The 288,358-nt window shown below is 45.3% G+C and overlaps 5 protein-coding genes, 1 long non-coding RNA gene and 2 pseudogenes across 17 annotated transcripts in view; 5 read left to right on the top strand and 3 right to left on the bottom strand.

Moving 5' to 3' along the window:
• Nucleotides 1–113,727, bottom strand: part of KCNQ3 (potassium voltage-gated channel subfamily Q member 3) — a 165,156-nt gene extending 51,429 nt beyond the window's left edge. The window contains exon 1 of one of the 2 annotated variants that reach the window (XM_028736133.2): nt 112,751–113,727. In XM_028736133.2, the coding sequence (XP_028591966.2) occupies nt 112,751–113,127 (377 nt within the window). In that variant the 5' untranslated portion in view covers nt 113,128–113,727. The remainder of the gene's footprint in view (nt 1–112,750) is intronic. The other variant, XM_028736134.2, reaches the window with a different exon arrangement.
• LOC144328664 (uncharacterized) lies at nt 24,669–30,475 on the top strand. 2 transcript variants are annotated; one of them, XR_013393850.1, is made up of 3 exons: nt 24,669–25,432; nt 26,871–26,969; nt 30,039–30,475. It is a non-coding gene; the product is annotated as an uncharacterized LOC144328664 (long non-coding RNA). The 2 variants fall into 2 exon arrangements; XR_013393849.1 differs by having other exon boundaries at nt 30,024–30,475.
• Nucleotides 113,728–145,712: 31,985 nt separating the features above from the next.
• DNAAF11 (dynein axonemal assembly factor 11) lies at nt 145,713–188,119 on the bottom strand. 5 transcript variants are annotated; one of them, XM_028736132.2, is made up of 12 exons: nt 187,967–188,119; nt 179,167–179,334; nt 178,267–178,344; nt 174,099–174,271; nt 172,660–172,898; nt 172,028–172,216; nt 169,668–169,745; nt 167,800–167,865; nt 166,966–167,035; nt 165,570–165,665; nt 156,808–156,893; nt 145,713–146,029 (listed from the first exon to the last, which is right to left on the bottom strand). In XM_028736132.2, exons 1-12 carry the CDS (start codon nt 187,974–187,976, stop codon nt 145,849–145,851), a joined length of 1,434 nt encoding a protein of 477 aa, XP_028591965.2. In that variant the 5' UTR covers nt 187,977–188,119; the 3' UTR covers nt 145,713–145,848. The 5 variants fall into 5 exon arrangements, with proteins under 5 accessions (XP_028591965.2, XP_028591962.2, XP_028591964.2 ...); XM_028736129.2 differs by lacking the exon at nt 187,967–188,119 and adding an exon at nt 187,533–187,686; XM_028736131.2 differs by lacking the exons at nt 165,570–165,665; nt 187,967–188,119 and adding an exon at nt 187,533–187,686.
• Nucleotides 188,120–191,803: 3,684 nt separating this feature from the next.
• Nucleotides 191,804–218,229, bottom strand: TMEM71 (transmembrane protein 71). 3 transcript variants are annotated; one of them, XM_028736125.2, is made up of 8 exons: nt 218,078–218,229; nt 203,246–203,309; nt 200,778–200,990; nt 198,921–199,084; nt 198,605–198,793; nt 196,730–196,805; nt 193,750–193,814; nt 191,804–192,976 (listed from the first exon to the last, which is right to left on the bottom strand). In XM_028736125.2, exons 1-8 carry the CDS (start codon nt 218,088–218,090, stop codon nt 192,954–192,956), a joined length of 807 nt encoding a protein of 268 aa, XP_028591958.2. In that variant the 5' UTR covers nt 218,091–218,229; the 3' UTR covers nt 191,804–192,953. The 3 variants fall into 3 exon arrangements, with proteins under 3 accessions (XP_028591958.2, XP_028591959.2, XP_077788854.1); XM_028736126.2 differs by having other exon boundaries at nt 203,246–203,306; XM_077932728.1 differs by lacking the exon at nt 218,078–218,229 and having other exon boundaries at nt 203,246–203,427.
• Nucleotides 205,237–206,107, top strand: LOC114600239 (phospholipid scramblase 1-like). The gene has a single exon (XM_028736127.2). The coding sequence runs from the start codon at nt 205,375–205,377 to the stop codon at nt 206,077–206,079; it is 705 nt and encodes a 234-aa protein (XP_028591960.2). The 5' UTR covers nt 205,237–205,374; the 3' UTR covers nt 206,080–206,107.
• LOC114600238 (phospholipid scramblase 1 pseudogene) lies at nt 208,487–209,277 on the top strand (annotated as a pseudogene).
• Nucleotides 211,677–212,720, top strand: LOC144328772 (phospholipid scramblase 1 pseudogene; annotated as a pseudogene).
• A 3,589-nt stretch (nt 218,230–221,818) lies between the features above and the next one.
• On the top strand, nt 221,819–287,537 carry PHF20L1 (PHD finger protein 20 like 1). Of its 4 annotated transcripts, XM_028736124.2 has the most exons (21): nt 221,819–221,998; nt 224,591–224,704; nt 237,263–237,434; nt 237,635–237,719; nt 238,794–238,882; nt 242,730–242,792; nt 249,101–249,308; nt 249,624–249,749; nt 257,110–257,192; nt 263,473–263,725; nt 266,995–267,180; nt 267,378–267,584; nt 270,223–270,279; nt 271,414–271,518; nt 273,726–273,890; nt 274,921–275,102; nt 276,462–276,561; nt 278,654–278,849; nt 280,212–280,578; nt 285,135–285,300; nt 286,619–287,537. In XM_028736124.2, exons 2-21 carry the CDS (start codon nt 224,622–224,624, stop codon nt 286,759–286,761), a joined length of 3,036 nt encoding a protein of 1,011 aa, XP_028591957.2. In that variant the 5' UTR covers nt 221,819–221,998; nt 224,591–224,621; the 3' UTR covers nt 286,762–287,537. The 4 variants fall into 4 exon arrangements, with proteins under 4 accessions (XP_028591957.2, XP_028591952.2, XP_028591954.2 ...); XM_028736119.2 differs by lacking the exon at nt 266,995–267,180 and having other exon boundaries at nt 221,821–221,998; XM_028736121.2 differs by lacking the exons at nt 242,730–242,792; nt 266,995–267,180 and having other exon boundaries at nt 221,821–221,998.
• The last annotated feature ends 821 nt before the right edge of the window (nt 287,538–288,358 follow it).

The following is a 288,358-nucleotide window of genomic DNA, read 5'->3' as shown; positions in this document are numbered from 1 at the left end:
ACGTCCAATTATGCTAAAAGAGAGGTTTTCCTTTTTTTCTAATGAAGCTGAAAGAATAACCCAGCTGAATGCATCTGAACATAACACATTGTAGCGTTAGAACTCTTCTGAGTTCTAACCTGAGGCCGCTGCCGCCAAGTCTTTGTCCCACTTTTCATTTCAAAGCCACTTCTTTGTACCAGAAATCTGTGCTATTTATCTTCACGCTCTTTCCCCCCACCCCTTATCTAGGCAGCCATCCTTTAATAACAAGGGGCGGCAAAACATGAGAGAGGGTGGAGTGTCTAATGGACTGCAGGGGTCTAATGGACTGCAGAAAGGAGGGTAAACAACTTTGCAGATGACACATGGCTCCCATTACAATTTGGACAGTCTAATCACATTTACTAATTGCCCTATTGGACTGCATGTAATTCGCTAGGTAAGAAAGGAGGGATTCATAAAAAGATACACTTTTTAAAAGAAGAAGAAGAAGAAGAAGAAGAAGAAGAAGAAGAAGAAGAAGAAGAAGAAGAAGAAGAAGAAGAAGACTTCCACAAACCACTACTGTAATGAATGTTGGATACATCATGTTCTGTTAGGTCTGTTCCCCCAAATTGCATGCTTTCCCAAAAGGATGAACACATGGAAACAAATATTGGATTCAAGAACTATCAATGGATAACAAATTCAGTTCTCGCTCTGTAGGAAAGGATGATGGTCTCGAATCCACTTTGGCATTGTCCAGGAAAATCTATGAAATGGCAATCAATAGTGCTCGCCTATAAAAAAGTCAAAATCGAAACAGATGGTGCTAAATCTGAATCACAAGGCTTCAGAGCAGAACTACTGGGAAATGGGCTCCTTGTTGCTTTGAGCTATGTAGCTTCTCTTTTTAATCTTTCTGTACCAGATTATTCTGGGAAACCCACAGCCAGGGCACAAGAGGGACAGGCCAGTCCTGTGCACGCTTTCCTTCAAAGTAAGACCCCCTGAAGTTCAACAGAACTGCAGCCATGAACGCAACTATACTTTGACCTAGGGACATGGGTGGCGCTGTGGTCTAAACGACTGAGCCTCTTGGTCTTGCCGATCAGAAAGTTGGCGGTTCGAATCCCTGTGGCGGGGTGAGCTCCTGTTGCTCTGTCCCAGCTCCTGCCAACCTAGCAATTTGAAAGCATGCCAGTGCAAGTAGATAAATAGGTACCGCTGTGGTGGGAAGGTAAACAGCATTTCCATGCGCTCTGGTTTCCGTCACAGTGTTCCGTTGTGCCAGAAGTGGTTTAGTCATTCTGGCCACATGACCCAGAAAGCTGTCCGTGGACAAACGCCGGCTCCCTCGGCCTGAAAGCGAGGTGACTGGACTTAACCATCCAGGGGTCTTTTACCTTTACCTTTTTATACCTTGACCTAAAAAAACCCCAACCTCACAATTGCTTACACACAACAGTCCAAAGGCTGTTATCTACTGATTTGCACTTGATCCACTGAAATTTATTGTTAAATCACTCCTGGAGGATGCAGTTGGATAATGCTACATGGGGAGTGTAAGACGTAAAAACTGGGTCAAGAGGAATAGGTTAGGATCTGCTAAGTGATATCTGAATGGGGTGGGGAATGTTTTAGATAAGAACATGAGAAGAACCCTGTTGGATCCAGCCAAAGGCTCATCTAGTTCTAGCTTTCTGTTCTCACCTTGGAATAGATCGCTTTAACTTCAATTATTACTCTTCTGTAATAATTCTCTGATTCTGAACTTTCTTGGTCTCTCACCTAGCTACTAAATCTCCCTGGTACAACTTTATATCTCACCCCATCATATGCCATGATAACTCTGAGTTATAAAGCCCCGACATATATTCTGTTTATATGTGTGCATTTGTTCGGTATGTGTAGACAAGGACACACACTAAAAGTGCACCAGTGTGGGAGAAAGAATGTATTAGTGCAATTATTGTGTGGGCATTAAAACAATTGAGGGGGTGGCGGCTATGAAGTGCTTGCAACAAAACAAGATAAAATGCAAAATAATAAAGGAGAATAATAAAATCAGAGACAAACGGCGAGATAAAACAACAGCACAAAGCATGAAAACAGTCAGTTGTAGTAAAATTGGTCATAAAAAAATTTCCTTAGGAAGAAATGGCACTATTCCAAAGCCAGTGAGAGGGCATTTCAGCCCCTTAGGGCACTCAGTAAATGACCTCAGAGTGGCCTTTCTGGAGCTGAAGAACCTCAAAGGGGGTCTGTGAATGTGAGACAGCCTATATGTTACTCTACAGCAAGGGATCCAATGTTATAAATTGTGGGCTGGACTGAGGCAACGGGTTTTTATCACTTTACATATGTCAATCAGTTTACCCCTGCCAGGGCATCAATGTTACCATCAGCTGTTTTATTATCATTCATCATTTTCATCATTTTTAATTTGTATATCGCCTTTCTATCTTACAATACTCAAGGCGGTTTAGAAGCTGAAGAAGCAAAAATTGTACATCTTACAACAATCTAATGCAATACAAAAATGTGATAATAAAACATAACTTTAAAATAGGCAGCCACCATCAAAAAAGTAACATTCAACAATCATTAGAATAGTATAAAATAATAACATATAAAAGTTAAACAGAAATCCACTCAACAGTCACAATAATATCTAAACTATAATCAATAAAACAACGGCAAGCCACAGTACATAAAACAATACAATACACATTGAGAAGCAGAGGGTAGAGCAAGGCAGGTGGAAGGAGGCCTTGCCTAATGGAGTCTCTCCCCTCACAGTCAATGGTTAATTATGTACCGTATTTTCCCATGCATAAGACGCCCCCATGTATAAGACGGCCCCTATTTTTTTAAACCCAAAATTAAGAAATTAAGTTGTTTAGCTTTGGGGTGGGGGTGGGGGAGGTCACTTCCGCCAATTGCTCACCTGCCTGCCCACCACTGCCGATTGCTTGCCACAGCCACTGCCAAACGCACACCTCGCCACAGCTGCCAATTGTCTGCCTGCTCGCCGCCACCAACAGCCGACCCGCCCACTTGTTGCAGCCCCAATCGCCTGCCTGCCTTGCCACAGCCACCAATCACCCGCCCAATCGCCGCTGCCAATCTCCTGCTTGCTGCTGCCATTATTCGCACCTCCCCCCTCTGCATTCACTAGCCGTGTATAAGACGAGACCCAATTTTTGCCTGCAAAAAGCATCGTCTTATACATGGAAAAATACGGTAATTATCTTTGCCTGCATTTCACCTGGAGTACTGTGTCCAGTTCTGGGCACCACAGTTCAAGAAGGACACTGACAAACTGGAACGTGTACAGAGGAGGGCAACCAAAATGGTCAAAGGCCTGGAAAGGATGCCTTATGAGGAACGGCTAAGGGAGCTGGGCATGTTTAGCCAGGAGAAGAGGAGGTTAAGGGGTGATATGATAGCCATGTTCAAATATATAAAAGGATGTCCCATAGAGGAGGGAGAAAGGTTGTTTTCTGCTGCTCCAGAGAAGCGGACACGGAGCAATGGATCCAAACTACAAGAAAGAAGATTCCACCTAAACATTAGGAAGAACTTCCTGACAGTAAGAGCTGTTCGACAGTGGAATTTGCTGCCAAGGAGTGTGGTGGAGTCTCCTTCTTTGGAGGTCTTTAAGCAGAGGCTTGACAACCATACGTCAGGAGTGCTCTGATGGTGTTTCCTGCTTGGCAGGGGGTTGGACTCGATGGCCCTTGTGGTCTATTCCAACTCTATGATTCTATGATTCTATGATTCTGTGTTCCATTTCCCTCTGACCTCGTAGTTTACAACCCCTCTTCTCCCACCACCAAAAAACCAAAAAAACAACAACCCATGCACACCTGTAACTCAGCATAACACCAACGCTGATAAACTGAACTGCCAAAAGCTTACGGCACAATAAATTTGGCCGTCTTTAAAATGCCACAAGGTCCTGCTGTTGTTGCTCTTTGCTGCAAAAGGCTACCAGAGCTACCCATCAAGAAATTTCTTTAAAAGGAAGGTTCTGATCAGCCTCCCAAATGCCTGGAAGTAAGTCCTTTCAAACTCAATAGGACTTCCTTCAGAGTAGACATGCATGTCCAGAATGTTGCCCTGAAGGACTAGCTTTTTGGCCGAACTATACTGAATTCGAGCACAAAAAAACCCCCCACATGAGATTAAAGGCTGGCGTTCCACCAGCTCAACTCATGCCACCAATTTGGCTAATCAGAGCTGTTAGTGTACTTACTCTAGAGAAGCCTTATATTCTCCAGTGGAATTGTAGAGAGGCATCCTGAGAATAACTTACCCTGTAGTAGGCCTGCTTAGCGTGGCTGTCTTATTTTAATTTCTGCTTCACGAACCACAGTATGATCTTATACATGCCTGCTCAGAAATAAGACCCACCGCCAGCAATGGGAGTTACTAATGTACAGGACATGTATTTGGGTCATATGTGTGCAATTTAATGGAGAAATATATTGGAGAAAGCACCTGATCCCAAAGGAAAGGGCAGTAATGTGCAAAAGAGAAAAGCGTTCTGAACGTCTCCAGCCAAGAACAATATGTGAGAAAGGAATTTTCCTCGGGGGAAAATGAAACCCTATGACATGTTAATTGCTACTTTGACTGCCTTCCAATTTGGAAAGCAGCCTCAAGAACAATCCAATGGTGGAAGGAGATGAGAGAAACGATGGACCAATACAGGACAGTGGAGATGCATCTTCATAAAAGTCAAGTTCACATAGTTGCTAAATTGACTTTGTGGAAACTCAATTTTAATTTAATATAATTTATTTTAAAAAGATGGTACTATGGAAATGGTACTATGGTACTATGGTTTACCCAGTAGTGATGTATGGAAGTGAGAGCTGGACCATAAAGAAGGCTGATCACCGAAAAATTGATGCTTTTGAAGCTGAGGCTCCAATACTTTGGCCACCTCATGAGAAGAGAAGACTCCCTGGAAAAGACCCTGATGCTGGGAAAGATGGAGGGCACAAGGAGAAGGGGACGACAGAGGACGAGACGGTTGGACAGTGTTCTCGAAGCTACCAGCATGAGTTTGACCAAACTGCGGGAGGCAGTGGAAGAAAGGAGTGCCTGGCGTGTTCTGGTCCATAGGGGTCACGAAGATTCGGACAGGACCTAACGACTAAACAACAACAACTATGGAAAAACTGGATGGAAGCAGGTATACTGACTTTGAACCAACTGGTAGGTGAGGCAGATGAATTTTGCATGTACAGTCATACCTCGGATCCCGAACGCCTTGTGTTTTGGTTCCTGAACACCGCAAACCCAGAAGTAAGTGTTCCAGTTTGCGAACGTTCTTTGGAGCTTCCTGCAGCCAATCTGAAGACATACCTTGGTTTCCGAAAATTTTGGAAGTAGAATGGACTTCTGGAAAGGATTCTGTTTGACGTCCGAGGTACGACTGTACATTGCCTTAAGAGATAAATATCATCTCTCGAATGCAGCCCGATTTGCAGTTGCAACATTTACTTTGTTTGGACTGGCAGTTTTTACAGCTTCTGAGATATCAGAGATATTGGAACAATGGGTGAAATCTTTTGAAACTAAAAAACCTATGATTGCTTGTTTTAGATATTTGGTATCAACGAATCAATTCAATTTGCAGATTTTAAGAAATGAGTGGAACAAAGAATTGGAGGTTCCTTTGTCAACTAGACAGTGGGAAAGTGTTTTAGCTTCTGTAACAAAGGCATCTTAAATTATGACCTCTACAACAGAAAATAATATTTAGAATTTACTGGATTCCATTATGTTTATATAGAAAAGGACTGTCTAAGGCAGCATATGGTTGGAGATATAATGAGGATAATGCTTCTTTGAAAGTTCTTTGAAATACACATTTTTACAATGTCCTTCACTTACTAAGTTTTGGGAGAAAGTATTGGATTCTGTTAAAACGACTGTGCAGAAAAAGTTAAACATTTCAGAGGGAAATATCCTTTTGAATTACATACATACAATATAGAATCTGACAAATGGATAATATAAATGGATCCTTCATGCCTTTACTATGGTCAAAAGACTATATTGATGCACTAGAAAGATAAATCTGTGGTCCTCTTCAATCAATGGATTGAGGTTATGACAACACTTGAAGCTTATGAACGGATTGCTTATGGATGTAGACTTTGTACAGACAAGTTAAGCGATACTTGGAATGCATTTATAAAAAATATAGTAGGTTATAAATAATCATATATGTATTTTGATAATAATGTTTTATATACCTATATACAGTGGTACCTCTGGTTGCGAACGGGATCCATTCCGGAGGCCCGTTCGCAACATGAAAAGAGCGCAACCCGCAATGGCACATCTGCACACACGCGGGTTGTGATTCGCCGCTTCTGCGCATGTGCGTGACATCATTTTGAGCTTCTGCACATGTGCTAGCGGCAAAACCCAGAAATAACCCTCTCTGGTACTTCCAGGTCGCCGCAGGACATAACCTGAAAGAACGTTGTAGCAGGAAACCCACCCACCCCCATCATTCAGTTTGTACAAACTTCACACACACTCACACACTACATACACTACACTTCTGTTATAAATTCATAGAAAATCAACCATACATTGGATTTGCACTGTTCCACTTTTATTTTACTCCATGAAGGAAGGACTACAAAATGGGGAAGGTTTGATACAGGGCACCCATAATCCCTTCAGCATACCAGCACATCCACAGGAGCCCTGCCCAGTTGCTATGCCAACCCTGATGGTCCTAGACAGAAGACCATCAAGATCACAAAGAACTTGCATATAGGAGTGGATTCAGTACGGACTGGAACAAAGGACAATAATCAGCTCTTCCCTCTGGGGGCAGGAAACTGCAAACTCCCCTCTGTCACCTGGAAAGTACTCATGGGGAGGGGGGAGGAGGAACCAGCCAGGTGACAGGACACTCAGGTTACCACCACAACTCCTCCCTCAACCCCTCCTTTCTGTGATGTATGCATGATGTTTCTGGGGGTGGGTTTGATCTACAGGATGGGAATTTCAAAAGTCTTTATAAGACCTTGCACACCATTTTTTTTCTGTGTCCCTCCTGTGTATCCTGGTTGGTGTCTTTGTTTTTGTCCAAGGGAGCCCTCGGATTTTTCCGTTAACAACGTAACATGAAGCAAATGTAACATGAGGTATGACTGTACTAGACAAGCACATATGGAATTTTGCATATATAGTGATATACTTTTTTACTTCATTATATTTTATTGGTTATTCACTTTTTATTTCCATTTTATTTTGTTCAATTGAAATATTCTCTCTCTCTCTCTCTCTCTCTCTCTCTCTCTATATATATATATATATATATATATATATATATATATTTGCTTTCGTAGATTTTCACGGGTACAGGAATGCAGGTTTTGGTGTCCTCGGGTATCTTCCCGTGTAAAAGTTGGGGTGTCTAGGCGACGTTTCGACGAGGTCTCACTCGTCATCTTCAGGCTGGTGCTTTCGGCTTCTTGTTACTGGAACAGAGCAGGATCTCAGTGTTTGAGTTCCTATAAATACTGTAGAGGAGGTATGGTGTATAGCCTCCAATGTTCTGGGCAGAGAGGAAGTTCCCAGGCTAGTGTGCCTTTTCTTCTTTTGTTCCTTAATTGCTTGAGGGATATCTTGAGTGATTTCTTGAGTGATATCCTGAGTACCACTTAGGTGGGTCATTAGGTGTGGATTAGTTGCTAAAGCCTTTGTGTCTTGACCTCTTGAACTTTGTGAAGAGTTTTTCTGAGAAGATGGGTGTACTACATTTAGTTGTGCTCTGGCTTGGCTTCGTGTATAGGGGCGAGCTGTGGTTTTGTGGCCTGTGCCAGCCAGATCTGTGTAGGGATTGCAGGGGGGTGCAGCATCCGGAGGTGCCACCATGGTTTGGCTACTGGATGGTGTCTGTAATTTATCTGTGGAGAGGGTCTGGGTTTGGGTCTGGTGTGGTTGATTGGTGATGGCGTTCTGTGTGCCTCTGGATCTGGTGTCAGTTTTTGTGGGGAGGGCTAATTTCCAGATGTCTGGCAAGCGGGATGTGTCGTCACGCTTGTTCATGTTGTGAGGGTGTTTCTCTATCTCGATGGCTTCCATGATTATTCTCTTGTGGTGATGTTCCATGTTAGAGAGCAATTTGGAATCTGCAAAATTAATTTCGTGTCCTGTTTCTTTCATGTGTTGGAAGAGAGAGGAAGTTTTTTCTTCTTTTTTGACGGCATTCTTGTGTTCTGCGATACGTGCATTTATTCGTCTGTTTGTTTGTCCAATGTACGTGGCTGGGCAGACTTTGCAGGGTATTTCATAGACCCCTTGGTTTTCCAACTGGATTTTATCCTTGGGGTTTCTGAGGATATTGGCTATTTTTTGGTTGGCGCAAAAGGCTGTTTTGATATTGTGTTTATGGAGGATTTTGCTAATTTTATCTGTAGTGCCCTTGATATAAGGAAGGAGGGCCATGCCATTGTTTTCTTCTGTGTCTTGGTTTTTGGGGGTGTTTCTTTTTGGATTAGCTTCGTAACCCTGTTTTGCTGGTATCCATTGGCAATTAACACATTTGAGAGATTCTGTAACTCAGTTGTCAAGTGGTCTTTGTCAGCCAGGCGTTTGGTTCTGGAGATGAGAGTCTTGGCTACGGAGTTTATTTGTGCAGGGTGGTGGTGTGATTGTGCATGTAAGTAGCGGTTGGTGTGTGTTTTTTTCCGGTAGATAGTGTGTCCTAGGGAGCCATCAGGTTTTTTGTAGATTAGGACGTCAAGAAAGGGAAGTTGGTTGTTGGCTTCTATTTCCATAGTGAATTGTATTTTGGGGTGTAGGCTGTTGAGATGTGTGAGGAAGCTGTCCAGTTTTTCCTTCCCGTGTGGCCAAATTACAAAGGTGTCGTCAACATATCTGAGCCAAAGTTTGGGTTTGTGTTCTGACTTGTCTAAAGCATTGGTTTCAAAGTGTTCCATGTACAGGTTTGCGATGACCGGTGAGAGGGGTGATCCCATAGGTGCTCCTTCTATCTGTTTGTATCTTTGTCCATTGTGGATGAAGTACGTGTTGGTTAGGCAGTGGTTGGTCAGGTCCAAGATGTATTCGGGGGGATTGTATTTGTTTTGAATGGCTGTCAAGGCTTCATTAATGGGCACTTGTGTGAAGAGAGATACAACATCGAAGCTCACAAGTAGGTCATTGGGATGTAGGTTTTGCTTCTTTATTGTTTCTATGAACTGGAAGGAGTTTGGAACGTGTGAAGAGATGGATTCTGCATAGGGCTGGAGTTGCTTGGCGAGAAATTTAGCGAGATTTTGTAGAGGTGAGCCTATGGAGCTGACTATTGGTCTGAGTGGTGTTCCTTCTTTGTGTATCTTGGGGAGGCCGTAGAGTTTGGGGCATCTGGATGATTTTTCTCTGGGGATGATTCTTAGCTGGATTTCTTCACTGATAGGAGAGGCTTTTATTTTGGATTTGGTGGTTTTTTCCAGGTAGGTGGTGGGATCTGTTTTTATAGGTTGGTAGGTAGGGTCTTGGAGTAGATTTGATAGTTTTGCTTGGTAGTCCGATGTGTTCATCACAACAGTGGCATTACCTTTGTCTGCTGGGAGAATGATTATGTTGTTGTCTTTCCTCAGGTTGGTGAGTGCTTTCTGTTCTTCTTTGTGTAAATTGCTTCTGGGTGGTTTGCTGGAGCAGAGGATGTTGGTGACTTCAAGTCTGATTTTATTGGCTTCATCTGGGTTGATTTTGGTTAGGCTAGCTTCGACTCCGCATATGATGTTTTCCATGGGGATGCGTCTCGGGGCGACTGCAAAGTTGAAACCTTTGGAGAGTACTTTGGTTTCAGTTGAGGTGAGGATCCTGTCTGATATGTTATGTACTGTTTGTTTCATGGGTTGTTGTGGAGGGTGGCTGGGCTTCTGGCGTTTCTCTAGTTTGTGGAGTTTGTTGGTATGTGTGTCTGTCTTATGTGAGGTCTCCGTTTCAGCTCTCCAGACGGCTAGTTGTTTGCATTTGTCCCAGAGTGCAGGGTGGATTTTGTTACAGAGTTTGAGGTGAAGAGTGAGCAGATCTTTGTTGGTTTGGTTTAGTAGGTATCTTTTCTTGTGTAGTTTACTTTCTTGTGTAGTAAATGTAGTACACCCATCTTCTCAGAAAAACTCTTCACAAAGTTCAAGAGGTCAAGACACAAAGGCTTTAGCAACTAATCCACACCTAATGACCCACCTAAGTGGTACTCAGGATATCACTCAAGAAATCACTCAAGATATCCCTCAAGCAATTAAGGAACAAAAGAAGAAAAGGCACACTAGCCTGGGAACTTCCTCTCTGCCCAGAACATTGGAGGCTATACACCATACCTCCTCTACAGTATTTATAGGAACTCAAACACTGAGATCCTGCTCTGTTCCAGTAACAAGAAGCCGAAAGCACCAGCCTGAAGATGACGAGTGAGACCTCGTCAAAACGTCGCCTAGACACCCCAACTTTTACACGGGAAGATACCCGAGGACACCAAAACCTGCATATATATATATATATACACAGTGGTACCTCTGGTTATGAACTTAATTCATTCCGGAGGTCCGTTCTTAACCTGAAACCATTCTTAACCTGAGGTACCACTTTAGCTAATGGGGCCTCCCGTTGCTGCTGCACGATTTCTGTTCTCATCCTGAGGTAAAGTTCTTAACCCGAGGTACTACTTCCAGGTTAGTGGAGTCTGTAACCCGAAGTGTTTGTAACCCGAGGTACCACTGTACACAATTCACTTAGATATTGAGGACTGAGGGACCAATATCCCTAGACCAGGGCTGGGAAATTTGTGGTCCACTCTGGTCATGCTGTCTGCAATATGGCATTTAGCTGGAGGGCCATCTTGGCCCCAGGACCGTGAGTGCCCGAGGCCATGGGTGCCATGCAGCATGCATAGCCCTGGCATCAAAATTTGTGGGTGCCCGGCCCCTTCATAGGGAATTTTGTGGGTGCTCAATCACCCAGGGCCCCAGGTTGGCACCTATGGCATCTAGCCACAATGATGTTCTTCTACCCATGCTGTTCTCAGGCAATGTGCGCCTCCGAATGCCAGTTGCTGGAAATCATGTGGATCTAAGCAGTGTCAGAACCTGCGTTCGACCGAGCGACTCCTCCGGTCCAGCCTTCGTTCTCTCCTCCAAAAATAATTAACGACCTGAGCCTCTGATAAGGCTCCAAGCACGTTCCCATTCAGCAGAGTTTCAAAGCAGCAAAAGTGATGAGATTCATGAGCTACATCGCTAAGAGTTTTATTTCTAGCTACGCAGACAGAAAAGAAATATCCTCTCTCTGTGAAAGCAGAGAGCAACTGAACAACAAAGGAACAGGAAACCAGTAACGTCACATCCGTCTCCCGTCTTCCGTGAGACTTCCAACAGTCTGGAATGTCTCTTGAATGCAAAAAGGAGTCTTGTGACTCCAAGGGCGCTGCACAGTGGCAAACAGAAACTAACAATCAGGACTAGGACTGAACAGCACCCAATTATTATCCCCCTCCCCAATGCATTGTGGGTGGGCAAGGAGGCACAATGTCACCTTCCTTGCATGCGCTAGAACGCCAACCGAACCGCTAAATGAGCAAAAAGAACTGTGATGTTGCAGTGCTCAAGATGCAAGTATGAATCAGCCTAGAGAGCCTCCCCTCCCCTCGTCCTGCAAAAGAAAAACAGTCTCCCTGAAGTATTGTCCGGATGCAAATACAGCATCAGATCATCTTCTTGGATCTGATTGCTGGAGATAACAGCAGGAGCTAGAAAATAATAAGTACAGTCACACAGGCAAGGAAAAGACAACCAGTTCATCTTTGGGGCTGTTGTTGTTGTTTTAATTAAGGAAGCCCAACTCTGTAGAAGAATCACATTAACCCCCTGCTGATATCCTCAGAAGAGACGGAAGACAAACAAAAATTCAGAACATAAGAAATGAAAGTCGGAAGATGCAACAGAGGCGAGACAATTGGCTTTTATGGGCTTGGAGCGTGCAGTATCTTTATGGAATATCATGGAGCTCATTCGTCCGCTGAAGACTTCTGCCAAACTCAAAGCTTGTGCATGCAGCAAAAGATTCAACTATGGAACTCGCTTCTGCAGGAGGCCACCAACTTGGAAGACTTAAAAAGAGGACTGAAAAAATTTATGTAGGATAAAGATAACAATGGCTACTAGTCAGGATGGCTCTGCTCAGTCTGAGACAGCAATGCTTCTGAATATCAGTTGCTGGAAACAGCAGAAGGGGAGAGTGATTCTGTGTTCGAGTCCTGCTTCTGGTTTCCCACAGGCATCTGGTTGGCCACTGTGAGGAAAGGAGGCTGGAGTAGATGGGCCATGGGTCTGATCCTGCAGGCTCCCTATATGTCTTTGCACATGCCCTGTAAGAGATGCTCTATTACTAACTTTTTTCCCCTGATACTATGGTTAATGGGACACGGGTGGCGCTGTGGGTTAAACCACAGAGCCTGGGACTTGCCGATCAGAAGGTCGGCGGTTCAAATCCCCACGATGGGGTGAGCTCCCATTGCTCTGTCCCAGCTCCTGCCAACCTAGCAGTTCGAAAGCACATCAAAGTGCAAGTAGATAAATAGGTACCACTCTGGCAGGAAGGTAAATGACATTTCCGTGCACTGCTCTGGTTTGCCAGAAGCAGCTTAGTCATGCTGGCCACATGACCCAGAAAAACTGTCTGCGGACAAACGCCGGCTCCCTCGGCCAGTAAAGAGAGATGAGCGCCGCAACCCCAGAGTCATTCGCGACTGGACTTAATGGTCAGGGGTCCCTTTACCTTTTTACTATGGTTAATCTTAACTGATTTCACGATGCATGCTGTATCCCTATTGTACGCAGCTTAGAAACTACAGCATTAAGCAAGAAATAAATTCAAAGAAATGAATACACTCCCAATCAGGTTGAGATGAGAAAGTGGATTGCTCCACTTCTGATACAGGTGACAGAATACCATTTTTGAATTCTCCCTGGGTTGTTGTTTCTTAAAATAACCCCCCCCCAACTCCCGACAGGCATAAAGGTAGCACATCAGTGGGGAAAACAGAAACTTGCTCCCTCCTCTTCTACTTGCCAGGAGCTACTGTTTTTTGGGGATTGTTTTTTCAAATCAGAGGAGCGTTCAAAAACATAATTCCCCCACCTGCAGTCTGAAGTGGAACTGTCCATCCTACTGTTTGTTTATTTACCATCATTTTCAGCCTAATTTAGAGGGGAAATTGGGGAAAGGAGTGAATAGTTTCATGTTGCCAAATGCCGTAGGCTACTAAGTCTCCAGCACTGAAGTTGGTTGAATAATATTTGTTAGATTTGGAAGGGCTAACAAAGGGCAGTTCAGGGATCTCTGGGGAGACTGATATGAGCCCTGGGCAATATTACTCGACAGCTCTGGCTTATAACTTTCCCTTGTGAAAGCAGCCCATGAAATTGAAGTGCTCACTGCACTGGAAAACCTCTTATTGCTTTTTTCCACCTGTGTGAAGGTCCCTAATTGAGGGCCTGCTTTGCCAGGCCAATGCCCGGAAATAGAATCTATTTTCAATGCTAGATGCAGCATTCCGTAGAACAAGGCTTCTGACAATGGCGGGATACTGGAGTGCGAAAAGGCTGCGCCTCTTATAACAATAGGGATGCGGGTGGCACTGTGGGTTAAACCACAGAGGCTAGGACTTGCCGATCAGAAGTTCGTGGTTCAAATCCCCACGACGTGGTGAGCTCCCGTTGCTCGGTCCCTGCTCCTGCCAACGTAGCAGTTCAAAAGCACGTTAAAGTGCAAGTAGATAAATAGGTACCACTCCAGCGGAAAGGTAAACGGCATTTCCGTGCGCTGCTCTGGTTTGCCAGAAGCGGCTTAGTCATGCTGGCCACATGACCCGGAAGCTGTACGCCGGCTCCCTTGATCAATAAAGCGAGATAAGCGCCGCAACCCCAGAGTCGGCCACAACTGGACCTAATGGTCAGGGGTCCAAGATGAGCGCTGCAACCCCAGAGTCAGCCACGACTGGACCTAATGGTCAGGGGTCCCTTTACCTTTACCTTATAACAATGCAAGATGGCTGCTGATCTGTTGTAACTCAGAACTGCTTTTGAAATTTGTGATGCAATAATATGACAAAGGACCCCTGGACGGTTAAGTCCAGTCAGAGGCAAATATGTGGTTGTGGTGCTCACCTCGCTTTTCAGGCCGAGGGAGCCGGTGTTCGTCCACAGACAGCTTTCTGGGTCATGTGGCCAGCAGGACTAAACTACTTCTGGTGCAACAGGAAACCGTGACGAGTGCCAGAGCGCACAGAAACGCCATTTACCTTCCCATCACAGTGATATCTATTTATCTACTTGCACTGGTGTGCTATCAAATTGCTAGGTTGGTAGGAGCTGGGATGGAGCAACAGGAGCTTACTCTATCGTGTATCAATAATTAATAATAATAATATATATATATTTATCGAGAAATGCCCAACAACATTTCAAAACTCTTGCTGTAGCATGGAAAAGTTTGGGGGGGAAAGATACAAAAAATAATCCAGAGGTCTAAGCAACTGGGAAATTATTTGACTGGCTGCAGCACTGGAGCAGAGGCTTGCTGAGTCCTTGACTGAAAGATCAATAAATCCAAGCCAGCTCAACTCTGATGGCAGTAATGCTCCTGCGACAAATCAGGCATATCAGGGAATCTCTCCAACAACGTAACTTGCCACAAAGGGCTGCCTCAAACCAACAGTAGCAGAGAGACTGGGAAAGCCAGCTGATTGGCCAGCAGCCAGCCAGCAGGAGCTCAACTGATATGTCAATGCCAATAATAATTTGGCTTTCCAGATACTTTGATGCTCTTAGATTACAGCCAATGTATCATCTTCTAAGAACATAAGATGAGAAGAGCTTGGCCAGGCCACCCCCAAAGGTCCTCCTGGTATATACTGTTTCCAAGAGTGGTCTGAAGCTCAACATCAAAAAAACTAAGATCATGGCCACTGGTCCCATCACCTCCTGGCAAATAGAAGGGGAAGAAATGGAGGCAGTGAGAGATTTTACTTTCTTGGGCTCCATGATCACTGCAGATGATGACAGCAGTCACAAAATTAAAAGACGCCTGCTTCTTGGGAGAAAAGCAATGACAAACCTAGACAGCATCTTAAAAAGTAGAGACATCACCTTGCCAACAAAGGTCAGTATAGTTAAAGCTATGGTTTTCCCAGTAGTGATGTATGGAAGTGAGAGCTGGACCATAAAGAAGGCTGATCACCGAAAAATTGATGCTTTTGAATTCTGGTGCTGGAGGAGACTCTTGAGAGTCCCATGGACTGCAAGAAGATCAAACCGATCCATTCTTAAGGAAATCAGCCCTGAGTGCTCACTAGAAGGACAGATCCTGAGGCTGAGGCTCCAAGACTTTGGCTACCTCATGAGAAGAGAAGACTCCCTGGAAAAGACCCTGATGTTGGGAAAGATGGAGGGCACAAGGAGAAGGGGACGACAGAGGATGAGATGGTTGGACAGTGTTCTCGAAGCTACCAGCATGAGTTTGACCAAACTGTGGGAGGCAGTGGAAGACAGGAGTGCCTGGCGTGCTCTGGTCATCATGGATCACTGCCTTGCCATGGCGAAGGGGCTTGAATAACTCAGAGAAGCTATGAACTATGCCGAGCAGGGCACCCAAGATGGACAGGTCATAGTGGAGAGTTTTGACCGAACGTGATCCACCTGGAGCAGGAACTAGCAAGCCACTCCAGTATCCCTGCCAAGAAAATTCCATGGACAAAGACTTCACCAGCATACTGGAGTCTAACTTTCACACAACAACGGCACACGGTCCTGGAAAGATGGTTGAAGGTGAAGGGGTGGCAGGTTGCAAAAAATGTGTTTGCTGGTCAAGAAGGAGAGGGGGAGAACCCATTAAATATAATTGTGCCACTGGTTATAGCAACTGGCCTCCGCAGAAGCAAGGAGAAGAAAATTAAAACCAGGAAATTGCAGGCTGCGCATCACGAACTAGATAGGTCATGGATGGTCTCTATCATTAGAAAGTTTTTTAAAAGAAAAATAAGTTAGACTAAGACTTTTCAGAAGGAAGAACAGGAAGGAACCATCAAGCCTAGATGACAAGATGTAATTAAGAGCGCATTGCTGTCTTTCTCCCCAGTTCCTGCGGTGACGTCATCCCTCTCCTCAGAGCTTGCAGGGCAGCAGCTGAAGAAGGTGCAAAAAAGGGTTTTCTTGTGTGTGTTACTTGTGGCTGATTAGCTGCTCTCCCTGTGCAAAGGTCAGAGGGGGCAGGGTTTCTGTTGAGGTAGGTGATTAGCTGTGGGAGGAGCTTATCATAGCTTGCAGGGCAGCGGCGCACGCCTAGCGGCGCGCGCAGTTTGATCCATCTTTTAGATTTAGGGGAGCTAGTCTCACACGTTTGTTGGCGGAGACCTAGGTTTTTTTTGGGGGGGGAGTTATTTGTCCTGTCTTCACGCTTTTTATGATGGAGGACCGCTGTAGTCACCCCCAACGACATGTTCTCAAGATGGAGGGTGAGGGAACAGCTGCAGTCGCCTGCGATTCCTGCGCAATGTTTGCCATCTTGCCAAAGGTTGCAGGCAGCTTTACTTGCAGCAATTGCATGTTGATTGCCCTCTTACAAGACAAAGTCCAGCAACTGGAGGAACGTGTAGCTACGCTCCAAAGAATTAGAGAGCTGGAGCTCTTCTTGGAAGCAACAGAGCACACCGTCTCCACCAAGGAGGAGACAGGGGACTCCCCTGAGAAGGAGGCTAGTTCACCAACACAGGAGCCAGATATATGGAGAAACGTGACTCAAAGAAGTAGGAGGCCCAGGGTTCGCTCTGATTGTTTAGAAATACACAATCGCTTTGAGGTCCTCTCCCCTAGCATGGAAGACAAAGAGCAGACTCCATTTGAGGATCTCTCCCTCATTACAGTCGATCAGGTATATGAAGACGAGCAGCAAAGTCAGTCCTCAGGGAATGTGCAGGCGACCTTGGAACGGACAGCTCACGGAAGAACCCCGACCAGACCTAAGAGGAGGCGTGTAGTGGTGATAGGGGATTCCCTACTGAGGGGAACAGAAGCAGTGATCTGTGGGCCTGACAAGATGTCTCGGGAAGTGTGCTGTCTCCCCGGGGCTAAGATCCAAGATGTAACTGAACGACTGCAAGGAATCATAAAACCCACTGACAAATACCCCTTCCTCTTGGTTCATGTGGGAACCAATGACACTGCAAGCAATAGCCTCCAGAGGATCAAAAGAGACTACGAGGCTCTGGGCAGGAAATTGAAGCAATTAAATGCACAAATTGTCATCTCATCTGTCCTCCCAGTTGAACGACGTGGCCCAGGGAGAGAGGGAAAAATAGTGGAAGTGAACAACTGGCTTCGCAAATGGTGTAAACAGGAACGGTTTGGAATTTTAAATCACGGACTGCAGTTTCTTAAAGATGGACTTCTGGCAAGCGATGGGCTGCACCTCACAACGGTTGGGAGGAATGTTTTTGCCAAAAATCTCAGAAACCTCATCAGGAGGGCTTTAAACTGACTAATGTGGGGGAGGGAGACAGTGCACCTGAAGGTAGGAGTCTATCAATTGATGAAGATGATCATCCAAATGTCATAGACCAAATGGAGCAAACAGCATATAGACCTAGTGGTGGGAGGAAAAAATCCTTAAATAAGAGACACGGGGGAATGATTAATGGACTTCAATGTCTGTACACTAATGCGCAAAGCATGGGAAATAAACAAGATGAGCTTGAGCTCTTGGTACAGCAAACTAAATATGACATAATAGGAATCACTGAAACCTGGTGGGATAAATCCCACGATTGGAATGTAATAATGGAGGGATACAATCTATTTCAAAGAAACAGACCAGACAAGAAAGGAGGAGGAGTGGCGTTATATGTCAGGGATGTGTATACCTGTGAAGAGATCCAAGATTTAGAACCTCAAAGCCAAAGTGAGAGCATTTGGGTCAAAATTAAGGGAGAGAAGAATAACAGAGACCTCATTGTGGGAGTTTACTATAGATCCCCAAGCCAAACGGAGGACATAGATGATGCCTTCCTGGAACAGATGGCCAAGCATGCAAAAGGAAGGGAGATAGTAGTAATGGGGGACTTCAATTACCCGGATATTTGTTGGATGTCAAACTCAGCCAAGAGCATAAGGTCAAACAGATTCCTCACTGGACTTGCAGACAACTTCATTGTCCAGAAAGTGGGAGAAGCAACAAGAGGAACAGCCATTTTAGATCTGGTCCTAACCAATGTTGATGACCTGGTTAGTGGGGTAGAAGTGGAAGGATCATTAGGCGCGAGTGATCATGCTCTTCTGCAGCGGATCATACAGCGGAAAGGAGCAGCCAAGCATACTAGGACTCAATTTCTTGACTTTAAGAAAGCCGACTTCATAAAACTTAGGGAAGTGCTGGGTGAGATCCCATGGACAGTAATACTAAAAGGAAAGGGAGTTCATGATGGCTGGGAGTTTGTTAAGAGGGAGATAGTAAAAGCACAACTTCAGGCAATACCAATGAGACGGAAACATGGAAGGTGCCTAAAGAAGCCAGGGTGGCTATCTAAAGAACTTTTAACTGAGTTAAGATTAAAAAAGGATGTGTACAAAAAATGGAAAAGGGGGGAAACCACCAAAGAGGAATTCAAACAAATAGCCAGCACGTGTAGACACAAAGTCAGAAAAGCTAAAGCACAGAATGAACTCAGGCTTGCTAGAGAGGTTAAAAGCAACAAAAAAGGCTTTTATGGGTATGTTCGTAGCAAAAGGAAGAACAAAGAAACAGTGGGGTCACTCAGAGGAGAAGATGGTGAAATGCAAACAGGGGACACAGAAAGGGCTGAACTCCTCAATGCCTTCTTTGCCTCAGTCTTCTCCGATAAAGAAAACAATGCCCGACCTGAAGAATTTGGAGCAAATGATTCAGCAGAGGAAACACAGCCCAGAATAACTAAGGAGATAGTACAAGAATACTTGGCTAGTTTAGATGTATTCAAGTCTCCAGGGCCAGATGAACTGCATCCAAGAGTATTAAAAGAACTGGCAGATGTGATCTCAGAACCACTGGCAGTCATCTTTGAGAATTCCTGGAGAACAGGCGAAGTCCCGGCAGACTGGAGGAGGGCAAATGTTGTCCCTATTTTCAAAAAGGGGGAAAGAGAGGACCCAAATAATTACCGCCCAGTCAGTCTGACATCAATACCAAGGAAGATTCTGGAGCAGATCATTAAGCAAACAGTCTGTGAGCACCTAGAAAGGAATGCTGTGATCACCAATAGTCAGCATGGATTTCTGAAAAATAAGTCATGTCAGACTAACCTGATCTCGTTTTTTGACAGAATTACAACCCTGGTAGATGAAGGGAACGCAGTGGATGTAGCCTACCTTGATTTCAGCAAGGCATTTGACAAGGTGCCCCATGATATTCTTGTAAAGAAGCTGGTAAAATGCGGACTTGACTATGCTACCACTCAGTGGATTTGTAACTGGCTGGCTGACCGAACCCAAAGGGTGCTCATCAATGGTTCCTCTTCATCCTGGAGAAGAGTGACTAGTGGGGTGCCACAGGGTTCTGTCTTGGGCCCAGTCTTATTCAACATCTTTATCAACGACTTGGATGATGGACTCAAGGGCATCCTGATCAAATTTGCAGATGACACCAAACTGGGAGGGGTGGCTAACACCCCAGAGGACAGGATCACACTTCAAAACGACCTTGACAGATTAGAGAACTGGGCCAAAACAAACAAAATGAATTTTAACAGGGAGAAATGTAAAGTATTGCACTTGGGCAAAAAAAATGAGAGGCACAAATACAAGATGGGTGACACCTGGCTTGAGAGCAGTACATGTGAAAAGGATCTAGGAGTCTTGGTTGACCACAAACTTGACATGAGCCAACAGTGTGACACGGCAGCTAAAAAAGCCAATGCAATTCTGGGCTGCATCAATAGGAGTATAGCATCTAGATCAAGGGAAGTAATAGTGCCACTGTATTCTGCTCTGGTCAGACCTCACCTGGAGTACTGTGTCCAGTTCTGGGCACCACAGTTCAAGAAGGACACTGACAAACTGGAACGTGTCCAGAGGAGGGCAACCAAAATGGTCAAAGGCCTGGAAACGATGCCTTATGAGGAACGGCTAAGGGAGCTGGGCATGTTTAGCCTGGAGAAGAGGAGGTTAAGGGGTGATATGATAGCCATGTTCAAATATATAAAAGGAAGTCACATAGAGGAGGGAGAAAGGTTGTTTTCTGCTGCTCCAGAGAAGCGGACACGGAGCAATGGATCCAAACTACAAGAAAGAAGATTCCACCTAAACATTAGGAAGAACTTCCTGACAGTAAGAGCTGTTCGACAGTGGAATTTGCTGCCAAGGAGTGGGGTGGAGTCTCCTTCTTTGGAGGTCTTTAAGCAGAGGCTTGACAACCATATGTCAGGAGTGCTCTGATGGTGTTTCCTGCTTGGCAGGGGGTTGGACTCGATGGCCCTTGTGGTCGCTTCCAACTCTATGATTCTATGAATAACTCTTCTCCAACCTGGTGCTCTCAAGATGTTTTGAACTGCAACTCCCATTACTGCTAGCCGGCAGAGCTGTGCAGCCACCAGAACATCTGGAAGGCATCAGGTTGGGGAATCCCCTGCATAAGCTCATGCAATAGTCGGTTCCTGTATTGCCTGCACATTGTGGATGCTGCTGATAATTGCCCCTGTGTCCCTCTAGTAATGTTCACAACAGGAAACATGGACAGGCCTGCAACTGAGAAGGGTCCAATATGCAGACAGGGACACAGGCATGCACAGAGTGCTCCCCTACCTGTGTGGGAATCCTGGACAATCAGGGATCCTGACTGGCAGAGCAGTGGTTTCTCCTCAATGCTGAACATGCACATTGTGAGCACATCTTGAGAGTATAAGAAGATCAGGCCAGTGGCCCATCTAGTCCAGCACCTTGTTCTCGCAGTGGTCAACCAGATGGGAAGCCTGAAAGCACAAGGGCACTATCCTCTCCTGTGGCTTCTAGCAGCTGGTCTTCAGAAGCATTAGTGTCTCCCTCTGTGCAGGCAGCCCTCATGGTTAGTAGTCATTGGGAGCCTTGTCCTCCACTGGTTTCATCATCTTCCAAAGCAGGCATGTCCAACAAGTTGGTTGTGATCTACTAGTCGATTGTGGGGTGTCCCTGGTCGATCTTGGTTGATCGTGTGATCCTGGTTGATGTCCACACAGTTTCCGGACTTCTAGGTGCAGTTCCCATACACCGGCTTTTGTTGCGCTATAGGGCAAAAGATCCCCTCCAGAGGGCAATAACCAGGGCCTTTTTTTAGCCGGAATTCACCGAAACTCAGTTCCAGCACCTCTCAGGTGGATGCCATTGCCATTATAAGAAAACATGGGAGGCGTTCATGGTGAGTTCCGACATCTCTTTTTCTCGAAAAATCACTGGCAATAATACAACAGCACTGGGAAGCATCACGGAATGACTAATGAAGCAGGATGATCCAGTATAAACCCACCACTCAAGCACTATTATTGCATCAATTCATAGAATCATAGAACTCTAGGGCTGGAAGGGACCACGAGGGTCATCTAGTCCAACCCCCTGAATGTTTGACATTTTTTTACGTTTTTATATCAGCCAGAAGCCTCACAAAGTGGCCCGGAGATGGGCGGGCTATAAATAATAAAATTATTATTGTTATTAATGAATGAATCTTTTGCCCTATGTGGGGCTCGAACCCATGACAAGGACAAAAAAAATTCCTTGCAGTAGCACCTTAAAGACCAACTAAGTTAGTTCTTGGTATGAGCTTTCGTGTGCATGCACACGAAAGCTCATACCAAGAACTAACTTAGTTGGTCTTTAAGGTGCTACTGCAAGGAATTTTTTTTGTTTTGACTATGGCAGACCAACACGGCTACCCATCTGTAACCATGACAAGGAGATTAAGAATCTCATGCTCTACCAAGCTGAGCTGCTACAATATTCAGTTATTGCAGAACACACACACACACACACACACACACACAACAGGAAGTGTCTGGTGGGGCCCTAAATGTTTCCAGGGTTCACAGATTGCTGACTGCTGTGACGAAGACATAAAACTGGGGAGGAGGGATGGAGCAGAGCCCCTGGAACCCTGAACTGCAGGGCTCCACACTGCAACAAAATGTTGCAAGTTTTATACCCCAAAAAACTCCAGTGACAGCACAGCACTCAGCTATCATATGCCTGACTGCCAAGTCCCCAGGAGCAGATTAGGTAATCACCCTCCTCAATATTTCATTAGCTGTAAATTTCTACTATTCCCTCTTGGTGTATTGAAATGTGCTGGGAATTGCAGTTTCGATATTATACCAGGGAAGGAAAAAAAGGTTGACCCGTTAAGTAAGCCATTTAGAGTATTTTATTACAAATCCCATAAAATGGGCTGGCAGGGGGGGGGAGAGAGAGAGAGAGAGAAATGTCCGCCCAGAAAAGACTCTCAGAGACTTTAAATCTCCGACATGGAACCATCTTTGAAATGCGCCCCTTTAAGAGACAAAGAGGTAAAACAAGAGTTATAATCAGATGCTGATATGTATCTGCGGGTTCAAAATGTAGCAATGTAACGGCCACAAGGAATCATTGGAGAACTGGGTAACCCTCTAATACCACAGTAGTGAGATGCACCCTCAGTTGCCCCCAGCATTCTGTGAAGCCCTGAGGCCATCAGGCATGGTTAGCCCGTTCAGTTGCATATCTTCCCTTTTTTAACGGGGCATACATGTTCTTGGTCTTGTCCCTTCAATCCGCCGGAGCCTGTCTTGCATTTAGGGGAAGAGTCCCTAACTCACCGAGGGTTTGAGACCCATCGGCTACCCTCACCTGGTGCCAGGCTTCGGGGAATCAAATCCCTCCCTTGGTGGCAGTAAATAAGCAGATCAAAAGAAAGGAACATTCTTACCAGTTAAAGGTAAAGGTACCCCTGACCATTAGGCCCAGTTGCAGACGGCTCTGGGGTTGCAGCGCTCATCTTGCTCTATAGGCCAAGGGAGCCGGTGTTTGTCAGCAGATAGCTTCCGGGTCATGTGGCCAGCATGACTAAGCCACTTCTGGCGAACCAGAGCAGTACACAGAAACAGCGTTTACCTTCCCGCCAGAGTGGTACCTATTTATCTACTTGCACTTTGACGTGCTTTCGAACTGCTAGGTTGGCAGGAGCTGGGACCAAGCAACGGGGGCTCACCCTGTCGCGGGGATTTGAACTGCCAACCTTCTGATCAGCAAGCCCTAGGCTCTGTGGTTTAGACCACAGCGCCACCCGCGTCCCTTACCAGTTAGTTTCTTTAATAATCACAGCCACAGATAAAGGAATGCATATCTCTCTAGAAATGGCATTGCTCCCAGTACATGTTCACCCCCTGCGTCCCCAATTAATCTATGTCACTCCTACGTTGGGTAATCTGATCTTGTTGCTACTGCACTTTCTGTTCTATCACTCTCAAATTCCGTCTAGTCCAGGGACGTCCAACTCTCAAGAGGCTGCGATCTACTCACAGTGTAAAAAAACTAGCAGTGATCTACCCATTGTCAGATGGATCAAAGTTGTTGGACTTTTTCTGGGAAGTCAAAGTTGTTCAGTGTTGTTGTTTTTTAGGAAGCAAATGAATGAAGGAAATGGAATATATGAATGAATGAAACTGAATGAGCATTGTGATATATACAGAACATAATCAAAAGTCGATTATATAAAACACAGTTTAGGGTCCTGAATCCACAATCAAATAGTGGACCTTAATCTGATGGTCAACTTTTTGGCTAGGAACCAAAAGTTGCTGAGCTTATTTGGGAAAGGCAAAGTTGTTCAGCTTTTCTTAGGAAGCCAGAGTGGTTGAACTTTTTTTTACGAAACCATAGTTGTTGAGCTTTTTTTTGCTTTTATTATTTTTGGTGGGGAGAGATCCCTGAGAGACCAGAGATCTACCAGGAACACTCTGAGATATACGAGTAGATTGTGATCTACCTGTTGGATGTGCCTGATCTAGTCTTGGGTGAAGGGGGGTCAGGAATGCTGTCCAAGAACACTGAATCTACCAGCTGTCCCTCTTCTGGTATTCCCTCTTCTAGCTGTTCTCACCCAGTATTTCCCAGCTTTTGCCCTCTAGACTATGCCCCTCTGCAAACCACTGTTCTAAATCAATACTGTCCTCCTGCACTTGGGAAGGTTCAGGAAAAGGAGGGGTGGCTCCCACCATTCCTCCTCAGTCCAGCCCCTGACACCTGGTTTAGCCAGCCAGTCAGAGCTGTTTCCTGGGTGTAGCCACTGCCACATGCTGACAGCATCTAGGAGCCACAGGTGAGAGCCGAGTGCAGGGTGGGGACCAAAGGTTGCAATTAAGATGATCAAGTACGTGGAGTTGGCAATGCTGACAGGGAAGATCCGGAATCGGTGTGATGAACTGTATCAAAAGGACTGGAGCAAATTTTTATTCTATTTGAAAGAAAATTGTAAACAGTTAAAAATGTTTGTAGGTTTGAGTTGAAATGTTTGGTTGAAAATAAGGAGCTGATACAAGAAGGTGAATGCTAAAAGATAGATATAAGGTAAAAAAGTGGTAATAGAAATGTGAAGAGACTGGTAAAGTTGTGTGGAAGCCAGTTAGAGGGAGGGAAGGAGGTCGATGCTTTATGTAAGCAATGTCTTAAGTTTTGGATTTATGATATGAAAATGTAATGAAATATAGAAAACCTAATAAAAATCATTTTTTAAAAAAACAACATAAGAACATAAGAAGAACCATTTGATTCAACACCCTGTTGTTGCTGCGGCCAACCAGACACCCAAGGGAAGCCTACAGGCAAGACCTGAGAGCAACGAGACTCTCGTCTCCTGGGATTCCTAACAACCAGTAATTTGGAAACATAATGCCTCAAAGAGTGGCAGCAGAACATTTTGTGGTGGTCGTACGGGAGCCCCCGGTCATCTCACAGACTATTGACCCGTCCACCACTAATCCACTGCCACCACCCAGGTCCTCCCCGGTAAATCATTTAGTCTCAGTCAGGTTCTCAAGTTAACAAAGACGAGTGTAGTTTATTGCAGACACAAACAAACTTTAACCGCATTCCAAACCATAGCTGTCAACTTTTCCCTTTTCTTGCGAGGAATCCTATTTGGAATAAGGGAATTTCCCTTTTAAAAAAAGGGAAAGGTTGACAGCTATGTTCCAAACATTGTTACTCTTTACCTTCTTAGTCTTATTTTATCCTGACTCTATCTCTTCTACCTCCCCTCACACTCGAACCCACTGCACCAACTGTCTCTCTATTTCCAACTGCCTGCCAACTGCTTTTCCAACTGCCTTTTCGCAACCAACCAACCAACCAACTACCCACAACCCAAACCTCGAGCTAAGCCCTTTTATAAACAGGTAGGCTCCGCCTCCCGCTTTCCTATTGGCCTACATTTTAACCCTTTCTCTCTCCCCTGTAGAGACATTTTCAAACGAATGGGCAAACGCCACAATAGCCATCATGGCAAGCAGGCACTGTTCACCTTATCTTCCACAAATGTATCTAATCCCCTTTCAATGCCATTGAAGTTGGTAGCCATCATCATTATTCTTGCATTGCAGGGGGTTGGACTAGATGACCCACGGGGTCCCTTCCAACTCTATGATTCTGTGATCTTTTGCGGGAAAGAATTCCACCACTTACAAAATGCTGTGTGAAAAAGCACTTTCTTTTCTCTGCCCTCAATCTTCCAGCATTCAGTTCCGCAGGATGCTCCACAGTTTTAGTGTCGTGAGAGAGAGAGAGAAAAGCAAATTTTTTGTACACTTCTGCTGCCTCTTGCTCAGATTCCAAACATACTTACTAGAAAGCAGCCTCCCTCAGCTTCCATGCAATTTGCTTCTGAGTAAAATATGCTCAGGATTGCATCCCTTTTTTAAAAAAAATATCTTTATTTAAACATTAAAAATTGCACATACTAAAACACATTGCTGTGTTATGGAAGAAAAAGATTACACAAAAAGAAAATAGAAAAGAAGAAAAGGAAAAGTCGAAAAGAGGAGAAAAATAGGAAAAATAGAAAGTTAAAAGAAAAATCTTATAAAATACAGTTTTTTAAGAAATATGAACCATCATTATAAACATATATTTCCAGTAAGAAGTCCTTTTATCTTCACCTTATCGATTTCTGCTCACTACTCTTACTTGCTTATCTATGCCTAATCTCTGGTTTTACTCCCTGACTTATTTAATGACTTCCTTCTACCTCTATGTGGTTCCTAATTTCTCATATCTTAAAATTTCGGCATCCAAATGCAGAAATTTGTATTGCGTTCTAAGTTACCAGCACGTGTGCAGAACTGAAACTCACTCTTCAAAGTTCAGCCGTCACGGCAAGGCTGAGTGTGCCTGTCCTTATCTGGAGTTGCCAGCTGGCAACTAGGACTAGGACTGGATCCAGGCCATCATTTTTCCTGTACAACCCAAGTGCTTGACATTGTGCCAAGTGTCTGATATCCAAAGGTCAGCAAGAAGCATCTGTTCCTACAGAGGCACCAATCTCTTCTTCGCCCCCCAAAAAGTGTAAGTTGCAGAAACCGCTAGAAATCTCTTCCCCAGACAGGAACATTCCTCCTCCTTCTCTTCTTCTTCTTCTTTGCTTGTTCCTGAGCCAAGACATTCTGCCTGTGTGACATTGTGTCTAGCACCTGGGACAGCCAGGGAGCGCTTGCCTGTGTTGCTGAATTCATTTGCCACCTGAACGGCAAAGTACCCTTGCGAGCACAAAGGAAGCTTGCCAAAAACCTCCCATCTGTCAGGGCACCGGTTAGAAATAAAATGTTCTGCTTTTTCCAGCTTCACCTGAACCAGTAGGATTGTGCTGGCATCACTTATACATCTTTGGATTTTCCCCAGGGCAGTTTATATCTCATGCGGCTTTTGGGATCACATTGCGTAAGTATAATGGAGAATATCAGCTTTAATTTAGAGCAAAAACAAAACCCAGACAAGGGTGGAATCTAGCCAAGGCAAGGGGTTGCCATATTTCAAAAAGGGAAAATCCGGACACAAATGTTGCTGGGCTTTTTGTGTGTGCAAAATCTCAAAGAAAATATTAGTTTTTGAGCTATTTCTAATGAAATTCATCAAAATCTACATTTTCCTGGACATTTCAGCAATTTCCCCTGGTCACTGCTTAAGAGGGCCAAATACTGGCTATGTCCAGGAAGTTCCGAACGTATAGCAACCCTAATTAAGTCTCTTGTTCCATCACTGCAAGTATTCCCCTTCTGCAATGAAACATTCTCCCGCTCTCATCCCCTGGATGCAGATCCTTGCTCTGATGGGGCATGGTAGTTGAATACTACCTTCAGCTTCTAAACCCTTATCGGCAGTGCTTTTCCCCCCTAGAAAAATAGGGGCCAGTACTCACCATGAAGTTGATACAGTAAGTGTCACACTTTTTAACAACAACAAAAAGAGGTGCCACTACTGCGTACCCTTGAGTAAAAGGTAAAGGTAAAGGGACCCCTGACAATTAAGTCCAGTCGCGAACGACTCTGGGGTTGAGGCGCTCATCTCACTTCACAGGCCGAGGGAGCTGGCGTACAGCTTCTGGGTCATGTGGCCAGCATGACTAAGCTGCTTTTGGCAAAACCAGAGCAATGCATGGAAACACCGTTTACCTTCCAGAGCGGTACCTATTTATCTACTTGCACTTTGATGTGCTTTCAAACTGCTAGGTTGGCAGGAGCTGGGATGGAGCAACGGGAGCTCACCCCGTCGTGGGGATTTGAACTGCCAACCTTTCGATCGGCAAGTCCAAGCAGCACAGTGGTTTAACCCACGGTGCCACCCACGTAAAAAAAAAGAAAGCACTGCTTGTTGGGCAATGCCTAGTTAAACAGTAATGCAGAAATGATGGTTACAGCAACAGGACTGTTTCATTTCTCTGTGCAATTCCCTACACCTAGACCAAAGGAGGAACAAGGCTGTATTGCTATGGGCACTTACTCGGAAGTAAGCAAAATTGAACACTGGTGGGTAGATTATAAATTAACACAGTTCGGATCATGCCGCAGATTGTGCAAAACAAGCAAACTAGCATAAACATGCTTGCTTTGCATGCCCTGGGCTGAGTCCACTTGCCAGTTCCTGGCTCAAATGTGTTGTTTTAAAACAGGGTTTTAGGCTATGTGTTCTTTGCAGTATATGCTACAATGAGTTATGCAGCAGTTTGTTTAACAAACAAGAGTTTCCTTTAAACCACACCGTGTTCTTCTGCACCCACAGAGCATGGGGTCAGTCCTCACTGAGATTTGGGGAAGGGTCTTCTCCTTAGGAGTTTTCTTCCTCTAACTTTTTTTTTTTAAAAAAAACCCACTCCTGCAAAACCTGAGTTACCTGCACATATGAATGGTGCTGTTTTGACTACATGAAGATCTACGAATAGAGATTAAGGACGCAATTCAAGGCACAAGAAGCTGGCATAAAGCATGCCTCTGTAAATTAAGCTGGCATAAAGCCACACCAGATCCAAAACCCATTCAGTAGTGGGGTGGCTGCTCTGCCTAAGCCCATGGCTGGATTGTTCAGCCAGCTGAGCCCCAGCTGTACAAATTACCCTGGCATATATTCGACTAAGCCAGGGTTGGAGAGCCAACGGCATCCTAAACTGCCAACAACTGTTGCCGTAGGATTGCCCATTTAGGCAGCTGTTTGCACGTATGATAAATATGGCTAGTTCCTTTTACTGTTTGCCTCCAAAACGATGCACTGGGCTTCTAGAGACGAGTTTGTTTGCCCAGATCAAACTTGCAGATCAAGAAAAACAGAAACTGGGCTTCTGGTTGTACATTTGCACACATATACCTTTGCTAATCCTTGAAAGAGAGAGAGAGAGAGAGAGAGAGAGAGAGAGAGAGAGAGAGAGAGATTCCTTTCAAGCCAGCCAAAGCTTCATAATGCTCCATCAGGTCACTGTGTGAGCCAGTCTGGACAAAGCCTCCAAGAACATCTGCTCCCCAAGAGAGAGAGAGATGATTCACTGCTCTATAATGACTTGGCATTTTATGCCTCTCAGATTTATGTGGTCAATAGATCTAAAAAGTGTTAGCCATGTTCCCATAAAATCCTTGACTTATCTCTTACAAGGCTCCCCACTGCCATCCCAACGCCCTTCCGCAGGTCAGCATATTGCTTTGATTCCCTGGTTTTGGCAACACAGGAAAGACGAGCCCTAAAAACTGATTTGCAGGTGGCAAACTGGGGGCTTCTCTCTTTTACAGAATGGGTGGGTGTTTCTCAAAGTTAGACAAAGGCAGGCACTTATCAATTGGCAAACACAACTTTTTAAGTTGAAAAATGAATCCTCTTCTCCCCTCTCATTTTTTGTGCCCACCGTGACTGTACGAGAGCACAGAATATGGGACATTGTGCTCAACTTTGCTTCCTCCCTGACAAGCTAAGCCTTCTTTTTTTAAAAGGAGAGAGAGCAGGTTTCTAGTCCTTATGGATACAAAGCTAGGATTAAAGTTTCCAAAGTAAGAATCAGTAGAGCTCAGTCTGCAAAATTCAGAATTCGTTTGTTCTTGGCAGAGAATTTCAATTTTGAGAGGGGGGGTGAGATACACACAGTACCATATTTTTAGTTTAGTTTAGCACTCCGTACTGCATGAAATCTAGAACATGCTGTTCAATTACACTCTCCACTAAAATAAAGATGGATTCAGTCAGAAGGTATTAGGAAGGTATAGGCCGATAAAGAAACTAAAGTTAAGATACTGACAGGAATATTATCTAAGAAACCATAAACTTGTTAATGGTTATAAAATAAACTTGTTTATTTGGTTCACTTTTAACAACTGTCTGGACTCAGTGTTTTACCCAAGAGTAACGGGTTGGTGGCAGCGGGGAAGCGAGCACAGTGGTGGCACAGGAATCAATAGACTGTTAAACGTCCGGGGACCCTGTGTGATCGCCACAAAGGCTTTCATAACTCCCTCCCAGTTTCTTCTCTTCCAGGCTAAACATACTCAGCTCCCTCAATCGTTCCTCGTACGGCTTGGTTTCCAGACCCTTGATCACCTTGGTCCTGAATCATTAATGGGAAGACATGTACACACCCCTCAAGCAAATCAGGATGAATGCTCATTGTCATATATAACAAATCAGAATAGATGCTTAGTAAAGACCAGACCTCTGTGTGAGCAAGCAAATGAGGACAAATGCTCAAGAAAAGGTCATCTGGAGGGAGCGATGTCGAAAGGAAGCGATTTCCATTCTGACCTCCATTAATCACAACCAGCATTGTTTCTTGGTTTCCACCTTATACTAAGTCCGCTAATTAAAATAAGTTACGTAATTTACATAACTTGCGTTCATTTCAATGTAAAACAAATGTCAAAACAGTGCAAAACAGACTGTCATTAATTACATATCGTTTGCAGAACAGCAATGAAGCAAATGAATACTCATCGTGTTGATTTGACCAATTTCCATTACAGGGAGGAGAGTTTTCCTGGATTACATCCATGAGCTTTTGATGGTGTACCCTAGATGCTAAAAACTGGATTAAAACTGTGATTCTTTGTGAATTTACACACAAGTAAACATGTATTGGCTCACACCTTTGCTGTACAATTTACTGAAACCAAAGAAATGCAAAAGGTAGGTCATAAACAATAAACTGAAAAAAGGATCCCCGCACAGCCTATTAACACATCCTTGTAATAATCAAGTTTGCCTGATAAAAATCTGTGAGGAAAGATTTTCAGCCTACGCTGGACAGAAATTGACTTTGAATGCCTTTCGGAAAAATCATTTACCAGGTTAGTATGTAAGGTTAACAGTCACACGAGAGGTTCCATTTTCACAAGCGCAGCAAAAAGCATAATTACGGACAGATCTGACCTATTTCAGTCAATAATCCATTAATGTACAAGCGAAACCGCAATGAATGTATGGCTCTTTATCAGATTTTGTGTTCCCCCCTCTCCCCGTTCAGTGCTATGGGATTATTAAATTTCCTGAGAAGTCAAACAAAACCCGCTGAAGAAAGTAGTTACCACCAGCCAGGACATCCGAAAGGTCATGAGCTTTAAGCGAAATAGCAACTTAGGTGCCAGGAAAGAACTTGGTTAAGAACCACAGGGGGAGAAAACAAAGCCAGCTGCTCTGGTGATGGTTTGGAAGCCAGGCCATTTCCCAGCAAAACATTTCACTCCCTACTGCAATGGCAAATAGGTTGCATTTGAGCCATGTAAGGGCCAGAGGTTTTTAGACATGCACGGTCAAGAAGACATACGCATGCACACCTTTCCACAATCCATCCAAGAGAGGAAGAAACATTATCACAGTTCAAAGAGGCTGCGCTGTAAGAATTCTAAGGTGTCCTAAATAAAATGCGCGTTCACAGGTGCACAAGGTGAACACCCATAGGTAAAGGTAAAGGGACCCCTGACCATTAGGTCCAGTCGTGGCCGACTCGGGGGTTGCGGCGCTCATCTTGCTTTATTGGCCGAGGGAGCCGGTATACAGCTTCCGGGTCATGTGGCCAGAATGACTAAGCTGCTTCTAGAGAACCAGAGCAGCACACGGAAACACCGTTTACCTTCCCACCAGAGCGGTACCTATTCATCTACCTGCACTTTGACGTGCTTTTGAACTGCTAGGTTGGCAGGAGCAGGGACCGAGAAACGGGAGCTCACCCCGTCAACGGGGATTCGAACCGCTGACCTTCTGATCGGCAAGTCCTAGGCTCTGTGGTTTAACCCACAGCGCCACCCACGTCCCATAAGTGCATAAACCATGTGTCTGAAATAGTACAGAGAACAGTACAGCAGCCAGGTTTAGCCCCTAGTCAACCTCCGAGACACCCTCAAGTCATGAAGCAGGAAATTCCTGATAGTGTTGGCATGCACCCAAGGAAACGGGGGCAATTGGCAGGCCCCCAGCTGGCCCCAGCCCACCGGCCAGTGTGCCGGGCGAACTCTGGTCCTTGGTGCAGCATTAAACTGTGACCCAGGCTTTAGAAGACTGAGCACACTATCCAGCAGAGAAAATACTGTGCAGACAGCAGTGGCACGAGAGGCTGTGTGAGCATATTTACAAGCAGGTTCTATTAAGAGTAGATCAGGATAAAAGGAAACATGTCTGATCTCCTTCGTGTCCAAAGCAAAACAGAAAGCTATACACAAAGTTCCCAGCATACTGTGCTGGAATGTAAACAGACATGTGACATGCAACAATTCCACATGTCTGTTCCTTAAGGTGGAAAGGAATTCTCAACAGATAGGTCCCTCACACTCTGCAAACCAGATTACAAGTATCTGTTGAATGCCCATGGTGAACTGTGAAAAGAGCAGGTATCTGTGTATGAATGAAACAAGTTATTGACAATGGATTCTAGAGTCAAGGCATTCACCAATTCAGAAGGATGCTTCTGACAAGCCACGAAGGACAATTAGCAAGAATTATCAGGCATCTTGACTGACAGGCTTGTAAATATGTTGGAGAAACATGAACTCTGATTTACATGTACAACGCATGCTGTGGTGCGTCTGTGACATTTTGGGGGAGGTCTTTCTGTGACAAGGCAGGGTTTAAAAATTCTAACATGCTTTTGTTCTGGGCTCCTGTTCATCTCTTTGCACAGGGAGGTGGACTCTATTGCAACAGACCAATAATGATCAACAGCTTGCCATGCTTCCTTGATAGCCTCCTTTTGCATCTCTGACTGATAGCGCACCTCAAGGGAAGGGGGGTTGGGCTGTAAATGCCAACCTCAATTTCCCTACAACAGCTGGTAAGGGGTATGGTCTGGGAAGAGGTCCAAGGGCCAGACAGAGATGCCTAAAGGACGGCACTCAGCTCCTGGACTTTTGAAGTTCCTCACCTCTGGTTTAACACTTTTTTCCAAGGGGGAACTCACAGGTGGGTTCCAGCACCTCTCAGGTGGGTACCACTGCCATTTTAAGAGAAAGAGGGAGGTGTTCGTGGTGAGTTCCAGAACCTCTTTTTCTAGAAAAAATAGCACTGATTAACACCTAGTCCCTTCCTGGCTCTTCCTGGCCTTCTGGCTGTTCCCTCACTGTGAGAAGTGAGGTTACAGGGAACCAGGCAGAGGGCCTTCTCGGTAGTGGCACCCGCCCTGTGGAACACCCTCCCGTCAGATGTCAAGGAAATTAACAACTATCTGACTTTTAGAAGACATCTGAAGGCAGCCCTCTTTAGGGAAGTTTTTAATGTTTGATGTTTTAGTGTGTTTTTTATATTCTGTTGGGAGCCACCCAGTGGACGGGGTATAAATTATTATTATTATTATTATTATTATTATTATTATTATTATTATTATTATTATTATTATCCTCTGGCCTTCCTGTAAAGAGTAGAAGCTTTCACTCCCCTTTTTCAATTAACCATGGTTTGTCATGCTTTTAAAATCCATCAAACTGTGGTTAGCTTTAACTATGACTTATGAAACAAACCATAGTCAAGACTACCAGAGTTTAAGGGACAGACGCAATGCTAAACTGAAATTAGAAGTGAAGCTTTCAAACTCCACACAACCACACTGGAGGCAGGGAGAGGAGGAGGAGGCTTGTGAGTCTGGGTAGAGGTTAGGTTCATCTCCTTATAACAAACCACAGCTTATCATGGCACCCAAATGCAACCCGTAACGTGATCTGGAAAAGCCAACATTTCCCACTCGTTTCTTTGTCCCTCTCCCCTTTCCAATCAAAAGGTTCTCATGCGTTTCTGAAGATCCATGGGGAGAAAACTCAACAAATGTTGTCAGCAGAAATGATGGTGAGATAAGCATTCACAACACACCGTGTGCCAGCAATGCTTTTTTTCCACACTGCCTTCAATTTTGAGAAAATACACAGCCCATTGTCCACCTCCAGGCTTTGAATCTCAGCCAAGCACAGCAAAGGTCCTTTCCAATATAAGTTTGAAATGCAAGCCTACCTCTGGTATTTTGCAGCAAAGAGACAGAACACTTTAGAGTGGAAGGATGCATTTTGCAAAAGTGAAGGGCAACGCTTACCATCAAACAATGCTTAATTTATTGCATGGATCTATCTTGCATTATAAGGGACGCGGGTGGCGCTGTGGGTTAAAGCCTCAGCACCTAGGACTTGCCGATCGAAAGGTCGGCGGTTCGAATCCCCGCGGCGGGGTGCGCTCCCGTTGCTCGGTCCCAGCGCCTGCCAACCTAGCAGTTCGAAAGCACCCCCGGGTGCAAGTAGATAAATAGGGACCGCTTACTAACGGGAAGGTAAACGGCGTTCCGTGTGCGGCTCTGGCTCGCCAGATACAGCTTTGTCACGCTGGCCACGTGACCCAGAAGTGTCTGCGGACAGCGCTGGCCCCCGGCCTATAGAGTGAGATGGGCGCACAACCCTAGAGTCTGTCAAGACTGGCCCGTATGGGCAGGGGTACCTTTACCTTTACCTTTTATCTTGCATTATAAGTACGCAGGTGGCGCTGTGGGTTAAACCACAGAGCCTAGGACTTGCCAATCAGAAGGTCGGCTGTTCGAATCCCCATGACGGGGTGAGCTCCCATTGCTCAGCCCCAGCTCCTGCCAACCTAGCAGTTTGAAAGCACATCAAAGTGCAAGTAGATAAATAGGTACCACTCCGGCGGGAAGGTAAACAGCATTTCCGTGCGCTGCTCTGGTTCGCCAGAAGCAGCTTAGTCATGCTGGCCACATGACCCGGAAGCTGTACGCCGGCTCCCTCGGCCAGTAAAGTGAGATGAGCGCCGGAACCCCAGAGTTGTCCGTGACTGGACCTAACAGTCAGGGGTCCCTTTAACTTTATCTTCCATTATAATGTAGCAGGGGTGGGGGGGTAGGGAAAAAAGAAATGCCTGAAGTTTCACCATTTATCTCTCATTCTTTAAATGTCGACTATTAACTTGGCAAAGGACACATCCTCTTTTTAAAAATGAGAGTCATCATAGCGATCCCAGTTAAAAGTAGAAGTCGGAAAATGTGTCCTCCTTTTTGCTCCTCGAAATATGGCAGCCCTACCCATACCTTGTTACTGCAGGCTGAATAAATCCTCTCTTTTCCCACCCTGGTGTGATTATTGACTTGTCATCCCAGCATTGGACTTTTGCCCTCTCAGTGTGGCAGCGCCTGCCTTTTGGACCTTCCTTCCATTATATATCAGACAAGCACATATTTTAAAGACCTTCCTTTTCCAGCAAGGCTTTTAAGTGGAGACATTTGTCTCAGTCAGCAATAATCCCTGTATTGGATTTGAACAGAATTGTGGTGTTGGGGTTGGTTTTTTTTGTTGAATCGCTTCAGGATGTTTCGTGGAAAGCGATTCATAAAAGAAATGAAATGTGTAAAATCATTTGCTTGGGTTTGCAAAACTTGGATTGATTAATAAAAATAATAACAATAGTGATAATAATAGTAATAAAGGTAAAGGTAAAGGTAAAGGTACCCCTGCCTGTATGGGCCAGTCTTGCCATACTCTGGGGTTGTGCGCCCATCTCACTCAAGAGGCCGGGGGCCAGCGCTGTCTGGAGACACTTCCGGGTCACGTGGCTAGCGTGACATCGCTGCTCTGGCGAGCCAGAGCCGCACACGGAACACCGTTTACCTTCCCGCTAGTAAGTGGTCCCTATTTATCTACTTGCACCCGGGGGTGCTTTCGAACTGCTAGGTTGGCAGGCGCTGGGACCGAGCAACGGGAGCACACCCCGCCGCGGGGATTCGAACCGCCGACCTTTCGATCGGCAAGCCCTAGGCGCTGAGGCTTTTACCCACAGCGCCACCCGTGTCCCAATAATAGTAATAGCAGGAATCAAATAATGGGACTTCATTCAATAAAGATACAGCGCATGATCATCCAATCACAGAGCAAACCGCAGTGTTGAAATCTTCAGATAATTACTTTAAAGCGTTAGTCTAATCTGCTTAATAGAGACTAGTCAAATAACTACTCTCCAGGCATGCAGATGACAAGGGGGAGAAAGCAGACAAGGCTATCTTTCTTGTGCTGCTATTTCTACCGTTGCACAGACTGGCATTACAAGAACAGGAGAATTTGCCTGAAAAAGCAGATATGTAGGGTTTTTTGCCAAAGACAGCCGAACCAAAGCGGTGAATGCATGCATGTTTATCTGCAATCACATATCATGAGTCCTCATCCAGAAGCAGTATAGCTATGGATCCCTGCTAAGATAAGACCACTGGTAACAGTTGGCCCTGGAGAATATTGTTGTCGTTTAGTCATGTCCAACTCTTCGTGACCCCATGGGCCAGAGCACTCTCAATTTTACCCATGGACTGCCATCTGTCCATATTTTAATTTGCTCTGAACTAATTTTCAGAGTTGTATTTTAATTAATTTATTGCCTGTTTTTGTGTTCTTTGTATACAGTGGTATCTCGGGATAAGAACTTAATTCGTTCTGGAGGTCCGTTCTTAACCTGAAACTGTTCTTAACCTGAGGTACCACTTTAGCTAATGGGGCCTCCCGCTTCCGCCGCTGTGCGATTTCTGTTCTCATCCTGAAGAAAAGTTCTTAACCTGAGGTACTATTTCTGGGTTAACGGAGTCTATAACCTGAAGCGTATGTAACCCGAGGTACCACTGTACTGTGTTAGTTTTATGATGTTAGTCGCCCTAAGCCGGGCTCCATCTGGGGAGGGCAGGGTACAAATAAAATTTTATTTATTTATTTATTTATTCACTCATTTATTTATTCATTTCAAGAGATGAATTTCCCCAGCCATACCTGGAGATGCCAGGAATCAAACTTCATGTTCTGTACCACAAAGCAACTGCCCTTCCCCAGAAATGCCATCAGGGGTATTTTCCTTCTCCCTGATGGGGCTCGAAACCCCACTGGAAGAAGATTTTGGATTTGATATCCCGCTTTATCACTACCCGAAGGAGTCTCAAAGCGGCTAACATTCTCCTTTCCCTTCCTCTCCCACAACAAACACTCTGTGAGGTGAGTGGGGCTGAGAGACTTCAGAGAAGTGTGACTAGCCCAAGGTCACCCAGCAGCTGCATGTGGAGGAGCGGGGAAGCGAACCCAGTTCCCCAGATTACGAGACCACCGCTCTTAACCACTACACCACACTGGCTCTCCACTGGAGGCTGCAGCAATAGCAGAGATGGAACAGAATTCAAAACAGGTCTTATTAAGCGGGATGTTGCTCATGGGATTGGCTCGCCATCTACACAGCTTCATTTCCTCGATGCTTTTCAGAGGCAGAACCCCCAAACACAGGAGACTTCATTTGCATGATGCGAAACCCTGTGTGTCTGTGTGTGTGTGTGTGTGTGTGTGTGTGTGTGTGTGTGTGTGTGTCCGTGTGTCTGTATATTCACAACCGAGCCGCGTGGCGTGTCTTCGCACTGAATAGTTCTCGCATTTCTAATCAAAATATGCAAATGCTTCTGACGAAGCAGACTGTGGCTTATAAATCTGTTCGTCCCAAAGGTGCAATGGGACACTTCGCACATTTGCTGTTTCTTATTTAGCAGATTAGCAACAGAGAAACATCACGCTGAAGGTATCTCATGTATTGCGTGCAGATAGGCTGGCACTGATAGTCATTTCCGGTGGGGAGGGCCTCTGGGAGACATTGCATGTCACTCCCCTCCTTCTTGCTGTTGCAGGAAAGGGAGGGAATGGAGAAATGCCGAACACATACCTGCCTCATGTTCGAGCGACAAAATGCAAGTTTGACACACAGGATCTGACTCAGAAGGTTGGCAAGTCCCACGCATAAGTACTTCCTTGCTGGTTTAGATCCAAGGCTCATCTAGTTCCCCAGTCTAGGAGCTGCCTCATATCGAGTTCAACGATATGCAGTAGTCTAGTTATCTTCTGCTTGGACTACTGCAATGTGCTCTACGTGAGGCTACCTTTGAAGGTGACTCGGAAACTGCAATTAATCCAGAATGTGGCAGCTAGACTGGTGACTGGGAGTGGCCGCCGAGACCATATAACACCGGTCCTGAAAGATCTTCATTGGCTCCCAGTACGTTTCCGAGCACGATGCAAAGTGTTGGTGCTGACCTTTAAAGCCCTAAACGGCCTTGGTCCTGTATACACTCCCATCATCCAGTCCGGACACTGAGGTCCAGCGCTGAGGGCCTTCTGGAGGTTCCCTCACTACGAGAAGTGAGGTTACAGGGAACCAGGCAGAGGGACTTCTCAGCAGTGGCGCCTGCCCTGTGGAACGCCCTCCAAGCAGATGTCAAGGAAATAAACAACTATTTTACTTTTAAAAGACAACTGAAGACAACTGGCACGGGGTCCGACTGCCTTTTATCTTTGTCAGGGTAGCGGCTGGTCCTGATCCCCCGGCGCCTCACCTCCCTGCCTCACCCAAAGGCGAGCACTCCTCCTGCAAGTACTCAGGTCTCTCCTTCTCTCAGACCTCAGTCTTTGCAGCTCAGGAGACGTCAGTGGGTTACTAGACCCAGGGTCCGCCTCAGCCTCCCCAGACCAAACCGGTAGTGGAGCAGCTGTAAGTGATGGCCCAGCTGAAGGCAATGAGGTAATCCCCACATCTGGAGCCAGGGCAGGCTCAGGCCCCTGACTCGGCCCAGCTGGTGTTTGTTGCAGGGGAACCTGTGCAGACTGGGGCTCTTCAGGATCAGGCCCCAGACTCGGTTCAGATGCCGCCCGAGGCAGAGGATCAGGTGCAGACTGCGACTCCTCTGGTTCCGAGTCTGAGCCCGAGTCCCAGGCCATCACACCCCAGTTGCCCTCATGAAGATGAAGACACAAGCAGGAAACAGAGGGAATGAGAGAATGCTAAACATAAGCTGACCTGCACCCTGAGATCAAAATCTGAGGCCCTTCTTCATGTGAAGTGGGTGTCAACATGATAACAGACCATTTTTGTACTGGTTCCCCACTTGTGGAATGCTTTCCCCAAGGAAACTCTCCTGGCACCTTCATTACATATCTCTAGTCACCAGGAAAGACTTTCTTCTATAACCAGTACTTTGGTCTTTAACTACCTGCACCCTTTTAGAAATGGGTGGGATGCTTTTAATGTATTTTCCCCCCCCCCTCGGATTTAATGTCTCAGGGCGGGGTGTAGTTTGTTTTGGTTGCTTGGTTGTAAGACACTTTGGGTTGCCTTGGGCCAAATAAAGCAACAGACAAATTTTATAAACAAAATAAACCAATCTGCTTTAAAACAAAAACCCCACCAGAATTTTGGCACTTAGGAAGTAGACATGGAAATGCACTCAAAAGTAGGGGAGGAAAAAATAATCCATGGGAAGGCGTATAAACACCATGCAAGTAATTCAGGAGGCATAAAAGGTAAAGGTAAAGGACCCCTGACAGTTAGGTCCAGTCGCGAACAACTCTGGGGTTGCAGTGCTCATCTTGCTTTACTGGCCGAGGGAGCTGATGTTTGTCCACAGACAGTTTTTCCAGGTCATGTGGCCAGCATGACTAAGCCGCTTCTGGGGAAACCAGAGCAGTGCACGGAAACACCATTTACCTTCCCGCCGGAGTGGTACCTATTTATCTACTTGCACTTTGACGTGCTTTCAAACTGCTAGGTTGGCAGGAGCTGATACTGAACAACGGGAGCTCACCCCATCGTGGGATTCAAACCGCCGACCTTCTGATCGGCAAGCCCAAGAGGCTCAGTGGTTTAGACCACAGCGCCACCCGTGTCCCTACTCATTGCCATATAACCTTCCTGCAAACAAATGATCTATTGAGCCACAGTCTAACCTCCGTGTAAGCAAATGAAGATGGATACGCGATAAACAGGAGGAGCCCTCAATACCTAACAACTCAAACCTGGCACTTTCTCCTTTCTGTATGATAACCACTAAATTAGTGGGGGGTTTTAAGCAACTGAGGAGCCTCCACAGTTTCAGGCTTGCTGAGGCAATGAAGCATTTTAGCGCTGATGTCAAAGTATGACTAAGCCTGTGTTCTCCAACGGGGTGGGTGCAAAGAATACATTATTTAAAGCACTTTGTGCCATCCAGAGCTTTCAGGATGAACAAGGGGGGCAGGAACGAATGCAAATGAAAGGCAGTGATTTATCACCATTGTCCAGAAGCTACATAAAAATAGGAGTCTTGTTCCACCATATGTTACAAATGGCTACTAAAAGGACAAGTTTCTCTGCATTTGCTGTTAAACAAGGAAAGTTAGAAAGATCACTCTTTCTGTCTCATTTGCTAGGCTACTTTCCCCCTCAATCTAGTAAGAATAATGCCTGAAATTAATGTAGGGAGGGTAGAATGAGAAAAGCAAATCTACATTTATCCAGCCACATTAACCCTATAAATTTTATCGCATAAAGGCACATTATACTAGATTAGAGGTTTCATTTGCTCTTTGTTTGCTCTGACAAGAAGGTTCCCCGAAGGAACGGGAGAATCTGTCAATTTTGGTTTCTCATTTCCCCCACTCTTCAATTCAGATGTCCAGGTTTCCACACCAGTTTGCAAATTCCATTTTTCTTCTTAAAGGCCCCATGGAAGTTCATTCACACTTTACCTAGCATATGCATTCTGAACGTATTACTTGTCTGGAGAACTACTTTGCAAAATTCAGAGAAGTGCAAATTTAGGAGAGTGGCTGCATTTTTGTCTGTGCGTTGCAGTGGTGGGGAACTTGCAGGTTATGAGGCTGTTTTGAGGAGGACACACCCTACACCTGAAGTCATGCAAATATGGGCTTCCTAGTAAGAGAGTTTGGATTTGATATCCCGCCTTTCACTCCCTTTAAGGAGTCTCAAAGCGGCTAACATTCTCCTTTCCCTTCCTCCCCCACAACAAACACTCTGTGAGGTGAGTGGGGCTGAGAGACTTCAGAGAAGTGTGACTAGTCCAAGGTCACCCAGCAGCTGCATGTGGAGGAGCGGAGACGCGAACCCGGTTCCCCAGATTACGAGACTACGTCTCTTAACCACTACACCACACTGGCTCTCTTCTGGTGGAGCAAGACGTTCTCCCAACAGCAGATCAGCTGATGGGCTGCAGGAATGTGCCTTGCTCAAAGCAGTTTTCATTCAGTTGAAACGACTTCTCACTCCCAGCACTGCTCTGTGAAGCAGCCCCAACACAAACTGCTTTTTGCTGCTCCCTGTAACCTCCAGAACGGAAAGTTGAAGGGAGAAGCACAGGGCGGCTTGCAAAGGGCTTTGTGCTGTTTCTTTGAAACTGGAGGTTCAAGGGAGCAGCATGAACCAGCTTGCAAAGAATAGGCCTGGCACTGCCCCTTGCACTGTGTTTCCCAATTTCGGGAACCCCAAGAAAAAGGATTTTGACAGGTGGGTGGGAAACGCCACCTGTCAATCATGTGATGCCATAATGACATCATGAGGGCAACAGGTAGGTTGCCCCACCTAACTATCAGAGTTGGCCTGTGGAGTGGGACAGATAAAGATCTGGGCGAATAAGGTTCCCCGCCCTTGCTGTAATGTTTCAGGAAGTGCAAATTAGGTAATTTGCCTTACAATGCAAACGGAATCAGATTTCTCCCCCATCTCGAGTTCCCTGCAGACAAAGGCAAATGAATACAGGTGGCAATGGGATGAGAGCTTTCAGCTGCATACACATCAGATGTTTAAAGAACATTTAAAACACACACATACCAAGAATCCAGGTAGCAGCAATTTCTTAAATGGAAATTACAGCTCTGTGATAGGTATACTACAGTTCGCAGGATTCTTTCAGGGTGTGTACTTTGTGTATTGTTATTTTTTGATATTTTTCATGTTGTTGTTGTGTGGAAATTACTAATAAAAATTATAATAAAAGTAGTTTTTTTAAAAAAATAAATAAATCATAGAGTTGAAAGGGACCCTGAGGATCGTCTAGTCCAACCCAGCAACAGAGCATATGCCCATGCTGTCCAGGGTGGGCACACTCCCGAGGGAGGCATGGCACGGAAGGTGCCCTCCCAGGTGTGGGATAGCCGCTCAGGTACCTGGAGTGGCGCGCGCGCCCTGCAGCTGCCCATGGGGGCAGAGCAAGTCGCCCATGGGGGCAAAGCGAGCTGCCCATGGCAGACATTCAGCACGCCACCTGCCCGCGACTCCCAAGCCTCCCCCAAGCTGTCAAAATGAAGGGGGAAGGGGGGAATGCTGCCAGCAATGTGGTGCAGCTCCCCCCTTACCCCAACAGCTCGGGGTAGGCTTAGGCAGCACACCGAATGTCACCCCCCTCAGTGAGGGTACCCAGGGGTAGTCCGCCCCACTGCCCCCTTTCCTACGCCCCTGGTCCAATTCCCTGCAATGCAGGAGTATGCAGCTGTCCTGAATGGGGATTGTGTGGGATGTGAAACACAAGAGCAGTCAAGTACAACATTCCTAGAGTGAACATGTTTACACATGGGGAGGAATGTCCAGTCAGCAGGTAAACTTCCTGTTTCCTTCTGGGCTGGGACAGACTTCCTCTGCATGTGATTAGAGGTGGGTGTGGCCTCACCTGTGCAGGTAATGACAAAAGCACAGGGCAGGGCAGCACTCTCTCTCTCTTTGACTACATGCACCGAAGAAGCAACATCTGCTTAGCCAAAGATGCCCTCTTGGCTTCCAGCCAAGAGAGGACAAAGAGACTGTCTTCTTATGAGATAGTTCCAGGTATATGTTACTTTTCTAAGCTAAGTCTGCCTTCTGGGATCCTATTGTGAACAGAATGATGTGTGAGTAAACCTTTTTATACTTTTATAGAAGACTGTGTCATGTCTTATCTTTTATGAGGGAATAAAGGGAAAATACCAGAACAGTTATTATAGAGGCTTTAGCAAGCCTGAGCAAACACATCCGCTGCAAGTTTAAAAGGGGAATGTTACTCTGCTAAATTGTGAACTTGTTAACACAAGTTGGAAAGGGTATTATCAGACAATATATCCTCTCCTGCATCCCTGAACATTCCCACAGATTGAACCTGCAACCTTGATGTTATCAGCACAGCAGTCTAACCAACTGAGTTATCCAGCGGTAACTAAGCTCTCCTTCTGCAGTGCCCTCCACATTCAGGCTGGGATAAGCAATCGAAGGCTAAATCCTAAGCACACTTGGGAGTACGCTGAACCAAGTCAGCCTGACTTCCAAGCAAAATCCCCTCTCTCACTGCAAGTAGACATGGCTGATGCAGATGTGTAAGTGGCTGTTCACAAAGAGTAAGTAGTCCAATAACCCACTTGGGTCCATTGTCCTTCATCAAGGACCAAGCCATGCCAAACTTGGGGCAACTGCATCTTTCCCCTTTGTCCAATGCAATGGCATGGCCCCCAATGACATAAAGCAGAGTTTACGTCAAGGTGAAATATTGTACTTGTGTGCACAGTACATTAAAGGCAATTTGCCCCTTCATCCATGGACTGCAACTTGGAGGGGAAATCTGTCACTCCATGATACATGGGCTTGAACATCTCTCAATCCATCTCTCCAAGATGCTTATTCAATAGCTACACAGCTGGAATTCATCTTGTCAGACTTAATGACTAAAAATTGAATTAAAAACATTTTGCAACAGAACTTGGATATGGATTCTCCTGTGTTTTCTCAAACCTAATCATGTCCTTTTACAGTGGCAAGGCTGTGTGTGTGTGTGTGTGTGTGTGTGTGCAGTTGCAATCGAAATTATTCAACCCCCATTCCAAATCAGGTTTATTATTATCAAAATTTACAGACCTTCGGCTGTTTGCAATGAGCAAATCAAACAAAAGCAATTGAAATAGCTCAACACAAGGGATGCTTCAGGTGATTTCCCCAAAATTCAGCTGGAAGAGCAGCCTTTTGCCCATTGCTCAGGAACACTGCCGGAAAAAGCTGTCTGGCTATGCATCTCATTTGCAGCAGGTCACACTGCACCAGTGTGGTGTAGTGGTTAAGAGCGGTAGACTCGTAATCTGGGGAACCGGGTTCGCGTCTCCGCTCCTCCACATGCAGCTGCTGGGTGACCTTGGGCCAGTCACACTTCATTGAAGTCTCTCAGCCCCTCACCTCACAGAGTGTTTGTTGTGGGGGAGGAAGGGAAAGGAGAATGTTAGCCACTTTGAGACTCCTTAAAGGGAGTGAAAGGCGGGATATCAAATCCAAACTCCTCCTCCTCCTCCTCCTCCTCTTCTTCTTCTTCTTCTTCTTCTTCTTCTTCTTCTTCTTCTTCGTCATAGCAGCAGAAGGCTGCTCTACTAAGTATGAAAGATGCTTGTCATAAGGGGTTGAATACTAGCGAGACTGGAAAAGCCAATGTAAGTTGCATTTCCAGCTGAATTTGTGGGAACCACTTGAAGCATCCGTTGTGTTGAGCTACTTCAATTGCTGAATGATTTCGAATGCAACAGTATACTCTTCTGATTTCTCATCAAAGTAGGTCTACGCCAGAAGTGGGGAGAAAGAAAAGCTCGAGGAAGAAGCACTTGGGGAAGCTTGGGAAAGAATGTTCCACCCATTTCCCCAGTTCTGCTGTTTCCCCATGTATAGGTGACATTCTTATTCAGTAGGATGTTTGGCTGGTTATGGAATGCAGAGATTGCTATAGCCATTTCCTTCAATGATGGTTTGCCTCTCCTCTTCATCCTGTTCCTTAATCCTTGGATTCTAGATTCAGGTAGGTAGCCGTGTTGGTCTGACGCAGTCGAAATAAAAATGAAAAAAATAAAAAATTGTCCAGTAGCACTTTATAGACCAACTAAGTTTGTTCTGGTATAAACTTTTGTGTATCTGAAGAAGTGTGCATGCACACAAAAGCTTATACCAGAACAAACTTAGTTGGTCTATAAGGTGCTACTGGACATTGATTAAGGTGCTTATATATAAGGTGCTACTGGACAGTGATTCAAGAACTCTATATACAGTGGTACCTCGGGTTACATACGCTTCAGGTTACAGACGCTTCAGGTTACAGACTCCGCTAACCCAGAAATAGTACTTCGGGTTAAGAACTTTGCTTCAGGATGAGAACAGAAATCGTGCTCTGGCGGTGAGGCAGCAGCAGGAGACCCTATTAGCTAAAGTGGTGCTTCAGGTCAAGAACAGTTTCAGGTTAAGAACGGACCTCCAGAACGAATTAAGTTCTTAACCCGAGGTGTGTGTGTATATATATATATATATATATATATATATATATATATATATATGGACCACACAACCCCCCTCATTGGAAATCAACTAATTGGTACAATTGACATAATTTGGTGCCAATTAACCCTTGTTAACTATGAAAAACCTTTAATAAAAACTGAAAAATTATGAGCACATGTGTATTGTTTAGGAGAAAGTTACCCTAGAACTTGGTGGGGAACTCTGTACTCATATTCAATGTGAACTTAATACAACCATCAACCCATTTCCAGCTATGTCCCGCTAACTCAGCAATTACAGGATTTCCCCCCCTTTAAACTCTGAGTACATTCACTCACAGCCGAGAAACAGAGTCTGACATTCTGTTAGATCAAAGCTAATGTTCTGCTGCAGAACAGCATTCAGGCTTCCGGAATCTGGTCCTTGCTTTTTCAGGCTTCACGATTAGAGCCACGTGATGTTTGTTGACACAACCTAATATTGACTTTGACGTTAATCATAATAAAAAAAAGCTGAACGATCTCGCTGAGCTTCCTTCAGAAAGAGTAGAAATGACATAATTTGTGTGGACACTGCAAAGCATTAAACGGCGTAAGAATATCACCCATGGAGAGTCACATTTGTCTGTGATAGCCATGACGATATTTCTAAATCTATTGCTTCAGACCAGAGGTTTACAAACTTTCTACTGTCAAGGAAGCTTTCCTACAATGATTCCACAGCAGTCGAACGTCTCTGTGTTGCAGGCAATTCTGGAGAGTGCATTAAGATGAACAATGAGGAATTATCCAGCACTCTTGGGTCACACCAGCACATACCATGTGAGCTGAGAGCCGCTAGAGGTGATGAGGGCTGTCTGGTATAGTGGTTAGAGTGCCCAACCAGGACCAGGGAGGTCCAAGTTCAAATCCCCACTCAGCTATGGAACCAGAGTTCCCTGTGAAGAAGTTATTAAACCATTCTGAGCATTGTAGCTCTATGAGGTGGGGAAAGAAGGGCTCTTAAGACATACCCTCAAAGTGTCCCAATTTTCCCTGGACGGACTTGGAATTACAGAAGTTATCCCAGCTTCTTTGATTTGATCCAGGAATATCCTGATTTCCCCTACTAGCAGCGCCAGTGCCAAGCTCTGGGAGGAGGGTGAGCAGGCATTTGTCCCGAGTAACAACAATGAAGGCGGTTGCGACTGCAAGGGAGCTTCTTGTTGCCTCTCCATGGCCACTGCCAACCTCCTCTCTTGGGCAGCTGCAGGAGAGCAGGCCCTTCCTCTCCCTGTCTCTCCTCTTAAAGATGTTGTACATGATCTCTTCCCTCATACATTTTCCCTTTACAACAATCCTGCGAGGTAGGTTGAGAGGTTGTAATTGGCTCAAGGTGACAGATCAGAAATTGAAATACTTTATTGTCACTTATACAACTTGTATACAGTCAGATTACATGAGCACCCCCCACTCAGCTCTCTTAGTCTTAATTCCCCTTGTTTACTGACGCACACCCACCAAACCCGAAAGTCAGTTGCCCTGTTGTTATCTTTTCATTCAGCAGCCTAACAGCCCAAGGATAGAAGCTGTTCTTTACCCTGTTGGAGCGACTAATCATGCTTCTATATCTTCTGGCCGAGGGCAGGAGATCAAGAAAGTGCCGGCCAGGGTATGAATGATCCCTGAGAATTTTCCTCACTCTCCTGAGGCAACATTCTTCCACTATTTCATCCAGCGGTTTCACGGGACAGCCCATAATATCTTGTGCTGTATTCACCATCCTCTGTAGGCACTTCCTATCAGATGATGTCAAACTAGTGTACCACACCGTGATGCAGTAGGAAAGGACACTTTCTATTGTTGACCAGTAGAAGGAGATCATCAAATGTTTCTGAAGCTTCCTGGTGTACAATAGAATGTCCCTATTTTCATCTGAGAAATGTTGGCAGGTGTGTTAACAACTCTGACAACTCTAAACAAACTACAGCTCCCACAATTTGGTGGTGGGGTTCGGGTAATTCACCATGAACACTTGTTCTCTTATAATGGCAACGGTGCCTACCTAAGATGTGCCGGAGCTGTGTTCTGTTGAGCTCAGAAAAAGCCCTGGAAGCTTCCAGCGTGTATAAAAACATAATTAAACATTAAGTATTAAACAACTTCCTGATACAGGGCTGCCTTCAGATGTCTTCTAAAGGATGTATCTTATCTCCTTGGCTCAGAGGTCACATAACTCCAGACCCTCCAACATTTCTTGTGGAAATAGGTATGTCCTAAGGAAATAGGTATGTCCTAAGGAAAAAGGTAGACATACCTATTTCCAGTGGAAATAGGTATGTCCTAAGGAAAAGTGGGACATTCTGGGATCAAATTATATTTATTGTATAATAATAATAATAATAATAATAATAATAATAATAATAATAATAATAATAATTTATTATTTATACCCCAGCTACACTGGGAGGCTTCCAACAGAATATTAAAATGCCGTAATGCATCAAACATTAAAAGCTTCCCTAAAGAGGGCTGCCTTCAGATGTCTTCTAAATGTCAGGTAGTTGTTTATCTCTTTGACTTCTGGTGGGAGGGCGTTCCACAGGGCGGGTGCCACTACCAAGAAGGCCCTCTGCCTGGTTCCCTGTAACTTGGCTTCTCGCAGTGAGGGAACCGCCAGAAGGCCCTCGGCGCTGGACCTCAGTGTCCGGACAGAACGATGGGGGTGGAGACGCTCCTTCAGGAATACAGGACTGAGACCGTTTAGGGCTTTAAAGGTCAGCACCAACACTTTGAATTGTGCTCATAAATGTACTGGGAGCCAATGTAGGTCTTTCAAGACCGGTGTTATGTGGTCTCAGCAGCCACTCCCAGTCACCAGTCTAGCTGCCGCATTCCGGATTAGTTGTAGTTTCCGGGTCACCTTCAAAGGTAGCCCCACGTAGAGTGCATTGCAGTAGTCCAAGCGGGAGATAACCAGAGCATGCACTACTCTGGTGAGGCAGTCCGCAGGCAGGGAGGGTCTCAGCCTGCATACCAGATAGAGTTGGTGAACAGCTGCCCTGGACACAGAATTGACCTGTGCCTCCATGGAGGCAGAACCCAAGACAGCTTCTGCAAAACTGGGACTGTCCCTGGAAAACAGGAACACATAGAGGACTAGGCCTTTGTCTTCTGCACAGCTGGGCTCTAGCTGGTACATCTCAGAGTTATAGTAAAATGCAAATTAGATCCCGCAAGCTTGAAGCCTTCCCTCTTCTGCCTTGTGAGAATCACACTATGGAAATGGAGGTATGATCAGCAGTGATACCTATGATTTGCTCCAAGCCCTGTTTATGAAATGTTGCGCTTATATATTAGATTCCCTGAAGGTAAAAATGGCTCCTTGTGAAACACACCCATAATAATAGCATTATGAGGTCTTTTGTTTTTTACAGATCAAGGGAAGAAAGTATTGCAATCTGGCATACTCTGGCCAACAGAGACACAAGGGCGTCTGTTCAGTTTCACCACTCAGCACTCCTGCGATGAGGCCACATGCCCCAGAGGCCTGGCTGAGTATTTCACTCAGGTACAAAAATTCCCCCTACCAAATCGTCAGCTCCATTTATGCACAGAGCCAGGTGGGAATGATCCCTGTGGGCCTCTGTACCAAAAACTGCCTGGGCCTAGCTCCAGAGAGATGTGATGATGTTACAGCAAGAAACGAATACCTCTTGGTTCTGCATGCTCTAATTCAGCAGTTCCAAGTTAGACATAAGCAGCAGTAATTTACTTAGCTGACTCGGTAACTTTGGGCTGAAGCATGCCTGACAGGAAAGCTGTAGGCAAATTACTATTGCAGTGGTACCTCAGGTTAAGAACTTAATTCGTTCCAGAGGTCCGTTCTTAACCTGAAACTGTTCTTAACCTGAGGTACCACATTAGCTAATGAGGCCTCCCGCTGCCGCCGCACCGCCGCCCCACGATTTCTGTTCTCATCCTGAAGCAAGCCATTCAGGTACAGTGGTACCTCGGGTTACATACGCTTCAGGTAACATACGCTTCAGGTTACAGACTCCGCTAACCCAGAAATAGTGCTTCAGGTTAAGAACTTTGCTTCCAGATAAGAACAGAAATCGTGCTCTGGCGGCGCGGCGGCAGCAGGAAGCCCCATTAGCTAAAATGGTGCTTCAGGTTAAGAACAGTTTTAGGTTAAGAACGGACCTCCGGAACAAATTAAGTACTTAACGTGAAGTACCACTGTATTCATGTCCCAGATCAGCGGCAGACCTGGAGGTCTCAAATTTCAGCAACACCAAAATTCTGCCACCTCTGCCTTTTGCCTTCTGTTCTATATCATACTTGCTCCATGCCCAAACTGGTCACACTCCCCTAAATCTGGTCAGAAATTGGTCACACTCCCCTAAATCTGCCTCTGCCCAGATCCATGCCCCTGCTAGTTGCTGGAAGGAGCATCTAGAATGATACAATGGCATTCAACTAAGTTTTACTCAGAGTAGACTCACTGAAATGAATGGACCTAACTTGGGGCTTACTCACCCTTATATTTTGCCCTGCTGTTTCCAGGCACAGTCCACATTTTAAACTTCTGTGTCCGAACGACCTTTTTTGGGGGGCTCTGGATCTTCCCCCGCGAAAACAGCGGGGCAAACGGCCGTTCGCCTTTCCCTTTGTGTTTACAAGCAAATAGGCTCTGTCGGACTTTAGTAATAGACTAGACGTTATCTCTGCTACGTGCAGTCAGCTGGCTAGCAACTTGTCAGATAAGATGCCTTACACAAGCAGCCAATAAGAAAATGAAATAGCGGGGGACGGGACTTTTTCAAGGGAACTCTAGCCAAGTGCGAAAATTCATTTTCAAAGAAGGACAGGCATGCAAGAATCTGAAATACCGTGCAGGTGGCAGGGGGAGCAGCGAAGCGAGAGCAGAATAACATTGCTAGGAATGGAGGAGAACACAAGGACATAGGAAGGTGCCTTTTCCTGAGTCAGACCCATGCATCCATTTAGATCTGTACTCTCTACACCATGGGTTGGCAAACTAAGGCCCAGGGGCCGGATCAGGCCCAATTGCCTTCTGGATCCGGCCTGCGGACGGTCCGGGAATCGCCACATGGATCACCAGTGCGCATGTTCTTTCTCTCTCCCTCACACGGCAGCGCCGCCTCCTCCCTCCCTCCTCCTGGCGGGTGCAGAATGCTGCAGCGAGGCTCCTCACGGGGTCCCTGCCATGGGAGCATATTCACCCAGTGCTTTACCAGTTGCACTGGCTCCCGGTGGGGTATAGGGTCAGGTTCAAGGTGCTGGTCTTGACTTTTAAAGCCCTTTGTGGCTTAGGGCCCTTGTATCTACGGGACCGCCTCTCCTGGCATGCCCTGCAGAGGACCTTAAGGTCCATGAATAACCATAGTTTAGAGGTCCGGGGCCCTAAGGAAGTCAGACTATCCTCCACCAGGGCCAGGGCCTTCTCAGTGATGGCTCCGACCTGGTGGAATGCTCTGCCCCATGAGACTAGGGCTCTTACTTCCGTTGGACAGACCAGGGCACTGCAGGATTTAACCTCCTTTAGCTGGGCCTGTAAGACAGAGCTATTCCGCCTGGCCTTTAATTTGAATTCAGCCTGATCTTTTATTTCCCTTCTCTTCCCTTCCCCTCCCCTTTTATGAAGATCACCTGCTCTGAGACCCCACAGCTAATTCTCCCCTGGCCTCCTCTCTGGCCCAAGTAGGACCAATTCAGCCAGCTAGCCCTGGGGATTATCTAATGCTTATTTCCCCTAAATTGATTTTTGAATTTTATTGTTACTCATGTTTTTATACTGTATTTTATGCCGCTTTTACAATTAAGTGTTTTAAATTTGTTGTTAGCCGCCCTGAGCCCGGTTTTTGAACTGGGAAGGGCGGGGTATAAATAAAAATTATTATTAGTATTTTTATTAATAATAATAATAATAATTATACCCGCCCTGCCCAGTGAGCTATGACCCTTCCCTGTTCTTTTTGCTTGTGCATTTTGCATTTCAGTGTGAACCCGCCTAATTCGCACTTCCTGAAGGAATACACACCCCGAAATGCAGCTATCCTTTGAAATTCGTGCTTCGCTCCGACAACAAACAGAAAAGTGTCCAGAAAATACGCACAGCAGTCGAAAAATTGCATATATTAGTGAAATGCCAAATATTAGTGAAAATAGGAAAATGCATTTTTTGAGGGGGGGAATTGCTTCCAAAAGCATATGTGTCAGCCACAAATATGTGTTGCGTTAGGAGAAATGCGTGCTAAAATGCTGGTGAATTTTCGTGAGAAATATGGCAATGTTGCATGGAATTGGATGGAAGAATGTCTTTAAGCGTTTTAACGGTAATTGGTTTTTTAGAACATTTCAATCTGTTTTAGAAGGTTTTTGCTTTGGTCTTAAATCAGGGGTAGGCAACCTGGACCCATGGGCCGGATCCAGCCCAATCGCCTTCTCAGTCCAGCCCGCAGTCGGTCCAGGAATCAGCCTGTTTTTACATGAGTAGAATGTGTCCTTTTATTTAAAATGCATCTCTGGGTTATTTGTGGGGCATGGGAATTCATTCATTTCCCCCCAAAAAATATAGTCTCGCCCCCCACATGGTCTGAGGGATGGTGGACGGGCCCATGGCTGAAAAAGGTTGCTGACCCCTGTCTTAAATTGTCTCTCTCCTTGCCACCCTGGGATCCTTGGGAGAAAGGGGCGAGATATAAATTCAAAAATCGATAGTAAGAATAGTTCAAGGACAAAGAGATATCTGGCCCTTTGCATAAGGAAACGCAATGGGGTGAGAGTGTTTTGGGGTGGGAACACAAGCCCAGAGGGCTTCAAATCCTGCTGCTTCTTCACTCAAATGACTGCGCACACTAGAGTATAGTATGCACAGTATCATCAGAGGGTAGAGAACTGTGCAGAGCACAAATGAGTGGAGGAATAAATGCCCAGAATGTGTAATTTCTGCAAAATTAACTCATTGCATTCAAGCGGCAGACGGGAAGACAGAAAAATAACACCTTTCGTAGAAAATGGCAACCTTTCAGAAACTATTGGGAGAGGCGGCATCTGTCGTTTAGAAACAAGCTTCGTGCTTGACCTACTGCCGCTCCAATTCTTCTCACTTGTTTTCCTCCTTTTCTGCATCTCCTTTTGCAACTTAAAAATAATAATTAACTGAGGTATTTATAAGATCTGCAGTACACATCACCTTAAAGGGGCACCTCCTCCCCCCCTTTAACTCTCACACAGGAATGTGAATTTTCTCAAATGCTTCCTGCTAGGACACATGTGTGTGTGGGAGGGGTTGTTTTCCATTTGGTTTGCAACTTTGCGGAAAATTGTTCAATTAATGACTCAGTTCATTGACTAACACCCTGGTGATCCGCTGACACTGAACAGCGCACTCCTATACGGAGATACTCCAAAGCAAATCCTGCTGAACTCAGTGGGGCTTACTTCTGAGTAGGTATGTACAGGACAAGCGAATTGCAACCAGGTGGTTGCCTTATGAGTTTGGATTTGATATCCCACTTTATCACTACCCAAAGGAGTCTCAAAGCGGCTATCATTCTCCTTTCCCTTCCTCCCCCACAACAAACACTCTATGAGGTGAGTGGGACTGAGAGACTTCAGAGAAGTGTGACTAGCCCAAGGTCACCCAGCAGCTGCATGTGGAGGAGCGGGGAATCGAACCCAGTTCACCAGATTACAAGTCTATCGCTCTTAACCACTACACCACACTGGCTGATGAGTGAAACCGTAGACAACCTTGTTCCCACGCTGTGATTAAAATTTGGCAGAGCTACCGAGAAAGCAGGTAAAATGATTCCGTGAACACAGCCAATCATTCCCAGATTAAGGCATAAGGGGATGGAGACAGAGGCAGTTGTTAATATCTTTATAGTTTTTCCTCAGCCACACAGTTACTTCTGGAAGGCCAGGGCTTGGTTTGCGGGTGTTCAGTCGCCGCTTTCTTGCTATATTTTCTACCTCCTTGAAAACCACCTAGAGAAGAGGATCTGTTCTGCAAGTCAGCAGTTACTCACCCGAGCCTTAATTGAGTTCCCCTGCCTTTCTCACTGCACTAAATATAGCCTTATTTACAGCCAGATGTCAAAGATTAATTGCATTTGCAAGATAGCAGGGAACCTGCAAACAACTTCAAAGGCCAGGTGGAAGAAAAGGAACTTCAGAGTTTCCCTTCTGTACATGTCATCGCTCAAGACAGTCATTTGCAATTCCCCAGAGCGGCACCAATTACAGGGAGATTTTTTTAAAAAAAGAAAGAAAGAAAAAGAAAACAAAGCGTGATAGGTTCAGCAGCATAGCTGAAGGAAATTCTCCCTCCGTGAGCTGCAACAAAGATGACGTAAGAGACTGAGACTGGATCTCCCCAGTATTATTATTACTCTTCGCTTAAGCAGAGCTGAGAAAAGCAAGGGCCACATTCCCTGCTAGGCATTCTCATGGTGGCCGCATGCAAGCAGCAAACACAGCCAGAAGCAAAAAGTGAGTGGAACAATTGCTGCACATGTTAGCTTTGGACAGCAAGCTAGTTTCTCCACCTTATGCAGGCAAGCAAGAGTCGTTGCCAGAGTCCAAGGACATATTTATTGAAATACTTTATTGTCACTTGTACAACTTGTATACAGTGAGATTACATGAGCACCCCCCACTCAGCTCTCTTAGTCTTAATTCCCCTCATTTACTGACACACACACACCAAACCCAAAAGTCAGTTGTCCTGTTGTTATCTTTTCATTCAGCAGCCTAACAGCCCACGGATAGAAGCTGTTCTTTACCCTGTTGGTGCGACTAATCATGCTTCTATATCTTCTGCCTGAGGGCAGGAGATCAAAAAGTGCCGGCCAGGGTTTTTCCCCCTGAGAATTTTCCTCACTCTCCTGAGGCAACGTTCTTCCGCTATTTCATCCAGTGGATTCACGGGATAGCCCATAATATCTTGTCCTGTGTTCTCCACACTCTGTAGGCACTTCCTATCAGATGATGTCAAACCAGCATACCACACCGTGATGCAGTATGAAAGGACACTTTCTATTATTGACCAGTAGAAGGAGATCATCAAATGTTGATTGACATCATTCTTCCGCAATAATCTGAGGAGATGGAGTCTCTGCTGGGCTTTCTTAACCACCTGGGTTGTATTTATTTTCCTAGTAAGGTCTTCACTGAGATAAACTCCTAGGAAACTCCACACAACCCTCCCCGATGTACAGCAGGGCTAGTTCTCCTCTCTTCCTCCGAAAGTCCATCACCATCTCCTTTGTCTTGCTGATATTAAGGTGCAAGTTGTTCCCTAGGCACCATGTAGATATTTTTTGGATATTATTTCATACAGGCAGAAGCACACCAAGAGGGTGCAAAGGAGATCTGGTGATGGGGGTGGTCTGGGGAGAGGGGGTGGCTGGGGACAGTCCCAAGGGCCAGATAGAGAGGCCTTAAGGGCCACATTCAGCCCCCAGACCTGAGGTTCCCCACGCCTGATTTAAAGCATAGGAACATCATTTGAAGCATCGGAAGCCGCCTTCTGCTGAGTAGGATCCCTAGTCCATCTCACTCAGCATTTCCAACACTGACTGGCAGCTGTTCTTATGGGTTTCATACAATGGCCTCTTCTGGCCCTACTTCTGGACTGGTTGGATGCAGAGGAACAGTGGGGTGAACCATCTGGGGAACTGACAAGGGAAGAAGGCTCAGAGCAGGGTCCTAGAGCCCTCATGCCTCCTTCCCCAAGGTGAGCACGTGCTAACTAGGCTTCAGGAAAGGGGCTAGAACCCTGTCAGAGCCCTCATGCCTTCTTCCCAAAGGCCAGCACTTACTAGACTTTGGGAAGGAGGTAGAAAAGGTGCCCACCTTGGCCCTTGGACCCTGTGCAGGCGAACCAGCCATGGTGCTCTAAATCTGCCTCTAAAGTACATTTCTATTCCACCAAGGATCCTTATTATTTATCATCATCACATTCTGTAGACCACTCAGAGACTGGAGCAAGCTGAAATTAATCATGATATTTTTGGGGAGAGGGATATTTCTGTAGGCTTTGGAGAATTATTTGATTTAGAGTCAGGATAAGGAGCCCATGACCCTCCTGATGTTGTGGGACCACAACTCCCATCTTCCCTGACCATTGGCCATGCCGGTTGCAACTGATGGGAGCTGGAGTTCCCAAGAACATCTGGACACCTCTATTCCTGTTCCTGATTTAAAGAACAGCAGCCGAGGTAGAGAAATATTAGGATACATTGCAATTTGGCTTCACTTATTTTGTGCTTTGGTTGTTGATTACAGTCATACCTCATGTTACGTCCGCTTCATGTTACGTTCTTTCAGGTTACCTCCTGCGGCGACCCGGAAGTACTGCAAAGGGTTACTTCCGGGTTTCGCCACTTGTGCATGTGCAGAAGCACAAAATGATGTCACACGCATGCGCAGAAGCGGCGAATCGCAACCCGCGCGTGCGCAGATGTGCCGCTGTGGGTTGCGCTCTTTTCATGTTGTGAACAGGCTTCCGGAACGGATCCCGTTCGCAACCAGAGGTACCACTGTATTTCATTTAAAAAAACAACCAAACCCAGGCTAAAGATTTGAGAAAGTGCACTTCCTTAATTCTGCTCCAGCAGTGACGTCAGAATGACAATTGAATTAAGAGCAGGGCTGGTTGGATGAAACACTGAATGACTGTGATGCAAAATCTGCGCCTGCAGTAATGCAAGAACAGCTGTAGAGACATTGAGAAGGTGGGTTGCCTGTTTCTGAGGCTGATTTATATCCTTGCCAGACATTTCCCTCCCCCCTACCCTAGTTCCTCCATTCTGAGGTTTTCTTCTGTTTACTCTCTGCACGTTACTGCAGGCATGAGCTATATATAGCTCCGTACGGCGGGGATACCCTCGCCATTACTCCCGGATTTATGATCAGCCATGAAAAGTTAATTCATCTCCAACTCTGCTTATGGAGCTGGAAAGGCAACCTCTGAATAATTCATCTTTATACACTCCTCTGAGCCTTTCTGGAGGCTGAGCAGGCCGGGAACAACATCATGCCATTAGCAGCAGGAGGTCCTGCTCAATACTAAGGCCACTTCAAGGTTACACGACGCATATGCTTCACGACGCCTTCCAGGGCTGTCAACCTGGCAGACTTTCATAATCGAAAGAAAAAGGAAGGCAGCTCTCGGAATGAATAGGAAAGATTATGGTTCTTATTTATTAAAATTATACGGTGCACTTCATCCAAGGATCACAGGGTGGTTTATGGTATAGGAACACAAAACTACATAACACAGAAACACACAAAACAGTAACGCCCGCCCCCCCCAACACAGTTTAAAAGGCCATAGATTGTTTAATTAGCCAAAGAGGAAAGTTTGGGAGAAGAGGAACATTTTTGCCTGGTGCTTAAAAATGTGTAATGAAGGCGCCAGGTGAGTCTCCCTGGAGAGAGGATTTTCACAAATGGGAAGCCACTTGTTCTCCTGTTGCCATCCTCTGGACCTCTCAGGGAAGGGACACAGATGATGATTGCAAGGACCAGGTTGGTTCATATGGGGAAAGGCAGTCCTTGAGGTATTGCAGTCCTGTTCCATTTAAGGGCCCAGAAACTAAATGAAAGCCATTGAAAAACGGCCTCGGTCTCGTATACTTGAAGGAGCGTCTCCACCTCCATTGTTCTGCCTGGACACTGAGGTCCAGCTCCAAGGGCCTTCTGGCGGTTCCCTCACTGTGAGAAACCAAGTTACAGGGAACCAGGCTTCTCGGCAGTGGCACCCGCCCTGTGGAACGCCCTCCCACCAGATGTCAAAAAGAAAAATAACTACCAAACTTTTAGAAGACATCTGAAGGCAGCCCTGTTTAGGGAAGCTTTTAATGTTTAATGGGTTATTGTATTTTAGTGTTTTGTTGGAAGCCACCCAGAGTGGCTGGGGAAACCTAGCCAGATGGGTGGGGTATAAATAAATTGTTGTTGTTGTTGTTGTTGTTGTTGTTGTTGTTGTTGTTGTTGTTGTTCTTCTTCTTCTTCTTCTTCTTCTTCTTCTTCTTCTTCTTCTTCTTCTTGTTGTTGTTGCTGCTGCTGCTGTTGTTGTTGCTGTTGTTGTTGTTGTTGTTGCTGGCTTTTATAAAATGGGGAACACCTGACTTATCTGCACATGTGAAAAGCTATTGTACATGTGAAAAGGTTCCAGGGGTCTTAGTGGATCACAAACTTAACACGAGTCAACCGTGTGATGCAGCAGCAAAGAAAGCAAGCTAATGCTATTCTAGACTGCATCAATGAAAGTATAGTGTCCGATTCAAGGGAAGTAATAGTATCACTCTATTCTGCTTTGCTCAGACCACACCTGAAATATTGTGTCCAGCTCTGGGCACCGCAATTTAAGAAGCAGATTGACGAGCTAGAACGTGTGCAGAGGTGGGTGACCAAGATGATCAGGGGTCTGGAAACCAAGACTTATGAGGAAAGGTTGAAGGAGCTGGGTGTGTTTAGCCTGGAGAAGAGGAGACTGAGAGGAGATACGATAGCCATCTTCAAATATCTAAAGGGCTGTCAGATGGGAACAAGCTAGTTTTCTCTTGCTCTGGAGGGTAGGACCCGAAACAATGGCTTCAAGTTACAAGAAAGGAGATTCCGACAAAACATCAGGAATAACTTTCTGATAGTATGAGCTGTTTGCCAGTGGAGCCGACTCCCTCGGTTTTTAAAAAACCAAACCTCCGGAACTTGTGTGTTGCCAAGGAAAAGATGCACAGCACAGAAATGATCAGTCCCTTGCTTTATTTACTATGAATTTTGAAATGTTTCTGCACATGTGATTAATGATTGTAATGAACTGGGCTGCTGTTCTTAGCATTAACTCTATTCTGCCTTCCTTGGCACGGACAGCCGCCCTCAAACAAGGCGAATTTGCCAAACTGCACTGGGCACTTGTCACCTATAAAAAGTCTCTATCTGGCGCCAGCTTCGAGGCTTGCCTTGCGAAAACCCACTATGTCGCAAAGACGCCATTAGAATTTGATGAGCTTTTGTCAGATTATCTCGCGTGTTTCCACGCCTCCAGCGTCTCGGCCCCCTCCCATCCCTTGCCGTTTCGAAAACGCCTTGTTATTTGCTCGGAGGGAAAGGGAGTAAGAGCAGCCGAGAGGGAGAGCGAGGGAGAAGGGAATCCCAACTCGTTCGATACATTGGAATCGATATTCTGCTTGGCAGGCTGCTGTGCGGGGGTGGAACCCGAGCCAAAATCAAAGGGCAGGCGAGACAGCGCGAGACCGCACGCTTGTTAGCAGGCATCTGGGCTGACACACAGCAAGCGCAGAGATAAGCAGGGAGGGAGTGGGAGCAACGTTCACAATCCAGAGAAACTGGGGCACTTTTTTCCCCAAGCCTCAGCATCTGCTGAAGAAGCTAAAACGAGAGCTTAAAATGGCCAAATATGTATCCGGTGCTGTCTATTTATAAATGCATACTGGTGTTTATTATTTATTCATTTCGTGTACATTTATATCTCCCCTTTCTCCAAGGAGCACAAAGTGGTTCATGTGATTCTCTTCCTCCACCTTTTAACAACAACCCTGTGAGGTAGGTTAGGCGGAGAGGCAGCGAGCGGCCCAAGCAATGGCTGAGCAGGGATTCGAACCCTCGTCTCCCAGCCCATAGCTTTAACCTCTACACTACACCGAGGTTTATTTGTTTACTGGAGCCCACCCTTTTCTGAAAGGAGCTCAAGGTGGAGTACATGGTTTTCACCCCACCTCACCCCACAACGACCCTGCAAGGTATGTTTGACTGAGAGGCGCTGATAATAATAACAATAATTTATTATTTATTATTTATACCCTGCCCATCTGGCTGGGCTTCCCCAGCCACTCTGGGGAAGCCCAGCCAGATTTATTACAATATATATTTAACCAGAGAGTTTTCTGACAGTAAGAATTGTTTGACAGTGGAATGGACTCCCTTGGGAGGTTGCGGACTCTTGTACCTTGGAGGTTTTTAAGAGAGGTTGCATGGCCATCTCTCATAGATGCTTTAGCTGAGATTCCTGCATTGCAGTGGGTTGGACTACATGACCCTCAGGGTCCCTTCCAGCTCTATGATTCTGTGATATAATAATAATAATAATAATAATAATAATAATAATAATAATAATAATAATAATATTTATACCCCACCCATCTGGCTGGGTTTCCCCAGTCACATTGGGCGGCTCCCAAGAGAACACCAAAAGCACAATAAAACATCAAACATTAAAAACTGCTGCCTTCAGATGTCTTCTAAAAGTCAGGCAGTTATTCATTTCCTTGACATCTGATAGGAGGACATTCCACAAGGCAGGTGCCACTGCCGAGAAGGCCCTCTGCCTGGTTCCCTGTAACCTCACTTCTCACAGTGAGGGAGCTGCCAGAAGGCCCTTGGAGTTGGACCTCAGTGTCCGGGCAGAACGATGGGGGTGGAGACGCTCCTTCAGGTATACTGGGCTGAGGCCATTTAGGGCTTTAAGGGTCAGCACCAACACTCTGAATTGTGCTTGGAAACATACTGGGAAGCAATGTAGGTGTTTCAGGACCGGTGTTATGTGATCTTGGTTTGACTGAGAGGCAGTGACTGGGCCCAAGGTCACCCAGCGAGTTTCAGGGCTGAGTGGGGATTCGAACTCCAGCCTCCCAGGTCCTCGTCCATCACTCTAAGCACTACACCACACTGAGGCTAGAAACATAATTTTCCACATAGGAAACCCATTGCTCTGCATTGTCTACTCTGGTAGCAGGATTTCCAGCAGGGCTATTGATACCAGAGTGGTTTCACAGCCAAGCTCTGTGAGGGGAATGGGGTTCTCCTAACAGCTCTCAGTACCCATAACAAATGACAGCCCCCAGAATTCTTTGTGGGGAGACATGACAGTTACTTTGTCGCCATAGGGTTTTAACAGCCTGGTGTGGGTGTTGTTCGCCTCGGCCAGGGGATTCCAGGTCATGTCTGAAGAGGATTCCAACAGTGGGAGCATGACAACTCTCAGACAATATAATATCAGTGGTTGCTTGTGCAATATGTTGCACAAGCACAAGGTACCCATCGGATTTGGCTACTGCACAGCACTAAGAACCACGCTTCCACTAGCAGGATGGTTATTTCACAACCAGGCAGCCCACAACTGGATATCAGCCCTAAATGGCTTTAGACAGTGGTACCTCGGGTTACAGCGCTTCAGGTTACATACACTTCAGGTTACAGACTCCGCTAACCCAGAAATAGTACCTCGGGTTAAGAACTTTGCTTCAGGATGAGAACAGAAATCGTGCTCCAGTGGTGCGGTGGCAGCAGGAGGCCCCATTAGCTAAATTGGTGCTTCAGGTTAAGAACAGTTTCAGGTTAAGAACAGACCTCCAGAACGAATTAAGTTCTTAACCCGAGGTACCACTGTACTTGACTTTGTTGTTCGTTTTACTGTTTTATAAGTTTACACTTGCTGACAGTGTTTTACTCAGATATTTAAATATATATTAGGTACACCACGCTGTGAACCTGCTTTAGAAGGCAATTGGATAAATACTGTAAATATGCCTCACGGGGCGAGGATTAAAATACGGTCTGTTAGCAACTAGAACCTTAATCAAGCCAAGAAGAAGAGGAAGGAGGAGGAGGAGGAGGAGGAGGAGGGGGGGAGGAGGAGGAACCTACAGTTTGACAACAGGAAAAACAAAATATAGGCAGCACACAGCAGCTTGAAATTGGTGTGTATTGTTCCATTACAGACAATGAGAAATCAAATGGAAGGAAATAATGCAGGCCGTCAAAAATAACCCACCAGATTACTGGGAAAGAACAACAAGCTGGTATTCCAAAGCATTACAACTGTGGAGGCAGAGCAGAACCGTTGTGGCTAGTAGCCATTAATAACCCTCTGGTTACCCTCCAAAACATCTGGGAGGCACCGGGCTGGAGACGGCTGCCTTCGAGCATCTTAGCTCCCTTCTCAGCCAGCTGCATTTCGCTCCAGCAAAGGCTGTTGTAACAGGAACCTCTCCTCTGCCCCGCGGCTCAGAATGTTGCCAGCTAAGCAGCTTACATAATTGTACTAGAAGACTGTGGACTTCATTTGGCCCAGCCAGAACCTAAGAGCCTCTTGTTGTTCTGAACCTTGCAGAGCCTGGTCGATAGATAGAACGCTGGCAAGTGACACGCACACACACACACACACACACACACACACACACACAACCCTGTCTAGTGCTGGAAAAGGTTTGAAAGGGGAGACAAAGAAAGTTCTCACAGTTCAGCAAGCTCAGCAACAAAGTACTTTCTAGGCCAAATCGTTTCCTTTCTTCTCTTTAGGCAGTTTGTGATGTTGAGGCAGAATGTGAACACTTTCCCAAAGTTTTCCGAGTTTTTATTCCTGATATAGTAACACACACACACACGGATTTGGGCAGAAGCAGGTGGGTCAGTGGAGGAGCCTATGGGGAGCCGAACAAATAAAATGAAAACAGCTTTGTTGCACCAACTCTTACGTTTACTGGAGACGACCATGAACTCAAGTACATTTGCAGCCAGATGAATCACTTCCCAAACTCTTGTAGACAATTCATAGCAGCCACACAGTGAGCTGTCCATGGTGCTGACTACCTGCAATTTAGCCTGACTTCTTCCTTCGTATACAGCAGTGGGTCCCAAATTTTAGTTCCTCAGTGACCCCTACCCTATAAAAAGCACTATTCAGAATAGCGGTTTCACAGCCCACTACGGAAGATGACAACACAACACAACTCAAAACAGTAGCAATTAATTGCACATTTGTTCAGAATCCAATGAAAACTCTTTGGTTTAATTAATTCAACAAAACTGAAAAATTTGGTCTGACTGGATCAAGTTCATCTGAGTCTGATAGCCATCTGCACAGGCCCTGTCTCCCCCTTGCCTCTTAGCACACCCCCCCCCCAGTAATCCCCCAGGGGTCAGTACCACCCACTTCAGAACCACTGACACACAGCTATTGCGTTGTATGGAATTTTCACCCGTAGCCCAGTGGGGCAGAGCCATCCTCCCAGCCCCAGTGTTTCTGCATCTTACCAGGAAGGCAGTGGCAAGCTTGGGGCTGACTGGTGGTTATCCTTGTAGAGACCTTTGTACTCAGACAGGCCTTTGGAAACTGAGGAGCAGATAATACTGATCACTGGACCGCTGTCAGGGCAGACTGGGTTTTACTTGCTGGCTCTCAATGTGTTCTGACGTGTTTTCGTTATTGCTTTTAACTATATCCGTTTGTATCTTATAATGATTTTAAATCTCATGCTGTTTTTAAATATTGTAAGCCAGTGTGGAAGAAAGGCAGAAAGTACTGTAAATATATTCAATAATAAATTATCATCATCATAATCATCATCATCATTTCTCCCCCCTAACATCCAACCTTATTATCCAATGTGATAGCTGGACTCAAGTGTGTGGGGTGGCTCAATGTAGAGTTCCACAACTGAACGCTTGACTTTCTAGCTGATCTCTGTTTCTATTTGCCCTAAGTCCTCGGACATGCACTGGGGAGTTCAGTAAGAGGCAGAGGCTTATTGCCATAGAAGCCAACTCCTAGGGGCCAAGGTCCCTTCAGCCCCCCCCCCCCATAAAATATTTGAGGTGGCCAGGGGCCCCCAAAGTTCATGGGTAAAGGTAAAGGGACCCCTGACCATTAGGTCCAGTCATGACCGACTCTGGGGTTGCAGCGCTCATCTCACTTTATTGGCCGAGGGAGCCAGCGTACAGCTTCTGAGTCATGTGGCCAGCATAACTAAGCCGCTTCTGGCGAACCAGCGCAGCGCACGGAAACGCCGTTTACCTTCCTGCCAGAGCAGTACCTATTGATCTACTTGCACTTTGACGTGCTTTCAAACTGCTAGGTTGGCAGGAGCTGGGACAGAGCAACAGGAGCTCACCCCATTGCGGGGATTCAAACCACCGACCTTCTGATTGGCAAGTCCTAGGCTCTGTGGTTTAACCCACAGCGCCACCCGCATCCCAAGTTCATGGGTACTGCCATTCAAATGGGGTGTGTGTGCCATGTCATGTGATTATGTGGGGCAGAACTTACCTGGCCCCCTCCCCCCAATATTTTATTCAAGTTGGCTCCCCTGCTTCCTGCAGTTGCACTGGCCAATGGGGAAAGGACATGTGTCTGTTCTTTCTTCTGTTCCCATATTAGTGTGTCAGGGCAGTGTTTTGCATGCTACCTGCTATTCTCCTCGCCTGCCAGCCAAGACAATCACACTTGGGGACAGGATCTCTGAACTCCAGGCTAGATGTACACTGGCCTCTTATCAGGTACAATTGTCAGCAGACAGTGCTCTGTGCACACTTCTATTGGCTGTGCTGAGAGACACCAAACCAGGGCCACAGCTCAGTGGTGGACCACATGTTGTTGACGGTCCCAGGATCAGTCCCCTGGACTCTCCAGGTGGTTCTGGGAGTGTTCCCTGTCTGAAACCCTGAGGAGCTACTTTCAGTCAATGCAGACAAATGCTGTGCGAGTTCAAGCAAAGGTCTGACTAAGGCAGGTTCATAGGAGTCCCGCACAGGCGCTTCTCAATCGAGTATGTGTGCAAATGTTCCCAGATGTCAGGTCAGCAATAAATCACACAGTCCCATTGAAGTTAACTTTTTATTCCAGGAAAGAAGGTCGGCTCAGGAAGCCAGGCCTAGTGAGCACAGCAACTCATCCCAGTAGATCTGGCCCCTATGAGGCAGACTTGGGGACTGAAGGTCCCCACCTTCTCACAGTTCCCTAAGTCTCCTCCTCCCCTAGGTCCTTCCCAATGAATCTGAGACTATGTCACTGAAATATACTCAGAGTTGAGAGTGGATTTCATGCTCTTTATTCAGCTCATAGTAGTGAGGAGGAACGGAAGTTCCCCCAGAATGTCTGCTTTATATACATTATTTACACAATGGGCCCCACGTGATTGGCTAATCCCGGGATTCGCCTGTAGGCCAATCAGGTTGCGGATTCACTTCCAGCTGGAGCTGGATTGGGTGGCTCCTGTGGACCAATCAGACTGCTGCATTCTGGACCCTATTGTTCTAGGACCAATCAGACTGCTGCCTTTTGGATCCTATTCAACTCAGTACATAACAGTCACCATGCCTGTCTCTGCTCCTCTCTCTTCAAACCTCTTCTGGTTCTGGGAGACCAGGAGCAAGGAATGCTAGTCCCAGCAGGAGAGGGAAACACCCTTGCTTCTTCACCAGCCTGCCTCATCTGTGTCTTCTGGCCTCCTTCCTCCCCTGCTTCAGCTTCTGCCTCTGATTCTGGACTGCTCTCTGACCCAGCTTCTCCCTGCTCACTAAACTCTGTTGCCTCTTCAGCTTCCATCATCTCCCCCCTCCATCTGCTCCTTCTTCTCCCTCTGACCACACATTGTCTTCCCACCACCAATTCCCAGCCTCTGGGCCTTCTTCCCTTGGGGGTTCCCCAGCTGCTGCCTCCCACCATTCCTCTGCATCCAGCCAGTCCCTGACACCAGAGGTGGGTGACTGGATCATGCCCCTATATTGTACTGTACTCAAAGGAGTAGCCCACAAAGAAAACAGCATGCCCATGGACTGTGTTTTGTTGTCAGCTCACATCTGATCTTGAAGGACAGGCCTTTGGTTAGGCTGAAACAGAGAGAAAAGTATGCTGGGTAGAGTGATTATTGTTGTTAATGGGAAACTAAGGAAGCCACATCATTTACTATCCTGGGCGTTATGTAAATAGTTATCTCACGATCGGCTAAATACAGGATGCAATCAAGAATATTTATAAGCACATGATCTCCTCAGCTGAATTCAGATCTAGGCATGGCAGAAAGGCAGAGGCAATTCCGTGCAGCCAGTATGTTCTTCGGAGCTGCAGGTCTAATTAATCATGAGGCGAAATTAAGAAGTTGCGTTCACATTCCGCATACACAAATCCTCCAGCATCTGCTGTGCCAATCTCTTCCAAACACTTGTCATGCCCTTGGCAGATGCAAATTCTTTCAGCCAAACTTGAGAGATGGTTGGATGAGAGATGTTGGGGTGATGGGGTGTCGGAAGATGGTTGGGCAGAGGATGAAATAGCCAAGATGAGGTGTTGTTCCTATATAGTCTGTTCTATGGGAGAGCCAGTGTGGTGTAGTGGTTAAGAGCGGTAGACTCGTAATCTGGTGAACCGGGTTAGTGTCTCCGCTTCTCCTCATGCAGCTGCTGGGTGACTTTGGGCTAGTCACACTTCTTTGAAGTCTCTCAGCCCCACTCACCTCACAGAGTGTTTGTTGTGGGGGAGGAAGGGAAAGGAGATTGTTAGCCGCTTTGAGACTCCTTCGGGTAGTAATAAAGCGGGATATCAAATCCAAACTCCTCCTCTTCTTCTTCTTCTTCTTCTTCTTCTTCTTCTTCTTCTTCTTCTTCTTCTTCTTCTTCTTCTTCTTCTGGATATGCTTTCACAGGCTTTCTGGACTGAATAAAGTCTGAGCCTCAACATTGAACCCCCAAAGGGAATACACACACACACACACACACACACACACACACACACACACACTTTCCCTGGTGGTTTGTTTCTCCTTCTGAAATCTTTTGGGTGTCCCAGTCAACCTCCTCTTGCAAGACTTCCAAGCTCAGCACTTCGGCTTGGTGTCTGCCATTGATTCCCCACCGCAGCCTTGACGGGCCACACAACACACACAGAAAGGTGTCAGCTGACAAATCATTCTCTAAATCAATGTTTACCTGGGCTGTTGTTAATCATGCATGGTGTAATTGACTCTCCCCAAGCATCCAGCAGGAACTGTCCCTGTTCTCCTTCTCAAGTACCTGCAGGTGGCTGCAATTTAGTGCTGTGTTTGCACTTGAGTGGGGGGGGGGAGGGAGGGGAGAAAACAAAGCACCCCCAACACCGAAACATATAATGAACTGCTCAGGTAATTGGAAGAGAAGTCCTGGGAGGCAGGAAATGCCACTGTAGGCAGGCTGGGAGCTCAGGGAGGGCGGCGATGCGATGCCAGCTGCTGTGAAAAATTGCCTCGAATCCTTAGCACGAGCCACGCAGGGCCTGATTTCAGTGAGTGGCAGAACCGACAGCTAAATTAAGACCCTGCAGCTAGACGAGATGGATGGCGTCCTTTGCGCAAGGGATGGAGTGAAGGGCAGCGGTGATTCTCCTCCCGCAGAGTAGAATAAGGGAGTCGCTGTGCTTCCTTCCAGTTCAGCGAGTCAATCATGAGAGTATTAAGGCAGTAGGGGCAACTACGCTAAGAGTGAGGGATGGATAAAAGTTGTGGCTGGGTGCCAAAGCTCAGCCACACAGCACGAGCTGTCCCACATTATAAGAAGAGATTAAGAGGACGCTGGATCAGGCCAGGGGCCCATCTAGCCCATGCACACAGCAGCCACCCAGATGCCTGCTGGAAACTTTCCGAAATGGGATACTATCAAAAAAAAGAAAAGAAAATTGGCCACACTCACTGTTACACTTCAGTTGTACCCACTTAGACATCCCATCCCGATATACTGTAGATTTCCTAAGCATCCTTTACTCTCTCCACCCCTGAAAATCTTACTGGTTTTGGAAATGGAGAGAGGCTCAAATTGTGCCATGGCTCTAACCGACTAAAAGATGCTCTCTGAAAATAAAGTTTAATGGAAGCATCTGAGAAAGTGAGTAGTCAAGGGTCCACTTCTACAGAGACGGGAGTCAGGCAGGCGCACTAGAAAAGCCGAGCTCCTCATAAGCTTTTATGGCTGTTTGAATGCATATAGCCCTACAGAGGATATTGGATGGCCTCATTCTAATTGCCCATCTACCTTTTGGCCAGCTTTGTATATGCCAGCCGTCCAACTGCCACATCAGAGAACTGTGCAATCGCTCAACATGTGTTCCTGCGCCTATTTGGCAAGACGGCCCAAGACGTGATTCATGCTCCAGCCAGCTCGCTCGCTCTCTTGCACATCGTGTCGCAATAGCCCCACAGACTGCGGTGGTGATGATTCAACAGAACTCAAGGCGTCCAAGAAGGCTTGATGATGCCTGAACTGCGAGGGGAGCTGGGAGCAGGAGAAAAGCAACAGCCCAAGCAAAGAGTGGGTGGTGCATGAGGTCATAGCTCGGGGTGCTAATACCCTGTCACCTGTCATGCCCTCTCCCCATCACCCACACGCAAATGTGGAGAAGGCACAGGGAAAGAAATGCTCTTGAACTCCAGATTTCGATGAGGACTTAACAGATTTCATCCTCCCTCCTCACAATATTCTGGGAACAGAGAGTGTGAGAAAGAAGGTTGGTGAATCAATTTGACACTCAGAAACTGTCCATCTTGCAGGTCTTAAGATAGTTTTGGATTGTGTCCTAGTTAAGGAGCCAGGAACCTTTGTCAGCTCAAAGTCGGCCCCATTCCCTTCTGGGCAACACTTTGAGGGTCATAGAGTCATAGAACTATAGAGTTGGAAGGGACCAAGAGGGTCATCTAGTCCAGTGTTTCCCAACCTTGGGTCTCCAACTGTTTTTGGACTACAACTCCCATCATCCCTAGCTAGCAAGACCAGTGTTCAAGGATGATGGGAACTGTAGTCTGGGGGGGGACGGCTGGAGACCCAAGGATGGGAAACACTGATCTAGTCTAACCCCCTGCAATATGCCAGGGGTGGGCAGTGCTGGCATGCAACCAAGGAAACAGGGGCAATTGGCAAGCCCCCAGCTGGCTCCAGCCCACTGGCCGGTGTGCCGGGCGATCTCCAGTCCTTGGCATGAATCTACAACCCGAGCTTCAGAAGCTAGGGCAGCTACTCAGCAGAGTAAACACTACGCAACAGAAGGAAACATGTCTGATCTCCTTTGTGCCCAAAGCAAGACAGCCTAAGCAAAAGCTATACACAAACGGAAGTTCCCAGCAAGCTGTGCTGGAGTGTACACAGACATGTGACATGCAACAATTCCACACGTCTGTTCTTAAGATGGAACGGAATATCCCAACAGGCAGAACCTGAGACAAAAGTATGCGAAGAAACAAATGTCAACTGCATCTTTGTGCAGTAGGCCAGTATCATTCTACAGAGCCTTCTCTCTATTCTCCTTCCAGACTAACAAGAGGAAGGACCAGAGTTTAAGGACACAGCCAGGCAAAAACACGGGATACAAAGCAAGGAGAAGTGAGGGTTTGGGTCACTCAGAGAGGCTTGGGGAAAGCACTTAGCTCCTGGGCCTGATGTTCGCCACACCTGGCCAAATTAGAATTACTGTATTAATAATATTGATTAAATTTGTATACAACTCTTCATCTGAAGATCACAGGACAGTTCACAACATAAAAATACAAAACGAGTGCACAAAATACATAATAAAGCATAAACGGAAACCAATAACACCCGACTCACAAACACATTTAAAAGGCCATGGAATGTTAATCCAACCATGAAAGCAGAGCACAGCTGACATGACTAGAAGCGATTCATAAATGTATCTTCTATGATTTGTCTAAACCTCTATGAATTTGTCTAATCCGCTTGTGGGAGTGAGTTTCATAGAACGATGATAGGTTAATGAGAAAGGACTTGTCCTTACAGCAGCCATGCTGACGTTGCTTCAGCAGGGCTTGTTCTATATGTGTGGTTGTTTTATCTTTAACTAGACTTTCAACCAGCTTTCCCAGGATGGATTTTACACTCACTGTAATTTCCAGCATCTCCCCTGGATCCCCTTTTGAAAACTGGCATTACAACGGCTACTTTCCGGTCCTCAGGTACGGAGGCTGGTCTGAGAGGCAAGTTACATGTTTTTGTTAGAAGATAAGCATTTTCACATGTGAGTTTTTTGAGAACTCTCAGGTGGAGGCCATTAGGACCTGGCAATTTCTCCATTTTTCTTTTATCTATTAGGCCTAGAAGAGGCATAGATAAAGTCGGCCCTCCAGATGTTTTGGGGCTACAACTCCCATCATCCCTAGTTAACATGACCAGGGGTCAGGGATGATGGGAGTTGTAGTCCCAAAACATCTGGAGGGCCGAGTTTGCCTGTGCCTGGCCTAGAACTTCATCTTTCATCACTACTATCTGCCTCAGTTGCTGATGCTGCCCTTTAGTAAATGGGATGCCCAGAACGGCAAGCAGTCACATTTCCAAGAGTGGCTGTCCCAGGGATTTGTACAGAAAGCCTTGCAAAAACAGCCTGTCTTATTTTCAATCAAGGTTAAGGGGAGGGGCTCCAGTCCCTGTAGCACTTTGTTCCTCAGCCACGACCAACAAAGTAAACCTATTCACACTTACTGGCAGCATGGGCCATTGCATTTAATGAGAAATGGCTCAAAGTAAACATGCATAGGGTTGGCCGGCATATTATGCCAAATAAGCACACCTCTGCTGATCGGATTAATTTGCAGCAAATACAATTAGCTGCATCGTTTATACAGATTACATAAATCAGCTGCCCTTGGAACAGAAACTGGGTTTTCCTTTTGCTGGATTTAAATTTCTCTCTCTCTTTCTTTAAATGCGAGGTATATATGGTTCTGGTGCTGGAGGAGACTCTAGAGAGTCCCATGGACTGCAAGAAGATCAAACCTATCCATTCTGAAGGAAATCAGCCCTGAGTGCTCACTGGAAGGACAGATTGTGAAGCTGAGGCTCCAATACTTTGGCCACCTCATGAGAAGAGAAGACTCCCTGGAAAAGACCCTGATGTTGGGAAAGATGGAGGGCACAAGGAGAAGGGGACGACAGAGGATGAGATGGTTGGACAGTATTCTCGAAGCTACCAGCATGAGTTTGACCAAACTGCGGGAGGCAGTGAAAGACAGGAGTGCCTGGCGTGCTCTGGTCCATGGGGTCACGAAGAGTCGGACACGACTAAACGACTAAACAACAACAACAAACAAAATATATGGTTCTAGCAGAAACAGGACCAGCCCTGCCATTAGGCGGAATGAGACAACTGCCTCAGGTGGCAAATACCGATGAGCAGGAACGGCAGCCCCCAGCCGCTCCTGCTGAGCTCCCCAAAGCCATCCTCCTCTGTTGCCAACACTGCCTCTTCTGCAGTAAACTGGGGTTGAAGGAAGATTAAACTGCCAGTCCAGATGGCTTCCATTTGTGAATGACAGAGGCCTCTTGTCCTTCATTTCAGGTAGGAAATTGTCTTGGGCTGGCCCCGAGCAGCCATATTTTAAGACTCCCTGAAGAGGGTGCAAGAAAAAAATTACCAGTGAGTGGCAAGGTGAGATGCACACACACACACACACACACACACACGAACCCTGCGAAGATGCACTTCAGAAGCAATGGGATGTTCGTAAAAGCGTCGCAGGAGATCTTGCTGTGATTGGATTAGTGAGGCATGCTGGTGGTGAGGAAATAACAGGGTGAGAGAACAGGATGCTGTCTGTTGAAGTGTTTTGCACTTGGAAAAGCGCTACCGACTTGAACAACAACATTGCAGCCCCAGCTAAGGGCAACGCTTAGCAGCTCCCTGCCAGTACCTTGAAAAAGCTGTAGGAGGAAAACGCACACTGCCGCACCATAAGGAGCTTAAATAAAACATCACCAAAGACTGGGGATGTGATTAAAAATAAATAAATAATTGGGGAAATATACACGAGGAACTGAAAAAAAAGTGTTTAAAACAACAATTGGTAAGAAGCCGGAAACGTTCCTTTTAGGAATTATAACAAATGACATCCCTAAAGATACGAAGAGAATCTTTTTATATGCAACAGCCGCCACAAGGTTATTGATTGCAAAAAATTGGAAATCAGAAGAAGTACCAACATTGAAAGATGGGCAACATAAATTTTTTTGAAATGATTGAATTAGCAAAAACGACGGCAACAATTAGAATGCAATCTAATCAAAATCTCAAAGAGGAATGGAAATGTGTAGAAGAATACATGACCAAAAGATGCTCCGACAAGAATTTATTGATATGTATAGACGGATTTCACAAAGCTAAGCTAAGCTAAGCAGATATATAAGATTGAATGTTTAATTATTAAGTTACAGAATTACAATCTCAATAATAAAGTTACAAAATGATAACAAGGAAGTCACGTGCGGGTGGAGGGAAGACGCAGGGCGAGAAATAAGAAATGAATAAATGTTGGTACATAATGAAATGTGAAAATGTGAATTTACGAATATCATGTATATGTATCATTATGTAAAGATTTCATATATGTGTTGCAACATTATAAATAAATAAATAAGGGGGAAACAACATCACCAAAGACTCGCAAGATAGCAGCTTGGGTAGAGGGGTGCTGAAATGGCAAACAGCATGACCAGATAGATGGAATGACTGAGCAGTCACCGGCTCCACTGAATATTCAGTTGGGCTGATCTGTGCTTTGAAAGGGTAAGAAAACAAAAACACCTCCACATTCCCCCAAGCTTCTCTGTCTTCTCTGCTCTCACTCTTTTCCAGAGATATCCTTTTCATGGAGAAAGGTTTGCCAGGTGTTGGAGGGTCTATAAGGCTTTAGGAACTCCCTTTAGCAGGCAATGATCCACGTCACACATTAGTCCTGTAGAGCAGGAGGGAAAAACCCTTTTCAACCTGAGAGCTACATTTCCCTTCTGGGAAACCTTAGAAAGGCTGCATGCTCTCATAACAGGAGAAGCCCCATCAGTACTGGCACTCTGCCAGCTCTTGAAAATACACCTGTCTAGCCAAACGTTCGGCTGAATTGGTGACTGGGAGCGGCCGCCAAGACCATATAGGTCTTGAAAGACCTACACTGGCTCCCAGTACGTTTCCGAGCACAATTCAAAGTGTTGGTGCTGACCTTTAAAGCCCTAAACAGCCTCGGTCCAGTATACTTGAAGGAGCGTCTCCACCCCCATCGTTCTGCCCGGACACTGAGGTCCAGCGCCGAGGGCCTTCTGACGGTTCCCTCACTGCGAGGAGCAAAGCTACAGGGAACCTGGCAGAGGGCCTTCTCGGTAGTGGCACCTGCCCTGTGGAATGCCCTCCCACCAGATGTCAAAGGAAAAAACAACTACAGTGCTACCTCGGGTTACAGACGCTTCAGGTTACAGACTCCGCTAACCCAGAAATAGTGCTTCAGGTTAAGAACTTTGCTTCAGGTTGAGAACAGAAATTGTGCTCCGGCGGCGCGGTGGCAGCAGGAGGCCCCATTAGCTAAAGTGGTGCTTCAGGTTAAGAACAGTTTCAGGTTAAGAACAGACCTCCAGAATGAATTAAGTACTTAACCCAGGGTACCACTGTATTTTAATATTCTGTTGGAAGCCACCCAGAGTGGCTGGGGAAACCCAGCCAGATGGGCAGCGTATAAATAAATTATTATTATTATTATTATTATTATTATTATTATTATTATTATTACTATTACTACTACTACTACTTGTGGTTTTATTGTGTTAACTTAACTGTTTCTTAAACATTTTAACCATTATGTATTTGAACTGTTTGCTTCATTATATCTTTTAATTGGGGGTATTTTAATGTCAAGGGACGCGGCTGGCGCTGTGGGTAAAACCTCAGCACCTAGGACTTGCTGATCGTCAGGTCGGCGGTTCAAATCCCCGCGGCGGGGTGAGCTCCCGTTGCTCGGTCCCAGCGCCTGCCAACCTAGCAGTTCGAAAGCACCCCCGGGTGCAAGTAGATAAATAAGGGACCGCTTACTGCAGGAAGGTAAACGGCGTTTCCGTGTGCTGCACTGGCTCGCCAGATGCAGCTTGTCACGCTGGCCACGTGACCCGGAAGTGTCTCCAGACAGCGCTGGCCCCCGGCCTCTTAAGTGAGATGGGCGCACAACCCTAGAGTCGGACACGACTGGCCCGTACGGGCAGGGGTACTTTTACCTTTACTTTACCTATTTTAATGTCACTGCATATTTTAATTGAGAACCGACTTTTGAGCTGTAAACCTGCGCAGGGCCAGAGGCAAAAGTGGGTGGAACGATTAATGTGATTTTTGCATTTCTTTGGAAATCAGGCTAGTCGCTACAGTCTCTTACACACCAATAGCTCTACCCTCTTTCCAGGTATGCAAGAGACACTGTCACAGCTCAAGCCATGCAATCAATGGGGATGCAAAGCAGAGGGAGTGGGGAAGTGGTTTGGGAGGATCCCAAGGGCCAGTTAGGGAGAATCAGAGGGCCGCATTTGGACTCTGGGTCCAAGGTTTCCCCCTCCTTCTTTGAAAGATTATTTACTAGGAAAATAGGTGTCTACCTAACAACTATCCCTGCATGCTCATTTCTGTACTCCCAGCTGTCTTAAAACTGTTGAAATAATCTCTGTCTTGGTTTTAAAGGGGATGGGGAGATGAGGAGGAGGAGGAAAGCTGTATCGCTATCGAGCCAAATTCCCTTTTATGTAACTGGATGTGCTCTGGAAATTTTAGGGGCATTTTCACACCCGATGCTTAAATTGCCTCCGAGCCTCTCTGGTGCAATCCATGCAAATGCGAGACCGCTGCAAAAGCAAAACAGGAAGCGCAAGAGAGGCATTTGCAATCCAAATAGATCTATAGGCTTTACAATCATATTACGAGCCAATTTGAAAGAGAGTGCGCTTAAAGCCCCATGTGTGAACAGGGCTTCAGGGAATATCAACTCTGCGGAGTTAAACTGGCTTAAGAATAATTGCTTCTCCGCAGGCAACCCTGAGAGTTGTAGTTCTTGGAGCGGGGAGGACACAAAAGTGACTTTGGCAAAGAATTATCAGTTCCTTCAAAGAACTACAATTCCCAGGAGTCTTTGTGGGGGAACCATGCTAGTTTTGTCCTAGAATTGTAGAGTTGGAAGGGACCCTGAGGATCACAGAGCTCAACCCCCTGTGATGCAGGAATATGTGGCTGTCCAATATGGGGATCGAACCTGCAACCTTGGCATTATCAGTGCCCATGCTCTAACCAACTGAGCTATCCAGGCTGTAGGGATCACAAGCAGATAATGCTCATGAAACCCTTTGAACTCTTAAAAGCACTGTGCAAACATAGCAGACTATGAAGGTCCTATGAAAGACCTATGAAGGTCCGCATAGTTAAAGCTATGGTTTTCCCAGTAGTGATGTATGGAAGTGAGAGCTGGACCATAAAGAAGGCTGATCGCCGAAGAATTGATGCTTTTGAATTATGGTGTTGGGGGAAACTCTTGAGAGTCCCATGGACTGCAAGAAGATCAAACCTATCCATTCTGAAGGAAATCAGCCCTGGGTGCTCACTGGAAGGACAGATCCTGAAGCTGAGGCTCCAATGCTTTGGCCACCTCATGAGAAGAGAAGACTCCCTGGAAAAGACCCTGATGTTGGGAAAGATGGAGGGCACAAGGAGGACGAGATGGTTGGACAGTGTTCTCGAAGCTATCAGCATGAGTTTGACCAAACTGCGGGAGGCAGTGGAAGACAGAAGTGCCTGGCGTGCTCTGGTCCATGGGGTCACGAAGAGTCGGACATGACTAAACGACTTAACAACAACAGGTTCAGCTTCCTTGAAGGAAGGAAGGTGGCTTGGCACTTGGGGGGCTTCCTATGCCAGTGGGCCTCCACAGCGTCATTTACCAGTGACGCTGCTTCTCTGATCAGCTGCCATTTTGATTTACCCACAATGCCCCTGAGGTAGCATCACTCCAATACACCACAAGAAATAAAGATGGCCGCCAACGGTGGGAGATGCCCATTCAGTACCCCCACAATTCCCTGGAGTGGCACTACCATCAGAGGCACAGTGGGAAAGTAAAAATGGCAGCTGCCTGGCCACATAGCACTGAGTACCTCAAAAATAAAATTAATAAAGAGTGCACCAGCAAGCAATGGTGGTAGGCCTTGCCCAGGTTGCCGGGCCCAAGGGTACCATATGATGAGGCAAGGCATAACAGTGCTGAAACTGATTATAAGCATTTTTTAAAAAAAATTATTTCATTTATATCCCACATTTTCTCCAAGGAGCTCCATCTCCTCGTTTTAATCCCTACAACAGCCTTGTGAGGTAGGTCAGGCTGAGACCTGCCCAAGGTTACCCAGTGAGGCCGAGTGGGGGCTTGAACCCTGGTCTCTCAGGTCTTAGTCCAACACTCTAACCACTGTGCCTCACTGACTCTCTAAAAACATGGAAAATATTGGATCACAATACACGGAGCCACACACAAGCACATGCTTACTGCCCAAATACACACTGATTTCCACTGTCTGGGGAACTCCAGAAATTCCATGGGGCTAGTGGGAGGGTTTTTAGAAAAGTTTTTATTAAAGATTTTCTTGCGTAACATACAAATGAACAGGGGTTGATGGGAGTTGTAGTCCAAAAGACCTGGAGGGGACCATATTGAGAAGGTCAACATAAAAGGTCTTTGTACATTGCAGTGAAGAAAAAGAAGAAGAGCAGGAGGAGGAGGAGGAGGAGGAGTTTGGATTTGATATCCCGCTTTATCACTACCCAAAGGAGTCTCAAAGCAGCTAACATTCTCCTTTCCCTTCCTCCCCCACAACAAACACTGTGTGAGGTGAGTGGGGCTGAGAGACTTCAGAGAAGTGTGACTAGCCCAAGGTCACCCAGCAGCTGCATGTGGAGGAGCGGGGAATCAAACCCAGTTCACCAGATTACGAGTTCACCAAAACTCTTAACCACTACACCACACTGAGTATCAAGGCCCTTTCATGAGGAGCAACACAAGTCCGTCTGTACAAAAGTACCGATAAACGTTTCCAGGCTCAATTGAAATTTAATTTATTTTGACCTACTGCCAAAAAATTTAAAACAAAGTTGCATCTGAAAACGAACAGACCAATAGAAGCACCATCTGTCGTCCAATTCAGTGGTTAACAAAGGGCCTGCCTCTCTGTTTCAGCAAGCCAAAAGCCAAATCCATATTTATCATTTAAAAACAACAGTGAAGGGAGAAAAATAGTTAATAAACTCCGTCTTGCTTTTTAAAAAAGAAAGAAAAATGCCTAAATCTGTTCTCAGTTAAGAGCTCTTTAATTGCTGCAAACATTCCCTTGAAAATCCCCCACAGACCAATTCTGACCAGCTCTTTCCCAGGGCTGCCCGACTACGAATCACTTGGTTTTAGCGAGGAAAATATGTTTTCTTCGGATACAATGGCCCTGAAATTGAGACTCGTGAGAACTCCGTGAGCATGCTGGGGGGGGGCAGTTGGGGAAAGAACTGCAGCCGTGGATTTCAAACTGCTTTCCAAAGAATTCTTACCAGGCAATATTGGAGAGACGGATAATAGGGAGTGAGTTTCTGTAAAAGAGAGCTTGGTCTTTCAACATTCCCTGCTCTCGGAATGTAGGTAAGGAGGACAGTCCCTTTTCTCCTTACCTCCCCTGTTGAAGGCAGTATGCTGGGGAATCACAAATGAGGAGTAGCTTGCTGTGCTCAGTTTTTGCTTAAGAGCATGGGTAGGCAAACTAAGGCCCGGGGGCCGGATCCAGCCTAATCGCCTTCTAAATACGGCTCGCGGACAGTCCGGGAATCAGCGTGTTTTTACATGAGTAGAAAGGGACACAGGTGGCGTCCCTAGGGCTTGCCATTCAGAAGGTTCCCAGGGCTTGCCAATCAGAAGGTCGGCGGTTCGAATCCCCGCGACATTGTTCGGTCCCTGCTCCTGCCAACCTAGCAGTTCAAAAGCACGTCAAAGTGCAAGTAGATAAATAGGTACCACTCCAGGGGGAAGGTAAACAGCGTTTCCGTGCACTGCTCTGGTTCGCCAGAAGCGGCTTGGTCATGCTGGCCACAAGACCCGGAAGCTATCTGCGGACAAACACCAGCTCCCTCGGCCTATAGAGCAAGATGAGCGCCGCAACCCCAGTCGTCCATGACTGGACCTAATGGTCAGGGGTACCTTTACCTTTACATGAGTAGAATGTGTCCTTTTATTTAAAATGCATCTCTGGGTTATTTGTGGAGCATAGGAATTCGTTCATTTCCCCCCAAAAAATAGTCTGGCCCCCCACAAGGTCTGAGGGACAGTGGACCGGCCCCATGTTGAAAAAGTTTGCTGACCCCTTCCTAAGATTTTCCCAAAGGCATCTGGTTGGCCACGGTGAGAAGAGAATTCTGGAGTTGATGGGTCTTTGGCCTGATCCAGCAAAGCTCTTTTTATGTGACATTTTGGGAGTGGTCCTGCCATGCATCCATGTTTGTACGGCATAATGGCGAAGCCCAGTAGCTTGCTACAGGCAACTCCCCACTTCTGCAGGGCTTATGTTCCACACACACCCCGTGCGCATAAGTGAAATCATGTAAAGTAGGGAGTACGCTCTAAACACCCTTTCTTTCTTTTTTAATCTATTTTTTTATTCATTTTTCATTACCAGACGATGACAGGGAAAAAACAAACAAACAAACAAACAAACAAATATCTACGCGTCGCAAGAGTTATATTACACCTACTGTGATTTTTATATCTCTAGAATTTGTTTCTATATATGTTATAAATCTAGACCATTCATCAATAAACTTTCTCCCTTTTTGCTGTCTAATGTTCTGCGTCATTTTTGCCAACTCCATATACTCAAACAATTTGATTTGCCAATCCTTTACGGTCGGGATATTTGGGGTTTTCCAGTTTTGTGCTAATAAAATCCTGGCAGCTACAGTTGCATATTGAAATATTACATAGTCCTCCTTTTTAATCTCCTCTCCTATCATTCCCAAAAGGAAAGCTTCGGGCTTTTTGACAAAGGTGTATTTAAATATTTTCTTTAATTCATTATAAATGGAATCCCAAAATTTCTTAACTTCTTCACATTTCCACCACATGTGATAGAAGCTTCCCTCTTTAGATTTACATTTCCAACACCTTCTGTCCCCGTTCTTGTACATTTTTTGCAGTTTCACGGGAGTAATGTACCAACGATACATCATCTTTTCCATATTTTCTCTAAGGGCGGTACAGGCTGTAAATTTCATTCCTTTAGTCCACAACTTTGTCCATTTTTGTCTAAACACCCTTTCAAAGCCCTCTCTTCTGCTCCCTCTGCAATCCATACCCAAAGTACCGTATCTAAAAATATCCACAACTAGAATGGAAGCTCTGGGGCTGGCTGGAGGCTTTGCGGGGGAGCAACTGCCACCGCTGCACTACCTTGCGGGCCAGCTGTTAAGCAGGGAGGCTGAGCAGCCCAAACAAAGCCTTGCTGTGCCTCCAGTCTCTTTGAGGCATCCTCTGTCCTCACTGATGTCCTATTGGGGCTCTGAGAAGGGCCTTCCCACGAGCCACAAGGACTTTCCAGCTCTCTCCCGCCATTTCTAGGTTTGAAATCAAGTATTTAATTATTTCCTGGTGCCATGTGTATGCACGGTTTTGCAAGAGGGAGCTGAGAGTTTGTCTGGACCCTGGACCCTGGGTGGGAACCCAGAGGCTGAGAGAGAAGGTGTGTCAGAAGGAAAATGAAATATTAATGAATTACGTATATATTTGTCATGTTGTATTAACACATTTATATGTAACTGTGTGTTTTTGTGATACTTTTGTTTAAGATGTCTGTTGTTGCTTCAGTTTTCTGTACACCACTTTAGAGATATTTTTAATCAGCAGGAAAGAAATTAAATAGTCGTCATCATCAATCGTCACTCACATCGCCAACGTCCCCAGCAGCTCACCCTTTTCCCCCGTTGGGGAAATAGAGATTGCTGGAGGAAAAAAGAAAGAGATGAAGATCAAAAGAAAGAAGTCAGGACAGAGATGGCTGCAGCAGATCCAGACTCCAGGGGGAATAGAAGCTGAGCTGAAATGGCTGAAAGTTCCACTGCCAATAGACCAGAATGAGTTGAAACTGCTTTATTGATACGTAATGGTTAAGTAGCGAAACTAGCTCCTTGCAACTTCCCATAACTAGCACAAGCTGAATAAATTATGCAAAGTATGCGATAATGTGAGCATTTAGTTCCATTCAATAATTTAAAATAAGATGAGGATTCCATCTTTTCTTGGCAGAGAATTAAAAATGTCTGGATGCAGGAGTGTAGATTCTCTCTTTCTCCACCCCACCACAAGTTGTGAGAAGAAGGTGCTCTCATTCAGGCAGGCTTCTGACGCTCTTTGATGCCTTTAGAAGTTAGACACCAATCAATTTGATGGCCAGAGCAGAAAATCCAAATGGCAGCTCCTCCAGGTGTGGGGATCATGAAACCGTAATAAACTAAACAACTGACAATTTGCTGCCTTTTAATTCTGCTCTGAAATCCGCTGCCTAAGAATTCACCTCTGTCTAAAAATAGGACAAGTCCAGGGTTTCGCTCAAACAGCTTGATGCCAGAATTCAGTTCCTGTGGGGTCCAGCTGAAAAAAAATCCCTGGTCTCAATTCAGAAGTTTCAAGCTATTCCCGATGTATATATATATATATATATATGCTTTCGTAGATTTTCACGGGTACAGGAATGCAGGTTTTGGTGTCCTCGGGTGTCTTCCCGTGTAAAAGTTGGGGTGTCTAGGCGACGTTTCGACGAGGTCTCACTCGTCATCTTCAGGCTGGTGCTTTCGGCTTCTTGTTATTGGAACAGAGCAGGATCTCAGTGTTTGAGTTCCTATAAATACTGTTGAGGAGGTGTGGTGTATAGCCTCCAATGTTCTGGGCAGAGAGGAAGTTCCCAGGCTAGTGTGCCTTTTCTTCTTTTGTTCCTTAATTGCTTGAGGGATATCTTGAGTGATTTCTTGAGTGATATCCTGAGTACCACTTAGGTGGGTCATTGGGTGTGGATTAGTTGCTAAAGCCTTTGTGTCTTGACCTCTTGAACTTTGTGAAGAGTTTTTCTGAGAAGATGGCTGTACTGCACTTAGTTGTGCTCTGGCTTGGCTTCGTGTATAGGGGCGAGCTGTGGTTTTGTGGCCTGTGCCAGCCAGATCTGTGTAGGGATTGCAGGGGGGTGCAGCATCCGGAGGTGCCACCATGGTTTGGCTACTGGATGGTGTCTGTAATTTATCTGTGGAGAGGGTCTGGGTTTGGGTCTGGTGTGGTTGATTGGTGATGGCGTTCTGTGTGCCTCTGGATCTGGTGTCAGTTTTTGTGGGGAGGGCTAATTTCCAGATGTCTGGCAAGCGGGATGTGTCGTCACGCTTGTTCATGTTGTGAGGGTGTTTCTCTATCTCGATGGCTTCCATGATTATTCTCTTGTGGTGATGTTCCATGTTAGAGAGCAATTTGGAATCTGCAAAATTAATTTCGTGTCCTGTTTCTTTCATGTGTTGGAAAAGAGAGGAAGTTTTTTCTTCTTTTTTGACGGCATTCTTGTGTTCTGCGATACGTGCATTTATTCGTCTGTTTGTTTGTCCAATGTACGTGGCTGGGCAGACTTTGCAGGGTATTTCATAGACCCCTTGGTTTTCCAACTGGATTTTATCCTTGGGGTTTCTGAGGATATTGGCTATTTTTTGGTTGGCGCAAAAGGCTGTTTTGATATTGTGTTTATGGAGGATTTTGCTAATTTTATCTGTAGTGCCCTTGATATAAGGAAGGAGGGCCATGCCATTGTTTTCTTCTGTGTCTTGGTTTTTGGGGGGTGTTTCTTTTTGGATTAGCTTCGTAACCCTGTTTTGCTGGTATCCATTGGCAATTAACACATTTGAGAGATTCTGTAACTCAGTTGTCAAGTGGTCTTTGTCAGCCAGGCGTTTGGTTCTGGAGATGAGAGTCTTGGCTACGGAGTTTATTTGTGCAGGGTGGTGGTGTGATTGTGCATGTAAGTAGCGGTTGGTGTGTGTTTTTTTCCGGTAGATAGTGTGTCCTAGGGAGCCATCAGGTTTTTTGTAGATTAGGACGTCAAGGAAGGGAAGTTGGTTGTTGGCTTCTATTTCCATAGTGAATTGTATTTTGGGGTGTAGGCTGTTGAGATGTGTGAGGAAGCTGTACAGTTTTTCCTTCCCGTGTGGCCAAAACTGGACAGCTTCCTCACATATCTCAACAGCCTACACCCCAAAATACAATTCACTATGGAAATAGAAGCCAACAACCAACTTCCCTTCCTTGACGTCCTAATCTACAAAAAACCTGATGGCTCCCTAGGACACACTATCTACCGGAAAAAAACACACACCAACCGCTACTTACATGCACAATCACACCACCACCCTGCACAAATAAACTCCGTAGCCAAGACTCTCATCTCCAGAACCAAACGCCTGGCTGACAAAGACCACTTGACAACTGAGTTACAGAATCTCTCAAATGTGTTAATTGCCAATGGATACCAGCAAAACAGGGTTACGAAGCTAATCCAAAAAGAAACACCCCCCAAAAACCAAGACACAGAAGAAAACAATGGCATGGCCCTCCTTCCTTATATCAAGGGCACTACAGATAAAATTAGCAAAATCCTTCATAAACACAATATCAAAACAGCCTTTTGCGCCAACCAAAAAATAGCCAATATCCTCAGAAACCCCAAGGATAAAATCCAGTTGGAAAACCAAGGGGTCTATGAAATACCCTGCAAAGTCTGCCCAGCCACGTACATTGGACAAACAAACAGACGAATAAATGCACGTATCGCAGAACACAAGAATGCCGTCAAAAAAGAAGAAAAAACTTCCTCTCTTTTCCAACACATGAAAGAAACAGGACACGAAATTAATTTTGCAGATTCCAAATTGCTCTCTAACATGGAACATCACCACAAGAGAATAATCATGGAAGCCATCGAGATAGAGAAACACCCTCACAACATGAACAAGCGTGACGACACATCCCGCTTGCCAGACATCTGGAAATTAGCCCTCCCCACAAAAACTGACACCAGATCCAGAGGCACACAGAACGCCATCACCAATCAACCACACCAGACCCAAACCCAGACCCTCTCCACAGATAAATTACAGACACCATCCAGTAGCCAAACCATGGTGGCACCTCCGGATGCTGCACCCCCCTGCAATCCCTACACAGATCTGGCTGGCACAGGCCACAAAACCACAGCTCGCCCCTATACACGAAGCCAAGCCAGAGCACAACTAAGTGCAGTACAGCCATCTTCTCAGAAAAACTCTTCACAAAGTTCAAGAGGTCAAGACACAAAGGCTTTAGCAACTAATCCACACCCAATGACCCACCTAAGTGGTACTCAGGATATCACTCAAGAAATCACTCAAGATATCCCTCAAGCAATTAAGGAACAAAAGAAGAAAAGGCACACTAGCCTGGGAACTTCCTCTCTGCCCAGAACATTGGAGGCTATACACCACACCTCCTCAACAGTATTTATAGGAACTCAAACACTGAGATCCTGCTCTGTTCCAATAACAAGAAGCCGAAAGCACCAGCCTGAAGATGACGAGTGAGACCTCGTCGAAACGTCGCCTAGACACCCCAACTTTTACACGGGAAGACACCCGAGGACACCAAAACCAGCATATATATATATATATACACACACATATATATACAGTCGTACCTTAGAAGCCAAATGGAATCCATTCCAGAAGTCGTTCGACTTCCAAAATGTTTGGACACCAAGCTGTGGCTTCTGATTGGCTGCAGGAAGATCCTGGGAAAGACTCTGGTGTTGGGAAAGATTGAGGGCACAAGGAGAAGGGGACGACAGAGAAGAAGATGGTTGGATAGTGTTCTTGAAGCTCCCAACATGAGTTTGACCAAACTGCGGGAGGCAGTGGAAGACAGGAGTGCCTGGCGTGCTCTGGTCCATGGGGTCACGAAGAGTTGGACACGACTAAATGACTAAACAACAACAAAAACTGCATTTCCTTAGAGCAGGGTTGGGGAAAACGCTTGCCTGGGACCCTGGAGAGTCAACACCAGCCAAATTAGGCAATACTGAGCTATGTCCCTGGCAGTGCAGTGCCTTCACTAGAAAAAAAGAGGGGGCTCCCCTTTATTGCAAGCCCACCCCCCATGGGCTAGACCCGTTCATCGCCATCTCAAGGTTAATGGAATCTTGGCCTTCTTTTCCCTGCTCTTGTTTTAGGTAGTCAGCTAGTTGCTTTCTGGGAGAGCCAGAGACCAAGAGAGCCAAAAAGGACTTGTGGGAAAATGCCAAGCATATCAATTATTTGGGGAGGGTGGGTGGGAATCATCTCCCTAGACAGAGCTGACAGCTTTTACGCCGGCAACTACACTGTAATCACTTTTTAAGTAACCCAGAATTATAGGTTAGATGCTGGCAGAGGGAAGCGGATAGAAACTTAGCCAGAGAGTCTGCAAGGATCTCAAAGCCAGGAGTGGGAAAGGCTCTTCACCTCTAATTCAGAAACTTTTCCAGGCCAAGGGCCGCATTTCCTTCTAAGCAATCTTCCCAGGGCCACATGCAAGTGGTGGGTGGGGACAGAGGCAAAAGTGGGCGGAGCAATGGATGCAAATTTTTAGCAAGGTGGACAACAGTGTGTCTGTATGTTTGTGGCTGAAGACGGGAGACGGCACGTCCACTGCACTGAACGTCCATATTGATTTCTAATTGTATTTTTATGGCTCCTTCCATTTCTTACGTTGCAGTTCACTACATTGTGTGGAGGTAACGCTCCGCTTTGCGAAGGCAAACCTCGCACCAGACATACAACAGTATGTCAAGATGCGTTGCGCCTGCTTACCCTGATCTTTTGCCTTCTCGGCTAGAAAACAGGGTTTTTCCCCTGACCGTTTGTCCTCTCCCAGATTTGTTTACTAGACATAATGGTTGGCTGGAGCATGACCGGGGATGCAGACGTAATCAAGTATCGGGGGGAACATCTGATGGAAAACACCTGCTGACACGTGTATTTGCTAATGCTGGAAATATGTTAAGATTGAGGGATGGGGGTGGTGCTGTGGGTTAAACCACAGAGCCTAGGACTTGCCAATCAGAAGGTCGGTGGTTCGAATCCCCGTGACAGTGTGAGCTCCCATTGCTCGGTCCCAGCTCCTGCCAACCTAGCAGTTCGAAAGCACGTCAAAGTGCAAGTAGATAAATAGGTACCGCTCTGGCGGTAAGGTAAACGGCGTTTCTGTGCGCTGCTCTGGTTTGCTAGAAGTGGCTTAGTCATGCTGGCCACATGACCCGAAAGCTGGACGCTGGCTCACTCAGCCAATAAAGTGAGATGAGTGCTGCAACCCCAGAGTCGGTCACGACTGGACCTAATGGTCAGGGGTCCCTTTACCTATGTTAAGTTCAGGGTGGTTTCACTACTGTTTCCAGTTGTTGACATCTGCTAATAAAAGGAGCCTCTGCAAAGCTAGTCAGCAGCTTGCTTGGAGCATACTTGCCAGCGTGCTTCTGCACAGCTCACCTGCATTCAACCTCCCGTCGTCTCCGTTATTCCTACACATCGCCATTTGAATTCTATGGAATTATGACTGTAATATAATTAGAACATGTTCAGAAGTGGGCAACCAAGATGATCAAGGGTCTGGAAACCAAGCCTTATGAGGAACGGATGAAGGAGCTGGGTATGGTTAGCCTGGAAAAGAGGGACTGAGAGGAGATATGATAGCTGCCTCCATAAATCTCAAGTGCTGGCACATGGAAGAGGCAGCAAGCTTGTTTTCTCCTGCTCCGGAGGGTAGGACTCAAACCAAGGGCTTCAAGTTACAAGAAAGGAGATTCCGACTAAACATCAGGAATAACTTTCTGACAGTAAGAGCTGTTTGACAGTGAAATAGTCTTCCTTGGAGGTTGTGGACTCTCCTTCTCTGCAGGTTTTGAAGCCTAGGCTGGATGGCCATCTGTCATGGATCCCTCAGATGAGATTCCTGCATTGCAGGGGGTTGGGCTGGAGGACTCTTGCGATCCCTTCCAACTCTACAATTCTATGATTCTATGAATAAAATTCAATCAGTCAGAAATATAAGAAGCCATAAAATACAATTAGCAAGCATGCAGCATATTGAATGGTGCGTTGCAATGGATACAACATTCAGGAAAAATCATCCAGAGGTTTGCCAAGACCCTCCATTACAGTGGTACCTCGGGTTACATACGCTTCAGGTTAGAGACGCTTCAGGTTACAGACTCCGCTAACTCAGAAATATTACCTCGGGTTAAGAACTTTGCTTCAGGATGAGAAGAGAAATCGTGCTCTGGCGGTGCAGCGGCAGCGGGAGGCCCCATTAGCTAAAGTGGTGCTTCAGGTTAAGAACAGTTTCAGGTTAAGAACGGACCTCCAGAACGAATTAAGTTCTTAACCCCAGGTACCACTGTAATTTGTAAGTGGTCCATTGGGGTTTGGGTGAAATTTGGGAACCAGTGAGCTACTCTTTCTACTCACAAGCCTCTCGGTCCTCCATCCAGGTGAGCAATTGGCCTCATCGGAGTCCAAGGCCACTTTCCAGCCAAACACTCAAAGAGGGCATGAAATGAGGCTGGTGGCAGATCTGGCCTGAGGAGAGTCCCATGGGCCAAACAGAGATGCTTGAAAATATGTACTTGATCTTTGTAGGGAAAAATCTGCCTAATGTTGAAAAATGTTGAAAAACATCTTCATGTATGCGACAACGGCCACGAGAGTTTTAATAGCACAAGGATGGAAGACTGAAGAAACCCCAACTAAAGAATCATGGCACGAAAAAATGATGGACTATGCAGAACTGGCAAAACTGACATACAAGCTACGGGACAAGGATAACTGTGACTTTAAAGATGAATGGGAACCCTTTACAAAGTACGGTATTTGAAGACACAACAAAGCGAACTGGACTCCTTGGCTGGTTTTGAATAAACATTCACAAACTTTTTATTGATAATAATCAGCTAAATAGTTTGAGGATCTATACAACTGTGTAACATGCAGAAAACAGCATTTTTAGAGAAATCAAAGACTGGAACTGAGGGAAGTCGGGGGGTGGGTGGGTTCTGTGGGGGGAGGGAGGGGAGGGAGGAAAAATGGGGGGAATAAGGATGATATGTCTCTGGATAATATGTTTTGTTTAATTTTATAAATTATTATTATTATTTTTATTTATTTATTTATTTATTTATTTATTTATTTATTTATTTATTTATTTATATCCCGCCCTTCCCAGCCAAAGCCAGGCTTAGGGCAGCTAGCAACAATAAAATAATACGACATTCTAAAATCATTTCATTATAAAATTAATTCAAATCAAATTGATGGCAACCATTGGGCTAGAGTTCTGTGAAGATTGCCAAAGGAGGGAGTCAGGCTGTGCCCTGGCCAAAGGCCTGGTGGAACAGCTCTGTCTTGCAGGCCCTGCGGAAAGATGTCAAGTCCCGCAGGGCCCTAGTCTCTTGTGACAGAGCATTCCACCAGATCAGAGCCACAGCCAAAAAAGCCCTGGCTCTGGTTGAGGCCAGCCTAACCTCTCTGTGGCCTGGGACCTCCAAGATGTTTTTGTTTGAAGACCATAAGTTCCTCTGTGGGACATACCAGGAGAGGCAGTCCTATAGGTACGAGGGTCCTAGGCTGTATAGGGCTTTAAAGGTAAAAACCAGCACCTTAAACCTGATCCTGTACTCCACCGGGAGCCAGTGCAACTGGTATAGCACCGGGTGAATGTGATCTTGCAGCGAGGACCCCGTAAGGAGTCTGGCTGCAGCATTCTGCACCCGCTGGAGTTTCTGGGTCAGTCTCAAGGGCAGCCCCACGCAGAGCGAGTTACAATAATCCAGTCTGGAGGTGACTGTCGCGTGGATCACAGTGGCTAGGTCAGGGCAAGAAAGGTAGGAAGTAATTTTGAATAAAAAGTTATTAAATGAAAATATGTACTTTGATCTTCAGGCCTGAGGTTGTCCACTCTTGTCCCTTGCTCTACCCTTGAGCCACTGCTATCCCAATAGGGGAAAGAGCATGGCTCCACTCACTGGTCCCGCCCTTTCGGTCATGTCCCCATCACCTGCCCTTGTCAAGAGTGATAAACCAGCACTTCAGTTCATGAACTGGACCAGTGGCTCACGAGGGGGTCATTACTCCCTCCCCGATCCTCTCCCTCCGCAGCTCATGGAGAATTCAGGCCGTCTTGCCGACAGATGCAAAGAGGTAGCAATTGATCAAAACCATTCTGCGCGCAATAGATAGCCATTGAACGAAAGGTCCTCCTTATCTCTGAAGGAATAGTTGCTCCTGCCAAACGCAGATACCACTGAGGTGCAAATTAAGCTTGGAATCTCAAGCGGAAGGACAAAAAATGGCTTTCCTCACGTTTTAAGCAAACTGGAACCACCCCAAAATGCCTGTCTGTAAACCCTGTCTATAAACAGGGTAGCATCTCAGGTGCCCGTCTTGCAAAGGAATTTGAACTTTGCCCAAGGTGACGGGAGATCCTCCTACCCTTGCTCATTTGCCTTCACAACAACATATCTGCCCCCCCTTTAAAATACCGTATTTTTCGCCCCATAGGACGCACTTTTCCCCCTCCAAAAATGAAGGGGAAATGTGTGTGTGTCCTATGGGGCGAATGCAGGCTTTCACTGAAGCCTGGAGAGCGAGAGGGGTCGGTGCGCACTGACCCCTCTTGCTCTCCATGCTTCAGGAAGCTATCCACAAGCCATGGAGAGCTGACTGCTATCTGAAGCCTGGGGGCACGCTGAGCTCAGCGCCCCCCAGGCTTCGGGCTTCGGGCAGCTCTCCCACAGCTTGTGGAGAGCTGCCTGTTCTGGGAGCTGGGGTCGGGGGAAGCTCAGGCTTCCCCCGCCCCAGCCCCACACCTGGGGGGGAAATAAAATGTTTTTCTTTATTTCCCCCCCCCCCAAAAAAACTAGGTACACCCTATGGGCTGAAAATTACGGTAAATACATGCCTATGAGAATCAAAAGCAGACTTAAAGCGTAGCTTTCAGACTTGCTTTGCGCTTCAGACGTCATCTCATTTTCACACCCACTCATGCAGCATCTTTTGGCGAGGAACATCACGGCACAATGTGTCAGAGCGAGAGGCCTGATGTAAAAATAAGAGTTCTTCTGCCTAGCTCCCTTGGTTGAGAGTCTAAACTCAAAGCAACTGCACTGGGCAGAGCTTGTGACTTCCAAGAGGAGTCTTGGCCTGCAAGTCTTACCCAAACCTCTGGTATTGATCTCAACACTGACGTGTTCAGAGAAGATCACTGCAGTTGCTGGACAACTCAGTCCTGAGCCACGATAGGTACCGTAAACTCTGCATTTCCCCCCTCTATTTTCTCTACTTCATATCAAACTGCTAGTCTAGGTGTTCTTATTTCTTTAGATTAGCCATATGAACATGTTATTATGTTAGCAGCGAGAAGATCAAGGAGTGAACCAGGAAAGAGAAAGATAATCTGTGCAGACAAGTTCAACATCACAATTTTCAGAAGAAAAACGCATCTCTATCCTTTGGGCTACAGTTTCAGCACTAAAGGGATCAATAGGACTAGGGGAGTTTTGCTCAAGGGCATCTATCTGCCTTCTGACATTGCTTCACAAGCACAGGAGCCACTCCCAAAGAGTTTCGATCACACAGGACCAATTGCTTAGGATCGTCTCCTATCCCATATGAACCAATCCAGACCCTGAGATCATCATAGACTGGAAGTGTCCGCCGAGACCACATACAGTAACACTGGTGCTGATAGACCTACATTGGCATTTCGGAGCACAATTCAAGCCCTAAATCAGGGGTAGGCAACCTAAGGCCTGTGGGCCAGATGTGGCCCAATTGTCTTTTCAATCCGGCCCACGGACGGTCCGGGAATCAGCGTGTTTTTACATGAGTAGAAGGTGTCTTTTTATTTAAAATGCATATCTGGGTTATTTGTGGGGCATAGGGATTCATTCATATATATTTTTCAAAATATAGTCCAGCCCACCACATGGTTTGAGAGACGGTGGACTTGCCCACAGCTGGAAAAGGTTGTTGACCCCTCCCCTAAATGGTCTCAACCCAGGATACCTGAAGGAGTGTCTCCACACCCATTGTTCAGCCCGGACACTGAGGTCCAGCTCCAAGGACCTTCTGGCGGTTCCCTCACTGCAAGAAGCTACAGGTAACCAGGCAGAGGGCCTTATCAGTAGTGGTGCCCGCCCTGTGGAACGCCCTCCCATCAGATGTCGAGGAAATGAATAACTACCTGAAAGCAGCCCTGTTTAGGGAAGCTTTTAATGTTTGATGTTTTATTGTGCTTTTGGTGTTCTGTTGGGAGCCACCCAGTGTGACTGGGGAAACCCAGCCAGATGGGTGGGGTATAAATATTATTATTATTATTATATCACAGAATCATAGAGCTGGACGGGACCCTGAGAGTCATGTAGTCCAACTCCCTGCAATGCAGGAATCTCAGCTAAAGCCTCCATAAGAGATGGTCATCTAACCTCTCTTAAAAACCTCCAAGGCACAAGAGTCCACAACCTCCCGAGGGAGTCCATTCCACTGTCAAACAATTCTTACTGTCAGAAAACCCTTCTGGTTAAATATATATTGTAATAAATCATCTGAGGCCCTTCTTCGTGTGCCTCCTCCATGAGAGGTCCAGAGAGGGCGGTAACAAAATGCAATAGGAATTTTGAGGTCTTAGATATATGTTAAATGTTCAGGGAAGTTTTTAATATGTGACATTTTAGTGTATCTTTCATCTTTGTTGGAAGCCGCCCAGAGTGGCTGGGGAAACCCAGCCAGATGGGCGGGGTACAAATAAATTATTATTATTATTATTATTATTATTATTATTATTATTATTATTATTAGTGTACCAACCAAGCACGTACATAGAACAGCACAGGAAGACTGACCTGAAACCATTTTTGATTCCCAGACTGACCAAATGTTTTCTCTGCAAGGTCAAAGGAAAATGGAAAAGTCTCCCCATTGTCTTTTCCTCCACAAATCCTGTCTTAAGGGCACATGTAAGATATGAATAGGGTGTGAAGCTGTGACCTGGCTCAGGAACTAAGTATTTATCATTACCAAAGACTGGCCAGGCTCCCCAGGCAATCCAATCAAGTGACCATTAAACAGGTAACCTGGCCGCCAGGAGGTAAACAAAGCACTCAGATTTCTGCTGTAGACCGCCCTTTCTGTGATGTAGGTATGATGTATCTGGGGTGGTGGTCTTGAGCTACACCCCTTCTGTGATGTATGTATGATGTTTCTGGGGTGGTCTTGGACTCCAGGGAGGGAATTTAATATGTATATATAAGGGCAGGCACACTTTTGCTCGGGGTTCCTCCTCCTTTCCTGCATGTGAGGGGAGACCCTGTTGCAACAGATCAATAAAGTTCAGGCTTACAAGCTGCTTTGCTTCTCAATATTCTCTGGTTGGCCTCTGTTATTTTCTCCTACCATTGTCTTTCTACTCTATATGGGCTCTTGGATACCCCATAAGGGGGAAAGGGGCAGATTTTTGTTTACAACATACAACAGGCCTTTTCTCTGTGGCTCCCTGAATGTGAGGCTCGCCTGCCACCTTCATTATATGATGCCATGCCGAAAAGAAATTCATTTTTTCCCAAGCCTTTGGCTGATTAAAAAAAATATGGACTTTTAAATGTGTTTTTGGAAGGGTGTTTCTGGGTGGGTTTTGTTGTTGTTATGCTATTATTTTGTCTTTCGTTTTGTATTTTTATGCTGTAAATTGCCCTGTGAGTGTCACAGGAAGGGCAGTATATAAATCTAATAATATAAATCTAATAATATAATGAATAGGCATTGCCTAATGAGGAAAAAAATGAAAAGTTAATGGGATGGTCAAACACAATTGGCTTCCTTCCTCTTTGCCTCTGAAAGGATTCTAAGGGGAGGTGGGGACCAAACTCAGAGATCACGCTTCATCAAAGTCCAATTCCCCCTCCCTCTGCAAATTTTCAACCCCATTGAAACTGTGGTCCTTTTTCAGCTGGGCAATGACCAGATAAAGGTAAAAGGTAAAGGTACCCCTGCCCGTACGGGCCAGTCTTGACAGACTCTAGGGTTGTGCGCCCATCTCACTCTATAGGCCGGGGGCCAGCGCTGTCCGGAGACACTTTCCGGGTCACGTGGCCAGCGTGACAAAGCTGCATCTGGCGAGCCAGAGCCGCACACGGAAACGCCGTTTACCTTCCCGCCAGTAAGCGGTCCCTATTTATCTACTTGCACCCGGGGGTGCTTTCGAACTGCTAGGTTGACAGGCGCTGGGACCGAACAACGGGAGCGCACCCCGCCGCGGGGATTCGAACCGCCGACCTTTCGATCAGCAAGCCCTAGGCACTGAGGCTTTTACCCACAGCGCCACCCGCGTCCCAATGACCGGATAAGAGCGACCCAAATGACGAGTCTGCAAGCAAGGACTGCTACATTTTGGGTTCCTGTTTACTAGCTCTGCTTCAGAGAAAGTGGTGATGTAACAACCAATATCTGTTTCCATGGGAATTGGGAATAAAGCCCAAAGTTGATACTGATCAAGTTTAGCCATGCTTAATTCCACAAGTCTAATGTCTCTGAGGGATGATGGTGCAATCCCTAACCTATTGCCAGTGCTCAAGATCTACCTCTTTTTTTGTTTTGATGATAAAAATTTTAATGGCGTGTTGATTCGTATGCAAGCTCCAATAGCATCCTTTTGTGTGGCAATCGGAACACACCTGAAGGCTCTGAGTGGATCAGAGGGATCAGTCGAAAGATCGCCAATCCCCTGTCACTTCACAGAGCCTGAAAACCAGAAGGCTTTGGACTTGTCGACCTTAAGCCAGCACTGGTTGCTAGATCTAGCCACTCAGAGAGTTTCCACTGGGGGGTGCAAAATGTCCCCATGCTGCACCGTTTGAGAAAGGATAACCTTGAAAACAGCAACACTAAGCAGGGGGAGACAGCACTACAAAAAAAAAAAGCAAATATCATTATTCAGCAAAAACTGCAGCAGTTCATAATGCAATATGACAGCGAAACAGGGAACTGGGGATTTAATAAGCAAAGGTGTTAAGCTAAAAGCTGGCATATATAAGTACAAGTACAACAAGTTTATTAAATTTGTGAGGTCCATGCCTTTACACAAAATACCATAAAACATTGTTAAAAGATAAACAATAAAATTATAAAAGTAAGCTAAAATTCATGTCATGCTATCCCAGCAAGGAAACTACCCAAAAAACCCCACCATTCAGGAAAGAAGATACAGCAACAGGTTAGGAGATCAATGGAAGGGACCTCACCGTTTCATCCAGGAACCATACCCTAGTTTTCATAGCCTTCACCACAAAGACTGCTACCACGTGAGAAATCCGTGGATCAGCGTCCACCAGTAAAAACTTTACTTGGTCCTCAGAGTTGACTATTGATTTGGGAATAGTTTGTAACATCGCATCCCTGAAGGCCGAATAGATGGGACAATACAACATGTAATGTATGAGATCCTCTTTGGTTCTCATATGACAAGGACATATACGCTGCTCTACTGGGATTTTTGCATATCTGCCTGACAGATAGGCCGTAGGAATGGTTTGAAAACGGGCCATGGTGAAGGCTCTCCGAAGGGTGGGATTGGTGATATTCGCTAAGTAATTGGCGCAGGTTTTGACTGTTTTCAGTCGGGGAAGCCAGTGGGAGGACCCTGGGTTCTGTATTTTTGTGATATCTAACAGAGCGTCTCTCTGCAGGATCCATTCCCGAACTTTGTCCGGGCTCCACAGTTTGAGGATATTAAACTCCAGTAGGGTGTATCTAATCAGGATCTCAGATAGGTTTTGACGCCAAGTGGTGTTCTTTTGAAGAGATACAAAGGCTTGTTTGGCTAATAAGGTGTTTGAGGTATTTGCAAGGTTGATGTAAAATCGTAGGAATCTTAAATGGGCCCTGGCAGACACAGAGGGTAATCCAACCTCCACCCTCAAGAAAGCTGCTGGGGTTCCTTGAGGAAGGCCTAGAATCCTCCTGAGATAATAATTTTGCAAAATTTCGAGCCGTTCCAACAGCCTCTGGTTCCACCCCCAGAGTTCTATCCCATATAACATCTGGGGAATAGCTTTCCCAACAAAAGCTCTTAATGCTGGGATCACCAATTGTCCTCCCCGGGTGTGAAAGAAATTAAGCAGGACACCAATTGTTCTTCGTGTTAGGATGGTTACAGCCTTAAAGTGGGCTAACCAACTAGATGTAGCCTGGAATGTAACACCCAGATATTTAAAAAAAGGGCACTGTTCAATCACATGTTCATCTAAAGACCATCTAAAGGTGTGGCGAGCTCTAGTGAACACCACAATTTTTGTTTTGTCATAGTTTATCTTTAGTGAGTTATGGGAACAGTAGGCTGCGATCCCCTCCAGCATGCTGCGTAGGCCTCTTCGGGTGAGTGCCATTAAAGCCATGTCATCGGCATATAGCAATATATTCAGATGTTTACCTTCAAGGGCTGGAGCCGATGACTTGTACTTTGCCATGTACTGCACAATGTCGTTTATATAAAAGTTAAAAAGAAATGGGGCTAGCAGGCATCCCTGTTTGACCCCTTTCCCCAATGGCAGTGGGTCCGTAAGAGTTCCCGATGGCCCAGTTCTGATTTTGACTGTAATATCTGTGTGTAACTCTCTGAGAATTTTTAAAAGTCGTCTGTCAATATCCGTTTCATATAATTTTTTCCATAGTCTATCTCTACAGATTGAGTCAAAGGCAGATGTCAAGTCAACGAAGGCCACGAAGAGTCTGCTCTTATACGCTTTTGCATATTTAGCTACCAGGGTCTGTAGTACCATACAGTGACCTATCGTATTGTGGCCCTTTCTAAATCCTGCCTGTTCCTGGTTGAACAGGTTAGAATGGTCCGCCCAATCTACCAGCTTCTTTAATAAGTACCGGGTATAAAGTTTGTATGCAGTGTCCAGAAGGCTTACAGGGCGGTAGTTTGCTGGATCTTGAATGTCTCCCTTCTTGTAGATAGGGGCTACCACACTTAGTTTCCAATTTGCTGGGATTTTACATGTGTTGTTTATTGCTGTAAAAAGTTTGGCCAAAAAGATGGCCCACCATTGGGCATTTGATTTAAAAACCTCAGGGGGGATCATATCCTCACCAGGAGCTTTGCCATTTTTTAAAGTTTTAATTAGCTGTAGGCACTCTGATTCCGTAACCGGATCCCAACTAGCTAGATGATCATTCTTCAATAGGAGGGACGGACTCGAATTAGCAGTATTTGAGGGTGTGTATAGCTTGGAAAAGTGTTGATACCACACATCGGATGGAATACTGCTGTTTACAATTTTTCCTTTGGATGAGACTCCCTGTGCTACTATTGCCCAAAATTTTCTATCGTCTCGCGATTTAATCGCCTTATCAAGTGCCTCCCATTGTTCCTTCCTATAAAGGGATTTCTTGAGTTTTAAGGTGTTTTTATAGTAAGAGCGCCATCTGTGGAAGTTTACCATAGATGACAGAGTCCTCTCCTGTTTTACCTTGTTTTGTTGTTTCCTAAGCAGGGATCTTAGCTTCCGGCAGTCTTTATCAAACCAGACCCCCGATTTGTTATGTTGTTTGGGAGGCCTGGTGTTTATAAGAAATGGGAAAAGAGACCCTGAGACCCGCTGATATAATGAAAAAGGATCAAAGTTAGGTAAAAGACACTGGTCTCTCAGAGCCAATAAATCTGGAGAGTGCAGGTGTTGTTTAATTTTAAGCTCCAGCTCGCTGTTCCATTTGCGCCTGCGTGGGGCCGGTGCTTGAGGAGGGACTGCACAATGTAGATGTTGTAATCCTCCTGATTCGAGGGGGGTTAGTGAGATTGCTCTAGGAAGATGGTCGCTCTCAGTTCTGTTAAAAGTGCTGAGACCCTGTGCCCTCTCCAAAATTGTTGGAGAGACCAGGATATGGTCAATCACACTTGCACCACGAGGGCTGATAAAAGAGAAGAAACCTCCTGACCTATCCATGTAAGTGCCATGCAGGTTGTATAAATTATGCTTAAAGGCAATCTCCAGTAATGTATTACCTGCCTTATTCAGGACCTTTTCATCAGAACTCCAAGGGATAAACCAGTCTGCCTCTGGTAAAAACTGGGTTTTGGAGCCATACGAATTGATGTCACTGCCTATCCTAGCGTTAAAGTCACCTGCCAGCAGGATGTTCCAGTCAGGAAATTCTATTTTGGCCTTCTCCAAGCATGACTCCAAATCTTCCCAGATTTGTACTGTCTGAGAGGAAGTACACATGGGGGGAATATAAACGTTGAAACATAGAAAATCTCCTCCTGTGTTATTGGAGATAAGTAAAATCTGAAAATTGTTACTCTTCATCCACTGCAGTTGTCGCACCCTGTACCCTTGCTCTATAGGAATAAAAGTGACCAAACCGCCGCTAGGTCGGCCACGGTTATTTAGTTTTTTCGCAGGGGTAGCAAAAGCCACATAGCCCTGTAAGTAAGGGGGATGAGAGTCTAGGCACCAGGTCTCTTGTAAACAAATAATCTGGAATTTTGAGAGGAAATCCAGAAAATCAGCATCACCCTGCTTAGACAGCCAGCCCGCCACATTCCACGATAAGATGTGGAAATATGGTGGTGAGGGGAACAAAGGTAGACTCCTCCGTTTGTTCTTTAGGATGATGGAATGAATGTTTTTGAGGTTAAGTGAGCTGTTAAGATCATTTGTGGTAGGTACTAACCTAGTGAGTTTTGTTTCCCCGGCATGGTGTCCCCTCGCTGTATCTGTCTTTCAATCCTCCACCTGAATGTCATCTAAGGATCCTGAGGCGTCCACAAAGCAAAGGTGTTCTATTACATGCCGGAGTTCTGGAAGAATGCAGCGCTGCATTTATTCCGGATGCCTCTATCAGAAGATTGCTTGAAGGAATGGCTCAAACATTGCAGATTTGCCCGTGTGCTATGGGGAAAGGCCCTCCTAGTGGTGGTGCAGTGAACTGCAGGGGGAGCCTTCTCGGTGGTGGCTCCCCACCTGTGGAACTCCCTCCCCTCTGAGCAAAATCCTACTTTTTGACAAGCTTTCAGCACCACTTGAAAAAAAACACTCATTCTGTTGTGAGTTCCTGCTTTACTGGTTGATGAATGTGGGAAATGTATGCTTGCGATCTGTTTTAGGGGTTGTTTTAAAATTGCCATGTATCCCACTAGGTGGAAGAGTGGGTAGCAAAATAAATAAATAAAAATTTATTATTATTATTATTATTATTTTGGGAGAAAACCAATGACAAACCTAGACAGCATCTTTAAAAGCAGAGACATCACCTTGCCAACAAAGGTCTGTATAGTTAAAGCTATGGTTTTCCCAGTAGTGGTGTATGGAAGTGAGAGCTGGACCATAAAGAAGGCTGATCACCGAAGAATGGATGCTTTTGAATTATGGTGCTGGAGGAGCCTCTTGAGAGTCCCATGGACTGCAAGAAGATCAAACCTCTCCATTCTGAAGGAAATCAACCCTGAGTGCTCACTGCTCATCTGTCCTTCACAGGAAGGACAGATCCTGAAGCTGAGGCTACAATACTTTGGCCACCTCATGAGAAGAGAAGACTCCCTGGAAAAGACCCTGATGTTGGGAAAGATTGAGGACACAAGGAGAATTGGATAACACAGGACGAGATGGTTGGACAGTGTTCTCGAAGCTATCAGCATGAGTTTGACCAAACTGCAGGAGGCAGTGGAAGACAGGAGTGCCTGGCGTGCTCTGGTCCATGGGGTCACGAAGAGTCGGACATGACTAAACGACTAAACAACAACAACAATTATTATGATTATTATCATTTAAGAGACTCGTGCTCTACTGACTGAGATATTGTCCTAGGTTTTATTAAGGCGACTCCTTGCCGATGTCATACATCTGTGTCCCTATGGGGAGGGGACAAAGACAGGGCTGCCAACTCCAACCCCAATAGTAAAGAATAAGTCAAAAGAGGAAGGGGAGGAGAGAGATTTAAAACACGCCAGCCCAATCAGTCTGACTTCCAGACCAAGAAAGGCACTCAGATAGATTTTAAAGCAGTCAGTCTGCAAACATATTGATAGCAAAACTGCGATAAAGTAGAAGTCAGCACAGATTCGGGAAGAATAAATCCTGCCAGACTAGTCTTATCTCTTTCTTTGATCAGGTTACTCACTTTGTGGATTGTAAGTAATGCTGCGGGTGGAATTTATTTTGATTTCAGCAAAGCTTTTAACAAAATCCCCTGTGATATTTCAGCGAAGTGGCTAAAGGCAGGCTAGGTGATAAAACTGCAAGGTGGATTGCAGCTAGGGGAAAGGGCTGTAGGTTCAAGAAAGCACCTGCTCTGCATGCAAAAAAAAAGTCCCCAAATTTAGTCCTCAGCATCGCCTGGTAGGGCCAGGAATAATGCTTCTCGTCAGTGCAGACAAAAATGGACTGAAGTTATACAGCCGGTTCCTATATTACTAATTCACAGCTGTTTGGAGCCCACACTCGAAGACTGCTTTTCAATGGGCCATTCCCTTTGTAATGTAAGGGTTAATGGTTTTAAAGTCAAGCCAAGGGTGTGTGTGTGTGTGTGTGTGTGTGTGTGTGTGTGTGTGGAAATGTTGCTTAGCAACCAGGCAGAGCAGCATGAGCTCCACTGAGGTAGCACATCTCTGATTGGCTGTTCAGTTCTGAGGGAGTTTTCTTCTGTATCTTTGGTTGAATGTCTCTGTGTGATGTACAAGGCCCACAAAGAAAAGACCAAATCTCCCTGCTTATTTCTCTTCAAAGTATACACTGCTTGGTTCAGTCTCCTCAGTTAATTGTTATCAAGGTTTTTCTCTCTGGGCTGAAGCTGCATTAGTTAAGTGACTTTGCTAACGCTTCTGAACTGAAGAGGATCATGATATAAGGATTGCAGCCTTACCTGGGAGTAAGACATTGGGGCAAAACAGAGCTTACTTTTGAGCATGCATGCACAGGAGTCTAACTGTGCAATCTTCATATATTCATTTACACTCAAAAGTTAAGTCCCACTGATTTTAAATGAAGCTTAGCCCCAGGTATAAGTAGGAATAGATTTGTAGCCATCAATGGTTTGAGGAACAGAAGAGGCTGAATTAAATTTAATATGTTGCTTTATAGGCAAAACTCTTCTTCTTCTTCTTTTAAGTGCAGCTGATCCCTGAAGTCAGTGCTGTGCAGTCTTATTCCAAAGTTCTTGGGCGTCTTATCTTTTTCGCAGGCACGAGCTGATCAGTCTCGCACAGATAGCTCCAAAATGAAATTGGAGGTGACACATATTTAATGGTTCTTCGCCCATTTCTTTTCAAAGTTATTAATAGTTGAGGTTCTCCCTTTTAATTTTCTTCCACGCCAGAAGCAATTTTGAGGCAAGCAATGCCTGTGGCTTTGTTAAAGATGTGCAGTATCAAAGTACAATGGCGATAATAATAAAAATGTACGAATTGCCTTTCTGGGGTCACGTCTAAAGGTCCCCATAAACCCAGCCCTCTGTTCCAAAGAGTGTGAAGTCAGATGCCTGCAAGAAAGGAATCGCAGTGGTGAAAAGAGACATCACCTTCCTTTTACTCAGCACTGAATACTTCATTTCATCAATATCAGAGCAACACCACAATGAGAGACTTATTGCCCGTGAATTTTCCTAATCCAACTTTCTAACAATGTCATCAGGAGTTGCTAGGACATAATTTGACGCCCTACCGCCACATTTCTAGTTATTAATTTATCAATTTAAAATATTTATAGCCCAGCTTTTCCATTTTAAAAAAGAGGGTCAGGACAGCTTACAAAAAAATAAATAAATCACACAGTCCCACCCTTAGAATGTCCCTTTTGGGGGACTTACGCCAGCCTCAGCTCAAGCAGTTGTACCCTGGCTGAGCGAGGATAGGCAAGTGTGGCGATCACACAGTCTATTGATCCCTGTGCCACCACTGTGCTCGCTTCCCCGCTGCCACCAACCTGTTACTCTCATGTAAAACACTGAGTCCAGACAGTTGTTAAAATTGAACCAAATAAACAAGTTTAGTTTATGAGCATTAACAAGTTTATGGTTTCTCAGATAATATTCCTGTCAGTTTCTTAACTTTAGTTTCTTTACCGGCCTGTACCTTCTTAATACCTTCTGACTGATTATATCAACTGTTTGACAGACCCTCTTAACAGATTCTCTCACTCTCTCACACCAGACTAGCCCAACCCACAGACTTATCTTCTCTCTCTCGTCTAACTCCAGACTGACTTCTCAACCATCCTAACTCTAACTCTAACTCCTCCCTTATGATTGGATATATTAATTGGATGTTTTTTATTGGAAAAGCAATAAAAATGATTTTTTAAAAAAGACTCCAAGGAAGGGATGGGCATGTGCATTTTAAGTTAAAATTAAGGCGATGTGCAGTGCACAGCTTGACATGCCGCACACTGCAGACGCAGAAGGTCACGCCAAGCTGCAATAAAGGTAAAGGGACCCCTGACCATTAGGTCCTGTCGTGACCGACTCTGGGGTTGCAGGGCTCATCTTGCTTTATTGGCCGAGGGAGCCGGCATACAATTTCCGGGTCATGTGGCCAGCATGACTAATCCGCTTCTGGCGAACCAGAGCAGCTCATAGAAATGCTGTTTACCTTCCCGCCGGAGTGGTACCTATTTAACTACTTGCTCTTTGACGTGCTTTCGAACTGCTAGGTTGGCAGGAGCAGGGACTGAGCAACGGGAGCTCACCCCGTCACGAGGATTCGAACCGCCGACCTTCTGATCGGCAAGTCCTAGGCTCTGTGGTTTAACCCACAGTGCCACCCGTGTCCCTCCAAACTGCAATAGTGCACTAGTAAACACTTTATAGTGCACTAGTAAACACTTTATTTTTTCCAAATGTATCTTTAAGCAAGAGGAAACAATGTCCCTCCTGGCTTTTAAATCGACCAGAAGACAGGCAGTTGCAGGGTAAATTAATGCGGCATACAAGAGACACAGTAGCAGGAAAACTAAAAACCTGCCATGCACTCTGGACTTAGCCACAACTCCATTTACCCTGCTGATTTCCCCAGGAAACCCCATGGTTTGGCTCTGATTCGGGACAAACAGCAAATGACTTTTCCACGGATTGCTGTTTGTTCCTATTGAGTGCTAAAGAAGGGGCTTTCCGGTGGCAAATGGCAGGACAAAGGCAGACCTGCTCAGACCCATGCCTAGAAACATGGGACAAGCAGCAAATCACTTGGATCCAGGCATTCTAGGCCCAGGAGAAGCAGAAATGTGCATGAGCCCAGAGTCAGGCCATGGGCTCATTTAGCTCCATATTGTCTACACAATATGGCAGCAGCTCTTTAAATTTTCACACAGCAGACATTCCCAGTCCTCATTGAAGATACCAAGTATTGAACCTGGGACTTTCTGCCTCCAAAGCTCCACCACTGACCTACAGCCCTCGTCCAAATTACTCAAAGATAATAAGGTAGGGGGAACGCGGGTGGCGCTGTGGGTAAAAGCCTCAGCGCCTAGGGCTTGCCGATCGAAAGGTCGGCGGTTCGAATCCCCGCGGCGGGGTGCGCTCCTGTTGTTCGGTCCCAGCACCTGCCAACCTAGCAGTTCGAAAGCACTCCCAGGTGCAAGTAGATAAATAGGGACAGCTTACTGGCGGGAAGGTAAACGGCGTTTCCGTGTGCGGCTCTGGCTCGCCAGAGCAGCGATGTCACGCTGGCCACGTGACCCAGAAGTGTCTCCGGACAGCGCTGGCCCCCGGCCTCTTGAGGGAGATGGGCGCACAACCCTAGAGTCTGTCAAGACTGGCCCGTACGGGCAGGGGTACCTTTACACCTTTAATAAGGTAGGGCAGCCTTTGATATGAGAACAGGAGTATTGCAAGGTTTCCCCCTAAGACCCACGTACCTATGGGACTGCCTCTCCTGGTATGCCCTGCAGAGGACCTTAAGGTCCACAAATGACAATATTTTCGAGGTCCCAAGTCACAAGGTGGTTAGAGTGGTCTCAACTAGGGCCAGGGCCTTTTCAGTACTGGCCCCGACCTGGTAGAACGCTGTGTCACAAGAGGCTAGGGCCCTGCGGGACTTGACATCTTTCCTCAGGGCCTGCAAGACAGAGCTGTTCCGCCTGGCCTTTGGTTTGGACTCAGTCTGCCCCTTATGTTTCCCTCCCCTTATGGTTTTGACCTACGGGCTACTGTTAAAATGAGGCTGCATTTTAAATTGCATTTTAACCTGTATTTTAAATTGGTGGGGTTTTTTCCTATTATGATTTTACTGTGATTTTACTGGTGTTAGCCACCCTGAGCCCAGCTCTGGCCGGGGAGGGCGAGGTATAAATAAAATTTTATTATTATTATTATTATTATTATTATTATTATTATTATTTGCAAAATGTTGGGCAGCAGGTGAGTATCTTTCCTGCAGAAAACAGCAAGGCCTCAGGAACCCACACAGCTTACACACAAGCACACACTGGGGTCCTAGATTGTGTTATCCCTGCAGATGTCACATCCAGCTTTCTGAATACATGGTTTATCTCTTTCTCACACACACACATAAACAAGCACACACAGGGAGAAGGGGGATACTCTAGCTACTGCTCCAGCTCGCAGCAAAGATTTAATAGCAGAAAGTTTGTGGTTGAGATCCCAAATTGCTGAGGCTTCATTACTCTTACACAGCACACTGCCGAATATTTATTAGCGCAACATGAAGTATTAGCATCAATAATTAAAACCAAACTAAATAAACCAAGTAGAAAGGGCCTTTGCTAATGCAGCAACAATGCGCAGGGCAAAGCGAAGACCAGGATGGAAGCATGGGCAGAGTTCCACCAGGGTTGCAGCAAGGCACCAGGTTAGCACAGAAGCCCACAGGGAATCCACCTCAGCAGCATCTCTCGGATTTTGCCAGGCAGTTTCCTTTTTTTTTTTTTAATAATTTTTTATTAATTTTCCAAACACATAATGAAAACAAACAATACACAGAACAAAAACATACAAACATATAAACATGTATAATTTCATAATCTTATTTTCATACACCTTGCTTCTCGGACTTCCCCATACCTCCCCTTTTCTGCATCCTTGTTTTACCTTTCTTCAGCAACTCCTCCAATTAACTGATTATCAAGTTCACTTTCATATAGGTTCTTTTTTAACTTATTAAAGTTAAATTCTCTATTTCCCAGATCCTTAACATCTTAACACTCCTCAATTTTACAGTAATTTTTAAGATATATTTTAAATTTCTTCCAGTCCTCTTCCACTGTCTCTTTCCCCTGGTCACGGATTCTGCCAGTCATCTCTGCCAGTCCCATATAGTCGATCACCTTCATCTGCCATTCTTCCAGCGTGGGTAGTTCTTGTGTCTTCCAATACTTTGCTAAAAGAATTCTTGCTGCTGTCGTAGCATACATAAAAAACGTCCTGTCCTTCTTTGACACCAATTGGCCAACCATGCCCAGAAGAAAAGCCTCAGGTTTTTTAGAAAAAGTCCATTTAAGAACTTTCTTAATTTCATTATAGATCATTTCCCAAAAGGCTTTAATCTTCGGGCAGGTCCACCAAAGGTGATAAAAGGTACCTTCAGTCTCATTACATTTCCAGTATTTGTTATTGGGCGAATGGTAAATTTTTGCAAGTCAAGCTTGCCAGGCAGTTTCCATATGCTTTCAAACTCATCTTCAGAGACCTTGATAGCTAGGAACTTGCCATTTTCAAAACAACAACAACAACAACCTGGAAACAGATTTTTTCAGGGCGGCAAATCTCGTGTCGTTTTCTGCACTTGTGCAACAGGACTGCAGAAAAGATAGAGATACGTTTGCCTTTTCCAAAGGCGTCAGGGCTGGCTGGGAAGAGGAGAAATTGAGAAACAACCACGTCTCTTAATTGTCTGTTGCATGGATGAGTCACCTTTGCCGTTCAAAACCGGCTCTCATTTTTATTCATTCCGCTTTGGCCGGTTCCTTTTCCTTCTCCCATCCGAGTGCCTGATCCTTTCGACCTCAAGCAGCAGAGATCCTGCCTTCCTCCTTTCAGAGGCCAGATGAAGCGAAACAGCCAGTTGCAACACACCCCTGGTTAACCCACCGCTGGCTTGTTATGACAAGATGCCAAAGTGATGTGTTATCTCCAAGTGTAAAACAGAAGAGCGAAAAGGAGGCATGTCTCCAAAAGCACTGTGGAATATGAATATCATTTCAGATGGGGAGAGCAGGAAGCTGCCAATAACCCTGTACCAATAACTATTGCACCCTATTGTGCACAGGAATGGCTTGTGGGCAGATGCATCCCTGCTCAGGATCAGTGTTAGAAATTAGCCAGGTGCCAGGCGCAATTTGCGTCTGGCTTGGGTCCATTTGCAACCACGTGGAGATCTCTGGATGCCAGGTGGAAAGCAAAATGTCGCTTAGAAATATTTCCCTCGATGTTTGGATTTGTTTTATACTGGATTGTTATATTTGCTGTTTTATGCAAACCGCTTTCAGATTTGTTCTATAAAGTGGCACAGATATGAAATGAGCAACATCAACAAACCACAATACCTCAAGGACCGCCTCTTTCCATATGAACCTGCCCAGACCCTGAGATCATCTTCCGAGGTCCTCCGAGGGGCCATTTGAAATCTCTAACTTTTGCGGAAATGGAAGGAAGAAGAAGTTCCCACCAAAGAAGAACGGATAAATAAGGTAATGGGCTATGCGAAACTGTCAAAAATTAACAGCAAAATTAAGAGAATCTAATGATGAGTGTTTCGTGGAAGAATGGATGCCCTTTTCAGACTATTTAAAGGAATATTACAGTATGATGAACTTGGGAGCAGAATTTGAGCTATGAGCGAAAGAAGCAATTGGATTATAATATTGTGGTTGTGATTTGTTAGATAGGCTGTAGCAGAAGGGGAAGAAACAAGAATTCCATGAGAAAGAGCGTGAGAAGTCAACAAAAATAAGAGGGGGGGGTGAAAATGTGTTTTGACTGTACATATTTGAAATGTTGAAACTTAATGAAATATAATTGGGGGGAAAATTGAAATCTCTGACTGTTTTGAGCAAGATGCTTTTTATGTTTCCCCACCGCCTTCCATAGCCTAAACTGTATAAAGAAGAAGAAGAAATTGCAGGAGAGCAACATCAGAACCCTTAATTCTACAGAGCTGCTACCATTAATAATACATTGACCCCGGCATGTCATTAAAAGGTTTTCAGAGCAAGTCGGAGAATCTCAGCAGAATGGAAAGGGCTCGGTCACATGCTTGGAGCACAGCAAAAGCTCCTTTGCAGAGACCACTGGAGTTGCATTTAAGCTGCTCTGAGGTTTCCAGGAAAGTAAGGGATATTAAGGTAATGAAGAGCAGGTCCCAAATTTGCTGGCTTTTCTAGAAACTTAGGAAACTGCCTTATAGCAAGTCAGATTCACTAGTCCAACTAGTTTGCCAGGGTTTCAGATAAGGGATGTTCCCTGCCCTACTTGAACCCGAAACCTTCTGCATGCAAATCAGATGCTCATCTGCTGAGCTATCGCTCTTCCACATCTGTCTCTCTCCTTCCCCAACTTTTTTGGAGTGCAAGACAGAAAAGTTTTCCTGCATGCACTGCAATGTTTGGGATTCATGGTCGCAAGATTTGGTGGTGGTCACCAGGGGCCACCCAGGCATTTAAATCCAGGGCCTTTTCAGCACTGGCCCCGACACAGTGGAACGCTCTGTCACAAGAGACTAGGGCGCTGCGGGACTTGACATCTTTCCGCAGGGCCTGCAAGACAGAGCTGTTCCGCCTGGCCTTTAGTTTGGACTCGGTCTGACCCTTATGTTTCCCTCCCCTTATGGTCTTGATTTATCGGCTATTTTAAAATGAGGCTGCATTTTAAATTGCTTTTTAACCTGTATTTTAAATTGGTTTTCCCCCCCCCTTTCCCCCCTATTATGCTTTTACTGTGATTTTATTGGTGTTAGCCGCCCTGAGCCCAGCTCTGGCCAGGGAGGGTGGGGTATAAATAAAATTTATTATCATTATTATTGTTATTATTACTATTATTAAAGTGGATTAGACAAAATTCAAGGAAGATGCACCTGCTGATGGCAATTAATAATCTGCAATGTTTGCACAGCGCTTTTAAGCATTCAAAGGGTTTCACGTACATTATCTGCTCGTGATCCCTACAGCCTGGATAGCTCAGTTGGTTAGAGCATGGTGCTGATAATGCCAAGGTTGCAGGTTCGATCCCCGTATGGAACAGCTGCATATTCCTGCATCCCAGGGGGTTGGACTAGATGATCCTCAGGGTCCCTTCCAACTCAATGAATCGATGATATTAGAACAAGCCTATAAGGCAAGCGCAGGTGGCGCTGTGGGTAAAAGCCTCAGCGCCTAGGGCTTGAAGATCGAAAGGTCGGCGGTTCGAATCCCCGCGGCGGGGTGCGCTCCCGTTGTTCGGTCCCAGCGTCTGCCAACCTAGCAGTTCGAAAGCACCTTCGGGTGCAAGTAGATAAATAGGGACCGCTTACTAGCAGGAAGGTAAACGGCGTTTCCGTGTGCGGCTCTGGCTCGCCAGATGCAGCTTGTCACGCTGGCCACGTGACCCGGAAGTGTCTCCGGACAGCGCTGGCCCCCGGCCTCTTGAGTGAGATGGGCGCACAACCCTAGAGTCTGTCAAGACTGGCCCGTACGGGCAGGGGTACCTTTACCTTTACCTTTATAAGGCAAGTCAGTCTTACTGCTCCTTCACATAGTGCAGATGGAGAGACTGGGGCAAGAAGGCGAGCACCTTGCCTAAAGCTACATAGTGAGTTTGTAGCAGGGGTAGGATTCGAACTGGGAGCTCCCTGACTCGCCGCTCAGTCTCTTAGCCAACAAGCCACACCAGCTCTCCCCTGAGAGCTGCTGTTAAGCAGGACAACCCATGTTCAGAGGCAATGTACAGTAGTACCTCAGGTTACATATGCTTCAGGTTACAGACTCCGCTAACCCAGAAATAGTGCTTCAGGTTAAGAACTTTGCTTCAGGATGAGAACAGAAATCACGTGGTGGCAGCGTGGCAGCAGCAGGAGGCCCCATTAGCTAAAGTGGTGCTTCAGGTTAAGAACAGTTTCAGGTTAAGTACGGACCTCCGGAACAAATTAAGTACTTAACCCGAGGTACACTGTAACTCTGAGTAGAAGGAAGCTGCTTTATCCAGTCAGATCATTGGACAATTTAGCGCAGTACTGCTTCCACCGAATAGCAGCAGCTCTCTGGGATTACAGGCATGGGTCTCTCGCATCCCTACCAGTGTGGTGTAGTGGTTAAGAGCAGTGGTGTGATGGCCTGGGAATCCGATTCAGAGGATGAACCGGAGGAATCCCAGCCTGCACAGGAGTCCCCGCCTCCAGGGCCGGCTGAACTGGGGCAGGGCCTTGATTCTAAGGCGCCTGCACCTGTGCCGGATCCTCAGGAGCAGGCACCAGGTGAATCCATTCTGGCTCCAGAGGTAGTTGAGGACTCAGTGCCTACAGGTGAGTCTCTCCCTGGGCCCAGTAACCCTTCAGCCTCTCCTGAACTGCACAGGCTCAGGGCAGAGAGGCGAAGGGAACTGGTTTCTCCCAGGAGGAGTGCTCGCCTTAAGGCCAGGAGAGGCGGGGCTCCTGGGGGCCGGGGCCGCCCCTGGCCTCAGAGAAGATAAAGGCCAGTCAGCCCGGTCCCAGGTTGCGGGAGCAACGTCGTCATTGAAGAGCTGTTTCGGCCAGCACCCAGTCCTGTTCCTCCAGTGTTCCTGTCCTTGCCCGGCTCCTCGCTGTGGACCCCGCTTTGCCCGTGGAGGACTGTCTGCCGACCCTCGACTCAGGTCCTGGACCTAGCCCCACAGTAACCTCCCCCCGGGACCAGCACAGGTGGACTCGTAATCTGGGGAGCCGGGTTCGCGTCTCCGCTCCTCCACATGCAGCTGCTGGATGACCTTGAACTAGTCACACTTCTCTGAAGTCTCTCAGCCCCACTCACCTCACAGAGTGTTTGTTGTGGGGGAGGAAGGGAAAGGAGAATGTGAGCCGCTTTGAGACTCCTGAAGGGGAGTGATAAAGCGGGATATCAAATCCAAACTCTTCTTCTTCTTCTACCAGGGGATGCCAGGAACTGAACCTGGGACCTTCCGAATGCAAATTGGATGCTCTACCACTGAGCCACGCAGCCTCTGAGGTCTAACGGGGAGGGCTGTTGATTTCATATCCTGCTTTGAAGGCATCTGGCTCTTAGAAACACCAAGACTCTGTTGCTCCAGAAGGCAAGGCTAGAGAAGCAATGGGTGGAAACTGCAAGTAATGAGGTCTGGGCTAAACATTAGCAGAACCCTCCGAAGAAGGGTTGGACAGAGGCACAGAAACAGCCTCAGAAAGGGGCAGGGCTGGCGGTATTTAAGCAGAGAATCTGCCAGGAATGCTGTAAGCGCATCTTGCATTTCAGATCCTGCATTAAGCGTGGGGTGACTCTAGATGACTTCTTGGGGTCTCTTAGAACTCCATACATTATACAGTCCTATGGCTAGATGGACAGATCCAGCAATGCAGTTCTTAACATTTTCTTCTGCTTTTTTTAATATTTCAAATTATTCTTTTCCACCACCCAGCACTACTGTCCACAAGCGTGCAATATAAAACATAAAATGGATACTGTCTGTCTATCTATCTATCTATCTATCTATCTATCTATCTATCTATCTATATCTATCTATCTATCATCTATGTAAAAGTCCTACTGAGAGCAGACCCGCTAAAATCAACAGAAGTAACTCATGCCCATTAATTCCAGTGGGTTTACTCTGAGCTACAGCTCACAGAACACGTTAAAGATTAAAAAGCATTTACATAAAATGGGTTTTAAAAGATTCCATTAAACATAAAACTTGCGTATCCCCAGCCACGAAGTGTTGCCAAAATAGGGAAGTGCATCATTGCCTTCAGCAATAAATATTCAAGCTGAGACATAGACAAATGGCAAGAGAATTTTAGCCGCGGTGAGTATGAAGTAAGTATTAGCAAAATATAACACACTAAGTATTCCTGGGGGAAAGTGATAGCATAGTGGGTCCTACATGCAAGACAGAACTGCAAGAGGTTTCTTTATATCCAAGGCTACTCATCGGTTGCATGAATCTATTTTTAAAAACTTTTCATCAACTAACGAAAGACGCTGATTAATCAGGCAGCCGAACTTTCTGTAGACTGTAAGCACTCAAAAACTGCAGATGTGAAGCACCACCCTATTAGTTTTTATAACTTTTTTATCCCAACTGAATGGTGGCAAAGAACAAAACTACTGCAAAAAAAATCAAGAATATTTAACAACAGTCACATATCCTCACGGCTAATAATTTCAAGATTACCAGAAACGGCCTCTTTCAGCCACCAAAAGCCTGGGTGAAGAGAAATGGGGTTTTTTTTTAGATCCCTCCCAAATGTTAATAATGAGGAGACTGACACACCTCAACAGGGAGGGCATTTCACAAACAGGTAGACACCACTGAGAAGGCCCTGCTATGAGTCAATGAGGAGAGAGACTCCACCAGGCAAGGCCTCCTTCCACCTGCCTTGCTCCACCCTCTAGTCTCTGCTTCTCAATTTGTATATTATTGTTTTATGTACTGTATTGCCGTTGTTTTATTGATTATAGCTTAGAAATTATTTATTGTAACTGTTGAGTGGATTTCTGTTTAACTTTTATATGTGGATATTATTTTATACTACTCTAATTGCTAAATGTTGCTTTTTGACGTAGGTTGCTTATTTTAAAGTTTTGTTTTATTATGATGTTTTTGTATTGCATTAGATCCTTATAAGGTGTACATTTTTTGTTTCTTCAGCTTGTAAACTGCCTTGAGTATTGTAAGATAGAAAGACGGTATACAAATAAAAAAATGGCAATGACGCCCAACCAAACAGCACCACAAACAGGGCTGCCCTTCTGATCATATGGCCCAAGATGTTTGGTCCTGGTGGAGTCAGCTATGTGGCTACCAGAGTCTTGGCACACTAGTATGACCACCTTGAATTGTAGCACCTTTGAATCACAGAATTGAAGAGCTGGGTCATCTGGTCCAACCCCCTGGAAATCAAGGAATCACAGCTAAGGAATCCCTGACAGATGACCACCCAATCTCTGGCTTAAAGACCTCCAATGATGGAGAGTCGACCATATCTTCCACTGTCTAGGTCCAACTCCCTGGAAATCAAGGAATCACAGCTAAGGAATCCCTGGCCGATGACCACCCAAACTCTGGCTGAAGACCTCCAACGATGGAGACTCCACCATATCTTCCACTGCTGAACAGCTCTCACCATCAGAAAGTTTCAGTGGGAATCTCCTTCCTTGTAATTTGAATCCATTGGTTCAGGTCCTACCCTCCAGAGCAGCAGCAGAAAACAAGCTCGTTCCATCTTCCATGAGAGCCTTTGCTCTCAAGTCTTCTCTTCTCCAGAATAAACACACCCAACTCCCTCAACCGCTCCTCCTAAGGCTTGGTTTCCAGACTCTTGGTCCTCTTAAAAGAGGCAATCTCCCTTCTCCCTCAAGCAGCAAGGGACGTCCCATAGGATCAGAGAATTCTAGAGTTGGAAGGTCAAGTTCAAGACAGGACCTCTTCTTAGGCATGCTGGCTATGACATTTGCAGCACCATAGAAAAACAAAATAGGCCTTTTGTTTCGAAACTATTTGTTTCACTCGCATACACAGGCAAGCAAATTCAGCCAGCCAACCAACCAATATTTAAATGATTGATTGATTGATTTTAATTGCACACCAGCCCTAATTTATATATCCTGCTCTTCCTTGGGGGGTCAGTTTCATGCGGTCTCTGCCACGAGAGCTTGGAGCAGAATCACAGAATTGTAGAGTTGGAAGAGACCATGAAGATCATGGAGTCCAGGCTTTCCCAAACTTGGTTCTCCAGTTGTTTTTGCACTACAATTCCCATTATCCCTGAGCACTGGTCCTGCCAGCTAGGGATGATGGGAGCTGCAGTCCAAAAACAGCTGGAGATCTAAGTTTGGGAAAGTCCTTCCCCCTGCAATGCAGGAATTTTTAGCCCAAGGTGGACCTCAAACCCACGCTTTTTAGAGTCTCATTCTCTACCAACCAAGCTGCCCCTCAGAGTACTGTGTGAACGATCACCTCACATCACCTCACAACCAGAGGCATAGGAAGGTCAGGTGGCACCCGGAAAATTTCTTGTCAAACCCCCCCCACACACACATTGATTTTTTTTATTTGTGTAGGGTTTTACTCCTTAGCAGTTTCTTCTCCCAGAGATGTCCCACATGACAGCTATAAACCGCTTTTATGGTGTGGCTATTAATATCATCACCACCATCATCTCACCATGCCTCCAAGGACCTAAGAGTGAGTCTCCTTCCCTTTGTATCCTCACAACAACCCTGTGAGGCAGACTTGGCTGTGAGATACCAACTGGTCTAAGATCGACAAGGGTTCATGGTTACCCACCCGGGATTTGAACCCACATCTTCTCAGCTTTAACTCCAACACTGCAACCACTGGCCTGACATCTGTAAAAATACGTGTGGTTTCTCTGCACAGGCCCTGCACTGTTCCATAGCTGTTGTTGTTGCTCAGTCATTTAGTCGTGTCCGACTCTTCGTGATTATTCAATTTACTGGTTTTACACAGGAAAGCCATACTGAATGTACCCATACTAAAAGTGAGACATAGTCGTCAGCCTTCCATTTGCCCTTTTTGTGTTTTGGATATATTTATTTCACAAAAGCCCACGGCACGATAAGCCACGCCATACATTTAAAGAACATCCTTCCCCAAGAATCCTGGGAGCTGCAGTTTGGCTCCTCCCAGAGCTATGATTTCCAGCACCCATAACAAACTACAGTTCCCAGAGTTCTTTGGGAAATCCATGGTGTGGGTGTGGCCCCAGTCACTAAAGATGCCATTCTGCTGCTAGGGGATATTCCAGCTTTTATATTGTGGGATACAGTTGGTGTGCGACCCTTCCATTTCACACCATGCCCTTGGTATAAGTCTGTTTCTTGCAAAGTTGTCCACACTGCAAAACACTGAGTTGCTAGTAATGCACAGAAACCTTATTGATCACTGTCAATTAATTCGATATTTAAATAAAAGTATGGTGGGTTATCAATTTGCCACGATTCATAATAGAGAACCTCCATGCCCAAGGGAAGTATACCTGCAAACAGCAGGTGCAGACAGTACCACCTTCACACCCAGTTTGTGGATGTGGTGCAGCTGACCAGCGCTGAAAAGAAAATCCAGTATTAAGTGGACTCTTGGTCCGATCCACTAAAGCAGTGTTGTGTCCTTGTTGTTTTAATTTCTCACTGATTTTGCTTTTCTCACTGATTTCTCACTGATCTTGCTTTTCCTTAAAAACAGGAAAAAGCTTCCTTCCAGTAGCACCTTAAAGACCAACTAAGTTAGTTCTTGGTATGAGCTTTCGTGTGCATGCAAAGACCAACTAAGTTAGTTCTTGGTATGAGCTTTCGTCTGCATGCACACTTCTTCAGGTATCTGAAGAAGTGTGCATGCACACGAAAGCTCATACCAAGAACTAACTTAGTTGGTCTTTAAGGTGCTACTGGAAGGAATTTTTTTTGTTTTGACTATGGCAGACCAACATGGCTACCTATCTGTAACAGGAAAAAGCTTATTCCTCTCCATATTTAATCGCAGAGGTGCATTTCAGGGGCATCTCATTTTTAAAAAAACGAATAAACCTTTTCACAACCCATCTGGAGAAGCATCTTTGAAGCACCGTTTTCAATCTACGTGCCTTTTTACAAACTCCCCAGAGAACATCATATCGCCCCCCCCCCAAAAAAAGAGCACAAGTGTTGCTCCCGGAGAAACACACACAGAGACCCAAACAACCGCCTGCAATTCTTTTTGTTGACAACAAGTTTCCATGAGGCTGTTGCCTAGACTAGAATGATAAAGCACCACAGCCAGATCATCAAACATTCCTGTTTCTATGGCAAATTCCCCACAACACCTTGAGCGCTTTCGACTTTCAGGAAAACATGTTCTCTTCCATGTGACCAAGATAACATTACGTTATCACAGCCCTCACATCTTCAGGCGTTGCATCTCTCGAGGGCTCAGCCCCCCCCCCTTTTTTTTTTTACAGGAAGAAAATAAAGCCATGCTTTCTATCTTTGCAACGAGATTCCATCCAACATCGTGGAAGCTTTTACCTTGCAGCAAAAGAACCCAGCCGATCACCTAGTGTCACAATTTAACTCCGTTATCGAAACGCACACTAGCTATTGATAGCGATCAGTCCACCTCAGAAAGCAAATGCTTATCACGCGTTTTCCCCAACAACCCAGAATTCATATGCTTTTTTTCCTGTGCCCACAACCCACAACTCGCCATCACTAATCCAGATTTATTTACCAGCGTGTTTTTCTGCCCTTACAAACCACCACGGTTTCTTGCAAAGATCCCTTTGGGGTAAAAGAGGCACGTGAATGAGAAGCATCTCTGAGCGTTACGTGCGTGCCACGAGCCTTCCCAAAGGCTGATTCACACATTACATTCAGCACAAAACGCAAAACACCACCGAGGTGGATTTGCAGACACGTGCATTTTACTGGGAGCCCGGGATCAAGTGCAACTCCCGGCTGGGTTGTCTGCACACCCCTTTGCAGCAACAAACCCGTGTGTGCTGCCCCATAACGTGGGAAACGGCCCTAAAGCTGCGCTCTCCGTTCCAGGATCTGGGTCTGCAGCTTGCTAGAACCCAACCTGAAACATTGCTGTTGTTGGCATCGTGGCATCGGCCCACCAAATGACACCCCCCCTCCTAATATCCATCCCACTGAGGAATGCCAACCCATATGGACATGATTCCCCACCCCTGGTCCCATCCAAACCCACCCACCCCCCGAACATTTTATCCTGGCCCATCGCGCAAACAATCCATCAACCGCGCGCCCAGGTGTCATGGGGTGCCAGCAGCGACTCACACGAAGGCGTGATAGAGCAGCGCCCAGCCCCTCGGCCTCTCCAGGGCGTCGTAGATCAAAGTTTGCATCCGCCTGTATTTCACGTTGTTCCTCTTGACGGGTCGGCTCAGCGGCGTCTTGGCCAGCAGCCCAATCCCTTGCGCGGACCTCTTGCCGCCGTCTTCCTTGCCCGCCCCTTCCAGCAGGAGGGTCCCATCTTTGTCCGCCCCGGCGCCCAGAGCCAGAGCGCCCTGCTCCAGGTCCCCAGCGGCCAGCCCCATTTTCTTCTCGTCCCCGACGTGGCCGCCGCCACCACCACCATCAGCCCCTGGAGGTGGTAGCGGCGGCGATGCTCCTGCTGCTGCCGCCGCCGCCGCCTTCCTGGATTTTAGTCCCATCTTCCTCTCCTCCTCCTCCTTCTTCTTCTGCCCTGGTCCTCAGAGGTGAGCAAGGGGTGCGAAGGAACAGCAGCCGCGGGGAGCCAAAGGCCATGGTCTGCGCCCACCCTCTGATTTTCTGGGGGGGAGGGAGAGGGGAGGGCTCCCCCTCCCCAGCAGGGCAGGGCAAGGGAGGAGAGAGAGGGGGAGAGCTGGAGAAGGAAGGAAAGGCAGGGCGAGGGAATCACATCCTCCGTCAGGTCATCGCCTCCCCAGGGGAGATGGACATCAGCTCCGCGGGCACCGAGGAGGCATCAGCGGCGAGGATGCTCCGGAGGAATAGGAGGAGGAGGAGGAAGAGAGAGGAAGCTGGCAGCGGCAACAACACCTGGTCCAGCCGGGCAGGGGCGAGCAGCTCATCGCAGGGTTTATTTCCCAGCCCGACGCATGAGAGCCCCGGCGCAGCCCCCCGACCCTCCTCGCGCGCTCCAGCTTCCGATGCCAGCCAGGGAGCGAGTTTTCTCTCCTTCTCTCTCTCCGCCCAGCCCTGCCCAACCTCACCGTAGGGCGTGGTCCATTGTAGAGATGGGAAGCCAGCAAATCGCAGCAGCGCCTCAACCGGCTCCTCCTCCTCTTCTTTCTCCTCCTCCTCCTCCTCTTCCTCCTGCCCAGTTTGGCGAGCGCCCGGCGCGTAATTGCGCACGGAGCGACGGCGAGAAAGGAGGCTGGCGCGCGCTCTCCACCCGCCACCTTTTATGATCGCGATTGCCGATGGGTGCCAAAATATAAAATAAAGGAAGAGGTGGGTGGGTGTGAATCCCCCAGAAACAGGCGCGAGGGGTTGCCCCTCTCTCCGGTAGAGGCAGCAGCGGCGATCGCGCCGCCAAGCTGGCTGTTTTCGTGGCGCTCTCTTTCCAGGCTTGGCTCTGGTAAGAGACGGGAGGAGGAGGAGGCCAGGCTAGGGGGTTGCCGGGACTCCCCGCGTTTTTCGGGCTGGGAGGAGGTGCGGGGAGGCTGGGAGGGGGAGGGGTGTTGGCGTCACACAGAGACACACACCTGCACGATCACCTTCTTCCCCTGCCTCGGTCCCAACGCTCCCAAAAAGCCCACAGCTGCAGCTTCTGGATCCCGAAAGGAGCCGCGTTCATCGGTACGATTTTCAGAACGGTCTGCGATGACGCCTGTTTTCCCAGGGCTCGGTCATAGGAGGAGGATTTGCGAGAAAGTATCCCTAAAACACACGTTGGGGTCCTCTTCTGAATTTGCAAAGAGTGCCCCAAAGCACGTGCAGAGCGCCCTCTTCTGAATTTGCAAAGGGACACGCAGAGTGCCCTCCCCTCATTTTTGTGAGATGCCAGGATGTGAACCTGTTATGATAGAACTGTGAAGTTGGAAGGGACCCTGAGGTGTCCATAGGAGAATCGAACCTGTGACCATGGCGTTACCAGCACCACGCTCCAACCAATTGAGCTAGAATGTAATCATTCACAAAAGCCCAATAACATGTTCTTAGACTGAGTTGCATAATCCATTGACTGCCCTTTGTGGTCTATTCACGGCATGATGCAAACCTACATTTACTTGGGGGAAATTCCAACTGAGCCCACTGGAAGAAAAAACCTAATTCAGACTAATGGCCCATCTGGGCCAGCAATATTATTATTTTCCTGGGGTAGCCAATGTGCCCTGCAGGTGTTGCTGAACTACAAATCCCACAAGCCCTGGCCAGCATGCCCAGTGGTCGGGGATAATGGGCATTGAAATCCAGACACATCTAGTGGGTACCACATTGGCTACCTCTGGGCTTTATACAAACTGGCAGTGCTCTGACCCTTCTACTTGAAGTCCTTCAGCTGACTGGATAGCTCAGTTGGTTAGAGTGTGGTGCAGATGATGCCAAGGTTGCAGGTTCGATCCAGGCATGTGGCAATTGCATATTCCTTCATTGCAGAGGGTTGGACTAGAAACTAGATGATCATTGGGGTCTCATCCAACTCTGCCATTCTGAGGAGCTGGGGTTTGGCCACAGAATCTTTTCCATGCAAGCGAAGCCTATGCTCTGCTAGTAGGCTTAGAGCCTTGAGTTCTTGCTTCTGAGTAAACATGCATGGGAGCAAATCAGGCAATCGGGTAATAAACCAGCATTCCTGCGACTCTCCTATTGCACTCATGTATATAACCAATATCAGTGTCAAATAAATGTATGTTATGGCCCAAAGGATGGATTGGAAATGGGAAAAGAAGGCTATCAAGAACTGTGGCTTCTAAACTAGATGGATGGCCCATACATTGCCAGCAACATCTCATGGCTGCCAGATGGCGGGTAGTGCATCAGAGCAGAACGTAGGCTTTTCTGCATGTAGCCAGCCAATTATTAATTTTTCCTTATCTCTCCCCCCCCCCCCCGCCGCCATATCCAAATAACAAATGGCAGCATCGATGCCAAAACGATGATCTTATTATCAGTTTTGGTGAAAAAAGAACACAAGGTAACATTTCTTCAGCAAGATGCAAACGTAATCCCGGCTGACTAATGCTCCACCAACCACACGCACCTCAGCCTTTCCTAGTATTGAATCAGAAGCGGTTTTGGGAAGGTTTGAAAGGGCTGTCGCACCCAAGCGCTGACCACAGAACAGGGCATCTCAGCAACCAGTTGTAGACTGCAGACAGATAAATCTACACACATCCTTGTGGTTGTTCCCAAATTACTTTTACTGGAGAAAAATGCTAGTCTACAGCAGACTGCAAAGATATTTTTTCACTATGCATAAAGAAACAAATTCTTAAAGCTATCCTGAAAATTATAGCCACTCTGGTTGTGCGCTATTTTTAGTTAGCAATTGTATTTATTTTATTATTGCTATCTACACACACCTAGATAGCAGGGTAGAACAAGCAGAAAGCAGAGCTGCTGCCTTTGGGGAAACCCAGCCAGAAGGGGGTGGGGTATAAATATATTATTATTATTATTATTATTATTATTATTATTATTATTATTACCCACCCACCTATATCAATGCCTGTGATCTTAATTCCTCGAGTTCAGCCACCTTCCACTGTCCAAACCTATCCTTCCTTTCTCCCTTCCTGCCTCGTATGCTTGGAACTGCATCCCAGGACACTGGTCTTAACATAATTCAGATCCCTCCTCAATTCCACCTTTTCCATGATGTCTTCCATGACTGTTGTGTGCTATCCCAGACTCTGAGTGCTTGAAGACTCCAGGGGTGCCTGCACAGGTTTTGGCTGTCTTGGAAGGTTAGCAGAGACTGTGGTGTCTTTAAGATACATGGTTTCATTTATACATACATTATACATACATACATATGTACAAGGGACACGGGTGGCGCTGTGGGTTAAACCACAGAACCTAGGGCTTGCTGATCAGAAGGTCAGCGGTTCGAATCCCTGCAATGGGGTGAGCTCCCATTGCTCCGTCCCTGCTCCTGCCCATCTAGCAGTTCGAAAGCACATCAAAGTTCAAGTAGATAAATAGGTACCTCTCCGGCGGGAAGGTAAACGGTGTTTCCGTGCGCTGCTCTGGTTCGCCAGAAGTGGCTTAGTCATGCTGGCCACATGACCCGGAAGCTGTACACCGGCTCCCTCGACCACTAAAGCGAGATGAGCACCGCAACCCCAGAGTCGTCCACGGCTGGACCTAATGGGCAGGGGTCCCTTTCCCTTTCGCACAATCTGAGCATAGGATGGAGGGGCTCACAGCATTAACACCCCAACAAATCTTGCTTCTCCATTTATAGTTTATAGAGAAGCCCCCAAGCCACAGCATGGGATCCAGCGCAGAGCAGACATGACTCTGTGTCTAGCTTCCAGCATCAGCCCAGCTCACACCCCCAACTCTCTGCTTTAGCCTATTGCTCTTCGTCCCAGGAAGAACCCCACCATTTTCCAGAGAGCACCATCACTTATTGTTGGCATCCGTCTGTCTCAAGAGACAATGGAGTGTGCCACCAGGGGTGAAGTCAAACTGTTGCATTAGCAGCAGCAAAGTGACCTCTCTGGGGCGCAGGCCTGGGCAGTGTGCATGCAGGTCCTGGGCTGCCCAGATGACAAGAGCTCTCCCTTGTTCTCGCTGATGCGGTCCAAAGGAAAGCAGAGCAATACGTTCGGCATCAGCTCATCTGCAGGAGTTGCCGGAAGGAGGTGTACAAGGCACCATCTTAGGAACTCCACTTCAGATTGGTGTAGGGCAGGGGTCAGCAAACTTTTTCAGCAGGGGGCCGGTCCACTGTCCCTCAGATGTTGTGGGGGGCCGGACTATATTTTGAAAATAAAAATGAACAAATTCCTATGCCCCACAAATAACCCAGAGATTCATTTTAAATAAAAGGACACATTCTACTCGTGTAAAAACACACTGATTCCCAGGACTGTCTGCCGGCCATATTTAGAAGGTGATTGGGCCAAATCCAGACCTAGGGCCTTAGTTTGCCAACCCATGGTGTAGGGTTTTACTCTCTAGACATTTCTACTAAAGATGTCCTGCAATGCAGCTGTACACTGCTTTTATGGTGCGGACATGAATATCATCACCATCCCACCAAGGATAAAGAGAAACACAGGCCTGGAAGGGACCCAATGATATTATCCAGGCTGACCCTTCTAAGTTTGTAACAATACAGTCATTTTCATGCCCTACCTCAGACTCTGCCTAAACCTAAGCATGTGCGGCTGACCCATCACTTCTCTGTTTACTCCATCCTTCCCTTTCTTGTTTCCCGTGTAAAATACAGTGGTACCTCGGGTTACAGACGCTTCACATTACAGACGCTTCAGGTTACAGACTCCGCTAACCCAGAAATAGTACCTAGGGTTAAGAACTTTGCTTCAGAATGAGAACAGAAATTGTGCAGCAGTGGCAGCGGGAGGCCCCATTAGCTAAAGTGGTGCTTCAGGTTAAGAACAGTTTCAGGTTAAGAACAGACCTCCGGAACGAATTAAGTTCTTAACCTGAGGTACCACTGTATTAGATGGTAAACTACTCAAGGGCAGGGACCTGGCCCCTTGTACTCGCATGGCACTATATAAATTATAATTAACTAGAGATGCATCAAATTCTTAAATTAGGGGGACATTTCCAAATTACCCCACTCCCTGTTTCTATTTTGGATGAGCCCCAAGCCATCTGGGATCTCATGTTCCCTGGAGTCCTTCGCTGGTGACTCACACGTCAATTTTGTCCAGCTTTGCAGAGGGAAAGAGGACATCACACAGCACAGATTCCTGCCTGGGAATTTGCTCCAGCAAGATGTTGTGATGCCCACCCAATTGGGTGGCTTTAAAGGGGATTACGTGGGTGGCGCTGTGGGTTAAACCACAGAGCCTAGGACTTGCCGATCAGAAGGTCGGCGGTTCGAATCCCCGTGACGGGGTGAGCTCCCATTGCTCGGTCCCTGCTCCTGCCAACCTAGCAGTTCAAAAGCACGTCAAAGTGCAAGTAGATAAAGAGGTACCGCTCCAACGGGAAGGTAAACGGCGTTTCCGTGCGCTGCTCTGGTTCTCCAGAAGTGGCTTAGTCATGCTGGCCACATGACCCGGAAGCTGGACACTGGCTCACTCGGTCAATAAAGCGAGATGAGCGCCGCAACCCCAGAGTCGGTCATGACTGGACCTAATGGTCAGGGGTCCCTTTACCTTTACTAAAGGGGATTAGACAAACTATTGAAAGATGTGGCTATTGACTGCTACTCTCCATGATGGCTCTGGCCTACCTCCCAAACTAGAGGTGACTTGCCTAGGAATGCCAGTGGCCAGGAAGCAGAAGGAGGGAGAGTGTGTTGCTCTCAGGTTCTGCTCCTTCTGGGCTTCTGGCTGGCCACTTTAGGAATAGGATGCTGGAATAAATGGGTCTTTAATCCAACAGGGCTCTTACTATTCTCCTAAGGTGAAGGTGGGAGGTGACAAGGAGGACTATACCAGTGTTGCAACTGAGTCCCTCTGATTCCTACACATGTCAAATCTTTAGGCACCAGTCAAAAGCATCCCTCTTCTCCCAGGCCTCTGACTAATTAAACAATCTCTAGGATTCTCTGAGGAAATATTATAGTCAAATGAAACCGCAGGCAGGGCTGGAAATATAAGCAAAGGAATGAGAACGATAAAGGAATCTAATGTAGGACATATGTTCTAGAAATAAGTACAGTGGTACCTTGGGATGCGGGTGGCGGTGTGGGTTAAACCATATAGCCTAGGGCTTGCTGATCAGAAGGTCGGCGGTTCAAATCCCCGTGACGGGGTGAGCTCCCGTTGCTCAGTCCCTGCTCCTGCCAACCTAGCAGTTCGAAAGCACCTCAAAGTGCAAGTAGATGAATAGGTATCCCTCCAGCAGGAAGGTAAATGGCATTTCCATGCGCTGCTCTGGTTCGCCAGAAGCGGCTTAGTCATGCTGGCCACATGACCCGGAAGCTGTACGCCGGCTCCCTCGGCCAATAAAGCGAGATGAGGGCCACAACCCCAGAGTCAGTCATGACTGGACCTAATGGTCAGGGGTCCCTTTACCCTTTACCTTTACCTTGGGTTAAGAACTTAATTCGTTCTGGAGGTCCGTTCTTAACCTGAAACTGTTCTTAACCTGAGGTACCACTTTAGCTAATGGGGCCTCCCGCTGCTGCTGCCGTGTCATTTCTGTTGTCATCCTGAAGCAAAGTTCTTAACCCGAGGTACTATTTCTGGGTTAGTGGAGTCTGTAACCTGAAGTGTCTGTAACCTGAAGCGCCTGTAACCCGAGGTACCACTGTATTACATTTAAGGCAGCAGATAAAAGGATTTGAACAGAAGCATCCTGGAAGTAAGGATGAGGATGCTAAGGGAATATTGTATGGAAACTGAGTTGAATTTGTTAAATTGTATGAAAATCAATAAAAAAATTGTGACCAAAAACCCCAATCTCCGGCCTTTTAAACTGTATGTGTGGGAGGGAGTTTGTTATGTATTTTTGCGTTTTAATATTGTAAACCGCCCTGTAATCCACAGACGAAGAGTGGTATAGAAATTTAATTAACAACAATAACAACAGGCCTCAGTCTGTTTCATGCCCAGTTCAGAGGCTGGATCACTGGATTAATACTGGAGTAGATCTGAGTGGGACTGGCTATCACTATTTCAAAGAACCCTTGTACTTCTGTGGTCTAGCACTGACGCTGTCTGGGCTGTGTTTCCATCATCTTCGGTTGTGTGGTGTAGGATTTAACTTCTGCACATTCTTGCCAGCTTTTGTATGCAACACAATAATTTCATTGGACGATAATCTCACGAAGGCAACCATCATCCATGGAAGCTCTGTGCAGAAGATCTGATGAATGTGTGGTGCTCAGGGATGAGGTCAGCCAACACAACTCCCTCCTCCCTTCATGTATTGATTGTGCCTGGATGTTGGTCATCGGCAGGTACCAATGGGAAGGGATGTAGTTCAATGGTAGGACATCTGCTTTGCATGCAGAAGGTCACAGGTTCAATCCCCCAGCATCTCCAGGTAGGACTGGGAGAGGACTCTGTCTGAAACCCTGGAGATCTGCTACCAGTCAGTGTGGACTATTTTGAGCTATGTGGATCAGCGGTCTGACTCAATACAAGCCAGCTTCCTATGGCTCAGAACATACTGTGATAGCTTGTTCAGAGCACACTTCTTGCTTTTTCCGTGTTTCAAAAACATCTCAGGTAAGTCTTTCTTAATATTCCTACCTGGAATCCTTGAGGGTAGAGATGTTGGGGATTGAATTTTGGACCTCCTGCATACGAAGCACGAGGCTGTATCATTAATATCAGAGTCTGCTCCCTGAACTTTATGGAGGGGGAGGGAAAATGTGATGCAGCTATCAGAATTAAGGATGTTATCATCCATCAAGTTGGAGAGGCAATCAAATTACTGGAAGCCAGATGCAATGGTATTCAGTGGGGTAGAAAATATTAGGCGTTGCAGAAGAATGGGAGAACTGGAATCTAGCAAAGGAAGGGGTGCACATCTGCCCGTTTCTTCCTCGCCAGATGGCTCCGTTGTAGTGGCTGGATTTTGTTTCTTTCGCTGCTGATCAAGCCGTCTTCAGCAGCTGCTTTTAAAGACATAGCCAAGCAGCCGCCCAGAACGATTGTTGCTGTGTGCTTGGTGACGTGACTCAAAACAAGCCTGGGTAAATACACAGAGCTGGATAGCTCAGTCGGTAGAGCATGAGACTCTTAATCACAGGGCTGTGGGTTTGAGCCCCACGCTGGGCAAAAGATTCCGGCATTGCAGGGGGTTGGACTTGATGGCCCAACCAACTCTACAATTCTACGATTGAGATCCTGGGTGGCATAATGGTTAGAGTGTTAGACTAGGACCTGGGAGAGCAGGGTTCGAATCCCCACTCAGCCATGAAGCTCACTGGGTGACCTTGGGCCAGTCATCATCTCTTAGCCTAACCAATTTCACAGGGTTGTTTTGAAGATGTAATGGGGAGGAGGAGAACCATGTAAATCACCTTGAGATTCTTGGAAGATAAAGGTGGTATAAAGGTAAAGGGACCCCTGACCATTAGGTCCAGTCGTGGCCGACTCTGGGGTTGCGGCGTTCATCTCGCTTTATTGGCTGAGGGAGCCGGCGCACAGCTTCCGGGTCATGTGGCCAGCATGACTAAGCCACTTCTGGCGAACCAGAGCAGCGCACGGAAATGCTGTTTACCTTCCCACTGGAGTGGTACCTATTTATCTACTTGCACTTTGACGTGCTTTCGAACTGCTAGGTTGGCAGGAGAAGGGACCGAGCAACGGGAGCTCACCCCGTTGCGGGGATTTGAACCGCCGACCTTCTGATCGGCAAGCCCTAGGCTCTGTGGTTTAACCCACAGTGCCACCCGCGTCCCTAAAGGTGGTATACAAATGTAATAAATAATAATAAAGAAATAAAACTATTTGAACACTGTTCTGGATATATCTGTGCTCAGGAGTCTTGTGGGGAGTGGGAGAGAGATGACCTGAATCAATGGGAAGAACACACCGGGTTTGCATGCCGAACGTCCCAGGTTCAATCCTAAAAGGACATCACCCTGGTTGAGGTGTGGTGAACCAGTCACCAACACAGCCCACTCGCCCTCCTGGTAAACAGCAGTGACACCACTGCCAGGAGGCAATTTCTGTGCTCTGCCCCCAACAGGTGAGCTGCTCCTGTACTGCAGCAGGTTGGGTGGGAGTGAATCCTCAGCAGAAGCTCAACCATGCAGATTCTTGCCATAGGCCCTGCATGGATGGGATCCTCCGTAAACCCATCCATAATTATGCCACACAGTACAGTTTTACGTGATGAGTTATAAATGACGGTCAGGGACCGTGCTGGGAGGGCTGGACTGAGGAGGAATGGTGGGAGCCTCCCTCTCCCCCTGCTCCTGCTCAAAATCCTGAATATTCCCACAGTATAGATTTGGAACAGTGGTTTGCAGAGGGACATAGTTCAGAAGGCAGGAGCTGGGAATACTGGATGGGGAACAGCTAGGAGAAGAAACACTGGGAGAGAGAGGGTTAACAGATTCACAGTCTTTAGACAGCATTCCTCCATTCAGCCCAAGGTCAAGAAGAGCTCAGAAAGTGGCAGAACAGAAAGCACAGAGAGTACAAACTCAGATTACAAAACGTAGGAGTGAGGTAGATTAATAGGGGTGGGTGGGGTGTAATCCTTAATTGGGAGCACCACCATTTCTAGAAGAGGTGTTCTTTGTTCTCTTGGTATATGCAGAGATGGCAAAATTGATGCCGCTGATAGAAGATGTAAATTTATAATCCTTTAAAGAGAACTAGACTCATAATCTGGTAGACTGGTGGACTCGTAATCTGGTGAACCGGGTTCGCTTCCCCGCTCCTCCACATGCAGCTGCTGGGTGACCCTGGGCTAGTCAAACTTCTCTGACGTCTCTCAACCCCACTCACCTCACAGAGTGTTTGTTGCGGGGGAGGAGGGGAAAGGAGATTGTTAGCCACTTTGAGACTCCTTCGGGTAGTGATAAAGCGGGTGTCAGAGCTGCCCTAGGTCCCAGCTCACAAAGGACCAACGCCAGTTCGTTGTTATATAAAACAGTCTTTATTGAAGCTCAGTTTCGCTTTCACAGCCGCGGCGCGCAGCTCTACGTCTCAAACTCTAGACCGCCGAAGCTCCGTCTGAATCTCCTCCCCCCAGACACCAGTTTAAGACTCTAGCCTTGCTCCACCTCTTCCTTTGCTCTTTCCTCCTCTGGGTCCGCCTGTCCGCTGGGGTCTTGCCCTTCCTAGACTCTTCTGACGCTGAGTCCCCTGAGTCTTCCCCCTGCCTCCGGCGGGCTTTGGGACCTGGTTCCCAATCCGGGTTTTCTGCTGTCCCGCGCGCCTGTACATTCGAACTTGGCGCGCGCGCCCAGCCGGCCACCTTCCTCCTGACCGTTACACTGCTCTTGTCACTGCTTCCCCCTTCGGGGGGGCTAGCTGGATCTGACCTCCCCTCCGTTCCCCCACTCTCCGATAGAGGCGTGGTCAGCCCTGATTCATCTCCTCTCCCTGCTGGAGGAGACGCTGGCCCTGACACATGGGACTCTTCCCCCCCACTGCGCTCTGGTGGGGAAGCTGGTCCTGATCTCCCGCTGCTGCTTTGGGAGTCCCCGCTGGCCCCTTGTTTCTGGTGCGTCCCCCCTGGGACCCCCCTTGCCCTGACCATCGGCGTCCCCTTCTGGGGATCTTCTGATTCGCTGGAGAGGCTCATGGAATCTCTCGGGTCACTGTCATTCTCCCCTCCGCTGCCCTCAGATTCTTCCCCTTCGCTCTCCATTTCCTCTCTCCCCTGTGCCTCTGCTCCTGAGCCCCTGACAGCGGGATATTAAAGCCAAACTGGAAACCCTTTCTAGTCTTTTTAAAAAGTTGTTTCCCATATGCAAAGATCACAGCAGGGTCTGAAGTGTAAGGAAACAGCAGAATATATTAAGAAACATGTTAGAGTGGATGAAATTAGGTAAGATGGAACCTTAAAAAGCAATTGTATGTAATTTGAGTTACAAACATCAATGGTGGGTGAGCAGGAAGTCACTAGCTTTGCTGAACTGGAATATAATTGTTGAGTAAGAACTGTAACTTTCTATATGGAAAAAAATATTATTACTACACACAGACACACTTCTGGAAATTTCACATTTTCACCTACATCAGCCTTAAAGCCAAGGTGCAAATTAATTTCTGAGTAAGATTTGCAGTGCAATTACATATCCTAGTCTGAGGAGAGTTAACTATGCAGAGCCAAATGCAAGAAGTTCTTATCACTGCCCCCTGGGGACACAAGATTGTTTAAGACTTTTGCCCTGTGGGTCTGCTCTTAGTAATTTCCAGTTTCAGCAAGTATTGATCCTTCATGGCTATTTTATATATCAAGGCATTTATTGGTTTCATTCCTTTGCAATATCTCAGCACCTGGAACTCATATTCCTCTCACAATTGATTCATTATTATTTTCGGCCTCGTGATTGCTGCTAGGAAAATAAAACAGCAATTTTAGATGGCATAAAGGGGAAATTATCTTTAAATTCAATTAAGAGAATGGATGGGTGGATTTCCGCTCTGGCACCCTACTCTGGCAAGCTGATGACTTCTTTTCTTACCTCATAAATACAACTGAGGCCTTCGCAAAGGCAGCCATCTTGGTTTGTGGCTCTTTTAAAAAAAACTAACCAGCAGCTCTGCAAAGTGTTTGCTGGCCAAAGAAATTGCCCAGTACTAGCTGCCCTCTGGTTTTAAGGCTTCAAGAATAATATATTATGGTTCAGGGGCATAGCGTGGGTTGCCTGTGCTCGGGGCGGGACAGGTGTCGGGACAGCCAGCGTCTAAGCAAGGGAATCTCTCCTTGCAAACTATCTCCAACCTGGGAGCAGAGATAAGGCAGAGAAACATGGAGGCAGAGAAAATTCTCGCCTGACAGTGCTGTGACAGATGGGAGGCAGAACAGGCATGGCCTGGGAAGAGTTCTGAGGGGATGCATAAAGAGGCCTGGAGGGTTACATCCAGCCCCCAGGCCTGAGGCTCTGACCCCTGCCCTATCATTGTGTCCTTTCATATTGATGCTTGCCACTTACTCCTGTATGTGGCATCACCCAAGACCTCTGTAGAACCAGGAGAAAAAGGAATAAATAAATCTGGGGTCGGGTGGTTGGACAGGTCAGGCAGTTGCCAGGGTACATTATTATTATTATTATTATTATTATTATTATTATTATTACCCCGCCCATTTGGGCGGATTACAACAAAAATTAAAAATACATTAAAATGTCACACATTAAAAACTTCCCTGAACAGGGCTGCCTTCAGATGTCTTCTAAAAGTCTGGTAGTTGTTTATCGCTTTGACATCTGATGGGAGGGCGTTCCACAGGGCGGGCGCCACTCCCGAGAAGGCCCTCTGCCTGGTTCCCTGTAACTTGGCTTCTCGCAATGAGGGAACTGCCAGAAGGCTCTCAGCGCTGGACCTCAGTGTCCAGGCAGAATGATGGGGGTGGAGATGCTCCCTCAGATATACTGGACCGAGGCCGTTTAGGGCTTTAAGGGACAGCACCAACACTTTGAATTGTGCTCGGAAACATACTGGGAACCAATGTAGGTCTTTCAAGACCGGTGTTATGTGGTCTTGGCGGCCGCTCCCAGTCACCAGTCTAGCTGCCGCATTCTGGATTAGTTGTAGTTTTCGGGTCACCTTCAAAGGTAGCCCCACATAACGCGCATTGCAGTAGTTCAAACGAGAGATAACCAGAGCATGCACCACTCTGGCGGGACAGTCTGTGGGCCAATAGGTTCTCAGCCTGTGTACCAGATGGAGCTGGTAAACAGCTGCCCTGGACACAAACTGAAAGCCAGCCAGGCCTAGCCCTATCATCAAGCAGAGTGAGGCGGCTGCCTCGAACGGCAGATCCCAAGGGATCTGGTGGAGGACACAGTTGTGTGTTTCTTGCACCCCCTAAGCTAGCCCGTTGCCATTGCCGAAATTAAGCTTGGCTTTTGTACATGAACCGGCACATTTGGTCCTTTGCCTCAGGCAGCAAAATGCCTCGGCTTGGCCCCAAACAATCAGATAAGTCTCCAACCTGCCCTGAGAACAGAACTACAAAAGAACTACATGGGAAGAAGAAATCATAGGGAAAGGAAGGGGGAAATGTTGTATAAGGCCCAAAGCATTTTGAAGAGAGTTCTTCCTCAGGGTAACTCTTCCCTTACAATTTTCAGCCCGTGATCAAACCCATGCAACAAAGGGTTCACCGGGTTGAAACTTGCCATTCCAGAAGGTCCCTGAGGAAGAACTTGGTTCAAAATGCATCAAGAGGAATAAAAAAAACATTTTTTCCTCATACACCAGGAGGTTTCTTCCCTTTCTTTCTCAGAGACCAGAGCTAACTATTATTATCATTTAGTAGAAGTAGTATCCTGTCCTTCCCCTGTAGCTCTCAGCTCTCATAACATAAATTACATGATAAAAACAAGAGGATAAAAACACAAACCAATAAACATGCAAAACTGGATAATGCTAGGGAAAATTCCCTGCAAAAAAAAATGTGCGTATTAGGGGGAATTTGTGCTAAAATGCTATTGAATTTTCAGGAGGACTTTAAAAAAAAATTATAATCACAAACTAACTGATGTGGAAAACTGAACTTAAGATGGAAACCAAAATGGACTGATATCTTCATCCCAATGGATTCAAGTTCCTAGAAAGGAGATTCCGACTAAACATCAGGAAGAACTCTCTGAGAGTAAGAGCTGCTCGACCGTGGAACGGACTCCCTCTGGAAGTGGTGGACTCTACTGCCTTGGAGGTCTTTAAGCAGAGTTTGCCTGGCCATCTGTCATGGATGCTTTAGTTGAGATTCCTGCATTGCAGGGGGGTTGGACTAGATGACCCTCGAGGTCCCTTCCAAGCCTATGATCCTAGCTCCTGCAATGACTTTCTACATGGATCTACTATGTATCACTTTTACAAATCCACTCCACTTCCCAGTGGGGAGGAGTTGCGGTGGAACGCGTGGCCACCCACTCCCCACTGGGGGCGGGGGACTTTGTCCCCCATTGACCAGGAGATCCCGGCCACGTCAGAGCCCCACCAGCCAATCCGCTGGCCGGGACGACGTGGCTGGGACCGTTTAAAGTGGAGGCGCGAGCTGGAGGGCTTCCTCTTTGGCTCGCTTCCTCAATAACCCTCCCTCCCTCCCTCCCTATTTCTCAGGTTTAGGCACTGGCGTTGCTAAGGACCTCGGTTGGTCACCGTCGAGGGGCCTGGTAGGAATTTTTCCACTTGCCAAATTGGCGCTGGCCTTGTGGTTCTCGCTTACCTCATAGCAATCGTCACAACTTTGTTAGGGTTGCGGGTAGGCATTGTTTGACCTTGTGATGGGGGAGGGGAGGTGTGGCCATCACCTGCCCCTCCAAGCTTAAGGGTATTCCATTAAAGGAATCTGGGGGCGCTGATCTTGACTGAAGCCTGGGTCAGGGGCTAGGGCCATGACACGACCCTGACGGGAACACCAGGGGGAGCTTGAGTTGATTCACATCGACAGGGCTCTCCCTTCCGGTGGTTTACCCTTACTGGACTTCCTGCGCAGCGGGCAGGAGTCAGATATAGTCGGGTCCATTCAATGCCTAAACCAATACTGCTCACATTCTGTAATCGATAAAGTTGTGGCCAAATTTGCCCAATAACATAAACCTAATATCCGTGTCCTTGTGTGTGTTATTTCCCAAAGAGGGGGTGGCTATGGGGTCTTGACACGCAAAGCCACTTCCAACCTGGGGAGGAGGTGGGGTTGCGGGCTTCATGCCCACTCCCACATGCGCGGGGGCTGAGCACAGCCCCCGACAGATCTAGGGAATCCTTGGCCACGTCATCTCCCCAGGCAGCCAATCAGCCGACTGGGGAGGCGTGGCCTGACCTATTTAGGGCTGGCGCAGCCAAGGCTCGTCCTCTTTCACCGCTTCACCTACTCGGTTTCCCATTCCCCCTCCCTTTAGTCAGGCTTCTTGGACATTGCTATGGACTTTGGTTGGTCGCTGTCAAGGGGCCTGGTAGGATTTCTTCCCAATTGGCAAATTGGCTCCAGCCATTTGGTTTTTCGCCTACCTCGTAGCAACTCGTCACAACTTCCTGGTATTGGCGGTTAGGAATTGGTAAGGGTAGGGTTAAATAGATGAGGGGGGGAGGGAGTGCCATCACCTCCCTCCACAGACTAGGGTAGCCCGGTAAAGGGCTCCGGGGGGGGCGTGGCCCTGTCCGAAGCCTATGGAGGTGTGGGCCTAAGGCACGCCCCTGAGCGGTGACCCCGGGGGAGCTCCTAGTTGACGTGCCTCAGCAGGACTCTCCCTCCTGGTGGTTAACCCTGTCCGGTCTTCATGCAATCGGGCTGAAGCCATATAGTCAATAGGACCAATGCCTAAGCCAGTGTTTCCCAACCTTTTTTGGGCAAAGGCACACTTGTTTCATGAAAAAAATCTCGAGGCACACCACAGCCCCGTGACGTCAGCGCGCAGCGTCACGCTGGGAGGGACGCACGAAAGTGTAAGTTTCAATTCCCCCCCTTGCCTTCCTTCTGTGCCAACCGCCAAAAAGCCAAGAATCGCGGGACCGCCGGCGGAGGGGGGGAGGGCGAGCGGAGGCAGCGGCGAGCCCCGTTCCTCCCCATCCGCCCCATTCCGTGCAAGGAGCGCGAACAGGTGTGAGAAGGGGGTCAAACCTGCGGGCCGGCGCCGGGGAACCTCCAAGCTTTGGGGGTGGGGGGGAGGAGGCAGCAAAGCGAGGCAGGAAGGAGAGCGCGGCTTGGCTGGGTGAGCTTTGGCAGGGGCAGGGAATGAGAGCCGCGAGGCGGGCGCTGCGGACAGAGGCGCTGCCCGCCGAGCTCGCAGGCAGCCAGGCAGGCAGACGGCGAGAGCCCCGTGCTGGGCGGCCTCTCCTGGGAAGTTTCAAAGCTGTAGTTAACTTTTTTAGATTATTATAAAAAAAATTGAATGCTGGAGCACGATTTCTGTTCTCATCCTGAAGCAAAGTTCTTAACCCAAGGTAATATTTCTGGGTTAGTGGAGTCTGTAACCTGAAGCCTCAGTTACCCGAGGTACCACTGTCCCATGTAATGTAGTTTTGTGTTTTTGTGTTGTGAGCCTTGGATGTTAAACAGCCACCACCACCGCAGGCCCTTAAAAACAAGGTACTTTCATATTCATCTTTACTTGGAGGCAAGCCTCCCTCTTCCCAAGGGGGCCACTTCCCAATTCAGAGTGCTTGGCATCCTAAGGAGGGGAGCAGCGCTGGATTTGGGACGCTGCTGGCGGCAGAGGGGCGCAAATAACAACACTGAACAGATCCGTTGGAAAAAGCAGCTGTACCAAAATGAATTATTGCGAAAATGAGGGATATTTGAGGGAGGGGCCATCAAATGTTGTCCTCGCCCAGGACGCCACTTGAAGGAAGCAGCGGGGGCGGACGCGGGTTGGAATCCTCTCAGCCCGGCCTCCCTCACAGGGTTGTTGTGGGGGGTAAATGGCGGGGAGCCCCGCCCGCCCCCCCCCCCACCGGAGCTCCTGGGAGGGAGAAAAAGGAATGCGAAAGCGCTAATAATAAAAGCCAATTTATATATGTGGAGAGACGGAGGGAACCCTGAGGCCGCGTCAGGCCCACAAAGGCGGGAAGGGGCACCTCAGCCACGCAGGAGGCGCCTGTCCCGCAAGAGGCCAGCAAAGGTCACCTCTGACGCCCTTGCGCCTCCCTCCCTCCCTCCATTGCACACGCAGCAGGGGGGGCGTCGCTCACCATCCTCCGTGGCTGCGCGTGGCGGCTGCAGGTCGGCGGGCCCCTCTGGCGCGCGTGGACGGCGGCGCCCCTGGCGCAACTCAGGCGCTGGAGGGAGCGGAACGAGCGGTACATGGCGGAGGCTGAGGAGCGAGGCGCCGCGGGCAGGCGAGGGGGAGGAGGACGGAGTGGGCGGAGTCGCAGCCAATGGGGTGGAAGAAACCCACGTTTCCTTTTTGAAAGAGAAACTTTTAAACGAGCGCGTGGTTGAAGAAGGCGCTTGCCCAGCTCCCCTCTGCGCCTCGGAGGGCGGGTTTGAGCACGAGCAATGCGCCGCCCTCCCGCCCTGCGCCGCTGCTATTTCGCGCTCCTCCCTTTTGTGCGCGCTGCCCCGCCGCCGCCCCATTGGCCGGGTCCTGTCAGCTGATCCTGTGTTATTTCCTCTGTGTGTGTGTGTGTGAGGGGAGAATGGAGAGAGACACCTCGGCACTATCACCGTGGAGCCGCCCCCGGCTCGACGCGGATCCTCGCCGCCGCCGCCCCGCCTCTCGCCGCCCGACTCGCCCACCTCCCTCCCACGGCACACCAGGCAACGTCTCGCGGCACACTAGTGTGCCGCGGAACACCGGTTGGGAAACACTGGCCTAAGCCAATACCGCTCATTCCTGTAATCAATAAAGTTGTGGCCTATTTCGCCCATTAACCTTATTCATGTTGTCCTGTGTCTTATTTCTACTGGCGAGGGCGGGAACTTGCCACACAACTCACCTTGTTGTCTCTGATACTGAAGTTCTTGCAACTGGTACAGATTGTATCTTTGCAGCCATGCAGAACAGCACAACTTCCTGGCACAAAGGTTTCAATATCTGAAGCACGGTAAGATGCATTTTGGCCTCTTGGACAGGCACGAGTCTATTGATTTCCGCCGTCACTAGAGAAAGACAAGCAATATAAATACATTAGTAAAAGAACACTTTCCCGTTCAAAAGGAATCAACAAACAAGGGACGAAGGGCACACAGCGTAACTCTAGCATCAAAAGCTAGAAGGAGTCACAGAGCAGAAACCCGACTCTTGACATGCTCCTTGCACATCTTCCAGAGCTGTCATCTGTAGGTTTTGCCTACCTGCTGCCTTTTCGGTTTTGTGGTTTTATGATGGATTCCCGCAAAGCCACCTCTTCTGGTGTAGCAGTCAGAGTCCCAGGATAGAACCTGCAAGTCCAGGGTTCGAATCCCCATGAAGCTCAGTGGGTGAACCTGAGTCAGTTACTGTCTCTCAGTGCAACCTACCTCACAGAATTGTTGTGGGGATTCAATGGGGAGAGGAGAACCATGTATGCCATCTTGAACTCCTTGGAGAGAAGGTGGGACATGAATGCAATAGTAAATAAATAATGCTTTTATTGGAATTCATGAATCTCATATCTCCTTAAGGTCTGTTTGGATGAAGGGCAGTTCAGAATTAACATGGTGGAGACATAGAGAGGCCTTATGGATATTATGTGGGATGTGTAAAATGCAGTCCAAAAAACCCTGTTTGTTTTTTTCCTAGGTAGGCACATGACAGGAGCTGGAGCTCACAGAGTTTTCCTGTAAGTTTGCTAGAAAGAACTCTGTGAGAGACATTCCCACTGTGCCCTGACGGGGGAGGGTGTAGCCATTTTTATTTCCTTACCTACCTGGAAGCATCCTCTTTTTTCATTATCAATCACATCAATCCAGAAATGTGAAGAACATCTGCTGTGTCTGAGCTCCAAAACTCAGACACCATTTTGAACTTGACTGAATTATGTCTTTGTAACTGAATTGCCATTTTAAGCCTGTCTGAACAAAGCTTCTGTATCTGCATTCTGAGTGAGTAAATGTTTGTGTGTGTGTGTGGTTGTTGTTTTAAGGGGAAGAAGGGGGGGCATACTAGGAGAATCCAATATGCCTTAAAGCATCCTGGATTACTTAAACCAAACGGCTAAAATTAGCCTATCTAAACTTCCCTTTAAAGCTGCAAAGGGGTGCACTGTGCTGAACTCACAAATATGAGGAAGGAAGTGCGGACAGAGGCCCGGGTGGGTGCAAAAATCATGCCTGTTCACTCTGGCTTGGATTGGCTAGGGACCCCGTCTGCATGCTCCCTGAACAGCTCCTTTACTGCTCTGGACCAGGGGTCGGCAACCTAAGGCCCATGGGCCACAAGCGGCCCACGGGGGTTGTTTAACCGGCCCACAAGCCAGCCCTGAACTGAGCCGCTTGCTTGTTGAGTCCCCGCGTGCTGCGCTAAACTGGCATGGCATGGTGCAGTGTGGCACGGCGACTCACTTCCGTGGCACCAGAAATCACATCTGCGCATGCTCAGACGCTGAAAATCGCATCTGTGCAGACTCCGGAAACTGTGTCTGCACAGATGCCAGAAATCGCGGGCGGGTGCAATCCAGCCCACGGAGAGCTCTCCGCTGGAGTGAACTGGCCCAGGCGGGGTAAAACTTGCTGAGTCCTGCTCTGGACAGCTGGATGAGGCACCCAGGCTTTTCTAGGTGCCTCAATGGAGGAAGGAAGACAGAGAGGGTGGGTGCGAGTTTTAGGAGGAGGAGGAGAAAGGGAGGAACAAGGCAGAAGAGAAAGTGGAAGGGGAGAGGAAGGCGGGAAGGCAGACAGATGGACCGATGGAGTAGGGGGAGGGGAGAACAGAACAGAGCAGAGCAGACCCCAATAGCTGTGGAGGAAGCCACTGGTGGAGTGTGAAAGGGGACTGTGCTGGGCACGGGGGTAACCCGAGAACTGCGCTCCAGGTCCGGTCCAGAATCCAAAGGTTCTGCTAGGAGTCAGTATGACAGGGCCAAGGCAGGAAACCAAGCAAGGACAGGTACGGGATCTCAGGCAGCATCTGGCATACAGCAACGTTGCTCCCGCAACCTGGGGTGGGGTCCGACAGCCTTTTATCTTTGTCGGGGTAGTGGCCAGTCCTGACCCCCAGCGACTCACCTCCCTGTTTCGCCCGAAGGTGAGCACTCGTCCTGCGAGTACTCAGGTCTCTCCTTCTCTCAGACCTCAGTCTCTGCAGCTCAGGAGACGTCGGTGGGTTACTAGACCAGAGGCCGCCTCAGCCTCCCCTGACCCAACCGGTAGTGGAGCAGCTGTAAGTGATGGCCCAGCTGAAGGCAACCAGGTAATCCCCGCATCTGGAGCCAGGGCAGGATCAGGCCCCTGACTCGGCCCAGCTGGTGTTTGCTGCAGGGGAACCTGTGCAGACTGGGACTCTTCAGGATCAGGCCCCAGACTTGGTTCAGATGATGCCTGAGGCAAAGGATCCAGTGTAGACTGAGACTCCTCTGGTTCTGAGTCTGAGCCCGAGTCCCAGGCCATCACAGGGATGAAAACTTTGGTCCATGGTCTCTCCTGGCTTTGGAGGCACCAATATATCTCCTTGGGAAGGATGCAAGGGTGCCAATAGAGGTCCGTGCCAAGGGAGCAAAGGATGCGTGTTGATACAGCTTCCTGCCACGGGCACAAGGGAATCCAGGTATGCCTCTGCTTGGTGGCACAACTGGGGAGAAACCTGGGCTTCAAAGCATCCTACCGATTGGATTCTGGCTGCACTGATCCAGAAGCAGAGAGGCTGAAGAAGCCTTGGCAACCTGGGACAGGCGGGTAAAGATGGACCCTTTGCACCATGCAATGCTTCCCTCTTGGCAGACAGAGAAGGTATTAACTGAACATAATGTGCCCACTGCCTTCCAGGGATGTACCAAACGAGAGACTGGATGCTGAAAACTGGAGGCGCGTGTAGCACTATGTGACAGGCTGGCAAGGAGGGTGCGTTCTGGAGGGCGTTCTCCACAGATCCAGTCACCTTCTGCTGCACAGCGCTGAGAATGGCAAGAGGGAAAACAGAGTGGGAGGCCAGCTCTGGTGCTTCAGGCAAGAAGGAAGCTTCCCAGATCTCCCAGAAAGGCTTCGAAAGAACCCTTCTGCATTTCCTACCTAAAGGAGTGCCACAAAAAATTCCTTTCAAAAATTCCTTTCAAAACAGATGAAGGAAGTCAATATGTGTTTATGTACATAAAGATTATTATGATGGTATGGTTTTCTTTGTGTGTTTTGTTTTTGTTTTATTTGCTTTGCTTTGCTTTGCTTTGCTTTGTTTTTTTGGATTTTATGTTTGTAATTTTTGTTGTAATTTTTGCATTGAAAATAATAATAATAATAATAAATAAATAAATTCCAGCAATTACTGGTCCAAACAGCATTATTTGGTAACTAGAGATCTGGCTATTCAGAGTTCTGCATGAGTGTGGAACAGCGCAAGCCATGCCATCTTTCGGCCATCCGGATATTGTAGGACTCCCAACTCCCATCAACACAAGCCGGCATAGTCGGTGGTCAGAGGTGATGGGAGTTGTAGTCCAACAACCCTTCTGTAGTCCAACAACCCTCCCCACCCTCTCACTATATATAAGGATCTTCTGTTTCAGTGTATCTGAAGAAGCGTGCATGCACACAAAAGTTCACACCAATAACAAACTTAGTTGGTGTCTAAGGTGCTACTGGAAGGAATTTTTTTTAAAAAAAATTGTTTCGACTACAGCAGACCAACATGGCTACCTACCTGTAACTAGAACTTCTGGAGGGTTACAGCTAGAAGCAGACAGCAAGGTAGCAGTGGCGTACAGTGAAATTGTTGGGGAAGAAGAAGAAGAGGAGTTTGGATTTTATATCCCGCTTTATCACTGCCTGAAGGAGTCTCAAAGCGACTAACATTCTCCTTTCCCTTCCTCCCCCACAACAAACACTCTGTGAGGTGAGGCTGAGAGACTTCAGAGAAGTGTGACTAGCCCAAGATCACCCAGCAGCTGCATGTGGAGGAGCGGAGACGCGAACCCGGTTCCCCAGATTACGAGTCCACCACTCTTAACCACTGCACCACACTGGCTCTCAGAGTTAGGTCCAGAGGCGTTAGCTTGTGAGTGTGATTGCGATGTCCTGACATTACGAGTGTAAGCATTGTGCCTCCCTCCCTAAGCCACGGAGAAGCTTCCCGGGCTTTGGAAGGGAGATGCCAGGCCTCTGACACGATGCTGGTGCCCTTCTGCTTCCTTCCCAAAGCTGGGCAGGCATTGGGAAGGTGGCAGGAGGTGTCTTGGGCCCCAATGGAGCATCGTGCCTCCTTCCCTAAGCCAGACAGAAGCTTACTAGGCATTGGGAAGGAGGCACCGGGCTTTAATACTTTAATACTCTAATTTACCTGGAACATTTAGGGGACTAGTCTAGTCCCCCTAGTCCACTGACCCCATACCACTGTTGGGCAGGGCAGCATTGCTCAGTTGATCTTCCTCCTGCTGAGTTGCTGCTGTATACCTGGATGGAGAGGGATGCCGCCACGGTGGCAAAGTTTGCATGGTGCAAACACTCTAGCAGGGGTTTGGGATGGGCTCCGCCGTTGCACTTGCCCTGCGCTGACCTCACCACTGCTTCACTCTTTGCTGCCTCATTCCAGCATGCTGCAGTGATTCATCCCAGTGAGCACCACGTCACCCATCATGTCACCCACTGCTTTGGCTCCCACTCTCAGACACAGAGCTCAGACTCTGGGCTTGGTTATTTCCCAACGGTTTTGTTTTGCAAGTCAGGGCACGGCTTAAACGTAGATCAGGATCCAGGCTACTCAGTTCAGTCATTCAGAAGCAGAGCTCTACTGTACATAACTAGGCATGAACATCATCTCAACAACTCCTCTCCTTCAACTGGCCCATTGGGGCAGCCATTCCATCTGACTGCCTCAGTGGGAGAGATAGGGTGCTGGGCTCATTCTATTGGCTTTGTCAAAAAAAAACCTAGCTGCATTGGGTACCTTTTCCACTGAACTGCGCCAGCTAGTCAATATAAGAACAGCTGTTTAAAACTGGTGCCTGAGTTTGATTTTTTCCTCTCCCTGTCCCCTTTCATAGAATCATAGAATCATAGAGTTGGAAGAGACCACAAGGGCCATCGAGTCCAACCCCCTGCCAAGCAGGAAACACTCCTGACATATGGTTGTCAAGCCTCTGCTTAAAGACCTCCAAAGACGGAGACTCCACCACACTCCTTAGCAGCAAATTCTACTGTCGAACAGCTCTTACTGTCAGGAAGTTCTTCCTAATGTTTATTTATTCCCTTGTTCATTGTAGGTTTCTTAGATTGTAAGCCTGCAGGTAGGGACTGTCTTGTTTTATCTGGTCAGGGATAGCCTAACTACGGTTGTCTATCCTCTTGTAACCTCTAGGTTAGGTTACTGCAACATGTTATATGTAAGGCTGCCTCTGAAGACAGTTTGGAAACTTCAGCTGGTGCAGAATTTGGTGGCCAGGTTGCTCACTGTTCACATAATAAAACATGAACATTAAAAAAAACCTTCCTTACACAGGGGAAAGCTTTCTGGGAGACGATCTTTAATTAGTTGGGGGAGGGAGGTTGAAAATAACCTTTTCTAAGAAACCAGAAGCTTTTCTTTAAGGAATTTTAGGTGTGGAGATTCCAAAGGACCAGAAGAATCTGTTTATGTATGCGACCACAGCTGCCCAGACTTTGCTAGCCCAGAGATGGAAAGATATGGTCCCGACCAAGGAAGAGTGGCAGATAAAATGAATGAACTATGCTGAAATAGCAAACTCACAGGAAAAATCAGGAAGCAGGAAGAATCAAACTTTAATGAAGAATGGGGAAAGTATATAATGTATTTGAAAAATTATTGTAGACAACTACAATCATTAGTAGGATTGACAGAAAACTTGCATTAAATTTTGAAGTATGGGTTGATTGAGGATTTATAATAATTGGAGTTATTGAGGAGATGCAGATGAAAAATAATGATCTACAAAAGGGAGGTGTCAAAGGGGATATTTTATTTGTGTTCTGTTTGGTTTTTTTGTTATTGTTTGTAAAATAAAAAATTCAATAAAAATAAAAAACTCCCCTACAAAGGGCTGCCTTCAGATGTCTTCTAAAGGTTGTATAGTTACTAATCTCCTTGGCTCAGGGGTCGCAAAACTCCATAACCTCCAAAGCCATTTCCGAGATCCGGAGGAGAGGGGGTTGCGGGCAAAACCCCCTCCCACCCTCGCGGGGGCTGGCCCCTTGCCCCCGCGAGACCCAGGGAATTCCCGGGGCGGGCCTTCAAATCGGCCCACCAATCTGCGGGCCGAGGAGGTGTGGCCAATTCATACTTAAGGCCAGGCACGCCCCGGCATCTCCCTCTTTGCCCCCCTTCACCAGCTGAGAGGTTTCCCCGTCCCACCCACCCTTAGGCTTAGTTAGGCATGACCTTGCTATGGACTCCGGTTGGTCGCCGCAAGGGGCCTGGTAGGAATTTTTCCAAGTTGGCACACTTGCAGCCTTTTGGTTTTTTCGCCTACCTCGTAGCAATCGTCACAACTTCCTGGTATTGGCGGTTAGGCATTGGCAGGGGTTAATTGTTATGCAAATGGACGGGGGGAAGGAACTGCCATCACCTTCCCCCAATGGAAGGGGTAGTCCGTTAGAGGACTCCGGGGGCGTGGCCTTGTCCGAAACCTGGAAGGTAGGGCCTCCGGCACGCCCCCGAGCGGTGACACCCGTGGGATCCTAGTTGGCGTACTTCAACAGGACCCCCACGGCTTGTGTGCAACCCTTCCCGGTCTCCATGCCGGGTAGTCGATAGGAGCCAATGCCTAAGGCCAATACCTTCAATTCTTTAATCAATAAAGTTGTGGCCTTTTACGCCCATTAACCTTAATTAAAGTGTCTGTGTCTTTATTTCACATGGGGGGAGGGGACTTGCCACGCAACATTTCTCTGATGAAAATAGGGACGTCCTGAGGAAAAATGGGACATTCTGGGATCAAATCAGACACCGGGATGGCTTCTGTAAATCTGGGATTGTCCCTGGAAAACAGGGACACTTGGAGGGTCTGTACTTTTCATTGGATTTGTTTCCCAGCCTGTTTCTCACAGTGGCCAACCAGATGCCTTCAGGAAACCAGAAAAGCAGGACGTAAGGAAAATAGCCTTCTCCTGCTGTCCCCCCCCCAATAAAATTTCTCAATAGCATACAGCCTAAGAACCTTTATAGTCATCACAACTGGTAGCCACTGACAGACTGATCCCCTGCAATGTTATATCGCACCAGCAAAGCCTTTCCAAGGAACCTGCAGAATCTTTTTCACAGGACAAAGCAGGAACAGTGATTTAGGAAATTGCCCCAGATAAGCAAGGACCGTTGAAGCATCTGCACCCTCGCAGATCCTTGGAGCCAACGTGTTTCTTTTCAGTTGTTTCTCATCTTTCATTTCCTCACCATTAGCAGTTGTGCCAAGGCTGCCATATGCTGAGCTATATGCCTATTAATTTTTAGAGATGGCATTTAGACGCTTGGCAAAGAACACGGGCACAATTTCGCAGAACGGCTTCTCTGCCACTTCCTTTAGACATCATGGATTAAACCATGGGTAAGCAAACCAGGATGCGGGAGGTGCTGTTGGTTAAACCACAGAGCCTAGGACTTGCTTATCAGAAGGTCGGCGGTTCGAATCCCCATGACGGGGTGAGCTCCCGTTGCTCGATCCCTGCTCCTGCCAACCTAGCAGTTCAAAAGCACATCAAAGTGCAAGTAGATGAATAGGTACCGCTCTGGCGGGAAGGTAAACGGCATTTCTGTGCGCTGCTCTGGTTCGCCAGAAGCAGCTTAGTCATGCTGGCCACATGACCCAGAAGCTGTATGCCGGCTCCCTTGGCCAATAAAGCAAGATGAGCGCCGCAACCCTAGAGTTGGTCACGACTGGACGTCTCCAGAAACTGTTACTCACTGCAGTATCCTCTGAACCTCTTGCCTGTTCCTCCTTAGGTTTGCTCCTTAGCAGTGAGACCTTATCTTATACCCTTCCAAAAGTGTCACCACCAGAAAAGGACCAGAAGGCATCAAGTGAGGCTCATCATGTTGTGCCTGTAGACCAGGCAGATCTGCACTTGAGAACGTAGGTCTTTTTAATTAACTACAAAGCAACAGTACCCGCTTTTCCCTCACAGACAGGAGTCAGAAATAGCATCAGGGACCCGAGCTGAATACATTGAGGGTGTTAGCGAGACTGAACTGCTGTCACCAGGCAGTGAGATGCATTTGGAGCAAGAGCTGTCGAATTAGTATTTGAGAGCAGCACAAGAGCTCCCTTTTATCCAGCTCCAACTCTGCATGCAGAGCTATTAAAAATATATCTCTTGCACGTCACAGCCGAGAGAACCAGACACATAACTAAACCCACTGTGATGCTTTAAGAGACGCATCTCGTGTTCTTCATAATCCAGTAGGATCCATTTCAAAGATTTCATATATATATTTCATATCGCAGAAACTGAAGGCATCCGATAAGGAGATTAATGGGCGACATGGTTTCTACTGGAAGTTTAAACAAAGCCATTTTGCTCGCCGAAATTGAGCAAAAAATGGGCCTTTCAGAGAATTAGGCCAGTTTTAACATTCTCTGCTCTCTCTTGGCAAATGCTTTCTTTTCCCTTCCCCCTCAAAGCTTCAGCAGCTACTCATGCAGCCCAAGCCTTAGCAGACTTACTCATGAGTAGGGATAGAGGAAACCATCAGTTTTGGTTGTCTGCATTTCTGATTTTCCCAGTACAAAAACTCTCTTCTCCACATTTCTGCGGCGATTTGCATTTTTAAAAAATATACTCAGGAATATCCATCATTAATGCAAATTTCTCCTAATAAACATGTTTATATATTGTTATGACTATAATACACATTTTTGCAAGCAATTTTCCATAATATCATTCATGTTTGTGCTATATTCCATAATATGTGCATTTTACACACATTTCTCTCAAGTATAATGCTATCTCTGTACATACTCTTTGGTTGGAGAACTGCACTGCAAAATTCAGTGAAATACAAATTTCAAAGGACCAATCTCTTGACATATTACAGTGGTACCTCTGGTGCAAACGGGATCCATTCCGGAGCTCTGGTCGCATCCTGAGGAATTCAAAACCAGAGATGCTGCTTCTGCGCATGCGCACGGCAGTTTAGTGCTTCTGCACATGCGCACGGCACGTAGTTTGCCACATACCTATCCCGAAGGATACGTAACTGGAGGTGAACGCAAGTAGAAGTACCACTGTATTAGGTGGTCAGCTTTGTCCTACATACGGACCATGGGATTCCTTATGTTCCAGCTCAATCACTGAGATCTTCTGATGGGACCCTTTGGGTGGTCCCCAGTGACCCTGTAGTTCAGTCAGTCATCACCAAGGACTGAGCCTGTAATGTGTCAGGTCCTGCCCTGTGGAAACTTCTGAACAGTAAAAGAAGGCAAGTGTCTTACCCATTTTCTTTTAAAGGTAAAGGTAAAGGTACCCCTGCCCGTACGGGCCAGTCTTGACAGACTCTAGGGTTGTGTGCCCATCTCACTCAAGAGGCCGGGGGCCAGCACTGTCCGGAGACACTTCCGGGTCACGTGGCCAGTGTGACATCGCTGCTCTGGCGAGCCAGAGCCGCACACGGAAACGCCGTTTACCTTCCTGCTAGTAAGCGGTCCCTATTTATCTACTTGCACCCGGGAGTGCTTTCGAACTGCTAGGTCGGCAGGCGCTGGGACCGAACAACGGGAGCGCACCCTGCTGCGGGGATTCGAACCGCCGACCTTTCGATCGGCAAGCCCTAGGCGCTGAGGCTTTTACCCACAGCGCCACCCGCGTCCCCATTTTCTTTTAGATGGCTTTTTAAAATTGCATTGTTTAGACAGATTAATGTAATTGTAGTATTATGCCTCTTATCACTCTGCTGTCCTTCTTTATTGAAGTGGGGTTTACAACTATGCTCCAAGGGACAAAATCTCTAGTAAGAGCCCGACAGCCATGCCCTGCAGCAGTCGTAATCCCCAAATATCCTTGAAAGGATCGTTCTAGGCAGCTCTGATTTTCTAATTGTAAAGACAGTCCGGGTCACGCTCAAAACCACCCCCGCCTCCAGCGCTTGCCTTCAGAGGGTATCTACTGCTAATTTGTCCTCCTCATCTTCATTAATCAAACCTTGCAGCTCCAACACAGGAGCTATTTTTAGAAAGTGAAGTCATCTTGGGATTACAATATCCTTTCACATAGAAATCGTGCAAGTTTCCTTGAGTAAAAGAGCGCTTTTTAAAAATGACATGCCATCTTTTTGCATTACCCTTTCAAGGTCAAGTTGAGGAGGCTTGAGTCACCTCACAGACTGGCGGCAATAAATCTGGTGGGAGACCAGCGACCAATGAAAAAACACAATCAATCATTCCTCATTGACCTTTATTCATGCTCGCTAGAGAAGACACATCACAGAGAGAGAGATATGTCGTTATTTGAATTGTGTTTAGATTTATAGGATGCTTTATTTGTTTACATTTATTTTTATCGCTTTTCTGCAAGATGCAGAGCTGCAATGCTGATGTAATTTATTTTAATGTAAAAGTCTTCCCTTTGTGGGATATGACAGAACCAATGCTCAGTCTTGTTCTGTTTACGTACTGGAGACTGACCACTTGTAGCATCTTATGTTTTCATGTCGGGGTTTAACCAAGGCGATGTGAACCCTCAAAGCAACAGCCCTCACACATTATTGTGGCAACCTGGGAGATGGTTCGCTGTAATTTCATCCCTTAGTGCCACAGTAACATTTGGAAACTGGAACTACACAGCTTGACCCAAGTGCATGGGTCCTTCCGCTCGATAATGACCCAGCCAGGAGGGAGGGCAACTGCATTCTGGGAAGGAAAAGTACAATTGGCCCAGGACACATATTTCCTGTTTCCACATGCTACTATGAGGCCTTGAGAGAAAGGTGTGGAGCAGCAGCTTCTGCAGTAATGTATGAAATGGACTGATTGATGTGTGTTCCAGAGCAGTAGCAACCTCTGTATTTCTTGGGGCCATAGAGATGAGCTTCAGGCTATTGTGTTTTTCCATGGGAAAGGGAAGGTGCCCTCTGGGAAGAATAACATCAAATGTCTCCTGTGACTCAGCAAAGCCCAGTCTTTAGAGACCCCTAAAAACGCAAGATTCATGGATCAGACTGAACCCATTCACTGTCTTACACTAAGCCAGACCACCAGTCCATCTAACTTAGTTCTGCTGATGCTAGCTGGCAACAGCTCTCCAGGGTTTCAGACAGGAATCCCCCCCCCCCCAGCCCAACCTGGAGATGATGGGGATTGAACCAGAGACCTTCTGCGTGCAATGCATGTGCTTGGGGAAAACTACAGGTCTCTCTAAGTTACCCTCCTTCTTCTCACAGTGGAAGCAACAAGTTGAGCCTGAAGGCAATACCTTTCTCCTGTTTCTTCCCAGCAGCTGGGGTTCAATGGCATAAACATGGAGATTCCTTATGGCCATCATGACTAATACCCATTGATAGACCTATTGACAGTATGGGGCAGAGCATTTTGGCATCACTCTACACCGCTCCGGTAGTTCATGCCCGCTTCTGAGTTGTTCCCACCTGCAATGAACATGCAGTCCAAGCTCCCTTGAACCAGCAAGGTCTCAGCAATTACCTGACCTTGCTATTTGAGAATGAAGGGCAAGCAGGCTAGTGTGGTCCCTTGCATGTGTACTGTAAGGCTCCAGGTGTGCTGGTCCCGTGGGTTACCCGAGAGGCAAGGTCCAAGTCCGGTCCGTGGTCAAAAGTGCAACATGGAGGAAGTCCGCAGTAGCTGAAGCTGGGTGCAGGGCAGGGAGTCGGGTGAAGTCAGGAACAGGCTTGGAAGCAGAGAGCCAGGGCGGGTCAGGAGCTCAGGCAGGAAAGCAGGACAGGGTTCAGGCAGGAACTAGCAACCAACAATGATGCTCCTACAACTTGGGACTGGGGCTGGCTGGCTTTTATCTGCCCTGAGGCATAGGGCGGCCCTGATCCTCTGGTGACTCGCCTCTCCTGGCCTGGAGGCGAGCACTCCTCCTGCGGGAACTTAGTTCCCTCCGCCTCTCTGCCCTGAGCCTCTGCAGCTCTGGAGAGGCTGGAGGGTTACCGGACCCAGAGGCAACCTCAGCTTCCCCTGACGGGGCTGAGAGTGGAGCACCTGCAGGCAATGGGTCCTCCATCATCTCAGGAGCCAGAGCAGACTCAGCTGATGCCTGCCCCTGAGGATCCAGCACAGGTGAGGACCCTTCAGGCTCATGCCCCAGCCCTGGCTCAGCTGTTTCTGGAGGCGGGGAAACCTGTGCAGGCTGGGATCCCTCAGGTTCAGCATCCGAGTCTGAATCCCAGGCCATCACACCAGGGGGATGTCTGCTCCCAGTTTTCCAGAGTCCTTCCCAATGTAGAACATCTTGTGCCAAATACTCTTCCCTGAAGTGATTAAAAAAAGTTAAAAGTAGACCTGAGCACAGAAGTGAAATCGCAGTTCTGGTCCTTGCCTTGCTTTGACAACTAACAGCTGGCCTTCAGCAGGTGTTCTGGCAGAAAGCGATGCCAAGGCAACACCTTAAAATTTATTAACCAATAAGGAGCTGATGAGTTCCTCCTGAGAGTGTGTATCCTCATCCCTTGCAAAAAGCAGGAACCATCCCTTGCAACATCACAGGTGGCTTTAATGAAAATGCAAAACATTTTGAGTAGAAAATTGATTGGACACCAACAAAAAGTTAAAGATGTTTCAAAGGTGATTTACCCTGAGAAGTAGATGACTTCCTAAATCCCAGATGACTAAGATTCAAATAAATGATAGCACTGCAATACTTTATTTATTGTAGCATGAACAGGCAACAGTCCACTACACTGGGTGCATGGATTTCCATGTGTTATTACATTTATATCCCACCTTTCTTCTGTGGATGTGTTGCACAAACTGATCACTTGCATCTCTTAGTTGCATGAAACAATAAAAACTGGAGTGTCAGGAAGAAGGATAAGCTAAAATACTTCTCCCAGACATGGAAGAGTGATGTTTGCCCTCTTCAGATGCTGCAGTGCTGACACAGGTATACCACTTCAGAGATAAGTCTTGCAGGAAATTATAACCGCTGCAAAGTGAGTTAGCTTATTGGCCTATTTGTTCCAATACTTCAGTTCAGATTGATAATGGTAGTATGTCCAAAACCGTGAGTGCACCGAGGACACAAGGCAAAGTGGCAATGCTTTCATCCTGCCTTTAGGAGACATTGTGGGATCTGCAGAAGTTAATCCAATGCTCCCCATCATCTTAGCCCTATTAGCATGCCTAGCAACCAACTAAGGCAGAGGACTGAGCAGAACCTTAGCCACAGGGTGATACTGAGCAAAAAGGGGGTGAGGTTATGGTTTGTATCCAATGTAGTAAGCCTCCCACCAGTGCAAGGATTTCTGCACGTGCAACTAGACTTCCCCCCATTTCCTCTCCACACACACCCTAAACTCTTCTGGGGTTTTTCCCAACCCTCTGGAGCAGATTTTGGGAGGGTGTGGGGTACGTGCAGCAGGGGAAGGAGAGGGGAGAAAGCCCCGTTGCATAAGCAACCATTATTGCGCCGACAGGATGGGGAAGTTCGATGCTGTCCACTGCCCCATCACCTCCCACCTCCAGGGATGCTGCCATCGTCATTTGAAGGCCAGCAGCAGCAGCAGGAGCTGCACAACTTTACAGTTCCACTCATTTCAACTGGGCTAGTAAAGGTAATCAGGAAAGGTAGGGGGAAGTGAAATGGGGGTGGAAATCACAAGTATGGTTGCTAGGCAACCACACAAGTGTTCATTTTGGTATCTAGGTTAGCAGGAAGCATAGAAGATGTTTGTGTGGTTGCTAAGCAGCCATACAGATGATTTCACCCCCCTGGGCTTAATCTTCACTCATCCCATTGATATGAAAACATTGGGCATGTTGCACGATTCCCTGTGAATCTGAAGTGGTGGAGGGCAACGGAAGGGAAGGGAAGGATTGGATTATGACCAACCACTTCCTTTTGCCTGTGAGTTGTCTCAGCAATGCTGTTGTTGCCTAGGATTGGGGATGCATGAAGAAGGGAGAAAAGATTAGGAATGTGTGCTGTGGCCAGGCTGCCCCACCCCCCACTAGGTGTTTAGCACTGGGTTAGTTCACTGGCCTACCTAGTTGCCAACTGCTGCAGCATGGAAGGCAACAAGACTTCCTTCATCTCACTTAACAGTTCAGGAATTAGTGTACTTTTGTAGAAGTAAATAACAATCTTCATCGTGATTTTCCAGAGGAACAGTGGAGACACAGTGTAGGATTTGTGGAAGCAGAGATGGGAGGGAGGGCATTGCGGGGGAGAGAAAAAGAGAGAGAGAAGAGAAAGCTGGAGTGGCAAAGCTAACTAGGCAGGCTAACTCATCCATCCCAAGCTAACTCACCCATCCCAAGCTAACTCACCCATCCCAACCATTTACAACCCATCTATGCAGCCATCTTTCCATACCCATTTCCAGTATTTGGTCAGAATCCCACTAGCTCAAAAAAAATTATCAACCTGGGTGCTTTGGCTAGGACTCTGATGAGTGCTCCACATCTAGAAATTGTTCACCACTGTCCCCTTGACTCTGAACTTTGGAACAAAGATCAAAATTTTCTCTTTCCCTTCTAAATCATTGCAGGAAAAGATACAACATGGATTTGCTTTGCCTACTGTCCCCCTCCCCACCTCAGCCGCTTAGAACAAGCCTGGCCTTGAGTCTTGAGGCAATTTCAGTACATGCAAGAGAGAGAGATTTGCTTCAGACCCTGAAAACAATTCACACCATCTCCAAGGTTGATGTAAGAATGCTGGCAAAGCACGGTATGTGAAAAAAGGCCTGTGCAATTTGGAACTGATGTGCTGTTTAGTAAAGCAGAACTCCACTCCGACAGGGATTTCAATTACCACCAGAGACAGCTGAAGTAGATGGGTTTATAGAGAAGGACTTCCATTTGTTTGTACAACAGAATAAGGGAATCAGCTAAAAGGCAAGGCACTTATCTTTAGACAGGTCTATGGTGTTCTAAAGTCAAAAGAAACTCTATATCAATCTTTCAAATTAAAGGAGGAACATCTGGGTCATCATCAAAGCTCATGTTATTAGCATCTACAGTTTTCTGCCGCTGAAGCCTTATAGGTCCTTGTCCAATCCGATCCTTTTCCTGGACAATGTTTGCTACATCAGGGAATGAATACTTGCTAGGGTCCACTTCCAGCTTCTCTGTACACTCATTTCTGTAATAATAATAATAATAATAATAATAATAATAATAATAATAATAATAATAATAGTTATATGCATAATTTTATCTTAACATAAAATGGACTAGAAGACATTTCGCTTGGAAAAGACTTCTAAGATTTATCTACGTAAGCAGGATTTGGACAATTTTATCCAAGACAGACAGATACTCATCCTGTAGCTTCCTCAAATCTCCAGAAACAACAATTTCACAATCAAGAATATTAAATCAAGAATGGTTCTAAAACCAGGACAAGTCAAACTGTGTGTGTTTTCATAGGTTTACTCACATATGTAAACTACATACGATTTAATACATAGAAGGCCTACAAACACTGGTTTTTATATTTTTCAAACTCATTTTAATCCAGATACTTACTTTGCACCAAGAATATGCATCAAGGTATAATTTGCCAGCTTCTGAAAAAGCACCTATTTTAAATGCATTATTTTCATTGCAGATGTATCTCACTTGCTTCAATCCAGCAATTTATCCTTCTCAACATCCCAATTACACAAAAATGCTGGAAAGCAGTGATAAAAACCAAACCTTTTATTGACAACAAACAAAACATTAGTTGCTATTTAAATTGAATGGTATGTTTATATCAGTTCGTGCTTATTTCAGTTGGCTGCTTTTCTATGTCCTTTTGTTAAGTAATGAGATTCAAAACTGTACAGTAAAAAACAGTAGTACCTAAACTCGTCTCCTGCAAAGAGTTCCACCTTCACCCCTGAACAAAATTAAAACAGCATTCAACAGATTCACTATTCTCATTTGTCAGGGCCAATGCAGAAAGGAAAGCATGTACATGGAGTGTTCGGTGCACAGAATATGAACTCAAAGTTGCTGCAAATCAGGCTAGACGTATACGGAAGCATGTCCCAGTCCACTCTAGTACAGTTCCATTGCTTGGGTTGCCAACTTGCTGTGCAACTGGGAAGAATGGAGCTGGCCCAGTTAACTGGCCCTTCTGCCACCAGGCCAATCAGGACACGGTTGCTGTTATAACCACACACTACCTACTGCTGGAAGAACAACACTAAAAAAGGGGTGATCAGAAATGGCGCTCACACAAACTACATCACACATTTCAGGATGGTCTCCTTGCATAAGGTAAAAGGTAAAGGTAAAGGACCCCTGCACGGTTACGTCTAGTCATAGGTGACTATGGGGTTGCGGCTGCTCATCTCGCTTTCAGGCCGAGGGAGCAAGTGTTTGTCCACAGACAGCTTTCTGGGTCATGTGGCCAGCAGGACTAAACTGCTTCTGGAGCACAGGACACTGTGACGAGTACCAGAGTGCACGGAAATGCCATTTACCTTCCCACCGCAGCAGTACCTATTCCTCTACAGTGGTACCTTGGGTTACAGACGCTTCAGGTTATAGACGCTTCAGGTTACAGACGCCGCTAACCCAGAAATAGTACCTCGGGTTAAGAACTTTGCTTCAGGATGAGAATAGAAATCATGCGGCAGCAGTGTGGTGGCAGCGGGAGGCCCCATTAGCTAAAGTGGTACCTCAGGATAAGAAGAGTTTCAGGTTAAGAACGGACCTCCAGACTGAATTAAGTTCTTAACCCCAGGTACCACTGTACTTGCACTGGCATGCTTTCAAACTGCTAGGTTGGCAGGAGATGGGACAGAGTAACGGGAGCTCACCCCGTCATGGGGATTCGAACCGCCAACCTTCTGATCGGCAAGCCAAAGAGGCTCAGTGGTTTAGACCACAGCGCCACATGCAGCATCCCAAGCCAGGCTAGGGGAGCTGTCCAGCAGTGTCAGCAACAGCAACCGATGAGAAAAGACAAAACGGCAATGCAAAGCAGTCGAGAAAATCCATAAATGCACAAATTCAAAGGCCACCAAGACATGTAAATAGTTACATATTGACTAGGTGCCTAAAAAATTAGTTATATAGATGCCAGGAACATGCAAACAGAACTTAATTTTACGGTGTTCAAAAAGCAACTATGCATTCTTCTTCCTTGGATGACACCGATACTTTAATTTTATCTAGCAGTGCCGACCGTTCATCTGAGGCATCTCCCCAGCCAAAGAGCCCACAGTGAAATGCAACAACAAATGAAGTCTTCCGCTGGATGCAGTATGCATTTATTCTCAGAGTCACTGCTCAGCGGAGCTTCACAACTGCTTGTTCTCTCTATCTAGAAAGAACAAACAATCATGAAGTTCCACTGAAGGATTGTGAAAGGTCATTCACTGGCCAAAATGACAAAACAGAAGACACCGAAAGGAGAAAGCTAGGTGCTTTTCACACATTGTTATGATTTAAACTACTTTAAAAAGTATTTGCATTTCAAGGGAAACTCCCACTGATTCTCCTAGGCATGCAAATAGGAGCTGTGGAGAAGTTATTTTGCAAGGAGAGAAAAAGCTAAATTCCCCTCAGTAGTCCCTACCCTCTTGCCCAGTCTGGAAGCTACTCAGCAGCTACTTGCAGAATGCATAACAAAAAACAAAACAGAAACTTGCAAGTTAATTGCATTCATGTAATTAACATCACGTTTAGTTTCACCCTTAGTGAGAAAGGCAAGAAGCTCAATCACCCCCCTCTTTTGCTGAACACACTTTAGCCGTACAGATCTTTCATGCTGTTCAAGTTTAATAAAGTGGATTTAATATTACGGTAGGCACACTACAAATGGACATTTCTGAGAGGTAATTAACTGCTGTCTCCCCAGCTCATTTGCAAGAATGTGTTATGATTCCGATTCAGATTATTAGTCGCTTCTAGGCAGGCTCTAAAGACACTTACTCTACAACCACACCTCTGCATCTATCATGTAATTTAATATTCTAGACTAACCATCCAACCCCATACTTCTCCAAGCAAAGCCAAAACAACAGAGAGAAGCAAATTGCTTTTAACCAACTCTGATTGAAATTTTTTGGAACCAGAAATTGAAAGACTTGTTTAGCAAAGTTTGGAAAGCAATTGTGTGGGGGTGGGAAGAGAACCACAATGGCTGCTTGGTAATCCCTGACAAATTTATGCCATGTCTGGGCATAAGTTCCCCAAACTATCTGAAATCATTATCCAGTCCTATGTGAGTATCACAGTTAAACTAGAGTCCAAGACAAGGATGTCCTTAGCATCTTATCACAATTACTTGGATCAGTGTTTTTTTTTAACCTGAGGACAACACAGACAATGTGCTTGGTGAAGCATTGGCAACTGCACGCGCCCCGGGCAATTTTACCAGGAGAGATTGGCTGCATTTGTAGGAATCGTCAAAAATGCTTCTACAGTGGTACCTCGGGTTACAGACGCTTCAGGTTACAGACTCCGCTAACCCAGAAATACTACCTCAGGTTAAGAACTTTGCTTCAGGATAAGAACAGAAATCGCACGGTGGCGGCACAGCGGAAGCAGGAGCTAAAGTGGTGCCTCAGGTTAAGAACAGTTTAAGGTCAAGGACAGACCTCCAGAACGAATTAAGTTCTTAACCCAAGGTACCACTGTACTCATAAGAAGATGCTAACATTAAGGGATCGACAACTGTTAAGCATTCCATGTAGGGCTATGTAGCCTGTTCAGAAGCTGCAGTTAGTGCTGCCTATGTCTGCCAGAATCTGACCCCATCTGCATGCTGTCTTTGGGCTTGGACAAAGCCTGGCACCTCCCTTGTGAAGTCACAGGATTAAAAGGTGGGACTGGGATAGGAATGCCTAATATTAACACAAATATGAAAGAAAAGTATTTATGAGTAAAAGGTAAAGGTAAAAAGGGTAAAGGACCCCTGGATGGTTAAGTCCAGTCAAAGGCGACTATGGGGTTGGGGGACTCATCTCACTTTCAGGCTAAGGGAGCCGGCATTTGTTCACAGACAGCTTTCCGGGTCATGTGACCAGCATGACTAATCCGCTTCTGGTGCCAGTGGCGTAGCGTGGGTTGTCAGCACCCGGGGCAAGGCAAGTAATTTGCGCCCCCTAACCCGTGGATTTGCGCCCCCTAACCCGTGGATTTGCGCCCCCTAACCTGTGGATTTGCCCTAACCCCAGATGTTGCGCCCGGTGCGGCCGGCCCCCCCTGCACCCCCCACGCTACGCCACTGTCTGGTGCAACAGGACACTGTGACAGAAGCCAGAGCACATGGAAACACTGTTTACCTTTCTGCTGCAGTAGTACCTATTCATCTACTTGCACTGGTGTGCTTTCAAACTGCTAGGTTGGCAGGAGCTGGGACAGAGCAACAGGAGCTCACCCCATAGTGTGGATTCGAACCGCCAATCTTCCAATCAGCAAGCCAAAGAGGCTCAGTGGTTTAGACCATAGTGCCGCCTGCTCCCTTTCATGAGTAAAGGCAGCCCAGCCATATATGAGCCATATCTACAAGCGCCTTGCATGTTCATCTTTCTCTCTGCCATTCCAATACAGATTATTTGAAATTACATACATACATATATACATATAGATAAGACCAAATAGACAAGGGGTTTGTCACCTCCAATAGTTTACCTTCTACTTTTTTTTGGTAAATGTGAACATGTTCTAAGTTACGAAAAACAGAGGCGAGAGAGGATTCCAAGGACAAGAGCATTTATTATCTGTAACAGCAGCAGCAAAATAAAAGACACCATCCCAACGCTCTCCTTGCCTGACTCACAATGGAGCTTCTGTCCATCATCTAGAAATGGTGCCAGAAGACCACAGTGAAAAAGGCCGCAATGCCTTATAGCCACTTGAAATGTCGCTCAGGGAAATTGAATTGGGTTCTACTTTGTTCAACAGACTTTATGTTTACTTGCAATATACGTACTTATCTCTGCTATTACATTATATACACACAATTCTGGAGACGCAGAAAGCACACAAAATCAAAAGCAGCAATGTTCATTGCCGGTTGTAATTCAGACCTCAAGGCTCAGGTGCTTTCCTTCGAAAAGATTATTGGAAGCTTTACGATGCTCAGAAGTTCAAGCCCTTTTAAAACATGGGAAGATGATGCTGGGTACAACGAAGTCTCGTGGAAGGAACTGCAAACGTCTCCCATCCCATCCCCCACTGCCCAAGGAAATTCTGGACGTACCAAAGTACTGCAATATAATTGTCTGAAATGGGCCTCTTGTGGCATGTCTACTAAGCCAGTGTGGTGTAGTGGTTAAGAGCGGTAGACTAGTAATCTGGTGAGCTGGGTTCGCGTCTCCGCTCCTCCACATGCGGCTGCTGGGTGACCTTGGGCTAGTCACACTTCTCTGAAGTCTCTTAGCCCCACTCACCTCACAGAGTGTTTGTTGTGGGGGAGGAAGGGAAAGGAGAATGTTAGCCGCTTTGAGACTCCTTAGGGTAGTGATAAAGCGGGATATCAAATCCAAACTCTTCTTCTTCTCTTCTAACTGCCCCCCCCCCAAAAAAAATGGTCAGGCTAACTGATTTTGTGATTACAAAATCAGGCTACATCACCTGCCACTGAATTGCAACGACACCTGGGTTTACTACCCACCTCTCAAACCAGCCTGAATTTTTTGCCTCGTTGCAGACATGAGCAGCCTGCTGGAACATCTAGTCTTTAAACATCAGCACTTCTGAGGTGTTATATATCAAGCACCTGGAAGCTCAGAGCCAAGCTTTTTCCCTTAGCATGCCAGGTATTGGGAGGGGGGCAGCATTCAAAGGCCATCACACATCTTTCCAAAGAACAATGGTATCCTCCAGCTGGGAACAGCCTGATTTTCCTGTCCTACTTGAAGAAGGCCGGAACTCTCGTTTGGCTTCTGTTCTCATGCCTTTAACAACGTTGAAATATATTTCCTTTACCTGCAAACCTCCTGTGGAGAAAAGAGTGTCTTTTCTTGAAAAAGAAGTTCTTCCCTAGCCTCAAGAAATTCAAACATCTTCTTGCAAGTTCTGTCCTTTCCCCACAGAACCTTGTGGGATACTTAGTGAAAATCCATTGACGAATACGGTGGTACCTCTGGTTAAGAACTTAATTCGTTCCGGAGGTCCGTTCTTTTTTTTTTTTGCATTTAGATTTTTATTCAGTTTTTCTTATGCTTATATTGGTTACAACATAATTCCATATTTACACTTTTAGAGCCTCCACCAGCACCTCCCACAATCATCCATTGTTCTTATTTCCTCGCATTTTCCTATATAATATTGCTAGCTTACTGTTAGTTTACACCTCTCTAATTCTGTCTTGCAATATTCCTTACAGTATTACAAAGTCTCTTTAAACCCCACTAGCGTTGTTTGCTGATCACATATAGTTTCCAGATATACCGCAAACTTCCCCCAGTCCTCAATGAATTTTTGATCCTTTTGATATCTTATTCAGGTCCGTTCTTAACCTGAAACTGTTCTTAATCTGAGGTACCACTTTAGCTAATGGGGCCTCCCGCTGCGCGATTTCTGTTCTCATCCTGAAGCCAAGTTCTTAACCCAAGGTACTATTTCTGGGTTAGCGGAGTCTGTAACCTGAAGCGTCTGTAACCTGAAGTGTCTGTAACCCAAGGTACCACTGTAATGATGTTCTGAGCAGGGCATCTCCACTCTCTCCGTATTAAAAAGAAAGTGAGGTCCATGATTGTTTCTTCATTATCATGTGAAAATGAATGTGCTAGGTTCTATCTTCTTGGCCTGCCTAGAAGATCATGAAAATTTAGATAGATCACCAAAATAATGTTCTTGACCACTCTTTAATATTGTGATAGAATATTAATTGAAAAGGGCATTTACCATGTAATACTAAAACTGGCCTTGGAGGAAACAGAAAGCAGTCTATCTGCTGCATTGTGGCAGGGTAGAAACGAGGGTGCTTTGCAATTCTCTGTCCTGCTTCCTGTTTTGTCTTTCCTTAGTGGGGAGGAGATAAAACAGTTGTGAGCTACACCAGCTCCAGGGCTGGAGTAATTCAATCTCCAGTTTGGGGGCATGTTGGGGGACTGAAAAGTCACTGGATCCTTCAGATCTAAGCCATCACCATGTCCTCCCCTGGCATGCCCCTAATGTGTTCCTAGTGGACCCAGTTTTCTGCTCTATGGAGTACAAGCTGCTAGGACAGTGGGGAGGCAGAAGCTAACATCAGATCTTCCTCTCTGAGGTTGGAACTCATTTTCTCCATTCTCAGAGAAGGAGGTCTAATGCCTTGGAGAAGGAGGGTCCTAAGTTTGCAGTGACAATGTATGGTTTTTTCTCTATGCAAGTCCTTCTCCCTTGGGTCTTATCCCCCTTAATTTATCTGCCTGTAAGCAGGTGATAATTATGGTTGTGATATCATGGGGAAGAGAGAATCTGTTTCCTGGATATGCAGATAATTTATATTTCAAAATATATTTCAGCTATGTGAAGCTGCTACCTTATACTGTGAGACCATCGGCACAACTTTTCCAGCATTCAGTATTATAGAGCCTCTGAAGACCTGAGACACAGATAATTTAACTGGAGATGCTGGGAATTGAACCCAGAATTGAGCTATGGCTAACCTCCAACGGATAATTTGAATTGTTCCCCAAATGCAACAGGTTGCCATTGCAGTCCCTGGAGAATTTGTTGGAGCTGAAGTCTATGAAATGCTGGATTTTGTATAAGCCACAGCCTCTCATTAAATCTACACTATTATTTAAATGATATCATTTATGAAATGTTAGTGCTCTGTGGTTCTTGCCATTTATGTAGCGATCTTAATACCTCTAAGTGCTTTACAGTCATTCTCATTCGTCTTTACACCCAGTGAGGTTATTGCTATTAACTGAGAGTAATCATGAGACCATAAAAAGATTACAAGCCGACAGCACAAGCAGACATGCCAGTTCAGGCCCAGAATTTGTGCTCTCTTTCTCTCCCCCCCCCCCAATTTTATTTTATAGGAATCTTGCCTGACTTGGTATATCTATCTGTACATATAAGCACAGTAGTTTGACTGGCAGTGTTTACTAGCAGATGAAGACAGGACTAGGCTCCCATCTAGGTCTTTGAAAAGGTCTTAGTATAGTTGTTACACAAGCAAAATAGATATTTAAGACAGAGACATATGAGTTTCCAAGAGCCTGTCTGACTCTTGTAATCAAGCAGCAGTCTGAAGAACATCCATTGAAGAACATCCATTGAACTGGAAGTGCAAGGACACCTATGACTTTCAAAATCAGGATCTGATCGGGAAGAACATGCCTTTACAAGTATTATTTAGAGGAAGACATCAATCATGGGAAACAAGGTCTTAGTCACAATTCATGTTGTCTAGGTCACCTTGTTCCCTAAGCTCAGTACATGTCATAAATATGATTAATTAAAGTTTTTAAAAATCTGCCCGTGTTCCTACTGGAGGCTCTCAGGCTACCGGGGGGTGAGATTCACGCCAACTCTTTGACATGTTTAGGAACTGTCCTTGCTAAAATGGAGCAACGATAAAAGGATTATTTATTTATTTAGATATCTACTGCACTTTCATAAAAATATAACAAAGTGATGTACAACATAAAAATATAATGTGAACATCAATGAAAACATCAATAAATACTGGTTGTTTGGTTGTTTTTTTTTAAAAAAATAACATTCCAAAGGCCTGTCTGAACAAGACTGTTTTTAAAAGACTTAAAAAAAAAAAAAAAAGGCAGCGATGAATTCTACTGGGACTTCTACTGGCAAGGAGTTCCACAGGGCAGAGCTAATCACACCACAATTGAATCGGTCCTTGGGAAAGGCCAAAATGAATCGCAGGGGTATGACTAACCACCAAAAGCGTCCCATCAGAAGATGGAGCCTGAGACTCTTAATCTCAGAGTCATGGATTCAAGCCGCACATTGGGCAAAAGCTTTTTGCATTGCAGGGGGTGGACTAGAAGTTCCTAGTGGCCCCTTGCAACTTTACAATTATCTGAATCCATCCGTTCCAGCATCCACTTCTGGATTTGAGGAAACTTCTATGTGATCTGTTATGTAGCCAAGCTCCCACTGCCAGATCTTCCAATCCATGTTAAGCTGCCCATGCAGCATCAGGCTGAAGATTTGCTCCTATAAATTTTATTCCTCAAAGCCCTTGTAACTAACTCCAAGAGGAGAGGCTTGACTTTGCAAAGAAACAGTTGGGTTAGCACCACCCTGAAGGTAAGGCTCTTAAGACTGACTCCCACAAGAATCACCCAGTCTGCTTTACAAGAATCCTGTGTGTGTGTGTGTGTGTGTGTGTGTGTGTGTGTGTGAGAGAGAGAGAGAGAGAGAGAGAGAGAGAGAGATGAAGCTCCTGGTGCAGTCCCCACAACAATATTCCCCACCAGCTCATCAATTGTCCTATAAATTTTATTCCTCAAAGCCCTTGTAACTAACTCCAAGAGGAGAGGCTTGACTTTGCAAAGAAACAGTTGGGTTAGCACCACCCTGAAGGTAAGGCTCTTAAGACTGACTCCCACAAGAATCACCCAGTCTGCTTTACAAGAATCCTGTGTGTGTGTGTGTGTGTGTGTGTGTGTGTGTGAGAGAGAGAGAGAGAGAGAGAGAGAGAGATGAAGCTCCTGGTGCAGTCCCCACAACAATATTCCCCACCAGCTCATCAATTGTGCTTTGCTTTTTTGGATGAGAAACCTGAAGAACTAAAGTGGCTAGCAGAGGGGTGTTTTTTTACAAGAAATGCTAAGCTAAACAGTTATCAAATCACTTCCCCACAAGGCATTTGCCTAAGCAGTGGTTCTCAACCTGGGTTCCAAGGATCCTGGACTTCCTCATTTATTTATTTCAGTTCCTCGGTGAGAAGATCCATAATGATGGTCAATCTCCTTCAGAGACAGATAATCAAAAGCTACTGATTTTTCTCTGCAAGGTGCAGGTTTGACGAGGGAGACATTATTGGCTGTGCAGTCAGGTCATGTGAGGCAATGGGAGTTTGGCCAGTACCCTACAGAAACTGAGTGTGCCCTACAAAACTTTCAGCAACACGTAAGAGAGTCCAATATCAAACACAGAAATGATGGTGGTGACAATCTACAATTCTCTGATTCTGGTAGATTTTGTTTTTAAAGTATTTTTATCCCATCCTTCACCAAAAAGATGGTCCACTACGCACTGTTCCTCCAGCCCCAGTGTTAACGCTCATCTTTCTCCAGCTAGTGATACAGAAAGTAAACTGCTAGCACATTTGCAAAGCTAAGCAGGGTCAGGCATAGTTTCAAATTGGATGTGTGTTAAGATTCCCAAGGGTTGGAATAGATGACTCCCTGATCCCTTCCAACTCTACAATCCTATGATTCTCTGACACATGATCTAGTGCAGAGATTTCCTAGTCCACTAGCAAAATGTTACCTTTGTTCAGAACACAAAAGACAAATATCATCCTTTCCTCCTTGCCAATGAGAGCCTATGCTGCCTTGTGTTATTGATCAATAACTTCGAAAATTTCAGCCGTTAATAGCCCTAAACTAAATGAGATGGAATTCAAATAGATGACTTGTGTCTTCCTAAGTTGTTCAGGCACCCAGGAAATATCGCTTAGCAGAGTGAAGAACCTGAAAAGTCCTTTCTTGATCAAGAATTTGAGCTTCATTTCATAACGCTGTAGAAGAGGCCAAGTGACAGTCAATGGAATAAATCTGACTTGCGGCTTGAAGAACTTTCTCGGGTTGGCCACCAAAGCAGACGTTTATAAAGGCATTGGACAAGGCTCCATTTAAAGCTTTATTTCATACAAATCAATATTTATTTTTGTTATTCCATACAACTCTGCATTCCATGAGAAGAAATATCCTTGCAACTGAAAAACCCATTTGCAGCATGTATAAAAACTGAGGTGCTAGATAGATAAATCATAACTATTACCTTCTTAGATTTTTTTGAAGCTTAGTGGTGTCAGAGGGTTTCTTAGAAGTGGATACGTCTTGCTTAGCCACAATTATTTCTTTAGCCTGAAAAGAAAAGTATATTGGTTTCATCATTAGGTTGCATTTTTCTGTAGGATAGAAAATGTTATAAACACAAATACTTCAGGTAAAATGTGTTTATTTAACATTTCAGTCCACCGTATCTGAACATCAAGGTTAGGGAGCACAAATTATCACAGTTCAGCTCCAGGCACTGAAAATAAATAAAATCTTCTGAATAAAGGGTGTGTGTGTACACACACAAACACACACACACACACACACACACACACACACACTTATATTTGCTGCCTAAAGCAGACAATGATTCAGAAAGAATGAGGTCCAAACCTTCTGTATTCTTTACAAATCAAGGAGCACAATGTAGCCAAAGTTAAGCACATCTAAAACCCAATGATTTTAATGACAGAATTATGCCTATGCTTCACTCGCTCTCTTTCTTAAATTAGTGAGACATAGAGGTGCTCCACTTTGGCTAGATTGTGTATTTGATAAAGAATAAGCTATTTATGTTCTGAGTCTAATGCAAAAACTGTTCTGGACTTCCAAGTTGAGTAACATTTTATGCAAATCCTGAAGACATCTGCACAAAATGTTCCCAGAATTATAGAGCACCAGCATGTCAATGATCATTCAATTTGATGGTGGAAACTGTATATTTTTGTTATAAATTATAGGTTTGGGTTTTCAGAGTTCAACTGCCATTAATTTTTAGATATTTATTAATGGCATCTGAAGCCCAATAAATTTGCCTATTAGTTTGCCTAGTACTGCAGAACTGTGAGAAAGCATACTCTGGTCCCATCCATCAGAGGTCAAAGATCTACTGGGAGATCACATCTTCTACCTCCAAGGAAGAACAGCATGGCTAGAGCAGTGTTTCCCAACCGGTGTTCCGCGGCACACTAGTGTGCCGCGAGACGTTGCCTGGTGTGCCGCGGGAAAAATTAAAAAATTCGAAAGATATCCGGAGAGGCGGCCTTCAGGCGAGTTTTAATTTTAATTTTCCTTCTCCCACTTAATGCCCCACGCTCGCCCGAGCAGCTTGCAATCCTCGGTAACCACGGCGACCCGAGGGAGGGGAGGGAACAGGGAAGTCGAGGGCGGCGGTGAGCCGCGATGACGTCAGTGGGCCGCGCCGCCTCGCCCTGGCACGGTGTGAGAGCCCCGGCTAGTGGCGCGAGCTTCAGAATAAGTGGGATCTGCGTGCGTGCACTCGAAGAGCTTCGTGAGCGAAGGGTCGATGCTGAGGGCTCCGCTGCTTCGAGGCCCGTAGCAGTAGCACAGGCACGCGGCCTCGTCCACCGTGTCGAAGTCGTAAGCGGCGGCGGCGGAGGTCAGCTGCTGGGTTATCTGTGTATGTGCTGGTTCTTGTTTTATTTAAATCACTGCAATCCATTGCAAGCCTCCTTAAGAATTTGATCAAAAGATGAGTACGGCAAGACTCCTTACCAATGCATCTGCTGAACTTTGCTTTTTTGGATGATAAACCTGGACAGCTGTGAAAGCTGATGTTGCTAGGAGACATTTATCTTCATTTTTTTATGTTTTCCTTTGTCATCAACTGGGCATCTGGTGTCAGAAACAAAGAAGGCTGCAACTCTGCAATGCTGCTCATGAATTTCCCTCATAGTGATTCTGTACAGATTCACTACAGATTCATCAGCTCCTTTGTTTGGGGTAATTCTTACTAATCTTCTTTGGTGATCACTCGTCGCTGAGTAAGAATGTCTTCCATCAACACAGTCTTGATAGGGAGTCTATAACTGTGGAGGCCAATTCTGGATCCACAAGTCCTTCCACAGTGGGGACATAGGTTTCCAGGTGGGAGTTGATCATGGTGAGGATTTGCCAAACGTGTCTTCCTCTTAGCATGTTACTCCCTTACGTCCTTAGCTTGAGCATCTTCATAGTCCATGACACCTTTGGTAAAAGCTGTTCTCCAATTGGAGCACTCGCAGACCAGTGTTTCCCAATTGTTGGTGTTTATACTACATTTTTTTAGATTTGCCTTGAGAGAGGCTTTAAACCTCTTTTGTTGACCACCAGCATTACGCTTTCCATTTTTAAGTTCAGAATAGAGTAGTTGCTTTGGAAGAGGATCATCAGGAATCCGCACAACATGACCAGTACAATGAAGTTGATGTTGAAGAATCATTGCTTCAACACTGGTGATCTTTGCTTCTTCCACCACACTGGCACTAGTTCGCCTGTTTTTCCAACAATTTTTTGCAGAGACACCACTGATGGAATCTTTAGAGGAGTTGGAGATGGCATTTATAAGTGGTCCATGTTTCACAAGCATACAGTAAGGTTGGTAGTACAACAACTTTGTAAATAAGCATTTTGGCTTCCTTGTGAGTGTCCCGGTCCTCAAACACTTTGCACTTCAATAGGGAGAAAGCTGCGCTCGCTGATTTCAGGTGATGCTGGATTTTGATATCAATGTCGGCCCTTGTGGAAAGACAGCTGCCCAGGTAGGAGATGTCATCGACATTTTCCAATGTTACACCATTAAGTTGGATTTGTGGCGCTGCAGGGGCATTGTTTTGTGCTTGTTGGTGCAGTACTTTGGTTTTTTGGATGTTGAGCAATAGGCCAAGCTTTTCGTAAGCTTCTGCAAAGCTATTTAGAATGGTTTGGAGCTCATCCTCTGAGTGTGTGCACACTATGTTATCAGCATGTTGAAGCTCTATGACGGAAGTTATGGTAACCTCAGTCTTTGCTTTCAGCCTACTCAAGTTAAAGAGCTTTCCATCTGTTCAATATATAATTTCTACTTGGGGGGGGGGAGACTTTCCCTTTGACAATGTGTAGGATCACAGCAACTAAAATAATAGAGTTCGGAAATAACACAACCCTGTTTAACACCTGATTCAACTGTGAATGGTTCACTTTAAGAGCCACTGTAATCTGCAATTGTTGCTGTCATATTATCATGGAGGAGCTGAAGAATGGTCACAAATTTATCTGGGCAGCTGATTAGAGATGAGATTAGAGATAAGCATGCAGTATCTCCAAATCTGAGAGAGTTGTGTATAGCTATTAACCAAATGAAAAACAACAAAGCTAGCAGACCTGATGCTGCTGAAATCTTGATTTCTTATTCTTCTGGTAAGTTTTGCCATTTCTGCATAATCCATAAGTTTTTGTATCCATTCATCTCTTGTCAGGACTTCTTCTTTCCATTTTTGGGCAAATAACATTCTTGCAGCTGTAGTTGCATACATAAATAAATTTCTATACTGTTTGAGTAGTTCTACATCTATAATTCCCAAGAGAAATCTTCTGTGTTGTTGTTTTTAAACAAATGTTATCTTAAATATCTTTTTCAATTCATTATACATCATTTCCCAGGAAGCTTTAACCTTACTACAAGACTGCCACACAGGATAAAAGTATCTTCTTTTTCTTTGCATTTCCGACACTTACTCAATTTTGATTTATAATTTTTTGCCAATCTATTAGGTGTTAGATACCATCTATATAACATTTTCATGATTTTCTCTTAAATTTTATATCCATATTCCACAATCGTTCCCATGCTTCCATGTCTATATTATAACAAATATCTATTGCCCAACGTATTATTGAAGATTTTACTTGCTCATCCTTTGTCTCCCATTCCAATAATATCTTATACATTTTAGACAGCACTTTAACATTACATTCCAACAGGTCTCTCTTCAATTGTGATATTTGTTCACCAAACCCTTGTTTCCTATCTGTCTTAAATATTTTATTCAAGCGATGATATTGCATCCATGTTGTTAACATTTCTGATAATTCCTTAAATTCTTTTAATTTAAACTCTCCTCCATCTTCTCTTAATAAATTTCTATAAGTTGCCCAACCTTCCATCGTATTCTTTTTCTTTACCACTATGTCTTCCAATGGTGAAAGCCAAAGTGGTGTTTCTTTCTCCAATAAATTTTTATATTGATCCCATACTCTATACATTTTTTCTTAATTATATGGTTTGTGAATCCTTTATGTACTTTCACCTTTCCATACCACAAATAAGTGTGCCAACGGACCAATGCATTTTTCAATCTCAACTCAGCACACTTATATAATACTTTGAAAAGTGGGTTGAAGTAGACCAGCAGAGTACATACATAACTCAGGAAGCCAACTTGCATTGACTTTGTGAATCATAAAATGTCTATGGAAACCCACCCTATGCAAAAACTTGAAAGTCTCCCTTTTGGTTAGCTTTGTGATGAAAAATGTCCTGTTCTATTTGTCTAAAACCTTTTGCTGCCCTTATTACTTGCTTTGGAAGAAGGAAGGACATTAATTTTCAGACTTAATAAAAGTGTGTCCGAGAACATGAAATGCTTTCATTTACTTGACGCAGAAATTTATTCTCTTCAGGATCTTTGCTACCACAAGGTCACTAGAAAGGCAATATTTTTTTTATTTTTTTTTAAAGGACTGCAAGTTCTGAAAAGCTGGAGTTTTGCAAAATTAACAAGCTATCCAATGCATGCCTTGCACTGAGATGTAAGAACTTTCAAACAGGATGCTTATGAATCAATACAATTGAGGAATTACTATTCTTGTGCTGCATGTGCACTTTGGATGACCATAGATCCAGAGTCCTCAGATATGCGTAGTGAATACATATGAGACCCTACACTTTTGCAAAGGCTTGCCAAGAAGACCAGCTTTGAACGTAGCGAAGGTTCCTTTCCAGACAATAGGTTTATTTGACACATATTTGTATGGCGCAATTGAGAGTTCAGTACACATCACATACTTGTAAGACGCGCATCAACTCTCTAAGGTAGACTGGCATTATTCTTTGCAAGTGACACAAGCAACAAAATGTTGCAGTGCATCATTCCTCCTAAAAGGAGTGTTCCAGTTCACGGTTCTAGCCGGCTGTTCCCTCCAGATGAATTATTCAAGTCTCTCCTTCTCTCTACCCATTCTAATGTTTTCCAACTGTCAATCTACATTCCTGGCTATTTAGCATACTCAGTCCTCTTTTGGCTGTATTTTGGGACTTTTAGGCTTGTTTTTTTGTGAGGGGTTGCTTGGAATTTGTTTGTACTTCTACAAAACTTGAAAGCATGCTGATACTTCACTCCTGCTTCTTAATGGCCCTATTCTGGTAACAATCCTGGCAACATTCACCGACTGAGTTCCATATTGGAAAAAAGTAGTATTTTACTGGGGGGGTGGGGGTGGATATCTAAGACCCTAGCAGAACTTGTTAAGTTTGCAGCAGTTGACATTTGGACCAAGGCTGACTTTACAGTTACAGACTTTCAGCCCTATGCCACACCAGCTCTCTGTATTGCACAGCAAGGCAGCGGTACATCACTGCACTGCAAATGTCGAGATTCACCTGTCATTCCTCAGGCCTCCAAAGTATCAAGGTATTCTTCTGGATGAGCCTGTTCATTTGCAGAGATCACTATGAATCTCTGCTGTAGATGCCCTTTCTTGGGCAGTGAAGTCAGCGGCAGTTGCGGACAAGGCCTTTTCTGTGAAGGCTCCCTCATTGTAGACCATGGGTGTCAAACACAAGGTCCGCGGGCCGAATCCGGCCCGCCAGACCTCGTCATGTGGCCCGTGTAGCTGCCGCCAGCCGCCAGCCTTCACCTTTTATTCTCGCTTTTTTTTTTTTGACACAAGAAAGCCGCCTCTTCAGCGCATGCGCGGCAGCCTACAAGCCAGAGAACATCTGCCCTCTAGCGGCGCCGGCCGTTCTACACAGGAAACCTCCACTTTACATGCATTCAGGAAACCTCCACTTGTTTTTATATTGAGCGCATGCAGTAATAATTGAATGCAGTGACAATAATTTATGATAATAAAGAGTGGACACATAGTCCTACAGATACAACCGGCCCTTTGAGGGTGACCAAACTGCTGATGCGGCCCCCGATGAATTTGAGTTTGACACCCCTGTTGTAGACTTTTCTTCCCAGACATCTTTGCCAATTGTCCTGTCCTGTGGGCTCCAGTCCTATGCATGGTTACTTGGGGGTAAATCTCTCAGTGAAGTTTACTTATGAACACACTTGCAATGGCATGTGGCTGCTATCCATAGTATCTCTACACTTAGGCAAGAAGAACCAGCTGCACAAATATAAGATGGGGGACACCTGGATTGCCAGTAGCACATATGAAAAGGATCTAGGGGACTTAGTAGACCACAAGCTGAACATGAGGCAACAGTGTGATGCAGCAGCAAGAAAAGCTAATGCTATTCTAGACTGCATCAACAGTAATAGTCTCGCTCTATTCAGCCTTGGTCAGACTGCACCTGGAGTAGTGTCCAGTTCTGGGTGCCACAATTTAAGAAGGATACTGAGAAGCTGGAACATGTGCAGAGAGGACAACCAAGATGATCAAGGGTCTGGAAACCAAGCCTTATGAAGAGCACTTGAAGGAGCTGGATATGTTTAGCCTGGAAAAGAGGAGACTGAGAAGAGACATGATATGCATCTTCAAATATCTGAAGGCCTGCCACATGGAAAAAGGAATAAACTTGCTTTCTCCTGCTCCAGAGGACAGGACCCGAACCAGTGGCTTCAAGTTACAAGAAAGTAGATTCTGACTAAACATCAGGAAGATCTGTCCAATAATAAGAATTGTTCAACAGTGGAACAGACTCCCAAAAGAGGTTTTTAAGCAGAGCTGGATGGTCATCTGCTATGTATGATCTAGTTGAGATTATTGCATTCCAGGGGGTTGGACTAGATGAAACTTGAGGTCCCTTCCAACTCTACAACTCTATGATTCTATTATTTAGAAGTGTGACAAATATTCATTTTAAGTGTATTCTGAATCTTTTGGAGAAGTGGATTTTGGTCAAATGAATAACATTTCAGGCACAATTCCAGCTACTGATGAGGCTGCAAACCTGTCATTACAGATGCACCATTGGAATTAATGAGAGGCCTAGCAAGACAAGACAGATGGTATGAACTTGAAGGAGACTGGCTACATACATCTCAGCAGAGGAGTCATATTTTTAAAAAAGATTTAAGAACAAATGTAAAAAAAAAAAGTAAAGAAGGAACACACTATCTTGCTAATGCCTTCCGTTAATAACTTAAGGGTGTGGGAGAAAAGGCCAGCATCTTGATGCATTAGCTTTGCAAGGATTCATGGCTCAAGGGGAAGAAAACATGTCCCGAAGGCAGCTCAGGAGCAGTTTTCAACATAAGAACAGTTAAAACGCTACACAGCCATCTCTGTTTTTTTCTCTGTGTGTATTCCAGACCAGGAATACAAATTGCAGCTGTGGAACCTGCTACTGGAGCAAAATTTTGCTTTCCATAACTTTAGCTTTTATTTAATTTTCATTACAGCCAGTTCAAAAATACCCAGAAGAGAAAATAAAATAAGAAATCATTTGATGTTGAAGCAGGGGTGGCCAACGTGGTGCCCTCCAAATGAGGTTGGACTCAAACTCCCATCAGTCCCAGCTGCTATAGCCAATGTCCAGAGGTGATGGGAGTTGTAGTCCAACACTACCAGTAGGACAGCCACATTGATGACCACTGATTTCAGGCGTTTATTGAACACTTTGCTATGCATGTCTGAACTCATGTATAGAAAAGCTGCAAAAAATAAAGTAAAATCGGCAATGAAGATACTGGAGAACTGAGGCAATAAAAACAAGAGCAAGAAACAGAACAAGCATTAAGCAGCCATTAAAACCCACAAACCAGAAAAACTGTAAAAGAGCAACACAATTAAAAGACTTATTAAATAAAAAGCCTTTAACCAGACACCTAAATGTCACCAATGAAGGTGCCTCCTGCATCTGCTGTGGGAAGAGCGTCCCAAAGACGAGGCACAACCACTTAATTGCATGTTACAAGTATGATACGCAATAAAATAATTAAATAAAATGCCAGACGAAAGTTCCACTCTGTGGTCCGCATCCATCTGGAAAATGACGCTCCTGATGAGCTCTCTGCTCAGCGGTTGAGAACATGCTTTGTTTGGATGCAGAACATCCCATGTTCAATCCCTGTCATTTCCAGGAAAAAGGATGCTGGGTAGTAGACAAAACTAGGCCAGGACAAATAGTCTGAACCTGCTATAAGGCAGCGTCCTACTAAAAGGTATCACTGCCTCTGCCAAAGCTTCTTTAAGAGAGCAAGATCTCAAGTCCCTAAAGCAGAGTTTTCCAAACTTTTCATGTTGGTGACACAATTTTTAGACACGCACCATTTCACAACACAGTAATACAGTTTCACTAGCAAACTGGAGGTTAAACTAACCCCTTTCCAGCCCCAGGAGAAGCGGTTCGCGGTCGTGTGACACACCTATACACTGCAGCCTAATGTGTCGCAACACACAGTTTGGGAAGCTCTGCCCTAAAGACTATGTTGTGAAAAGGCCTTGAAATGCTTGCAGACAGGCAAGGCATCGAATCAGCATCGTGACAGCATGGGCTTAGCTTTGAAGGTGCTACTGAAGAGGCAGTCCACTCAGAACTGAGGCTCAAGTTTGCCATGTTTCTTCTTTTTGGAGGCTAGGTTGTTTATCCAGTCTTTCACGTTTGATGTTGTTCCACTTTGGCGGTAACACTGTGCTCTGGGGGACATTCTGCTCTGAGTTTTGCAATGCCTCAAGGGCAGAACATAGGGGGAGAGGAAGAAGAATGTGCAGGCAAGCAGATCCAAGGCAAAACTGAATTCTGAGCATCGCAGGAACATCTTGCCCTACCTTTGGTAGGCTGATAACCAAATGTCCAGTTGTTTGAGATCTTTTAGCAGCACTGTTATCTGGCTTCACTTCTGCAGGAAGCACAAGTTGAAACACCTGAAAAACCCAAAACACACAGACAAGGAACTACACCATTTGTGATATAGATACTACAAAAACCATAAGTTTACCAGACTTAGTTTTGTGGGTTTACAGGGATGTGAAGTATGAATCAGGAAGAATAAAGCATTTGTGACCCAGATAGAAAAACGTGCAGTTATATGAATAACATGTCTTTGATCCGAGAGGATTTTTTTGACTTAAATCTCTCTTGTGGTATATATTAATACCAATCCTAATGGGTGATTTGCATCTTAAACAGTCCTCATTTACGTTGCAAGTAATGATGAGTGTGTGTGTGTGTGTGTGTGTGTGTGTGTGCGCGCGCGCGCCTTCAAACATACACATATGCCTTCAGTGTTGTCAGTGAAATGTATGACATTTTAAAGAAGGTTATAGCATGGTACTTAGGTTATATTGGCAACTAAATGAGAATAATTATGCTAGTCTATTTTAGACTGAAAGTAATTTTTAATCTGCATTTAGTAGTGTGATTATGAATACAGCTTCTAATGTTTAGCTTAGCAGCACTGGCATTTTTAAAGTCAAAAAACGAAGAAAATGCAAGATCTACAGGGATTTTAAAAAATGCTCCATCTCTCTATTCATGATATATTACAGCTCTTAGGGTGATAACTCAACTTCAAGTTAGCCTAAATAAAAGTTTTAGCAAGAACAAAAATAGTGTGGAAGGGGAACTTGACTCCCCATCTTAGGGCCTTTCTACATCGTCAGTTAAATATATCTTCCAATTTTGCTTTTGCATAATACTCCCGAAATGGCTAATTTCAAAAGTTAAGATAGCCCACCTGAATGTAACTGATGCAGTGTGGTGAAGCTGCTTTTCAAAAGTTAGCTAAGAAGTATACTCCAGCCAAGAAAGTGAGTGCAAATGAAAGTTTGCATGGCAAATAACAAACGGACTAAGCCTTTTCTTGCCACAGTGTCTTGGTGCCTGTCACCTTATTTCATTTTCACTGACATCATGAGATGCAAAAACTATCAGGGTTCATTAGACTTGGGTCTCAGAGTGGAAACCTACAAGGAACTGAAGGGAGAAGAAAGAGGGCAGGCTTTCTTTGCGTCCCCCAGATTGAAGTGATAAAACTGGAAGGGTGAGGTAATAGTAGGTTTCCTCCTTCACTCCTTATAGAACTCTTCCCACCAGGCCAATAACATCCATAGAACAAGTACAGGATTAACATGTTGAAGGAGCCAATATTAGGAAGTGGAAAGGAGTCAAAATTAAACTTCTGAAAAACATAAAATAAAAGCAATAACAACAAAGCATACTAACCTTTCCCTTGATCGTTACTCGGACGTAAGTAGGCTGTACATCAATATCAAGTAGGGAGGTGTCTAGATGTCTTTGAAATGGGGAGGGAAGGGAGTCCATTTAGTTTAGTAGTTCCTTAATTTATGAGCCTTCCTTAGGAGGATTAAACTCCTCTCTGTTCCCTCCTAGCATGGCTCATGTTATACCAAGAGTCGCATGGTTGCATTCAACACTTTTACTCAGACCAGACCCAAAGGGGAGGGGGAGAGAGAGAACAGTGATATCACTGAAACAAGATTCAAACCCAAGAAGCAAATCACCCGTAGAAGAATACAGGCACACCCAACAGTCAACATAGACTGGGTCTCAATTTGCACGAAACCACAGGTGAGAATGTTTACTGCTGTAGTGAGATAACAAACCTGTCTGGATTAAGGGTTGATGAAATTGCATCAAACCTGCAAATGAAATCCAGTTCAGTACCTTTGCACTAAGGGCCAAAGTAGATGAGATGCCTTCAGATCGCCCATCTCTTTATTTCATTTTTTAAAAGTAGCCTTGGGGAAGCATGACTCGGGTTGAGGCTTGTGTGAGTGTGCTAATGGTCTGCCCTGAAGCATTTTCCTTGATGTCAAAACTCTCCCTTCTCCCACAACACTGGTATTTGGCCCAGTTACGGAAAACAAACAGACAAACATGTGCAATATAATATTTGCTGCTTCACATAGCCAATTTAATACCATCCACTGTGCATATGAAAGTATGAATGGAAGGCAACAGTTGAGTAACTAATAACATTCAGCAGTGTCCAAAAGCAGGCACAGCAGCAGTGCAAATATAGTGATTTTTTCTGACCTGTAAACAGCAAGATCCAGGATGAATTGGTTGTTTGCTTCATCATCTTTTAAAGAGAAAGGAAGCCTAGCAATAATAGCAAAAAGATTTGCACATTACTAGAATTGAAAGAAACAATGTGCAGACTTCAACTGCTAGTTGCTTTAGATTTAGCATTAACAAAGACATACTTCTTTCTTTTAACATATCTGCAGAATCCTACAGAATATCACACAAACTGTGCTCTGGTTTATTGCTTGTGAGTGACACGAGGTCAGTTTAATTCAAAGCTATATATCAGTGCTGGAAGAGAGACACCTGCTGGCCAAAAACTAACAAGAAGGGGTGATGGTCGAACATTATTCTTCTATCAGGAACAGAATTTGTTTTGCAAAGTGCTTTCTCCAGGCCCCATTATTTCAACTAGCTTTACTGAGCTATGCATTACTCTACAAACTGAAATCCTTGAGCAAGCCATTGAGAAAATCAGTATATAAGATGATACAAGTATTTGGGATAGGAACATACGAATCTGCCCATTTTGGTCTACTCTGACTGATAATTTTTTTAAAAAAACTGTTATTGCCTCTTGATAGCCTTAGGGAAGCCATTATTTTCTTAGTCTCAACCCCTGCTCTGCAATGTAAGCTAATATAATGGGCAGTATCTGACAAAAGTCAAGGACTTTTGGTTGTGCAATGGAGCTTCCCTTCCTTCTCCTCAAGCAATCCACACATGCCCCCTAAATCTGTTCTGGAAAGGTTCCCCTAACGCTCCAGAGCACATTTAGGAAGGGCCCACAGGGAGAGAAGAGGGAGGGGAAGTTTCATGGCACAAAGAGAAATCTCTGCACAAATGGAGCTACACTGTTGGATGTTGCTCACCATTTGTAAAACCTTTGGAATGCTCCAAAGTGCTATTTAAAGGCTAAGAATTATAATAACCTTGGTATAGTTCGATCTCACCAATCCAACATTTTTCATATGCATTCAAACTGGGATGGGGAACCATCTTATTGGACTCCAACTCAAATCAGCCTCAGCCTCCATGTCCACTGGCCAGGAACAATTGTAGACCAGCAAATAGAAGGGCCAAAGAGAGCATTAAAATGCATTAAATCATCTCTGCATTAAAACGACGTTGTGAAACTGAGTTGCACTGGGTGGGGGGGATATTACTGCTTCTCACAAACCTGCTTAACAGTTTATAAAAATCTGGCCCTCAATATGAATCCATTGAAAGAAGGCAATAGTACATATCATTCAGTAACTATTGACAACACGAGTCTCTGGGGCTCTATAGCTTTCTTCAATATGTCTGTAGCTCCCAGAACCATAATTCCGATCTGTCAACACAACATTTTAAGATATTACACACTTGACGTCTTCACACAAGCAAGCTACTCCTATTTTTGTACAGCTGTCAACACATTTTTACAGCAAAGCAGAGACATCGATAAAACGGTGCGTTTCTTGTGAGACACTATAGGTAAACATCAATATTTCCTTCCTGCCACTATTCTTCTTTCTTCTCATGGCACTCAGGTAGGCAGAAGATTTATTCATTCTCTTTGTAACTTACTTGATCTGAATAAAGAAAAGCAGCAAAGGCCAGATCGTCTTTAATGTGGAAATCCTACCTAAGGCATTGGAGGAACCTAAGTGTGGGGTCTTGATGTCTATTCAAAAATTCTCCATACCTTGAAACAAGTGTATACAGCATATGGATTTGGGGAAATATGGAAAATCCATATGTGCATATACATTTATATCATGAGATTTTAGAATCTGACACAACAATTTCTGGTAAATTCTCAAAACTGTGTATAACTTAACCAATTCCATCACTAAAAGGCCACACAACCCAAGTGATCATTCCTCCTTACATACTTAGGTTCATTTATATTCAGAACTCTTCCTTCTGGAGTGATTAAAGTCCTCGGTGGTTTCTCTTTCTTGGTTTGCTCTCTAACAAAGAAAAATGAGGAAAGGATTTTCAGTATTTTATGGTTGTTGTTTTTTTCTCTTTCTCATCCTTTCTGCGAGGTAACCAAGACAGAAATGGGAAGACAAGAGAAAGATTTTTGGGCTTTTAAATAAAACACAAAAACATCTGCTTAATGCAAGGAGGACACCTGGCATGTTGCTCTACTTTAGAAATGCAAATAAAGTTAAAGCTGCAGTCAGTTATGTTGTCATCCCCCAATTGGCTCAGTTCTTGGATAATAAATGCCAGTCCAAACAGAAGGATCTTATGCTGTTTCCAAATAACTGCTCTGTCAATGCTAGTCTTAAGCACCTAATTTTAATGAAACTTACTCCCAAAGGAGTATACTTATAATCAAGGTGCCTGTACCCCTGCTATTTGAACATGGTGCATGGATAATATTGTAAAGAAGGAGTGCTGATTTCACTGCATGCAATGGAACCTTAAAAAGAGGAGCTCTCCATGGTACTTTGAAAGCAAGTCATGTACGGTTATCGCAACGGATTCTAATGTAGAGATGGTAGCTGCTTCTTCATGAGCACTGGAGCCAGCAAACATTCCGCAAACAGAACTGCAAGCGTCTAATCCCCAATCTCTCTGCAAAATCTTCCCCTCCTGCCCTTAGCAAAATATAAGCATGTTGGAATATGCAGTGGTACCTCTAGTTGCGTTCTGCTCATTACGGACTTTCAGCTTACGAACACGGCAAACCCAGAAGTGTTTACTTCCGAGTTGGCCACACGCGCATGTGCAGAAGCGATCTGTGCGCTTCGTGCATGCACAGAAGCGCTCAATCGCGCTGCACACATGCGTGGAAGAGGCGCTCTAGTTGCGGACTTTTCAGGGTGCAAATGGCACCCCAAAACGGATTAAGTACACAACCAGAGGTACCACTGTACCCCATATACTTAAGTCACTGTTTTTTGAAACTGAAAGGCTTATACCCTCCCATGGGGAGAGTGTATCACAAACATATATTTTGTACAATGGGTCTGCAAAAATACAGTGAAAATGCCTGCCTGATTTCAAGAGGAAAGGATAGGTTCCAAAGCATAGGTTTTGCCACACTTAAAGACTGATTTCTTACAGGTGAGGAATGAAAAGTATGTGGCACTTATAACAGTGCCAGTTCTGCAGATCAAAGTGACCAAGTGGTCATATATGGGGTGAAGCAATCCTGCAAGTAAACTGGTCCCAATCTATTAAGGCAGTGGTTTTCAACCTGTGTGCCAGCCATGACACCCTGGGGTGAGTTGAATGATGGTCAGGGGTGCCACGGACAACACTGGCCTCTGTCCCTCTTTCCTTCCCTCCCTCCTCTGATGCCCTCTCGCGTCCCTGCCTCCCAAAGGCTTGCACAGCTGTTTATTGCAGCAGCCCTGGCTATAACCTCTGCAGGTGAATGGTGTCTTAATATACTGATAGTAAGACCTTGAACTTGGTCCGGTAGCAAATAGGCAAGCAGTGCAGATCTAGAACATATAGTATTTGAAGTGCTTCATATTCATTATCTCAGGAACCTCCACAAAGACACCGCAAAGTAGGCCAGTATTATTTCCCACCCACCAAACACACTGCAGATGGTGCTGAAGGAGAACATCTTGCCTATTCTCCCAGCTACAAGGGAGTATCTTATCTAAGAGTAGCTCTTGCAACACTGGGATAAATTTTAAATTACTCAACCACCTGGGCAGAACCAGAGAGTGCAATTCTGGCACAGATATGAGATTTGAACCTGAGATTTCATGGCTCAGTCGCCATTCAGCCAGTCTCATGAGAGAATTTGATTGGTCCCGTCTAGTGGAGCGAGTGGGAGGAGCAATCCACCCACAGATCCCCTTCTCTACTGGAAGAAGATCACTTCCCAGCTTTTACCATTTCCTGTACTCAAGCATCACCTCACTTACCTTAATTTTTACCTGTAACCATGCACCTTGCTTTAACCACTGCTTTAAACTACTGCAGGGTACCACGGGGCATTTATACAGGTACATTCTACAGCAGACACTCATAGCCAACATCTGCAATATTTTTGTGGCATAATAGTTATTGCCCTAATAAGGATTCTGGATCTTTTCTTACAGTCCCACACAGCTATCTCTACTTTTTTATTTCTCCAATAAAGATGTTGTGCAGATTATAGTCATTGGACCTAAGCGATGCTGAATGCCACTGAGATAGAAGGGGCAAAGATTAACAATATTTGGCATTGTGGATAAGTGAAAATCAGTGCAAACATGGCAAAAGTGCATTAGAATTATACCTGTTTTCTTTTGCTTTATTTTTTTCTTCAATATATCTGTGAGCTTCTAACCTAGCCTCCGGAGTATAAGGCACAGGTTCCTCCCAAAAGGCTCTCTCTTCTTCGTCATCTTCCTTTATCACTAAATCACGGTATTCATTTCCTTCTTCAGCCTTCTGCTGGTTCTCTTTCTCTCTTACAGAATATGGGCTGAAAAAAGCAACACGCACACAAAGAATCTTTGAAACTTTATTAATTTTAAACCATACCCCGCTTTTCAATAATATTTCTGGCATGCATTACATTGTAATAAAATATGATTGAAAGTGGCAGCTAAAAATGTAAAAGTCTGGGAATAAAAATGTTTTCACCAGGCGCTTAAAGTGTAGCAATGTGGATGCCAGGCAAGCCTCATAGAGGAAGTAATTCCATAAATATGGTGCCACCACAGAGAAGGCCATTTCTCCAGGTTACACCCATTTTGCTTCAGATGGCAGGGCAGATACTGATGGAGATTCTCAGCACATGAGAGCCCCATGTGACCTAAAGAGACATATGATAGCCTACCATTATGCTATACATACGTCTTTCCAGGGCAGAAAAAAAATCTGTATCAAGAGAAAGATATAAAATGGGCTAATAAAAACACATACATGCTGTTATTGATGTCTGTGTACCACCGTCCATCGTATCCTGGATTATATTTCTTTTGATTCTCATTTTTCTTCTTCTTCTCCTGCTTTTCTTGTATCCTTCTCTGTGCCTCTTCTTTTTCTTGTCTTCTTTTAATCAGGTAGGCCTTCTCCTGCTCTTGGATTTGTTTTGCTACCTCAGGGTAGCTCTGTAAAGCCTGAATCCTCTCTGAACATCCTATCTCTTTAGAATCCAAAAACTTAAAGGGAGGGAGCAAAATAAAAGCTCAGTACAAACACCAAAGAAATCCATCCCCATTCAATCATTTTTATTAAATCCATTTTAGTATACAATGGAAATAAAAACTACCCACTGTTTCTCCATGATGCTTGACCTCAGCAAACTATAGCCCAGGTGACTAACCTTCTTCAGGCCAAGGATCATAATGGCTTATTGCAAACTCTTCCAGAGTTGTACACCCAAAGTGGCTTATTGTGGCTCTTTCACATCACGGCAAAGTATGATTTCCTGTTATACCTGAACTGGGTCATTGTGGAGGTATATGTTTCTTAAAGCTACTTTACGCAAATCATTTTTAGCTTCATGAAGGAAATAGAAGTTTTAGACAAGAGTCTAAAACGTAATTACATGTGGACTAGTTTTTACAACCTATTAACAAGACTGGTGTACAAATAGCTATGTTTTGCTCCAGGAAAAATCAAAAGCAAGTCAGTCAGTGGTCATAAACTTGACTTTTACCAATTCCTTTTCATCTTGCCTAGTAAATATCAAGTGAAAAGATTAAAATATGCAAAATTTGCCTCTGGTTAAAAACCACAGTTAAGAAGCATACTTTCTTTATTTTTAGATCATGCACCCATGTGTTGGAAGAGGTATCATCTTAGAGAAGGAAATCCATCCTATGTTCCTCTTTTAGGATGGTACTGGCAATATGCATATTTATAAGCACATGTATTAAAAATAATTAAGAAATTATATCCTGCCCAATTAATCAAATGCATGTTTTTAGTTGATTAACAGTTCAGACCCATACAATGCAAACCTATACAACAACTCTCCACGTTAGCTATTTTTAGAAAACAGGCCAAAACATAATTATTTGCCCCAGCCTTTGGAACCTGATAGTGATGGATACTGGTTAGAGTTGAGGCTTAGTGCTGCTGTTTTTACAGTGGATATATGGTTTTGCTTTGTTTTATATTACTGTTTATACTACATGTTGTATTATCAGCCACACTGTGCTCTAATCTGGAGGAAGGGCAGAGTATAAAAAATTTGAATTAATTAATTCGTGTCTAAGCCCTACTGAGTTCAACTGGTAAAACAAATGAACCAAATTAATGCTACATCTCTAATCTATATTTTGCTTTAGTGTGTTGGATTAACCTGGCCCTTGACACAAAGGTGCTTGCAGTTAATATTTTACATACTTACGTACTTTGAGTTGATGAAGGGTAGCAACGACAAACTGCCTATAACCTTCAAAATCAGTGCAGGGGTTTCCGGTAAGGAAGAGCTCTTTAAGGTGTATGTTGTTTTTCAGGGTCTTAACACTGGACAATTCTCCAACGAAATTAGCTGTCAAATCCAGCTTCTGCAATTCTTCACAGCCTATTTGGCAAACATGAGAGGGTTGTTTTTTTTTTTTTTTTAAATCATTATTAACTCTGCATTTAATAAGCACACCCTCTCACCTCCAAGTCATCATGGGGCACAGCTCTTGTTTGTCTTTTATTTCACAAACACAAATGTCAGATTCTAAGAAGACAACTGACATCTTAAAAAATTAGGACAGTGTGCTTGTTTTTAACTCAGATTTCTTGTAAAACAGAAGAGTCAATTAATGATGATGTTCATTTGAAATGTGTAAAAATTGAGAATTACGTGCAAAGTTTGCTTCTGGCCTAGCTAGTCCAGCATCCTGTTCTCACAGTGGCCAACCAGATGCCTGTGGGAAATGAGCAGGATTCGAGCACAACAGCACCCTCTTTTCCTGTGCTCTCCAGCAGCTGGTATTCTTGTTCATCATCATCATCATCATCATCATCATCATTCATTATTTATACCCCGCCCATCTGGCTGGGCTTCGCCAGCCACTTTGGGCTGCTTCCAACAAAATATTAGAATACCATAATGCATCAAACATTAAAAGCTTCCCTAAAGAGGGCTGCCTTCAGATGTCTTCTAAAAGTCTGGTAGTTGCTGTTCTCTTTGACATCTGGTGGGAGGGTGCCACTACCGAGAAGGCCCTCTGCCTGGTTCCCTGTAACTTGGCTTTTCACAGCGAGGGAACCGCCAGAAGGCCCTTGGCGCTGAACCTCAGTGTCCAGGCAGAATGATAGGGGTGGAGATGCTCCTTCAGGTATACTGGACCGAGGCCGTTTAGGGCTTTAAAGGTCAGCACCAACACTTTGAATTGTGCTCAGAAACGTACTGGGAGCCAATGTAGGTCTTTCAAGAAAATTCAGAAGGCATTGCTGCCTCCAACTGTGGAGGTGGAGCACAGGCATCATTACTAGCAGCCATCGATAGCCCTCGCCTACATGAATTTGTCTAATCCTCTTTTAAAGCCATCTAAGTTGGTGGCCATCACTGTCTCATATGGGAGCGAGTTCCATAGTTTAACTATGTACAGTGTGAAGAAGTACTTTATTTTATCTTTATTTATTTATCCATCTTAATAGCCTTAACAAGAACACATCTGTAGCCCTAAATAAACAGAACAATTAATGTCTCTCTACTGACTTGCTATTGGGTAATCCCATTTATAGCTGATACCTTTCCGGATCATATACAGCAGGATTATTTAAATTATTTTAGCAACCTTGCCCTGAAACATTGCCCCTTTGCTGGACTGCTGCTTTGCCCAGCCAGCATACAAGAAATCTTAGCCTTAACACTCCTGTAGCAGAGGGAATAATACAGAACTGTAATTGCTATCATTTCTGTCTTGCACCTGCTTCCTGTATTTAGACCATTTGCTCCCTCCTGTTCTCTACATGTGGTCACTAGGAACTTTCACTTTCCTTTGATCGTAGACATGTTCATATAGGATATAATCTATTAGAGGTGCTTAGCCTGGGGCTGACCCCATCTCAAAAAAAGGGAAGAATTCGATCAGATTATATATAATACGTCTAAGATTTATGGTTTTATGACACCCAGATGATTAGAGGGTTAATTTTGCAATTCTGAGCTTCCAAGGTGGAATTTTTTCGTCGATACAGTTGTCTAACAGAAAAGCAGGATGAAATCAGAAGGGAGAAACAGTAGTTCTCCAGAGTTATATGGCAATAATATACTGGGAACTTAATTTATATTCTGATTAATCTTAGAATTCATTTGAGCTGTTACCAGTTTCCATTTTTAAAAAGACTCTAGCTACAGCAATATGCTTCTGCCTTGCACACTGAATGTTTCTCCTGCAATTAGTTGCTAAATTGGTCTGTGATTTTTCCACATTCTTTCATAACTGGCTTGCACTGTGAAGAATGTAACTAACATTCAGAAGTGACTCCCCCTAAGTTCAGTCAGACTTAATTTTGGGCAAATGGATCTAGAACACAGCCTCACACTGCAATCTTACACAGGTCTACTGAGAAGTAAACTCCACAGTTTTCAGTGGAACTTACTCCCAAAAAAGTCTACATTATCTGATTTACTCTGCTGAAAGATGGGATAACAAGATGAAAAGGTGGACAGGGCTCCTGAACCTTTAACAGATGTATAGAAAAGTGGATTTCAGCCCTGAAGCACATCATGCAAGCTGCACCTGCTGAAGTCCCCTTTTTTACACGACTACTAAAGGTGCTATAGTTTTCAAATGGCTGCCCTCCTACACAATCAGATTAACATATGAAGCTGATATTGAGCCAGATCATTGGTCCATTTTTCATGGCCACAGCCTCCAGCTTAGAGTCAGAGGCAGAAGAGCTGGCCAAGTCTAGGGCTGCTGCATGACCAGCTGAGAAATTGGACCTGGTTCTCAAGGCTGATGGTTTGGAGCCCGTGGAACCTTAGGCTGGTGATCAAGAACTTGTAGAGCCTGAGTCAAGAAACTCACAGATGCTGTTCTCTGACCCTGTCCCTCCTGCACTGCTGTGTCTGCACACCAGGTGGGAGTTCACAGAAAGAATGAGAGGCACTTGTCTTCAAGCCAAGGAGACAACCCTCTAAGATCCATAGTCTTCAGGCCAAAGGACTAGAGCCTGGAAAGGGCACAGTGGAGGAAAGTACTCATAAAAGCCTGTTTACCTCCAGCCTTTGTTGGAGCAAGCTGCTCACCTGGATCTACCCAGGGCTGGCTGGCCTTGACTATTGCCACCTGGTATGGCAGAGTCAGGACATCACTGAGCCAGCAGCCTCTACTCTAGCTGGCAGTAGCTGAGATTTCAGACATAAAGCAGAGATTCCAAGGGTAAAACTAAGCTATGTTCCTTTCTGCTTGCGTGCACACCTGCTTTCCATCTGCCCAACCTGCACATTATATATATTAAAAAAACAGGTCTCCAGCATTTTCTCCTCACAATAAAAGTCTCCCCCTGGAGCCTCCTGCTTTTTGTGGGAGAGAAACAGTGACATGCCTGAACTGTTAGAAGCTCACATTTTGTTCTCAAAATCAAGTCCTCCCCCCCTGAATTCTAGAAACAGCATAGCCAAGGATCCATTTCTAGAGGTGAGGGTGAAGTAGGCATACTAGAATACACTGGCTCTAAATTAATCTTACCACCATTTAAATGCACAGCCTTACAGAAGATATTTGATTAACCAGTCCGATTGCACAGCTACCTTTTGGCTAGCTTGCATAGCTCAGCAGTCCAACTGCCACACTGGAGAACTGGGCAATCACTCGAAATATATTGCAATGACTATTTAAGCACAATAAAGTCATACCTCATGTTGCGTCTGCTTCAGGTTACGTGTTTTCGTGTGGTGTCCCACAGAAACCTGGAAACCTGGAATGGGTTACTTCGGGGTTTCGCCGCTCGCACATGCGCAGAAGCACTAAATTGCGCTGCGTGCATCAGTAGATGCAGCACTTCAGCTTGTGTCAGTTCCGTGTTATGGATGGGCCTCCGGAACGGATCCTGTCCATAACACGAGGTTCCACTGTACTCCAAGCTTCAATCTAGTGTTGTGCCAACTCACTCAAACAATGTATCAACAAAATTCCGTGGGCTGGAGGGCCTAGTGTGTAAATATCACGTACAATGTTTTGAGGTCACAGGGTGTTGGGAAAGGACCCCATGCAGACAAAAATAAAGTGAGAGCAGGGCTCTTTCTCACCCAGACTAATGAATAAGCCTGGCATGGAAGTACTTATATTGAGCATCACCGATCAATTCAAGGAGGTGTCTCAAGCTGGATAAAGTTTGTTCCACTTGCTGAATGCAAACATCTCTGCTTGATATTCCTTCTGTTGACAGGTTCAATAACTTGAACCTAGACAAGCTAATAAATATCTGCTTCTGAGAAACAGAAAATCCATGTGTGCCCAGAATCCAGCAGGGTTTCATCAGTACCATTCTCTATCATAAAAAGATGAATCCTTTTCCATATTAACAAGCACGACTTACTTTTTTTTTTTTGTAAGGCAAAGATCTTACCTTCCAAATTCTCAATTTTTTCAATGTTGTTTAAAGCCAAATTTAAATATTCAAGCTTCTTCAGTTTGCTAACATTTTCTGAAACAGAATTTATTACGGATCACGTAAATCTGCAAGGTTAGGCTTAATGAAGAGGATACAGTAATAGTTTTTTAATTACCAACCGAACAGAAATTAAAACAGACAAAAAAAAGTCTTCAAGAAGCCAAAAGACCACAGTGTTATTATTACTATTATTATTCATTTCATTTCTGCACGTCTCTCTATATTTAAGGGGATGAATCAAAGCATTACCATTCCATTCAGAAAAATTAGAATAATAGTGAATGAATTCAGTTCAAATGGAAGGGGAATTGAGATGAGAGTGGCTCTGCTAAGAATGAGACTGGATCTCTGTCCCCCAAAAGCAGCATTCTGGGAGCAGGAACAGGCAGCAGGGATTTAAGTGAGATGCTCACGTGACCTGGCAAAAAAATGGAAGTGTAAGCAAGCTATTTTAAAGGCTTGTTTTCCTTTTTGATAGGCTTGGACCAGCTCAGCAGACAGAAGGCTTGTTCCTGAAGGAGTTTTGGATCTGGCATCACTCTATGCTAGCTTAAAATGACAGCTTGCTTTACACCAGCTTCTTGAGATTAAGGGAGTGACCCTATACACAATTTACTCACCGCATTTGTAAGTTTCAGAGGAAGCAGAAAGGTAAATTAATGAACAACTTCCTGGTTATAGCTTGTGAACTATTTGTATAGGACAAAACAGAAAGGAGTTTTTGAAAGCTGTTTTCTCTTCTTAAAACGTTATGGACCTTGAACACCTTCTCTCTTTTAAAACTTTGCCCTCCCAATATCATCTTAGACCATTTTCAGCTGTCAGACAGATTAATATATCACTGAACTTACTCACCAATTTTGGGGATCAGATTATTTTGAAGATACAGAATTTTCAAATCCCGGCACCATTTGTCAAGATGTTCTATTTTCTCTATATTCTGCTGGTGTAAGGAAATTTCTTCCAAGGAAAAGATTTCACAGTTGTTATGTTCTGCCCTTTGTCTAACTAGCTCTTCTGTGACTGAAAGAAATATCATAGTAAATATAGAAGCAATTCCTTCCATCAAGTAAGGCCACATTCATTGCTTTAGAAAGATATCAAAACCAAAAGTGGGTTTTATATTCTCACTTCTGCATTTGATACTTTTCTTTTTTTAAAAAATATTTTTTATTGCGTTTCTTTTCATAATTTTTGCATTCCAAACAATACAGAATAAATCAAATACAAGAAACAATTTTTTGATTTTTTTTTAACGAAAGAAAAAGAAAAAAAACCCATTGTACTTCCCCACACCTTCCAAATCTGCATTCTTTGTAATATCAATGTCAGCAATTTGTTACCTTATTTCAAACCTTGTTACAACTTTCAATTATTATGTATCCGTGTTCAATGTATTGTATCTCAAATTTGATACCTTTAAAATAAACATAATATGTTTGGTTCACTTTGTCCTCTTTTCTCTTTTATCACTTATTTTGCCATTTGCTTAATCATATTTGCTAAAGCATAACATTTCCAGTAACATGCACTATCTTAGGGTTCATACAACTTATAATATTTTTGCAAGTAGTCTTTAAATTTTTTCCAGTCCACCTCAACCGATTCCTCATCCAAATCTCGGATTCTGCCGGTCATTTCAGCTAACTCCATGTAGTCCATCAACTGCGTCTGCCATTCCTCCAACGTGGGTAAATCTTGTGTCTTCCAGTTCTTTGCGATGAGTATTCTTGCTGCTGTGCTGGCATACATAAACAACGTTCTGTCTTTATTTGACACTTTCTGGTCCACCATGCCCAGCAGGAAGGCCTCTGGTTTCTTAGGGAAGGTATACCTAAATACCTTTTTCAATTCATTATAAATCATTTCCCAGAAAGCCTTCACTTTTGGGCAGGTCCACCAGAGATGAAAGAATGTCCCTTCTGCCTCCTTACATTTCCAACATTTATTATCAGACAGGTGATATATCTTAGCTAGCTTGACTGGGGTCATGTACCACCGGTATATCATTTTCATAATATTTTCTTTCAGGGCACTACATGCCGTGAATTTTATTCCGGTGTTCCATAACCTTTCCCAGTCTTCAAACATAATGTTATGTCCAACATCCTGTGCCCATTTTATCATGGCAGATTTAACTGTCTCATCCTGTGTATTCCATTTAAGCAGCAAGTTATACATTCTCGATAATATCTTAGTTTTTGGTTCTAGTAGTTCTGTCTCCAGATTCGATTTTTCCACTTGGAAACCAACTTTTTTATCCATTTTAAAAACCTCTTGAATTTGAGCGTAATGTAACCAGTCTCGCACCTTATTTTTTAGTTTGTCCTGGCTCTGCAGCTTCCAATTGTCTCCAATTTTTTCAATTATTTCCCAATATTTCGGCCAATGGGCCTCCATATTGGGCCTTTTTCGAGCCTTGGCCTCCATCGGTGATAGCCACCTCGGGGTTTTACTCTCTAATAAGTCTTTATATTTCATCCAGACTGCAAAAATTGCTTTTCTGACAATATGGTTTTTGAACAATTTGTGAACTTTAACCTTGTCATACCATAAATATGCATGCCAACCAAAAGCATTATCAAAACCTTCCAGATCTAGGACATCGGTGTTTTCTAGCAAGAACCAATCCTTCAACCAGCAGAAGGCTGCAGCTTCATAATATAATCTCAAGTCCGGCAGGGCAAACCCTCCTCTTTCTTTCGAGTCAGTTAGTATTTTAAACTTTATTCGAGGCTTTTTGCCCTGCCAGACAAACTTAGATATTTCTTTCTGCCATTTTCCGAAACATTCCACTCTGTCCACGATCTGTAGGGTTTGGAACAAAAATAACATTTTCGGCAATACATTCATCTTTATAGCTGCAATTCTACCTAACAAGGAAAGTTTCAGTCTTGACCAAATTTCTAAATCTTTTTTGATTTCCAACCAACATTTTTCATAGTTATCTCTAAATAAATTCAAGTTTTTGGAAGACAAATAAATCCCTAGGTATTTCACTTTTTTAACCACATTTAATTCTGTTTCTCTCTGGAACCCCTCTGTTTCTGTAGGTGTCAAATTCTTGGTCAGAACCTTAGTCTTTTGTTTGTTCAACTTAAATCCCGCCACCCGACCAAACTCTTCTATAAGTTCTAGAACTCTTTTTGTACTGGGTTCTGGCTCCTGTAATGTTAAAACTAAGTCATCTGCAAAGGCTTTCAATTTATATTGTTTCACTCCGACCTCTATCCCTTGTACCAACCGGTCCTCCCTAATCATGTTCAATAGCACCTCCAGGACTGATATAAATAAAAGAGGGGATAGAGGGCACCCTTGTCATGTCCCTTTTTCAATTTTGAATTCCTCCGTCACCACATTGTTCACTATTAATTTAGCTTTCTGTTCTGAGTAAATTGCTTCTATTCCATTTTCGAACCCCCGTCCCACTCCCATCCCTTCTAAGTTTTTCTTCATAAACATCCAAGATATATTGTCAAATGCTTTCTCCGCATCAATAAAGATTAACACCGCCCTTGTGTTCCTGTTGGTTTGCAAGAGTTCTAAAATGTCAATGATGTTTCTGGTGTTTTCATATAAATGTCTACCAGGGAGAAAGCCTGCTTGGTCCTTGTGAATTACTTCATTTAAGACCTTTTTAAGTCTACTTGCCAAAATGTCTGCAAATATTTTGTAATCCACATTCAGGAGTGAGATGGGACGGTAGTTCTTTAGCTGGGTCTTTTCAGATTCTGTCTTAGGTATCAATGTGATGAAAGCTTCTTTCCACGTTTCTGGTGCCCTCTTCCCATCCATGATCTGGTTGCATACCTCCATCAAAGGTTGTGTCAAGTAGTCCTTCAAAGTCTTATAGTATTTGGAGGTAAGCCCATCCGGGCCTGGAGATTTGCCTGGTTGCATGCTCTGAATGGCACCTTCGATTTCCTGTGAAGTTATTTTAGAGTTCAAGATTACTCTTTTATCTTGAGTAATTTTTGATAATCCATTTGTCTTTAAGAATTGGTCTATCTCAAATTGTTTCTGAGGCCCCTGTGCATACAGTTCTTTAAAATATCTATGGAAACACTTCCTAATTTCTTCTGGTTTCTGAACCATTCTTCCTTCAATCTCTAGATTTGTAACTGTATTTAACTTTTGTCTTTTTTTTCAGCTGCCAAGCTAGCAGCTTTCCACATTTATTTGCTGATTCAAATGATCTTTGTTTCATCTGTTTAATTTTCCATTCGATTTCTTGATTTATCAATTTAGAATATTGTGCTTGATGGAATTTGATTTCTCTCAGCACTTCTTTTGACTTTGGGTTGGTTCTCAATTTTTTCTCTCCCTGATGAATCTTCTCCATTATTTTGTCTTTCTTTCCATTCCAGAGCTTTTTCTTGATTGAATTTTGTTGTATGAGAAACCCTCTCATGACCGCTTTGCTAGCGTCCCAAATCGTTCTTTTTTCTACTGTAGTGTTCAAGTTTATCTCGAAGTAGTCCTTTAAAGTTTTTTGGGCCTTTTTCACGATCTCTTGATCTCTTAAAAGGGTGTCATTCGTCCTCCATCTGAAGGAACCGGTTTGAGTAAGTCTGAATTCTAATTTCAAGGCGTTGTGGTCGGAGCATGTTTTTGGGCAGATTTCCACCTTTCTGGTCTTGGGTGCCAGCCCTCTAGACGTCCAAATTTGGTCGATCCGTGTCCAGGACAGGTGGGCCTCAGAGAAGAAAGTTCCTTCTTTACCTAGGGGGTTCTTTGTCCTCCATATGTCAATCAAATCCAAGTTGTCAGTCAGTTCAAAAAAGGTTTTCGGCAGTCTGCCATCAGATGTTAAGTTTTGATTTTGGGACTTGTCCATATGTGTAGACACCACTCCATTCATATCACCCATCATTATGATGTTGTTATAGTCCATATAATCCAGCATAGTCTCATGCAGCTTCTTGAAAAATTCTGATTTCCCGTCGTTTGGCGCATATATTCCTAATATCAAAATTTTTTCTCCTTGTGTCTGAATTTCAATCGCCAGAATTCTTCCTTGTTCATCTTTAAATACAAATTTTGGTGCCAGGCTCTCCTTGGCATATATCACCACGCCTCTTTTCTTGACCTTGTCTGATGAGATAAATTCTTGGCCTAGTCTTTTGTTGACTAGAACCTTCCTGTGGAGCCTGGTCACATGAGTTTCTTGTAGGCAAATAATGTCCAATTGTTCTTTCTTCAGTATGTGAAATATTTTCCTTCTTTTTTCCGGGGAATTTCCACCGTTTATATTCCAACTAAGTAGCTGCAGAGACATCCTGTACTATTTTGTTGCACCTAGAGTGGTGTTTCTTCTTTGTCCTCTGGTTCCGAGGGTGCAGGGCCTGGTCCGCCTCCAGGCGGTATCTCAGATTGTGGTAGAGGCCAATGTGCTGCTGCTTCTTTTTGAAGATCTTCTCCGTGCTCGTGCAGGAACTTTTGTGAGTCCTCTGGTGTTCTTATTTTTACCTTCTTCTGCTTGTAAGTAAAAGATATTCCTTGCGGGAACTCCCACCTATAACGAATTGTGTTGAGTCTCAACAATCTTGCCAATTCTGAATAGGTGGTTCTCAAGTCCAATAACTGTTTTGGTATGTCTCTGTAAATTTGCACCTTTTTGTCCTGTATCTCCAATGAATTTGCAAAATGTAGGCCTAATATTTTGTCTCTCTCTTCCCTTGATCTCAAAATTATCAAACAATCTCTGGATCTGTCCTTCCTTACCAGTCTTCCCAGTCGAAAAGCTGAAACAATTTTAAAATCGCTTTCTTCCTTTATGTTCCAGAATTTTGAAAATTCTGTTGTCAAAAATCCAATCAGATCTTCTTGTTCAATTTCTGGAATTGCTCTTAATCTAAGGTTATTCTCACGATTTTGCAATTCCACCATAGAAAGATAGGCTTGTTGTTCACCAATTTGTTTGTGCAAAGGCCTGACTTCTCCTTTAACTTCCTCAACCTCTTTTTTAGCTGCCGTTGCAATTTGGATAGCTTCCCCAGCTAGATTACGATTTTCCGCTGTGGCTCCTTGCAATTTTTCAATTGCTTGTGTGTGCTGGGAAACCTGATCAGTCAATTTCTGGATTGAGGATGTAGCTTGATCAATTTTTAGTGATTGGTTGTCAGCCTTTTGATTTAAAGCTGCCAATTGCTCCAGGATCTGTTTCAGAACTCCCTCAGATCCTCCTGCTGCCATATCTTCCTCTGCAGAGTTTTTAGGCTTTTCGACTTCTGCCTTTGGTGCGCCCAGCACAGCTGGGACCGAAGATCTACGTCCCTGAGTCAGAGTTGTTTGTACGAGCTGTGCCTGTTTTTTTTCTTTTTCCTTCTCTTTGGCTTCCTTAGCTTTAGCTGCTCTTGTTTTTCCTGAACCACTCATCAGTCAATGTTCAAGGTCAAATTTTTATTGTCCCATGGGAAAGACAGGTCCAATTTAAAAACAATCCAGTAAGAGAGTGTAAACATAAAAAGCTGTTCCCAGGCCTTTATGTTCCCAAAGTCCTCTAGGGGGAGTGCCACCAAAAGTTCAGAGAGAAGAAGGTAACTTTTCCGCCATTAAAGTCCCTGTTATGTTAAGAACGCACAATAGTCCCAGAAAAGATAATAGAAAAAAATCCTGCAGAGTGCTTTTGACTTTTAACAAAGTTTCAGAAAGGTGCCTGCCACTTGTATCCACTCCAACTTGTTTAAGCTCAAAAGTATCACTTTCATAAAAGTTTGTAACAGTTCCGCAGTTAAAACAGTTTCCCCTCCGGCAGCCCAGCAATTTGGAAATTGACTTTCAATAGCCCTTAACCGAGGGGGGTCTCTCCAAATTTCTTTTAAAAGTTTACTCACAAGTAGATCTATCTTTCCTCTTCCGCAATCACTTCTAAAAGTGCATGAAAGGCTCTCTTTAACGCTTCCCTTTTCAACTGCTTTCCACTTGACAGATCCTTTGCTTTGATCTTGTAAGCAGTACCGGAAGGCGGACTTCCTTTTTATCGTCTCCCGGTTTCAGCCAATTTAAAAGCAATTTATTCCCCGGATTTAATGTCCTTACTCACGGGTTTGTTGTCTCAGCCAGATCTTTTAAGGAAGAAAGGTCGGCGCTCATCTGTGACAGCCGCGCGGCTTCGCTTCCGCAGAAAGAGCGATGAACTCACAGCACCGCTACCCCTCCTTCACTCCGGAGCCCCTTACGGGGTCCCTTCCGCGATTTCGGGGTCGCTCCAGGTGCCCGCCGAGTCCCACGGCCACGGGCTCACTCTACCCGTGGTTTTTCTTAGTGGGTCGCCGCTGTGCCGTAGCGAAACGACCCTTTCCTGCGGAGCCCCTCTTCAGAGGTCGAAGAGGACCGCCATCACCGTTTCGCGCCGCCTCCGGAAGTCCTGCATTTGATACTTTTCTAAGGCAATACTTCTTGCAATAGCATAGAAAAATAGAAGCTGCCCATTGGTCCATCCGGTTCATTAATGTTGACACTGACTGGCAGCAGTTCTCCAGAGTCTCAGACAGGACTCTTTCCTAGTCCTACCTGAAGATGCTGGGGAGTGAACCTGAGGACTTCTGTGGTGTATAAAATATGTGTTTTGTGGGGAAATTAATCTCATCACAGGAAAAAACAACATCAGCTTGGTTAAACGATGTGCAGAACTGATCTCATAAAGAATGCATTCCAATGCTGTTTTTGTGGGAGATTTTGCAATTAAACCTAACAATGCATGTCTATGCTAGTTAGTAAATAAAGACCACAGAGCTGTAAATTTCTAGAGAAGGCTCAGCTGATTCATGCTCCCGCATTTTGTGGGAGGGAGGAAGTAAGGCTTATTTCCTATTCCTTTTGCTCTCTTTTCTCTTCTTTTTGAACCACGTAACTGACCAGGCGCATGAGACTGGGGCTCCCGAGTGCCAGACTCCATGTTTGAAACAAACTGTTGCAATTTGTACTGCTTAAGTTTTTACCTGCGTTGTTTTTGCTGTGGCACTGAACAATGCATGAATGAGACCTCTGGTAAGTAAAGCGTTTAAAATTACTTAAGTTTGTAGTCTCATTCACGGTGAGAGAGGGGTAGAGGTGGGGGAGCACATTGTGCATGCTCAGCAGTTTTAAATTACTGACCCGAAGTGCTCAGAAAAAGTATGTCTAAACCTTTCTACAATTTCTACTTTTAGTTAAGAATTTTTATTTATTTACTTGATGGGGGGGCAGCTATCCCCACCACCGGCGCCCCCTTGCTTCTGCACATGCTCTTGACTTGGAAATCGCTTCTGCACATGCTTTTGGGCTGTCAGAGCCGGGAAAGCCCTCTGCATATGCGCAGAGATGAGCTCCCCTTCCACAGGCTGAAAAACGCTTCCTGCAGGTGCCTTTGCCTCCTTAGCTTATTCAGCATCCCCTTTCCACGTGCTCCCTGTACGGGAAGATGTCCTCTGCACGTGCTCAGGCCCAGCGGCTTCAAAGTCATTCCCCCTTGGCTTGATGCCTCCTCAATAATATTGTGCTGGATTTACGTATAAGCTAAACAAGCTATAGCTTAGGGCCCCACTCTCTTGGGGACCCCCCAAAAAAATTAAAGGAAAAACAAAAACTGGATGTACATTTTCAAAATATAAGATAAAAAACAAATAAAATAAAATCATTTTAAGTTAGAGCTTAATAATTATTTCACTGTTAATATACTTCTTAATTGTATTTCACTATTAATATACTTCTTCCTAATTGTATTTCAGTTCAACAATTGCTTTGATAAAATACATATTTTGTTATGTGCAAATGGCTTTAGATACCTCCGAGGTCCATAAATTGCCACATAGCCTATATTCAACACAAAAAAACAGGGACAATTTGTTGTTCACAAAGGACAGCTGGACATATAAAGGGCCCCATTACCGTCAGTAGCTTAGGGCATCATCAAACCAAAATCCAGCCCTGAATAATAATAATAATAATAATAATAATAATAATAATAATAATAGTGCCCCCTCCATCTGACTAGGTTGCCCCAGGTACTCTGGGAAATAATAATAATAATAATAATAATAGGGCCCTGCCCAGCTAACACGACAAATTAGAAGAAACTTCCCTATATAGGGCTGTCTTCAGATGTCTTCTAAAAGGTTATGTAGCTGTTATTATTATTATTATTAATAATAATAATAATTTATACCCCGCCCTTCCCAGTTCAGGAAACCGGGCTCAGGGCAGCTAACAACAAATTTAAAACACTTAATTGATGCTACTTAATTTCTCCCTTCCGGTGTGGGGAGAAAGAACGCTCCCTGCCCTCTGCACATGCTCCGGAGACAGGCGGGAGGTGGCAGCGAACACCTGAAACCAAGAGGCGCAGGTGGGTGTGAGGAAAGGGCGTGGGAACTGCATTTCCCAGGAGGCTTTGCGCGCGGGGCAGTGACAGGGTCACGTGCTTTGAGCGACCGTTACAAACGACGGTTGGCCGCGTTCGAAATGCACGGCGCGGTCCTGCTCTGAAGGCACCACAAGGCCCCCTGCTGTTCTCTCAGGGAAAACCGGTTCCGGGGTTTCTCCCTCCCCCCCCCCCCAAAAAAAAACCCCACACCCTCCGCCCCATTTTTCCCTCAGGCTCGGCGCCGAGGGGTTCGCACCCCCTCCCCCCCCCCCATCCCGCCGGCGAAGACGCGAGGAAAGCGGGACTCACTGCGCCCCATGGCCGCTCGCGGGGCCTTCGCTTTGCTTCGGCGGCGGCGGCGGCCTCCTCCTCACGGCCGACGCCGTCGCCATGGCAACCGAGCGCAGGAGGCGGGGCCTACCCAGCGGTTTATATTACGTTCCTCTTTCCTCGCGGCGGCTAAAGAGGTAAGGGCTTAGGGGGCGGGGAAATGGAACTCTCTCCGTACAATTCCGGCGCCGAACCGGAGGACGCCGAGGCGAGGGTTTTGCCCACGCTTGTGTTCTAAGGCTCCAGAGCTGGCTCCCAGCAACGCGAATGCACAGACAAGCCGACAGGGGCGAGAGGGGGGTGCATTGTAGGCCAACGAAATGCCTAGCCGGCCCCGGGCTCGCTATCTGGACTTGGGGAGGGGGTTAGAAAGGGGGGGAGGCAGTTCGGTTTTGTGCCGGAAGTGTAGGACAGCACTAGGTTGGGTTCGCACCCCTTTGGCGGGAAGAATCTTTTCTCTTTTGCGTCCCCAATTTACTGCCCCCGCGGCGGGAACAGCCCTCCCACGTTGCCGGTATTTCTGTGCCGGGTGAATCTCAAAGCGGCTTAAAAAACAATGGATAACGCCAACATTATAGAGCAACACGAACGCGGCGTGGATCAAGCCACGAGCTCACCTGCGCTTCGCGAAATAAGCATTTTAATCTCGAAAATGGCTTGGGTTGGGTTGTAAGGCATGCTAAACAACGCCCCACTGTGGCTTTAAAAGGGAAGTAGACGCCTGCTTCTTGGGAGAAAAGCAATGACAAACCTAGACAGCATCTTTAAAAGCAGATACATCACCTTGCCAACAAAGGTCCGTATAGTTCAAGCTATGGTTTTCCCAGTAGTGATGTATGGAAGTGAGAGCTGGACCATAAAGAAGGCTGATCGCCGAAGAATTGATGCTTTGGAATTATGGAGCTGCAGGAGACTCTTGAGAGTCCCATGGACTGCAAGAAGATCAAACCTCTCCATTCTTAAAGAAATCAGCCCTGAGTGCTCACTGGAAGGACAGATCCTGAAGCTGAGGCTCCAATACTTTGGCGACCTCATGAGAAGAGAAGACTCCCTGGAGAAGACACTGATGTTGGGAAAGATGGAGGGCACAAGGAGAAGGGGATGACAGAGGATGAGATGGTGGGACAGTGTTCTCGAAGCTACCAGCATGAGTTTGACCAAACTGTGGGAGGCAGTGGAAGACAGGGGTGCCTGGCGTGCTCTGGTCCATGGGGTCACAAAGAGTCGGACATGACTAAACAACAACAAGTGTTGTTTGACAAATTTGTATACCACCCCTTCACCCAAAGATCTCAAGGAGGAATTTCACAGCATGAAAATGCAAAACAAAAACACAAAATGCGTAATTAAAAACAAAACAAGCCAGTAACACACATGCGCACAATTAAAAGGACATAGGATGTTGATCAACAGAAGGCCTGGTTGAAGAGGAACATCGCTGGGGCCTGAAGCTGTGCAAATTTATTTTATTTTTTTATTCAGTTTCTAGGTTGCTCTTCATCCATACATGGAACTACCTGGACTTAATTAAACCTATGGAACTCACTGCCCATAGTCACAGCTTTAAAATCTTCCTGAGACTAGACTGATTCAGGGCCCTCGGGACTTTTATGGCTTATTGGCCATGACAGCTAAATGGAACCTCCAGGTCCAGAAGCACCATACCTCTATTAAGGGCCAGTTGTGGCAGAGAGGGAAGGGATTAGCGCTTTTGGGTTCACATGGAGGATACCTGCAGGAAAGACAACAAACTCAGCTGTAAAATTGCACCATCTGGTGGCTCAAGGTGCACTTTATAGAGAATCGGTCTAACTTCTACAATGCTTTCTCTCTGTGTGTGTGTGTGTGTGTGTGTGAATCATAGAATCATAGAGTTGGAATAGACCACAAGGGCCATCGAGTCCAACCCCCTGCCAAGCAGGAAACACCATCAGAGCACTCCTGACATATGGTTGTCAAGCCTCTGCTTAAAGACCTCCATAGAAGGAGACTCCACCACACTCCTTGGCAGCAAATTCCACTGTCGAACAGCTCTTACTGTCAGGAAGTTCTTCCTAATGTTTAGGTGGAATCTTCTTTCTTGTAGTTTGGATCCATTGCTCCGTGTCCGCTTCTCTGGAGCAGCAGAAAACAACCTTTCTCCCTCCTCTATATGACATCCTTTTATATATTTGAACATGGCTATCATATCACCCCTTAACCTCCTCTTCTCCAGGCTAAACATGCCCAGCTCCCTTAGCCGTTCCTCATAAGGCATCGTTTCTAGGCCTTTGACCATTTTGGTTGCCCTCCTCTGGACACGTTCCAGTTTGTCAGTGTCCTTCTTGAACTGTGGTGCCCAGAACTGGACACAGTACTCCAGGTGAGGGCTGACCAGAGCAGAATACAGTGGCACTATTACTTCCCTTGATCTAGATGCTATACTCCTATTGATGCAGCCCAGAATTGCATTGGCTTTTTTAGCTGCCGCGTCACACTGTTGGCTCATGTCAAGTTTGTGGTCAACCAAGACTCCTAGATCCTTTTCACATGTACTGCTCTCAAGCCAGGTGTCCCCCATCTTGTATTTGTGCCTCTCATTTTTTTGCCCAAGTACAATACTTTACATTTCTCCCTGTTAAAGTTCATCTTGTTTGTTTTGGCCCAGTTCTCTAATCTGTCAAGGTCGTTTTGAAGTGTGATCCTGTCCTCTGGGGTGTTAGCCACCCCTCCCAGTTTGGTGTCATCTGCAAATTTGATCAGGATGCCCTTGAGTCCATCATCCAAGTCATTGATAAAGATGTTGAATAAGACCGGGCCCAAGACAGAACCCTGTGGCACCCCACTAGTCACTCTTCTCCAGGATGAATAGGAACCATTGATGAGCACCCTTTGGGTTCGGTCAGTCAGCCAGTTACAAATCCACTGAGTGGTAGCATAGTCAAGACCGCATTTTACCAGCTTCTTTACAAGAATATCATGGGGCACCTTGTCGAATGCCTTGCTGAAATCAAGGTAGGCTACATCCACTGCGTTCCCTTCATCTACCAGGCTTGTAATTCTGTCAAAAAACGAGATCAGGTTAGTCTGACATGACTTATTTTTCAGAAATCCATGCTGACTATTGGTGATCACAGCATTCCTTTCTAGGTGCTCACAGACTGTTTGCTTAATGATCTGCTCCAGAATCTTCCCTGGTATTGATGTCAGACTGACTGGGCGATGATTATTTGGGTATGTGTGTGAACAAAACAAAAAGTGCAAGCATAACACAAAGAAAACAAAGAACCGAAAATGTAAACCATAAAGCGTCACAGCCTGGAAACACTGAAAGTACAAAAATACAGTGCACTAGCATAGCTGTCAACTTTTTCCTTTTCTTGCGAGGAATCCTATTCAGAATAAGGGAATTTCCCTTTAAAAAAGGGAAGAGTTAGTAGCTATGTGCACTAGTCATTAGCATCTGTCTGGCAGGGAACACTTCCTCGTGGTCTTTTGCAGGGATGCCTTCCTAGCGCTTACTCCCTGAGACTGCTTTTGGACTGGTGTTTGCCAAGGATCGAACCTGAGGGCTCAAAGGATGTGTTCTGCCTCTGAGCTATGGCCCCACTGCAGACGATTAATAGGATAATGGAAGATGAGGAAAAGCAGATGGACAGGTAGATGGTTGCATATGCAACCTTTTTGCCTGCCACAATTTTGCACACCAAGTTGAATGTATAGTGCTCTGCATTGCCCCACAAACTTGGAACCAAGCGATTTCTTTCTTCCCAAATGCATACTTCATATTTCAAAATAACAAGTGTATCTGCAACATAAAAATAATGATAATTGCACTAATGTGCATCAAAAACTTTATTGTAAAATATGTGTTCAAATACAAGTACAGTATAGGTTTCAGGATTAGGTGCCTTGATTATAAGTATCACTAAAAGGTGGTGATTTGCTCTTATTATAGTTTATACAGCATTGCAAGTAAGAAAGGTGCACAAATGATACAAAAATCCCGAACTTTTCCTGACCAAGAAATTTATGGTGCAGGGAATCAGAGTGACACAGCTGGACTGAATGCAAGACATTATTTATTCTAATTTACTGAGTTATTTACATCCTGCCTTTCCTCCAAGTAACTCAGAGTGGTGCTTTATCCTCACAACAGCCCTGTAAGGTAGGCATATTCTGAGAGAGACAATGGTACCTTCTAGGCCCTCCAGACCTGAGTGGGAAGTCTGAACTTGAGTTTCCCAATATCCACTCCCAACTCAGTTTGGAAAGCTGGATGCTGGTCATCAAACATGAACCTTTTATAAATTCAGTTTGGACGTATCCTGTCTACTGATAAACTGGCAAACAAAGTGAACAAACAGTCCCGCACTGGATTAAGGGAGGGCAGCAGTTTTCAAACTTGTGTGGGGAAGCCTCTCTGGGTTCCCCAACAAGAACATCAGAAATAGTGGGCAAGCATTTCTTAAGGGTCATTTGCCTACCACTGACTGTCTTTCCCATGCAATGCACACATAGCTATAGGATGAGGCTAGTTTGCTAGCACTCCATCCTTTCTGGGATTAGCAGTTTGATCAGCAAAGAAGGTGCATATTGGCTCATGTGTTATAACTACTAAGGTAAGTGAGATGAGTGCCGCATCCCATAGTTGCCTTTGACTGGACTTAACCATCCAGGGGTCTTTTACCTTTACCTTAATTGCCAACCCAATGTCCTGGCCCAGGTTGGGTTTCCACCAGTTCCTAAATCATGAAAATCGTGAAATGCTCTCAGAATCCTCATTCCTCAAAATGCTTTTTCATCTGTGTCCCTGGTGTAGCTTGAAGGCACGTGGTTTAAAAAAAACAAAAAAAACCATTGCAGATGTTCCTACAGGTAGCTAGGCAAGGATTCCAGAAGAATGTGGAAACAAATAAGATTCTGAAGGGAAAGGATGATTATTCTCCGCAGATCACATGAACTGACAGGTGGTCCCATGAAGGGACTAGTACAAAAGTGCCAGTGAACCTGATAGAAGAAGGGGAAAGGAAGACAAGTATTACACAGCTGAAAACCATCTAACATTCTCACATTTGTCAGTATAAGTTAAGGCACAATCATTTAGGGATGTTGATTCCTAGTCATGCAGCAGTCTAAGTTGATGGAAATAAACATATTGGTGAATTTGATTAGAGAAGTTTTATATCTTGGTTAAGAAATTATTATGAAGTCCAAATTAGCCGTGAAATAGGTATGAAATAGCACTGCAAAATAAGTTCACAAATCTAAATTTTGGTGTTTTAGTAATAAATAAAATATAGATGATTATGATGATTGCTTAATGGGCACAGCACACACTTGTTTTCAGAAGAATTAGGTACTTCAAGTCAGGACTCATGCAGACTTTTGTGCCACACTTTCCAGGTGTGGGTCTGTGCTTCAAAGCTCCATACCCAAGCGATGTGTTTGTTTGTTTATTGTCAGAGCGCTTTCCCTGGGAAAACCCACATTTTACCACTGAATGGCAAATGGCAATCCATGGGGAAGCCCTTTGCCATTTGCTCCAATTCAGCGGAAAAATGGGGGTTTTCCCGGGGAATGTGCCGGGACAAAAAGAAAACCACTCAGGCACAGAGCTTTAAAGCTTGGCCCTGCGCCTAAAAACGTGGCCAAAAGGAAGCCTGGGTGAACCCTCAATCCCACAAATCATAGAATTGTAGGGTTGGGTCATCTAGTCCAACCCCCAGCAATGTAGGAATCATCTGACGTGTAGCAAGGATAAACATTTATTTTTTGCTTACAAATTAAAACGATGATCAACAGCAAGAAGCTCTGCAGAGTTGTAAACAGTCCTCCCAGAAAGAATCTGAAACGACAAGAATCAACATAAGTCACATCTTAAGCATTATTTATTTGTTTATATTCCGGTTAAATGCCCAGGCAGCTGCCATTATTATTATTATTATTATTATTATTATTATTATTATTATTATTATTAGAATTTTATTTACAACGTAACACAACCCCCAACCCCAATACACAAATCCACCCTTATTAAACGTGAACATAACATACAGTGAGCATAACATACAACAATACAAACAACCAAATAAAAGACTTTTTTTATCCTGTATCTGGCCTCCTTATTTACTTCTTATAAACTGTTTCCTTTATGAATAATTATTAAGATTTTTCTAATTATAACTTAAATATCCACAACGTCTCTTGCAGACATTAATCAAAACAAGTCCAGGTATGTATTTTAGGCCACTGTTTTGTGAAGTATTCTCTGCATTTTCCCCATGTTTTTTGAAACTCTTGTCTAGTGTGATCTCTAATTGCCTCTGTTAATCTAGCCAGTTCAATATACTCTTAACAGTTTATCTTGCCATTCCTTTTTTTTTGGCACAGTTTCTTTTTTCCAGTTTTTAGCAATCCTTTCTGCTCCTGTGGCATAGAGGAATATTTTCTGATCTTCTCTTGCTATACCTGTGTTCGTTATCCCTAGTAGAAAAGCTTCTGTATTTTTCATAAAGTTATACTTAAACTTTTTTTAAGCTCTTCATATACTGCGTTCCAGAAGCTTTGGATTTTTTCACAGGTCCACCAAACATGTATAAGTGTCCCCTCTGTTTTACCACACCTCCAGCACAGATTTGTTTTTGTCTTATACATTCTAGCTATTTTGGTAGGTGTTAAGTACCATCTATAAAACATCTTGATTAGGTTTCCCCTCAATACTTCACAGGCTGTAAATTTCCAGTTCTTTCTCCATAGTTCTTCCCATGTTGTTAAGTTAATGGTTTTCCCAATATCTACAGCCCATTTGATCATTACCTCCTTGACCTGTTCGTCTTTGACCTACCACTCCAATAATGTATCATACATTTTTTGTATTACCTTGGTTTTGTTTTGTAATAACACTTTTACTAATTATGAAGGTTCGTTTGAGAAATCTTTTTTCTTATCTGCCCTGAACACTTCATGCAATTGATGGTATTGGATCCAACCCATAATGCCCACGCGGCTTCTAAGCAGTTTGCAAATCATTTAAAAAATGCACAACATTGCTAAAATTCAAATTTAAGCTACAGTGCAATTGAATTAGAATGGACTATAAAATAAGTAAGATTGTATGGGGACTGTTTGTGGGGTAAGGAACTGTGCCCAAATTCAGATGAATTCTCCATATGCTTTTCTTGACATTCAAAACAGTTTTGACCTCAAACCCTATTGGGATTTGAGCATGGGACCCTGCAAGCCCACCTTATTCACACCACCATTTACTTTGGTATTCCACTAAGCCCACAACTTATGCGCATTTAACTTGTGTTCAGCTTTAATCACTTGGCAAAAAAAATAAAATAGAAAAAAGGAGGAATGGGGGCAGGCATCCAAGGAAAAAAGACTTTCTCAATCCTACCTGCTATTGCACACAATGTGTTTTGACTATACACAATTTTGCCCTTAGGTGTGATCCCCCAGAATGCATCTTTGCGTAAGATGTGGGCTTACTGTATATGACAACAATCCAATTTGAGATGCCCCCCAAAGGCTTGCACATTGTCAGAGGCAGAGATCTCCTACCTGAGAGATAGCAATTCCCTAGTGTGTTGTCCTTACATTAATAACTTTCAGAATCCAGGATGTCCCTATACATAAGGTAAAGTTTATGAAGTACTTACAGAATGAGGAGTCTCTGTTAAAGGAAGCCACAGCTTCTCTACGGCTGAGTCCTTTCCCTACCCAGAGGCCTCTTCCAGTTTCATCCAATTCACTTAAGTGCAAACCCACTCAAAAAGATAGTGTCCTCCCACTATATTCCCACCACAGACCTCTCCAGTGTGGTGTAGTGGTTAGGAGCGGTAGACTTGTAATCTGGGGGACCGGGTTCTCATCTCCGCTCCTCCACATGCAGCTGCTGGGTGACCTTGGGCTAGTCACACTTCTCTGAAGTCTCTCAGCCCCACTCACCTCACAGAGTGTTTGTTGTGGGGGAGGAAGGGAAAGGAGATCGTGAGCCGCTTAGAGACTCCTTAGGGTAGTGATATCAAATCCAAACTCTTCTCTTCTTCTTCCTCATTTTAGTCTTTTATTATAAGCGTATTTATTGTATATTAATAAAACAGGATGGATCAAAAGGCTCAAAGCAGGAAAAGATCAAATAGTCAATAATCAATGCAAATATAATTAATTCATTTCCCTTCTATGTCAAATCATCTTAATATTAAATCAGGCAGGGAGATCTGCAGAGCAATGACAGCTATGTGTTTCATTCATCCTCCAGCCATGAACTCAAGAGCCTGTCAACAAGGTCAGGCTAAGCTGGTGGCTTTTCACATCAGGAGCCAAGATAACAACCAGCTTGGCATTCTCCAAATCTCTCCCAGAAATTCACCTGGGTCACTAGTTTGTAAGTGGGCATCAAAATGGCTTTCATTTGGCTCTCCTTGGAGATCAGTCTTCTGTTAAATGGCTGAATAGGAAGGGGGTGGTCATCTGGGATATGCCACTCATTAGTATTTGATCTTTTAAAAAAGCTCAACCTAAACTAGAACAACACACTATACAGGTAGTATCGTTTCACAAATTGATTTTGAAGCCTGCCTGAATTTTCCGTGCAACAGAACCAAGAGGCTGCTGTTAGTCCAAAGGACCCTTGAGCTCCCATATCTGGTCACATGATTTGCCGAAGGACAGTTTATATAGCTTCTTTGAAAAACTCTTTGAATGCATTATAGATGAAAGTGCTGCTATATATAAAAAGACATTCAGATTTACCTTATGCAGAGAGAAATGATCAAACACATGGAGAGCACGATAACTGGGCAGAGGTCGTGCCTTACTGTAAAAGGCTCTATTTAGAACACAGAGAGAGAGAGAGAGAAAGACAGTTATTGCAAGAATGTTACCTTCCCGATAACAGGAAGCCACAGGCCAGGTTATTTGTCCACCCAGTGCTGTCTACTCTGACTGGCAGCAGCCTTCCAGGATCTTGGGCAAGAGGTGTTTTCTATCTCATGATGCCTGTCCCTTTTGCCTGGAGATGCTGGAGACTGAACCTAGGAGCTTCTGCATCCAAAACTCTGGTTCCTGCATTGCATGGGGTTGGACTAGGTAACCGTCTGGATCCCTTCCAACTCTACAGTCTTAGGACTCTATTAAAACATGTGCTCTGCCATTGAGCCATGTTCCCTTCCACCCTTTAATGCCATTTTTCCACAAGGAGTTTTCATTATATCTTCCCCTGGGCTTTAACTGTAGCATGGGCCCCTGAAAAAGGCTGCAGAGCACAGGCTGTTGGTGAGATGATTTGTAGAATGAAAGAAGAGACTTTTGGCCACCTCAAAAGTAAGGTAAAGGGACCCCTGCCCATTAGGTCCAGTCATGGCCGACTCTGGGGTTGCGGCGCTCATCTCGCTTTATAGGCAGAGGGAGCCGGCGTACAGCTTCCGGTCATGTGGCCAGCATGACCAAGCAGCCTCTGGCAAACCAAAGCAGCACATGGAAATACCGTTTACCTTGCTGCCGGAGCGGTACCTATTTATCTACTTGCACTTTGACGTGCTTTCAAACCGCTAGGTTGGCAGGAGCAGGGACGGAGCAACGGGAGCTCACCCTATTGCGGGGATTCGAACCACTGACCTTCTGATCAGCAAGTCCTACACCCTGTGGTTTAACCCACAGCGCCACCCGCATCCCCAAAAGTAAGGTAAGGGCAGCTAAAACTCTGCACCTTGGCTGTGAGCATTTCCCCAAAATGTTACATCCCCTTTGGTGATGTTTTAATGCTTTTTTCTCATTAATTGATGAAGAAGGATTGGAAAGAATGAAGGATAAATTTCCAGTGCTGTGCTAGCTTTAATCCAGAAGACCTGTTCCGGACTAGATCACACCTTGACCAGCACACCTAGTACAGGCAAGGCCTTGGTAAAGAATGGCTGATAGGGAATGAACAGTGCGTCAAAACATTTGTATAAATGAGGTTACATATTGCAGAGCTCTGGGGCATTCCTGGAGCCATAATAACGTAAGTGGAGAATTAGGCCATAATTAAGCTGATTTAATCCTCCTGATTTTGTTTTAAGCCCACCAAATGCGACATGACAGATGTTACAGAATGTATTCAAAGTATTCATCTTAGCTACTGTTATTATGTTCTTATTATGTCCTTTCTTTAATTAAAGAGCATCTTCCTAGCAACTTCTGCTTGTTTTCTTTCTAATGATCACAAGTGGGGCTGTGGATTTATTTCCCTTCTATCCTGCTCTTCCTCACAACAGAACATAGTGTGGCTGACAACCTTCATAAAAACCACAAATAAAAAACGGTTAAAATCCCAGTTCTAAAACCACAAGCACAAAATACACTGTGATGGTCAGCAATAAGCGGCAGATAACAAGATGTCAAGTATGTACCAAATGTCTGCAAGAATGAGCCCAACATACGGGACAACCAGATTTCCACTGAGAGTTCCACAGCTGAGGTGCCACCACTGAGAAGGTTCTGTTTCATGTGGCAGCCCCACGAGCTGCAATCATCAAAGGCACGACAGGCAGAACCTCCCATGCCAATCTTAAAACCCAGGATAGTTTGTACAAGGAAAGGCATATCATAAACAGAGAGCTTTATAACACAGAGAAGGGTTTAACTCACTTGAACAGTCCAAAGATTTTTCATAGAAGTACTCTTCTTCTGCTGGGGGAAAGATACAAGTAGGTGAATAATGCTGCTGTTTTCTTGGTTTTGTCCAAGTTGCATCTTTCGAAGAAGAGGGCTTCTTTTGTACCAGACTGTCTCTCTCTGCCCTTTGGGCTTTGCAGTTGAAAGCAGCATCAATAGTGCCTATAAAAAAACCATTGAAAAACATATATCGTAAGCCCAGATGTTCTGCGCCATGTCACAGGTCTTCCTTTAAGTACAATACCTATTAGAATAGCTGCTAGCTTTCATGAGCAAAGTCAATGCTCACCAGTGTCATAATATTCATTGGCGTCCCCCTTCATGTCTCCATCAAACCAAGCATCCTCTACGTGAGGTAAGTCAATAGTGGTGCTGTTCAACCATGATTTAGAGGCTCCAATACTGAACAAACTAGCAAGGGATCGGCGGATTCTCTTTCTTCTCCGAAATATTCTGGCACGAAAAAATAAACCAGAACATTAGTACAAAACTGATCTTCTACAAATGCCTATGAAACACTTAACCCATTAAGTTCTCATCTGTAACAGAAACAAAGTACTTACAGGTAATTAAGTTTTATGCATATTCTTCTGCTACTCTCATCTTTATCTCTTTCTTTCTTTCTTTCTTTCTTTCTTTCTTTCTTTCTTTCTTTCTTTCCTGTTTCTTTCCTGTTTACAATTCTGTGTCCAGGGCAGCTGTCTACCAGGTCAGTCTGGTATGCAGGCTGAGACCCTATCTGCCCACGGACTGTCTCTCCAGAGTGGTGCATGCTCTAGTTATCTCTCGCTTGGACTATTGCAATGCGCTCTATGTGAGGCTACCTTTGAAGGTGACCCAGAAACTACAGCTAATCCTGAATGCAGCTGCTAGTGACTGGGAGCGGCTGCTGAGACCATATAACACCAGTCCTGAAAGTCCTACATTGGCTCCCAGTACATTTCCGAGCACAATTCAAAGTGTTGTTGTTGACCTTTAAAGCCCTAAACGGCCTCGGCCCAGTATACCTGAAGGAGCGTCTCCACCCCCATCGTTCTGCCTGGACACTGAGGTCCAGCGCCGAGGGCCTTCTGGCTGTTTCCTCACTGCGAGAAACAAAGCTACAGGGAACCAGGCAGACAGTCTTCTCGGTAGTGGCGCCCGCCCTGTGGAACGCCCTCCCATCAGATGTCAAAGAGATAAACAACTACCTGACATTTAGAAGACATCTGAAGGCAGCCCTGTTTAGGGACGTTTTTAATGTGTGACATTTTAATGTATTTTTAACCTTTGTTGGAAGCCGCCCAGATGGGCGGGGTACAAACAATAAATTTGTTGTTGTTGTTGTTGTTGTTGTTGTTGTTGTTGTTGTTGTTGTTGTTGTTACTACTACTACTACTACTACTACTATTACTATTATTATTCCTCCCTGCCAGAATTTAGGTTGTAAGCTCCTTGGCAGAGAGGTCTCTATTGTTAATGTCTTTTGCAAAGCACTGTCCTACTGATGGTGAATTATCATTGTTATCAACAGCAACATGATTCAGAGCAGAGAACCAAGATTTATCTCTTGGGAATCTGTAACATGGATGGAGAACCTCAGATGTGGTGGCCAAATGCTCCAGTGCTCTCTTTTTTGCCCACTTCTCTTCAGCCCAAACCCCTGTTCTGGGTCTTCCTCAAGTGTTTTACTGGTATTGAATTGTCACTGAGCTGTGATTGTATCTCTTTCTTGCCTGGATCCAAGATGTCTGTATGTTGAGACCTCTGACTTTTGTGTGCCTAGAATGTAGCTTGTTGTACAATGATAAAAGTCACTCTTGCCCTGGGCCCCACTCAATTTCCCCTCTGGCCTCTTCCGCCACTGGCATGTGATCCCTAGACAGCTAATTATGAGTGAAAGTTGCACAGGTTGAAAAAGGTTCTCCACTCCTAATCTGCACTTTTGTAGAGAATATAGATTCTCAACAAGCTACCAGAGGCAGCAAACCATAACATTGAACTCATAGGCTGGTTTATATAGTAGTTAATTCCTTTGAGAAGGCCTCCTATAAGGAGGGAGATGGTGCATGAAAATAACTGAACAGGATTCAGTAACATTGGTTTTGCAGAATGTGTGGAAGGCACTTGCTTCTCCAATAGAACTTATACACGAGGTCACATTTACCTAACTAATTTCTCTTTATAGGTAACACTTGTTTGGGATAGACTCAGCGTGACGTTGCCATCTTCATCCGACAGAAAACTGTCCTCTGTGAGTAAGTAGTAGCCGTTAGTAAGAAGCCGAGGGCTCCGGCGGCAAGCCAAGACACAGCCTGTGCAGGGGTTGGTGGAGCAACATTCGTAGGAGGTCTCATGGTCCAGGAAAGCATCTGTGCATCTATGACAATAATAGCAAAAATCCTGTTACTCAGACATCTGGCAGAAGACCACAAGATAGCAAGTTCCCGAGTGGGTAGTTCTGTTGGTCTGTTGCTGTTAGTGCAACAAGAAGCCTTGTGGAACATTTACGACGGACAGATTTATAGTTACTTATTTATACAGAATCTGGGACGCGGGTGGCGCTGTGGGTAAAACCTCAGCGCCTAGGACTTCCCGATCGCATGGTTGGCGGTTCGAATCCCCGCAGCGGGGTGCGCTCCCGTTGCTCGGTCCCAGCGCCTGCCAACCTAGCAGTTCAAAAGCACCCCCGGGTGCAAGTAGATAAATAGGGACCGCTTACAAGCGGGAAGGTAAACGGCATTTCCGTGTGCAGCTCTGGCTCACCAGAGTAGCTTCGTCATGCTGGCCACGTGACCCGGAAGTGTCTGCGGACAGCGCTGGCTCCCGGCCTATAGAGTGAGATGAGCGCACAACCCTAGAGTCTGTCAAGAGTGGCCCGTACGGGCAGGGGTACCTTTACCTTTATTTATACAGAAAATATATAAACATTTAGCAACATCTGGAGGGCCACAGGTTCCCTACCTCTGATGTGGAGAGTTCTGAGCTGGATGGACCAGTGACCTTGCTTTTATCTGGTATCTATGCTAAGGCATGTATAATCACATTCCAACATACACATGATATTTCCAAGGGGTTATAATGCCCAGGGCAAACGAAATTACCCTACGTGCTTTTCCAAAATTTAGCAAAATAGTTATGGGTTCAAAATGTACTAGAATGCATGAAAACGGGCATTTTTTGATAAAATATATCACAAAATGAGACAACCCATATGAGTATGGGTTTTCATGTAGGTTTTTAAAAATGGTGTATTAATTTAGAAATGGGATAGAAGGAATAAACACATGCAAAATTGACACAGACTAGATGTGGAGCTACCCATTCATCCCTGCTTCCTCGAGCAATCAAGTGGCTCTAACTTGTTCTACATTGTCCAACCCACCTAGAAATACCCTAGCCCCATAGCAGCTATTATTTACAGTGGTACCTCAGGTTAAGTACTTAATTCGCTACAAAGGTCCGTACTTAACCTGAAACTGTTCTTAACCTGAAGCACCACTTTAGCTAATGGGGCCTCCTGCTGCTGCCGTGCCACCGGAGCCCAATTTCTGTTCTCATCCTGAAGCAAAGTTCTTAACCTGAAGCACTATTTCTGGGTTAGCGGAGTCTGTAACCTGAAGAGTATGTAACCTGAAGCGTATGTAACCTGAGGTACCATTGTATTTTAAATGTTTCTGACCTGCTCTTTCATTTCAAGCGACAATTCCAAAGTAGGTATCAATAAGATACAACATAAAAGATAACGGCATAAAACTAGGCAAGTTATCACAGCAACAAAAGCATTCCACCTGGCATCCTACCACATCCAAGACCTGGTGAATTCCCAGGTCTTTACGTGGTGCTACGTAGATCTTCAAAAGCAGAGACATCACTAAACAACAACAGGTGGATCTTTGTGGGAGGAAGTTGCAAAGCTCAGGCTCCACTACTGCAAAAGACAGCTTTTTTGCCGTGTAGTATACATTATCCATGCACAGCGCTGGCATATGCATGAGTGAAACATTGTTGTTTAGTCGTGTCCAACTCTTCGTGACCCCATGGACCAGAGCACGCCGGGCACTCCTGTCTTCCACTGCCTCCCGCAGTTTGGTCAAACTCATGCTGGTAGCTTCGAGAACACTGTCCAACCATCTCGTCCTCTGTCATCCCCTTCTCCTTGTGCCCTCCATCTTTCCCAACATCAGGGTCTTTTCCAGGGAGTCTTCTCATCTCATGAGGTGGCCAAAGAATTGGAGCCTCAGCTTCAGGATATGTCCTTCCAGTGAGCACTCAGGGCTGATTTCCTTCAGAATGGATAGGTTTGATCTTCTTGCAGTCCATGGGACTCTCAAGAGTCTCCTCCAGCACCATAATTCAAAAGCATCAATTCTTCAGTGATCAGCCTTCTTTATGGTCCAGCTCTCACTTCCATAAGTAATGTGAAACATTACTTTTCCTAATGCATACACTTAAACATTACATCCCACCCCCCACAACATGTCAGTGACCAGCAAAGGAAATGGCTTTTTGGTAGCAGCCATGAGCAGGAGAAGGCAACATTTGATCTGCCCCAGGGAAAATAAGGAGGGGCAACATGTGGATTTAGCATACAATCTCTAGTACTGTTGTAGACTGTAAAAATGTATAAGTAACCTGGGTGTGATGAGTTCTGGTGCCACCTTCTTCCTGGACTCCTTTTCAAGCAGCGGAGAACCTGCTAAAGCAGAGAGCAGATAAGCAGAATGGTCAGTTGTGATTTGTTCCTCAGGGACAAGATGCATAGCTGAAGACATATATCCTTTCACACATATTATGCACATGAAATATATGCGTTATCTATCTCCCTCTCTCATTTAGGTGGAAGGACCATCCATGCACCATTTATAAGGCAAGGTGAATTCAATGAAGGTCACTTCTGATTGAGTAGGCATGTTTAGGATTGTACTCCAACAGCCATCCAGAGCAGCGTAGGGATGGCTTGTGCCTAAAAGATGGCAAAGGAGGTGTTAGGTAGATACAGGTAGGGCCATGGTTCATCTGCAGGAAGTCCCAGGTTCAATCCTTGCCATCTCCAGGTGGAGCTGGAAAGGGAGACCTATCGGAAAATCTGGAGAGTCACTGTCTTCAACATTTTCATATCTGGTCCCTACCTTTAGCCAAAACATCATCATCATCATCATCATCATTATTATTACCATATATTTGCAAGGTGGCAGTTCTACTGCTGTGCCTCACCTTAGATCAAGTTGCAATCTAGTAGTGGGTTCTGGTGACTCACCAGTTGAACCAATGGAGGATACTGAGCCAGATGGACCAACGGTCTGACATAATATAAGGCAGCTTCTTGTGGGTAATTTGGGTGCCACCACAGAGAAGGTCTTTCTCTAGTAGTTATCCACCTGACCTCCAAAAGCAGGAGCACCTGGAAGAGGTGTCGGTGGACCAGTTCCATAGAATAAGTTTGTTGGATGGTATAAAAGTGTGCGATGCAACCTAAATAGTTTCTGGTCCAAGCTGACCCACAAAATTATTTGCAAATTAATGGGTATCATGTTATAGTTCAGCCTCTCTTTTCTACTCTGTAAAACCCCATTTGCATGAGCGGCGTTACATAATCCACAAATAGGCATAATGCGCGCGTGCACGCGCACATATACATCTCCAGCTTCCATTCGCAATAAGTTGTGATTTTTCTCAGCTACTTCTTTCCTGTGCCAGTGGGGCTTGCTTTCTGCAAAACCCAAACAGTTTAATTAGCAATGCCAAATGTAGATTAACAGTCATATTATGGGCAAATCATCTGATGGATTGCATTGCTGATTCACACTACGGTGCTAAATTATTACTTTGCAAACATTTACACAGTGTTTACTGATTAATGGTTGTAGCCATGCTAGCCAGAGGGAAATCAGTTATTCATTTGCAAGCCTGAGGGAAATCAGGTACCCTTAATTTGACATGCAGTGTTTCATTCAAATCCTTTATTTGTTTACTTGATGTTTATAATGGATGCAAACATTTGTGTGTGTGTGTGTGTGCGTGAGAGAGAGAGAAGTTCCTTGGCACTGCTTCATAGGTCCAGCTTAAGGATCGAAAGAGGACAATGACAGTTGCAACCATTGTGACTCAACAACAGGCCCATGGATGCTTAGTTCAACTTGTGTATGGGCTATACCATTTCAGTCTGCAGGTGGAGGCTCACATCATCTGAATGGTCCTCCTTCAAAAAACCATTCCCCCTTTGCTTAGCAGCAACCTGAGCCCAGTAACTGCGAAACAGTGCATTGAAAGAACAACACAGCTCCCAAAGAAACAGATGTTTACAAACTCACAGAAATGCCACCAAGACAGTTTCCCCCGCAAGCTCATAGAAAAGCTGGCCCTACACCACAGGCAATGCAGGATGGGACAGTCAACAAGCCCCTGGGCCACATTATCCAGGACCGCTAATGAACACACCCCAGCGTCCTCAAGGAGCTTATGGAGCTCCCCCAGGTCAGTGAGAGCCATGTGGTGTAGTGGTTAAGAGTGGTGGACTCGTAATCTGGTGAACCGGGTTCGATTCCCCGCTCCTCCATGTGCAGCTGCTGGGTGACCTTGGGCTAGTCACACTTCTCTGAAGTCCCTCAGCCCCTCTCACCTCACAGAGTGTTTGTTGTGGGGGAGGAAGGGAAAGGAGAGTGTTAGCCGCTTTGAGACTCCTTAGGGTAGTGATAAAGCGGGATATCAAATCCAAACTCTTCTTCTCTTCAGGTCAAAGATATGCACGTCCTATAACTTGGATGCCAGCTCCACCTCCACTTCCCAACTGCCCCCCAGGATTGGAATATTTAAGCCAGATTGATCAAATGATCATTCATCAACAGATTGAGCTTCTGGAAATCATCATTGGCTTTGAAACCAGCAACAAGTATGAAGTAAAAAACGCATGGGGGCAAATGGTTTACTCGGCGATTGAGGACACCGACTGCTGCACACGAAACTGCTGTGGAACATTGCGGCCATTTACCATTAAAATCATGGACAACGTGGGCCAGGAAGTGATTGAGCTCCAGCGACCTCTCCGGTGCTCCAGCTGCTTGTACCCTTGCTGCTTGCAAGAGCTTGAAGTCCATGCCCCTCCAGGCACCCCTGTGGGGTATATTAAGCAGACGTGGCACCCCTTTCTGCCTAAATTCACTATCCAAAATGAACTCCATCAGGATGTCCTCAAAATCACCGGGCCCTGTATAGTGTGCAGCTTCTGCCAAGATATTAATTTTGAGGTGCTGTCACTGGATGAGCAGACAGCGGTTGGAAGGATTTCTAAGCACTGGAGTGGCTTTCTGAAAGAGGCCTTCACCGATGCCGACAACTTTGGAGTCCAGTTCCCGTTGGACCTTGATGTTAGAATGAAAGCTGTCCTGCTGGGGGCCTGCTTCCTGGTGGATTTCATGTTTTTTGAATCCGCGGGAGGAGGCCGACAGCGAATGGGCGTCTGGGGTTAGGCCAGGCTATCGCCTTATAAATGCCTTGGAGAAAGTACTTTGATTTCTTCTGTTTTTGCTTTGCTTAGATGGAGTCTTAAGCCTGCTCACAAGAGGGTTTGTTTGTTTGTTGAAACCAGGGGTTTTTTTTTGTATTGTTGCTGCAGCTCTTGCATTTATAGAGGCAGAATATTCTTAAAGGTAAAGGTAAAGGGACCCCTGACCATTAGGTCCAGTCATGACCGACCCTGGGGTTGCGGCGCTCATCTCGCTTTATTGGCCAAGGCAGCCGGCATACAGCTTCCGGGTCATGTGGCCAACATGACTAAGCTGCTTCTGGCGAACCAGAGCAGCACACGGAAACGCTGTTTACCTTCCCGCCGGAGCGGTACCTATTTATCTACTTGCACTTTGACATGCTTTCAAACTGCTAGGTTGGCAGGAGCAGGGACTGAGCAACGGGAGCTCACCCCGTCGCGGGGATTCGAACCTCCGACCTTCTGACTGGCAAGTCCTAGGCTCTGTGGTTTAACGCACAGAAGCACCCTAGAGTCCCTGTCAGGTGGGGTATAAATTCATATATAAGAAAATGATGGTGACTTTGTGTACATAAGCATTATGGTAGCTAACACCCCTGTATCTTATCTGTTGCTTTATTTCCAGTGTAGCAGTTGCTGTATTACTGCTGCTCCTATACTCATCTAGCCAACTTTGCTTCATATCCCAACTGGCTAAACTTCCAACTGACTCTCAACTGTCTCCTCCCTCGCATTCAGATTCTTAGCCAATCCTCCATTCCAGCTCACTCTCTCCCCTTCCCTAGCTAACATTACCTTAATTCTATTATTATACTTACCACTGCAGGGGTACCTCTGGTTAAGAACTTAATTTGTTCTGGAGGTCCGTTCTTAACCTTAAACTGTTCTGAACCTGAGATACCACTTTAGCTAATGGGGCCTCCCGCTGCCACTGCGCGATTTCTGTTCTCATCCTGAAGCAAAGTTCTTTACCCGAAGTACTATTTCTGGGTTAGCGGCGTCTGTAACCTGAAGCGTCTGTAACCCAAGGTACCACTGTATTACAATATCGCCTTATTTGCTATCAATGTACAGTACATACGTTATTATATGCAAACACTGGAACGTCACAGAGACCTCTCCATCTGAAGTTGGCCCCAAGGGACAGATTTGGGAAGGGGATGATGGTGTGTTGCACGCTCTGCTTCACAGTGATTTCTGGTGTGGTTCTGGAGAACCCTAAGACTTCTGGGGGAGTTCAATGTCCACACAAAGCCACTCTCGACATAAGGAGGGGGGGTTGCGGGCTCACGCCCCACCTACATCCTCCCGGGGCTGGCTGCAGCCCCGTGGGACTTGGGGAATCCCGGGAGTCATTTAGTATTCATTATTTAACAAGCCAGCCAATCGGCTGGCGGCGGGGGCGGGCTTAGCAGGGTTCATTTAAGGTCGGGGCAGCCCGTGCTCGCCCCTTTTCTCTCTTACAGCCAGCTGCGATTTCCCACCCACCCGCCCTCTAGGTTGTCTTTGGACTTTGCTATGGGCTTCGGCTGGTCGCCGCAAGGGGCCTGGTAGGAGCTTTCCCATTTGGCTAATTGGCAGTATTTTGGAAGCCATTTGGTTTTCTCGCCTACCTCGTAGCAAAACGACACAACACCTTTGGTTTGGGCGGTTAGGCATTGGCAGGAGTATTATTATGCAAATGAGTTGGGGGGGGGAGGAACGCCATCACCTCCCCCAAATGTTGAAGGGTAGTTCGTTAAAGGACTCCAGGGGGCGTCGCCTCGTCCGAAACCTACGGAGACTAGGACCTAAAGCGCGCTCCCGAGCGGTAACCCCCTTAGGGGAGCGCCTAGGGATGTGCATCTGGGGGGCTCCCCCTGTTGGTGCTTAACCCTTCCTGGTTCTATGCCAGTTAGTCTGATAGGGCCAATGCCTAAAGCCAATACCGCTCTTACCTGTAATCAATAAAGTTGTGGCCATTTTTCGCCCATTAACCTAAATTCTGGTGTCCAGTGTCTTTATTCCATCTCTGGGAGGGGGCGGGAATTGCCACGCAACCACCGTGACTCAACAATAGGTCCATGGATGTTTAGAACTTAGTTCAACTTAGTATAATTCCAGCCTCCTGGTTGGAGATTCACATCCTTTGACTGGTCCTCTGTTGCAAAATAAATAAATAAGTAAATCCCACCTCCTTGGGCAGCAACCTGAGCCCAGTATCGGTGTAGAGGCACATTGAGAGCCTGGCATGGCTCCCAAAGAAACAGATGAACACAGACCCACAAAAACGCTACAAAAACATTCCCCCACAGAAGTTAGAAAAGCTGGCCCCAGACCAGTGAGAATGCCTGGACACGGTGTACAGAACATCGCTGATGAGCTACTTTATCCAGGAGAGCTGATGAGCATAAAGCAAGGTTATCCCGGAGTTTATGGATCTTCCCTATCTTGTTGTAAGCTAAAAATGGGTGATGTTTGCATCCCCCAGGCTGTAACCTGGATGCGGGCAACCATTCCAGATCTCGGCTGTCCTCCCGGATTAGAATACTTAAGTCTCTTGGATCAAATAGTCGTTCACCAGCAGATTGAGCTTCTGGAAATAATAATGGGCTTTGAAAATTGCAACAAATACGAAATAAAAAATGGCTGGGGGCAAAGGATATACTTGGCAGTTGAGGAAACAGACTGCTGTGTGAGAAACTGCTGTGGAGCGGCATGTCCATTTACAGTAAAAATCATGGACCATGTGGGCCAGGAAGTAATTGAGCTACAGCGACCTCTCCGGTGCTCCAGCTGCTGTTTTCCGTGCTGCTTGCAAGAGCTTGAAGTCCATGCCCCTCCAGGCACCCCTGTGGGGTACATTAAGCAGACTTGGCACCCCTTTCTGCCTAAATTTGCAATCCAAAATGAACTCCATCAGGATGTCCTTAAAATCACCGGGCCCTGTGTACTGTGCAGCTTGTGTCAAGATGTGAACTTTGAGGTGATGTTGTTGGACGAGGAGACCAAGGTTGGAAGGATTTCTAAGCACTGGACTGGCTTTCTGGAAGAGGCCTTCCCCAGTACCGACAACTTTGGAATTAAGTTCTCGTTGGACCTTGATGTTAGAATGAAAGCTGTCCTGCTGGGGGCCTGCTTCCTGGTGGATTTCATGTTTTTTGAATGTGCAGGAAGAGGGCAGCAGAGAACTGGGGTCTGACAATAGACCTGGAAGCTGCTTCGAAGAAATGCCCTCGTGTTGCTACTTCTACTTTTCCTTTGCTAAGATGGAGCGTTAAGCTGGCGAATAAGAGGGCTTCTTGTTAAAACGACTTATTTTTGAATTGCGGCTGCAGCTCTTGCACCTATCGTGGTGGGACATTCCAATTTATGAGTGCTGCTCTAGAATTAATAATGCATTGACATGGAAACACTTTTTTAAAAAAAATACAATTAAATGTATGTATTTTTCTGTGTATGAGTCACACCTGGCATCTTTATGCAGAAGGCACCTCCTAGTCTGATGTCCCTTGGCATCAATTGTCAGATCTATTAGTATTTCTGTGTGGTTATTATTGACTAGCTGGCTGTGTGTGGGGTGCCACTGTGTGTTCAAGATGTGTCTGGGAAGTATTGGGCTTGGTAAGAGTGTGGGCGCCTCTTCTATTTCAGTGGCCATTGGGGAAGTTCAGGAGGGTAGGGCCTGAACCAATGAATTCAAGTTACAAGAGAGGAGATGATTCTGACTAAACATCAGGAAGAACTGTCTTGATAGTTCATATAGTTTAAGCACAGGTTGGATGGCCACCTGTCATGTATGATCTAGAGGAGATTCCTGCATTGTCTGGGTTGGACTCAATGGACCTCACAGTCCCTTCCAACTCTACAATTCTCTGAATCTATTATCACCCTGTGCCTCTCAGTCTCAACCTAGGTTTCTCTCTCTCTCTCTTTTACCATAAATTGCCACAAAGAGAGGCTACAGTGCTGTATATCTACATATAGCCAGAGGGTTTTCCAGCCTCTGCCATAATGGAAACAGATGAACTTGAGTCACCTTCACAATGGTACATACTCTCCTAGGTCATAGAGTTCAATCACTTATTTTTAAAAGCTCACAGTGGCTGAGCCTGGCTTATTTCCCTTCAGGTCCTCGGCGAGCAACAGTCTTGGACTGCAGTGTAACGTTTAATCTGGCTTCCAATCTGGATAAAACAGAAACAATAAAGGCATTTTTGCAGGACTTCTTCAGCAAGGCAGGAACTGCTTTGCAAGTCTTTCCTTGCCACTGTCTCCTGTTGGCAATGACAACTGCTACCACTTAACAAGAGACCCATTAGTAAGTAGCTCTCGGTCCAAACTCCTCTGAAGTGGCAAAATCATGTGACAGCAGCTGCATATTTTGGTTTTCTGGCATGCTCCCTGCACTCACCTATGGAAGATCCCTATCTAACTTCTGACTTTCTTTCCCATCCAGCTGGGCTAGGGAACTCCCACAGCCTATGGGCCACATCTGGACCCCCTTTCAATGTTACCTGCCCAAACCTTTACTTCTAAGAATATATCTTCCCCTTCAAAAACATGTAGCGTTGGTTGCTAGTACCCATGAGAGTCTGGAGCAGAAACAGACTCTAGTGGGTGTGGTAGCTTTTTTCTGTCTCTGTGGCAAGAGTCAGGATGTTGCAGCCCAACCCAGAAGTTGGCTCGCAGCAGTGGAGAGCAGTGTCATGAGACTGGGGAGCCATGGACAGAAAATAGCAACAGGATATTGAATCGCCTGGAGTTATCAGAAGAGGACACAGAGCCAAAGCAATAGAGGGAGATGGAGGAATACAAGCCAAGTGTGGAATGGAGGGAGCGACAAAGGAGAGGAATCTGAATACAAAATGGAGGCTGGAGGAGAAAGGTGAGAGTGGGTTTGGCTGAGAAGAGGAAGAGGGAGGAACAAAAGCAAGCAGGAAACTGAAATATACTCGGAGTGGAGCGTGGATTTCATGCTCTTTATTCAGCTCATAGTAGTGAGGAATGGAAGTTCCCCCGAAAAGTCTGCTTTATGTACATTATTTACACAAAAGGCCCCACGTGAGTGGCTAATTCTGGGATTCTCCTGTAGGCCAATCAGGTTGCGGATTCACTTCCACCTAGAGTGGGATTGGATGGCTCCTGCGGACCAATCAGACTGCTGCATTTTTTGGATCCTATTCAACTCAGTACATAACAGAAACCTCATTGAGAAGGCTGTCTGAAGGTATCACGCAATGAATTAAATGTTGTTGCTTTTTCAAAAGGGCTAAACTTTGCTCTCCGGGTATTGTAGATTCATCCTGACCTCCAAACACTGGAATGCCTAAGTTTAAAATTTTCTGCTGCAGGCAGCCAGGATTCATCTGAGGGACACGGGGACACACACACACCACATCGCAACAGGAGATGACTTTGAGCACGCAGCAACCGGCACTCTTGGATCTTATCACTGGGCCGGCTTGGTTGGGGCTGCCCCAGCCCACAAGTGGATTTTTGGTGGCGCTCGATTACCCTTTAAAAAAAGAAGGAAAGATACCTCACCGCTGCCTCATGGGTACATCTTCGGAACTGATAGCTGCAGTTGCCATTGTCCTCTCTATCGTGACTCAACAATAGGCCCACTGATGTGCAGTATGTGGCTAAAACTCTGTATGGGCTGCATTATTTCAGCCTCCAGGTGGTGGCTCAGCCCACCTGGACGACCATTCTTCACAAAACAATCTCCTCCTCCTTGGGCAGCCCACTAACTGCAAAGAGGCACCCTCAGAACATGGCCTAGCTCCTCAAGAAACAACAGATTCACGCGGACCCACGGAAATGCCACCAAAACAACCCCCCCAGCGTGGCCCTACACCACAGGTAGCATACGGATATGTCCCACATGCCCCAGGAGCTCAACCCGTTCACGGCCAGGCGCTTCAGGGCGTCGTGTGGATGCCAGCTCCAATTCCGCCTCCCAACTGCCCCCCGGGATTGGAATATTTAAGCCAGATTGATCAGATGATAATTCAGCAAAAGATTGAGCTTGTGGAAATCATAATTGGCTTTGAAACCAGCAACAGGTATGAAGTGAAAAATGCTTGGGGGCAAAGGATCTACTTTGCAGCCGAGGATACCGACTGCTGCACACGACTCTGCTGTGGAATGGATCGGCCATTTACCATTAAAATCATGGACAACGTGGGCCAGGAAGTGATTGAGCTCCAGCGACCTCTCCGGTGCACCGGCTGCTGTTTTCCGTGCTGCTTGCAAGAGCTTGAAGTCCATGCCCCTCCAGGCACGCCCGTTGGGTATATTAAGCAGACGTGGGATCCCTGCCTGCCTAAGTTCACTATCCAAAATGAACTCCAAGAGGATGTCCTTAAAATCACTGGGCCCTGTATAGCGTGCAGCTTTTGTGAAGATGTTCATTTTGAGGTGCTGTCACTGGATGAAGAGACGGCTGTTGGGAGGATTTCTAAGCACTGGACTGGCATTGTGAAAGAGCTCTTCACCGATACTGACAACTTTGGAGTCCAGTTCCCGTTGGACCTTGATGTTAAAATCAAAGCTGTCCTGCTGGGGGCCTGCTTCCTGGTGGATTTCATGTTCTTTGAAGCTGGAGGAGGAGGAGGCCAGCGAATGGGGGTCTGGGGTTAGGTCTCGCTGCTGCCTTATAAATACTTTGGAGAAAGCCCTCACGTTCCTTCTCCTTTTGCTTTGCCAAAACAGGGCATTAAGCCTGTCCGTAAGAGAGAATTTCGTTAAAAGCAGCGTTAGAAAGTCGCCAGCCACCAGGTGCATTTTGCACCTGGCTAGGTGGCGCTGTGGGTAAAACCTCAGTGCCTAGGACTTGCCGATCGTATGGTCGGCGGTTCGAATCCCCGCGGCGGGGTGAGCTCCCATCTTTCAGTCCCAGCTCCTGCCCACCTAGCAGTTCGAAAGCACCCCTAAGTGCAAGTAGATAAATAGGTACTGCTTTATAGCGGGAAGGTAAACGGCGTTTCCGTGTGCTACGCTGGTGCTGGCTCACCAGAGCAGCTTCATCACGCTGGCCACGTGACCCGGAAGTGTCTGCAGACAGCGCTGGCTGCCGGCCCCTTAAGTGAGATGAGCGCACAACCCTAGAGTCGGACACGACTGGCCCGTACGGGCAGGGGTACCTTTACCTTTTAAAGGCCTCTTGCGACCAATTGACCTACATCTCCGAAATCTGGCAGCTCATGCCTGGGGATTCTTGGATCTTGACTGTTTTCACACATTAGCAACACATCCTGTAGAATTCTATCCACTATGCTTTATCTGCACAATCGGAATGAATTTCGGGAACCAAAAAGTCACCTTGAAAAAATACGACCTTTGAGCTGTCTGGCTCCAAAATGGCAACTAGGCATTCCATTTTGGCGACTGTAATGGCTTAAGGAGCCATTTGGCACCTAGCTGTCATATCTTGAGTTTCTAACACTGGTTAAAAGTACTTATTTTAAAAAATAATTATGGCACATATATATCTGCTTATGAGGGTTCTCTAGAATTAATAACACACTGACATGTATTCTTATATAATTTTTGATACAATTAAAGGTATACATATACGGGGAAGCCCTCCCCTGTGCAGGCAGAGTGTTTACGAAAAGGTCATAGAATCATAGAATGGTAGAGTTGGAAGGGGCCCTAAGGATCATCTAGTCCAACCCCCTGCAATGCAGGAATATGTAGCTGTCCCATACGGGTATCAAACCTGCAACCTTGGCATTACCAGAACCATGCTCTAACCAACTAAGTTCCTATGGACCAATGCATGGGTGAAAAATGGGAAGTCCCAGTGCCCTGTGGCTGTTAAGGCAGGGATCATACCCATGAAAAGGATAATATAAAGCCAACACTAAAGGATATTATTTTTGGTTTAGGGCATTTTGCTTAAGTCAGATCCCACCTATAGTAACCAGAGCTGTCTTTCCCATTAGTGTTAGTGGTTCGTTGCGCCAGGGCAGCTTCCTTCCCAAGTCTCCGCAGGAGGAGGGCGATCCCCGCAGAGGCTTAGGACTACTGCAATGCGCTCTATGTGGGGCTACCTTTGAAGGTGACCCGGAAACTACAACTAATCCGGAATGCGGCAGCTAGACTGGTGACTGGGGGCAGCTGCCGAGACCACATAACACCCGTCTTGAAAGACCTACATTGGCTCCCAGTACGTTTCTGAGCACAATTCAAAGTGTTGGTGTTGACCTTTAAAGCCCTAAACGGCCTCGGCCCAGTATACCTGAAGGAGCGTCTCCACCCCCATCATTCAGCCTGGACACTGAGGTCCAGTGCCGAGGGCCTTCTGGCGGTTCCCTCATTGTGAGACGCCAAGTTACAGGGAACCAGGCAGAGGGCCTTCTCAGTAGTGGCACCCGCCCTGTGGAATCCCCTCCCATCAGATGTCAAAGAGATATACCTGACATTTAGAAGACATCTGAAGGCAGCCCTGTTTAGGAAAGTTTTTAAGGTGTGACATTTTAATGTATTTTTAATCTTTGTTGGAAGCCGCCCAGAGTAGCTGCGCAAACCCAGCCAGATGGGCAGGGTACAAATAATAAATAATTATTATTATTAGGACTGAAGCTGTGTACACCTTCCCTCCCAAGCTTCTGCATCTGCTAAAGACAGCTATGCTCCTGGTCGTTGTCCTCCTCCTGCTTCCTGGCGGAAGGCAGCACACAGCCTTCCCAGGCTGCCTTCTCGGGCGCCCTGACGCTGGAGAGCATATCTGCCAACACGTTTTCCTGCTTGATCGCCACCACCATGCTGGGGATCAGGGAGGTGGGGGAGGCAGAGGACATTTTCCACTCCCCCTCCCTTGTTTTGGAGTTCCGGGGGTGGGGTGCCAGAGGGATCTTTGCACCACACGCCGGATATGCTTAAGACGGCCCTGATACAGTGGTACCTCGGGTTGCATACACTTCAGGTTACACACTCAACTAATCCAGAAATAGTGCTTCAGGTTAAGAACTTTGCTTCAAGATGAGAACAGAAATCGTGCTCCGGCGGCAGGGCGGCAGCAGGAGGCCCCATTAGCTAAAGTGGTGCTTCAGGTTAAGCACAGTTTCAGGTTAATAACGGACCTGCGGAACGAATTAAGTACTTAATCCGAGGTAAAGGGTAAAGGTAAAGGGGACTCCTGACCATTAGGTCCAGTCGTGGCCAACTCTGGGGTTGCAGCGCTCATCTCGCTTTATTGGCCGAGGGAGCTGGCGTACAGCTTCCGGGTCATGTGGCCAGCATGACTAAGCCGCTTCTGGCGAACCAGAGCAGCGCATGGAAACGTCGTTTACCTTCCCGCCAGAGCGGTACCTATTTATCTACTTGCACTTTGACGTGCTTTCGATCTGCTAGGTTGGAAGGAGCAGGGACTGAGCAACGGGAGCTCACCCCCTTGCGGGGATTTGAACCGACAACCTTCTGATCGGCAAGTCCTAGGCTCTGTGGTTTAACCCACAGCGCCACCCGAGGTACCACTGTACAAACATAATATTTCCAAGCCCAGGATCAGGTTTGAGGGCTCCACAGGTAAGTTGCCCAGCGCGGGGGCTAGTGCCTCCCTCGGGGATCCTTCAGGGTGGTCCAGTCCCCTCCCCTGATGGCCTGCGTTCCCCCGCTGCCTCCCTTACCTGGGTTGTGCGGCAGTGCTTGTGAAATGACTACAAGGGTAGGTTCCACCAAGATCTCACGGAGCACATGAGATCCCGTGAGACTTCTGTGAGATCTCGCTGGAAGCCTGCTGCTGCTGCTGCTACAACAGGTAGCAGGGCGCCTGCAAGGTTGTCGCCTCTTGGGTTTCTGCCATCTGAGGAAACCCTCCTGGGTGGGCCAGCCCTGCTGTTGGCCTTTGTAGTGATCTTGTATCGAGGGTCACCACCTTTGTTCTGGCAAAATACAGGGCGGGGCAATTGGCAGACCACCCCAATCTGGTGTTGAAGTGACTTCAAAACAATCCATTACAATCTATTGCAGCCTAACAGGAGGGCCCCTCTGGAATTTGTCCCTCACACACATGTGTGCACACACACATGAACATGAATTTGTAAATCTCTCTGTGCTTGGCTACCCAGAGTTTAAATGCATGACCTTTCAAACACCCTTTCAAGCTCATGCATTTGGAGAGGACCCCTAACTTGGCAGAGGGAGAGAAGATCTGAAATACAGGACAAAAACTGCATCAATACAGGACGTAGCACTTCCCACTGAAACACAGGATGGTCCTATATTATACAGGACAGGTGGCAACCTCTACCATACTCCCCATTAAGTTTACAAGGTTATAGAGAAGATAGCCGAGGCTGCTGTTTGGTCCCCTCTGTGCAATGCTTCTTTCAGCACTGTGTCCTTGAAAAGCCAGAAGTGGAGGAAGATAACTAAAGCTGGTCTGTCTGAAATTCCTTTCAAAGTGGTGTTTCACATGCACACACCTTTCAGGGACCTGGTGCTGAAAGGAGAGCCACTGAGGCAAACAGCCCTGCATTATGGCATAACCTTTTATAAACCACAATCCACCAACAGACACATGATGAATGAAGGGGACCATAGTTCGCAAACGCTAATGCCATCACAAATCTGTCGGTCTTCAAGGTGCCCTAAGATTCCCTGTTGTTTTAAAAACCAACAATCACAACAATTCCATAGAGTGGTACCTCGGGTTACATACGCTTCAGGTTACAGACTCCACTAACCCAGAAATAGTACCTCGGGTTAAGAACTTTGCTTCAGGATGAGAACAAAAATCGTGCTCCAGCGGCGCGGCAGCAGCAGGAGGCCCCATTAGCTAAAGTGGTGCTTCAGGTTAAGAACAGTTTCAGGTTAAGAATGGACCTCTGGAACGAATTAAGTACTTAACCCAAGGTACCACTGTACTTCAGACATGGGGAACCTGCAGCCCTCCAGAAATTGCTAGCCGACAAAGCCCAGTAACCCTTTAATTTTCACATTTACACCAAACATGCAAAGAATGAGGGGAATCCTTGCCCCCGTTTCAATTTTCATATTAAGATCAGTGGTTGAAGTGGGTTGTGATTCTTCTAAAAAAAATTAAAAGCAGATAGATACATAAGCTTGAAACCACAAACTATTAAGGTTGTTTACCCCTAGGCACACAGAGCAGGAAGTAAGTCTCATAAACTGCAGTGGGCCTTACTTCTGAGGAGACACCTATAGTATTGAGCTGCAAACAGCCGGGTTGGAGGGCATAATTCCTGATAAGATGGGCAGAAGCAAAAGAGGGCATGTTTCCTGTTCTGCATCTTGAAAAGCAGTGCAGAAATGGGAATACCAGCAGTGAAGTTCGCTCTTCTGCACAGTTGTTAAGTGTGCAGGAGCTGCTTCCCCTCTTTTGCCTGTTCTGATCATCTTTCTCACTGATGAAGTAAACTAATTTATAAACCGACAATGCCCCTCAACTGGCAGCCAGGCTACTTTCTTTACATGACACACTCTGCACTGCAAGCATTTACAATGGGAACTAGGTCATATGATTTGGGGGGGGGGGGGGGAGAGAAAAACTAACTTGGCATGTCAGCATCTTTAGTTTACCGTGACAGATAAAAGTCTTACCTTGGAAAGCTGAGATTTTCCCCCCCCCCTAAAAACAACAACCAAAAAACAAAGAAGAAAACAACATCGCTAACCATATAAAACTGCTTTGGGGTGCACACTTTCCTGGTGGTAAATCTCAATGAAAACAATCGTACTTATTTCCCCAATAAACATGCTAATAATAATAATAATAATAATAATTTGTTATTTATACCCCACCCATCTGGCTGGGTTTCCCCAGCCACTCTTTATTCAAATATTGATCACATCTGCCACATCTTTGCACATATTTTCGTACAGCATTGCAGTTGATGCGACTTGTGTATCCCGCTTAAATCTTTTCTCTCTGCAGTTAAAAAGTTCCCATCTTAATGGCCTCTGAAGCAACCCTTTCTTACAATATTGCTATCAAGAAAGCATCTGACATGGTAAAAAATATTGCAGACCTGGAAGAGCCATGTTGCCAGTTGGTGAGACTCCACCAGCAGCTTACCCATCCAACAGGCGAGACTGTGGACTGTAATAACTGTTGAGTGCCTGTTAGCGCTTGCTTCCTGCAGCCGAAAGAGCAATGGGTCTTCGAAAGAGCACTGAAGAGCTTCCTTGTTTCCTTTTGAAAACAGACTGTGCAATAGGAAGCACAGAAGCAGAATGAGGTCATGTTTCCTGCTAAGTCTAGCTTCGCATCACAAGCATTCTTTCTGAAGAGTCCGTTGCAGATTAGAGATTAGCCCACTGAAGAATTCAGATGTTAAGGTATCTTCAGCTATGAATAGAAGGGTCTTGCTTGTTGCATTGTTATTGGCAAAGAACAAATTTCAGAAACAGTGGGAGGTGGTAGATGAGCAGTTCACTAGGTCCAAGAGAAAGTTCTGGTTTGGATGAGTTACTATCAAAAGAGGTGTCAGTGAGAGTGGTGTGAGGGGAGAGATAATCTGAGAAATAAAGTGATATTATACATGCATGCATTTGTTGTCTTGTGCCCTGCTCCATATGCCACTCCCTCATGCCCACCTCCACCTGTCAAGAAAAGAATCATTGCTGCCCAGGGATGGGTGAATAATGACAATTTCAGTTTCTCAGTTTTTCAATCTTTATTTTGGTTTTTCACAATTTGCAAATTCTTTTTTTTTAAAAAAAGTTCACTGGCATTTTAATGTCAGTTTCTCCAAAAGTTATTGATTTACATATTTTTGCAAGCAATTTCCCCTAATATAATGTGGTTTTTGCATTCTACTCCAATATGTACATTTCTATGTTATTTTGCCTAGCCTATGCATTTTCTGTATCTGTTACATGGTTGGGAAATGTATTGCAGTTGGGAAATGCATCTGCACCTCAAAATCCAGAGATGTGCACATTTTGAAGGATGTTTCAGTTGGTGCGTTCCTTCAAGAAGTGTGAATTAGGTGGATTCGCCCTCAGACTGAATCAAATTTCTCCTCAAGCCCTACTGCGACCCCAGAAACGCCAGCTCTCAACATAAGCATATGGCAATTAGAAAACGTGCAGATGAACAAAAAGCAAACAGTGTCATGAGGAAAGGAAGAGTGTCATTCACTTTGGGTGCTTCCACATCAGCCTGCTTCTCTGCTATTGACACCATTTGCTCACAGTTTTATTCAGCCAAAATTCTCCCAAACTGCTACATTTCCAAGGTTTCCATGTTGCCATCACCCCCCACCCTTCAGATTAAATGCAATATAAAAATAAGCACAATTGCAGCGCAGACTGTCTGTTGTCCGACTGCCTTAGGGTGGAGGAGTGGCTGGTGATTCTGCCGAATCCTGCTTCACCAACTGCAGTGGCATTTTCACCTGTCCACTGTTGCTGCGACATTAAACAGAAAGTGAAACTGATGGAAGTTATTGCTCTTCTTAGCAGTGAAGTCAGAATAGCCTGGTGGAATTGTTAAGGTTGTAGTCAGTGTGACTCTGACTTAGTTGGCTACAACCAATAGCTTTATCAGTTCCACCATCAGGGTTGGACCAAATTGACACAGACTATCTCCTGTTTTACCCACCTCAAAATCAGCTGTTGACTATATATATTTTTGTGTCGACCAGACTGGCTCCTTCTTTACTGTCCTTCCATTGGCTTTTGGAACGGACTGCTTCTAATTATTATTATTAAAGTTTGTACGTGGGTGGCACTCTGGTCTAAAGCTCTGAGCCTCTTGGGCTTCCTGATCAGAAGGTTGGCAGTTCAAATCCACTCGACGGGTGAGCTCCCATTGCTCTGTCCCAGCTCCTGCCAACCTAGCAGTTCGAAAGCACACCAGTGCAAGTAGATAAATAGGTACTGCTGCGGCGGGAAGATAAACAGCGTTTCCATGCACACTGGTTTCCGTCATGGTGTTCTGTTGCGCCAGAAGTAGTTTAGTCCTGCTGGCCACATGACCCAGAAAGCTGTCTGCAGACAAATGCCAGCTCCCTCGGCCTGAAACTGAGATGAGCGCCGCAACCCCATAGTTGCCTTTGACTGGACTTAACCGCCTAGGGGTCCTTTACCTTTTTACCTATTTAAGATTGTACACCACCCTTCATCAGAAGATGGTTCTATTGAAAGGGCTAGTGCCATTCTGCTTTTATTGTACAGTAACCTGACACTTCAGGTTACAGACTCCACTAACCCAGAAATAGTGCTTCAGGTTAAGAACTTTGCTTCAGGATGAGAACAGAAATCATGCTCCGGCAGCACGGCGGCAGCAGGAGGCCCCATTAGCTAATGTGGTGCTTCAGGTTAAGAACAGTTTCAGGTTAAGAACGGACCTCCGGAATGAATTAAGTACTTAACCCAAGGTACCACTGTAAATGGGGACGCGGGTAGCGCTGTGGGTCAAACCTCAGTGCCTAGGACTTGCCGATCGTATGGTCGGCGGTTCGAATCCCCGCGGCGGGGTGAGCTCCCGTCGTTCAGTCCCAGCTCCTGTCCACCTAGCAGTTCGAAAGCACCCCTAAGTGTAAGTAGATAAATAGGTACCGCTTTATAGCGGGAAGGTAAACGGCGTTTCTGTGTGTGGCACTGGTGCTGGCTCACCACTGCAGCTTCGTCACGCTGGCCACGTGACCCGGAAGTGTCTTTGGACGGCGCCGGCTCCCGGCCTCTTGTGAGATGAGCGCACAACCCTAGAGTCGGTCACAACTGGCCCGTATGGGCAGGGGTACCTTTACCTTTTACCACTGTAATTATTGGCATGGTTTTAATAATTATACGTGTGAATGTTTATAAAAATGTTTATTGGTGTGCATGCTTATAGTTCTATCTATGTTTAACTGTGCTGTTTTCAGTAATTCTTATTTCTACCTACAGGTAGGTAGCAGTGTTTGTCTGCCGTAGTCGAAACAAAATTTAAAAAATCCTTCCAGCAGCGCCTTAGAGACCAACTAAGTTTGTTATTGGTATGAGCTTTCGTGTGCATGCACACTTCTTCACACGAAAGCTCATACCAATAACCAACTTAGTTGGTCTCTAAGGTGCTACTAGATTGAATTATTAATCTTATTTCTACCTGTAAGTCACCTTGAATCCCTGCCTAGGAAGGCAGGTTATAAATTAAGCTATGATACAAATAATGATGATGACAACTCCTCTTTAAAGCTTAGGCGCTCGAGGACCTCAAGGTGCCCTTTGGAAAGTGTTTTGGCCGCCTTAAACTTTTAGAGGCGAAAAGAAGCAACCGGCCGCTTTCAAACGCGGAGCTCCTTCGCCTGCAAAGCCTCCCCGCCTACGCCCAACGCGGGAACCCGACCAGGGCATGCAATCCGACGCCTCCGCACGAGGCTCCCAGGTCACGGCCAAAGAGGTCAGAGGAGGAGACGTGCGGCGCAGGCAGCCGCCACTCCCGGTTTCCTCTCGACCGCCTCTACTTGAGTGGGGCGGCAAAAGCTCCGCCACTCACTGCCACCCTCTCCCAAAACACCTCGCGCCGTTCGCTTGCACAGGCATTTATTGAAACAAAAACTAAAAACCAGCAACCCCACCCCATTTATGGCTATGCCCGCATTCCGCAGCTTGCCCACCCTGCCTTCGATCGGCAGCCGGAAGTGTGTATAGCACCTCAGCTGAGTGCGGTGATCTAGCCCGCTTTGGCTCTTTCCTCTTTCCCTCCCTCTGTGGGTTGGCGTCACGTGACGGTGGCGGAAGGGGAGGGGAAGACGGCGTCTCCTTGCGTCGCGCAGCAGTGACGCGGGCGCGCCGTCGCTGGGACGCGAGAGGCGGGGCCGGGAGGAGACTGGCGATGGGTCCCGCTGAGGAGGAAGAAGCGGGTCGGAGGCGGCGGCGCTGCTGCTGCTGAGGGCCTTCCCTCCGGGGGAAGCGAGAAGGGACGCCGCGCTGCCCCGACGGGGCCTGGTAGCGGCCCGCGGGTAAGGACAGGCCGGAGCCGCCTCGCAGGCGGGCAGGCCCCGGAGCGCCGCCTCAGCTGCGGCCTCCGGTGGAGGAGAACCGAGGCCCGCGAAGGGGCTCCCCCTCGCCCGCACCCGCGCCAGGGACCTGCCCCGGAGGCGCCCGCGGGCAGGGGAGGCCGGCCAGCCGGGGCCGCGGAGCGGGGCCTTTCCGGTAGCGGCGCCTCCCGTCCCCCGGCGAGTGAGGCGCTCTAGGGCCGCCCTCGCCTCTCAAGGGAGGCCGTGGGGTGGGGGGAAGCGGCCTGTTCGGTGCTCGCGGAGGGTTTCGAGCCCGCGACTTACGCGGGAGGGAGAAGGAGCCCGGCCTGCCTCACAGGGTTGTTGTGGGGACGAAACGGAGAGGAGGACCGCCTTGAGTTCCTTGGGGGAGAAAGGCGGCATAATATCAGTGCAGGGAATGAGGTGCTGTCCGAGGGGTCGTGCCTAAAGCCAAACACCACGTATAGTCAAAATGCGCTGGGTTTTCTTCCCCATGGACACCCACACCTTTTCCAGTTTCTCAATAAAGAATACAGTGGTACCTCAGGTTACAGACGCTTCAGGTTACAGACTCCGCTAACCCAGAAATAGTGCTTCAGGTTAAGAACTTTGCTTCAGGATGAGAACAGAAATCGTGCTGTGGCGGCAGCAGGTGGCCCCATTAGATTAGCTAAAGTGGTGCTTCAGGTTAAGAATAGTTTCAGGTTAAGAATGGACCTCTAGAACGAATTAAGTTCTTAACACGAGGTACACTGTAGTGGTTAAGAGCGGTAGACTCGTAATGCACACGAGTTCCGCAAGCGCAAGTTGCAGGGTTACTGTAACCCAAGAGGACTTTGGTAATACGGTGCCCTGAGCAAAGACAGAATTTGTTTTGTGTCCCGTCCCCCCCTTTCATTATGTGCATGCCCTCAAGTGCCCTATGTGATAGTTTTGCCCCCCTTTCTCCCTAAATGAATTCCGCTCTTTGTTAAGGGAAGCCCCACTGCACCGCTCTTTCTTAATTTGTATGCCATGTTCTACTATGTCAAAAGCAGTTTTTTGTTTTTAACTTAAAGATGGTTTTTGGTTTTTTTAAATAAATAAATGTTAAGTTGCTGTGATAGTTCTGGGACCCCCAAAAGTTTTTTTTTTGTTTTTTGCATAAATATATATTTGTGGGAAATCTCATCTGGCCAGAGGCTGTGTAGGTGGCCATGAATTTAGCCACATGCAATTGGAGTTGCAGCCAGAGAGGTATTGGGGGTTATTAAAAACTGAGCAGAATAAAACAAGGAAGGGTTGTTTATTAGAAAGAGGATCTCTATTAAAAAAATTAAAGCATGCATTGCCACTTATCCTTAAAGAGCGTTTTTAACAGTGGAGTTTCCTTTCTAGCTTGGATGATTTTTGCACAAATTGACATAGGTAGAAAGCCATTGTCTGAAATATGGGCTAATTTATAAACATACACTGATTTTTTGTAAAGCACATTTGGGACTTAAGTTCAAGTTGGTAGGGACTGTGGCTTTACTTGTTGTAGTGCTTAGGCCAAGGCAAGGGCGAGAAAGTTACATTCAATAAAGAGTGGGGCTGTAGTCTTTTCTTTTTTGAGGACAAGGATTATGGCTCAGTGTTAATATATTTTTCTTGCATGCAGAAAGTTCCAGGTTCGATTCCTGACTCCCGCTCCATCTCTGAAACCTTAGATAGCTACTGCCCATATATACAATAGTGAACTAGATTGAGCAAATTTCTGGCTTGGTATAAGACAACTTCCTATGTTCCTTGTGTCTAGAAGTCTTTGCCCTTAGTATCAACTGGGACCTGGAGATCACTGATTTCCATGACTCCTTAGGTAATGCATAGTGTAGTTTGGGTTCTCAGGAAAACTGGATTCTGCTGACGGTTCTGCTGGACCCTCTGAATCCAAGTTCCTACAGGATCCCCTGTGGTGGACTCGGAGGACTCAGATACCTTCTGAGTGCTTGCACCATTCCACCTAAGTCCTTGACACAGTAACAGTTCAGTGAAAGATTTTGCTTAGAGACACATACATTTCAACTTTTGCACGTTCTGTTGAGTTAAGTGCAACCTTCTGCCACGGGAACCCTTTCTGTGGCAAGCTGGTTTAATGTGTATGGGATTGTATATGCAGTAGATAGCAAGCATTGGAGAGTGACATCTATCAGTTCTGAGGCCCCCTAAGCAGGCGAGGTTTGTGTTCTGCATTCAGTTTTTTGAATTAATAAAGATAATAACACCATAGTGTAAACTCATGGTTTCCTGCTTTAAGAAATACACTAGTTAAGTGAGCATTACATGATTGCACTATTACTAGCCAGCAGACTTTAGGAACTAATCAGTGCTACAGTTTTTGGGTTAAGACTGCAATCTGTCACCCACTCACCTTGGTGTAAGCCTCGTTATCTTCATCTGGACATTTGAGTAAACATGCATAAGATTATGCTTTTAGTGTTTGATTTGCTGCTTTTTTGACTGCGACCCAACTGTCTAAAGGACAAATACAGGAATATCACCTTAAACAATATTTTCTGTGGCAGTAACAGCTTTTATTTATTTTTGTTTCTACAGCTAAGAGGAGAGAGGAGTAGAAGCTGTCAAGATGAGCAGAAAGCCTCCAAATCGTCCTGGGATCACATTTGAGATTGGTGCTCGTTTGGAAGCACTTGATTACCTACAAAAATGGTATGGAAGTTGATAATGGTGCCTGGTTTAGATCAGAAACTATTTTACACGCGATGCATGATGGATGTGCCTTGAACTTCTGTTTTCATTTATATGCATTTTCATTCCTTGTTCATAAACTAACTTAAAATATAGTCACTTCTTCCAAAAAGAGTTGTTAAAGTTCCGGGACAATTTGTGAAAATAACTTGGAAACTACAGCTGGTGAATCATAATGCTGTCTGTCTCCTAATGAAGTATGGGAGATGAGTGGTTGTTCAGCCTGAGCTGTACCAGTTGCACTGGCTTTCTGCTTGTTTCCTAGCCCAATTTGTAGTCCTGGTTTTAACTGTTAAAACTAGACAGCCTGAAGCTCACAACCCAGATATTTTGTTTCTCTGTGCCATCTGCAGTCTTCAGATCAGGTTCTACTTCAGTGTATTAGTTGAGGTCAACCACAATGATTGCCCTGAGACTTTGGAATGTGTCCTCAACCCCTGACAAATTTCCTTCCCTTTCTGCCTTTAGGAGGGGGTTGTTTGTTTATTTATTAAGATACTTTTAACATAGCTTCTCATAACATTGTTGAGGCAGTGTACAAAAAACCCCCCAACATTAATAAAAACACAGTGCAATAAAATAGCTGTGGCTGTAAATTGGCAGAAATTAAATAGATCAGATATTGGAACTAAGCAGCAGGAAAGGTCTGGTTTGCAGGACTTTCCTTATTTGTAGAGTATAAAGGATTTGTTGATTTTCGTAGGGTTGAGTATGGAAACAGAGGTCTTTAATAAAATCTTCTTACATATATGTTGGATACTAGCCCTTTAGATTTTTTCTTCAGTGCTACATGAACATCGGGGGCAGGGGGCGTGCAGTCGGGGAAACAAGCATGGTAGGTATGGCCCATCACTGTTTCCAGTGTTCTAATATATGTGGGGGGATTAGTGGGAAGCTATCTCCCTGCTTCAGAGCTTCACCCTCCCAAGTAAGAGGGCAATGGGGGAGAGCTGGTGTGCTCCCTTTCTTAGCAGGTTGGCTCTGTTGAACGATGCCCGAAGAGGGCTATTTTGGTTTTTTATAAACCATTACTGATGTGCATCCCTTGGACTGCCGTATTCTTGGGAGGCCCAAGTCACTTGGATGACGCCTCGTCTTTTCTCCTCTTCCTATCCACAAGGTTGAAGCTCAGTGGTACAGCACCTCGCAGGTTCAATCCCTGACATTTCCAGAGAGGGCTGGGAGAGACTGCTCTCTGAAACCCTGGAAATTTTGCCCCAGTCACCAAGGACAATGCCAGGCTAGATGGAGCAGTGGCCTGACTTTGTATTAGGCAAATTCCTGTTCTCCATCTCCCCGTGTGACTTTAGAAGTAACCACATTTTGTTAATTATCTGTGGTAATATAGTGAATCAGGAGCGACAGTTTTATAGAAAGTGTCGTAAAAACCTATGGCTAATTGCAGCCACTTGCATCACAAGGTAAAGTAGTAAAGAAAATCTATGTGATCCCAGGAATGTCCCTTGGATTACTTCAGAATTAAGCTGCAAGATCACTGTGTTCTCTATCTGAAAATTCTTGAGATGCATTTAATTCCCTGACATAGAGCGAAGTGACTTTTGCGGGGAGTAAGAACATAATGCTTTGAAGTGACACAAGTAAGAGATATATGAAATAAAGTTGGTTATTATGCACTCATGAGAGTTTACCTTTATGAAATATGTGGAACTTCTTAGTTATAGAGTTCTAATGCAGAAATATGCCTGGGCAGGTGGCATCTCGTAGATTGAGTGCCTTCGCCAGGCATCTTACCTGTTGCCCAGTTTGCTTTATTTTATTTTATTTATTTTTTTGCACCCGTTTGAAGCCTTTTAATTTCCCAGGCACTCAAAGAAGTATTGTGGTTGTTTTATGGTTTCTGATGGATTATATTGATTGTAGTTGATGCTTTTGCAGTTTCATATTGATTTTATAGTTTTTGCTTAGTTTTTGCTGTTCTAAAAAGTACATGGAGCTGCGAGTTTTATGCCGATGGGTGTCTTATAAATTTTCCAAAAAACTAAATATGTTGGTGTGTTTACCCTTTTGAAACAAAGTGGGAATGATAACGCTTCCTGAACAGTTCACCCCCTTGCCTTTAGTAATTTCTGCCATTGCATTGAGAAACAAATAGCATACTACATATTTGCTTATCCTTTGCAGAGAGCTACCATAGACCTCTAGATACTCAAGATTTCCATTTGTTTCAATTTTGTGATAGATTAATACACAGCTCCTAGTTGGCATGGCATGTCGACCATGAGGGATTTGTTTATAGAGTTTTGTACCTCAGCTTGCAAGTTGTGAACCACATCAGGCCCTTCCAAATTATTTAAATGCCTTGCAAAGGCTCTGCTTTCCCCTCCCATTTGCACCTTTCTATGCTTTTCTAAGCCACAGAGCCCAGGGCTTGCCGATCAGAAGGTCAGCGGTTCGAATCCCCACGACGGGGTGAGCTCCCGTTGTTCGGTCCCAGCTCCTGCCCACCTAGCAGTTTGAAAGCATGTCAAAGTGCAAGTAGATAGATAGGTACCACTCCGGCGGGAAGGTCAACGGCGTTTCCATGCGGTGCTCTGGTTCACCAGAAGCAGCTTAGTCATGCCAGCCACATGACCCGGAAAACTGTCAAACACCGGCTCCCTCAGCCAGTAAAGCGAGATGAGCGCCGCAACCCCAGAGTCGTCCGCGACTGGACCTAACGGTCAGGGGTACCTTTATGCTTTTCTAGCTTGCCTGCTCACATCACCAGTCTTGGATACTATGTTTTTCTACTGCAGGTTGTGTTCATGGCTGTCCACGCACGAGTGGAAAGGATGTCTGCTCATGCAACAGGACTTCATCTTCCTCTCCTTTCCCCTGCATACCTCCACACATCCTTAAAATTACTTTGGAGAGTTGAGGGGGACCCTCAGGGTTAGATTTTGGAGGCATGTGTAGGACTCCAGGGGGAAGGAGTTCTCTTGCACAAACAGAAGTCCAGCCATGCAATATTGGATTCTGCCTTGCATGTGTGGACACGCCATCTAGGACATGCCATCTAGCTCAGTACATCAGGCTGGAATGTAGCTGTTATACCAGGGGTGCCCAAACAAAGGGGGCCAGATTTGATGAACTGAACATGCGTGAGGGCCATTGAGCTTTTTTTAGGATTTTACCCCAGGACATATACTGTCACAGGGGCCGGATTAGGCCCCCGAAACGGACTTTGGACATGCCTATGTTGCACAGTTAATTTGAAGTGTTTCTGTAGAGTAGAGGGTTATTGTGTTGAAGATCCTACTAAAAGTAAATCTGTTGGACATGAGCGCTTTTCGGTAGGAAAGGACCCATGGCCATAAATAATTTTGGATAGATTTCTCATACGCTTTCCTGTCGAAGGATCTTCTAGGGACAGTCAATTTTCCCTTGCTGTGCATATTTTACTGTTCTAATTTTATGCTTTAGGTTATGATCGGTGTCATTTTAAAATTCTTAGACAGATGGAAGTTTCTACCTTTTTCTCTTTGCGTATCATCACAGAAGTACTCCCCCATCCTCTACAGTCCATTTCAAAAAGATTTGTTCCATTGTTAAAGCTACAGCTTTGTGAGATGTATAATGGAGCTGGCATGAAAAGGTGCCTCTACCCTACCTTGTGAATGAGAGGGGAAAGAGTTTGCTGGGTAGCCCACTAAAGTTACTACTGTGTAAAAAAAAAAAAAAAAGGGGGGGGGGTGTCACAAAATGTTGGGATTGAATTTACTTTGCTATGAAATTAAAACTGATAAGCCCAGTGTTGGATTTGCGATTCTTAGACTAGGAGCCAGTTCTTTTTGGTGCCTCTTTTATCTTTACAGTTTGTTTTTCTTTGATTATAATCCACATAGCACATTTTGTTTAAAAAGGAAACATTAACGTAAAACAATTCAGTTAAAATAAATCCTTGCTTATTTACTAAGGTTGCTATCCTAACTTCACTTAGCTAGAAGTAGATCCCAGTGAATTCAATAGGATTTACTTTTGAGTAGATATGATTAATACTGTGCTGTTAATATCTTGAATAGATATCTACATATTGCTTCCAAGAAAAAAAATCTGGTTTTCTCACATATCAGGTGAATGGAAGCTCCTATGCCCAAAGCCTCTTGCTTTTGTTTTCTCAAAATTTACTACTTTAAACACCATCAGATTCTCTGGAGGTATACATACTTTCTGATCTTGGAAAAAAATTGTGGAAACAGTACAGTGGAACCTCTGCTCACGTACAGAATCCATTCCCAAGGTCTGTTCGTGAGTCGATCCATACTGTGATTAAAACTATGAGCCTTCCCAGACCTGCTGAAAGAGGTAGTTATTAAACCGCTTCTTAAAAAAACATATTTGGACCTGGTCAATATGGTCAGCTATCAACCATTCTCAAATTTTCCATCCTTGGGCAAGGTGATTGAGCGGGTGGTCGTTGAAAAACTCCTGGCACGCCTGGAGGATGCGGACCATTTGGATCCCTTCCAGTCGGGATTCAGGCCTTATCATGGGACTGAAACTGCCTTGGTCGTCCTGGTCGATGATCTCTGGCGGGTTAGGGTCACAGGTGTAAGCTGTTTCCTAGTTCTGCTGGATCTCTCAGTGGCCTTTGATACCGTTGACCGTGACATCCTTTTGAACTGTCTAGAGGAGCTGGGGGCACTGTTATGCAGTGTCCAGAAAGTGATGTTTGGGATGAGTGTTTGGACCCCTGGGCTCTCACTTGTGGGTTGCCTTAGGGCTCCGTCCTCTCCCCCATGCCTTTTAACATCTACATGAAGCTGCTGGGAGAGATCATTAAGGGGTTTGGGCTGGGTGTCCACCAGTATGCAGATGATACCTAGCTCTATCTTTCCTTCAAATCAGAACCAGCGAGGACACTAAAGGTCCTGTGTGAGTGTCTGGAAGTGGTTGGCAGATGGATGGTGGGTAACAGATTGAGGTTGAATCCTGACAAGACAGAAGTACAGTGGTACCCCGCAAGACGAACGCCTCGCAAGACGGAAAGCCCGCTAGACGAAAGGGTTTTCCGTTTTGGAGGCGCTTCGCAAGACGAAGTTCCCTATGGGCTTGCTTCGCAAGACGAAAGCCCATAGGGAAATCTCCGGGACAGCGGGGAAGCGCCTCCGCTGTCGCCCGCCAGCATTTTAAAAAGCCCCGGGACAGCGGGGGACTTCTCCGCTGTCCCGGGGCAATCTTAAAATGCTGGCGTGCGGGAGCGAAGCCTCCGCTGTCACCCGCCAGCATTTTAAAAAGCCCCGGGACAGCGAGGGACTTCTCCGCTGTCCCGGGGCAATCTTAAAATGCTGGCGTGCGGGAGCGAAGCCTCCGCTGTCGCCCGCCAGCATTTTAAAAAGCCCCGGGACAGCGGGGGACTTCTCCGCTGTTCCGGGGCAATTTAAAAGCCCCGGACCATGCCCCGATGCCGGGCGGCGGGCGGGAACGCCTCCCCCCGCCGCCCGCCATCGGGACCATGCCCCGATGCCGGTGGACGGGCGGGAACGCCTCCCCCCGCCGCCCGCCATAGGGACCATGCCCCGATGCCGGGCGGTGGGGCGGGAACGCCTCCCCCCGCCGCCCGCCATTGGGACCATGCCCCGATGCCGGGCGGTGGGGCGGGAACGCCTCCCCCCGCCGCCCGCCATCGGGACCATGCCCCGATGCTGGGTGGTGGGGCGGGAACGCCTCCCCCCGCCGCCCGCCATCGGGACCATGCCCCGATGCCGGGGGCGGGCGGGAACGCCTCCCCCCGCCGCCCGCCATCGGGACCATGCCCCGATGCCCAGCGGCGGGCGGGAACGCCTCCCCCCGCCGCCCGCCATCGGGACCCTGCCCCGATGCCGGGCGGCGGGGCCGCGAAGCCTGGGCACGCTGATCTCAGCGCACCCAGGCTTCGACATGCCGACATCTCTTCGCAAGCAGCGGCAGCGCTGCCGCTGCTTGCGGAGAGGTCCTCGAAGCCTGGGCGGACAGCTTTTGAAGGCAGGGGGGGGGGAGCAAAGACTTTCGCCCCCCGCCAGCCTTCAGAAGAGGTCCTGGACCTCTTCTGAAGGCCAATGGGGGGCAAAAGTCTTTGCTCCCCCCTGCCTGCCTTCCCGGGAGAGCGGAGAAACGCAGCGCGTTTCTCCGCTGTCCCGGAGGGCTTTTGAATGCAGGCGGGGGGAGCAAAGACTTTCGCCCCCCCCCCAGCCTTCAGAAGAGGTCGGGGGACAGACTGTCCCCGGACCTGGTCTGAAGGCGGTTTCCCTAGGAACGCATTAATTGATTTTCAATGCATTCCTATGGGAAACCGTGCATCGCAAGACGAAAAACTCGCAAGACGAAGAGACTTGCGGAACGAATTAATTTCGTCTTGCGAGGCACCACTGTACTGTTCTTGGGGGACAGGGGGCTGGCGGGTGGTGGGGACTCCCTGGTCCTGAACGGGGTAACCATGCCCCAAAGAACCAGGTGCACAGCCATTTGAGTCATTTTGGACTCACAGCTGTCGATGGAGGTGCAGGTCAATTCTGTGTTCAGGGCAGCTGTCTGCCAGCTCCATCTGGTACCCTACATGCCCGCAGACTGTCTTGCCAGAGTGGTGCATGCCCTGGTTATCTCCTGCTTGGACTCCTGTAATGTGCTCTACGAGGGGCTACCTTTGAAGGTGACTTGGAAACTGCAATTAATCCAGAATGTGGCAGCTAGACTGGTGACTGGGAGTCACCGCCGGGACCATATAACACCGGTCCTAAAGGATCTTCACTGGTTCCCAGTATATTTCTAAGCACAATTCATAGTGTTGGTGCTGACCTTTAAAGTCCTAAATGGCCTTGGCCCAGTATACCTGAAGGAGCATCTCCACCCCCATCGCTCAGCCTGGACACTGAGGTCCTCCTCCAAGGGTCATCTGCTGGTTCCCTCACTGCAAGAAGCGAAATTACAGAGGGCCTTCTCAGTAGTGGCGCCCTCCCTTTGGAACGGCCTCCCTTCAGATGTCAAAGAAATAAACAAATATCTGACTTTTAGAAGACATCTGAAGGCAGCCCTGTTTAGGGGACTTTTTAAGGACTGATGTTTTTATTATGTCTTTAGATATGTTGTAAGCCGCCCAGAGTGGCTGGAGAAACCCAGCCAGTTGGGCAGGGTATAAATAAATTATTATTATTATCATTAAGGAGAAGCACATCCTTAATGCAGTGCTACCCCAAACTCCAGCCACTAGCTCCCTCTTGATGGCAAGAAGACAAAGTGTAGCAAGGCTCATACAGTACATGCATAAATAAAGTTGTTGATGAAATGGATGGGACACTGTTGATACATGAAAGCCCTGCCCTGTCTTTGGGAATAAGTGAAGGACAAGGGGAAAGGTAACATAATTCTGGATTCTCACTGTGTCCCAAAATGTTGTTGAACTACAGCTCCTGTCAGCCCAGCCAGCCTGACCATTGGTCTAGAACAGGGGTCAGCAAAGATTTTGAGGCTTCGGCTGGTTCACGATCCCGCAGAAGCCACGGTGGGCCAGAGTGTGTGCGTGTGCATGCACTCATGCGCAGACGCTATTTCCAGCACTCCTTCTGGCGCGGAGGAGGTGTGCACAGCTTCCCATTGGCTGCAGGAGCTTCCTGCAGCCAATGGGAAGCCAGCCAGTGTCGCGGAAGGCATTCCCCACTCTGCTCCATGCCGGTTTAGCGCAGTGCACGGGAGCGGGCGGCAGGAGTCCATGGGCCAGTTAAACGACCCCCATGGGCCGCTTGTGACCCATGGGCCTTAGGTTGCCGACCCCTGGTCTAGAATGATTTATAGTCCAACAGGCTCTGGAGGGCATCACATTATTTACTTCTATTCTACATAATTCCAGTGAAGAAGTGTTATTAGACCCAATATTATTTATTTATTTACTTGGATATTCATTAACCACATATATGAAAGAAATTCCCCAAGCTGTGTATCTGTGCCCACTCATCCATTGAATATGTTAACAAGATGAGTGAAAAAACAGCCCCTTCGGATGCACAGGTGGAGCTATGTGTAGGATATAGTTGGTTTGTTAAGTATTTTTAGGCCGTGGGGGGCGGATTTTCAACAGCAAAAAAATAGCTTCTCAAGATATTCCAGCATCTGACTGGCAGTATGGAGGGTTGTTGGGTTTTTTTTTAGTTTAAATGAATGAGGTCTAGTAAGATTGAATGGCATTTGTACACGGAGCAGGGAGTTATTGAAGTCTATGCCATGTTAGGGAATTGGGATGGCTAGATGTTGAGGCAGGGTGTGCTTGTTATCATTTATTTAATATATTTGTTTACCTGATTCCTGGATCTCTAAATTGTGGTAAGTTAGGACGCAGTTTGGTTGTAACTTTTTCTGGCCAAGATTGTTGTAGTGCTTAGTTTACCCCACCTGTAAAAGGGATAAAATGATTTATGCACTAGAAGGGTGGTTGTCTGAATAAATAACTGTTAAAGGAAGATAGTAAATAAATAATTGGCTTACTGTAAAATTTAAGAAGGCACAACTGAAATGTTCTATAGTGTAAAGTCTTGTATTCAGTCTTACATAAAGATAGGCTTATAGCTACTCTCCTGATTGCTTATGGTTTGTAAGATTCAGCACAGAGTAGCCAGGAAGATAAACTTAATTCATTTTCTTCCATTTGCAAGCCACATAGAGTTAACATTTGGGTGTGTTGGCACGTTGACTAGTAAAAGTCTTGTGGGGCAGTGACAGTTGTGCACAAATCCTGACATACAACTTCATCTTTACAAAATGACATCTTAGTTGCTTTGTCTTTTTCCATCCTTGCTAATTTGATAGCTCAGAAGAATCCTAACTACAGCATGCATACATCTCAATAGGCAACCTAAAATGCTGGGGTGGTGGTAGTTAGGGGAGGAAGTCTGAGTAACCTAAAGAGGCTGAGCCTTTTCACCTGTCCTCTCTCCATCTGCCATGGAGTCTGATATGCTGTTGCCTTGAAAGGGTGTTGGGAGAGAGACGAAGGAATATCAAGGGGCTATGCATGTTGTGGTTTGAAGGAAGCCACCTCCCCCCTTGATATAGCCTCCTTAGTGAAATAAATTTCTATATGATCTTGTTTGTGCTGTATTTTAGTTCTGTATTACACCACAGCCCTGTACATGTTTACTCAGAAAAAAGCCCCATACACTTCAGTGGGACTTACTCCCTGGTCAGTGTGTATGGGATTGATTCCATGGGTTTTTCTCTGTCTCCTGATTAGTTTTCATTTGATATATATATTTATATTGGTTTATTCTTGTTTTAGCTTGAGATTTCTTGATAGTATGTGTTGAATTAATGACATGTTTTTCTGGCTGCTGCTGCTGCTGATAAATATTGATATTTGTAATTGTTGGTTACGGTTTGAATTGCATTGTCTGTATTGTTTATTGCTGCTGATGTTCAGTAGGTTGTAAACCACTTTAGGCAATATCTTGTGGAACAGTAGCAGGCACATTTCACACACATTTGTAAAACATTCTTACTAACAAAAAGTAAAGGTTTTGCACTCACTACCTTTGATATTGATGCTATGTTGCATCAGATGTTTTGCAAGTATAAAAGATTTCCTTAAAACTAAGGAACTTTAGTCTTTAGTTCTACGTACATGATGGATATGGAAGGAGATTACTCAAATATATGTATGTTTCAAGACATCATTGAGAAACTCCTTTTTATTGTCAGGGATGTTCTGCTTCAGGGTTTTTTGCACCTGTGATTAATTTTTTTCAGAAAGTAGTATCTTAAGAAATGCTTTATGGAAATATTAGCACATCTTTGTGTAATTCTAAAAGTTTGCATAGGCAAAAAAGTAGAATTTGCATAATTCCCTAAGATACACAGGGCTGGTTCACACGTCCATGTTCATCTGCTAATTAGCAGCTAAAAGTTTGAACCCACTCCACTGAAAAATACTGCTGTAAAACCATTGAACCACATATTTTTACTTAAAATGTTAATGCTTTCTAGACAGCATGGTTGTTTAGCAAGGTTAATCTTCCACAATACTATTGCAACATTTCTGTTTCCATCTATTGCCAAGCGTGTTTGTTTTTTTAACGGCATTCTATGCTGTGGCTCCTTTTTTATGTACATACATACAGCTTATTAAGCTGAAATGTAAATGAACTTTCTACCCTGCACTCTTGTTTTCCTACGTCGCCTTCCATCCTCCTTTCTTAGTGCACTGTATACCTACCGTATTTTTCTCTCTATTACACGCAGATTTTTTCTCCTAAAAAGGAAGGGGAAATGTCTGTGCGTGTTATTGAGCGAATGTGGGGGGGTCCCTGGAGCCGATTAGGGGAGTGCAGGAACAAAAATCAGCAAAAATCAAATCGTGCGTTGCGTCGGAGAGGGAAACCTGAAAAGAGGAAGTTGCTGCTTTCCTGCATTCTGCCTCAGGGTCTTACTGCCCACTCGCTTGTGTTTCATTGCTGTGTTTGCTCAAACGGAACAAAGAGCAGGCAAATCCCCTCCCCTCCAGGCAAGCAGAGGGGAAAGCAGAGGTCTTTCCTTCTAATTCCTCTCCGTGCTCCTCGCAGGCAGCCAGAAAACATGCAGGAGAGAGAGAGCTGGCTTCGGTTTGGGGAAACTTTTGCCTTTCTTTCCTCCCTCCAGTTAAATCCCTCTCCTGCATTCTTAGCCAGCTGCTTCTCTGCACACCGCTCGCGTGCTCCTTTTCCCTTCTGTGTTTTTCCTTCCCTCCCCACTTAAAATGTAGTTAAAAAGCATGGATCCACATGGATCCTCAGGATCTTTGGATTGGGCCACCCCAAATTCACCATCAGATCACATAGCAGCCTGCCCCCCAAAAATCACACACCCACTGTTGCCTGGGGCTGCAATGGTGCAAAAACGTGGTTAAAAAGCATGGATCCACATGGATCCTCAGGATCTTTGGATTGGGCCACCCCAAATTCACCATCAGATCACATAGCAGCCTGCCCCCCAAAAATCACACACCCACTGTTGCCTGGGGCTGCAATGGTGCAAAAATGTGGTTAAAAAGCATGGATCCACATGGATCCTCAGGATCTTTGCATTGAGCTACCCCAAATTCACCATCAGATCACATGTCTGTGGCCACAGCATGAAGCACAAAAATGATACATCCACTGTTTCATTCAGAATTTTTTTCCTTGTTTTCCTCCTCTAAAAACGATGTGCGTGTTATGGTCAGGTGCGTGTTATAGAGCGAAAAATACGGTAATTGGGTAAATTAAGCTTAGTTTTCTGTTACGTCTGAACTGGTAAACTATGGCTACTAGCTTTTGACAAATCAGGGTCTGAAATCAGAGTTTGGAATTGGTTTTAGGGCCAGGTGCTGAACCTGGTAACTATATTTTCCCAGTTCTCATGTAATGGGAAACTACCTAAGAACAGTCCTGTTGGATCAGATTTAAGGTCCATTTAGTTCAGCATCCTGTTCTCACAGTGGCCAACCAGATACCTATCAGAAGCCCTTAATCAGACACTGAGTATAACTGCACTCTTCCAGCTAGTGATTCCCACCAACAGGTGCCTGTACAGAGGCATACTGCCTCCGTCTGTGGAGGTACCACATAACCATCACGGCTAGCCACCATTATGCTTAATTGAAGTACAGTCGTACCTTCGTTAATGAATGCCTTGCAAATCGAACGTTTTGGCTCCCAAATGCCGCAAAAACGGAAGTGAGTGTTCCAGTTTGCGAACGTTCTTTGGAACCCGAATGTCCAATGGGGCTTTAGCGGCTTCCTGCACCCAATCGGAAGCCACGCCTTGGTTTCTGAACGTTTTGGAATTCCAATGGACTTCTGGAACGGATTCTGTTCAACTTCCGAGGTACAAGTGTATTCATTTACAGTGAGTGAGGGCAGAGTGGAAAGATCCATTGATATGGCTTAATAACGCCACTGAACCATTGTAGCATTTCCCCACTGTTAGCACTGTATTGTGAATCTCTGATTCAAGCCATGGCCATATTTACGAGACTACAGCTATAGTCCTAACCCCACTTACCTGAGAGCAAATCCCATTGAATAAAACAGGACTGACTTCTGAGTAGACATGGTTAGGATTGTGCTTTGTATGGGCTACACATGTTTAGCTATTGCAGTCATCAGTGTTACAGCTACCCTGGCTGTGTTCATGCTTAATTTAGTTGGATAGTTCTTTGGGGTGGAGAAATAAAAGAGATAGGGATAGGCTGTATTTGTCCTGCGACCATTAACAGAGCTAACCCAAATAGCTAATTAGTGCATATTTCTACCTGTAATTTCAGAAACTTTGTGGTTGTACAAAAATGTTCTGAATATTTATACTACCAGTAGTATTTGTGTTGGATGCATTTCATGGGGGTGCAACTGGTTGTGTAGATCCGGGATGTATGACGTATGATGCCTTCCATTTTGAATTACTGCAGTTTCAGCCTGAACTCTCTTAACCATTCATATGGAAAACGATATGCGCAGCCAAACAGGCCTATGAGTCTTTAGTCCGTTGAAATACAGAGGTTATAACCTGCCAAAACAGCATCTTTTGTGTTGTTTCTTGAAGGTATCCTTCACGCATTGAGAAGATAGACTATGAAGAGGGGAAGATGCTTGTCCACTTTGAGCGCTGGAGTCATCGTTACGATGAATGGATTTATTGGGACAGCAATCGGTTGCGACCCCTTGAACGGCCATCGCTGAGGAAAGAGGGTCTGAAAGATGATGATGAATTTATTGTAAGTGTTTATTTCTCCCCTTATGAGAATATCTTCATATGGAAGTCTTGGGTCATAATAATAAACACGCTTTCATGGAAAGCAGAGAAATAAGTAGATCTTTCATATAGTTTGTTCAGATATTTAAGTTCTCTATGTGCTAGCATTGAATACATTTGCAGTCATGTTAAAACACTATTTTCTTAAACCCTTTAAAACAGGATTTTCAACCTGGAGAAGAGGTTCTAGCTCGTTGGACAGACTGTCGATATTATCCTGCAAAGATTGAAGCAATTAACAAAGAAGGTATGTATAACTTAGCCTACTGGCTTGAACCAAAAGTTTATCTGGTCTACTGTTCCACTCCCACAAGTGCTTTGTTTCGTTTTTGCTTGAAGTCACTACATCCAGTATTCATTGGCAGACATTATTTCCACCCCATATATACATGCAGCAATTGGACTTAGTCAGAAAATGGAGTGCGTCTTTGGTTAATCCTTCCCACCCTTTATGGAAGGTGACTGTTGTTAGCAGTCGCTGGCCCCAAATTTGTAATGAATTTAAGAACAGAATCCAAATAAAAGAAATGTGCTTTCATCTTTTTACATGAATGAATGTAAAATCCAGGTAATTTGTGATTGCACTCTGCAAATCTTATTTGGGTTGCATGTCTGAAAAGTTCAAGAATTCACAACTCTGGATTTGTCACAACTGGTTCATGCACAATGCTAAACCATGGTTTGCTTATCCCAAAGACAGTTAAACCATGGCTTCCTTCTCCCAAATGTCATTTCATTGCTGATCTTCCCTGTTTAATGCTGTTGTGATTTTGGTAATTGAAATTTCATTTCATCGCTGATCTTGCCTGTTAAATGCTGCTGTAGTTTTGGCATATGATGGATGTGGGTGGAACTGTGGTCTAAACCACTGAGCCTCTTGGGCTTGCTGATTAGAAGGTTGGCGGTTCAAATCCCCGTAACAGGGTGAGCTCCCGTTGCTTTGTCCCAGCTTCTGCCAACCTAGCAGTTCAAAAGCATACCAGTGCAAGTACTGTAGATAAATAGGTACCGCTGTGGCGGGAAGGTAAATGGCATTTCCATGCACTCTAGCTTCTGTCATGGTGTCCCGTTGCGCCAGAAGCAGTTCAGTCCTTCTGGCCTCATGACCTGGAAAGCTATATGTGGACAAACGTGGCTCCCTTGGTCTGAAAGCGAGATGAGCGTCACAACCCCATAGTCAGCTTTGACTGGACTTAACCGTCCAGGGGTCCTTTACCTTTTACCTTTAGTTTTGGTATAGCACCATGTGGCATCTCTGAGGTGGTGTGCTAATATGCAGCTTAAATTTTACTTCCCTATCTCCATATCATTCTTTTTCTAGGAACCTTTACTGTACAGTTTTACGATGGAGTGATTCGGTGTCTTAAACGAATGCATGTAAAATCTATGCCAGAAGATGCCAAAGGTCAGGTAAGTGAACATCCATGTTAGATTATCACTACATATTATTTATTCGTATACTGCTTAATGGCCAAAGCAGCTTCTAAGCGGTATAAATCCAATTGTGGAAAATATAAATCACACCCCTTCACTCTTTATTCATCTATCCACAGTGATCAGACCCTTCAGAGTCTGTATTTCCATTTACTTGTTTGCCATCCACAGGTGGAAAGTGAGGAAACTATGTTATCCCACTAACCAACTATTAACCACTCTGGTCGAAATCTGCAAGGTGGTTAACATCAGGCGATCCTTAAAATTTAGCATTTTGATTAGAAGGGTTCTTTCCTTACTTGCCATTGTGTGCCTTAAAAAAAGTTCCCAGTTTTCATGTGGAAGGCCATTGTTTCTTGCTAAGCAATTTCTGGCATTTGGTTCCCCTTGCTTATGCCTGGCATTTTCAGCAGGCAGATGGTTCTCACATATAGCTGTCACATGGGGAAGAAATCTCTGCCATGGTTCTACCTAGAATTCTTCATCTAGAAGAGTCAAGGAAGGAGCATAAGCCTTCCAGCCTGCCACTTTTGCTTGGAGATTGCTAGGGAATACTAATCCTGAAGAGGATCTGATTTGTTGCTTGGTTTAGAAGTGTGCATGACATTGGTCCGCAGATACAGTATCCGCACAATATATTTCTCCTTCTTTGCTCTCCTTGGATTTCTGTTGCCTGTCATGGCAGATGTAGACACTAGGATATGTTCTAGTTGTGGTTATTGAAGTTTTGCTTACCTATGTAGAACTACAGTTTGCCAAGCACTGCCTGCACCAGAAGGTCTACACAGGCATTCAATAGTACAACAAGGTTTAGATTAGCTGTAGCCCACTGGTATAGAGCAGTCCCTTTTCTTTCCCTGTAATGCCCAGTTAAAAGATCATAACTGTGCAGGTAAAGAAAGACCTCTGTTTGAGACCTGTAAGAGCAGCTGCCAATCAGAGTAAATAAAAATTGTGCCAGATAGATAAATGATATGACTTGACATGAGGCAGCTTTTTATCTTTGTATCTAGGTTTTGAACTTAGGCAGTACACTAAGAATGAACTGGGTTGTTGTTTTTTAATGTGGGCCTTCAAGACACTGTGGAATATTTCCCCAGGAAAGTGGAAATTTTGCCTGCTCAATTGCATAGCTACAGCAGTAGATACACAACATCTGAGTAGACATTGCTTGGAAAATAAGGACCAGTCTTCCTTGAGAAGGGTAGAGAGAACGATTCAGAGTTTATATTCTGGGGTTTTTAATTTTTATTATTGGTTAGTATTTTCTTGGTGGCATTTTTAAGATGAGCAAAGCTAGATTCATTTTGTTTCTGAAGCAGAATTTCACTTTGTTTAAAACCAACTACAGTGGTACCTCGCAAGACGAATGCCTCGCAAGACGAAAAACTCGCAAGACGAAAGGGTTTTTGGTTTTTTGAGTTGCTTCGCAAGACGAATTTCCCTATGGGCTTGCTTCGCAAGACGGAAACATCTTGCAAGTTTGTTTTCAATGCATTCCTATGGGAAACCGTGCTTCGCAAGACGAAAAATTCGCAAGATGAAAAAACTCGCAGAACGAATTAATTTCTTCTTGCGAGGCACCACTGTATCGGGCTGAGCTTTCCAATAAAATATGTCTTTGTAACAAGCAGAAAGTTAAACACGGTTCGTCATCGCCCATTTTTTGAGTACAACTGACTTTTTGCTCTGACGTGATTAATGGAATGATGTCCATGCAGCCAAACTGCAAACCTAAAGTGGGCAAAGAAGGAATTTCCAGGTGTCTTTCAGACACAGTGTTTTTTAATGCATGCTAAAAAAAGAGGAGAAAGCTAGAGGGTTCATACCTCTCACCTATGCTTTCTCTGCAGAATGGGGTCCCTTAAGCATAACAGCACAGGATTGTCAAATGTTTGCCAGCAGTCCTGATGCAGGGACTTCCGTTTCATCAGCATTGGCTCGACTTAGCACAGAATGAGTCATGATGATGTGCAGTCTCCCCCAAGTCTTTCTCATATGTAAGGAACCACTTACAAGTTCTTTGAGTTCTCCCTTAAGCAAAACTTTATGGCTATTTAGAAGTGTGAAGAGTGCCTCTGAGAAATTTTGTTAACACTTAGCAAAAGTCTCTTGGATTCTCAGGGCATTCCTGATCTGTTTTGTCTGTGGAGAAGCCTTCAAATTTCATTTTAGATGAAATTTGAGGAGCAACTGTACTGCATCTCCATATTGGGAATAGCTTAGATGTTGCCCCCACTAGTCACTCACCCCCTCTTCAGTGGACGGGTCTCATCTTAGATTCCCCGCAGTGAAGCGCTTGATGTTGGTGTCAGGTCTTGTGTTTTTAGGAGTATAATACTGCACTTTCCCACAAAAAGATTGAAGCTTACTTGGCTTCCATCCAAAAGTGCCGCTGTTTCTCTGGGAGAAGTTCACCCAAACCAGCAGAGCGAATGGTGGTAGAGGCAGCAGCACTGAGCAGGCCGATGAGGTCAGAGTTGAGCAGCACCCATTTTGAGGCAGGATTCTGAAAATGTTCCCTAGTTCAAACATCTCTTGAACATCACGGGATGTCAAAATAATAGCTCCTTGTATTTCACGTGCATCTGTGCAATGTAATGTTGGATGCATTCCGCGGTTGTAGGTTGTGAACCACTGTCTTGGCAAACCGGTGTGGTACAATTGTATGGGCCCCCAATGCGTAACGCAGGAAAATAGCCACTTTTAGTTTTTGAAAAATTGGCTGTCGAAACGTGTGGTCAAAACAAGGCTTTCTGTTCTTGAGAATGTGCTCCATCTTAGATGCACGTGTGATCTGCACAGTGGTAGAACCACCGTCAATAAAAATGTTGTTTATGTGTAATGTGTTATCATCATAGAGCTGTGGGAAATTTTGAACGTGAAGTAAGCCTATATTGTAAAATAATGCAGGGTGCAACTAGCCTTAGCAAAAAAGTTATTGAAGGAGTAGGGCTTTTAAATGATTAGGATGTGGCCCAACAGCGTGAAACTTGTATAAAAGAAAACCAGCAGGAGAAGTTGGACAGAATTCCTTTCAAATCATTTTGTGATGGAGCATTTCAGATAGATAAACGCAGCAAAATTTTGTTTTTGCTATGTTGTCAAAAATACTACTTTTCTGTCTACTATTTTGAACTTGCAGCTTCATATCATTTAGTTGCAATATGGAAATGAAATGGCAAATGTACCACCACTAGATACATTTGTGTCCAACAATATGTATGTATCCAACAGAAATGGGGTTTTTTTTAGAGCAAACTTGGTTGGGTGTAGTGTCTGAGCTTTTAAAACTGCATGCTTATGCATTTCAGTATTCACTTTTAGATTCCTCACCTATTTTCTCTCATTTCAATCTCAGAATTTTTCTTGCATTTGATTGAGAGCAACTACAGGAGTGATACAACAATATGCACATAGATATATAAGCCACCAATTAACAAAAATACTATGCGTTAGTAAAATTTCTCTCTCTGTGTCACTTAATGTAGAAGTTGTAATACATTTGTATTAATTTTGCAGAAGAAAATATTATTCTTCCAATAGTTTTCTAGCATTGGGGTACTGTTGATTTTCTGACTTTGGTTGGCCCCAAACCATGACTGGTGGGCGCGGCAAAGTGAATTAACTGCATAGATTTTGCAGGTTATGTTCTTATTTAGAAAAAAGATTTAAACTGTTGAGTTTGGAGGCAGATATTATTGAGGGAGGGATATGAGGTATTATGAAAGATGTGTGCACGGGAGTCTTCTGGTGGAGAGACGTTTATGATAACTTGTCTCTTTCTGTTTCCATGTTTGTGTTTTATCTTCGATATAATTAGGCGCGTGAGTGGCAGCAGATAGCGCCGGAGCTGAGATTAGTGACGGATAACGATCCACATGAAGTGAGTTTTGAGGGACTTGAAGGAGAGGGAGGGCTCTTGGCACACAGGAAACGGAAGCTGAGGAGAAGCCATGAAAACCCGGTTGTGCCAGGACCAGCAGAAGAGGTGACAGTAGGTGGAAAATGAGAGCTGTCAGAGAGGTGGGGCAGAGCTGTGTAGATCCTCAGAAGGTGAGAGCGAGCAGTCCAGTGTTGGTTCAGGTGTGCCCAGGATGGATGATGTTTCAGGTAGGCATAATGTTTCCAGCGAGAACGAAAGCTTCTTGTAGAGGACAAGCATCTGAAAGGTGACAATAAGGTAGCTATCTGTTACTGATGAAACTGTTGGTGGTGGAATGCTGCTCTCTGTTTTGCTTTCTCACTTGTAAAGCTGAAAGGTGGTTCTGAAATGTGCCTCTAGCAAAATTTGCTTAGACCACCACAGTGGAGTGAAACTGGTTTGGGCCTGGTCAGTGCCTGGGTGGAGGACCTTGGAACTGCATGCATGCCACCTTGTGCTCCTTAGTGGAAGAAAGGTGGGTTAGGAACGTAAGAAAACGAAATAAAGTAGTAGCTTTATCTTAAGACAAAGGAATTTTGTACAGCCTCTGAGGTTCTGAGATAGTGTTCATGGTTTCCGTGCCTTGCTTACACAGTTTCCTGCACTTAGATTCAACGGTAGCAGCTTTCAGATTTTGCAAACAATCAAAATTATTACATGTAGCTCTTGGCTAGCTGTTTGGGTCACTGGAGATGTCTGGGATGGCGGAGGTAGGAAAGAGATGCTAAGTGGTTGGAGAAATAGATGATCTGGAGAAGTAGATGATCAATTTTGGGTGGTCAGATCATCCAAGCTTTGCAAATAGCTGTCAGGAAGCTTGCAGGTTTGCACAATTCTCTACAGAGATTTGCTCCTCAAAAGGTATCTCCTTCCTTACTTTGTGTGGTTGGTCTCCCGTTCCAACGCAGCACACAAACTCACTGTAACATTCAAGAGAACTGTTGTGAATTCATGCTGCTTTTTGGCTGCTCTGCCATACATAATTTTGTGTGTGTGTGTGTGCAGAAGGCAAATGTTTTAATATGCAAGCACATTTCTGCAGATGCTTGCATTATAAAGGCACAGGTGCCAGAGGTCTGGCTTGTGGCTCCTTGCAGCTTTTAGAGGGGGAACTCTTTGCCCTGCATAATGCACCTCTTTTAAAATTCACAGTTGGGGAGCATCTAAATTATGAGCATATCTGAATACATTTAATTTTGGAGCACTGATTCTTAATACATAGGTGGGAAAAGCACGTGCAAGATCACTATCACCCACCAGCTGGAATTCCGGACAGTGTTATATAAGACATGACCTTTTCCCCTAGCCAGTGATAATGGAGTGGAAATGTCCCACAAACTTTCCCACTGCTGTGCTTTCATACAGAAAATAACCCATTTCAGAAAACTCATTGTTTCATAGGATTATGCCGGAGTACTTCTCTACACAATGCATAGTTAAACAAGGTAATTCCCTCCCATGTGATGATAGCTACCAGCTTAGATGAATTTAAAAGGGAATTAGACAGATACATGGAAGATAAGGCTAGCAATGTCTACTAGCCATGACAACCATGTTTCCTATACTTCCTCTGAATACCTGTTTCTAGGAATCACAAGTGTGCAGCTGCCCTCCAGTCCTGCTTGCAAGCTTCCCAGAGGCTGGCCACAATGAGAACTGGTTGCTGTACTAGTTGGGCCTTTGATCTGATCCAGCAGTGGTCTTGCTGCAACCTTATCCATTCATAACAATGAATGGGTCGTATCCAAACCAAGTTACTGATTGCAGGTTACATTGAAATCAGTTGGTCAGGTTAGTCATTAATTGGCTTGTTCCATTGATTTCAGCGGAAGCTAAATAAATTAGCCTGGATTCAATTCAGGGGATAGAATACCAGTAAAAATTGGCAGCCCCAAAGGTGTAAGTAATGTTTTTCAGGTGGCTATCATTGGGAATAATGCATGCATATATAATGTAATTGCACAGCTCTTTAGTGCCTTTAAAATTTAAACAGTTTAAGGAAGTGTTTGTATTGATTTGCCATCTCTTAAAAATATTTACAAGTTTTCCAATAGAAATAATTGGCAAGCTAAGTTGCAAATTGTTGCAAGCCGAGTTTTTAAAATATAAAATGTAAACTACATTAGGTATGCTTTATTCCCTGCCCCCCTCCTCTTCAAAAAACGAATTTCAGTTCAAATACTTTGACAATTTGAAAAACTATTGATTTATCCAGCATAGAAAATTAATGTTGGACATTTTTTAGTTCAGTTCACAAAATCAAAGTGAAACCAGATCTCCCACAAACAAATTTTATTTATTTATTTATTTATTTATTTTTAAATTCAGTTCACGTTTGTCCTGAAAAGCTATGCAATAGCTTGCCTATACTCTAAATAGCCTTAGACTTTGAGATAATTTATGAATATAAGAAGCCGAAATAGTAGTTAAGTAGCCTGTGCCAGTGGATGGTTATAGGTCAATTTCCAATTACTCTTAGATGTATGCCTAAATATGTAAAGTGTGAATGTGACAAATGTGTTGCTGTATAGATATATGTGTCATGGAGCTAGGATTGGCTGTAGGTTCTCTGCCTTAGTGACATATGTGGGTTTTTGAAATAACACTTTGAACAGGTGAGATAAGGTTTTGGTTCCATAGCATCCTGATGTTTGCATGCAGATTTAACATGCAGGTACTATCATGCTCTGGATTGATTTTGACATAATCCCACAGGAAATGTAGCAACTTCAAACAGTGTGATAACTCTTATCTGAGGGTTAATTACAGTGATTTATTGTATGCAGATTCACCATGAAACCTTATTGCGGCTGGCTACGTAGGGAAATGGTTATTAGATGACTTTTATCAGCCACCAACTCTAAAGATAGTATAATCTATTTCCTGATTAAACTTGCTATTATAGTGTCTTAACAGTTGTTTCCTTTTCCCAGGTCTTGCATTTAAATGTACATTTTTTTAATTTAAAGACAGTGGAGATGTGATAAAGCCAAACATTTGCAGGAAGAGGATATGTTAGCAGATTTTTAAGAAGAATGGTAGAGATATGCTGAGTGTGTGTAGCTCCCAAATAAGAGTCTAGGAGCAGGTCTCTCATACAGGTCTTAAAACCTGTAGTTCTAAATAACACACACATCCCACCTGCCAGGAAAACTTACGTTTTCCCATCAAGTCACTTGTTTTCAGTCTTCCTTTCCATTACTAACCTACCCCTCTTCTCATCGTTCCAGTATCATGCTCCCCATTTGGAAAATTGTGTCTGTGTAGCAAAACATTGAATTGAAAACAAATGAAAGAACACTGATAAAAGCAGATTTGAATGCTATGGACTCTGCTTAGAGGCAGTTTGCCACTCAATATCAGTTACTGGAGGGCAACAGCAGGAATGTGCTGTCACTTTCATGCCCTGCTTGTGAGACATATGACAGGCAGCTATAGGAAACAGGGTAGTCGATTAGAAGTGGACTGTCACGTCTGATTCAGCCTGGCTGCTTTTATTCAGAGATATTTAATTAATAGACTTTAGGACCATAAACATAAATGGCAATTTAGTCTGCCTTCAGTGTCACTCAGATGGCACGAAAATACATATGCTGCCATTCTGTAAAATAGCTCTCATGTGACACAGCTTTAGTTTGGGGAATAAGTGTCTGGAAGGCATGGAATCACTGGCTGTGGTTTGTTTTCCCTATGGTTTGTTCAGCAAACCTTGGGTGCTCTGTCAGATAAGCATACAAGCCACAGCTTATTTCTTCAGAGCTTGGGAAAGTAGCTTGGTAAGCATCTTGACGTGTGGTAATCAAACAAACTGTGGTTCAGCAACACTGTTCAGTAGTGCCAAACCATAGCTGAAAACAAGCCATGGTTTGTGAGCCAACAAGAAACTATGACTTCATGTTGTCTTTTTTTTGCCAGAAATTCATGATTTGCTGGAGCTAGGTTCAGAAATTTAACTAAACTATGGCTTAACATTACAGTGGTGCCCCGCAAGACGAATGCCTCGCAAGACGGAAAACCCGCTAGACGAAAGGGTTTTCTGTTTTGGAGGTGCTTCGCAAAATGAATTTCCTATGGGCTTGCTTCGCAAGACGAAAATGTCTTGCGAGTTCCTGCAGGGTTTTTTTCCCTCCCCCCCCCTTTTCCCAAGCTGCTAAGCTGCTTAACAGCTGATCCGCTAAGCCGCTTAACAGCTGATCGCTAAGCCGCTTATCAGCTGATCCGCTAAGCCGCTTAACAGCTGATCCGCTAAGCCGCTTATCAGATGATCCGCTAAGCCGCTAATAGCGCTAAGCCGCTAATGGGCTTGCTTCGCAAGCCGAAAAAACCGCAAGACGAAGAGACTCGCAGAACGGATTCTTTTCGTCTTGCGAGGCACCACTGTATGTGTAAAGCAGACTACTGTCTGCTTTACTTTGCATCTGAAACTTTCTTTGCAAAGCTGATCTTGTGAAGGTGGCAGTTGTAAAATGAAGCTCTCTCTTGATGTGGTGTTGGAGAAATAACATGCAGGCAGTTTGTCAGAGATTGAACTCCGTGTGAAATAATCCCACCCATAAAACCTTTCGTTCTTCATTACATGTACTATGGGTACATCCATGTTCAGGCTACATTCTATGTTTATCAAGCCCTTGATTCCACCTTCAAAGATTCTCAGATCTCTGTGGTGCTTGCAGAACAGTAGGTCACGGAACAGAGGAGATGCTAATTTATCACTAACTGCTCTAGATGTTTTCTTTCAAAGAACAGCTCAAAAGCCTGGGGAGAAATTAAGTCTTGATGTTGCAGTGGGATGCAGTAATCTTGCTTTAAGGGAAAACCTAGCTAAATTATCAAAGTATGTTTCTCTTTTTTGAGCACTAACCTTAGCAAATTGAGGAGATAGTTGAGACGATAGAATCATAAGAGATGTTGTTTTGCCTGCAGGACAGGGATGTTTCAGTGGGGGGAAAAACAGAATTTAAATTCTAAATTTATTTTTCCACAGAACATTATTTTCTTCCTAAATTCATTGCTAACAATAAACATATGCCATTCGCAAATGCAATGTTACACAAGTTTGGCAGTTTCAGAACTTATAGCTTTGTTTACAAAATGTGAGAAAACATGCCAAATTAGGACATAAGAAAAATTTCCAAAGCAAGCTGTATATTATCCGACACAAATTACCCTGGAATAGGATCCCCCCTCCCCCAGTTTACAGTTTCTTGAAAATGCACGTCACTGATACAGAAGGTTCTAGGTTCATTCTGAACACTGGTGATGTGAAAGTTCCCCGAGACCCTGCAGAGCTGCTACCAGTCAAAATAGACATAGCTAGGCTAGCTGGACACATAGTCTTACCTAGTAAAAACGTAAAGGTACCCCTGCCCATACAGGCCAGTCGTGTCCGACTCTAGCGTTGTGCGCCCATCTCACTTAAGAGGCCGGGGGCCAGCGCTGTCCGGAGACACTTCCGGGTCACGTGGCCAGCGTGATGAAGCTGCTCTGGCGAGCCTGCACCAGCGCAGCACATGGAAACGCCGGTTATCTTCCCGCTAGAAAGCGGTACCTATTTATCTACTTGCACTTAAGAGTGCTTTCGAACTGCTAGGTGGGCAGGAGCTGGGACCGAAAGACGGGAGCTCACCCCGCCGCGGGGATTCGAACAACCGACCATGTGATCGGCAAGCCCTAGGCGCTGAGGTTTTACCCACAGCGCCACCTGCGTCCCTAGTCTTACCTAGTATAAAGCATCTTTTCTATGTCTTGGTTTGTATAGTGCCAAATTTATAGATGCTTAAGAAATATGAACCTAGCAGTTCGAAAGCATGTCAAAGTGCAAATAGATAAATAGGTACCGCTCCGAGTCAGCCACAACTGGACCTAATGGTCAGGGGTCCCTTTACCTTTTAAGAAATATGATTAGCATCTTTGAGTGCCAGGGAGAAAAACGGCTAAGCTAAACTGGTGTTTTCAGCTTTAAGAGCTGCTGCCACAACCCCCCCCCCCAAAAAATTTTGCTTCTCTCTCTCTCTCTCTCTCTCTTTTTTGGCATACATTTGTACATGCTATATGTTACGTAGCAGCCTATACAAAATATGTGACGGGTATCTATTTCCTTTCAGTTTGCATGGAAAATGGAAAACTCAGTTGAATGCGCAAACCTATAAAAATGCATTTAACATGAAAAAATGTTACCTTTCTCCCAAGACCCTTTTAGTCACAGTTGGATTTCATTTTGGCCTAGTTCACCCCCTTGTTCTCTCCCTCTTTTCTCCTTTCGGCGAAAGGACTGGATCGCTCTGGTCAAAGCTGCGGCGGTGGCCGCTGCCAAAAACAAAGCAGGAGTTAAACCTCGGACCAGCGCGAACAGCAATAAAGACAAAGAGGAGAGAAAGTGGTTTAAAGTTCCTTCAAAGAAGGAAGAAACGTCAACCTCAGCAATTGTCCAGGAAGTTCAGAAGAAGGAAGAGCAGCCTACATCCAGTGAGACACTTGGTACAACTAAATTTTTATACATCCTTCCCCACCCTGCTGCAGAAAAAGTAGACTGTGTGGGTGGGTGTTAGCAACCTGTCTATTACCTCCCCGGGTGACTTAAATTTATGAAAAACAGCTGCAAGCAGAAGAACTTCCATGTTTTAAAAAAATCAGATAAAGCTGTCGCACACTTTTGAATATTCTTTCAGAAATCAGTAAATAAATCTTCTGATGTCTTACTGTGCTGCACAATGTATTTCTTAGGTATTTGTGTTTGGGCAATGTTTTTTGAGATATGACCTTATTCTGTGGTTTCATCTCTTATAAACACAGGATTCCCTCTAGTGGACGTCCCAAAGATTGCCTTTGCACAGGCAGAGAATGCATTGGCGCACAAGAGGAAAAATAACCTAGGCAACTCATTTCAGGCAAAGAGGGCTCGGCTTAACAAGATCACTGGTAAGCTCTCCTTTAAGACTTGGCATTGTGGCTGCTTTGGCTTTGTTTGTTACAAATATCCATACTTCTTCTCTAAGGTGCTTCATTGTGTGCATGCTCACGTGCTGTGCTTATTTTGCATTGTCAGGGAGCTTTCTAAATCTTTGAAAAGTGAATTGTTCATTGGTTTGGTGCTTTCGGATCATTCACATAAGGTGCTCTTCAAGTATGTATTAGGAGAGAGTGGGGTCATTTGTATGACTGTGGCATTGGTCATATTGCCATGTTGATTAGCTGTTCTTTAGATGGATAAGAGCCGACTTGCTGGATCAAACGAAAAGTGTATCAAGTCCAGCTTTCTGTCCTCAGTAGCAGCCAGGATATGAAAGGGATGTTTGCCCTCCACATCCTGTACTATAGTTAGAAATATGTTGAACCGTGGAGGGGATTCCATTACTTGGGAGTGCCTAGTCACTTCTGACATGCCCCTGTTTCCTTCGTCAAATCCTTACTCTCTGTTAATTTTCTGGGGACCACGTTTTAAGAAATGACAGTGAGAAGGGGTTGCTCTCCCTCCAAATACTCTGGCTCTCTTGGACCCAGCCTTAGACCTGGCTTTTCAGGCCTTGACTCTGACCAGGAGACCTTTGCATAATTAAGAATAGGGTTTTGTTTTTGCCACCTACATCCCTTTCTTGACCCTATGGTGATTCATGCCTTAAAGCTGCCTCTCACCTGGATTATTGTAATATCCTCTGTGGGGTTCCTGTGTTTGAAAACCATTTAGAAACTTGAGTTGCTTCAGAATGTTGCAGCCAGGCTTTCTATGGGGCTGGGATATAAGGGGGTTCATGTTACCCCAACTTCACTGACTGCCTATTCATTTGTGAGCGCAATCCGAAATTCTGATTTTGACCTATAAATCCTTAAATGGCTTGGGATCAGGTTACTTACCACTTCACTGCTTGTTCATGTTTGGTTACTGTTTTCAATATACACCGCTCAGCTCTCCTTAAGGAGAAAGAACAAGGTAGAAATTATTTCAAAAAAACAATTAGTGCTGTTCCTCACGACTGAAAATTTCTGTTGATTAGAAGAAACCTAGGGAAACTTACAAGCAGGCTCAGCTGAAAAGCATGTTTAATTGCTTTGGGCTTCTGGCTTGCTTTTCTCCATCAAAAAGAGGCCAAAATGTTATCTTGCCTGCTGGGTCTTCTAATTCAAGTTGAAAACCACATAAACCCTGTTGCTTTATAGTAAGAAACTGACTTCATGGCCATCCAAGTATATTTTGGAAGGCAGCATATAAACGTGCTCTGCTCTCTCTGCTTTTATCATCCTTATACTTTTAATCAAGGTCAAGGTTTACTTATATCATTCATAAGTATGACAGCATCAAACTGCAAGTCTGCATTAAAGCTACACTCCCACTATGTTTTTATATATGCTGGAAGCCACCCAGAGTGACTGGGACAACCCAGTCAGATGGGCAGGGTACAAATAATAAATAATAATTGTTATTATTACAAACCTTATAATTCAACTGAAACTCTGATTGACTACTTATTAACAGATTTCATGAGCAACAAAGAAATACATCATTATTCATCTCAGTTACAGTGGAACCTCGGTTGTCGAATGCTTCAGAAGCCGAACAATTCGAAACCTGAATGCCGACAACCCAGAAGTGAACGCTTCTATTTTTGAACGATTTTCGGAAGTTGAATGGCTCCCCAAGACTTTTTTTTGCAGCCAGCCCATTGATCCTTGGTTTTCAAATGTTTTGGAAGCCGGATGGTTTTCCGGAATAGATTAAGTTTGAAAACCCAAGGTTCCACTGTACCTCTATCTCACTGAATAAAAACAGCAGTTTTACCTGTGATTGACTGTTGCAGCAGTTATAATTAGATGCTGCTTACCTGTTAGATCACTGCTATAAAACAAGTGATGTGAGAAGGGCCCAGTGACATCTAACGTGCAAATTCAAATTTGCTTTGCCGGGCGCCCTTCAGGAATTCATGTGTGCTTGCTCATACTGCAGCTGCAGTGCAGTAGCAGTAGGTGTATAGGGAAGAGAAGACTTTCCTCTGTGGGTCACCATTTTTTTTTTTTAAAGAAAGAAACCAGCCTGGGAGGGTTCCTGAAGCTTTAGTCAAACCCAGGTCTTGCTGCTGGAGAACATACTAAGTCTGATTTTAGTAAGATCCTTGCACTCTTATTCGCGTGTTTGTCGGAATGCATGCAGGCTTGAACTGGGTCGAGGGCATGTGTGCAAGCCCTGACCCCAGTATCCCAGTGCACATGGGTTGCACTGGAGATGTACAGGCAGCCCTGTGTAGGGAAGCTTTTAATGTTTGATGCATTACTGTATTTTAATATTTTGTTGAAAGCCACCCAGAGTGGCTGGGGAAGTATAAATAATAAATTATTATTATTATTATGACTCTATGAGAACAGGACCTGGGACTAGATGTGCCACTGGACTGATTCAGCAGCTCTTCTTACACTCTTAGACAGGGGTCAGCAAACTTTTTCAGCAGGGGGCCGGTCCACTGTCCCTCAGACCTTGTGGGGGGCCGGACTATATTTTAGAAGAAAATATTGATGCAAGAGCACCGCGAGCCCCAGTGGCTGCTTACCTGTGTCTTGCGAGCAGCAGGGGCTGGTGGCGGCGGCAGAGGGACGATTAGCGGCGCACAAAAGGGCTCCAGAGAGGAGCTGGTTAGAATGGCAGCCGCTTGAGCGCTGCTGCTGCTGGCACCAACAAAGCCCAGCCCCCTTCCTCCTCTAGGCAGGGCAGCGAGAAGCCAGGAGGAGGGAGGGAGGAGGCGCCGCCCCCGTGTGAGGGTGAGGGAAAGAACGCGTGTGCTGGCGATCCATGCGATGATCCCTGGACCATCCACAGACCGGATCCATAAGGCAATTGGGTCTGATCCGGCCCGCGGGCCTTCGTTTGCCTACCCATGTTCTTAGATGTTCTCATGTCCAGCAGGGGTGCTGGAAAACAAGGCTCCTAATCACAGGCCACATCTAAGCTTATTTAGCTGAATGTAGTTGGCATCTCCCTTTGTATCTTGGCTCTCAACTTCTGAAGCTTGGAAGCGGAGTTGGCAGGTGCAGGAATGTTGATGGCAGGGCTTGAGTGAATGCTCCCTCCTCACTTTGAAGCCTGCATGCATTTACCTGAATATAGAGAAGGCTTTGGGCACCAAGGGTTCTGTCAAAGCCAATGTCAGGGCAGCGTAAAACTACCATGTTCGGATATATCGATCTGGCCCTTGATCGATAGAGCCGCGACTTCAGACAGCTTTACGTTCCCAATCAATCACTTACAGCGGTCCGGCACGCTTCCTCCTTCTGTCTCTTCTCAGTCACGGCTTTTAGCAGAGTAGAAACACAGCGTGTAAAGCAGTCTTACTCCTTGTAAGCACACATAGACAGGTTCGTCTATTTACAGCTCTTTATTACAACATTTCAGCATCAAAGTCCGTCACTGCTGGCAGCCATTGCTGCAAACATGTCTCCCTCTCAGATACACAGAGGGAACATCCTTCTCCCCTCAGAGTCACAGGGGGAACTGAACAAACAGGGAATAGTCCCGCCCAGCTTCTAAAGCTTCTGTCTCCGCCCAGCTGTAAGCTGACAGCAGGTGACACACACCAGGGAATTTAACCAGATAAATTCTGAACTATAACACCCCCCCTTGTGTCCCTGCGTGATACCTGTGCAACATCTTCAGTAATACCTTGTGAGATCAATTCCTTCCCCAATGCCTTGCGCCTTCCCTTGGCAAACCTGTTTGGCATTTGTGGAACCACCTCACAACTTTCAGAATCGCACTGTGCGAAACTTACCCACGCACCTGTGGCCTGATACCTCTCTGGTGGGATACCCTTTGTTGTGCGACTGGACCTCCTAGGCACAAACTCAGGTGTTCCCTCTGACTCACTTTGATCAGCAGGTGTGTCCTCTGCATCATGGGATTCTCCTTCTGACTTAAAGCGTCTTTGAATCCTCTCCATCACACTCACAGGAGAACTAGGCGCACTCTTGGGCTGTTTCTTAACAACTTGTGGAGATGCCACATCCTGCTCCTGACCCTGGTCAGTGACCTGGTCGTCATCAGCAGCCTCAGCCCCTTCTTCCTCTGCCTCATCAGAACTGTCTTCTGGATCAGAGAGACAATCTGAGAGAACATCACGCCTAACAGGAGTCTTTGATTTCACCTCCTCCTCTAAGAACTCAGCGTGTTTACTGATCAGCACCTTACTCTGATCACCTGACGGGTAAGCAAATCGCCATGCACGGGCTTCTGGCTCATACCCACAGAAGATCATTTTCTGGACTTTGGCTCCATCTGGCCCTCGCAAAGCCTCAGGCACAGAGACAAGCGCAGGAGTCCCAAACGTCCGCAGAAAGTGAACCTGGGGTTTTCGGCCATTTAACAAAGAGAACGGTGTGTCACCTACCAATGAGTTGTAGACACGATTCCAGGTGAATGACACAGCCCTCGTAGCCTCCAGCCAAAACTCAGGAGGTAACCTGGCTTCTTTCAGCATCACCTGTGCAGCCTTAACCAGAGCTCCACTTCTCAGCTCTGCCACCCCCCCTTGCTGGGGTGAAATAACTGTGTGTCGTATCCCTTTCTGTTGAAAGAACTTCTGCAAAGCAGAACCAGTGTACTTAGCATTTCTGTCACTGATGATAGCTTGAACCCTGGTGGAGAACCTCTGTTCCACCCCCTCAATCCAGCTCTTGATCAGCTGTGCTGCATCCTCCCTGGATTTGAGACCGTGAGCCCAGGAATTCTGCGAGAAATCATCCAGAAAAGTTAACAGAAACCTGGCCCCCCCTAGACTTGGTGCCTTGACAGGACCGGACAAATCTATGTGAACCAGCTCAAAAGGTTTAGTGGCTACACGTTCCACCTTTGGGTAACTGCACCCTCTCACCTTTGCCTGCTTGCAAGTGTCACAATTAATGGCACTTTGACAATTTTTAATCTTACAACCTGTAACAACCTCAGGTAACACCTGCAAATCCTCTAAAGGATTGTGAATCGTTCTCTGATGCCATACGCATGCACATGTAACATTATGAGCGGGAATTGTAGCACGCTGGTTGGGAACTGTAGCACGCAACGCTTGTGCTTTCTCAACCTTCCCCTCACCTCCAAGAGACGTTTTAAGAATGAAAAGATCATTCTGTCCCTTCCGCACTTTGGCCAGTAACCTCCCCCCTTTGGAGATTGTGCAGACATCATTTTCAAAACAAACTTTGAACCCCTTACTTAACAAATAAGGCACAGATAACAAACAATGTTGAATCTCTGGAACAATACAAAAATCCACCGTTTCCTGTAAAACAGAAAGATAGGCATTAGTACACTTGGAAACTCTAGTTTTCTGTCCATTTGCAAACTTAATAGTCTGTCCCTTCGGAACTGCCGTGCAATTCCACCTCTCGACTGCAGGGGTCTCTGGAACCATGTTGCGGTTAGCTGCAGAGTCTATTACAAAGGCCATCTCGGAATTTTCCACTCGGCCATCTTCAAACACTGCCATACTCGCTGAGACTTGATAAGACTCTTCTCCCTGCTGTTTACCACGGCCACCTGGCTCAGTTCCACGCCTGCCTGTCTTCCCAGGCCTGTTGCCATGGAAACCCGCCTGATTCCCATGGGAAATGTCCTTCACAACATCCTGCCGCGGCTCTCTGCACCGGTGGGGGCAATTACGACGTAAATGCTCTGTTGAATTACAGATGTAACAACGACGAACGGAAAAAGCCTGGACAGTGCATTCAGCTGGCCTGGCTCCGCCCTTACACCCAGAGCTCCCTGTGCCAGCCCTGCCCTCTTTCACCACCCTCTGCCGCTTTGATTCTTCGTCAATCAAGCGTCCGCTAATATAATCAATCGTAAGATCTTGCGGAGGCATCGTTTCCATCGTTAGAACCAAGTTCTCATAACTCCTGTCCAAAGAACTTAAAAGTGTATAAGCCTTAAGTTCATCAGGGAAGGGCACATTGAGCTGACGCAGCTTACTGAAAATAGTCAGCACCTGGGCAATGTGATCCCTTATCGGTTCCCCTGGCGACAGCTTCTTCTCAAACAGAGAACGTATCACATGAATCTTAGCCCCAGCTGTGGTCCTCTGATGTATTCTAGTCAGAGCAGACCAAATCTGATGACAGGTACGTAAGCCGTCTATATGAGGGAGCTGCGACGCCTCAAGCGCCATCACTATATGGGACATGGCCTTCTTGTCTTTCTTTGCCGCTGCAGTGGCTCTCTCCACGTCTGCGGCTCCTGCATTGGGTCCGGCCACGACTGGATCAGCCTGCGTGCATTCCCACAGCTGCTTTCCCTCCAGCCAATAGTACATGCGCTTATTCCAGTCTTCCCAATTGGAGCCATTGAGCCTTTCGAAGGGAATATTGAAGCTCTCATGGCCCTGTGCCTGAGCAGCAGCCATTCTCCTCCCGTTCTCCCAAGGGGCCCCAAGCTGTACTTACTGCGTACTCAGTGCTCAGTACCAGCTCCTACGGCTCTCCCTTGCTTGGAGTAACGATTATCGGCTGCGTCTCAGTTTCCAGCTCTCTGTGTATCAGAAGCTCTCACTGTCTCTCGGAAGCAGGCAATTAATCATTCCTGCTCTCCGGCATCCACACAGCTCCCGTTCCGCTCCTCAGCCGCAGACCGCTGACTTCAAAAACATTCCTGGAGCTCACACCGACTGCTTTACGAGCGTTGGCTGACCTTCCATAACCTGTTCGGATATATCGATCTGGCCCTTGATCGATAGAGCCGCGACTTCAGACAGCTTTACGTTCCCAATCAATCACTTACAGCGGTCCGGCACGCTTCCTCCTTCTGTCTCTTCTCAGTCACGGCTTTTAGCAGAGTAGAAACACAGCGTGTAAAGCAGTCTTACTCCTTGTAAGCACACATAGACAGGTTCGTCTATTTACAGCTCTTTATTACAACATTTCAGCATCAAAGTCCGTCACTGCTGGCAGCCATTGCTGCAAACATGTCTCCCTCTCAGATACACAGAGGGAACATCCTTCTCCCCTCAGAGTCACAGGGGGAACTGAACAAACAGGGAATAGTCCCGCCCAGCTTCTAAAGCTTCTGTCTCCGCCCAGCTGTAAGCTGACGTCAGCAGGTGACACACACCAGGGAATTTAACCAGATAAATTCTGAACTATAACATACCAGTCAGTAATAAAGCATCAGGCTTTGCAGTTTAAACCTTGTGTTTCCATAAAGCATGAAGATGGAGTCTACTCAGATCCACCCGTAAGATTATACTTGTCGTCAAGTAGACGGAAGTGAATTCAAAACAATCCTATCTCTGTGTTCCTTTTTCTTTTGCAGGGTTGTTGGCATCCAAAGCCGTCAGCGCTGATGGTGCTGAAAAAAAGGAAGGCAACAAACAAGCAGCTCCAGTCTTGGAGCAGGTATGAAATTGTAGAGTTTGATTCTTTTGCAAGGGTCCTACTGGAATGTACCATGGGAAATATCAGGTCCATGATGTTAACGTTGCTCTGCCAGACAGAAAGTAAATAGGGGACTAAAGAATTATGTTTACACTTCTGCATAAATGGAGTTAATGAAAGTAAGTCTGCAATCCTAAGGATGCATAGCATGGAAGCAGGTTCAGATTTAAGTCTGGGCTTGGCTTCTGTGGTATGGACCTTTGGATCAGACAGCTTGATGTCCCAGATCGTGGCTACCTTTATTTTCATAAGCGAACATCCCTAGAATCGAAAGCTCAGAGATGTCTGTCCCCAGGTACCGCTTCAATATAGCTGGAATTGTGCCCACAAGTGGCTTAGAAGACCCTTGACACAAATTCAGTTTGTGCTTTTCGACACAGGGTTTTTTTGGGGTTTCTTTTTTACATCTGCCAGAACTTCTTTTGTAAGAAGTTTCCTTTCTATTGTAAGAATTGGTGTTGTAAACTTGTATGTGTTTTATGAAACTGTTCAATGAGCCATACCTTTTTTTTGCTAGGATGTATATTTTTTAATAAATACGAGGAAAAAAGAAGACATTAAAAATATCTTAGGGGTCTGGTTTGAGTCCACATCTAAAGTGGAGGATGGCCACATTGTCTCCAGCCTGTTCCACTCAGTTGAGTTTTCTCCGGTCGCGCATTTTGTGCATGGCTGTGCCTACTATTAACAAGTCTTGATAAGTAACCACAGTCGTAGGTGCTGCTTTTATGCTATTAGTTGACACATAGGAATGACTTCCAGGAATGAGCCTGTATCTGAAAATGTGCTAGATATGTTAGTTTATAGGCATGTGCACACAGAGAAGGACAAACTATTCTTCTAAGCCCCTACATGTTTATTAATTCCATTTCTTCAGAACATTCTCATGGTCTGCAATTTGGATGCAGAAACAGAAGAAGAATTGCTATTCATAAGCAGGTAGCCTGCCATGCCCTATGTGGTTGCAACCCAATCTCCTTAACTCACGAGTAGGCATATTGTCAGGGACAATTCCAGTCTCCAGCTTAAAACCAAGCTCTTTCCAGCTTGCAGCTCTTTAAACTGGGTGCTTCCCAGTCAACAGAGCCCATGTAGCTCACCTAGCCTGCCCACTCATTCTGGAAGAGGAGGGCAATCCTCTAGAGTCACTTTACCTGCAACACCCCACCCCCCGCAAGTAGAGCTCTGGTCTGTGATTCCGCCCAGGGTTTATACACGTGCGCCTTTGCTTGGCCAGAACCCGTAAACTAAAAGCCATACTGGAGTCACTTACAGACCCATTGCATGATGGTGCCTGTGACTTCCTGTTCTGTTTTGAAGCCTGTGCATCAAACAGGAAGTGAAGGCGGACAAGAATTGGTGTTCTGCTCACTTTGGCCACATAGGCTGCAACCCAGTCACCCACCCAGTTGCTGGCAGCTTCCCTTGTGGATGGGTGGAGACACCCACAGGATGACGTCACAGGTGCATGTTCCCTGGACTCCTGTTCACCTTCCCATAAACTACCACGTTCAGCACATTTCAGGCAAGAATGAATCAAGGAAGTGTTTCTGTGTTAGTTAATTCTGTCCGAAAGGTAGCTAAAGAGAGCCCTAAATCTATACACCTTTTTAATTTATTCAGATCAGAGCCTTAATATAGTTTTTAATGTGGGTTTTTGTTGTCTAGTGGGTAGTTCGTTTCTTTTTTCTTTTTTAAAAAGACCCCCCTTTTAAGAAGAGTGCTTTTCGTCTACCACTCCCCCCCCCCACAACAAACCCCAACCCTTTTCTGAAACATACCTCCATATTGCATTAAATAATTGGGTCAAAGGAAGTAACCTATACAGGCAACTACATTTCCTCCCCACTCTTTCCCCTCATTAAACATGTGCTGGTTTTGGTAGCGCATTGATTATGGTATGTGCAGCTTTCACTTACGCCCAGTGCAGATTTCACCATTGAGCCTGGATTTAGGAATTGGGCCGTGGAACCGGAAGTCAATTTCCCCCTGCCCTTCTGTAACTGGCTTTGGAGCTGTTTGACTCCCAAACCAGATGAAAATGGATCTGATACTCTCCTTAACTCACTTTGTATATTTGAGGGGAAATGTTTGTGTGTGTGAGAGAGATCCCACAACTTCTCCCAATCCCTAAAGTAGGGATCAATTGTGAGTTGTGACTAGGTCTTAACAGCCCTTTTTGAGTCACTGCGGTGTCAATGCATTGCCGTAATGTATTTTTACTTTTGCTTAAGAGCTGAGAATGTGTTGCTATGCATTGCAGCTTCTTAAGGCAGTACTGCATGTTTCAAAGAACACACGGCTGCCACTAAAAATGGCAGGCTTCTATTGAGTCACCTCCATAACATCTAGCCTAGTGGCCTTCAAACTGTTTGCATCCAGAGCTCTTGTTTAGCTCCAGTCTGCAAGATGGACACAGTTCTAATTTATTTTACTGTTCTCGCTCTTTTTCTTTTTTCACTTCCTGTCTCCCTATCCCTCTGCTTTTCCTACTGTCCACCCCATCCCCCTTTTCCACTTTGGGTTTTTGTTTAAAAAAAACCAAAGTTGTACAAGCAGAAAGTAATATGGTGGTGGCACTTAGAGCATGGCTCATGATCCACCATTTGAAGGCTTTGCCATTGCAGCCCTTGTCCTGATGTCGTGTACTTTCCCTGCAAGAGCAGGGGGGGAAAGCACATTGCAAGTGACATCAGGACATGCAGTAAGTGAAATAGATATTATGGAAGTTATGTGTGTTTGTGTTGGCAGGTGTGGGGCGAGACTCAGCATAGGAATTAGTATTTTTCCAGTGGCAGCGTTGTGTTTTTTGTAACATGTAGTTCCACCCTTACCTTTTTCTTCTCGCGTACTTAAGGATAAAGGCTGCAGCCCCCAAATTGGCTGATCAAGTAGTTGTAGGCATCATAAAAGCAGAGGTGCTGGAAGGCACTAAAAATGTGAAAACCCAGCCCCTTAAGCCCTCTTCTCCTGCTCACTTCTTAACCACACCACACCAAATGCTCCACGCCCTTACAAAACCTGGATTTGATTCTGCAGAGAAACCCACATATTCCAAGAACACAGTATGCAAGAAACAGGGAGGAGGAAGACAGTTAGACAGACTATTTCTCACCAAATGTGCCTGGCAACACATAATGAAAAAGCAATCTTTTTTGTGGCATCCCAGTGAATCTGCCCCCTAGGAAATGCTTTGGGGCATTGCAGCCAGTCCACCCCCCCCCCCATTAAAATAAGTTATGGAATGATTGACAACCTGATGACTCTTCCACAAACAGTGCAGCACTGACCTTAACTTACCAAGCAGAGCCACCACTGAAACTATCTCAGTTTTGCAGACTTTGTTCTGCAGCAACAAAATATAGAATACATTGTGTATTTTAAACTAAACATGGCTGGTTTTTGTTTCTGTCGGAAGTTTACAATTGCGTATCTACAGGTTGTTGTCAGCATTTCAAATTAACAGCCTATGAAATGTGTCTTTGCAAAGACTTTGGTTATGTGGACTCTCTTTTATAAATTGTTTAGTTATTAGCAAATGTTCTCACGGGAAACCAAACTTGAGCTTTTTGCTTCCCCTACTCATTCTTTTTTGGTAGGGAAAATTCTGAATTTGCACACCTTTTTAAAGTTAGCCACTAGCTCCGTTGAAACAAACGATGACTGAGGAGTGAAACCTTAGAGGTCTTGGGCAGATGTAACACTGGCTCCCAGCAAAAAAAAATAATTTTTTTTTTAAAAAAGGCATGCAGATTGGAAGCCAGACATATGAGCACCTCAGAGCAATTCTTCCCACCTAGTATTAGCCATGGTTTAAAGTTGCACCAAAATAAATGCAAACCACGGTTCCTTTAGAACCCAAGTGACCATGGTTTTAAGTGGGTTTTCCAAACCATGGTTATAGGAAACCCCAGTACATGTTAGTTACGGTCTGCATCAGTGCATATATGACTCTAAACTGTGGTTAATTTAGAGAAAGGAATGGAGGAGGGAGAGCATTCTTTCATGAGTCTGGTTCCCAATTTGTATTTTGAGCGGAGCCAGAATTAATCCGTCTCGGGCCAGAATGACTTTGCAATGGCTAAGCTGTCTACAGCGATAACATTTATGGTTAAATTATGGCTCAGTTTTCCCCCAAGTGTAATACAGAGGAGAATTTCAGGCCAGCAGTTTTATTAGGCTGCTGATCCCCCCCCACTTTTCTGGTTTACAACTGTTTTAACCCTAAACCCTCAGGTTACATGAAGCAGGTACAGTAGTCTATTTAACTGTATTAGGGCTGGGCCATGTTTTCTTTCCTTTTGAGCAACAACTGCTTAGATGAACGAGTAACATTCGTTTAAGGTTTTTTCTAATGTTTAATTTTGTCCTTGTTAAGAGGTTAAGCACCTTATTAGAACAAGTTTTAAAACCTTGTTTTAAATAATTTTGTAACTTTGAAAGTAATGGTTGCTGTAGTGATGTCTTTCACACATGTGAAGATAAACAATAAAATCATTTATTTACAAGTTACGGCTCTAATTAATTTTTGGTAAATAAGTTTCTCAATCAGCCTAGATATATGTTCTGCAATCCTTCAAATCCTTGTTGGACATGAATAAATTATACTCTCAATGTGCATGAATTGCTGGTTCATTGGTAGCTGGACGGGACATTTCACACCACCAGGCCCTTATGTGGTACTTCCAGTGTGGCATTTTAGTGTCTAGAGCACGAGTGGTGGACAACTTAAGGACTTTATACTCATTTGCAGACCCACCCTATCCTGTCTTTCATCCGTAATGCCAAATGCAGCATTAATCTTAATGTACTTGTGACAAATGTCTGTACCCACCTGGGTGGCTGGTTTGCACATTTATATAAAAAATGGCTCAGTTTAGAAGTTGTCCACTCCTCTTCTCTTACTCTGAATGTCCAGAACCACCAGAAGAGAAAGCAGTCAATACCAAAATTACATTACTTGCGTATACAAAGGTTTGAAAATTGGAGAACGCTCTTGCATATTAGGAGTGTGGCGGCTCTTCTTGCGTGGTGTTCAGCTGTGTTTGTTTGCTTTTACCAAAAGCGGTCACACATAATCTGAATTTCTTCTATGGTTTGATGAAAGGTTTTACTTGCACAGTGATCTTGCCTACCAGATGGAAAATCATTTTTAACTCCATGTGGGAAAGTAGCTACAAACCTAAAATGCTAGTATTTGTTAAACATAGATAGGTCTGTCTTGACACAATTATCCTTTATGTTTATTGGACAAAAATACGATGCAGACAATCACATGTTCGAAAATGCAGTATGCTTTGATTTTTCCAAATTAATTAGCCTACAACGCTTTTGTTATGTTTTTGTTGTTGTTGTTGGAGAAAGCGGGTGATATCCTAATGCAAATACATGTGGTGACATTCAGATTACTTCGGGGGTGGAAATCCTTAATCTTTGCTGGTATAATAATAATAATAATAATAATAATAATAATAATAATAATAATAATGGGACACTGCCAGACTCTTCATGTCTTGTTTTAAAATTGAACTGAATTTGCAGAGAATCAGGGACACCGCAACCGCAAACCTAATTGTAAGCTGTTGGGGCTGACAACCCCAGAGTCAGCCACAACTGGACCTAATGGTCAGGGGTCCCTTTACCCTTTTACTTGCTTTCTGGGGGGCGGGGGCGGGTAGTGCTTTGAAGAATTAGCAGTAAAGTTGCTATGTCTGCAGAAACGTGGCAAAAATTTGGTTTTGTTGAATGTATTAGCTTGGTTGAAGAGCTACTGCGTTCAGTTTATGAGAACTGAAGACGTGTTTACGGCCTCATATCCTGATCCAGAGATCCATGTGTAGCAGGCTGCAGGTATAGATTCCAACCCCCCTTTCTATAGAGAGTGAGCCCATCCACACATGCATTGGACTGCATGTGGGGATCAGTCTTTCTCTGTTGAAACGAGGGGGGAATCGAGAAAAGGAAATGACAAGGGCATATCCTGGTTCCTGCACCTTGGAGCAGTTCACTGGATTGGGATGGTGGTCTTTGGCTGAGTCCCCTTTTTGAAGTTTCAGCTTGCTTATTTCTTAACTTTGTTTATTATTATTATTATTTATTTGTGGTGGGGGGGGGGAAATGTTCTGAAAATGTGCTGTTGTTAAGTACTGAAGTTGCTTTAAAAAAAATAAATCGAAATAGAATACAAGAGCTGCAATGAAGAAACTGCAATAAAAGTATCAATTTCTTATTATTTATTCAGGAGATATCACCTAAGCCTCAAAGTCAGAAAAAAAATGAAGCTGATATTAGCAGTTCTGCCAACATTCAGAAATCTGCACTGTTGCCCTCAACTTTGTCTTCAGGAAAGGCTCGCAGCAAGAAATGCAAACAAGAATCTGGAGATTCTGCAGGGTGTATAAAGTCCCTTAAATCACCAATTTCCCCAGAGTTAATACAAGTGGAGGATTTGACCCTGGTCTCCCAGCTTCCTTCTTCTGTGATAAATAAAACTAGTGAGCACAGACATTTTAAAACATACCATAATTACTTCTATTACAGTCATATTGGGAAATAATCATCATTGGGGTGGTTCTTTTTCTTTCCTTTCTTTCCCTTTTCTTTTGAATGTGACTTGTTTTTAACAGGCTGGGTTTGGGGGGGCTGGGAGAGTGGAATGCAAGTGTGACATGGGATAGTACATGCAATTAAGTTCACCACTGAAGTTATCCCCCACCCCCAAATCCTTAGTAGCCAGTACTGGAAACTCCTTGCACATCAGTCATCTGAAAGGAGGAAGGAAACAAAACCCAAACCAACTCTTTTTGCCGCTTCCAAAAGTTTTCCTATATGGTTGCCTGGAAGTTTTGGGTTGTGTGTGTGTGGTTTTTTGGTTTTTTTTTGTAAACCCATTTGTTCCCAAGACGGAAATATCAAACACACACAGTATGGCACTTGTACGATGGCGGAAATTCATGGCAAGAGCCCAACTCGTCATGTTACACGGAGCAGCAAAGGCTACAGCTGATCTGCTTTGGAGGCCCTGATTCTTCAAAAAGAAGATGAGCCATTCTTGTGTGGTGTTGGTGTTTTTGCTTTTGTTGTTGTTGTTGTCCCCCCACCACCACCCTCATCCTCGAGAAATTCTACTGGCATGATTTGCCTGCTGGACCTACTGGCTCTTGCTCTCTGTATGACATTTGCTCTTAACTTTTAGTGCAATAGAAGACCAAAAAAAATAAAAAGGTTTCAGTCCCTGGGATGAGGGTCCAAAGGAGGCTGGTTTAGATGGGGAACAGGGATGTACAAAACTGCAAGAAAACTGATCAGCGAAATGTTTGCAATTGTAGAAATGTCCAAGTCCCTTTGGTAGGGAAATGGATGAGGATATCCTTGCTTTCTTCTGCCCCCCCCCCTTTCAGACCGTACCATTTAACATTTCCCTGCCAGAGGGTTTAATCCCTTGTCAGCAGTAAAGTAGAGAATGGGGGTTTCTGTCAAGCGCTGCTCTAGATCTTTTGCATCTCTCCGGGAAATGAAGAATGACACACAAAAAACTTCCTAGGGCCGCTTTCTTCCATCTCCGAGTTAAAATTATCTTCCGCTGAATGTTTTGATCCAGCCATAGCTCCTTAACAAGTCTCGCTGATTTGAAAGGGACTTGCACGCACCTAACGTCTGGTTGGATTGTGCTGCTAATTAATTGAGAAGAGGGAAACAGCTTGTGCTGATGTAATTCTCTCCCCCTGCCCCTTTTGCACTGAAACGCTTCATCAGTCAATGACACTCTAAATCTTCCCTCATTAAATGTTGCCGTCCACACTTGTTGCGATTGCACATGATGTCGGTAAGTAACCTTCACTGAGGATGATTTGTGCCTTTTAACAATGCAAAGATAGCACTGTAAAGGGAATCCCTCTTAACAATCTGCAGCTATTGTGGTAGTATTGAAAAGCATAGTTGTAGCTTTTGTAGAGAGTTGAGCATTTTGCAGGTCTCCCCCCCCCCCCCAATTTTTTTTAAACCTGGGGATTATATATATTTTTTTCCAATTATGAGGCTTCTTAAGCTGTGTTTATTTTAATTTATACACTGCTTTTTGAGAAACATTTTCCATAAAGTGGCTTCCATTGGATCTAAAGTTGTTTACAATATATAAAATAAAAGAAGAACCCATTCCACAAATTAATAAATAAAAGAGCAGAACAACAGAAGCTAAGAACGCATAACATAAAATCCCCTGTATATTTTACACATTGAAAGGAGGTAGGTTTTCAAATTAGACTTCGTGGTGCGAGCTTTTAAAGCGATCGCTTGAATGTAGATATGTGGAAATTAACTTTGCCGAGTTCACTTCCTCCAAACCATTGCAGTCCCGTTGCTTTCAGCAGAAGAGTTAACCACGGACTTGAATTTCTTCCACTGAAATCAGTGAGATTGCAAAGTGCTTTGCTTTGGTTGAATTTGAACCCATTGTAAACCTCCGCCCCTCCCAAAAATAAATTAAAAATCCTGGAATTTGAACAAAGGACCCTCCATTCCTCTTGGGAACTTCCCTATGCGTAACTCTTGTGTATAAATCAAATCCAGCATAATTCACTCACATACGCATGATTATGAGATCATTTCAATATGCATAGCAAACACAGCTTGCTGTACTAGTGGTAGCGTTGGAATCCAAAGGCCCAGTATTGGGATTCACTGAATCAGTGATATAATAATGGCTTGCAATGGCATGGCTAATACGATGCACTCCAGATCTTGCTGTATTACATACGGCTTCTGTCATTCACCCTTCGCCAGGCTCCTGTGTTTTAATTGAAGTTCTAGTCCACAGCACCTGGCAAGCATGTTGACTTACCCCCTGGTTTTAACTAATGATTGCTTATTGCATTATCAAACCTACCATACTTAATTTCTCAAGGATGTCATAAGCTGGAACACATGCGTGTGCACACACCTTCATTCCAAGGTGGCTTACATGCTATTGAAATTATAAATAACTATTAAAAGCAACAGTGAAGGAAACAGGATTTTAACCCATCTAGTACATTCAGACCGAAGTAAAAGAACAATAAGCACATTGTGAGTGCTTTTCCAAAACCTAACCGAAAGGCTAGCGCAACAAATAAGTTAATATTAGTTGCCGAAAAGTTACCAGGCCCTGCAATCCCACAGAGGGCATTCAGTAGATATTGCATTGTTGCAAAAACAATGGAACAGTTTTGTATCAGAAAGTTTGTCATTCTTTGCTTGCTTCAGGCATGTTAAGAAACTCTGCATTTATTTATAATATCCTATTGTGGGAATGGGGAACCTATGGTCCTCTAGTAGTTGTTGGATTCCAGCTCCCATCATCTCTGGTCATCAGCTTGGGCTGATGCGGGTTTGAAGTCCCAACAACACACTAGACAGCCACAGGTTCAGCATCCCTGGTTTATAATTTTCTCCTAGCAGTTAAGAGGGAAGTGAGAGAGTCAGAAATCGAATGTATCAGGGAGCTTAGGTATATTAGTGCTGCCTATGACATTTTGTGCCAGATTTGTTCCATCACAAGGGACCCCCCCCCCCTTGCAAGCCTTTTCATTAAAAGCCTGCTTCTACTAACTGAAGCTTAAAACCATTCCTCTAGTCTCCTGGTATCCCCCATTTTTCTATTTGTAAAGAGCAATGCCATAATAGATGGGGAACCACTTAAGGCAAGCGCCTTATGACCTCCTTAGAAATATTAGAGTAAGACGATGACCTGTGTCTGCTTCATGAACATTGCAAGGTCTCTTTTTAGGTCCACCACAGCCAGTGAGTGCCCTTAGATCCTTCAAAAATAGCCAGCGGAGACGAAGATCACAGCGCTTAGCGACTGGTTCGTTGCCTTATGGTTCACTAGAAAAAGTTCCTTCTCCCTCTCCAGTCACTGATAGAAAAGTGTTCTCCATCAATGCCCCAAATCAGCCGCCAGCATTACTGGAGGGTAATGTATTTCAGTCTAAAGTAAAGAACCAGAGAGAATCCAAGTGTTAAACGTAAGACCTTCGCGAGACATGTCCTGCCTGACAAGAGCTTCTGGCTAATAGACGAGAACTGTGCCACGTTAGGTGTGTAACTCAGCGACCTCAAGGAACGCGGTGCTTGTCTGTCGTTTAATATTCCGTTCTTTCTTTTATGTAGTTCCCAATGTTGCTCATGTCTCCCTTGAGAAGCGCGGACTCTGCCTCCCTCTTGACTTAAGCCGCAACTTGGATGTGTCGGCGCTGTTAACTGCGGAGGCTGCTTTCCGCAGTGACTACCCTGTTAAAGAGAAGGAAGATAATCAGATGGTGTTGTGCCATTCTTCTAAAGCAGCGACTGATGGCAGAGTAGCCCCAGTGGCATCAGGTAAAAAGTTTGTCAGCGGCTTTCAAGAGTGTATTAGGTCATGCAGAATGCTGTAGGCCACTGCGTTTAGAACATTTCTGGATGTATATTGTTGTTTAGTCGTGTCCGACTCTTCGTGACCCCATGGACCAGAGCACGCCAGGCACTCCTGTCTTCCACTGCCTCCTGCAGTTTGGTCAAACTCATGTTAGTACAGTGGTGCCCCGCAAGACGAATGCCTCGCAAGACGAAAAACTCGCTAGACGAAAGGGTTTTCCGTTTTTTGAGTCGTTCCGCAAGACAAATTTCCCTATGGGCTTGCTTCACAAGACGAAACGTCTTGCGAGTTCTTGCGAGTTTGTTTCCTTTTTCTTAAAGCCGCTAAGCCGCTAATAGCCGCTAAGCCGTTAATAGCCGTTAATAGCCGCTAAGCCGCTAATAGCCGTGCTTCGCAAGACGAAAAAACCGCAAGACGAAGAGACTCGCGGAACGGATTAATTTCATCTTGCGAGGCACCACTGTAGCTTCGAGAACACTGTCCAACCATCTCGTCCTCTGTCATCCCCTTCTCCTTGTGCTCTCCATCTTTCCCAACATCAGGGTCTTTTCCAGGCAGTCTTCTCTTCTCATGAGTCTCAGCTTCAGGACCTGTCCTTCCAGTGAGCACTCAGGGCTGATTTCCTTCAGAATGGATAGGTTTGATCATCTTGCAGTCCATGGGACTCTCAAGAGTCTCCTTCAGCACCATAATTCAAGAGCATCAATTCTTCGGCGATCAGCCTTCTTTATGGTCCAGCTCTCACTTCCATACATCACTACTGGGAAAACCATGGCTTTTACTATACGGACCTTTGTTGGCAAGGTGATGTCTCTGCTTTTTAAGATGCTGTCTAGATGTATATTAGAGTATGTTTTTTTTTAAAAAAAACCTAATTTTTATTTGATTTTTCAAGTATAGGAATATGACAATGCCATCATACACATCCATATTTAAAGATTACTCGGAATCTCTAGACTTCCCACCCTTTCCCTTCCATGGGTCCCATTGTCAACTCTTTCAACTGCATATTATTTGGTAGTCCATATTTTATATTACTCCATTTTCTCCACTGTATTTGCTACACAACAAGTGTTATTGCAGTCCTGCCAACGTTTTCATCTGCTTACAGTGGTCTCCAAGATAAATTATAAATCTTTCCCATTCCTTATTAAAGTTTTGGTCTTCTGAGTTTCTGAGCTTCCCTGTCAGTTTTGCCATTTTAGCATTGTCCAACAGTTTAATTTGCCATTCTTCTCTGGTAGGGACTTTGTCTTCTTTCCATCTCTGGGCTAGCAACATCCATGCAGCTGTTGTTCCGTATGTTTAGAGTATGTTAACTGGTATAGGAAATGCATTGTGTGAATGCGACAAGCATGTGTTTGTGTATCATTCAGGTACACTTATCTGTAAGGAGAGGTTGGTTGAATTCTCTTGTTTCAGTGCGTGGGTCCACTTTTCATGCTACATTGTGTATGAAAAGGGCCCTAATATTTGCTGTTTTAGTTATGGCCGTGTTTGGGCCACTCCTTATCACTAAGAGTTGTATCCAACTAAGTCATTGTGTGCACCGAACCTCTCCTCCTTCTTCTTCGCACCCCCTGCCCCAAATCTGTTCTGGCGGGTAGAGAGGGAGGGGAAGTTCAGTTGTGCTTGCAGAAGTCATTCCACTCGGGCAGTGATTTAGTCGGATTCCAGCCACTGTAGTTAGCCATGGTTCTGCTTACACCTTCATTCAGCTATCTTCGGAAGCAACCATTTTGGAAACAGCTTAAATCTCTGATACTGCTCTGCTTGGTTGGAGGCAACCCAGCCACACCCAGTTTTCTGAAATGGAAGCATGATGATTTGCCAACGTAGACAACATAAGGAGCCTGCAAATAAATTGTGCCGGTCTTTTCCAGAAGCAAAGCAATACATGAAAGCTGAAGTTTACTTCAGGAAACAAATCATTCTGGAGGAGGGGGGAGAAAAGTGGAAGGGGAGATGTTCATTTTTCCCCTCAAAAAAATCTGGCTTAAAATGATTGCTGACCCTTTATCTAAAATCACATCTGTCTTCTCAGTGCTATTCAGGCCTCACAGAATTCTTGGGATGCAAAGAATTAGGAAAAGGTGCAAGAGGATAAGTTGGTTACTGCGCTGGCTTGCATAATTCATCTCTTCTTTAATGTCAGGACCTCTCATCCTGTTCTCAACACCTTCTTTACTCTACCTTCTGTGCAAAATGTATCCAGATAATAATCTTTAGCAGCTTCTTTAGCCCAGAGGATCACATACGAAATGGATCATAGTCATACACAGAGGCCGCAGCTGATTTAGAAATGGAAATTTCAGAGTAACATAATTCAGTGCCCCTTTTCGTTAGCATGGCAAATGCTCATTTGTTTGTTTTTTACAACAGATATAAATATCTCCCGCTTACATCTCTTATTCAGAGAACAGTGAATGTGAGTTCTCTTCGATTCGTTTCCTTGTTTCTCATCCTCCGTCGTTTAATCTTTTGAGATCTAGCAGTATAAATGAACTAAAGCATGGTCCCTAGTGCTTGCCACCAAGAGACTTAACACACTGTTGCCAGCAGTGTTCTGCTAAGCTTCTGTTTCCTTTCTTACATCCACAGGAATGCTGAAAACAGAGAGAAAAACGAAATTGGAAGACAGATGCTCGTCGCTGCTTGGTATGGACAAAAAAACATTTTCAGCAAAACCAAAACAAAACTGTAGCTTGAGAGAGCAGGAATGTAGCCTGTCTGTTATATTATTATTATTACAGTGGTGCCCCGCAAGACGAACGCCTCGCAAGACGGAAAACCCGCTAGACGAAAGGGTTTTCCGTTTTGGAGGCGCTTTGCAAAACGAATTTCCCTATGGGGTTGCTTCGCAAGACGAAAAAATCTTGCGCGTCCCCGCGGGTTTTTTCCGCTCCCCCCCCCTTTTCCTAAGCCGCTAAGCCGCCTATCAGCTGTTCCGCTGATAATCCGCTTAACAGCTGATCGCGAAAAGCCGCTAGACCGCTGTAGCGCTAATCCGCTAAGCTGTCAATGGGCTTGCTTCGCAAGACGAAAAAACCACTAGACGAAAAGAATCGCGGAACGGATTCTTTTCGTCTTGCGAGGCACCACTGTACTATTATTATTATTATTATTATTATTATTATTATTATTATTATTATTATTATTACCTGTTAACGCTTTTTAAGGTTTTAAGGGGTCACAAGACAAAGGAAAATACTTCTTCACACAGAACATAGTTAAACTATGGAATTTGCTCCCATAAGGCTGCCAGCTTAGATCGCTTTAAAAGGGGTTAAATAAATTTGTACAGGAGCTGTAGATATATGTAGCGTAGCTCCATTGTTGGAGACAGCATGCATCTCAATACCAGCTGTTAGGAATTGCAGGCGAAGGGAGTGCTGTTGCAGTCAGGTCCTCCTTGTCTAGCTGCTCTCATTCAAACACAACTAACCTTGAGCTATGACTGTAATTCTGAGTTACGACTTGTCATTGCCATTAAATTGCATTGCCTTTGTAGATTTTTTTGCAAGGCTCAGTTCTTGGTTCATCTCCAAAACTCCCTCTCCTTTGAAAATCGAAAACGTTTGGCCACTTCACCTGCAATCCTAAATACACTTACTAGTAAGCCCAGTATGTCTCCGTAGAGCTTGCCTCTGAGTAAATAGGCATAAGTACTGTTGTAAGCGAACAGTTCCACTCTCAGACAGGTGGCTGGAAGCACATGACCTAATCTTGGAACAGGCTGCGTTTGTTTTACACTGATGCCCTTTGTTTAATAAAGATCCATTTGCAATGTAGGTAAAAAGAAGGAGAAGGAGAAAGAAAGGAAGGAGAAGAAGGAGAAAGATCACAAGTCGAAACAGAAAAAGAAGAAAAAGAAAAAGAAGAAATCAAAGCAGCATGGTACAGTTTAGAATATAGTAAATCTAGCTAAAGACTTTGCCTGTTGCTTCAGACTTTGCTTGCTAGTTCGATCTCCATGCATTATGAGCTTTAAGCATAAATTGCTCCAGTGTTGCTTCAGGATGTGTTTATTAGATCTGTTGATATACTGCCCGTTGGACCAAATTGCTCTTTTGGCATCATGCCCCAGTGTCCTCATTCACCTACAACACTAAGCCAATCTATGGCCTAGCATGAAGGACAGGCCGGCTGGTGCCCATTTAGATAATTGTAGCCATTTTGCTCCTCTGCCAGGTCCAGCTGCTTCTGTTTCTACCAGGACGTTAGCCATGGTTTGGCTTAGTATTGCATGCAAGCTTGGGCTCATGCTTTGTTATTCTATAAACAAACCAGCAAATGGTAAGCCAATAACAAACCTTGGTTTTTGTTCATGGTTTGTTTGGCAAATAACAAAACCAGAATGCCTATATTAAGCAGATCCAATTGAAAATACACATAAATGTAATAGGCCGTATAGTAACAATCACAAAGTTATTTACTAGAACTACTTCTCAAAAATTAGATACCAGAAAAATACAAAATACAAGAGAGGTGAAGAAATTGGAAAAGAATGTACAGTGGTGCCCCGCAAGACGAATGCCTCGCAAGACGAAAAACTCACTAGACGAAAGGGTTTTCCGTTTTTTGAGTCGTTCCGCAAGACGAATTTCCCTATGGGCTTGCTTCGCAAGATGAAACATCTTGCAAGTTCTTGCGAGTTTGTTTCCTTTTTCTTAAAGCCGCTAAGCCGTTAATAGCCGCTAAGCCGTTAATAGCTGCTAAGCCGCTAATAGCCGTGCTTCGCAAGACGAAAAAACTGCAAGACGAAGAGACTCGCGGAACAGATTAATTTCGTCTTGCGAGGCACCACTGTACTATGGCACTGACTAATATAGGACTTGTATTTTGTATGTACTGGATTTGGTGATCAGCTGAAAAGTTACATTTTTATTATATTATGTCACGATGTTGATTTTGACATTATGAGAAGTGGTATCATGGTTTGTTTGGAGCACGACAAATCAGGAGCCAAGGTTCTGATGTAACTGAACCAAACTGTGGCTCAGCTATGCACTCAGAGTTTTCTAAATGTGCACCCACATGTTTGCTCATTCATGCTAAGCCATACTTCGGCTTAGCGTCACATGCAAAAGTAATGTTGTGTCCTCTGTATTTGACACATGAGATGTCGATCAAGTGCTTATTCTTGGGCATATGCTCTTTGAATGTGCTGCTCATAAACATCTCTGTCAATCATCTTGGCATCTTGAGATTTGGTGATAAGGGACTGGAGTGGGCGCTTACTGGAAACCCTGCGACAGACCTGCGTTGCACATTCACAGGAGTGAGACGTTATTGCAGGAATCACTTGCGCATGTGGGTAACATGTGAAGGGAGCACTTCCACACCTGCCCTACGGCAAGATGTATGAAATCCATACAAGAATTCATACATCTTGTAATGGAAACATGCAAGTTTCATTTTTGCATGTTACAGCACAGGAAAGGGAAGAGCAAGTGACTCATGCTGCTGTAATTCATCACTTCTTACCTGAATGTACATTAGAAATGCCTGTCTGTTGGAGGCTAGCAGTGTTCTAAAACCATGTGAATCTGCTTAAGGTAGCTATTTCCTGTTTGCTAGTTTTAGAAGCTATGTGCTTCTTCTTCTTTGGCGATCACTCGTAGCTGAGTATTGTCTTCCATAAACACGGTTTTAACGAGTCTGTAAGTGACTGTGGAGGCCAATTCTGGATCCACACATCCTTCCACAATGGGGACATTGGTTTCTGGGCGGGAGTTGATCACGGTGTGGATTTGCCAAACGTGCCTTCCTCTTAGCACGTTTCTCCTTTGCATCCTGAATTCAAGTGTCTTCAAAGCCCATGACACCTTTGGTCAAGGCTGTTCTCCAACTGGAGCACCCGCAGGCCAGTGTTTCCCAATTGTCAGTGTTTATTCTACATTTTTTTTAGATTTGCCTTGACACAGTCTTTAAACCTCTTTTGTTGACAATGTGCATACAGTGCTAAAAGGAGTGACTTTTTAAGCAAGGGTGGTTTTTGTTTTTACCTTTTATATTTGGTGTGTGTGTGTGTGTTAGCAAAAACCATCTTGATGTAGGTAGACAGTGAGACCATGTGTTCGTGTTTTGTGATTAATTTGCAGATTATTCGGATTTTGACGATAGTTCTCTCGAGTACTTGGACAGGTGCTCCTCTCCATTCACTAGGTCTTCTGGGAGCTCGCTGACACTACGGAGCACAACCGTGGAGAAGAACACATCCTATCAGTACCCAAGGGCTATTCTGTCTGTCGACCTTAGTGGTGAAAGTAGGTTTCCTGTCTCGTATGTTGTTCTGCTTAAATCTTAATTTCATTTTTCATCTAGAGAAATTGAGGAATTAACCAATCAATTTTTTGTTTTTGTTTTTCTTTATAAAGGACTCTTCAGATGAGCCAAGTGCTTCATGTAGATTTCCCCCCTAAACCTAATAACAGCCCTCTAAAAGTAGCCTGTCCCCATTTGTTTCCCTAAGCCAGCCAGATGCCTCTGGAATCTTGCAAACAGGACATGTTGCAGATTGTCATCTCCTGTTTTTTTCTGCTCCAGCATCTCATAATTTCAGAGATTCTGCCTCTGAACACAAATGCTCAGCATAGCTGGCGTGCCCTTATATATTCTATAAACCTAATCGTTTTGCTTTGCTTATGTAGGGGGGAAAACCCAACCCTTATCTAGATGTCTTTGCCACATCTTTTGGTAGTAGCTTGCCTGAGCTCATCCAGTGAACTCATCAGCAAAGTTAGCTTGTGCTTTTGGCTACTATTGTTAAAGAAATGCTTCCCAACAGCAATGCACACCCCTATTTTTCTTCTGTTGGTGCTCCCATCGCACAGGTGGCAAATAGGGAGAAGGCTTTTTCAGTTTTGTTGCTTCTGTATCTGGAATGCTCTCCCCAGGGAGGCTTACCTGGTGTTGAATATTACAACTTCTGGGCACTGGGTAAAAAAAATAAAAATAAATCCCTGTCCTTTCCGTTTTGATTTCACTACTGCTTGTGGGATGTTTTATTGGTGTTTTACTGTGTAATGATGTTTTATATTTCAGTTCCTGTTTTATAGTAAACTGAGTTGGAAGATCTCTGAACCAAAGCATGGGGGGTATTAAATCTTTTTAACCTGTAAAATAATAAGATTGATACTCTGTTTTTGAAGTAGGCAGTTTTTGTGAGCACAGCATCATAGCAATGTCCATCCAAAGAGGAAGTTTGAATGCCTGCTGTTCCAAATGCACACAATCTAATCCAATGCTACCCACTTGCCAAATTGTATTGTTTTCTGTAATGTTTTCAAATTTCAGACCTCTCTGATATGGAGTTTTTAGACGACTCTTCTACCGAGAGCTTGCTGCTGAGTGGCGATGAGTACAATCAGGACTTTGATTCAACCAATTTCGAAGAATCTCAGGACGAGGAGGATACTCTCAATGAAATTGTCAGATGTATCTGTGAAATGGATGAGGAAAATGGGTTCATGATTCAGGTAAGGAATCTGCTTGCAGTACAGTTATTCAGAACTTTTTCTCCTTTGGGATATTATTATTTTTTTTTAAAAAAAACAACCTTATAGAATGGTATGATTCAGGCTGGTTTGAATTAGCACTGTGCCTCCATTCAGTCTCTGTGGAGCTCTCCAGTGGAGGTGGGGGAGATAATTAAAGGTAAAGGTACCCCTGCCCGTACGGGCCAGTCTTGCCAGACTCTAGGGTTGTGCGCTCATCTCACTCTATAGGCCGGGAGCCAGCGCTGTCCGCAGACACTTCCGGGTCACGTGGCCAGCATGACAAGCTGCATCTGGCGAGCCAGCGCAGCACACGGAAACGCCGTTTACCTTCCCGCTATAAAGCGGTACCTATTTATCTACTTGCACTTAAGGGTGCTTTCAAACTGCTAGGTTGGCAGGTGTTGGGACCGAACGACGGGAGCGCACCCCGCTGCGGGGATTCGAACCGCCGACCATGTGATCAGCAAGTCCTAGGCGCTGAGGTTTTACCCACAGCGCCACCCGCATCCCAGATAATACATATTTTTAATTCTTACAATGGCACAGTTAATACTTTTTCCTCCGCCAGAAACCATTCTAAGAGTTCTGTCTCATGCAATTTATGGGGAATAGTTGGAGGTACCTTATACTGAAGTTGCCATTGGCCCTTCTAACCCCAGGCAATCTACTCTGACGGTCAGCAGTTTTCCTGAGGTCTGAGCAGGTTCTGAGAAATCAGATGTGGAATAAACATGAACAAGAGACAGTCCTTGGTTCTCTTTATCGCTAACCGTTACTTGTTAGAGTAAGCGGTTTTTCTAGACAAGCTAGAGAGGCGGGTGGCACTGTGGGTTAAACCACAGAGCCTAGGACTTGCCGATCAGAAGGTCAGCGGTTTGAATCCCCGTGACGGGGTGAACTCCTGTTGCTTGGTCCCAGCTCCTGCCAACCTAGCAGTTTGAAAGCACACCAGTGCAAGCAGATAAATAGGTACCGCTCCGGCAGGAAGGTAAACAGCGTTTCCATGTGCTGCTCTGGTTCGCCAGAAGCGGCTTAGTCATGCTGGCCACATGACCCAGAAACTATACGCCGGCCCCCTCGGCCAATAAAGCGAGATGAGCGCCGCAACTCCAGAGTCGGTCACGAATGGACCTAATGGTCAGGGGTCCCTTTACCTTTACCTTTTTCTAGACAAAGCATCCAGAGACTGGTGCCTCCTTAGATACTTTGAACCAAAGCTTCCACCAGCCATGACTGCATGTTGTTGTTGTTGTTGCATTGACCAAGCAAGGGTTGGACCTGAATTTCCCTCTCACGTTATGATGCATTATTTCCTTCCTCTTTGAATCACCGCCACAGTGTGAAGAGTGCCTGTGTTGGCAGCACAGCGTGTGCATGGGATTGTTGGAAGACAGCATTCCGGAGCAATACATCTGCTACGTTTGCAGGGACCCACCTGGTAGGAGCAAATTTTCAAGCTAAGCCCCAGCGTTTCCAAACCCTTGTAGTAGCTCACACGACCGCCACTGCTCCCACTTCCCACACATCTAAGGGTGTGTTTCTATATCCAGCATTTGTGATGATATAGTCTAAGATCTGGGACGCGGGTGGCGCTGTGGGTAAAAGCCTCAGCGCCTAGGGCTTGCCGATCGAAAGGTCGGCGGTTCGAATCCCCGCGGCGGGGTGCACTCCCGTTGTTCGGTCCCAGCGCCTGCCAACCTAGCAGTTCGAAAGCACTCCCGGGTGCAAGTAGATAAATAGGGACCGCTTACTAGCGGGAAGGTAAACAGCGTTTCCGTGTGCGGCTCTGGCTCGCCAGAGCAGTGATGTCACGTTGGCCACGTGACCCGGAAGTGTCTCCGGACAGTGCTGGCCCCCGGCCTCTTGAGTGAGATGGGCGCACAACCCCAGAGTCTGTCAAGACTGGCCCTTACGGGCAGGGGTACCTTTACCTTTACCTAGTCTAAGATCTGGCCTAGGCAGTCAGCAGAAATCCATGGTGCAGTTGTTGCTCAGACTTCAGGAGGCGCGCTACATGCCCCCCCAAAAAAAACTAACCGGGGAAAGGCAGCAGCTCAGGATGAAATGTTCTAGCTCATTTCTCCCAGATGCTAGTTTTCCATCTACAGAGATATGTTTCGGTTTGTTTGCTTTTAAGAGGAGGTTTTTGTTATGTGGTCAGTAAATTCAAGGAAGCATGACATTTTCTGCAGTTGTTTTCCTGGGTTTGTCTGCAGAGTTCTGTGGCCACTAACGTGTGGCCTTTCCTTGCCCTCCTGTCCCAGCCTTCTGGAGGCCTAATGCTATATTCTACCCTTAAATGCATCTAAGGCTGGGGAGGGGTGGGGAGTTGGATCATATGGCTCCTGTCCAGGTTTGTTAATTGTCTTGCTTTAAAAGGCATGAGGATCCTAGGCCCTTTTAAAATGTGGGGTTGTTTTTTTTTTTGGGGGGGTGTTATTGGGTTGTTTTTATTTTATGTATTTTGTGGTTTTATATTTTGATTTTATTCTGTGAACTGCCCTGAGATCTCCAGGTATAGGGCGGTATATAAATAATAATAATAATACAGTGGTACCTCGGGTTACAGATGCTTCAGGTTACAGACTCCGCTAACCCAGAAATAGTACCTCGGGTTAAGAACTTTGCTTCAGGATGAGAACAGAAATCGTGGTGCAGCAGGTCCCATTAGCTAAAGTGGTGCTTCAGGTTAAGAACAGTTTCAGGTTAAGAATGGACCTCTGGAACAAATTAAGTACATAACCAGAGGTACCACTGTAATAATAATAATGATGATGATGATGATGATGATGATGATGGCATGATGTGGCAGGTGGGTGTGGCTTGGCCAAATGGCCTGATGGGCCAAATGAGCAGGCCTGACAGGCCAAATTAGGCCCTTGGGTCGGAGGCTCTCTACCCTTCCTCCAGGGCAATGCTTCCTCTCTCTCGCTCTATTTATGATTTATAGTCCACTGTATGCCCAAAGGCTGCAGGCAGATTAATTTTTTAAAAAATACGTCTCAATGAAAGAGAATAAAATGGATACAATTAAATAAACAAATTCAACCTGTCTGCCATTTTAATTCTTCCCCTGGTGTTCCAAATCCTGCTCAGGATCCAAATTTGGCAAATCACCACACCTCAAAACGATCACAAATGGGGCTTCATGGTGCAGACCCAGAAACATCCCAAAGTTGCAAAACCAGGTGATTGGGCAGGCAGGCAGATCTCTTCTGTGATAGGAACCTACCCAAGTTATAGTAAGAGCCCATAAGCCTTCCCAGCACCAATACTGAGATGCATTTGAGGGCCCCTTCACACATTTCTTCTCCCATTTATGAGTTTTAAACCTATATAGGCTTATGAATGTGTTTAGTTGGTCTGTTTATTAAACGGATGACATGGTTTCTCAGTGCCTGTAACTGCAGCTGTGGTGGCGCCTGTGCAGATACACACCTGTGCACCCACCCCTTTGCATTATTCACTCTCCGATAGAAGACAAAAAGCGATGGCGAGAGAATAAGATCTGAATCCTTCATTGTCTCTAGGTCAGAGATGGAGTGCCAAATATCTCTACGATAAAGATTGGTTGAATAATGGCCACATGTGTGGTCTGTCGTTTTTAAAAGAGAACTACTCTCATTTGAATGCCAAAAAGATTGTGTCGACGCACCACCTCCTGGCTGATGTGTATGGTGTTACGGAAATACTGCGCGGGCTGCAGCTGAAGATTGGGATACTAAAGTAAGCGTGCATTCTGGTATTGCATATTGCTTTTTAGGGATATTCTCTCTTTACCTTGGTAGAACAATCAGACACTTAAAAATTGGAGTAGTTGCGTGGCAGGGATGGAATGGTTTCAAGGGAGAAGGGGCCAGTTTTTGTTTATAAATTTTATTTTCAATGCAAAATTGCAACAAAAATGACAAACATTGAATCCAAAATAAAACTATACAAACAAGAAAGAAAAACAGAACACAAAAAACAAAAGAAAAAGCACACATCTACAAATAAAACCATATCTTTATTCTAATCTAGTCATTACATACATATACACATATTGACTTCCTTCCTTTGTTCTAAGACCTCAAAAATTTTACTCTTTCTAAATTGTTGTGTCTAATGTAGATTACTTCTATTGTTATACTTTTTACACCATTTTTCTTTTTCTTTAACCTTGTAAAGCATCATTCATTACATGCCGATATGCTTATTCCAGAACAATGTTTCTTCATATACTCTTTAGCACATCCCCATTCTTTTAATAATTTCTGGTCCGATTGTCCCCTATAAATGCTGTGAGTCTTGCCAGATTTATATATTCACAAAATTTAAGTTGCCATTCTTTCATTGATGGAATTTTTCTCCCTTTCCAATTTTTTGCTATAAGCATCCTGGCAGCTGTCGTTGCATAAAGGAATACTTTCCTTTGATTGTCAGGAATATCGTTTGTGATTATACCTAAAAGGAATGCCTCCGGTTTTTTACTGGGGCCAGTTTTGATGTGGAGGAGCTTAGCTCTCCTACCATAGTTTCCCCTGATGGTTTCGACCAGCTGTTATCGCCGTTAGATATTTGTTTAAGAAGAACAAAGTGCCGAGCTCCGTGCAATGCTCAGAGGTGACATGGTCCTGCCACGAGAAATTACAATGTGTTCCAATTTCAGTGTCACATTGTTCAGCCGTGCTCAGGTGAGCATGCCTGGTCATTGCAGGACTTCGGTAATTTGTTTCGACAAGCCGCCTCCTTTGCCACATCAGATTGAGTTCCAGAAAGACAAAAGGCCCTGCTTTGCATTCAGGCGTCGAACCAGACATTTTCTGGTTCGCTGCCTCCATAAGTGGAGACAGAAGTGTTGACGTACAGAGATTTGAGCCAGTTCCCCCACCGCCACCACCCCCACGTCAACTGACTTATGTGTATCATGAGACAAACCTGGTTCCACTTGATGGACTTGTGAACACTGCAGACTTCACATGTCGTGGAACTGCTCACCCGAATCTCTTTCGTAAAAAATGTCAACACAGACCCCCTCTTCGGGCTGCTGAAATCGACTTCGTTTCTCTACCACTTTGACCCTTTTATCTTTCTTTTTTTCCTCCCCAGGAACAAGCATCATCCTGACCTTCATTTGTGGGCTTGCACAGGTGTGCGGAAGGATCCAGACCAAATAACTCTTGGAGTGGAAAGAAGGGTCTTGGCTGTGCCAGATACCCTTAACCCCCCTGAAAGGACGTATCATGGTCAAAACCATAGAGAGCCCCCTAGTTTACCCCAGAAGATGGAGGAAACGTACATTACGAGCGAGCACAGTTACCAGAAACCCCAGAGTTACAGTCAGGACTGCAAAATGATGACCGATCCTATAAGCTCAGACGACGACACCAGCAGTTTTGAAGACGATCAGGAGCTTCCCTTAGAGGAGAAAAACTGTTTACAATATTCATCTAAAGAAGATGGTTTCAGCCATCAGGTAAAACTACCCATTTGTTTGTGCAACCTTCCAAGAATTACAGTGCAATCTTAACCATGACTATTCAGAAGTAACTCAGTGGGAATGAGGGCTTACTCCCAGGTAAGTGGGGTTAGGCGTGAAGGCAGAAGCAACAAAGAATCCCATAGCACCTAAAGACTAAAAAAGTTATTGTTGCCTCTGATGGAAGTAGACCGGGCATAGGCAAACTCAGCCCTCCAGATGTTTTGGGACTACAACTCCCATGATCCCTAGCTAACAGGACCAGTGCTCAGGGATGATGGGAACTGTAGTCCCAGAACATCGGGAGGGCCGAATTTGCCTATGCCTGAAGTAGACTCTGGTCCAGGTATCTTCAACCTTTTCAGATACAGGACCCCCTTTTAACCCAAACATGCATTTGGGCACCCATTTCTTAACCTTTCCCTATAAATTTGCTTGGCGGTAGTCCTCTTCTTGCAACCTATCTTGGGTCAGGCCATGCCCCTCTAGTGCAGGGTTTCTCCAGCTGTTGGAGTACAACTCCCATCATCCCTAGCTAGGAGGGCCAGTGGCCAGGGTTGATGGGAATTGTAGTCCCAAAACAGCCGGAGACCCAACCTGCATTAGTGTATCCTGACCCACCAGTTGGAAGACAAGTGTCCTAGTCCACAAAAACTTGTGCTGTGTTTATTTTGGTTACTTCCTAAGCACTACATAACTCCTAGCTTGTTTTTGCTGCGACAGGCTATCCTGGCTGCCCTTCTGGCAATTTTTATGAAGGCAAAATTATCTTCAGATACCAAAGGAGAAAAGTCTAGTATCTTCAGCCTGGAGAAAAGAGGGTGTGGGCAAAGGAGCATGCTGACAGTTTTACAGTATTTAAAAGTTTCTTGGAAAGAGCAGCTGGAATGATGGGTCAATGCTGTCCATCATTCCAGCATTGGACAGAAGGACACAATTTGAATTGGGAAGTTGGTTAAACCACAGAGCCTAGGACTTGCCGATCAGAAGGTCGGCGGTTCAAATCCCCACGACAGGGTGAGCTCCCGTTGCTCGCTCCCTGCTCCTGCCAACCTAGCAGTTCGAAAGCACATCAAAGTGCAAGTAGATAAATAGGTACCGCTCCGGCGGGAAGGTAAACGGCATTTCCATGCGCCGCTCTGGTTCACCAGAAGCGGCTTAGTCATGCTGGCCACATGACCTGGAAGCTGTATGCCGGCTCCCTCAGCCAATAAAGAGAGATGAGCGCCGCAACCCCAGAGTCGGTCACGACTGGACCTGATGGTCAGGGGTCCCTTTACCTTTACCTTTTATGCTTGAGCATCACATACTGAAGACGCCTTTCTTTACCTACCTTGGCCTTTGACACCTGAAATGCATAATTTTAGGACCCACTCTGTTATTTTGATTGCATTTGCTTTTAAACTGATTTTATTTTTGCTTTTTAAGATTGCTGTAGCCCATCCCTGGGACCTTTTGGTGAGGGGCGGGTCAGAAGTTGAATTAACGATCACTGTAACAGTGATAATAGATAACGCTACAGAGATCAATTTTGGCTGGACACACCAGAAAGCATTTCCTTGACTATAGAAGCAGTTCAAGCAACGGAGTCACAGCCACATCTCCCTCCCGCTTGCTCCCTTTGTGTCCCTTCCCCACTGCAGGTTGCCTCCATGACTTAACACATAAAACTACACTATCCAGACTTGTTTCCTGTTCACAATATGCCTCCCCACCCCACCCCTCATCCACTCGAGTAAGAGGAGTGAAACTCATTTCAAAATTTCTCTTCTGTTACTCGACAATTACACTTCCAGCTTGGCATTTTATGAACTCTTGCTCAGTGTTTTGTTGTTGTTTGTTTGTTTATTTGTTTGTAGGTAGCAGCAGTCATAGTATAATGATTTTCTCTTTTCCTAAAAGATGTAGTTTCCACTTCCTTTCCTGCATTTTGTTTCTCTTCCTGCTAAAACTTGCCTGGTTCACAAGCAGTTGCACAGTTTCTTGGTCTTCCATTTCAGCTTTTTTGCAAATCCATAGCTGTTTTTCAGCTGATGCTCTCCCCATAGTCCATGTGTGCAAGGACTGCCTCTCAGGCTCCAGTTTCCTGCCCGTCTGCCCAGCTGAAGGAGTACTAATGATGGTGTAATATGTACTTAATCTATAACGCACCATTGGGGTTAAAAGTCTATGCCTTTACTAGTGACCTTTGCATTTGTGGTCATCTGCTATAGAGCCCTGTTCTGTGTGTGCTTGGTAGGTTGAGAGCGAACAACAGCTGAACCTTGACGTTCTACCTAGCACTTTTAATTTTCATTGTACTTCACCTGGTGCCTTGAATCAACAAAACCTGAAACTTGTTTATCTTTTTCTGTAACTGATCAACAGTGCATGGAGAGTTGTGTTGAGCACAAAGATTTTTCTACACATATTACACGGCACAGATCATCCTCTAGAATAAAATAGCTGGAGCACGAAATGCTGAAGTCACCCTTTGGGGTGCCTCAGGGTCAATTTTTATGGTAGCCCAAATCTCAGTTGTACGGGTGTATGTATATATCTCAATTTTAATTCATGAGCTATGCTGCAATCTGCTCTGATTTTATATTTTATCCTTATGAACGCTGTTTTTATTGTGTTATGCGAGCTGGTCTTTGACCATAATAAATTATCCATCTACACATATTACAGTTATGTACCAGATGCACATAGCAGTACATGGACTGTACAGGAAATACTGTATTTTTTGCTCTATAGGACGCACTTTTCCCCCTCCAAAAATTAAGGGAAAATGTGTGTGCGTCCTATGGAGCGAATGCAGGCTCCTTGGCTTCAGCGATAGCAATGCGAAGCATCCGAAGCGCAGAGGGAGTGCTCCCTCCGCGCTCCGGAGGCTTTGCGTTGCTTTCGCTGAAGCCTGGAGAGCGAGAGGGGTCGGTGGGCACTGACCCCTCTCACTCTCCAGGCTTCAGGGATAGCTGCCTGAAGCCTTCGGAGCACAGCGCGAGTTCCCGCTGCGTTCTGGAGGCTTCAGGTTCCTTTTGCTGAAGCCGGGAGAGCAAGACTCTCCTGGCTTCAGCAAAAGGAACCTGAAGCCTCCGGAGTGCAACGGGAACTCCTTCTGTGCTCCGAAGGCTTGGGGATAGCCTCCTGAGCGCAGCGGGAACTCCTGCTGCGCTCTGGAGTCTTCGGGTTGCCTTCACTGAAGCCTGGAGAGTGAGAGGGGTCAGTGCACACCGATCCCTCTTGCTCTCCAGGCTTCGCTTCGCTGGAGAGGCACTGCACAGTTTTCCCTCTCTGCGCAGTGCCCCTTCAGCGAAGCGGGAGGAGAAATGGAAGGGGCTCCGTTTCTCCTGCCACTTCGCTGAAGGGGCGCTGAGCAGAGAGGGGGAGATTTTTTTCCCCTGTTCTCCCCCTCTAAAACAAGGTGCGTCCTATGGTCGGGTGCGTCCTATAGATCGAAAAATACGGTAATTATTATTATTATATTTGTGCCCCACCCATCTGAATGGGTTGTCCTAGCCCTTCTGGGCAGCTTCCAAGAGATACAAGAACGCAATAAAACATCAAGTATTGAAAACTTCCCTAAACAGAGCTGCCTTCAGATGTCTTCTAAAAGTTGTATAGCTGTTCAACTCCTTGACATCTGACTAGAGGGCGTTCCACGGGGCAGGCACCACTACCGAGAAGGCCCTCTGCCTGGTTCCCTGTAACTTGGCTTCTCGCAGTGAGGGAACCGCCAGAAGGCCCTTGGTGCTGGACCTCAGGGTCCAGGCTGAACGATGGGGGTGGAGACGCTCCTTCAGGTATACTGGGCCGAGGCCGTTTAGGGCTTTAAAGGTCAGCACCATCATTTTGAATTTATAGTACCACACAAACTCCCCTTCCCCTTCTCCTTTCTTCTCTCACCAAAATATCAATCTCTGACAAACAAACACTGTAAGTCTGTGCAGACTCCCCATTGCCTTGTGAAATTTTTATCATAGATAGCTGGGCCGTTCCTTACAAATATGAGGTCTAGAAGTATGCCACTTTAATAATAATAATAATAATAATAATAATAATAATAATAATAATAATAATAGTCAGCTAGCCAGAGCTAACTCTTTAAGGTCCTGTTGATTTCACTGGGAAAATTCAAGCATGTGCTTAACTCTCACCAAAATTTTGAAATCGGAGGTGCCCATAATCCATTTGCTGGATTGTGTCTTAGATTTTTACTACCAGCATATTTTGCTGGAGAACTTCAAGTGCATATTAACGAGGATATGATTTACAATCTGCAGTGCTGCTTTACAGCCATTATTATAAGTTGTATTAACCTATACGGTAGTTGTATAATCCTCAACAAATCACCTCCAATGCTCTCTTGTTATGCTGTGTCATTTAAGAGCAGCGGTTTTGTTTAATCTCACTCTTCAGCTACTGGGAAACATCTTCAGTCAGGCTGTATCTGTGGGCAGGTGTGGCGTAGAGACAGCCTTAAATTGTGACTATGCATTTTGCTAATTCCCCTCTCTCTCTCGCTCTCTCTCCCCCCACCACCCAATCTTTGTTTTGTGGATGTCAAACAGAGGCATTTGGCTGAAGGGAACACTGTGTTTGTATTTAATGAAAAAAGAGGAGCCGAAGAACATGTGGACTCCCATCTTCAGTGGCAGCTAAACCTCCTCACCCACATAGAGAACGTACAGAACGAAGTTGCTAGCAGAATGGACCTGATCGAAAAGGAAGTGGATGGTAACTATCTTAAAGCAATAAGTTTCTGGAATGGTAACATGTTTAGAAACTGGTGCGTTATGTACAATGCAAGGTGCACAATCATCACTTTTTGAGCAAGTCTAATAATAATAATAATAATAATAATAATAATAATAATAATAATAATAATACAGTGGTACCTCCTGTTAAGTACTTAATTTGTTCCAGAGGTCTGTTCTTAACCTGAAACTGTTCTTAATCTGAAGCACTACTTTAGCTAATGGGGCCTCCCGCTCCTGCCGTGCCGCCGGAGCACGATTTCTGTTCTCATCCTGAAGCAAAGTTCTTAACCCAAGGTACTATTTCTGGGTTAGCAGAGTCTGTAACCTGAAGCGTGTGTAACCAGAAGCGTATGTAACCCGAGGTACCACTGTAATAATAATAATAATAATAATAATAATAATAATAATAATAATAATAATTATACCCCTCCCATCAGACTGGGCTTCCCCAGCCACTCTGGGCAGCTCCCAACAGAGTAATAATAATAATAATTATAAAGTAACAAAACATCAAACGTTAAAACCTTCCCTAAACAGGGCTGCCTTTGGCTGTCTTCTAAAAGTCAGATAGTTGTTTATTTCCTTGACATCTGATGGAAGGGTGTTCCACAGGGCGGGCGCCAGTACCGAGAAGGCCTTCTGCCTGATTCCCTGTAACTTCACTTCTCGCAGTGAGGGAACAGCCAGAAGGCCATCGGTGCTGGACCTCAGTGTCCGGGCTGAACGATGGGATGAATTCAGTTTGGTTGACAGCTCTAGGAATCATAGAATTGTAGAACTGTAGAGTTGGAAGGGACCCTGAGGATCATCTAGTCCAACCCTCTGCAATGCAGGAATATGCAGCTGTCCCATATGGGGATTGAACCTGCGACCTTGGTGTTATCAGCGCCATGCTCTAACCCAGTGTTTCCCAACCTTGTGCCTCCAGCTGTTTTTGAACTACAACTCCCATCATCCCTGACTAGCAAGACCAGTGGCAAGGGATGATGGGAATTGTAGTCCAAAAACAGCTGGAGGCACAAGGTTGGGAAACACTGCTCTAACCTACCAAGAATAGCTGAATGCCCTGCGTTTGTCCATTTACGATCTGTTCAGATTAAATGACACAATACAGTTAGTTGAACAGAAGTGGGTGCTTCCTATCAGCTGTCCCAGAGCGGAAAAGGGATCAGGCTTATTCTCAGACTGCTGAGAAGCTTGGGGGCTCCCCGGTTTAGTGCGACTCCAAAACCAGGCCTAAATATTGCCGCATCTTTCTATCCCTAACTGTGCTCGTATCCCTTTTGTCTGTGCAGTTTTAGAAAGCTGGCTTGACTTCACCGGGGAATTGGAGCCGCCGGACCCCCTTGCACGGCTGCCTCAGCTCAAGCGCCGGATCAAGCAGCTCATATCTGACATGGGGAAAGTCCAGCAAATAGCAACCTTTTGTTCCGTATGACAAAGCGGAAGCGGAAAGGAATACGCAGATAGGCTCTTAACAATGGATTTCTTGCGCTTCGTGAGACTGACAAAGGGGTGAAATACGAAAATAAAAAGACGCTTGAACACTATTCCTTTGTTCTGTGCTGGATGTCCTGTTATCCCGAAGGTCTTGAGAAAAGGGGAAAGAGGAGGAAAGCATCAAGGAAGGGGCACACGACATGGCCTGCCAGGATGTTCCCACAGGCCATGTCGGGGAAATCTTCAGACTGGTGTTTCCTTAGGGGGGAAAAAATTAAGAAGCTGTGTTGGAGAAGGAATGAAAGCGCAATGTTTTCTTTCAGTGTGATAGCAGAGAAAGATTTACACCCCCTGGTATCTTGAAGGATAGGTAAAATGGAGCCAATGCCTGTTTTTCCTGGTGCAACAAATATTACCCAGGAAAATGAAAAATACTAGCTTCCCTTTTTTAAAAAGAAAAAAAGAGAGACTGTTTTCTGTGGTGGCCTCTTCACGAATATTATTTTTTAAAACTAAACCTTCCTTGCGGGGATCTTGCGCTCCTTGTTAGAAACAGGTATGGGGAGGGTAATTGTCAGAAGTGCCAAATAAAGTTTTCGAAAACCACTGAAACGGGAGGATGAGAGTCGTCTGCCGCGTGTTGCTCCCTCTTCCTCTTCCCCTGCTCCCCTAGCAGAGTCCTCCATATTGCCAGCCAGCAAACCATCCAATATTATACTTAAATCATATTTGCGTTTAGCCGCAACAGTATTCAGGGCTACAGTGCATTTTTTTTGAAGAACTTTTTTTTGTCCTGGACGACTGCTTAGCATTAGCTCTCTGAACTACTGTTGCTCCTCAGCTGGATTGAGGAATGACCAGAACATTCAGAATGCCAGCGGACGGGCTGTGAAATCGGGCCATTTCCCGTGTTAACATGTTTTTAGATTTTGGGCAGCATCCGAGCAATGCGTCCCGCCAGTGCAAGAATTTCCATTCTTGCACCCGTCTCCTTTCCCATGCATCGTCCCCAAATCTGCTCTGAAGGGTTGGGAACCCCTAGAACAGATTTAGAGGGGTGTGGTGAGAAGGGGGGTGGAGGCCTGCAGAAATCCTCCACCGATGGGACCAGGACTTGGTGCTGTTTTTGCAGACAACCCTTTGGGAGGTGGGGAACAGCACAGAATGAAATTGCAACATCTGTGCAGGTGTCTCCCGATGGGATTCACTTGTGTTGCATGCCAAGGAGCTTGGAAGGGGTCAGCCTGTCCCGTTGTCATTTTTTCCAAATAAACATTTCCCATGCTTATTTGTAACCCTGGAGCAGGGGTCGGCAGCCTAAGGCCCGTGGGCCACAGGCGGCCCATGGGGGTCATTTAACTGCCGCTCGCTCAGTCGGCTCCCATGCGCCGCGCTAAACCAGCGCGGAGCAGAGTGGGGACCGGCTTCCTCGATGCTATCTGGCTTCCCATTAGCTGCAGGAAGCTCCTGCAGCCAATGGGAAGCTGCGCACGCCTCCTGTGCGCTGGAAGGAGCACCGGAAATAGCGGCATCTGCGGGACAGTGAACCAGCCCATGCCACAAAAACTTAGCCAACCCCTGCCCTGAGTGACCTG

This window comes from Podarcis muralis, chromosome 8 (assembly GCF_964188315.1).
Source record: "Podarcis muralis chromosome 8, rPodMur119.hap1.1, whole genome shotgun sequence".
NCBI classification, from domain to species: domain Eukaryota; kingdom Metazoa; phylum Chordata; class Lepidosauria; order Squamata; family Lacertidae; genus Podarcis; species Podarcis muralis.
Note: the sequence above shows the minus strand (reverse complement) of the source record. Positions and strands in the feature narration are given on the sequence as shown.

Excerpts from the sequence above, each read along its gene's own strand:
- DNAAF11 (XM_028736129.2), bottom strand. The coding sequence starts at position 187,671 with ATGCAGTTCCCACGCCCTTTCCTCACACCCACCTGCGCCTCTTGGTTT. Across the intron at positions 172,217-172,659 it reads ACAGACATCAATAACAGCAT|CCCATATTCTGTAAGAGAGA; the intron begins GTATGTGTTTTT and ends TGCTTTTTTCAG. Across the intron at positions 169,746-172,027 it reads AATAAAGCAAAAGAAAACAG|AGAGCAAACCAAGAAAGAGA; the intron begins GTATAATTCTAA and ends TTTCTTTGTTAG.
- TMEM71 (XM_077932728.1), bottom strand. The coding sequence starts at position 203,412 with ATGTGCATAATATGTGTGAAAGGATATATGTCTTCAGCTATGCATCTT. Across the intron at positions 200,991-203,245 it reads CCAGAACTCATCACACCCAG|ATGCACAGATGCTTTCCTGG; the intron begins GTTACTTATACA and ends TTATTGTCATAG. Across the intron at positions 192,977-193,749 it reads GTTGATCATCGTTTTAATTT|GTTCACTGGCACTTTTGTAC; the intron begins GTAAGCAAAAAA and ends TTCTTCTATCAG.
- LOC114600239 (XM_028736127.2), top strand. The coding sequence starts at position 205,375 with ATGCCAGCTCCACCTCCACTTCCCAACTGCCCCCCAGGATTGGAATAT.
- PHF20L1 (XM_028736124.2), top strand. The coding sequence starts at position 224,622 with ATGAGCAGAAAGCCTCCAAATCGTCCTGGGATCACATTTGAGATTGGT. Across the intron at positions 237,435-237,634 it reads AAGATGATGATGAATTTATT|GATTTTCAACCTGGAGAAGA; the intron begins GTAAGTGTTTAT and ends CCTTTAAAACAG. Across the intron at positions 237,720-238,793 it reads TGAAGCAATTAACAAAGAAG|GAACCTTTACTGTACAGTTT; the intron begins GTATGTATAACT and ends TTCTTTTTCTAG.